Source organism: Caloenas nicobarica, chromosome 4 (assembly GCF_036013445.1).
Source record: "Caloenas nicobarica isolate bCalNic1 chromosome 4, bCalNic1.hap1, whole genome shotgun sequence".
Lineage (NCBI taxonomy): Eukaryota > Metazoa > Chordata > Aves > Columbiformes > Columbidae > Caloenas > Caloenas nicobarica.
Window position 1 is genome coordinate 21502311 of NC_088248.1, and position 280048 is coordinate 21782358.

The window sequence follows — 280048 nt, forward strand, 5'->3', positions numbered from 1 at the left end:
TACAGGTTGTTTATGACAGGTAGTTTTCTGTGTTTGTTTTATCCCTTCACTCTTGACTTAATCATGTGGCTTTTAAAACTTGTTGCCTACATGATATTATTAATACAAGTTATAAAGAAAAAACCCCTTAGGTTAAAGTCTAGAATGTTCATTTTCCTGAATAAGCCGTAACACCAAAAAGTTTTATGTCCCAGCTAAAAATGATAACTGTAGTAGCAACAAGCTCTTTAACAATATTGAGATTTTAATTGATACTGATAGGATTCAAGGCCAGCACACAACACTGACTTTGCAGACTTCTGTAGATGTTTCTGTACATGGATTTTGTACGGGCACAGACAGCTCCTCTTTAACTGCTGATAACAGTTTAGATCAGCCTCCCCGACTGCAGATTCACAAAACATTTCTTGTGGCTGTGCAGCTATCTGGCCGGCAAACTTTCATTTGCTGTCTTTTCTTCCTTATCTTTCTGTGACGCCCTGGAAGCGGTCCAGAGACATCTTGAATTCCTCGAGTTCCTCCGGTTTCGTGGCTCACAGCCTGAAAATTGTTCTAGGCTCTCAGCCTATTCACAGAAGTGATTGAAAAAATTGTGGGAAAGATTAAGTTATCTCCAAACTCCTTACTCTTTCATACTTGCATAGAAACAATCACTTCTGTTTTCAGTATAAAATATTGACGCAAGTTTATAAAAGTTCAGTTAATTTCTTAGCTAGTTAAAACATGAAGAGGAAAATCTATGAACGTTTTCTGGTTTATTTTCTCTTGGTTTTAATCCACGTTTAAAACTAATAGGTAAAAGAAAGGGGTTTATGTTTTTCAATAAACTAAAATAAAATGCTGCTAATATAAATTAAAATGCTTCACACTGCTCTAGCTGCAGACTTGAGCTTTTATGTTGAGACTTGCCAGATTTAAACCATGATCTTCCCACAGATTTTTCAGTGACCCAGACAACAATAAAACTGCATATGGCTCTGAAAATCATGCTCCATACTCGCCCACATAGCACTGATGGCCAGAATATCTCTTCAGGGTAATTGTGTGTATGTGTACTGTCTTCCAAAATAAATCAATGATTTTGTGGAATAAAAATGTCACAGTGGGGAGTCATTCCAGGCTTACACCATCAAAACCATTCCAGAAGAGCTGCACTATTCATTTTTACCATGCAGCCCTGCAGTGGTGCCCATGCTTTGTCCATGTTTTTTGTCTTCTCTGATTAAAAGCTTCTACTTGCTCATGTAAACTAGATTTTAAAAAGAAGAAGGATATTAATGGAAAGTCCCAATTGCATTACTCCGACAAAAAATATCGGCTCAAAAGCTAGGTCATGTAAAACCAGTGACATTCTGAAAAGGTGATTCTCTTTTAATCTCCAACACTAAATACATTTACACTATTTTTTTTTCATAACGTATCAGTTTTGTATCTCAGGTTGCATATTCAGTAAGCAAAAGGTGACCTTGCACAAACCAGACTGACAATGTGTTTTGTGCAAAAGTCTTTGCTTAAATCTAAAAATATTATAAAATTATAAAAATGCTAGGTATTTCCGCAGTGTATAGTTTCAGTATATGAATTACATATTTTGAAGTGTTAACAGCAAAACAGGAGGTTATCCCAATATAGAAGCTGCAGAAAGCAACAGGTATGGCTTATGCTACAAGCTCTGGGCACTGATGCTAAAATGAAAGGCTGATGAAGACCTGGAAAGTAATTTGGAACGCAGTTGGAATACCTGAATATAAGAACTACTGACATGAAGACAGACTAATGCATGTAGCTTCACTTCCAGTTTGGACTAACAGTGGCAAGTCGCAAATGCTTAGGATACAGAATATAAGAATAAGCAAACAGACAGCGAGATCTGCTTCTAATCCTCTGACCTAGTCTGCCATCATGTTCAAAACAAGCTGAAAATTCAGGTGACCCTTACAGGACTGTACTGGCACATTCTAAATAATTCATTAATGTTGCCCCACTTGGATGATGAGTCAGGGTATGATCTGCCAGTACAGAGTCATCACATACTGGATTTGGAAATTAATTCAGAAAACTGGTGTGCCAAGGCCAATGGCAACCCAGTAAGATAAACTTGACTATTCAAGGTCAAAATCTGGGAAAACAGTGACTCTGTTATTCAGGCCAAGTGCTGGAATGAGATGAGCTGGTCTGGGAGTGTATTTAGTCGAGTGCTTGGATTAGTTCTCCTGTCGGTTTGCATCTTGTTGTTTGAGATAGCGTCCAAGAATGAGAAAGATCTGAGGCCGGTTTTTCTCATAGCTGATGCAAAGTCTTAGGACAATATCCTAAAAGGAGGACCCTGTGGATTCCAAAATGTTTAATAATTTTGTGCTTCAGCGTTTCCCTGATACATACCTGATAGGCATACACACAGAGGTATTTTCAAGGACCCTGTCCTTTGTGCATTCCCTTTCTGCATAAAACTTAGTGGGAGTATAATTGCCTTGAGACCTCTCTCCTTTCTCAAATCTAGCTGCAGTTGCCCCATGGATGCGAAAGGTATTCAGGCTGGGAGAAAGATGTGGGCAGAGTCACTGAGATCATAAAGATTTTGTTTCCATTAGGACAAAGAATAAAGAGAAATTTTATTAGAAATTCTTAAGAAGTTCAGGAACTTCTCAGCTTTCTGAAATTCTTAAAGGAAAAATCTCGTATGCAACATGCCTATCCTTTACCTTCTCTGTAACGGGCCTTGCCGCAAAAAAATCACAGCTGACATGAGGACAGTGGTTCAGCCCAAAACCAGAATTCCAGCATTGGGGTAAAAAAAAAGAGAAAGCTCTCATTCTCAGACTGTGCCTTTAGCTTAGTAACCACAAGTAGGAGAGGTAGACATTATTATTATTGAAGTGAGAGGTATCAAAAGTCTACCAAGTAGCTTCTCATCTGGAGCACACTCACCCCATATGCATCAAATTGATTCCCCTGTCGTACTCAAATCATAAGTCACCTAGACAGTGGATCTGCAGTTAACAAAAAGGGTATGTACATGCTATGAGTGGTATATAAGGGTGCTGGTAGTGCCTTTCAAGAAGACAAGATGTTGCCACCAGTGACATATTTATTGTATTTTAGAGAAATGGCTGCTTAGCATGATCTTAAACTCTAATTCGGAAAGAAAAATATAGTCTGGAGCGTGTCTCTAGGAAGTTGTCAGTCTTAGTCTTCTCTTAGCCATATAGGTATATTTTTCATATATTATCGATTAGATGATATTTGTCTGCCATCTGGATGATGTGCTGTGGAAGCTTTTTCAGTCTGACAGCAAAATCATTATAACTATCATCACAGTTATTACCTTCACTAGTAGTCAGAGTAGAAAGATAAAGTATCAGCTGGAAGCAGAGGTTCGCATTTCGTAGCTTCCCAAAGCCTGTGGCTGCCTGTCCTCTCCACCTTGTGAAGCCTGGAAGAATAGAGAGATTTTAGAACGTTGCTAGTTTTTCTCCTTACAAAGAAAGACTTGAAAATATGGCATGATTTAAAAAAAAAAAAGGACAGTGAGGTTGAAGACTGGTCACAAATTTTTCTGAGAGTTAACAGGTTATTTGCAGTTCTCTGTCAGAAACTTAGTTCTGGAAAGAAGAACCCAATTGCATGCCCCAGGACTGCAGGGAAGGCAATCTGTGATGCTACTGACCAGAGCAGGAGGCCACGGCCAGCTCCCCAGTACGGAACACGAAGGAGCATCTCAGGAACGCAAGATGCAGTTTGACCAGGTGGAGTAGCCAGCGCTGATAGTAACTACCTGGCTGACCTAAGTAACATAGGCCAAACATTCAAAGGACCTAAAATTGCATTATGTATGGTATTATGGTGTTACTGGTTACAAGATTTTCTTGTTCCAAACAGCATTACAGCATAGGATTTTCTCCTGCTATGGAAAATAGTTAAGGTTTCAGAAGCTGTTTTATGCATCAGTGTTAGCAAGTTTTTTTAGGCATTATACCTTTGGAAGATTTAGGATGAAAATGAAAAGTGCCTCTTTCTGGTGATAGGGAAAATACTTTGAATGCTGAGCTTTTATTCTGAAACCAGGTATAAACAGATACATGCAGAACAGCTCATAGTTTGTGCTGTGCAGGCTCCTTTTTACAGATAGATATCATTCTTCTGTACTGATACAACTCTAACTGGTAAGCACTCTGTCCAACTCCACATTGGTGGCCATGCCACTACAGGCTGCTCGCAGCTGAAACTCAGCTGTATTTTTTCTTCTGAGCCGGCATATTTGCAGCTGCTAAATGTATATTGGTTGTCCTCTCTGTGGGCCCCTCTTGCCATCAGTCTCTTTGCTGTCACTGTATCTTTGCTCACCTGACTGCTTCTGCAAAAGGTGCTCTTTAATTATGGTGCCAGCTAATCGTTGGGAACTTGACAGCCAAATGCTGAGATGCCAAAACAAAATGGGCATGTTTGAAAATTTAGTCTCTCCATCTTAATGCAGTGACAATATCCTGGCATCAGTGTAATACTGAAAGGTGGCTGGAAGCCCTAGACCTTCTTTACTGGCCATACTTTGTTGCCTCTTGGGTTTCTTTAAAGAGCTGTTCATCGTTTTCTGCCAGTCACTCTTGATGAATTGTTTTTCCCACTAGCAAGGCAGTAATCTGTGTACCCTGCATGTCTTACCGGCCAACATCTACAGCAACATGGAGCTGAAGCTGCTCCACTAGGAGTTGCCTGACATGACTCAGAAGCAACAGCATGAGCTGAGTGATGCTGCCAACGTTAAATCAAAACTACGTGTGGAGGCAGCGCTGAAGGCATTGGGGGCCTGTTTCCAAACAGTTGTGGTGAAATGGCAGAAAAAGGGTATAGCAGCGAAATTAGCTTCTCGCATCTAAAGCTACAGCTGAAGACAGATACCAGCATGTGGAACTGGAAAGTACTGAAGGCAGAGGGATGCATTCATGTCGTGAACCATCTTAGTTGTCTGTAGCGTTTAATAATCTAGAATTCAGCTGAATAAATAGGCAGCTTTCACTGCTATTAGCTCAGGCCCTGGCTTGTTTGGAGAGTTGTCATTTGAAAATATTATGTATGCCAGCAATTATGCCAAACTGTTCTGTCAGTAGAGCAGATCAAGTAGTCAAAATGATGCACCATTTACAAAGTGCTTAGTTTCTCATTTGCTTACTACAGCTTATGAATAAACATCAAGCCATGGTCTACGCTGAAGAAAAACTTTCCCACAAATTCTTAACACTTCTAACCTGTATTTGAGGAAGAGATTTAAAAATCGGCGGTGATGTGTAGTTCCAGCTCTGGGGACACATCGCACTTGCAAATTGTTTATCAGGTTAAGAGACCCTTCTTCACTCTATCTCCGTTTCAGAACACTAATGTCTCTCAGGTGTTGCTAACAAAATGACTTCTTTTTGACAGCGCTGTGGGAAAAAGACAACTGCATTTGAATATTGTCTGACAGCTTCCTCAGGCTCTACAGTTGACAGCTACACTGAGGAAGAGTTACAGGTTTAAAAAAAACTCACAGTGGGCAAGGCCCTACTGGCTTTAATAGAAGTTACTCACATGATGACTACAAAATGAACGGTTGTTTTTCCCATTATAAAGACTTGGTTGAGAAAATAGGTCTTCAGGAAGACTTGTTTAAATACAAAGAAAGTATTAGATTTTTAAAGAAGTTACTCAGTTCACACTAGTGAATCATTCATTCGAGGACTTTTTTTTTTTGTCACTAGAACATTAGGTAGATTAGCAAAACAAAGGCATTCATAGCTCAAGGTCCTTTCTGCCTGTGGTAGCTTTTAAACAAACCCATTTCTGAGTTTTCCCTTTGTGTCTTTTTCCCTAGACTGATTAGCCAATGTTTGTTGTCTGTAGTTTTGTAATTTCCACTTCTTGGAAGATATGTAAATTAATGAAACTTATCTCAGAGCTTTGTATTTCCCTGAAAAAAGCAAAATGTTTACTGTTAAGGTTATGTGTGAAAAGTCACCTTCTCATATGTAAAGAGCTCAGCCTCCTGTCTTTGTTGTGATGTGGATGTGGATTAAGCCTTTAACAAAAAGTGTTGGTAAAGTTCACAATACTTAATACTTTTGTGAAGACTTGCTTAAATAGAAACTTTATAAAACAAAATGTAATTCAAGTCTTCTCAATAAACAAACATATTTTAATTCCTTATATAGTTCATTGATACGCACCTGGGAGCCTTTGCTCGGTTTAAATACTGTCTTCATCAAAAAAGGAGTCCCGTACTTTATCTGAAAGCTTGAGTGTTTTTCCCATCTCTAACAGTTGTTCTAATAAAGGACATCACCTCTTCCCACAAACCTTATTTTATTATATTATAATGTGTATTAGAAATAGAAGAAATTCAAGAGGTTATTACAGAGACATTTCTGAATGACAGACCAAAAAGACTGGCACTGTTTTAGAGAGCAAGCCAAATACCTGACAGAGGTATAACAAATTAAAAAAACAAAGGGGGCAGAAAGAAAATAAATTGAACACACCTGATTACGTCTGGCACTCTCAGAATGTCAGAACAAATGTTTTGCAACTAAACTGAAGACCAAAAATACAAATGCTTGCTTTTCACTGGGGAAAAGAAGATTTCTCCCCCTTTTCTACGTCTTTACTCAAAACGTCCCCTGTCCTTATTGCCTATTAGCTTCTGGTCTCTGTAGCAAGAACAGATGAATTTTCATATTAACCTTTTTGCGAAGAATTTTCAAAGTTCTCCAAAGACATCAGATTTAACTTTATCACTCAATATAGTCTTCCACTTGAGTGCTGATTTTTCTTTCAGCTGCTCCCTAACATTTGCGCAGGGCCTGGGAGAAGGAGCAGCTGACGTTGTTCAACAGTGATCCCTTCAGAAGCTCGTTAAGAAGCAGCAGGGAGAGGTCATCTCCAGCCCCATCTGCTGAGAGGAGGTTTGCAGTGGGATTTAATGTGAATATTTGGTTCTGACAAGCAGCTGCCTCTCTAGGGAATGGTGTATCAGACCTCAGACCGCACATCGCAGTGTGAAAGGGGACAGCATCCAGTGCCCCTCCTTGGTGCTGAAGTCTTACCTGTATTTTCAGATACACACTTCTTGCCTTGTGCTCTGTTATTTTTTTATGTAGTCTATGGGTTTTGTATTAGTCAGTGAGGACCAGATGGAGCAAAGAAGCAATTGGTTTGCCCTTTCAGAAAGCACTGAAGTAGCCAAAAAAATTGCCCTGGAGATACATCTGGCAAGGGCATTGCAAATGCAAGTCTACATAGATCCTTCGAGGTAAACCACTGACTCCTGACAAGTTCTTTGCTCTGACCTCTTTTCATTGCACCAGTTTATAGCCTGGTGACCAGACTGAAGGTATGTGTCCACCGTATTTCTGTTGCATTGGAAATGCTGTTTGTGTTCATTTTATCTTGATACGGTACAGCAGTATATAGCATTTTCTTTGAAATATGAGGGATTAAGAGTTTTACCGGGAAGCTTCTGTGATTTGAACTCTCCCTAGAGAAAGGTTGGCTTCCATTTCTTGTGCAGTCAGATTAAGGTCATTTCCTACATCTGCATGGTTATATCACTCATACACAACGAACAGAGAGAGGTCATCATGATTTATAATTAGGACATGGGTTTGGGACTCAGGGAAGTCTTATTTTCCAACACCGGCTCTGCAACTGTCTTCATGAGTAATTGTGGGCAAATCATTTCGTCTTTCAAATTCAGTTGCTTCATTTATAAACAGGAATAACAGCTCACAAGGTTGTGTGTGAGTCTTGCTTAATTTAGGAAGGCCAGCACAATTCTTCCTACGCTAAAAAATGGTTAAAGTTTGTCTGACAGCTATGGCAGGCAAAATCATCATAGACTATGAATTTTTGGAATATCAATGGGCTTAGACTTGGAAATATCTTCTGAGCTGTAACAGTAAGGGGACTTCTTGAAAATTTTGCCGTGGATTTTTTTGTGTTTAACAGAAGGGAGAGCCAAGCTTGTTTCACTCACACTTTTGATATCAGTGTGACCTATGTCTTGACTGATCAGACCGGTGACTTGCTCAGTAAGAGTAGCAAAGTGTCGCCCTATGAGGATAACTTTCTGCAGGAATATTGTGACTTCTAGCAATGCTAATGGCAGTCATGGGGTAAAAAATATTCTACACAGAGCTGGAAGAACAGGGGCATATACTATTCATTTTGCCTTATAAAGTTTTTTTTTTAAGTTACTAACCATTATTTCTAACACAAATTATATCCATAGTTCTTTGCATTAAAAATAGATTTGTAAGGGAAATAGGAATAGTCTGTTCAGGTTTTTCATGTTCACCAGGCTAAACCTATCTGCCTAATTGCATACCACAGCATCCAAACTGTAGAATTGTTTGAAAAACAAACAAACAAACAACAAACTAGTCATTGCAACTAGCTTATCTTGTGGCATTTAAAATGTATCTTCATAGAGCCTAGTAAAGCAAACACTTCAATCCTTTAGTAATTATCATGCGCAATTAACTGTTAACAGTGTTCTCAGGGAAAGCATGACATTTTGTTAATGTTCTACAGGAACATATAAATATAACCAAGGGAGAAATTTGTTGTGAGCATCACCAAGATAGCTGACACAGAAGAACAAGGGTAGATTGTAATGTGAGAGATAAGGAAGGAAGATTAATTACTAATATATTTCCTGACATTCACCTTTAGTCTCAAATATTTTGGTAGAATCTCCTCTAACCTGTGAAGAAATATAGGGGTCTGACTCCCTTAAATTTAGTGAGTTTGTACCAAAGATGTGTTCAGTGGATGGCATTTTATGTTAAAATGAAGGGGTATTTCGAGTTTTCAGAAGCAATTTCCTTTTCCAGGTGGATGATTTCCAGGTGGATCATTTCCATTTGACTTACCTAGCACAGAATTATTATTCTGCTAGCTTAGTGAAAACTCTGCAGTAACTGAAACTAAGATCCCCATTTCAGTTTTCTGATACCATTGCCGTTTTTAGAGGATATTTCTCTGCCAAGAAGAGGACAGCCAGGCCCCTGTCTTGCTGAGAACAATCCTGCATATTCCAAGTAGGACACTGATCCTATTTGTATTTCAGTCTTGCACTTCTGTTGGGTGAGGGTATCAGCTCCCCAGGGAGGTCAGCCTAATATTTGAAGAAGCTTTAAAGAGGAAGAAAAAATAATGTGCATATCCTGGGATAGGAGAAGAGAGAAGTGAGAAAAGAGAAGAACTGACTGGAGACAGTAGATGGCATAGTAAATTGAAATTGGAGTATAACATGGCTCATGGAAAACGAACAATCAAACAAACAACGACGTGATTTCAAGTGGCTGGAGTCAGAGAAAATGATGACAAACAACAAATATGTTGTTAAAATGGTAAACACAAAGCTCCACTGTTACTCTGCCTGTGATGCCAGCAGGTGCTCATGCTGGGTGAGGTGGGTAGGAGTGGCTCCCCCCACCAGGATGCAGGATGGCCACGAATATTCTCTCCAGCCTCTGTCTTTTCTCTCCTTATTTTCACTCTCTCATTCTCTGACTCGCTTACCACACCCCCCCAAAAAAAAAAGAAAGAAAAAAAAAGAAAAAAAGAAAAAAAGAAAAAAAAGCTGTGCTGCTGCCGCCGTGCTGGAGGCACCGGATTGGGCACAGAAGCAGGGGAACCCAGCTCTGAAGGGCAAGGCTGTAGGGCAAGAAGCAGTTGTCTCAGGAGGTGCCTTTGCAAGCAGAAGATGCAGGTATTAGGGAAATGAGGGGGAGGCCCTGGAGGCAGCACTTTGATGAGGCTCTGAGGAGCGCAGAGAACCAGCTGGAGGTGCAAGGGGCCCCTGCTGGAACGCGGGGAGTAGAGGAGCTTCACCTGGATGGAGCCTGCACATGCTTTGCTATTTACCCGTATGTGGAAAGGCTTGGGGCAGGGAGAACAGCAAGTGTGCACTGTTGCACTGGGAGAACTGGGATACCTGGGTCAGGGCAGGCAAGACAGTGGAGGTACAAATAAACAGGAACAGGAAAAAGAAAGACAACAAAAGTACTGAAAATGTGAGCAATATTTTTAAAGAACAAACAGGAGTTGGAAGACTTCCCAAAGCTGAACTGATTGTTATCTGAAAGTTGTCTCAGCCTCTAACTCCTTTTTTTCTCATGCTTTTAGCAACAGGTGAAGACTAGTTTGGGAAGCAAGGCTGGAGGTAAAGAAATCACTGGCCAGTAGCTGGCTTAACTGAAAAAGTAGAGCAGCTTTCTGGCTAGCTAGGGAGGGAAGGAGCAATTTTCTGTCTTTGTTTCCCTAGAAATTATGTTTAGTCATCTTAAAGTACCTTGACATAAAACTTTTTATGTAAGCCATGCACCACTGTGTTGGGCTGTCCAACGGTAGTGATGACTTTGTCTTGATTGCAAGGTTGTGTCTTTTTGTGATACAAAGTGGTTAGGAAATGCACCCCCATTCTTGCGAAGCAGCACAGTGAACAAATGCAGCTTTCTCAAACACGTTACCAGACCTGCATTTGTGTTATTTAAAATAGATGAAACGTCCCATCTGCCTCAGTAGGCTACTATGGTGTGGGAGCCACGGTCAGTGGCAGGAGTAGAGGGAGACTGTATGCCATCTCCGCGAAATCTACAGAGTTCTGGGAATCTATACGATTTGGGATGCTAAACTTCCCTTCCACAGTGGCTAGATATGAATATTTGCAAATTCCTCAAAATCTTTCCGTCTTACTGGCATCAGTTTCTTTCGAATTTGCAAATTGCTTTTCCCACCATCACGGATCTCTTTAGATGTGCTTGTCTCTCACTCTTTAGATGTGCTTGTCTAAACTTGGATAAAAGATAAATTTTTGAGAACATGTTAGCTAGCTTCAACCTAATTATCTAATCCCATGAACATGCTAATGAACAGTTTGCTTTGTGAGTATCAGAAACTTAGACCATGGTAGAATTCACTCACCAACAAGTAATAAAATAACGACTGTATTATTGTGCAAACAGCAAAACTGGACTAGTTTGGGGCTATATCACTAGTAGGTGATATAAAGGAAAGGGAGGAATCTTGACTTTTAATGGGGTCTGCATAGTAGAGAGATAATTATTAAAAACTAACTCCCCGCTTCCATTTCTCTCACCCATGTATTCTGCCCCGACCTTTTGTATAATTTCTGATATATGTTGTATACTATCAGACTCTTTGTTCGGATCACTTGTCCGGTAAAAAAAATAGACACCTCCTTTTGTTCCTGCATCACTTTTCTCCTAGATTAGTGATTTGAACTGGCTCAGGAAACGGGTCTGACAAGCTCTGAGGACAGCAGCAGGTAAACAGAGTAATCGCACTGCTGGGAGAAGAGCAAGGAGACAAGGTGAGCTGCAGTGGTGAGCTGTAAGCTGCTGGGTCCTCTGACCTCATCTTGTGTAATTTCATTTCTGCAAAGGTATTGAAAATTTTTGGAAGGTTTAACAAAGCAAAGATGTTCTGACAGCAGTGGAGTCTAGAGATATGTTGACCAATCTCTTTTCAGTCCCACTCACGAAACAAGCCATATTCACACGGGTCATGAAAAGGCAGCAGATTTTGTTGCTACTTTGCTTGCCCGGGCATCTCGATTCAGCTTCAATATGTTTTAAGTTCCACTGAACTTCTTTCTTGGGAGGCACAGAAATCGGAGTATGTCCCAAGTATCATTTAACTGTGGCACCAAAATGAGACATTGCTCACAGTTAATTGAGCAGATTTGTGACTTTATCTCCTCCTTACTGCTGCAATAGTTAACGGTGTTGACATGTAAATTATCGTTACTGTTTGTTTAATAAAGAGCAGAAATTTTCTCTCCTGAACTACTGTCCACCCAAGGAAGCATTATACAAACACCCCAGGACTTGCTCCCAGCCACTCGGTTGGTTAATTATATGCCCCACCTCTTCCCTATCAGACCAGGAACCCTATTTCATCACCGGAAAAACTATCACAGACGCAACAAAGCCAGCAGAGTTTATAAGATAACCGCAATCCCTTCACCTGACATGCACTGTCAAAACACTGTTGGCTAACTCATTGTTGGAGTGCACTGAACTCACTGCGGACACATCAGTGCTGCGCAGAATCTGCCACGGGGGTGTCATCTTTGGACACAGCACAACTACCATCTCCACAGCTCACGTACTTTCCAGTCATGCCTGTCAGCCCAGCAAGCCTGGAACTCAAAAATAACAACAGTAATGGGAAAACAAATCTCTGATGCTATTTGCAGTTTCTGTATCCGTCCCAGTCAGATGAAGAACTTACCTGCCTTTGGGCTCCTGTGGGACCGCTGGAGCCAGTTTAACTGGTTCAGATGTGGCACGGTCTGCTCTGCCGAAGCCAATAATGCATGGGGCATCCAGGACAGCCTGTTGTGCCTTTTGGTAGTGCAGAGGGTGCTTTGCTCTTGCTCAGTAGCTTTTCTTTTCCATGCTGGATGATCTTCTTAAGAATGTCACTGCAGATTCAGATGCCCTTGATTGTTTCGTGACTGTTTGGGTGGGTTCTGGGACTGTTTTAAACCTTGGCTTGTTTAAAAATACAAAATGCTTGCATAAATAACAAGGTAGACAGATAATTTCTGTTTCTTAGCACTATCTACTATTATAGATTTTAACAGAGAAATCAAATCACCTGTTTTCTACCAATGTATCGTGAGGAAGAATCTCAAGGATGGCTATATGCCACTGGGGAAGCAAAAGGAACAGTGGGGATTTCTGTAAGCAAAATGCCTACAGATATCTGTACAACCACAGCCTCAGATATATCAGCATATCACACTATTTGTGTACCTTTGCTGTGAACCTGAGAAGGGAATTAAGTGCCTTTAGTTCTTCCTCTTTCCCAGACTACGTCAGAGCTTGATAGGTCCTCTATTCCCATTCCTAGCCCAGCTGTGCACACTGATGCAAGGGAGAGGGTGCTATAAGTGAAATATGGGCAGGTACAAACTGTGTGTCTACAGGGGTGAAATGATGGTGTTTGGTTGTACAGTAAGCCAGTATTCCTGCTGAAACTACAGCCTAAGGCGCTACCTCCCCCCACACCAAAAAAATAAAAGGGGCAGCTGGAATATTCTTGTGCTCTGAGTTTGGTTATCCACTTTGCAGTGTAGTCCCACAAGGTTGCAAAGCTAAAGATGCAGCAGCACGTAGTCAGGACAAACAGAAGGAGGGTGCTGGGAGCTCCTGCAGCCAGCAGCATCAGCACCGGGAACCACAGCCTTGGACATCTGGTGAGCTGGTGAAATAATTCATGTGAAGACTTGGACAGTAACTCAATGCAAATGAAGTTATAGGTGTAATGATGTTTTGAATCAAAACAAACTAGTTCAAAATTTAAATCAATAACAAGTGCTTAAAGTTATTATTCACGAAAGAAGTACTACCGGCATAATGGTACACATTTTTGAAATGCAGATCAGTGAACCTCTCTGAAGGCCATTTGTTGGGCTTCCTGTGAAATTATACATGGCTCCTGAGATAGTGCTTTAATGCAAAATGTGTATCAGCATATTCTTAACTGCAGGTATGTGAATTGCTCATTGAAGTCTTGCTTACCTATGTGGCTGAAATGAGACATCGGAAGTTGTTTCACAACACTTTTAGCTGACATAAGCCAGCACCACTGCCCAAAACAGCGCAAGGGTGAAGTTAGAAGATCCAGCTGAGCCAAACTAACAGGTCATTGCTGCTGAAAGGGTATAGTTCTTCTGTCCTCCCTCCCAGCCTGCCTCCCCGCTGCTGGCTGCGCACTCCTTGTGCTGCCCTTGCCTTGGCTCTGCTGCTCCTCTGATCCTTTGGAGAGCCGATCCAGCTCCCATGCTGTCAAAACACAACAACAGTTGTCTGGTGGTTTAATGAGGTGAGCTGGATTGCTGCAAGGTCACTTGGGCTCCAGAGCTGCGCAAGGCAGAAGGACCTGGCTCTGCAGCTGCAGACAGGTGGAGAGGAGAAGGGAAGGAGGGTGTGGGACTGATGTTTTTGGCAGCAGCCAGCTATTAAATTGGCTCGGCTGCATCTTCTAGCTGCACCCAGAGCAAACCCTGCAGCCGTCCCACTTGGCTCGTGTTTTTTTGCTTCCCCACCACCTCGCTCCTCGTGCCAGCACCAGCATTTGCACAGCCAGCTGATGAACCGCGCCAGACATCAAAGCCAAACCAACAAAACCATGGTTTAGCTTTAACTGAGCTCAGCTTTACAGATGAGCGGCAAGGGGGCAGGAAGGAGTGGGGTACGGGAGCAGAGGGAAGGGCTATGGGGTTTTTTTCAGCAGCAGCGACTGCTTAAGGTGTTAGTGAAAGTACATCCCTGGAGGCCTGGTACTGTGGTGGAGCCCTAGAAAATGAGACATGCTGAGCTTCCAGAGCCCATTTGCATGAAGCTCCAAGGGAAAAGGCAGTGGATTTCTCTGTTTCACATTTTGTTCGCTGACTTCTTCCAAAGGGTAACTTGACCCAGTTATCCATCTCAGGCAATCTCAGATTTCTCCTCCTATTAAAATCACCTTGTGATTTAGAAAGGAGTGTGTAAATGAATCACCTTGTCAAACAAGTGGAAAAAAATACACTGACTTTTGCTTTTTGAAATACATCAGACCTGTTTGGCTGCTAGATATTTGTTTTAAAACATAATAACTGTTATTACTGCTGAGACAAACACAATATGATGCCAAACACTAAACTGGATTCACTGTTGATTTTGCATTTTTAAGTTCCACTTACATAGGCTGTCTGTTTTCAGTTCCAAATCATCACAAAATAACCAGATTTAACTTCTCAAGAAATGCTGGATTTACTTGAAAGAACTTTGTAGATATTAAGAAGTTGTTGGATGTGTTTTAGTGTTGGCTGTAATGGATGAAATTTTTAAAGTCTGAATTTTAGATTACACAAGGCTAATGAGCATAGAGGAAAAAATGGAAAAGCTGGACTGATGATGCGAATGGGGTGCACGCATCAGCTGCAGAGCTGAGCACACAGTCACATTTTTCTTAAAACTAGCCCAAATAAGTTACCCCACAAAGAATTGTCTTGACATGACTGAGGAAGCAGTAGAGCATAGGAACGGGGTGGTGGGGTTGGAAAGGAACGGGAGAACAGCCGAAAGAAATGTCTGTACAGCTGTAACCGGAGGGGAAGCCCCGCTGGGCTGCAGTCAGAGAGAGAATAAACAGCGACGCAGAGGGTGGGAGCAGAGGCAGCGACACACTGAGCCTGCCACCAAACACCATGTTCAGGGAAACCTCACGCCAGCTGTGGCCTTGTTTACAAGTATTTAGGATAACTACTCTTCTATTTATGGTTGGGAAAAACCCTCACTTTGCCACATTACAGCCTTCTTCCTGCAATCCAGTGAAAAGTTCACCATAAAAATGAGACCAACTACGGTAGCATTTTTCTGGCTACGTGGTTTTTTTGTTTCTTTCCTCTGATACCGAATTTTTTTTTACAACATTTTATGCACATTTATAAAGCTCTTTGTTATTTGTTTTATGCTAATGTTTAGTTGACTTTTATTGGCCAGGTATACTATTTTAATGTGCAGGTATTTTCTTCTGTCATACCTGTCCTTGGATGTGAAAATAAATTCAGCTTTTGCTGCTGTTCCTGCAGGACACTGAAATTTGCTATCTGTATACGTGTATACAAGAGCCGTTTCAGTGCTCATGGGAAAAAAAAAGAAGGGTCAATATAAAGGACGAAGAAAATTAATTTTAAAATTTAAGTTCACTTTAGATTTGTAACATTTTTTTCTGCAGTAATCACACTTCCGTGTTCCCTTGCTCTAAGTGATCTGCTACATTAATTGAATTTGTGTGTTTTCAAGTTAACCCTTGGAATCCCAGACTACCTGAGTTCAGGATAATTTACAGATGTATTTTATGAGAGTCAGAGCTATAGATATCACCAAATGATATCCAAGAAATTATTATAAGTCAATCAAAACTTGGGCCAAGTAAGCCCAAGTCCAAATACGCATTCCACATGCAGACCTCATCCTTAACATCAGCTTAAGCCAAGTCGGCCATGTATGCGGATTTTTAGCATGCTATAAAATGCTTTTAGGAACAGACCATTTTTGGGCCAGGTCCACTCTCTTATATGAAACCAGAAGAGATGAACTTTTTCACTAAAGAAAGAAATATTGTGTGGTAGGCTCTATATTTCGTTATAATTCATTATGTTAATCCAGCAGAAAGTAAATTCAATAGAAAACAGTTTTCTGCCACATAAGGAGTATCTCTGTTACCTTTCAAATCTGTCACCACTGCTGCAGTTTAGCTTGTTTATACAATTCCCTTCTCTGTTCTTCCTGTATGAAAACTTCATTTGCTTGCTGTAAGGTTCAGGTTATACTGGTGGATCTCCAGAGGGAATCCCATGGAATTCTTCACCTTGCCTAACGACTATAAATTGAAGCTGATTTGTTTTAGTTTGTTTTGTTTATGTCTATGCATGCATATGTTTGTTTGATTTTGGTTATGGATTTATGGCTTTGTGTCCTTAAATCTCTCAGTACATTAAAATTGCATCAATTCGCACTGCCCATTTGAAACCACCTTTTTTTTTTAACCTAAAACGTAGTTTGATACTGTAAAGAGATAAAAGAATGCAAAATTTTTATAAATTAAAAGTTCAGCTGTTCAAAATGAGGACGAAAGCTATTGCATTTTGATTTGGTTGAGGTTTTTTTCATACAAGCTCAGAACATAATTTAAGAACAACTCACATATTTTGCAAGTAAGAGGCAATAACACACAAATATCCCACTGGCACCTGAAGATTTAGAACCAGATTATTCAAGACTGTTATACTTCAGGGATTTTAGTACTTTGTGTCGTGCGTGCTGCTGAAATGGAGGCATGTTACACCTATGCAATTTCATCACCTTGTCATTTAGACTGGACCATAACATAACCTGAGATGATGCAGGCAGGGGAAATACAACATACCACTCATTACACTAACTCATGCTACAAGCTGAAAAATGTTGTTACTCCTGTTGAATAACCCTGTCATGCCTATTTCTATTAAGGCTGCACAGTTTAGTCTTTGGAAGTCGCTAGTGATGTTGAAAATTATGAAGAATGATGAAAATACTGTATGAGCTAAACTGTGAGAGTCTCTCTGTTGTCTCACAATCTGTTACCGCTGTTGCTTTTGCTCACACATGGTGTTGTAAGGCAATTAATATGAATTGACTTTATTCATTTTGCTCATCCCAGAAGTATGAAGTTTCATGCATGTATGCCAAACTTATTGTCTCATATACTGTAGCTCTGTTTACCCATGTTTGGAAGTTTCAGAGAGCTCATCAGATATAGTTTTTCCATTGCACAATGGAACAGGAACAGTGCTAGACCAATATTGTCACAAAGAGAGTATTATACCTGTGTTCCATTGTAATATCTTTGTTAGTTTAAAGACTCCAAGTCCCTCTGGGAGTGTCACAAATCTATATAATGTCCCTTTGTGCTAGACTTTTGTATCTCTATCTCTGATTTAGTAGACAGATGTGAAAAAGCATATGAAGCCAGATAACTCCCTAGTAACTATGCAGCTGCAGATGTTGAAGAGACCAAGTTATTCTGGCTAAGGACAGTATTAATTTATGCTCAAAATTTTCTTTCCAGACATGACATTTTTGATGGTATAATGTATCTTACTGTTATTTTGGGCTGATCCCTCCTACATTGGTCAAACTGCTTCCCCATCTGTGGCCTCTTCTAGGATAGAGTTGTAAAGCATTCACATCCTAGTATTTGCTTTTCCTGGGCAAGGGGAATAGTCTTAATTCACAGACAAAAGCAACAGTAGGTTAAAAAAGTCTCAAGATAACAGAATTTCAATGCTTTATGACATCTTACATCTACGAGAGTTTGCAAAAACAGTTTCTTCTCTACCTTCATCTTGTTATTTCTGCTCAGAAATGCAACGCAATCTTTGAGTCTTTTCATCAGAAAAAAAAAATCTAGTTTGCTTTTGTCACTGGCCAAATTCTGAATATTCATGTCTTTTTTTCCCCTCCCTTTGATCTCTCAAAGCTCTTACCAAATTTCTCTCTGCTATCACCCTGGGTCTGACAGAACCACAAGTTGAACTCCGTATAATATAAACAGATAGTACAAAATAAAGTGCTGCTTTACAGTCAATTGGCATTAGCTAGTGGTCATTCAGTATAGGGTAACGTGGTTGCCTAATACTTTAAAATCTGAGGTGGGTAGGGTAACCATGCAGTTTTAAAAGCTATTTTTAAACTATAAACTGATCTCCTTTAGTTTGGATAACTGTCTTTCCTGTAAAGGAGAACATTAGTTTTAACTTTTTTTAAAGTATCTTTTAAAGGATTCTAGGTTAGTGAAGGACTTTCAGAAGTCTTAAAGCCTCTTTAGCATCCCTCTGTATTATATAGGAGTCTTTCCAGTTTTTTCAAACATCAATGAATGTTGAAAAAGAATAAGCAGCTGGCCTTCAAGCTGGGAAGGCTTGAAACACAGCATGGTGTGTTGTGGGCGTACGCCTTTTTGCTGTCAACCAGCCAACAAAGTTACAGAGCTGCCCTAAAGTGGCACCAATCCTAAGCCTTTTAGCAGTTCTTACTAGTTTCAGCTCAGCACCATGCTAACGAAGCTGAAAGGTTCAGGTCAGCTTGGAGCATGAGTTGGAGCAAATTGTCATCTGCACAAAAAATGTTTTTTAGATATACCTACAAAAGATTGCTCCACCTACACGTTTGCCAGTGCCAAGTTAATCCATTGCATTAGGACAGTATCGCAGCAAATGATGTTACTGACTGTGGGAGTAGAGCAAGTGGAACTCATGTGGAAAGGAAAGAATTGCAAAGGAGATGTCATAACAGATTGAAACACAGTAAGAATGGTACCAGCACTACAGTTCTCCTGGCATCATTACATAGAAATGAATTATGCTTTAAGAAAATAATTTTTCTTAGATGTTTGTTTAGTCTTTATGTAAGTAAGGAGTGTTTGTTCAGGGCTAAACACCAATTTCTAACTTCTAATATGATACTGCCAGTTTAAAATCACAAAACAAGAGAAATTTAAAATAATTTAGAAGTTCATTCACTTCTGTTATTACCCATGTTTTCCTGTGTTAATATTGTCGTAAGTGCTTAAGCTGCTTCCGCTGTCAAATGAGCTGTGAGGTTAGATGGCCTCCTTTCTCCAATAACCGTTTTGGGCTACCTCTCAATAAGACAGAGGTGACTAAAGCAGGACTTGGGCAGACCCAAATCTAAAAGCACAAACCTGAGAGCACCATACATAATCTGCAACTCGCTTCATCCAAATGAGCGCCCAAAAAACTGTATGACGGAGCTGTGCTCCCTTTGGACTGTGTCAGGCAACTCTTCTACTGAGATTGGGCGGGGGTGAAAGAGAATTTGAAGCTGCATCCTCTGTAAGATCTCTAGCCAGCAGAGATGCTGCAGATCATGAGGAGAGCAGCAACAGTAGCATCTCTTCCTCCACTTCCCATTAAAAAACAGTGATGCCTCCTCAAAGAGGAACTCCAGTTTGCATGAGCTGAGGGTAGGCATCTTACAGCCCTGAGTAAATACTGTTGACAAGGAAAGGGTTTTTAAAGGCACGCCCCAGCCTCAATATTTTCCAGCGGGATATCCTGAGATCATTCCTAGGTAAAAAATCCCATTTTTTTTCTTGTTCCACTCAAAGGCACCCATGAATAAGACACAATATGTGCTTGCTTTTGCTGCACTACAAGGTCAACAGGCATGAGCCAGCTCTGCTTAGATCTTTTTCTAGCAAAAACTAGAAATCTCTGCTGAAATGCATTGGATATCAAGCATATCTTCATACTGAGATGATTTCCATGCCAGAGCTGCCCCATAACCTGCTGGTTTCAGAAGACAGGCTGGTAAAACCTGGAAGTGTTTGCACCTGTCTGTGGAACATATGTCCTAACTCTTCCCTCACATGATGCAGAAATACCAGGTTCCTCACTGAAGAATCTCAGCATTGGCCCATGTCACAACACACATTATTGTGGTGTGCATGCCTGGTTTTGGAAACAGCTTTTTTATTTCTGCCACTTACCAATTTTGCCTGCAAGTTTTTCTCCATACACACAAAGGTTCGGTGTTTGCATATAAGGCAGCACAGGAGGATTTTTTTCCTTGTAACCACTTGCAGTGCAAATTAAAAGAAAAAGTCACAGGAAAAACATATGGTCTCAGAAGAAAAAAAAAAAAGCTTGCTTTTACAAAATTCGGAGTTGGGGGCAAGATACAAGTAGACTGTTATCTTTTATAATTCAGGGGGTTTGGTTATTTTGGTTTGGGTCATTAGTACACAAACCTGAAGTATTTACTTTTTTTGAAATGAAAAATTTCACCCCTGAGAAACCTCTAAGCTATCTTGAAGAAAAGATAGCATAGCTCTAAAATTAAGATATCCCGCAATTCTAAAGGATCTGATCTCTGCAAAGGTCACTGGAACAATTTCCATTGATTCCCCCTGAATTAGAGTCAGGTCTCGAGAAACACCAACTTTAATTAGCTTAACTTTTAAACATTCTCTTGATAGAAAGCTGTCACGTGGAGTTGAGCAAATAGTAAATAAAAGTTGCTGAAGTAAAAATGGCTTGAATGACAATTGTGCCCTTGGTCTCCCGGCCTTCTGGACCAGGGCCCTGGCCAAAGTACGCCAAATCCCTCTCAGCGTCTCTGTTTCTCTCCCTGTAGTGAAATACAAAGTGAGAGCCGGATGGATGTGTACGTCACGCTCAGATATGAGGCTGTAACGTAGATGGGATGCACATCCAGGATTTTGGGAGTATTCTGGGTGCTCAAGTTAAGGTATAGTTACTGTGATCTTTGGATACAATGAATTAGTAAGTTAATGGAGTTGGGTTTAGTATGCTTGTAGCCTGTTGCATTCTTTGGCCTTTGTTGTTTAAATGAATATCTTTGCTATTAGATATGCTTTTAAGACGCTTCCTAGGTCCTCCTCAATTTTATTAGTGTGTCTGTACTGCTTATGCCAGTGGCTGTATTCTATTCTTAGAGGTGTTACTTTGTCAATATACACTGCCCCTTAAAATCACTCTTATTTATTGCTTACAGCACACATGTAATACCTATCTCTAGTAATTTGCAGGTGATCTCTCGGAAACGCTGCCAAAATTCCAGGAGAGCTTCAGGATGGTCCCCCTTACTTTTTGGATATAGTGCTTTATGGCAAACCCATTTCACAAACGCTTGCCATGTTTTTTCAGCCATGCACCTGCTTTGGAAAGAAATCTGAAGTGGAGCCTGGTGTTGCCTTCACAAGACAGAACACGCTAACCCCGGGTGCACTCTCTCATTAGGCAAGCAGGGAGTCAGCAGCAGAAAATCCAGTTACCGTGTTTTGTAGATGCCAGATCTCGAGCTTCAGCTCTCTAGCCCTAAACTGCGACATGCCATGGATCTCGTGCCAGAATTATGGTTGCCTGTTCATAGTATAGGCATGTCTTTCATGTTTGAAGTTATGTCTAAGGAAGAACCGGAGATAAGACAGATTTTGGCAAAGGGAGAGAGGAGAAGGGAATGTCTACACTTATTAGTCATGTTATTGAAGAAAGAGGAAAGATTTTTATCATGTCTGTCTTGCTGAAAGCAAAGCTCTGGGTTCACAAGATCTGCTGGTAACAGTGCATAACTGTGCCTACTTTCATACGTGTTAATGCCAGAGGGCTAACATCACTTTCCTTACTCTAAGGAGGAAGAAAGTTCTGTCATCAAGCTGTTTGCTGCACGTATGCCTCTCTGTGCATGACCAACAGGTGAGAATTAAGCTGTCATTCATTCTAACCTTTAATAAAGTGTGACTGGGGGGAAGACAGTGCTAATCCAAGCGGGGATGGGAGGAAAGCTGTGTGATGCACAGCCTGATGGAAGGGCAGGAGTCCTCCTCACTACCCACTGCTTGCTAAATGTGTACCTGCTGATTAAAGTACACGAATAAAATAAAGACTAATCATGTGAATAGAACTACAGCGTTCCTACTTATGGCAAGCCCTTTAATGGGAAAAAAAAAAAAAAAAGAATGGGTTGTGTTGTTTTACTGGTAAGAGGAGCACGGTCCCTTTAAAAGCCTTGGCCTCCTTTTCTGGGTGTTGTTGCTGAGCTGTGCCGCACCCCTGCATAACCAACACCTGCATACCTGCAGGGTACTTTCTTCTTGATAGCTCCTATACCTTGATAATGTATGTTGGTGGAGTGGTCTAGGTTAGTGGTGTTTAGCCATCCATTTTACTAATGTAAGGACATTGATCTAACACTGGCCAGATCCCCAGTGATGCAATAACTTACAGTGCTTCTAATATCCTTTCTGCGGCATTTGTGTTCTTGGTAGCCACTGGACACATGAGTTTTAAAGGGGAAAAAAAGAACCTCCCCGCTCCGAGAGACACTCGCAAATGGCAAATCTCAGCCTGAAGAATACTAAACGGTTCCTCAGCACTGTGGGAGCTGCATGCAACAGTCTTCTCCGCAAAGCGATAGTGTTTCAGAGCCGTTTCTCAGCGTTGACTGACTGCTTATGACATATGTTAAGCTGAATTGAGGGGTCTGCAATTGCTCTGGATACAGAAATATACAACATGCCCAGGAATCCTCAAAGTACAGATCCGACAGGGTCTGAGGAATCTTGATGGATTTTTAAGGAGGAGTGAGGCGTTTGGGAGGGATACAATATTCAAGGCTTCCAGAAATCTTTCTTCACCAAGCTGTATGTATGTGTATTGCTCTAAGACGAAATAGTTAACTTGCAAGAAAAATAAAAAGCAGAGGATAATGTTCTTTGCCTCTTGACATGCATGCTGTTGGAGTTATACAAGAGACCAGACTGCTGCTCCCGGGAGCAGTGGGTTTACTAACAGGCTTAAGGCTGCTTTCAGCCACTTCTGTGTCTCACCGAGTGTGGAAGGGGTGTGAGCGGAGCATGGCTGCTGCACTCTGATGGGTACCTGTTGCTGGTGAGATCCACCAGAGCAGAGCCAGCATCCTCCAACAGCTAATTTGGGTCCTCTGGCACACTCAACACGCAGGCGGTGATAGATTAAGGTCGCGTTCTCCTTGTTCAGTGGAGGAATGGGGAACCGAAGGCCGTTGCATTTTCGGTTTTTACACATTTAAAATGTAAAGGAGGTAAATGAGATATTCCTTTGAAAAAAAATAACGAGGTCTTCATAATGTGGGAAGGCGGGAGAGAGAGAATGAAATGTTAGGAGTGAGACCAGGGAGGTAAAACACGGAGCAGGAAGATAATCACAGGGCACAGGCACAATGTAGGCTGCAGAAAGAGACGGAGGAGAAACAAATGTGGGGCTTGCAGGGTTAGGACAGCAGAAGGCAGAGAGATGGCTGGCAGAGAAAAAATGAAGGCACGTGCATGCCCACCAGAAAGAGCTGCACAAACATCCGCTGGGTAGGAGCTGCTCTTCCCATGCTTTACCGGACCAAAGAGCAAGTGCAGTTATTGCAGTGTATGTTTGTATAGTGTACAACACAATGCAATTCCCGTCCTGATTGCTATTAAAAGATCGTCACATACAGGCCTCAGTAGGAAAGATGAGACAAGCGCTGAGCAAACCACTGGCTGACCTAGTCACTCCTGAATTTGTTCCTGTTTATTCATCGTAGAGCTAATTAGCGGCATATTGTGGAACTGAGGTCATTAAGACTTAGATCTCTTCGCATCTAATTTTAAAACCAACTAGAGTGTTTTGGCACATTTCCCTTTTGTAGACAATGCCACTGAATTCAACATCCCCTTGCCCTTTATTTTGGTATTTGCACATTGCCACTGCCACGAGTAGGGCTTCCTTTCCACACAGTGCAATGGCTGGAGATTCCCCAGCGAAGATGCGCTGCTGTTCTTATTTTCTGGACTATAGTCCTTGCCTGGAGTAGGTGGGAGCAGCACACAGATTCTGCCCAACGTGCTTCACATGAAAAGGACCTCACTTGTGTGTAGATTGAGAAATGAGCTGTACTGCAGAAAACTTCAAGGATAACAGACAGCTCTGGAAAATCGAATCAGCTTTAAAGAGAAACACACAGCGTTTAGCTGGCTCCGCACTGATAACAAGCATTTACAATCACTAGATCATGAGAACTGCACCATGCAGGGATAATTGTCTGTTATAAATGGCGCTGTAGCAAGGAGGAGACCAGTGATCTGTCTTTAACATGATTATATACCACAAATCAACAATAAGGCAGGCATGGCTTCTCTGATTCACTTTCATCAAAGATGAATGACCATAAGGCAAAGAGAAACAAAAATCAAAACAAAGCAAGCACATAATATGTGGATGCTTTTCAGACTAAAAAAAAATCTAGAAATTAATTCTCTTGTAGACTGATAGACTGATCCATCTGAGCAATACAATCACGGAGAGAATGTGAGGTGTATAAATTCATTTTGGCCTTACTGTTCACCCTACAGCATCCTGCACCACACAGCATGCAGGAGGTGCTACACTGTGAGGGAAATAGGAGAGCAGAGTGCTGTGCACTTGCAATTACCAGAATCCTCACCAGCACTTTCCACTTGAGCCAATGGTGTCATTTCGGTGTCCAGGCTAAATTTCAGTTTGATTAGTTACCTTCTGACTGCTTAATTCCCCCAGACGCATAGTTGTCATTGTCTTCAATTATTTGGAGATAAAACTCACATGATTTTTTGGGAGTATGACAGTTACACATAACATTCTACATGTATACTCTGTTTTACAGGCAAAGAAAAAGATACAGGATTTGAACCAAGGAGCTGAAAATCAACATAAGGCTGAAACCACATCAGAACAGCATCTGGGGAAATGAGCTGAGGTAAAGGTTGGTAAGTGGGAGTGTGAATGGATGGGAAATGTGAATGTAAAGAAATGTTTCTATAAAGTGATAGATTATATAATTTGCTTTATTTTGCATATGTCTTGCTAGAAAGTTCTCGTGATGTTTGCAGTCTTAAAGGAATTTAAATTTCCTGCTTTTGGTGCCCTAGTATTGAAAAGCTTTAAATGAGATTTCACAGAGAGAGGGCTAGCAGGGTGTACCAGGATCATAGAAACCAAACAAGCTCCCTTTCTCCATTTATGTTGCCTCTGAAAATGCTGTGTCCACAAGCAAAGACAAGAATGATTTATTTAATTAATCACGAGGCATGACTGTAATTTTATTTCTTATCTGAAAAATGAGAAATATGGTCCCAGCAGTGCAGTGCCCCTTCTACATGACAGACCAGTGACCTGGTTTGGGTACCTCAGACATCTGGGAATCTAGCCTGAAACTGGGACAGTGCCTTAGCAGTTCTGTCAGCTGAATCCTAAAATTGAATCCTAAACTGTTTCTTACAGAATCTGTGTTTTCCCTAGACTGTATCTCATCTGAACACTGACCAAGCTTGACCTATTTTGTTCAAGATTTGATGAGCTCACCAGTGCAAGCCTGTCTAACTGCAGACCATAAATTGTTGTACTGCTCCATCTGGTCACTCTCTGACAACTATATGTTTTGCTTTACTGGGGTGATATAAGTCCAGGAGTCCCATCTTGGAGGTACTGAAGGCCTTAGGCACACGAGCAGCTCCAAGCTGTGAGTTCAGGTACTGTGCAATTGGACTTTGCAGAAGCTCAACCAGCTGTGCATTGACTGAAAAGCCATTTTCTTTCAATCCCAGGTTTTCAGCTAGAGTAAGGCAGTGTTGCCATCTCTTGTTATTTACGGTTTTCTGGAGGCCTTCTGTGGGGATATCCATGGTGAACATCTGATCTTTGTCTGTAAAGATGATACTTTTAGACGTCCAGATAAGATGCTTTACACTGAAAGCTACTTTATACGTAATTGTCTGAAGAGGCAAATGGGTGCCTCAATTTTGCATTGTTTTTTTCTGATTTGTTTTTGTTTTTTCTCCCCCATTTTAAAGAGCCATTGGCTGTGGTATTTAGAAGACAGTTCTCCTAAGTGTTGGTAAGCCTTGTAATCCTTTCCCTTCTCTCTGACACCTCTGACAACAGCAGAATCTCTGGATATGTATAGCATGCTTCAGTCCTTTAGACTGTATTATTAGTGGGCTGAGATCATCACTTGTAGTTCAGGTTGCCTAGTACTTCCTACATTGAGACTCTATTGATTTTATATGTCTAGAACTTCATCAAAAATTAATTGTCCTTGGTGTGTGCTTCAGGCAGAATATGTGTAGAAAATGACAGCATAATAGTTCAAATATTTCTGAAAACAGGATAAAGAATAATTACTTGCCGGGGCTGAAAATATTAAAATACTTTTTTTTGAGAGAGAGAGACAGAGAGGCTCTAGCGCTCCTGTCCACTCAGGAATAGAGATGAATTCGGCAGGAGAGGGAAAGATGAATTTTGTGTCAAGACATGAGCTGAACTGTAAGCCAGCCTGTAAAATATCAGTTTTGCAACTGAATATTGAAAAAACAGTTTTCATAATGGCTAGATGCAGCATGAACCTGGAAAGAAAACAAAATCGCTGTCCATTATTTGACCACTGTTTGTTCTGTTTGCTGCACAAGACAGGCATCTTTAGGAAACACTGATTTTGATCAGTCGCAACTTTTGAGTGTTTAACTTTAAAAAAAATTTTTACTTATAATGAGGATTTACAGATGTGATTTGTGCAAGTATATGAAGTGTAGAGGGGCTTGCTTTTAAAGCTGCTCAAACTCGTTTGTCAAAAATTTGGCTAATTTTCGTCCAGCAAGAAAACAGAGGCATTTAAAACTGGTCTAAATGCTCTTGTCTTGTGGGCAACCTTTTTCAACACTTCTGGTGGCTGCCAGGATGTTTGAAACCTACAAGGTAATTTCCTCCTGAAACTGCAAACGGAAACTAATGCAATACACATACATTTATTGTCAGGGCTATCTGTTACTGAGAAGTCACTAAGAACCCATTGCCTTCGGATGACTAATTAAATACTGATTTACTTACTCTTTAGAGCTCAGTTTCTTCCACACCTTAAGCAAAGAGTAAAGGAAAACTCCGGAATTGGAGAATACAGGAAAGAACAAACTATGGGAATGCACGTATGCCCGGTGCCTCAGTATCGGCTTCTTTAAGTTAACCAGCACAATTCTGCCTTTTGAAGAGTCAATTATTAATTTTTGGCAGGATCCTTGTGATTCTTTGGCCTCTGTTGGTCCATGAACAGTAGAAAGATAACAGTTTTTTTGCTTTTTATCATATAATGCAGTATCCAACAGCTGCCTTTTCTAAGACACAATGGTCACAGTGAATTCCTCAGTCCTATCACGCCTGCTCCTGGCTGCCTGTTATTCACCAGTGAGCCCAGCTTCTGTGCTTAGTGTAGTTCTTTTAAAACCATGTTTGCAGTTGTGCTTAAAATGCAAGTATTTTTCCTTGGTTAAAAAGAAAAGCTCGCTAAGTCTACCACGGTTCCATAAACATTTTAACCCGGCTGAAGCCAACAACACTGTCAAAAAGATAAATTTCACCCTTTCTCTCACCTCAGTCCTGCCCCTGCACAGGATCAGCACGAGGATTTTGACCAGCCACACAACAAACCAGATCAGGGAACTGATCCAAATTAAAAACAAGCTTGGTCCCTGAAACATTTCTTGTCCCCAGCCAGATCAGTTCTGCAGGCCTGTTCAGTTCCCAGCTGCACCAACAACCGTGGCAGCACAAAGCGGGTGGGTGACATGGGGTTAGGGATGAGGAGGATGGATGGGACTGTTTTACAGCTGGCTTACACAGCCAAGAGTGACACTGAACTTGGGCGATGTGACTTGCACCTGTTTAGAAAAACTGAAAGGAGGTTTCTAAATTACTCAAGATAAGTACCATTATATGGAGAATAAATGTAAGACATGGTGCCTTTTTCTTTTACTTTTTTAATCATTATAGAAAATGGTCTCACTACATCATCACAAAATATCAACAAAATGTGGAAGTAAAAGGATGCATTTAGATGCAGTGCATGTGATTTTGTTGGTCTTTCACTGGTGTAATATAGTTGTATGCTCTTTGGGTATATAGAAGGCGATGGAGCCCCGTGTCCAGACAATTACCATAGTTTGCCCAGCCTGCATCCGTCACCGTGATCCAGTCCTACCCCATGGCCTCTTTAGCCCAGTGCAGCTGCACAAGGACAGGCTGAGAGAGTTGGGGTCGTTCAGCCTGGAGAAGAGGAGGCTCCGGGGAGACCTTATTGCAGCCTTGCAGTGCCTAAAAGGGGCCTGTAGGAAAGATGGGGACAGACATTTTAGCAGGGCCTGTTGCGACAGGACAAGGGGTAATGGCTTTAAACTAAAGGAGGAGAGATTCAGGCTAGACATGAGGAAGAAATTTTTACAAGAGGGTGGTAAAATACTGGCCCAGGTTGCCCAGAGAGGTGGTAGATGCCCCATCCCCAGAAACATTCAAGGCCAGGCTGGATGGGGCTCTGAGCAACTTGATCTGGTGAAGATGTCCCTGCTCACGGCAGGGGGTTGGACTAGATGACCTTTGAAGGTCCCTTCCAACCCAAACTATTCTATGACCATAGCGGTCTCTACAAACGGTGACACACAGCCACTAACACAGCACCAGTCATGAGTGCGCTGGTTGTACAGCCGGTGCAACCAGGTGACCAAGTAGTATGAGCTGAGGATTGCCAAACCACCATTGATTTCTTTTCTCATAGAGTTATTAGCTTTAATTTTCTATCTGCCACCTGTCTGAATAATTTTTAATATATTATTCTCTGGTGGTTTTTGCAACAAGATGTAACTGGGACAAGGACTGCAAGAATTTGAAAACAGTAATTAAAATGGCAGATAAGATTAATCTTAGCGGTATCTTCCAATAAACCAGTAACAGAGGTAGGTTATTCCAGTTATGTAAATCTTTTTAAGCTGAGTGACTGAAGAGAAATTTAATTTTAAAAGAACCAATAACGTTTGGTTACAGGGACTCCATTATTGCTTACTGAGGTGACAGCCAGAAGAAAGTGAACTACCTTCAAAAGCTTCTTCATGAACACAGGCAAGATCCAAAGGAAGACTTTCTTTCTCTAGAAAGTACAATACTGGTGCAGTGCAGTGGGCAGGAACCAGCAATGTAATATTGGTAGAGCAAAGTCCGTACATCAGAGTCTATAAAGAAAACAACCAATAAAGGAGATAAGGGAGTGCCCTGCTTAGTACTTTGTTTCATCCCAAACCTGTTCGATTAATAACTTTTAATAAGGATCTTGGCAGCATTAGCTGGGTGCATTCATCTTAGGAAAGTAATGAATTTTGGTCTGAATCCCACCATCTCAAGAGTGGAAAAGATGAACGACTACTCAATCTGATCAAAGACCTTTCCGGCATCTGCAGATAGATTTAAGGCAGAAGATTTATTCAATGTAACAGAGAGTAATAAACGTAATAATCTTGTAAATTTATCAGTTCCACATTTATTCTGTATAAATCCCACTTAATCCTGGTGGGCCAGTTTAGGAAGAACTTCTAAGAATGAAATGGGTTCTTTGTTCTTTTGCAGATGAGAGTGAGTCAGGAAACTAAGGCAGGTCCCAAGAGGACATTCAGCTCTACAGAGACAAACTCATGAAGGGTTCATTCTAGAAAATGGCTAGGCACAGCAAAGCAGGAGTATAGAGAGCCCTCATGTCACAACTTTTGTCTTCAAGGGCTTTCACAACTTATTTCCTCTTTGTCTATGTGTAACCTACAGATTGCCAGCTCAAAGCTTCTCTTCAGTGAGGGAAAACTGAATCTTGGCACTCAAGTATGAGTATAGATCAAATTTGGCATAAAATAGCTTACTTCGGCTTCCACCAGGGGATGTAAAAATCACTTTCGGGAGGATGGCACCAGAACAGCTCCCCCAAGCGCCGACCTCCTTAAGCAGCTCAGGGTACCACCACCCCAATAATTCTGCATCCCCCTTAACGCACTGGTGATGGGCACCTGTGCTCAGCTCATTCCGCTGTGGGGAGGCTACTGAGGCACCATGCTGCTGCTGCGGCGCAGGACTGAAGTATTCAAACCAGCTCAAACCCAAGTGCCTTTCCCGACAGTGGAAATCTGCGCTACTGTGCTACTGTGGCTAGACAGGTCCTCATATCCAGATGGGTTTGGAAAATGATACGCAGCTCTGCACAGTTATGATGACCTCCTAAAAACACTCCTTACCTTCTCCCACATGCTGTCTTCTGCCCAAGGCATCTTTCCCAAACAGATTCATGTAGTTGCTAAACAGTCTGCACATCCTATTTTAATAATGCTGAGGTGGGAGGCTTGTTTAATACGTCATCTATTCAAAGAAGAAGCAAACAAGCCATGAAGGATATGGGTTGGTAAATTTTACCAGCCAGCCCAGGTAAGAGGGAAATAGTGAAACTGAGTATCCTTAGAAAGCCATTCTTCTTCTTGGCAGAACTGCCTCTTCTTTCTGAAAATACTGTTTGTATTTTCCCACACTAGGGCAACACTGTAAATAGCTAAAAAGAAAATAACTCCAGTGATTTTAATGTAAATAATAAGTTGTGTTTGATACAGTTTAATTATCCATGAAACTCTACTTTCTGGCAGAAACCTGGTGTACATAAAGGTGAAGCAAAGTTACTGAGTTTGGAGTGAAACTGTCTCCAGAAGGAACTCTCTATCCCTGGAACCTCTTGATTAAGCCAGATGAAGCTTGGCTGAGGCTAGCATCAAGTACTAAATCATAATCTGCACATAAACTCTGATTTTAGAGGAAGATCGAAAGCTAATAGTAGTAATAGCAGTACCAGTAGTGGTCTTTCTTAAATATTTCTTACATAATATAATAGTATAAAATATGCAGCATAATTAATCTCTTAGAACTCTACCTTCTGATAAGCTGTTTCAGAGACACAGATTTTAAAGGTGATTAGGCAGATGCTTGGTGAGATGTTAGAAATATCTATGAGATTAAAGTTTCCTTTGAGAATGTTACTAGAAGTTTATCTGCATAAGTGCCCCACCTCCATTACAATTCAGGTTTAGAGGCCCTATGACTGATGGTATCATTGGATCATACACCTAATCTGATGAAAGTCGGGCTGTTTAGAGAAGGGATGGCTCTTCTCTTTCCCCATTGCCCCAGCCTCACTGCCTGTTTTCCGTGTACCAGACTGAAAGATCATGTAGCTGCAGAGTCAAAAGAGAAAAAAAAGTTCTCTGTTGCCTCTTGAGATAGCAGAGTTACTCATCCCAATGCAGAAGAACGCCATTGAAGGAGTAGCATCAAGTTAGACATCCAGGCGTATATGGCCCTCTGCTCTCCTTTTTTTGGTTTCCTCATTATTATTCAGAAGAGCTAAGCAGATGTTAATGGTGTTTAATTAGGGTACATTAAAAGTAGCTGATGGAGTTAGAAGTGGTGAATGTACAAGTAAGATACTGCTGATACTACTCACACACAGAGTAATGGGTTTGGACAGTTAGCTATGAGTTGGGCATCCTAAAGTGAGTGGTAGACTTGAAGTTTTGACTTGGCTGGGTACCAAAACAGCCTGGTCAGGGAAGCCCCGTGGCGGATTGGACCATGGCACGCTGTTTCTGCTTGCCCTCTGGTCTTCTCACACAACTGATCTGTCTGAAGCCAGTTCTAACCAGCTGTCTCCAAAACAACCATTCTGGTTATTAAACATCAGCAAAAGGCCATACTAGGCGGTTTTATAGCCCTTTTTAGGTAAAGGAGCATATTAATGTGATCCTCACCAAGCCTCAGTGTAAGTGGAAAATAATTTAATTCTCTCATGCCAAAGAAAACCAACCAGTCAAGCCTAACAACAACAAAAGCAGTAAAAACATAGTTCTAACAAGACACCTGACAAACTGCAGTGCTTCCCTAACTATCTTCTTGTCATATCTGTTTAGCATGAATCATGCACTGAATAGATATTCGAGGAACAAGAATCCAGTGGATGGAGTTTGCCACCCTCCCCAGTCCTGCCAAGTCAGCCTGCAGAACGGAGCAGAGCGGAGCAGACCCAAGACACATGTAAGGCCTTTTCCATGTATTTCTCCAGCTGAGACTTGATCACCGAGACTACCAAGCTCATGGGGCAGATCCTACTGCTGCATCTACCAGGACATTTGGCCCTGATTTAAGCAGTACCATAGTACAAAAACCAGTAGCAGTCTTATGTTTCTACTGTACCTTGCTTACAAATGTCTTCATTACATTGACAAAATTTAAAGACATTTCAGTTCGCCTTGCGATAAACTTTTACTAGTTATATTTGCAGCCCAGTGCAGCACAGTATCTGTGTGTGGTTGCATGTGAAAGAAGTCTACTTGCTAATTGCAATTGTGCACAGTACAACCATGAAATAGAAGTTAAAGTTGATAATCACTTATCTTGAATCATTTAAGGTACAAAACTTATGTAGCAAAATACTAACTTCATTCCAAGCTTCCCCCATCAATATTAAGACGTCAGTCTGTGTAGGAATTCCTCACTACACCTCTGTTAGAACTAAAACCATTTCAGTTGGAAGAGACCCTCAGGATCATCGAGTCCAACCATAACATAACTCTAGTACTAAACCATGTCCCTAAGAACCTCGTCTGCTGTAGCATGCTACTAAACAACGTACTACAATTTACCTACTTGAAATTACTGTCGTATTTATGTGACATAGGAATAAATTAATTTTACATTATGAAGTCAGACAGAAGTGCTGATAAACTCACAGCCATCAAACTGAGTATTTTTTACCACTGCCATCATGCTCCTCCTGTGACCCTGGGCAAGCCATTCCAGTTTGGTGTCTTCAGACTCATGACACACCCCAGTGGGCAGGTGGGTAAGTCCAGGGCTACTGTTCATCTGGTGAAACTATTCGTGTAATTTGCAGGGCCTTAAGTTCTCTGGGCCTCAGTTTTGCCAGGTTTTTTAAAATGAGGCGAATACCATACTTAGAACTTCACAGGCGTGTGTAAATTTACTGGTGTGAGTATAGTGATGTAATTATGCCAGTATAGGTATATAATGCTTGGCCGCGTAGAAACGTCTTGCACTTGTTACTTCATATCTCCTTCCACGAATCATGACAGGGTAAAAGCCAAAGTATTTGTTAGCAAGAATTGGTTTCAGTTCAATCCTACTTCTGCTATGCTCTTCTGAGTACTGCCCAGGTTCCTGTAGATGTAGTAGGTAGAGGACTTCAAGTGGGGCTGCAAACCTTCAGCTAGATCCACTTCTGAGCAGACACTTGCAGATTCAAATGGAGTTCGAATTCATTTCAAGAGGGCTGCAGGGGTGAGACTTCATTACTAGTACTATTATCTGATTGCATGAGAAACCTCATGCACTTTAATAGGTTTACTTGCATAAATTAGGAGTAACTGCAACAGCACCTATGGCCAGGATGAGGGCCACATGTCCAGTACCTGGGGACAAAGAGTGGTCTGTTATTGGAAAGCATTATAGCAATTACTTCAATATTAAGAATAGACTAAGTCAGGCAGTGAATCACCCATTAGCAAGAGGCAGGATGAAATCCAATTCAATCACAGTGTTACAAGAATTAACTTTAATTGCACGTCTCGCAGTATTTGGAGCTTTCGTGAAAGCCCCGGCTGCCGGAGCATCTCAGCCGTGCTCCAGCGGCTAAATAAGCGCCTTTTAAACGGAGGGCTACCCACCAAACGTGGCCGATGCCGGGCCCTGTGGGGCTAAGACACCGGGACGCGAGAATAAAACCATCCAAGCGCCTGGGGCCGCTCCGCTGCCGGGCGCCCGCTTGCCAGCGCGGCGCTCCTAGCGGGGCCAGGCCGGGAATTTGGAGAGGATCCCTTGCCGGGCCGGTGCGTGTGCGTGTGTGTGTCGGTGCGCAGCGCTGGCAGCGGGGCGAGCGGCGGCGGGGCGGCTCCGACTGCCTGACGCCAGCGAGACCAGATCAATCCCGGCGCGGAGGCAACGCGAGCGCGGAGTCCCCGCCTGGCTCGGCCCCCTGCTCCCCCCACCCCCTTCCCCACCCGCCCTTCACCGCCCGGCAGCCGGTAACAACTTCGCGTCCCTTCGCCTCTCCCCGCTGCCCCAGCCGGGCGGCTGTGCCTGCGCCGCCCCGCTCCTTCCACCCCCCAGCTCCTTCGGGTGGTCCCCGGGCAGGGTGCGGGGGCCCCGCGGCGGGCCGGGGGGAGCGGCTCCTCCGCGCCGCGAAGGGAGCGCGGCTCCGCTCGGCTCCTCTCTTCTCCTTCCCGGCATGATGGCGTCCCTCCGGCAGCTCCGGCGAGACCCGGGGCCGCTTCCCCGCCGGCTGCTCCCGGCTGGAAGTTTGTGGGTAGGTACCGCGTCGGGCCTGGCGGGAGGGAGAGCTGTTCCCGGCCAGGAAGCCGCCCCGCTCCTCGGCCAGCGCCGTGCGGGGGCCGCCGCCCGGCCCGACCCCATTGTGCGCCCCGCCGGGGGACGCGGCGGAGCCCCGGCCAGACGGGGCAAGTGCCCTCCTTTGTTTTTGCGGGGGAAGAGCCTTTCGCCTCCTACCTCAGCCGATCTGTGTCCCTGTCCGTGTGATGTTTCTTTTTCTTTCTTTCTTTCTCCCTTCCGCAGCCCCCCTCCCTCCCCTCTTTTTTTTTTTTTTTTTTAATTAATGACAAATCTCTGCTTAGAGGTCAAGAAAAGTTCACTTTTTTTTTTTCCTCTCCTCCCTATTAGAAGGTTTGGATGCATGAGGTTTTCCCTTCCTCAATGTAGTTTCTTCATATACTTGGGCTCTACAGCCAAATAATCTTATCCTGAATATAGATCTTATTAAAATCTACTCTTTTGGAAATATTCAGTCATGCGTTTGAAATGTTCTGGGCCGAATCCTGGCTTTTTTTTTTTCTTTTTTTTTTAATAAACTGAAGTCAGTGGGAGTTCTGATTGAGGAAGGGTTGCTGTGCTTACTCTTTTGTTAGTAGATCAATCTGAAGAAGATCTGTGGTCCGACCTTATAGTTTGCTGTCATGGTATATAAATAATTAGAGCTTATTCTAAAAATAATCATTATTTTGCTGTATTTTAGGAAAAAATGATGCTCACTTAATGAAAAAAAAAAAAAGTAACAGTCTTACTTGGGGAAGGAGAGGTGTTAGATCGAGGTGGGGAGGAGTAAAAGTGGATGTGTGTTTCAGTTACAAGCAAATGGAAACGATCATTGCATGAAACATGTCAGTGTTTAAAGATACAGCATCTTGAAACTAACATGCTTAGGAGAAAAGCTGTTTTTAAAATACATTGTAGCTGTTAGTTCAAGTCTCTTTTGCACATAGAGAAGTCAAAAAGATAAAACTTTGTTTAATCTTTTTCCCTCAGTAGTTATATGTGTTTTTAAGCAGCACTCAAGAATAACACGAAACACTGAAGCTAGCCCTGCCCACAGGGACCACTTTCCTCTGCAGGCGTGTCTGTAGTTCTGCCAGTCTTCATGTGGCTGACTGTCTGCACCTTGTCCTGTCAAACAATAGGGGCAAATCATGTGAGGGAACCTGAGGTGTTAACGTTGACTTATTTTTTCTTTTACTTCTCAGCAATTACCTTGCTGAATTATGGGAGATGAGTATGTTCGTTGCAACTGATTAATACTCGTTCTATTTTCCCACTGAACTGAAGATCAGTGCTGTGAAGATTTTTAGAGGTTCTCATTAGATTTTAGTGCAAGTTTGAGTGCTGGCTTCTTTACTGTGACTGGAAGAGCATCAGTATGAAAATGAAAGCTATCTAGCCCTTTTTGAAGTTCTTTCTCTGGTCTCGGGGATGAAATCTTTCCATTTACTTCAGATTGTAAGTAGATGCTTGAGAGAAATTTCCCTTGATTTGGGTGATACAGAAGATGTCCACAGTTAACAGAGAGGATCCGTTCAAGGCATGATCAGGTTACCGTAAGAGTAGGGATTTGTCCTTGCTTTGGTTTTGACCCCATCAACCGTTGGGTATGTAATTAAATACATTTTTTCCTACTCTGTCCTGTTCAATTTGCCTTTTTGTGTACCCTTGAAGATGTGATGATCCAATACATTTGAGAGAAGTGGCTGGATGAACACATGGAGATCTTTCTGTTTCTGTATAAATATTAACTATCAAATTGAATGTTTGAAAGCTGATGAGTTTAGTGTTTGCTTTTTGTCTGTAGTCGGAATGCAAGGAGTTGAATGTGGAGGAAAGCAATACAAAGGTTAATCAAAGTACTACTTGTGTTTCTGAATATTGGGAAATTGTTAAGATTAAATTACGTTTTTACGGTTTCTTTGCTTGGTATAAAGATTTAAAAAATGAAGAGGTTATGACTTTTTTTTTTTTTTTTGATTGAAGCATGAATACGCTGCATATTACATATAGCCAGTGTTCTGCTCTGTGAAGCCCAAGTTGTGTGTGTAAAATAAAAGCTCATTTGAGTAGTCTTACAAGCCTAATGGAGGCATCATCTCAGCTTTATAAATAATGTAAGTTGTGTATAATGTGGAGTCCCCAGAGACTGCAGAGAAAGCATCATTACCAGCCTTTTCAACCTGCTGGAGATCTTAAATTGATTTACAGCACTGAACTGGTGCAAAATGATACATCAGGATGACACGGGGTCAACCTGTAAAAGTCTATGATGTGAGCCCGTTAGTTCAGTCATCATAATTAAACCATATTATGAGGGCAGCAAAGCAACCGTCTGTGACTTGTCCCATTGTGCTTCAGATATGGGTGGTTTAAGAATCAAATAAAGAGAGCACTATGTTTATTATGTAAGTTATGCAAAGAGTAGTTGAAATTAAAGCTTGTGTCCCTGTGAAGAACCAGTTTAGGTTGACTCTTCACCTCTTTCTTGCAGTCATTAGCAACTGAAATAGATGAAGGCATGTGCAGCTTGGAGGTGTGTGTGTGGGGAAAGTGATTGTGAGTGAATATCTCTGAATTTTATGTATCCTTTCTCAAGCGTCAAAATCAGCTGGACTTTACCTGCAGACTCTGCTGTCAGAAATCAAAGAGACAAACAAGCTTTCCCCTCCCCCCGCCGCCCCGGTATTTTTATCCAACTAAAGTTTCTAATTGCCTGTTGAAATGTTCCTGCAGATCTGAGTTCTTGTATAAGACAGAGCATCTTAGTCATATCTTGAACTATCTGACCAAACTTATTTTAGAACAGAGACTGTAATTTTGAATATGGGTTGGCATAGGTCACTTTTCTTAGTGAAGGCAGCTGTGGCTTCAGATTCATGTTTCTGCCCTAAATAGCTTAGAAAGTGGCATACCACAGATAGTAAAGCATTTATTATATACTGAACATCTGAAGTCTTGCTGCTTCTACTGATAAAATCACTATGAAATGTTTTGGGAAAATCCTGCTAAAACTCCTTTTTCTCTACTAGTCCGTGTGCTGCTTAGTGATTTGAGGGTTTTGCGTGTGTTAGTGGTTAAATCAACTCTTCATACCCGAATTGCTGTGAACTCTGCACTGCGTCTCCTGAGCTTCTTCCAGCCAAGAGAGAAATGTCTTTTATTTTTAGTCACAAATGTAACTAAAAAAATATTTTTGAGGGATACACGAGAAGCAAGCAGAGAAAATAAACGGTCACTAGTTGTGAGAGACCCACTAGTCTCCAGGTTCAGTTGCATCTCAGCAGGGTATGCTTCAGCTAAGGTGCTTTCTGAGTGGCAGGTAAAATAATTAAAGCTCGCTTTTGGGTGCAGCCTCTTGCAAAATGTGGATATGGAGCTCTCTTCTGCTGTGTTAGTGCAGATGGATAACCGAAACTACCTTATTGAAGGGAGAGCCATAAAATGGGGTTTTACACATCGCTTTATGGTTAATTAAGTGATTCTACTAATTTATAGTTTTTAAATTTCTTGTTTAGATTTTGATAACAAACTTACCCAGTTGCCCCTTCAGAGTGGGGAAAGGCCCATAAAAACATCACTCGTTTCCTTCTAGTACCTGCAGACTAATGCTCTTCCATTGGCCTTTCTTCTGGGTATAGCAGTGCCTCAAAAAATTGAATGCATACAAATCTTAATAAAGATATTATGCAGTTCCTAGAAGTTTACCTTTGAAGTTTATTGAACAGCAAATTTGGGTTGAAAACATAAACACTGAATTGGCAAGTGTGTCTCAAAATACTGGTGACTTAAAGGCTCATCTCTGCAGGCATCTTGCACTTCTCCAGCTATTTTGCTCGAGCTACGATGGTGTAACTTTAGAACAGCATAGTGGATTTTTATGTTAGAACAGTGTTCTTTTTGCTTGGGATGGGAAATAAGTTATTTTAAATTGATACTTTTTGACTGCTAGAATTGTATCCCTGCAGGCTGTTGCGTAACTATTTCCATTAGAATGTCGCTATTCTTCAAGGTTCAGAATAACTAGAAAAAAACGTTAGGTTGGGTCTTTTGTGAAGGGCTTTGCAGAGGGTGGATTCAGGGCTGAGGAGAAGGACACTCTTGGCTGCCACAAAGATCCTTCTCCTCTTCCTCCTTGGACAAATGGCAATTTGCATTACAGAAGCTTTTCAGTTTTGCATGTATTTGAGTGGGGGGCGTCTTTGTTTTTTAACAGGATAGAGAAGCCAAACATTTCATAAAATAAACAGGCTAATTTTGAGGTATGTAAAGCATTTTCCAGAATGACTCTAGATCATTCAGGATCTCTCCCTCCTTCAGTTTCATGCCTGCATTTGTTGGCTTTCAAAGCACTTCATAGTTGAGTAGGAACAAAGATCGAGCACACAACTAATCAGAGTGTGTGAGGTCAAGTATTAAGTGCACATAAGGCTGAACTCTGAGTTGTGTAGATGGGTCCATTTTTATTTTGGGGAAGGAGGGTGGATGTGTCTCGGATACTGTGGCATTGGGATTGCTCTGGTGGAAGTGTTGGGCAGCTGTGTGACCACTGTGCTGCCCGTGACAGTGGCTCTGTGTGTGACACAGCTGCTGGGTTGAGCTGTCATTAAATTACGACGGGTTTTCTGCAAGTACGGATTCCTTTACTTGGTTGCACTCTTCTTCCGAGCGCTGTCTCTTGGGAGGCTGGGCAAAATCTTAGTTTAGACCAAGAGCTGAAGCTCTTTTCTTTCCCCTAGACTTGCCAATGCAGGGAACTTGACCAGTACAGCTATTCTGGACACTTGCACTACTCATTCTAACGTAGCTCTGTAATTGTTCTGGACTGTATGTCACTTTTATTTCAATATCGAGTGTCCACTCGGGAGAGTGATATTAGGATAGATGTCACCAGGCTTTCCCATTTTGTTCTTCCTCTATGCTTTTAGCATGCGCAGGCGAAGTCCGAAGTACAGGGAGGAAAGCAAATTATTTTTAAACGTGTCTTTTATATAAGTCATTGTATTTAGGCACTGTTCAAAGCAATATCATCCAAAGGCAACTATTATGTTGACTTGGCATGTAAGCAAATAATTAATGTGGTTCACCAGTGATTTCTGAAGCATTATTTCATATTTCTGTGCTTATAAAGGGAAGGTTCTTCCCAACATGGCAGCAGATGAGACTAAGTTGGCATAGACAGGCTGAATTATGGCACTTAATGGTATTCAGAAGTATTTAACTTGAAAGTTTTTGTCAAAATCATTAAAATGCCAATCCACATCAAAGTGATCTGTGGACTATCAATCCAGTTTTGAGTAACTTGGAAATAAGATACCCATTAAAACTTTTTTACAATGCTAAAATGGTTATAGACAGAATTGCGAGCATCTTCACTGTCTCCTTGTGTCTGTCCCCAGCATGGGTATAAGAATCACGTCGGCGCTCCAGCTTCAACTGAGGGACCTTCTTGCAGTACTTGGAGCTATCATTAGAGCGGAAGCTGAAAATGTATCCCCTTAATACAGATTTTGTGCTTGAGTAGAAGTTGGATTTCAGGATTTACAGCTCTCCAGTTTCTTTTATAGAGGCTGCAAGTCTGATGTACCTGTTTAAAATGTTGTCTAGGTAGATGAAAACAAAAAAGCATGTGTGCACACAGAGCCAACACTTGACACTTACATAGCAGGTCAAAACGTTTTTCATTAATTCAGAGAGTCCTTTATGTTCAGAATGCCTGGGGCATGCGGTGACCATAGTTGATCATACTTTTGCTTGCTTTTCTTTCTCACTTGGTTCGATATTGGGAATTAGCATCTCATTCTTTTGTTCACATGAAAGACTGATTTACTGAGGATATTTTTCTTACCAATCATTTCAGACTTCTGATTTCAAGCATTTCAAGGCATCAACAATAATAGCAGCATTCTGTCTGGCATAGTGTGTTGAAACCAGGGCATGAGACTCTTGGAGAAACCTTATTCTTATGCTGGTATATATGTAGGATTATTCACACTTAATAGATATACTGTATGTGCATGTGCACATACGGATGCCTCAAATAACATTCACTGCTGTTGAAAGTTAAATTATTTGGATCGTATAAAGGTGGACTAAACCTATATATAGTTGAAAAGAGCCTGTAAATTTATCAAAGCGTGTGTATGTAAAAACTATTTATATGTAAATGCTTAAATGCTGCTTAAAAGCATAAAATCAGTTTGGTTAAAGAAGTAAATAACTGGAGAATCATGTTGCAACAAATTGTAGCGTCCACTTAAATGTGTTTCTGAGGGTGATAGGAGGAGGAAACATCTGCTCTTTGGTCAAATGCTGTTAATGAGTTGCAGATCTGAGTTTATTCTACCGATATATTTTCCCTCTGTATCTGTTAGGTTTCATCTGAATATTGACAGGGGAGGAATTAATGCAATATCCTTGCTGTCTTGCATTTGTCTTGCTAGTAAGGACTTCTATTCAGCTGACATGTTGAGGGACAAAATATGTGGCTTGTAAGTAGCCGTATATCCTGAGGCAGTGGAAAGAGAGCTTTCAAAAATTTTCTTGAAGACAAATTTGAAAGTGCGTGTGTGTGTGTGTGTATGAGAGAGAGAGAGGGTGGAAGGTGTTGTGGAAAAGACTTCTTCTGTTATCATTTGATGTTTTAGTTGCCTGTGGTGTCCCTGTAAATTCTAAAGCTGAAGAATAGCGAAAGTGTAGGGGTTTGTTTGAGGTTTTTTTGTTGGTTGTTGGGTTTTAACTCTTTATCCTTCTTGTTTTCTAGCCCTCCCAAGATGTTGCAAAATAAACTCTGCTGGTGTTCTGTTAGGACAAAAAAAAAAAGTTGGCAGAACATCTTTGCTCACTGTTGGCCAGTTGTCTTTTTTTTTTTTTTTTTTCCCCCAAGGATTTCTGAGCTGTGTTGTATGAAACGAGAAAGTTATTATACTTTCACATTAGGCCACTAGCACTTGCTTATGCATGTAGATTCTGCTCACAGATCCTGAAAAGTTACTAAAGCTGGCTCATCAATAAAACACAGTTCTATTTGATAAGGGTCATTCTCCTGATACCTAAGTGCTCTGAGATTGGAAGGGACCTCTGGAGGTCATATGGTCCAACCTGCTCAAGCAGGGCCACCTGGGTTGCCCAGGACTGTGTACAGATGGTTTCTATTTTTTCCAATTATATGACAACAACATTATTGTTTTGTCACAATAGCGATTAAAGCAGGTTTGAAATTTACCTTGCCCTTCTGATAGACCTGACAACATGTATGTGAGGCCCTCAGGGATTTTAAAATGCATAACGTCATTACCCTGGTTTAATTTCAAATGTATAGTCTTTCAGGAATCTTGAACATGTCTAAGGTGTGTGCTTCCCTGCACAGGGAGGGAAGAGCGAGATGAGGGAGACGGAGATGTAACTCATGTGGCTTTATTGAGATCTCACCATGAATCTCCAATGTTCAGGACCTGAGTTGAGTCTCTCTTCATGCAGTCTCTTGGTCTTCCCTCTCATCATCAGACACTCCTGCCCTTTCATCACTGAGAAGATAGATATACAGATAGATAAGACAGGCATTGGTTGTGTCTTCGTCCCTGTTTTACTAACTACCTGGTAAATGCAATGACGAACCATACTATTTCAAAAAATGCAAATTTTGCCCTTGCCGAATGTCTCGGAAAACCTGCCTTACATGTAGGTTGCCATCTCAGCGATTGCAGTTTCCTGGTTTGCATTTTTGCCCACATGTGGCTTTGCGGTCCAGCATACTCCATCATAGGCCCTTTAATTACCCGTGCTAGCTAGTGTCAGTGTTAAGTGCTTCCACTTGGATGTAGTAGCCAAAGGAAAAGTCTTTGTCTTTGTTAACTGAAAAGCTTAAGATAACATAATTGTAGTTTCTGTAACGTGTGTGTGGTATTAGATTTCATCTGGAAAATATTTTATAAATGCTACGGCTTAAAATTCTGTAGTGTGTGGTATTTTTGGACAGATGGGTATGAAATCACTCTTTTTCTAAAGCTTGCTGTCCAGTTACCCAGAGCAGAAGATGGTGGCAGCAGTGGGGATTTGAAGTGCTTGCTGGAGCCTTTGGTTAAGGCAGAACCAGCTGGGGCAGAGCTCATCACTCTAGGGTTGAGACAAGGTTTTGCGAATTGACTGTACTCATGTCTAAGTATGAGCTAATCTTTCTCCTGGATGTCATTTAAAATTAGAGGGGTGTCAGCTCCCCAAAATGGAGAGAACTCTTAAGAGTTTGGTGGTGTGGTTTTTTTTCCAACCCCAGCCCCATTTCTTTGTGTTACACTGGCTGGGTGACTTGGGTGCTCATCCTGCTCTGAGCTGATGCAGCTGTTCTGCAGGATGTTGTTTTTGTTTTTGCCAGGTTAGGAAGGTGAGTTGGCTGACAGACTGTAAGCAGAGGGGAAATTGTGTTGGAGTGCCAAAGCTGGCACGGGGGGAGTGAAGGGAAAGCTTTTCTCTTTGGGTGAGAGCAAGCTGGTAGAGCTGCTCATCTGCTTGTGGACCTGAGACTGCGCTGGCCCAAAGCAGCTGTTGGAGGTAGCCAGTTACATAAATGAGTACTGTAGTACTCCCAGATGAAGACTTCCTTAATATGCTTGCCAAGGAAAGGTCTAATTTACAGCATTTTTTTCCCAGGTACTTATGTTGGTGATTTGCATGGTGAGGTTAAACTGCCAGCAGTTACGTCAGTGACAAAGCCCCAGTGTAGTTTTATTGGCAGCAAAATGACAATGATTAATGATACAGTGTATTTTATGGGGGGTGAGGGAGGATGGACGGGGAGAACACTTAAACAAGCTTTTCTGGTCAAGTGCTCTTTTGCTAGTACAAGCTGCAAGCTATATTAGAAAAGTTTTTCAAGCTTAATGCAACCATATGAGCCGAGCACATCAAGTGCATGTTCTTTGTGAGACAGGACAAATATTTTTCCTCACGGGGAACTTTAACTTCTTACTACTAGAAACTTTATTTTCCTCTTTAGCTTGAAAAAGCTGGCAGACCAGGTACTGTTAGCAACATTATCAAGAAACTAGAGACAAACTAAATATTAAATCCATTAAAAATCCTTCTGTAAAAGTGAGCTTGTGTTACCAGAAACCACTGCCAGTGCAGACAATTAGAGCACCCGAAGTGGTATGTGCTGTAAGCCAACAGACTGCTTGTAGCTTTCCTGCGTTCTGGAGCACTGCATAAGTCACTTTGAAATTTTTGGCTTTCAATCCACTTTTCTCAAAAGAAATTTAGAAAGCCATTTGCTTTAATGGTATATGGTGTGTTTAAAAAAAAACCCTAACTTTTTCTTGTTACTGATAGCTATTCAACATCCTCAAACATTGTGTCTTTGTACTATATTTCTTAACTTCAAGGCATTAGACTAAATATCTACAATTTCAAAATACAAACTTTAGGTATATTCCCTGGTGGCAGTGCTGGAGTGAGGTTCTTTCTGAATTCGCTTGTTGCCTTCTGCTATGCCAAGGAACTATCCAGACCCTTGGGAATCCAACTGTAACTTTTTTTTTTTTTTTTCCCCTCTAGCTCGGCTACGGGCTTCTTTGAAATTTTGTTCTACACAGAAAGCATCACATAACATAACTGGCGTAAACACTCGAGGGCTATTTCCTACAGTTTACTGGATAACTGTTCCCTTTGCCCTTGTGCCCCACTAGTTATCAGCTGCACCTCTTGCTCAGTCAAACCCGATGCATCTCCTGTGGCTTAAGAACTGGGAGCACTGGGAGCACTGGTAGCATGGGTAGCAGGCTGCTTTGGCTGAAGTATTGTATTTCTGAATACAGGCAGGTTTCCATCACACCTTTGACTAGTTTCTTGCCTCCCCTGACTTGAGACACAAGTGCTCTCAATCTTCCAGGCCAGTCAGCAGTCAGGGTCGTTTGAGCCTACGGGTTTGTTTTCTTGGGAACTGGAAAACACTGATTTCAGCCCCAGAATTAAAGTCATCTAGATTCTCAGCTTAAGGGCAAGGAGTCCGAAATCTTTGTGTGCTCTTTTTGTGCACTGGCTTTCAGCCTAGAAGTAAGTAGTCTTGGAAAACTCTAAGTCCTGGAAGTTAATTCTGGCTGTCCCAATTCACAAGATGTTCAGGGCTTGGAGTCCTTCTGTCATTTGTACTAAGACAGCTATGACTGTTTGTTCAGTAGCAGGCAGCAGTGGAAAATTTGGGAAGGATTGTGGCTGTTTTAGCTCACCTGCTGCTGACCCTGGAGAGTGTGTGGCGTTTGGGAAATATGTGTTTTGGTGTCTTAGCTGTAAGGTTGCAGTACTGCCACTTTGCAATACCAGAATTTTGAAACTTTAAACTGGTCTTGGAAAATGATGGTGAAATGAATAATAAGTTACCTTAACTCTGTATGCAGAATCATACAGATTCTGTTAATGAAAAAAAGAAGCTCACAGATAAGGAGAGAGTACTGAGTAGTTCTTTATGTGGCTTGATTCCTCTTCCAAACTCATAAAACGCTTACAGATAACCAGGGGATCAGATAGATAGATTACAGCCATTTTCTCCTGTTGTAAAACTTCCGTATTCCTGGTAAGCACTGTAGGAGGATATCTCTCACTTCCTTTCAAGCTATGCAGTTGCCAAGTGCTGTATGAACTATCAGTTCCTATCTGTGGGTTGAAGCCTTTGTAAAAAATCCTCCAAACCCTTGATCTCGGGAAGAGGAGAAGACAGTTTGATGTGAGATTCTGCAGATGTTCTGACGCGGTGCTGTACTGGCTGCTTTTGCTTCGTCTCACGGTTTTTTGGATGTCTCTGAATCCTGCCGCAACGAGTAGAGGAGCTGCTGGCCTGTGCCCGGGTCTCAGCACTGGTACCTTTGCCGAAATGGTCATCGATTCGTGCTCAGGACAAGCTGCCTCTGACCTGGTCACTTTGTTCCCCCTTCCTCCATGGCATGGAGGTGTCGCTTGGGGTAATGGCATGTGCGCTCACAGAGCTGCCTTGGTGCCATCCTGCCAGCAAACGTTTTGTGCCAGTGGTCACCTCTCCGGCTTGCTTTGTCTGATACTTGCCTCTTGATCGGTAGCCTTCAAGAGTTTTGTTCTCCACTTCTCTGCAGAGGAAGCTGAGGCTTGACGTGAGGAAGTGGCTTGCCCCAAGGAAATAGGAGCTGTGTGTCTGGAGCAGCAGCCCAGTGCTTTCTGTGGCAGTACTACTGCTGCTGACAAGGTTTTATAGGCTTAGGTATGGCTGGAAAAAAATAAAAATCGCACTTCCAGCAAATTCAGTTGCAGTTGGAAGGCTTCTTTTCAATTAAAATGCTCCCAAGAATGGGGCTTTTAGACTTGATCGGTGAACTGGCTGTCGTCTGGGAGGTTGTTGGCCTCCAACCACGATAACGTGTGATGTCTGTTTTGTTCCAAGAGCAGTTGTCTTGATGAAAACATTGTAAAGGCAAGAGGCTATGTAAATGTCTTTGTAGTTGTACATCAATAGTTTTATTCTTCCACAAGTATAGTTTTTAATGTTGGTAAAGTTGTACCCTGCTCTGGAATTAACATGGGGGTGTAGTTGAAAGCAGTTCAAGTTTTTAGCGTGGGCAAGCTCAGGCTTGTACCCCACATGCCAGTAAAGGCCTCGATCAATCCAGATCTGTGTTTGCTGGTGTATTTTCAAAGTGAACCCAAAGTATCCTGACCTTATCTCAGGGGGATCCCTATAAATTTGACAGTAAATCTTTAAGAGCCTCATTTTCTTCTATGTAAGCTGATAAGACATCTCTAAACGCAGTGATCTTGACTCCTTATATTTGTAAAGGTTTTGATTATGTTCGAGTGGCTCAACAAATAGCAAAATGCTGCCAGGGAGTATCTGTTGCAATGTGGGGGTGCAGCTGCTGCTCCCTGTCCTGGGGGCCAGGGGCAAACTGGGTTTCATGTCATCTGAGGTCCAGTCTTGATTTTCAGAAGGCTGCTAATGGCATACCATAATTAAACAATGTTTCATTGGAAATCTGGCACATCTGGATGTTTGTTTCTGAGTTGTATAAACTTGGCTTGGAAAGCTGTATCATCGTCAAACACTTTCTCCGTCCAGAACGGCAATCGTGAATTGCAGGACACTTCACAAAATTTAACACAGATCTTTCGCTCTGCCTCTTGGCATTTTAAAGACACAGTGAAGATACGGTGTTTTAAGGGCCATCTAAAAGCAAAAAAATACCTCTTTAGATTTTGCAAATTAGGCAAGTAAAAAAAAGAGGAAAGCTAGAGGAGTCCTTTAAAAAAAGTAAAGCATGCATCTCATGAAATGCATTGAAATGCCTTCAGTATTGGCCAACTGAAGAGGCTGTTCTTATTTCAACTGTATAAATGATGAGTGGGGAACTAATCTGTGAAAAGATTTACTTATGTTAATAACACTCATTTTTGGTTTAAATTTCATCAATCTATTCTGCTGTGCTGAGGCTTGACCTAGTAATGCTTTTATTAATGAATAAGTAATTTTTCCGTCTCAGGTTTTGTTGTCTCTTGCTTTGGTGAAACATTCTGCTTTAAAGCTGGGGATTTTGAGCTGTAATTTAATGTCTTTACTTAATGTCTGATAAACGAGGTCTGGGTCACAGTCTTTAGAAGTGGTTTAATGCAGCTGATGTAACTGTATTGGTGCATACTCTTGGTAAAATGAATCATTTGCAGGAGCAGTGCCTTGCCTAAGCTGAGCATAACTGGAGTGCATTTGATGGGGTTTCCCTCCATAAAAATACCCTGTTATAGCACTATTCTAGCAGGGGCTGTCGAACTCCTTTCTAAATCCATGAAGACAAAATGCATCTTGAATTTTAAGAGCTTTACTCAAAAATTTTAATGCCTGAGTGTGATGGGCGTTTTTATTTTCTTTCTTTTAAAGGTTTTCCTTTATGCTGCAAGTGTGTGTTTTAACTATTTTTTTAAAAAATCCCTGAAAGTGACATGTCAGTAAATTTTCCCCATCTCACCTGTGAAGGAAGTTCCTCCCGCCCTGTGCTGATGAATTGGAGGGAAATGCTTTTTTCAGTTGATAAAAAGAAATAAAATTCCATGCCCTTCCCAAAGGAGGAGTTCAACAATTGGGCAAGTGGTGTGGGACCATGTGTTGGTTTGTAAAAGGATATAGTTTGTAAAGATGTTTCCTTTGATGCCTGTGATGAATATGGATGTGTTTCCGTTAGAGAGGATTTTGATTAAATTATGCAATTAGAGCTGACCAGACAGATCTAAATATAGGAAGAGGTTTCAGTTATCCTGCCTTTGTCTGTATTAACACACCCACGCAGATGTGTGTTTGTTATTGTTGTAAACAACACCTGTTTTCTAAAGACAGTTCAAAAAGTCAGGAAAGGGAATGGTCTTTGCGGAAAAAGGGAGTTTTATGATGAAAGGGGAAAAAAAGAAACCTGTTTTCCCCAGGTTTTTTGGCATTTTTGAGAAGGACTTCCAACTTAATAGCTAGTCGAGTCATGGCATCTTTGTAGATATCCCATCTTTACAAAGGCATAGCCAGTGCTCCAAACTGGTCTGTAGGTTGTTCTGTGTTTTTCAGGGCTTGGCCTGTGTCATCTAATGATGTTGATTGAGCTCCTTGCCTGCTCCTGTGCTCCTGAGACCTCCTGGTGCCCAGTGGGACAATGTGTGGAGTTGAAATACCCCACAGCACAAGTGAAGTGGATAAACCTGCCCCAAAGATGCACAACAAAATACCCACTGTGATGGCTGATATTTCCATCTGTCTCTTGACAACTGTTTATTTGGTTAATCTTGTTTTTGAATGTTTTGTCTTCGTTTGAGGATTTCTTTAAGATGCCTTCAGCTTGGAGAGAGCGTGAAAAATGGTGAGTCTTCTCCATCATAGCATTTAGGAAAAAAACCCCAAACCTCCTGGACACTATCCCGGCAAGTTGTGTGGTTCACAGCACTGTATTTGTCTTAGAAGTTATTTTAGTGTTCACAGTTCTGTAATCCCATCTGTGCCGGAGTTTTGACTGAATCATCAAATTACAGTTCCTTCCTGGCTTCAGTTAAAATATTAAGTTGCAGCTGTAGAGATAATCTTTGATAACACATCTGATTTGGTCCAACTGCTTGCAGACACCAGAAGGGATTTGTCCACACCTGGGTGTACGTTTTGATGTGTCCCACTTGTACCAGCCCTGGTGTCCACCAGCCCCATCCAGCTTCCTGGGCAAGTAACCTCGTGAACCTGGCAAGTCAAAAGAACGTGGTGAGGAGACCAGCAGGCATTAATGGAAGAGCTGGCAGTTCGTGACGTCATGGAGTCTCATGTGCATCTGAATGCAGGAATGAGTAAAATTCAGCAATGCAAACTAGAAATTTACCATTGTTTCTCAACTCTGGTTAAAACTGCCTGGTTTGAGGATTTGATGGTCTGTACTTGCTAGTGTTTCTTGTAAACAGGGAGGAACTGTGCTTTAATGAATGTGTAGAAAAGCGTCTTGCAAGATGGGGTGTTCCAATTTGTTTTCAGAAGTACAATTTCTATTATGTCAAAACAGTTGCAAAGGAATTGGGAAGCAGTGTTCTTAACCAGAAAAAGGGCAGACTTAATTGTTGATGCATCTCTTTTAAAATTGGGAAAGCACCTTTCCTGTGTTCTTTAGCATTTCTCACAACTATGCATTTGCTTACTTTTATGCCATTTTAGTTGGACTGTAACACACGATTCAGTTTCTAATGTTTATGGAAACTGGGTATTTTCTCTAGAGAAGCACCAGCAAAGTTACCATAAGTCTTTAAAATCTAGTAACTTTGGTTTGATAAGGCAAGGTACAAATCCAGAAAACCTGTAAGAATTTGCTATTGTTTTACTCTTGTAATTGTGACAGTCGAGGATCAGTGCCTTGCCGGCCAGAAGCTGGTGGGTAGGTGAGCGCAGGGAAAGCTGCGGTTCGATGTAGAAACTGGCCGGACACCATGTACTTGGTTTGAACTGTGGTGAGCATTGGGAAGGAGCTGGCATGTATTGATGGTATAGGGTTATTTCTTCATGCTCTGGAGTAACTGAGCAGTGGGGGTTTGGGTTTTTTTGAGTCACTGTTGCTTTCCCTCTGTTGGCGAAGTGTACATTGGTCCTGCTGTCTCATTCTGAGCAAGTGGTGAATATGCTCTTTGGTGCTCAGGTCATGCTCGGAACTCGTCGACTTGATTTGGTTTATCAAATAAGTTGGAAGCTGTGCAAGTCCTTCTTCTGAAGGCGAATATTGTTGCCCTGTTGAGAACAGCTAGGTATTTCTTCCAAGAATCTGTGTGAGCTGCTGTTGGAGCTAGCTGGGGTGCAGTCAGCAGCTGCTCTTGCTCTCCTACCATCTGCTGAACTAATAGGTGCGTGTTGGTATCTAAAAGGGTTTTCTCCATGGGCTGAACACCGATATATGGGAGGTTTTCTTGGAAGGGCAATTCCTCCGCCAAATAGCATGAGCAATGGTCCTAGAGGAGGTTTCTCAAGCCGGGTGCTTTTGACCTGTCTCTTGGGATCCAAGGCAGAGGCTGCTGCAGAACAGGCTGGACGTGTCCTCCTTGTCCGTGCTGGGGCTAAGTAAGGGAGACTAATGCAGCGCTAGGAAAAGAGCTGGATATTCTTGTTCAGTATGTTGAAGTCTTTTCAGCACCAGTGTGCTCTTTCTTTGAACACTTGCCACATATATATGTATCACATATTGATAACCTATATCAAAATGATATGTAGCAGAAATTAACATGATTGCATTTTAAACTCTTTTTAAAAAATTCTTTCTACCATGCCAAGAAGGCATAGAAAAGAGTTAACTATTTTTTTTTTCTTGGTTCTCCTTTTCCTTTTCGGAAATACAAGGGAAGCCAAGTCAGGTTCTGTATAAACTCTCTAATGAGTTTTACAGCACTTTGAAATGAAACTTGCTTTCTTTTTGCATGTGCATTGTAATGTCACTGAGGCTTCTACTGGCTTTCCATGCATGTTTCCAAGATGAGCAATATCTGATCTTCTACCTTAAAGTGCAAAAAAACCCCCTCTTTGATTAAGACCAGAGTTTTTCAGCATAAGACTCTGGACTTTTTGTTCAAGTCACATTGCTTGAAGAAAGAAGTTGAAACTTTTTTGCTGCTTGCTCTAAGAATAGGGAGCTGGAGGAAGTTACTGCACAATCTGTTGTAACACATTCTAGCGTTACAGCTGCTCAAACTGCATGCTTTTTAGTAATACATGGAAATCATTCTTGCAGGAGTAAAGTGACAGCTCCCTGACTTCTATGCCAAAATCTGATTTTTTTTTTTTTTTTTTTAAGGGTCTAAATATTGTACTGAGTACATGAGTTGCTGAAAAGATGTGTCTTTTGGAGAAGGCAAATTACTAAATATTTTTAAAGAAGCAAATTAAAATCTCTCTGCTTGTTATTTCTTCATATTGTCAATAAGTAATGGGTGCTGCGAGGAGGCACGTTGAATAAAATAAGATTTAATTTTTAAAATGTAGTCAAAGACTAGACAGTCTTCTCCATTAACAATTATGTAGATTCTCCTCACTGTGGTTCCTGCCTCTTTTTATGTCTTAACTGTGCTGAGCATGTATCAAAAACGTGTAACATCCTTTTTGCCTGCATCCCTGAGCCCGTAATACAAATAATGAAATTAGTAGAAGAGTTAGAGCTGCTGCTTGTTTGCCTGAAATTTGGGCTAGGAGTTGTTTCACTTCCCCCCTCCCAGGAGAGGATCATCTAATTGTCCTAACCCTTTTGCCACCCACCAAAAACTGTGATTTATGCAAAGTGGGGACAGTTTCCTATGGGATCTCCTGTGGGAATTTGGAAAGAGTCTCACTGAATATTTTACTGTCTGCTTAGTGTTGCTAACAGAGTAGCTGTTTCTTCTCTGAAAGCTGGAAAAATAGAGCTTCACTCTGAGGCATTTTGCCTAAATACATTTGTTTAAATACAAGTCTGGCTAAACAGCTATATATATAATGCTCACCACTTTTTTTTGTGGGCTTCTCACAAGCTGTGTGCAGGTTTCTGTGTCAGTCCAAAGGTTACACAAAATAGAGCAGCATTGAAGGGAGACAAATAAAGCAGCAGTGAGATTTTAAGGAAGTTTGTTGATTCCAACTCATCCATCAGCAGACAGAAGGCATAATAAAAAGTGCGTGGGCTTTGATGTGTAAAGAGTGGCCGATAAGTGGGTAACAACTCAATTTCCTTTAAACTGATTCCAAGCTGCCTTTCTGAGAGTGCCCTGTTATTTGCCCTGTGAATAAACATACCCTTCAAGGGCTGCTGGTCACTCAGGTGTTGGAAATATGAGCTCCCCCTTTCCCAGAAGGGCACGTGTATTTGGGGAAGAAAGGCACAGACTGTGTCATTTGCTGACTCATGCTTTAATCTTTATTTTTGCACTTCCAGCCGATAAGACCACTTTGCGCAAAAGTAATTCAGGAAGTGATGCACCGCAAAAACCAAGAGTGGCAGAAAGGGAAACAGAATGTACCGGCAAGGGTTCAGCCCACGGACGCACTCTCTGCTTCTTGGAAACGCAGAACTCCACCTACATGGCCTTTTTTTTTTTTTTTTTTTTTTTTTTAGTTTAATACTTGTATTGGAGCTTGGTGTGAGTAGTATACAGCAACTTGTGGGTTTTCTTCCCCTTTGTCTTGTTCAGGGTTTGGAGTGAGCATAGTTTTTATTCGGGCAGGCAGTTTTTCAGGAGGAGTCCCTGGGCTGGAGGCTGGTGTCCGAGCTGTGTGACTTCCAGGGATATCTACAACTACCGTACCTAATGCTGCTCCTCCCGCTCCCAATGTACTTCTTGCCACCATTGCTACAGAGATACCAGCTGTTAAGAGAATACCTTTTATCGTGATGGTGAAATATGTGTTGGAGCGTACAATTGTGGGAGTGGGGTGTGTGTATGTTGCAGGATTTGACCCAAAAACTTTGGAAAATCTGTTCCTGCGATCTGACCGCTTGGGCCTGCCTCTGAATGTCATCTTGGTCTTTGCAGAGCTTCTGTACTAGCTCGTGTTAGGGTTGTATTTTCAGGCACTGGTATAAACATACAGTCTTAATAGATGGGACTTTGTTGTTTTAGCTTTTCACAGCAAGTAGGTTGGCCACTTATTTTCAAAGTAGGTTGGTGAAAAAGGGTCAGGCCAAGGTAGAGCTACATCTGCATCCATTATCAGTGTTGGCAGGAGTTTGGATCAAGGTTTAGACTTTGTACTTTCTTTTTTATTAGAACTTCAACTCAAGTATTTTAAATAATTTTTGTTTAATTCAAATGGGTGTAGAATTGAAAGCTTGGCTTGATGATGTACAACTGGAACTTGTGACTTTTGTGTGTGAACTTGTAACTTCCCTGTGTGGATCTTGTATCTTTTGTTTGAAAGATACAGAAAATATATTTAGAATATTGATTGAGATACAGATTATATATATGAGTTGAGAATAACTTTGTTACAATGAAGCACACATAGGGGAGTTCTTAAATTAGGACAGCGTTTTAATAGAGCACTTTACATGTAAAGATAAAGTATACCTGGGGTAGTACAGTCAGTGATAATAATGGACTTTCAGTTCATGTAACAGTATAGCACATGCCCAGGGAACAAAATAAATTCTTAAATTTGCCCCAGGCTCATACAAATCTTCCATTGCATTGACATTATTATTACAAATACAATTCTTAGCATAAAAGGAATAGAAATTACCAGTACCAAGTGCAGGTCTGTATCTTAGTCCATAATCATTATTCCCATAAATGTAGTTTATGCTTTGGGCCTAATAAAACTGAACCTTTGAAATTAGATGATTGTTTTGGAGACAATTTGAACCAAGTGGATGGTTTTCAGCTTAAAGTACTCCAAGAATAGTGGGATGCTATGGAACCATGCGTAACAGTCAAGAGAGGAAGTGTGGCATAGCATTTACAATGTAAGACCTGCAATCTTTTCTTAGTGTAACTGTGAAATTCTGTTTGATGCGGGTGTGCTGACACCTTCTATTCTGTGTGCTCACGGGTTGTTGGTTGGGAGGTTTTGTGTCTTTCTGATGGCAACAAAAACATTCATATCCTTTTCCCCTTCCTCTTTCCTCTGCAACCTGGTGGTATCTACTCCAGGATACGTTTCCTGTCTGTTCTCATGCTGTCTTTGAAAATCAGTGGTTTAGTGCTCTTTCTCTCATTTTTCCCTCCCTGCCACTGCAGGGTGTCTCCTACTTCCCCAGCAGAGCCTTTTTCCCAGCCCGGGCAAGTATAAAACTTGCTGCTCGCAGCAGGAGCTTCTTCATATGTGGAGTTCCTTCTCCCCTTCACCCATTGCTTCATCCCCGTTCCACGTCTCCCAAGTTGAGGACCACTGTGCCATCTAAAATCCTCTTATCAGGACTTCTTCTTCCCTCTCACTCTTTTGTGTATCCTTGAGTACACCGGGCAGGCATTGCAACGGGAAGGGTCGGATGTAATCAGTGAAGTAAGTTCATGATATTTTTCCCCTCACAATCTCTCTATGAGCTGGAAGGGCTTCTTGGCGGGGTGGGGAGATGGAGTTTTCTTTCTTGTGTGAGATGAGTGAGGGCAAGGATCTTTCTAGTTTCTTTTTCTTTTTTGGTTTGTTCCTCAAAGTAAGTCGGAAGTGAGGCTGAACCATTTTAGTTTCAGATCGTGGTATGCACAAGTCTAGTGCAGTGATTTTTCGAGCTGTATCGCTGGCGATTTGCAGAGGGCTGGGTAGCACAGTGCTGTTGTGGCATGTTGCTTGCAGCTGCTTTAGAAAATAAAAATAAATAAATAAATAAGTGCTACTGATCTTGTATTGGTTCCTTGGGCTGTTTTGCTGGTTAAGGTTGCAATAGCTGATAGGCAGAGGGAAGCGCCCTTCACACTTAAAGGTGAATGATGAAATCTGAGGGGCTGTTTTTCATTAGATTTAATGCGAACTAGATTTCTAATATAGGACCCTTGCCTTTTTTTGGACTGTGTGGGAACACAGCCGTGCCTTTTTGTGTGTTGGCTTTTTCTGTCAAGCTTCTCATGGTACTAACTGAGGCCGTGCTTGGGCACCAAGCGGAAGTATTGTTTGAGGCTGGGAAATGTAGCTGATGTCTGCCTTGCTGTGTGGCTTAAAAATTACTGAGGCCACACAGCAAATTCAAGGAGAGAACTGAACTGATGGGGAACTGTCCTACTACCAACTTTCACCTCCTGCCCCCTCCGCCTGCTAATCCCCCCTCCCCAAACCTCTTTTGGTTTATTCTGTGTCATTATTTTCCAGGGTGATCAGCTCACGTATCCAAGGCTGGTTTTGGGGGAGGGATATACAGGGTTTAGCAGCAGGTCCTGCTGCTTGAAAGTCTTGTTCAGGTGTGCCTTGAGTCCAGTTCTGGAGGCTGTTTTGTTGTGGTTGGTTGGTTTTTGGTCACACCACTCATGGAAGGGACAGGAGATATTTTTAACTGCTGTATGTTAATTTAAAAGGTAAACCACCTTTTTTTAATCTCACTCTAATATTCTCCCACAGGTTCTCAGCCAGAAGGGTTTAGAATAATGCGAAGGTCGTGTCCATCGAAGGGACATGTCAGCGTTGCCTTCCTGGGACTGGAGGACTGAAAAGGAGAAAGGACCAGAATTATTTGAGACAGGCCGCTTTTGATTACTGACACAATCTGCTGTACCTTGGTGGCGGTAGATGCACAGGACAGTCTCTCCTGCTTGATTCTGTGGTATCACCGCAGTGCCAGGGTCACCATGAATGTGACAAGTTTATTCTCCTTCACCAGCCCAGCAGTGAAGAGGCTGTTGGGATGGAAGCAGGGGGACGAAGAAGAGAAATGGGCAGAGAAAGCTGTTGATGCTTTGGTGAAAAAACTAAAGAAGAAAAAAGGTGCTATGGAGGAGCTAGAAAAAGCGTTGAGCTGTCCTGGTCAGCCCAGCAACTGCGTCACAATCCCTCGTTCCTTGGACGGCAGGCTCCAGGTGTCGCACCGGAAAGGGCTACCGCACGTAATTTACTGCAGAGTGTGGCGCTGGCCAGACCTGCAGAGCCATCACGAACTGAAACCGCTGGAATGCTGCGAGTTTCCCTTTGGTTCCAAACAGAAGGAGGTTTGCATCAATCCCTACCACTACAAGCGGGTGGAGAGTCCTGGTAGGTTCTTCCTTGTTTGTACCTTCACACCTTATCTGAACAATGCAGAGTATGGCAATTAATCATATGATTCGTCAGCTTAAATAAGCAAAAGTGGCTGTTTGCACATGTCAGATTCTTCCTCTGCAATTTATCTGGATGTAAGTGTTAATTAGCAGTTCTCCCTTTCACATGACGAATACTTCACTTGTGTAAATGTTTTATCACTGTACAGAGGCATAGTCTCAGTGTGTGCCTCAGGCTGCTGGGCCTGATATCACCTGGTTTTGCTGGTGGCCACTATCCCTCACTTAATTTGATTTTACTCAATTGTGCAGATTGGTGAGTCTGTTTGAAACATTGCAAGCTAATGTAAAATATTACTGTGGTCTGTTCATGAAAACCATTCTAACATACTGTGGTAGTGGTATTGTTATTATTTCAAAATTATTATTTCACTTCTTATCACTTTCGTTTCTTCATCCCCCAGAAGATAATATTGTCTTTAGGATTTCCCTCAGTTTTGGCCTTTTGAAAAGACTGTGTTTGTAGACAGCGGAAGATAATCCCCTCAGTTTAAAGCTTTGATAGCAATGTTTTGTTGTACGTGAAGTTTTACTGTCAGCAGTTCTGTAAGTGCAGTTTGCTTACCTGTTACCCACTTCCCCACTTGTTATTTAGGGTGCAACCCATTCTCTCTGTCTCCTCTTCAAAGGCCACACCTCTTTTTTTATAAATCTCTGCTTTATTTTACTTATGCAGGTTTATTATCAGGGAATGCTTCCAGGCACTAAGACGAAATGTGCTTGAACGTATCTACATTAATCTCCAGTTACTTTTGAGATTTTACAGGGACAACTGCAGAAATGCACTGCAGGCGTGGGCGGACTTCTCTGGTTTAAATTTCAGAAGTCCATCTGTGTTAGGCATTTCATAAACTGTGAAGCTGCCTCTGCAAAGTGGCATGGGCAGCTTAAGAAACTACAGTGGAAATGAGATTGTTGCAAGGTTGTTTTCCTGTGAATGGAAATTGCATTTGTCTTGGGTCTGCAACACATAGTACGTATCTAGATGTTAAATATTTCCCTTTGGTGTGTTAGTATTAACTTGGAAGTCATGCGAATGGCAGACGTAATACCTATAATGTGTATATTTATGCAGCAGGAGCTTCAATAAAGGAATGTTGTGCTGGAAAAACAGTTCTTTAAAAATTTAAATTAAAAAAAAAGTTAAATTTCTTAACAATTCTATGTTAAGCTGAAGTGGGATAGTAAAATAAATAGTCATGTCCTTGTACTGCTAGGTGCCTGCATATGTCTGTGCTAGTTGCTTGCATTCAGTACTCCAAAATACTGAAAATTAAGATTCCTGAAAGGCATCTATTTTCATCAGGTTGAGCAATAGTCGAGCTCTTACTGTTATTGTAATGTCAAATGACATGTTCTAACTTATTTTGCTTTAATCTTGAAAACAATTACTGAGTTTGAAAACATTCTCATTTGGACCATATTAAAAAATACCATATTAAAAAATACGTATTTGTAAATGTCATGTCACTTCAATGAGATATGCATGATAAAAATAGAATAAAATGTTTAAAAGATGTCTAACTAAAATGTACATTTTAGCTGAGTGCTGCTAAGTAATTTAAGTAGTTCAAAAGCTGAGGTTTGGGTGTTAAGTCATCTTGTGAATTTTATATTTGGGAAAGGGAGCAAAAAGTTATTAATGGTAAGCCTTGAATTCTGCATTGCTATTTAATTTTTTTTTTTTTTTAATGAGATAAAAATATCTTCAGAATTTTTGCTGGGAAAAAACCCCAAACAGTTAATTTAATCAAGTTGGAGATGGTAGAAATAAAATGCTACCCTTTCGTCCAGAGGGTACCGTTGTGCTGAGGTGCTCTGTGAAGTCACGGTCGGCAGGTGTGACATTATATACGTGCTGAAGTCACCTCTCTAATTTCCAACAGCTTGCCAAAGCATGACAGCGTAGTTGAAGCCCACTGTGGTTTTACTGAGGTCTCTGGCTGGGTATGTAAAGGAGGGTTTTATATTTAGTCAGCCACAAGCCTGCCGTTGTTTTGAGGGATATTGCGTGGAGATGAGGGGGAAAATGTGGCTTTTGGAAACAGGTGGTAGCTGAACTCCCGTTTGGCTGGGAGAGACGTGCTTCATAACTTGTGACTTCTTTTTCCTGTCCCTTCCTTGTTCTTGCTGTCCTCCAAGCGTCATCTTTATCTCCATTTCCTGACAGTCACTCCCAAATTCTGCTAACTGTTTTTTCCCATTTTTGCCAGGACATTAAACCACCATTATTGCTGCATAAGTGCTTAGGCTTTGAGATTAATAGGTAGTGGGAACTCAAGCATGAGTCACTGTTTCCAACAGTCTACGGATTCGAGCAGATATCAAAATTTGTCTTTCCAAGGCTATCATTGCAGCCAAAAGGGTTACAAATGTACTTTCTCTTGACAAAACAAAATTGGAAACTCTGATTGTGTCCTACGTGTGTTTTATGTGCAAGGTACGTTGTGGAATTCTGGCTCTGCTTGCCAGCATAGTCTGTATTTAACTGCTTTGTGCAGATCCAGTTACTGGAGAGTGAAGCATACGGTATGTGCATGGGATGATATCTATATGTTCACTCTTCTCCTGGTTGTTGTGTGGTTTATTTCAGTGTTGTGTAAGTTTTGAAGAGCGGATTAGTGGTAAATGCTAAATACATGAAATCAGGTAGTGCTCTATGTTGGGAAATCAGTGTTATGGATGCGTCTCAGTTGTCATGGTGCCAGAGGGATGCATGGATTTCCTACTTGGATACCTTGTTCCATCCTTGCCGTTTAGCTTCAGAAGCTTGGAAGACGTTAGAATTGGCACGCAGCGGTGCGTCTGCCAGCTACAAAGCTACACGTGCATCCAAACGAGGTTTTTCTGTTAGTCAGGCTGGATAGGAGCCGGTTGTTAGCGGAGGAGAGGAGGCAGAAAGCCATCAGCAGTCTCAAACAGGACGGCGTGACACTTGATCAGCCTTGTATCCGCTCCCCGGGCCGTGGGACACGATCCGTGGCGAGGCCCCCGGCCAGGTCCTGCTTGCTGTGTTGTTCCAGCGCAGCTGTTTGCGTGGCCTCCTGCTGAACCAGATCACAGTCCCTTTTCCCCTCCCCTGCTGTGTTATCTTCCAGGCTGATCCGAGCGGTGCCGGGGCTCGCCGCGCAGCTGCGGGAACATCTGTGCCAACGCAGCCCCGCAGACGACACGTGGGAAGGAGTGGAGGTGGTGGGAAGCAAGGGAAGAAAGTAGAAGCTGTTCTGTTGCTGAGGATGGGAACATGGCCTTGTACTCAACTGCGAGGAAAAAAATATCTCCTCAAGATGTGTTACAGTAGCTCACTGCTGCTGTTTTATATGTCTGTTGTGTGCAGAATTATTTCTGGCGCAGGGTAGTTAATGGCTGTCAAATTTCTCCCCTGGCAAGGCAAAGCAAAGCTTTTACTTAAGAAGGACAGGATCTGAATTTGATGCCTTTTAAAAACTGGCATGTTCAGCTGAACTAGTGTGCTCGCTTTGCCAAATCTGCTTTTTCTCCTCAGTTTTATTTTTTAGTTTAGAGATACCTGGAAATCAGGCTCACACCTGGTTTGAGACTATCCTTCAGTATGATCAAGACCTGAGAAATAACTAGGTGTATAGCATATGGAGAGGCTGTGAAGAAAAAGCAAACATGATGTTCCTCAGCCCTCTCTGAAAACACTGCAAATGACCTCCTGGGTTTTGCTGGAGAATGTGTGAAATGACATTTGGAAGTCCCTCCTGAGATACTTCCTTCCCTTTTATTCCTTTGGCTTCTGTAGAGATACAGCCTCTGTCCTCAGTTGCGTAAATGGAATCAGGTGCAAGATGTCATCCAGAATTTAGGAAGAAAAATTTTTTTTTTTTTTTTTTTTTAAGCTTTGATCCTGTTTGCTCTTACAGTAAAACAAAAGGAATGGTATAGGGAGCAGGGAGGATGAAGAGGCACTTAAACTGACACTGCTATTAAAAAAATAATATTTAATCACACCTTTTATGTGGCATTAGGGGAGGAGGTTCAGTTCCTTTGCCTTAGCTAAAGAGAGGGAAGGAAGATGGAGAAACTGAGTATTTAATTTTTGTGAAGTACTAGTGAACACTAGCTCTCGGTTCCATCTCATGCAGAATTGTGTTAATTTGCCTCTACTAAACATCCTTGCTGATCAACCTCTAGGTTAAAGAGGATTTGAGTTTATAATATGTTACAAAGGAGGCAAAAAAAAATGAATTAACTTCGCTTTTATGCTTCATGTGTGGAAGTGGTTGAAAGTGTGGAGTGCTTGTGTAAATGGTTACAGACACAGACACCCATGCCCCCACCACAACTGATTGCCGGTCTTCTGAGAGTGTCCAGAATCTGCTGATGCCTCCTCAGGCTTGGGAGAAACCTGCTTTTCATTGAACTGAGTGAGCTTAAACCTGCCTTGGGAAATGCAATTGTTAACTTTTCGATATTCATTTCTGGAGGTGCTTACAGATGCTCCACTGTGCTTGAAGCATGCAGTGCCAGGGGGTGCTAAAACCGGTCGGTCCAGAAGCAGCGGAGCTGTCATCTGAAATATTCTAGTTGCATGGATCAGCCCATCAGCACAGCCACTCAGAGGCAGAGATAATTGCACCGCTTCAGGTTTTTGCAGTTACCAGTAAAGCGTAGATAAAAAGAGCTGGATGATTTTTCCACTGTCAGGCTTCTCTTCTCTGGAGAGCCGGCTGCAGTCTGCTCTGTATCAAGGGGCCTTATGAAGCTGATGGCACCCAGTTGCACCCAAACTGTGGGATGAGCAGCAGCTGCTTTTTCGTGACGGGGACAAATATCCTGTCGACGGTTGAATTCAACCTAAAGATCGTGATGTTCCTTTGCATTATAACCGTGAATGCAAAGTGGATGTCTGCTTCAGCAAGTTTGTCTTTGGCAAGAAGCATTTTGCCTAAGCGTACAGCTGCTTTTTGCCGTAAGAATAGATGGCCCCCAGGCTCTGTGGAGAACGATAGGTGTGTTGTACAGTTTTTGCTCCCAGCACGGACTCCTTGCCTGTGAATTAACCTTATTGTTTTCATATTTGTCTTAGAGCAAATAGCAGAGGAGATCAAAGTGAATCTCTGCAAGGCTGCACACCTACTGCAGACACCAGAGGTACAGAAAGAAACTTGAAATGATGGAAATCCTGGATAAGGCAGGTTTAGACTCATGTGGTCCTGGAAGTAAATGCTCCTTGAATGCTCCGCTGTGCAGTGCTGCAGCTTTGGTCCTCAGTGAAAGGAAAATAAGGCATGTTTGAAGGAGCTTTCTAATGCCATTTGAAATCAAACAGATATTTGGTTATTCGTATTTGTACGGTTGTGCCTGTGGTCACTCGTGCTTGTGCACTCTCTTTCTAGGTACTTTACAGAAAAATGATTTGGTATTTTAGTCTTACTTGTCTCATCCCCCTGTACCCAACCAGCCTAGAGTCACTGGATGTAAGATTAATATTCCTAAACTGTTTCTAGACAGGGTAAATTGAGAAGAGGATCTTTAAAATCCTGTCACGGTGTACCCCCCCCTGCACTTCCAACCGGCTGCAGCCTGTTCTGGCAGCTCATCTGTCAGATCACCAACGCGAGCCCTTGCTCTTTCGGCAAGCCCCACCGGGTTCACACGCACCTCCTGGGACCCTCAAATTGGCAAGTTGTCCACGAGTCTGTCTAGATCAAATTTGGAGCCAGCAGAGCAAAGTTGGGAGCAAGCAGCCAGTCTCTTTGGGACCACGAGCTTGCCTGGCTGGGCTTTTTGGGGTCCTGGGGCTTGCTTGATGTCTCCTGCGCCCCAGCACCTGGGAGAACCGGGGTCGGCACGGGAACCTTGGCCCCAGTTTCTGGCCAGATGGAGAAGCTTTGAAGGCCCAGGCCAAGGGGAGCCCAGGGATGCAGCTGCTGGTGTGACTCCCACGGCGCCAGGTCTGGGGGAAGGAAGGGGAGAAGGGCTGGGGGAGCCAAGGCGAAATGGAAGCTGCTCCGGCAGACATAAGGGAGGGGAAAACTGCTGCGTCCCTTTGGAATTAACATGTAGAACCAGGTTAGAAAAATTCTTGTTGCTGCTTGATTTCCCTAACAGGCTTTCTGCACCTCTGCAGGCGTGGGGTGATGAAGCAGAGTGTCATCACTAAGAAGTTTTGCTGTATTGCTGTGTAACGCTGCTGTGGGGCATGACTTTAAAAATAGTGTGCTGCAACAGGTGGACACAATTATAGGGTGGTTCCCCAAAATAGCCAGCAACTGTCAGTTTGCTTGGCGAGCAGTATAAAACTTTCTTCGTTTCAGTTTTGCGGAATTTGGTTGTAAAATTCCCCACCAGAACTGACTGGGGGGAGAAGAATTGAAACAGGGAGGCAGAATGGAGGGAATGGTCTCTCAGCAGGGTTTTCCTTGTGTAAGCTCACCGCATGTCAGAAAAACAAGCTGCAATAAAGGGATATGAGTTGTCAAGAAGGATGTTTGTTTCGTTTGTTTGTTTTGGTGGTTTGTGTGTGTGTGTTCGTTTGTTTTTCCTTTAAAATTAACTAGATTAGGATGTTTCTTCTGACATAAAATACCAGACTTCCAAGTTTTAACCTACTCGGTAGGATGGTGACTGTGGCTTTCCTACAGGTAATGTGAACTCTCTGGTCTGTGTAGATGTCTGAGCTAATATGCACTATCACAGTACAACTTCATCCTGTGTCAGGACTGCTTCTTCGCCCAAATCTGCATACAAGGACTCCTTCTCTAATGTGCATACAATTAGTACTAAATTCTGAAATTGGCCTTGATGAATGTCAGTTTAATCAAAATTTTAGCTTATCAGAGCATCTGCAAATAAAAATCTAATGTGAGCTGAATCTTTTAATGCAGGAAATGTACTAATATTACTTGCCAAGTGCATTTAGACCAGATGTCTGATGTAAAAGTGAAGTCAGGAAACCAACAACTGTTTTGCCCTCTTTTTTTCCCCCCTCCTCTTTTTTTCCCCCCTCCTCTTTTTTTCCCCCCTCCTCTTTTTTTCCCCCCTCCTCTTTTTTTCCCCCTTTTCTTTTTTTCTAATACAGTCTTCAGTTGTGACTATGTAAAATGGCAAGTCAAGCTGTGGGGTCTACTGAAACTGCAGGATAAAATTGAGAGTTGAGAAAACAAGACAGCTCTCAGCTTTCTCCTGGAATAGAAAGTCTGGCATGTTTGTCTGTCTGTCACCCAAAACAGGCTGCTGAATAGCTGTTACTGAGCCTTTTCACTTGCAATTACAACAAGCAGGTTTTGAGCAAAAGTCTAAAAGGCTGTCATTTCTGCTTTTGAGAAAACAGGCAACTAAAGCCATGCTACCACAGCCTGGAGCGCAGCCTTGCTCAAGCCAGGTGGTATTGGAACAACATAAAGTAGCTACATCCTCAGAGAGTTGCTTTTGCCACAACACTATTAATTTTTTTTTAATCCAAGAGTAAACTCTATCCTAAGTGTAGCCATATAAGCGTCTTTGTATGTGGGAACTTGTCCTCTGGTCAAAGAATATTCAATTTTGCTAGGTCTTGTTTTAGTCAACGTGAGAAAACCTAATGACATTAAACCTTTTCCACTTGGCGTTTTTTATTGTTTACAAGCAAGATCTTGGCAGGCCCTGGCAGTCGGCATGCCTCAGCGACTCTTTAATGCTGCAGACAGCGAGCGAAGCCGAGTACGTTGAGCTCGGCGTGTGCCGGTCCCTGCTCTGCGCCCCGCGTGGGACTGGGCTGCTCCCCAGGATGCCACGGCCCCGGCCTCAGCGCCACGAAATTCAGCCGGGAGCCTTAGGAGGGTTCAAATTTGTTAGTTTAGCACCACCGCTGTGTTTGTTTGGGGTTTTCTGTTGTTGTGTTGTTTTTCTAACTCTTTCTTACAACCTCGTCTTTGCAGGGTTTTCTATCTAGAGCGTGGAGTACAAGCTGCAAGTTCTTCCCTCTGTGCCAGTTTTTCCTACCCGTTTCCAGATAGCACAGACAAATGTGTGAGGATTTCCCTCCTTCACAGCCTACGGTTCTGTTCTTCCAGTAAAACATAAGTGGCTTTGCATAAATTCATACGAAAATACAGCTATATGGTGCTTGGAAATTAAAGTGCTCTGGCTAACTATAGTGCTGCAGGTCTTCATTAGGGCTGAGGGCTCTGTTGTGGTATATGCCTGTACAAACCCTTCTACAAAACATACATCAGCCAGGTCATGATTTTTAAGAGTGGAATGGTTGAATGTGCAGCAGCAGTTGCTTATATTTTTCTTTATTTTATAAAGCTCACAGGAGAAGTAAAATCTACATTGGCAAGGAAAGATAATCGAAGTCTGCTTTTTTATATGTGGCCCTTCGTTGTATTTCATTACTTGGTCTTTCCATTTCCAGACATGGAAAGAGAGATACTTACTGAAATCTGTGTGTAAAATGTGAAGGGGAAAAAAAGGAGCCCTTAAGGGAAACTAGCTGTCATAGGGCTTGTGTAAGATAACTGAAATCCATCTGCATAGAAAATATGCTACTTTGAAAGTACAGCAGGTCTTTTGGCTTGGATTAAGGTAGGGGTTTTTTAATAGAGAAACTTAAAAAAAAAAAAAAGGTCATAATAATAAATTGGAGACTTTCTATGATTGCTAAAATAATTATCTCTAGAACATGAAAACAGATCAAAACAAAAAATCAGTAAAATCTTTACTCTAGGACAGCATACCTGTTAGTTTTCTGAACAGGATGACATGCTGGAGATACGAAGAGTAGAGATCAGTAGCTTTCTTCAAAGGCCACTGTTGCATCTTCATAAAAGCATTTCTTTCTTGGTGTGGTTAGTTAAAACATTTATCTGAACAGCCCAGTTGTCTTTGGTCTGTCCTATATTTTTTTGACATTCTTGGCTCTTAGATGAAATAGCTTTGTGGGTGAAATTGCCCTGTAGATGTAATTTCTTTAATACAGCTCCACTTGTTCAGTGCAGGCATACTATGGGTATTATTTGCATGGTAAAAAGAAGCTACCCAGTTCCCAGGCTGTTTTGACAGAGGATCTTTTCTTAGCTGCAGTTCCCCAAACATACCCAGCCTGGCTTCCAAGTGGTCTGTCTTCCTCTTCAGCCATTACTAGTAGTATTACTGCTACTAGTCATATATTAGCTCTAAATCCCAGGTCCACATTGACACAAAACCTTAGAGCAAAATTTAGCCACGGTTTAGCCCATAAAACCTTTTAATCTGGTCTTTTGGAAAGTACAGAAATCAAGCTGTCAGATGACTTGTGGTTCCATTCCATTAACTGGTTTTAACCATCTAATGAGGTTCAATTCGCCAATCTGTTGCAGTAGCTTTTTTAAGAAGACAACAGTGTGTTTAATAGTACATTTCCTTTGGATATATGCATCCCTACTGAATGGAAACAATTATAACTTTTTTTTTTTTTTTTTTTTTAATGCATTCCCCTCTGCTGAAGAAGGTAAAGAGGAAAGGGGAAATTCTGTCTGCAAACTGTCAGGGCAGCATCCTGCTGAGATCCACCCAGCAAAGATGTGCGTGCCTTGGTTATTTTCTAGCAACAGGTGTGCTGGCTTAGCACAGAATAACTCGTCTCATGCTTTCTCCCCTTCAATTATACCTCTTCCTGGAGCTGGCAGCTGCAACCGAGATCAGCCTCCTCCCCTGCTGTACTGAGCCTCGGTAACTTGTTATTCCATATGGCTGAGGTCTGCAACCGGAGCAGACGCTCAGTGCTGTACGCAGGGGTAAGGGGAGCAGGAGGGGTGTGTGCCCCCCTCACGTTTTGAACGCCTGGCATCCTTCCGTGCTTGACAAGGGTCCGGTTGCTGCTCACATCTTCACTCCTGAGTGAGCAGCCTTCAGATTGACTCCTCCGTGACTCCGGTGGGAGCAGCTAGCCTGCAAAAAAGCCCGTGAACTGCAGAAAGATCAGGTTATGGCAGTGAGAGACTGTCTCGGAGTTGGACTAATTGGAGCTTTGTAGACTCTGTCTCACCTGATGTGGCTCTCGGGGCTTCTCCTCCTCATTGAAGGTTGTCTGTGTGAATTAGGGGCAGTGCTCAAAGTAAGTTCTGCAATGATATTTGTGCTGTATCAATACCAGTCATATTCTTCCTTCCCTTTCCCCCATTGCCATGTGTATTTTGAAGAATCTGGCATTTAATTATTTGAGGTGAAGCAGTAGTTGGACAAAAATGATAGATTTGCCTGAGGAATTGCTGGGAAAAGGATATGTGTTCTTATATTAAGGCCTTCTAAACCACCAGTTCTGCCCAACACGAGCAAACATGCAGATATATATACACACACACATATACACACCTTGGGAAAAATCTGGCACTACCTTATTTTAATTACAGAAAACATACAGAAGACATCCTGTTCTGCTATTTTAAAATGCTATAAATTGTGTGGCTTCCTGTGGTGTCATGTGTGTCATTGTTTAATGTGAGTTAGGGGATGGGAAAGGTGAGTGATGTACTTTCTGCACAAATTAACTTCAGAAAAGTTAATGGTTTGACCTTCGTCCGTAGGAAAGGAAGAGATAGGAAAGCTGTGTTTTTAGTGCTCAGAAAAGTAAGGAAGAGTCATAAAGACAGGAAAAGGAAAATACTTTTTAACACGTTATCTCATTGTTACTTTTTTCACTGGTAATTTATTGTCCCAGCAGATGTTGACTGTGACAATTAGATGTTGCTTGACCTCAAAAGAACTGCAAGGTTTACCAGAGCAAGCTTATTTCTGCAGGATCCTAATATTCAGAGAGATTTGGTTTGATATTTTCTGTGTTGTGAGTGAGGGGATTTGTGATGTCCACCTGAATGTTGAGTAACTTTTAATGGCTTTTTCCAGTGACTTGGGAGAATAGTTTCATTAGAGGCAAGGGACAGTTTGCACAGCTGAGGGAAATGAAGCTTCTCCTGGGCTGTTTTGCAACAGAGAACTTCCACAGAATGGCAGGTGCATGCCTTTTGTTTCAGAAAATGCCTTAACTAGGAGATTTGTATAGTACTTGTAAAGTTGAGTTGGTTAAAATTTTCACATCTAAACAAATCTGCGTAGGGGTGACACCTGTCTCAAATATTTGAGATCTGTCGGAATCACAGTGAGGCTTCTCTAAGAAAGTAAGACATCAGATTAAATCTTTGAAACCTATTTCTTACTAAGGGGCAGCCTTAATTTCAGTATTGAGGGGATTTTTTTGTAGTGTCTGTTCAAAGGAGATTTCTGGATCAAACTTTTCATGCATTCATGTCACTAGCAGCAAAAAATCTGATGGCTTAATTCTCTCTCTTATTCGTATACCAAAAAAGAGACAGGGGAAACCTGCTTCCCCCTCTCCCTCACCCCCACCTCAGTAAATCTGTGGCTTGTTCTAGGGAGTGAGTTTTGTGTGTGACATCCTTTTGTATCCATTTTAAACATGGACATAGACCTCAGGCCTGGTCTATGTATTGAGCGGTGTCCTCGTACTCTCAGGCTCCAGGATGCTCACGTATGTATCTACATGCTTCTGTAGAAGCCAAGTGCTGGGAGAGTGAACGTGCCCCAGTGTCTTGGAAGAACCTGTTTGTCTTGGCAAGAAGATGTGGGGCTTTTAAAATTTGTTTGCAATTAGTTTGTGATTCAGACTTTTGGTGTCCGAAACACCTTTCTTAATCTGAGTGATAGAGTTATGTCTGTATAGCATTGTCATGTGTACACGCTTCTGTTTCTATCCTGTGTGCCCACCAGATTTTGGGGACAGGGCAGGAGTCTTGGGGAAAGGGGATGATAGCCTGGCTTGCTACCGCTGTTCTTCGTGCTTTTTGCACCCTCCCAGGGTTCAGGCTGTCCTCAGGGGGGTTCTTCCAGTCCTGCTTGGCCATGGAGCTGGGAAATAGAGGTGCTGGAGGGGGGCAGATGTGGAGGGGAATAACTTTTTAAATTTCACTTCCACTTCTTTGTGCATGGATCTCTCTCTCCTTGCCCTTGCCTCACCTCTTCACCCCATCACCCAGAAATGTCAATCTATAACATGAGTAGCTTCTAATCCTTTGACTACCTTAAATTTTAGTCAAAGACAGAAACAGAGGCCCTGGAAAAAAAACAGTTAATTCTTTTGTCTTACTATATTTGGGATCACATTCATATCCTCAGTTAAAAAGAGACCCTTTTTTACCCACCCTGGTGGGGCAGCCTTGGGAGTGTAGTGAGACTGGTAGACTCTGATCTGTGTTGCTCTGATCCCATAGTACCATATGGTTGGAGCTCAATTGCTGCTCATTTGGTTTTTTTGAACTACGTAATTTTGTTTAAGTTGCACATTTTGTAAACTGGCTTGAGTTAGTAATGCTTTTAATACTAACTTGTAAGAACACAGTCCAGGATAAAAATAAATTTACAGCTGGTAGGACCAGGCTGAGTTCAAGACCTGTGTAGTATTAGTACTGTCTTCAGGAAAAAAAAAAATCTGTCCTTATTAGCAGGGTTTTGGGTTACTTGTGATTAGCAGGATCATAAGTGTAGCAAAACAAACTGTATGTCAGCATTGTAATGCACCTACTTCCCAGCATTTCTTTGTGCAAATAAAACTAAAATGCAGACTTGCAGTTTGTTCTTGGCTCTTCTTCCCTGCCCCCCCATGAAAACAAGCTTCCATCTGGCAGACCAGATAGCTACCACGATGGCTGTGAATTCAGGCTATGCAGTAACCAGAGACAAGCAAAAGAGTTCTTGCTTAGGCATGCGCTCCGAGATTTGACTGCCTCGTTTGTAAGACAGATGTGAATTTGCCCTGGAGGAGGAAGAATATGTTTTGTTTTGTGTTTTTCCCCTGTGTAGCCTGGTCCTTCAGAGCTGGGTCTCTAACGCTGTGGCTTTTTCTCTCTTTCTCCCTTTCCAGTCCTTCCTCCGGTGCTGGTTCCCAGGCACAGCGAGTACAACCCTCAGCACAGCCTCTTGGCCCAGTTCCGCAACCTGGGGCAGAATGAGCCCCACATGCCGCACAACGCGACTTTCCCGGACTCTTTTCAGCAACCCAATAGTCACCCGTTCCCCCACTCCCCCAACAGCAGCTACCCAAACTCGCCTGGAAGCAGCAGCAGCACCTACCCGCATTCTCCCGCCAGCTCAGACCCGGGAAGTCCTTTCCAGATGCCAGGTAGGCTCAACTTCTGTTCCTGGTATCATGATTTATTTGCTTATCAATATCAACTTATCAGCCAACACGCGTTCAATAGCAAGCTGAGAGACATAAGGTCATAAAGCCTATGTAATTGCTTTGTCTAGTAATAAAATTGAGGGGTTTAATATTTTGCCGCTTTCAAACACAGCTAAAAACATTAGTGTAAAACTCTTCTGGGGTGGAGGGAGGGATTCAAAATGTTTTAGGGACTAGTTCAGCGGTTTAGCCCACAAAGCATAATGTTTAATGCACAAGAAGTGTAATGCTACAGATCATCCTTGCTTAGGAAAGAGATCACAAATTCAACACAAGGCTTTAGTTCTGCAGAAGGATGTTTCTCGAGGGGATCATGCTACTGCTACTTGATAAAATTTCTTCACATAATGATGTAATTTCCAGAAACAAACATACTTCAATAGAAAAATAGTTCCTTAAGGCCCTGTAAAGATATCTTGAGGCCGTTTTGCTTCCTAAAGTCCAAGAAGTAACAGCATTTCTTTGTTGATGGATGTCCGTAGAAAATTCTGTGAAGCTGTCTTTTTTGGGTTTTTCTTTTTGGTCTATACAGACAGGTGGATAAATATACCACAGAAACAGTCTGTGAGAGAGATTTCTTGATCTAAATGCTAGAAGGACTGCATCCAAATGCTCCCTGATGTTCTGTTTGCATGTTTTCTTCAGGGGCTGAGGGGGAGGGTGTGTGTAAACAGTGTAGCAGACTTGTGAGAATGTATTTCCTGTTACGTGGAGTTAACATCCACAGATTGCTGCTGCTGATAGTTGTTTCTCTTGAAAATTTTTCTCTTGCAAGTGAAGACTCCTGAATTTGCAGAGGCAGGAGGGAAGGAAAGAGAGTTTGTATTGGCTTTTCTAAAATATGTGAGAAGTTGCCACAAAACCAGCTGTCTTTCTTCAGTGGTGTGGTGGTGTTTTTTGGTTGTGTTTTTGTTTGGTTTTTGTTCGTTGGTTTGGGGTGGGTTTTTTTTGTTTTTTTCATTTAAATATTATCAGTGTGGTTGGGGCTCTTCCAACAGAGATAAAAGCTTCTCTAACAAGGTCTTCCTTAACACTGCCTTGTGGAAGTTCACTTGATCTTTGAGGGGTCTGTTCTGTCCGCATGCCCGTAAAGACAAGTCAGCAGCTGCAAGTGAAGAAATTGAATTAGTGGAGAGGTCAGGATACTGATATCCTTGATGCTTAGCCCTGGACAGTTGTCTGTCTGTCACTAATGGGGAAGGAGGCTGACTTTTGGAAAATACAAAAAAAAAGGAGCAAGGCAGTTATCTAGAGATCTTGAAAACTTTCTAGATATTGGCAAATTTGTTGCTTGTGGCTTTACAATTTTTTTTGTTATCTGTACATCGCTAACATCATGTTTGCACACAGACTAACATTTAAGGCTTAGTAAAGGATGAGGCTTAGCCTCCCCCGCAGGCTGTTAAGCTTTTAATGCAGTCCTCTTGTCCTCTCTGTCTTTCTCTGCTGCTCTCGCCTCCAACTGAGGGCATCCAAGTACGGGAATTAGCAATGTTCTTTGCAAGGGCAATAATAAAGTCCTGGATATATCTGGGATGTTTGTGTACTTTGCTGATAGAATCATGTTGGAAACAGAAAAGTTTGAACTGAAAGTTTTTGGCTCCAACTCCTGTCCACATTTACCGTGTCCAATATTTACTTCTGGCTTGGTCCCGAGAACTCTTTGTGCCTTTAGTGTCTATATGGCACTTTCAGCCTGCGAAAAACATGGGCCGTAAGCATCACTGAGCTTTTTTTTTGTGGCTTGATGGTGGGGGAAGTGCCTTGGTTTTATTGCAGTTGTGCTTAATATGCACAGCAATTCTTTGCTTCCCTGATTCGAGATCCGTGATTGCTTTCTCAGATTTCTGGTGGGTGGACATTTGTAGGTTAGTCAGGCTGGTAGCATTTCCAGGCTAAAACTGGTTTTGTTGGGTATGTATATGTACTTTGAAGAGAGGTAAGGACTCGTGTATCTCCGCCTTTTCTATATTTAGCTGATACACCCCCTCCTGCGTACCTGCCTCCAGAAGATCCGATGACACACGATACCTCCCAGCCGATGGATACCAACATGATGGCACCTGCCATTCCCCCTGACATACACAGAGGAGGTAAAAACGCTTCCTTCTTCTGCTTCACTTCTTAGGAGTAAAGAACTTTCAGAACTGGCTTTTATTAATGGAGTTTTAATATTGGATGTATGTTGTTTATGGAGATTTTTAGCTGCAGAAAACAACAAAAAAAAGAGCCGTGTAGTTTTTTTCTGTTGTTGTAAAGGATGAAAGAGTAAATCTGGAGATAAAAAAAATATAAATGTAAATATGTATTTAGGACAAGAAGCTATCGCATGACTCTCTTAAAATGTGAAATATATGGGGTTTATTACTTTTTTACTCACAACCAACTCATAACCAAAGTCATTTTATGTTTTGCGTCTGAAACTTCCTCTAATCACTAAACAGAAAGAATTCCTATGAAACTGCACATTGCTGCATGTGATGCTGAAATTACATGTGTGCATGGAGAGGAACTCTTTTCTCATTTATGTTTACATTGATTTATTGGAACTGTGCAGTTAATGTTATATAAAGGCTACTGAATGGTGGATGGCAGTAGTTGTGGTCCAGTATAGCTCTCCAAACAAAGGCTTGGTTGGAGGATGGATGCTAATACTGTCAGTTATGTAAATGTGCAGAGACGTTTTACACGGGCAACTGGAATATCTGTATTTTTTCCTCTGAGATGGTACATCTCATAAAACTATCTCTTGTCATTATGTTTTTTCTCCTGAATCCTAAGGTTCAGCTTTTAGAGAGTACGCTCAGCTTTTAATAGTTTAATCTTCTCCTGGTGATAAGGGCATTTTGGTTTTTTTTCGTATTTTGTGTTGTCCCACCCTCTCTCCCCATGTTTGTTCCATCTTTGAGTCATGCAGCGATAGGATTTGCTTCAGAATTCAGATCTGTCTGCCAGAGGCATGGAATTGCTACAGACTTTAAAAATCTGTATTTAAAAAAAAACCCAACCCATTGCTTTATGTCCTCTGACAGAGACATCTTTTTACACATTGCTTTTGAAAGTCTTTGCAGCCAGCTGTGACTGCCAAGTAAAGGATTTAGTGCATTCATCACGTTGTGAGAAATAGCCCCTTTAGAGAGCACATCAGCTTACACAGTTGTGGCCCTTGCCAAGAAAGGGCAGCAAGCTGGATGCTGTGCCACAGTGATTATCAAGATCACAAGCATATGAACAATTTAACCATTGTTTGGGGTTTGTACTTGTTTTGTTGCTAAGCTTAACGTCTGGTTTCAGAAAGTATATTTGCCCTCTTAGAACAATTTGGATAGCTCGTGTGCTATTTACTATCTACGTGGAATGAGTTTTGCATGTGATAAGCCCCATCTGTGGCATTTCCACTTTTCGCTGATCCAATACACTCGATGTGTGTGTATGGTCCTTACTGGCCCAAAGTACATTTATTAATGTTTATGCCTAACTGCAGATCTTTGCCCGTTTGTCCCTCTCGCAAAATACATGAGTACTGTAGAATTCTTCTGTTACATGAGAGTTGATAAAGAGAAAATGGTTTACATATTTCTTCTTGCTTTTTAACAGTCAATCTTTCCAAAATAAAAATTGTGTCTATTAGTATTTTTCCTTCCTAGTGGTTTAGTACAATGGATTTTCATCTCTGTCCCTTCATTTAAAAAAAAAAACAAACAAGAGATACTTCTGTGTGCCTTCATGTGTTTGTAATTCATATATTTATGCTGTAATTGTACTAAAAAAAATCTGCTGCAGGTTGTAAGATAAGTTTTTACTGTGAACTTACTGCGGCATTTTTGTTGCAGACTTTTTAGGAGCGTGTTCTTCACGGCGATTTGTTAGTCTTAAGAGATTTGGTTTAACAAGCTGCATCCTGTCAATGAAGTTGGGTAATTTCCATTGTTGGCCCATGCTGGGAATAGAGAGACTAAACGCACCTGCTCTGCATGACTTAAAGCAAATGTAAGGAAGTTAGTATGAGATCTGTACGAGAGAGATATGATTCATTCTGTAAGAATGGCCAGCTGGCAAGATTTCTTCCTGACTTTGAGAACTGGGGCAAAGCTGCAGCTTTGATAATTGCTGGCATCTTCATGGGAATTAAAAATGTAGTAAACTCTTAGTAATAATTAATGACTGATTTTTGATTTTTTTTTTTATTTATTTTTATTTTTTTTTTTTTACAGTGACATGAAAGGATAGAACATGCTAGGGTATGAGGAAAGATCAGCTCGTTTTTACTGGTGTTTTAAGCAAGTTATCGGTCAGCAGTAGACATTATATTTGGATGTTTTGCCCAGTGAAAAAGGATATGTTATCCTGCTTTTCATTATTTGCCACCTTTTGTATCTACTATGTGCTGCTGGTTTGCGGGGAACTTTTCGTTTTTCATTTCGCAGGTGTCGGAAAACTCATAGGAGTATGATCTGTGAAAAAAGGTAAATATGAACACTGGTCTTAGTTGGCTGATTTCAGTAAAGAGTTGGGGCTGGGAGAAGGAAACCTCTGGCCAGATACCAGCGTGATTTTCATTGTAGCACTTTGGCTTGTAGTTGGAGCTTAAATCTGCAAAGCCGGTATCTTAGCAGCAGGTCTAACTGTGCTAGGCTTAGCAGTGAAAGTGTCTCCTTCATTTAAAAGAAACCCCATGAAGCAACCACATCCCTTTGCTAGCCTCCTTTTATTTGCAGGCAGTTTAATAATTTGTAGCTGTATTTGGAACTTGAAAGAATACACACGGGGTGGAGACATCTGAAGAAGCCTGTACGGTTGTTGGACACCTACTGGGAAACTCTTTTTGGTGAAGACCTCTGGCGTCATCTGGAGAAATTGTTCCCTGCGTAGAGTCACGAGTGTTACCACAGAACTTCTGTGTGTTTCTAGAGCTTGATGGGTAGAAGTGGTCAACCAGGAATTGCCTGTTGACATTCTGCACAATTCCCAGCTCCAGCCAGGAGCTGCTGCAGAGAAGCTGCTTGTTACCAGGATCTGGAAAACCACGTTCTGAGAAATCCTTGCTGTTATTCAACATGTAATTCTGTCAGTGATGAACAGTTTCAGATTTTGCGTTTGGTAGCACTTGATAAATAAAAGGCTCTCATTTAAATATCTTCCTCCTTATCTCCTCTTCAGTCCAGTGTAATTGTTAGGGTCCTGCATGTCATCCCTTCGTTCAGCCTCCGATCCCGAGCAGTATATTCACACTGAAGATGCGCCTCATGTATGTTCTGCAGACAAGTGTCACCCTCTCTCAGTTTTTGAAGTCCCCTACTCTTCCTCCATGAAGCCCAGGAGAAAGATCAGTGGATGCTGTGAATACTGAAACATTGATGGGTTGACTGTATATTTAAGTTACCTTGCTGTGCTTCTTGGTACCCAAAGTTACAAATGGTCTCTTGTGTGATTGGGTGATGTTGTTTCTCCCTGTCACTACGCAACTTCGCAGTCAGCACAACGGTGACTTGTAGTTTGGTTGCTGGGTAAAGTGAACTGAAGTGGAAGTTCATTGGCTAAATTGGAAGGAAGGCTGAGCTGTATAATTGCAGCATTTCCCTGCTGTCAGGGCCTGCACCATAGTGTGGTGTAGAACACGGGGCAGGAATATTGGGGCGCTGCTTGGTGTGTGCCCGGGGACTTCCGCACTTCTCTGTGGATATCTAGTCCTAACCTTGTATCTCTTGTGAGTCTTGTGCAAGTGAAGTTGAGGTGAAATTGTTCTATCCTATGTCTGTGGCTGTGAAAAGTTCAAAAATAACTGGAGACAGAAGAGCCTGTGTTTAGCTGCAATTGCTTTTCCGGCTCGTCTTCCAGTGATCTTCAGCCAAAATTTGCAGGTTTATGAATCATAGAATCATTTCATTTGGAAGAGACCCTCAGGATCATTGAGTCCAGCCATAACCTAACCTAACTCTAGCACTAAGCCATGTCCCTAAGAACCTCATATAAACGCCTTTTAAACTCCTCCAGGGATGGTGACTCCACCACTTCCCTGGGCAGCCTGTTCCAATGCCTGACAACCCTTTCTGTGAATATTTTTTTCCTAATATCCAATCTAAACCTCCCCTGGCACAACTTGGGGCCATTTCCTCTTGTCCTATCACTTGCTGCTTGGGAGAAGAGCCCAACACCCTCCATGCTACAACCTCCTTTCAGGTAGTTGTAGAAGCGATAAGGTCTCCCCTCAGCCTCCTTTTCTCCAGGCTAAACAGCCCCAGTTCCCTCAGCTGCTCCTCATCAGACTTGTGCTCCAGACCCCTCACCAGCTTCATCGCCCTCCTCTGCACTCTCTCTAGTACCTCAATCTTTACACACCAAGCCTCTATTCCAGTGCCGCTAGATTGTAACGCTGTTGCTTTACAGATGTTCAGGCAGTTGCTTACGAAGAGCCGAAGCACTGGTGCTCCATTGTCTACTACGAGCTGAACAACCGCGTCGGGGAGGCGTTCCACGCTTCTTCCACCAGCATCCTGGTGGATGGCTTCACGGATCCTTCAAACAACAAGAACAGGTTTTGCCTAGGGCTACTCTCGAACGTCAACCGGAACTCCACCATTGAGAACACCAGGCGGCACATTGGCAAAGGTGAGTTCCGGATCTTTGCGTCTGTTTTTTGTGGGGGAGTTTCCTCTAGACGTGACAGCCTGGGCCACTTGCCTCAAGAGCAAACTGGTCTTCCCAAGGACACGGGATAAGTGATTGTATTGGTAAATATATAATTTTCTGGCCAAGTCTTGTAAGCAAAGTATTGTTTTTACCTGGTGTATAATTACAGGAAGCTTTTACCCTTAATCAGTTTTTAATTGCCGAAGGCTATCATAATCTTAATTATAATGAGAGGTTAAGGCAGTTTGTCTAATCAGATGTCTTGATTTATCTTGATTATTGGTGTATGTGGAAATCCAAATCATAGTCTTTGGCACCTAATTTTTAGTTAGCCTTAGTTCCAACATAAATTAGCTATCCTAACATGTATTTAGAGAGATAACATGCTAAAACACTTTTTCAAATGCATTTTTCACAGGCTGGTGATTCTTTCAGTGGGCAATTTGTGCTTCTCTTCTATGGCTGTGACAATGTCCTGCAACAGAGAAAAGCTTCTGGTTTATGTCCGACTTGATACAGTCCTCTTTTTCTGAGAACTTGCCTATAATGCAGATGACAGGAAAAACTGACATTGCTCCCTGCAATGGGACATTCCTGCCAGACACATTTTTTAGGTGTTCACATTATTAGTAAATTCTAAATTTTCTGACGCAGTTGAGGGTTCAGCATGCCCAAGCATGCGGCGTGTATGTTGTAAGTGCCAATTAATGAAGTATCGTCCTCCTCCTTAAAGGAGGAAAGAATTGAAACAGAGGAGAACTGTCAGGCCTTCAAGTTTGAGCCTTCAGTCTGGAGATCTTTCCTCTATGTGCAGCTCTCAGCAGTACACAACATCTGTGCTGTGCCACTCAAGTCCTAATACTTCTTCCTTCTTTTCCTCCCCATCCATCTTACCAACTATCAGGATATTTATTTAACACCTCATTCATTTTCCTGTTAAAAGGAACCCAGCTGTAAGCAGAGTTCTGCTGAAGCACTTAACTGCGTGTGTACCGAAACAAAGTGGGAGAGACAAGGATGGTCTTTAATAACTGTGTACAACTTGTGTTGATGTAGAACTGTTAGCCTTTGAGGAAGGAGGGGTAAACCCCAAAGTTGGAGGTGTAGTCATAAATGGTTTTGCATACCATGTGGGGTATATGTGTGCCCACACAGGTACGTACATAATCAGCACCAAAATCCTACGTGACAGGGCACAGTGAAGGCTTTCTGACTGGACTTCAGTTTAGTTTTTAAATTCTGTGTGTTCACTTCTCTGACTCATGACATTGTGGGGAAGTGTTAGTATTAAACAGAGAAACTAATCAATTTTTAAACACAAACAGCAAATTTTCTTGCTTTCTCAAAGCCTTTGGAATTGAATTCTACTGGCGGAAAATCTCCACAAAGGTTCACTGTATGTTGCTCTTCTGGGGCTTGCTGCCATCAGTGGCAGGTGAGGGAGCAGGCAGTAGAAGGGGAAAGGACTGTAAAATTTGTGTGTATCCTCATTTGACAGATACATCTGAGGAATATAAAGGCCATTTTCTTTTTCCAGCTCTCTGGAATTAAAGCAAACTGAAAAACTCATGCTACCCAGAATAGCATTCAGGACTTTTCCAGAGAATCCGGCTTTGGGCTGCTTTAGTATCTACAACTCATTCAGTAGGTTTCTGCTCTCTACTCTTGTGTTCCCAGTTATCGTTTTACATAAATACAATGAGAAAAAAGTTCAGGTGGTCAAGCTGTCCAATGTACTGCATCTAAATTACTGCAGTGCTAGGTAGTTTATTTTTGTTGAATTTGCGACGTGTTAAAATGCAGGAATTACCAATTTCCCTTCTATATACAAACATACACACCTTCTTTTCAAATCATCTGCTGATGAAACCAAAAAGTAAAAATCAAGTATGAAAATAGACACATGATGGTCTGGTATGCAATTAGTGTTTACCTCTTTAAGCAGAAACATATCTCTGGAGACAGAGCATGAACAACAGATACACAGTGTGAATTCATCTAATGTCTATGTCAACCTTCTCCTTCCAGGTGTTCATCTCTATTATGTTGGTGGGGAAGTGTATGCGGAATGTCTTAGTGACAGCAGTATTTTTGTGCAAAGTCGGAACTGCAACTACCATCATGGGTTCCATCCCACCACAGTCTGCAAAATCCCCAGTGGCTGCAGTTTGAAGATTTTCAATAATCAAGAGTTTGCTCAGCTTTTGGCTCAGTCAGTGAACCACGGATTTGAGACAGTGTATGAGCTTACTAAGATGTGTACTCTCCGGATGAGTTTTGTAAAGGTATGTGAAAATTTGCTTGAGATTATTTTGTAAGCAAAATATATATATTTTTTTAATATGGTGATTTTGAATGGTCCATTGTCTCCCTCTGTTGACCTATAAATAACTGTTGAATTTATGGAATAGTGTTCAGTAAGTGTAAAACAGATCTTAATGAAACAAAGTTGCCTTTGTGGAGAAAAATTCATCTGATGCACATACTTTGAAAACCTGAGGTGACTTGCAGAAGGTGTTTCTTCACATAAGTGAAGTCACTTGTGAAGCATTTCCATCATGTCAACTATTCTAATTTCCTTGAATTGCCTCTTGTAAATTTAGTGTTTCAGTTCAATTCTTGTATTTAATGTGTGTATAGATTGTGTGTTTGTATATATAATCATTTGCATAATTACTTGTATAATTGGCAAGATACAGTACAAGCAAGTTTTGACAAGAATTGAGTCGTGAATTACTTGACCTAAAAGTGGAAAAGCCACCAATTCATTACGTAGCATCAGCTTTTGCCCTTTTTTTTTTTTACCCATTGTTATGGTCCATCCCATCCCCTGCTCTGTGAGAGGCCCAGCTGAACTTCATGTTTCTGTTCCTGGTGGCATTTTTGGAAAGGTGAGCTGGGGCTGCAGTGTAAGTCATTATAGTGGCTGTGAGAGTATAGATAGCATGACCCTCTAAATCTGTCTTGACCAGCAGCTCCCAAATTAGGAACTGCAGTAATCATTTGGAATGATAGACATACCTTTCTATTCTAGGGGTGCATGCAAGGTCAAGATTTGTGACGTGGCTATGTACTGGTGTAAAAGGGCTGGTCACATATATGAAGGCAGTCCAATGAAGATGGTAACATGCTGAAGTGCTCTTCTTGATAGGAGGATAGAAACTTCTAGATGTGTTAGGACAGGGGTTCCTAAAATGGAATAGGTTGTTTATAGCTCTGCATCTTATAGAGTTGCATAGCAGTGTTGCCTGAGGGGTTGCACGGGACCTCTTGCATATTGGATGTTGGACTACGTAGTGTTTGGAGCTGCTGCCACCTGTACTGGGAGCTGGGCAATCCCTTTGTTAGGGGTTAATATAGACCAGAGCAAACTGTACCTGCAGCTGCCTTAGTCTTATCTCCACAACTTGCCCAGAAGTGGTTCATGTACAAAATGATTTTGAATGCCATGTAAATGTCTGCTTATATCTTTGGTAGTTACTGTAACTGAATTGGGTACGAGCTGAAACAAAGGCAATCTTGTCTTAACTTGAGAGGCAGCCTGCTGGGGGATGACCGTGTCCTCTTTCTCCAAAGAGGAATGGTTCTCATTTACTGCTCGGTTTATTGTACCCGTCCTGCAAATGATGCTTTGGTTCTTGTCAGACAGATGCCTCACCCTCGCTTCCATAATGTCAGTCTGTGAGCTCATGTTTTTTTAATTTGCTGATCTGTTTGGCAGCATTTTGCCCAGTTTATTCTATTTTTTGTCTTGGCAGAGAAGACTTTATTATCCCCCCTTTCAGAGGCTTTACTGGGACATCATGCAGCTGGCAGTGAGGTATGGGGAAATTTAGCACTGCCATAAGTTATGTCTTTGAGGATTTAAAGACTTCTGTTCCAGGAGACCTCAAAATGACACTTCCTCCAAATTTTTTTTTTTTTACTTCAGATTTGTTTGTTGAAATGTGCTAATAGTTGGTGTATCAAGGGTGTTACACTACTCTGATAAGCACTGTTGAAAGCTGGATTATTTTGGTAAGATGATTGAAGTATGCTTCTCACTTATTTGATGTTATAAAATAAAGTGATTTTTTTTTTCTTTTTTCTTTTCTTTTTTTCTTTCCCCACTCATGATTCTGTTTCCAGGGATGGGGAGCTGAATATCATCGCCAAGATGTAACAAGCACTCCGTGCTGGATAGAGATACATCTTCATGGTCCCCTTCAGTGGCTGGATAAAGTACTTACTCAGATGGGCTCTCCTCATAATCCTATTTCTTCAGTGTCTTAAAAGGTTCCAAGCTCCTGCATTTTGGAAACAATTGAGCCTTGCATGTACTTGAAGGACGTATGAGTCAGACACACGCTTTCCCCCCCCCCCGCCCCTGAACTGGCAACAGCTGAATAAGAGCCATGAAAATACTTGACTTCTGTGACCAACTGTTGGATTCAGAAAAAAACCAAACCACAAAACCCCTTTGACATACTGTTGGTATCAAGAATTTTAGTTTACATTGTAATGTACTATTGCGAAGTTGATTTGCAGGGCCTGGTGCAACGAGGACAACCGAGCCAAAACCACAACCTGTCAGCCCGACTTCCCGAAGGATCTTCCTGCCGCTGGCAGGAAGCACGTTCAGCACTCTCTGTTTTCCCCCGTGTCCTCTGCGGCTAAGAGCCGATGTTGGTGAAGTCTGCTTTCTTTGCAGGCTCTCTTCAGTACGTTTTAAAACCATTTGAGTTGTGGTTGCTGTTCTCCTCTTTAAAAGAAAAAAAAAAAAAAAGTCATACGGTTTAATCTCAATAACTGTGTAATAATCTTTGAAATTGTGTCCTGACCATACTGCTGTAAGAATGTTAGGTATGTTTTTTGCTAAATGTATGTATGGTGTATTTGAAAGTTTAGAAATTAATTAGATTTAGACCATAAAGGAATTAGGAATATTTGAATGGGGGGAGGTGGGAGTGGGAAGGGAAAATGACAGCTGAAATGTAGAATATATTGTAAACATAGCTTGTTAGTTTAAACTGAGGTCTGAGTTTTGCTGTGCGTTTAATTTTTATAGTGGCTTCATCTTGTTAATTCTGACTAGTTTTGCCTCTTCCTTTTCCTCAAAAGCAATTGCGCAGCTGGTTAATTCTTTTACCTGTGAAGAGGACAAAATGATTAACTGCTGCAGTTTGAAGGCTGCAGCTCTATGTATTTCAAGACAAAATTGTACAGAGTGCTCTTTAATGATTGAACAGTTTTATACAGTTTATGTAACAGAAGTAGGCTTTTAATTTTGTAAGAGAATCTTGTTTTGCCAAACTAGTAACTGTTAATTGTTTTGAGGACTTCAAAATCCCCATGTGGGTCTATTTCAAACTTTTAGAAAATATATATATATATATTTTTTTTTTTTTACTGCTTGGTTTATTTTCCTCTCTTTGATCTTTTATATTCACGTAAGCTGTAGTACTTTAAATACCTTTATTCCAAAACTAGTGGGTCCTCTTTACTGGAAGATTTGAATAAAACATGTTGTTACTGCTTACATTTGATTAAAACTTTGTCTTGTCCACTTCTTAGTAGACTTGTAACAAATCAGATAAAGATACCGTCTTGGAAGAGGAACAACTAGAAATGAAGATACGCTGAGCTTAGACATTTATGATTAGTACAGGTTAGTAACCCTACTAAACTCTGTCTGGGAGATGAGTACTCTAGAGAGAAAGATTTCTTAACCAGGCAAGATTAGAATGGATGCAGTAATGCTGAAGTATCCCAGCCACTTAGTAAAATTTCTGTGAGATTTCAACATCCAATATCTGTAGGAGGAAAGAGCTGCTCTGCTGTTTACTGGAACATCCAGCGGGCTGCAGAGCTGTCTGGAGGTAAATGCCAGGTGAGCGCAATTGCAGGTGGCACTGAGTTCTGGGTGTTCACAGTGCAGGAAGAACTCAAATGCGATCTGGCCTCATCTGCCTGCTGCTTTCTTTCTGTTTGTAAAATAAAGAGGTGAGTCTGGACTCCTTTCATGAAAAGTTTAGACGTCTCGTCTCAAAATAAATACCCCCCTGCCTTGTGGTATTTTTTCTATCAGGAGGCAATTGTTTGAATGCTAGTATTTCATTAGGAGAGTATTTGGCTGCTGATTTTGTGCATCAGCCCCTTGTGTAGTCTCTTGGCCGCTTGGCTTTGGTTGGGTTACCTGCTGGAAAGTGTTCCAGGCATTTTGCTGAGGTTGCACTGTCAGCAGGTTCTCCCTGCTCTGCGCCGTGGTCGTGGTGAAGAGCCGCCCTGCTCCTTTCCCTGCAGCTCTGCCTTTGCTCTGGGGAGAGGTGAGCGAAGGACGCTTCCTTTGCAGCTGCCAAGTGTCTGTCGGGTGCTGGATGGTGGAGTTTGAGAGACTGGGGCTGACTGGAGACCGAGTGCCTGTGCCTGGCTGTGATGGACCATGCAGCACCAAGAGCAGCTAGAGGGAAAGCTGAGCAACAGATGTGTGTTCAGCCAGATGTCTGCATGTGTGTGTCACCACAATAGGTAATAGCCCTTTTTGGAGAATGAGTCAATCCCTTTTTTTTTTTTTTTTAAAATAATAATTCTATTGCTTAGTTCAGTATACGTTTTTAAAACTAACCCTCCTCCCGTGCTAAGGGGAAGAAAAAAATTCCATAATGTTTAAGTCCCATGTTAAGAAGATCTTGGTTAGCAGCTTTTTTTGTATTTGTAAGTTCCAAGAACAGATTTTTTTTTTTTAAATCCAGTTTAACAAATATTTTTCTTAAGGAAGCAGTCATAGCACAAACGTAAGTCTTAAAAATAAGTAAAACTTAAAGATGATCAAAAAGAGAAAGAATGCTGTTTGCTGTTCAGTCACTGTCTCTGTTTTTTCCATCTTCAGCCTCTGCTACATTAACTCCCAGCTGTTCCCAACCAGTTTCCTTCCTTTTGTTGGAATACAGGTAGTAACTTTTTAAATCAGTGCTGTAACCATCAATCACACAAGTCTTAACAGTGCTTCGATTTGGATGTTTTCATACGTGGGTGATCCTGTGCAAGTTTTGGTAAACTTGGAAATAGCTTTGGAGTAAGAAAAGATTTGTTGTGGCTGTTTTTGAATGTTAGTTTCTTGTATGTTTTGGGTTGTAATTCTTCTGTTTTTCCTAAACAGGGATTAAAATCAGAAAATACTATTTCTGCAGTGTCACAGAAACTTTCAGTGGTAATACTTCTGCAGGGTCCCATTTTTTGTAAATTCCTTCTGTTGTGCATTTTTCTATGCTGTTGATACTGTTGAAATGTATTGTACGTAGCATTTTCTTTATCCAGTTTTTTGTTTGTGGTGAGGAGACATTAGGTGTAAGGAAAAGTGTACCTTCATGTGATGGCACTGAGGATCCCAGCTGCACTTAATTAAATAAGCTGAGTGGATTGGAGTAGCACCTGACACTAATAGCCAGAAAAATAGGAGGTAGGACAGAGGTTAGTTGCTTTGGAGGAGGCAACTGCTAGCTTGAGGCTCTTATGTGAAGGTGTTTTTTGGAGAACTTTTCTTAATGATTTGCCCCACTCTGGATAGCTGGAGCCAGAATGCTGGAAACGGTGCAGAACAAGACAGAAGGAAAAGAAGTTCTTGCTGACTTCTCACAAAACAGAGCTAAACTCAGAGCCTACAGTGTCAGCTCTGTAACCAGGTGAGTCCCTGATGGAAAGAAAACCAAACCCTCTCTGGTTTTGTTTCCCCAGAGTTTCCTGGGTCTAATTGTCTGAACAACAGCGTTAACCTTGAAGTTGTGTCTTCTGTGTTTAAAAGCCAAGATGGGCTATGTTAAGAGAAACCAGTAAGGTATGGATAACTGCTTTAGAAAAAGAACTGAGGAAAAGCAGTAAACAGTAGAAAATGTGGAGATAAGTACTTCTGTGGAGCTGAATGTGTTTTGGCTTTTAAGTGTTGGAAAGAAAATAATTATCAGGTGAAGATGACTTTTTAACCACTTTAAAATCTCTGATAAACGATAAACCTTTACAAGACTTGATGAAAGCTAAGAGAGATAGTCATGGCTACTTGTGTGGTTTTACGAAGGAACAGAGAGAAATAATGTTTTAACATATCCTGTATCAGAGGCTCATGGATCTGACAGCTCAGTAAGCTGGTGTTGCTGTCTAGTTTGATAAAGCCATTGCCTTACTAAATCACTTCTCTTGCTACTGTAGCTGTGTTTTCACAACTGCAGTTGTCTTTTCTAGCCTCAAAGAATGCAGTTCTGTGGCTATCATCATTTGAAAACAATAAATCAGTGCGGAGATGTCTGAAATTTATATAGCCCTTCTTTGGTGTGCCTGTCTCCTTGATTTTTTTTTCCTTTGCCTTGCCACACTTTAAGGCTTTGATTGATATCTTGGAAGTTAGCTGTGTTTTGATGGTCTCTTCTATTAATTGCTGCTGGTTTGTTCTGTTCAGCACACTGTAGCCTTTTATTCTGCTCTTGAGATTCATTATTCGTAATCGTGAACTGGCAGTCACCTTTTTCTGGATGCGTGCCTAAATATATACCATAACTCTACCATCACCAGTCATGGTAGAGCGATATATTTTTTTTATGCACATCATCTCACAGTTCATTTTCTTCAAATACATTTGTAATTCTGTGCAGGAGAGAAGTGAAAATGGCTCTTATTTTACTCTATCCCCTTCTGTCCTTGACTTAAACAGTTCAATGAGAGACACCCTTGGGTTATCCTTTTAGGGGGCGCGCTCTCTTCTTTGTTTCCTAAGCCCCCCTCCCTGACTTGTGCATTTTTGATGACTTTCCTTATTTTTTTCAACTCTTTGCAAATAGCTTTTTTTCTGATTTTTTTTTTTTTTTTTTTTTTTTTCCCATACCTGCTGGACAGTGTTTGTTCCAGTCAGACAAAAACCTGCTGCAGTGTGCTTGTCAAAGGCAAGTAAAAAATTACGGGTTGCTTTAGGCGCTGATAGCAACCCATAAAGATATACATGCTTTACAAGTACCACTTTTTCAACCCCTGCAGTCTCAAGTGCTTTTTGGAGGAGGAAAGTGAAGTGAGACAGAATGATGCTATTGGATTTCACTTTCTCTTGGGATTATTGTTTTAAAGTTTTTACAGTTATTAAGATTGCCTTCTCTCTATGGTAGTTTGTCACTTGGCTTGCATCTGACTGAAACAACAGAAATTGTCAGCCAGGGTGCTCAGGCTTTGTATTTAGTGGATGTGTTCCCTGACTGCTGCCTTCAGCTTCACAAACAAGCCTCGTGCTTGTTCCTGCCATCTCTTTCTTTCACAAAAGGCTCCAGAATAAATAACTTGTGTATTTGTAGAGCGAAGCTTCTGTACTCCCTGCTCACCTTGGTGACTTGCTCAGAGGGGAAACCTCCGCGGGACAGACGAAGCTGCTGTGCAGGTGGGACCTGGCTCTCATTCGCAGAGGCCGCTGACGCGTGTGGTCTGGCTGAAGTGGTCCTTGTTCCCAAGGTCTGTCAGCTTTGTGAGGTGCTGTGCCGGTTCCCGTGCCACCTCAGGTCACACGTCTGTGTGGGGCAGCAAAGCGCCACCGGTTTGGCCACGTATGTTCGTGTGCTGTGAACTGCTGAGGCAGAGGGCTCAAATTTCCCACTTTTGTTCAGTTTGGTTGGGGCGGCTGATAAGGTGGCTCCTGTTTCATTCATCCCAGCTGTGGGAGATTGTGATCTCTACAGCTGCAGCATCTGACAGGGTGTATGGTAAATTGGTTTTCAATAAGGAATTGCAATGGAGAGGCGGCCTCCTGATCAAGCCTGTTGCACACGCAAAAGTAACTCCAGCAAGATTATTACATAGGCTTGATGTGAGTACAAAGATGAGCAGGTCTATTGCAGTAAATGAACAAGATGGGTATAGTTTTTACTTGGTATGAGTTGAAAAATCTGTGTCATCTCTTTGTGATCCTGCCAGCTCATCTGAGACTTAAAATCTGTAAAGGTCAGAGGAGGCTGCTGTAGATTAGTTTTGCAGAAGTGGGCACCCTCATGTTGTTCAGATTTTAAACAGGACTTGGGGTCTCTCATAGCAGTGATAAAACCCTGCCACTTACAACTCTGTATTGTAGTAAATGTAAAATGAGCTATAATTGTATTACATTGGGCACTCTGCACATGCCAAACAGGCTTTCCTTGATCAAAGAGTTTGGTTCCTTTAGTTCAGAGTCTAACTTAGTACAACAAGTACTACAAGACCTGATGTGTGTAGTGCTGCAGTTAAGACGTATTAAGTTTTTTCCCAGAGCACTTGGTTCTTGGCAGGAGAGCAGGGTCTGTCTCATCTCTCAGCCCTTCACTTCTGCCTTCCGTTGATAGTTTTGGGACTGGTAATTTTGAGCATTTTCAGATGCATATGTGGAGACTGGAAGGTGGCTGCTGTCCCATCAGATATTTCTTTTAGCCTATGGACCAGGCTCCTGAAGTCAAAATCACCATAGGCCATAGTGCTGGCAACAGCACTGTTTTAAAAACTGGATCCAAGCTTGGCTTCATTTGGAACATGACTCAGCAATGGTTTGACTACAAACAAGCTTTACAAACCTCTCAAACACGGCTTGATCCCTGTGTTGGATTTGGTCCATCCTGTTTTCTGAAGAAACACAGAAAGAAATCTACTGTGTACTCTGAAGACTTATGGTGCCAGGAGTTGGATTTTTATCTTGTGCCAGGAGAGTAGCTTTGTAAATACTCTTTCATGGGGTACCTTTTAATTTGAGTCTGGGGTTTCTTCATGCCTCTAGTGGTAACAATTGATTTGGCACTAATTTAGAATACATTCCAGGCGTTGTAGCCAGTCTGTTTTCTGACACACTGTATTGCTCTTGGTCTTTCAGGAATCATGTCATTGTCCGAAGTGTTCCTGTGATTTCCACAAGTCACAGGAGCAAATTTGAACAAATACAGCAGTAGGGCTTAATTTGAGTATGAAGAGGTCACATTGATACAGAAAGCAGCTGTTTGCATTCTTATAATCAAAATATTAAAACATTAATCTTAAAAACATTCCCTAGAGAAGCACTGGGATGTCTCAATGTTGACGTGGGTACATGTGGTAATTTCAGCAGATACCTTGAGCTAGGAGCCTCGTGTTTGAGGAGCCCAATTCTGCAGGGCGTACCTTCAGTAAAGGGCCACCTGTTCTGGCTCATGGGATCTGTTAGCACCAAATGAGCCACAGATTAGTCCATATTGCGAGTAATCAACAGAAGCAAAGCAAAAAAGGTGTGCATATAGTGGTAAGGGAGGGTTCATTGAACCTGGTGAACTTTTTTTTTTTTAAATTGGTACAGGCTGGGCTGTTGGGGTTAGGGCTACACAATAGCAATTGATTTCCTGATCTTCTTTCTTTCAGAGATAAATTTAGCGTAGTGGCCTGACATTTCCCTCCCAGCATCCCTCCTGCCCCCCTCAATTGGACATGTTGGTCAGACCTGGAACTTCACAGCAGAACATGCATGGAGGCATCATGTTTGACTAGAGTTGGGGGAAAGGATCCCCTGACCGCAGTATGAGTGATCTCATTATGTGTGGTGTTTATTTTCAGTGTTGTTTCAGAGCTGTCTGGGTGCTCTTGTGCTGTTTTTCCTTCAGTAGTAAGGTGGACAAAAGTGTATGCAGAGTAGGTGGCCTTCCCTGTGTTTTTCTCCATACTCTGGTCAGCTCTTGTGTTTCCCTTGCATTGGCCTCACACAGGTGGTGTATACAAGAAGCCCAGTCAAACTTCATTATTTCTACAACTGTGTATGGCGTGCCTGAAAAATGTGGCGTGCCTGTCACGTAAACAGGAAACGGCCCTTGTAGGGGACAGAGTGTAGCTGAAGGCCTAATCCAAATAACTCCGTTAGTCATTCCCATATGGCAACCTTTCAGTGCCCAGCAAGTTTGGAAAACATGATTGTAACTGGCTTCCACATGCTGGATGAATGCGTAGATGCCAGATGTTGCCTTACACATTTAAGTCTTTCTAAAACTGATCTGGGACACAAATACATTACATAGAGCAGTTGTGGGTGGAAGCCTGCAGGCACAAAGGTTTGTATTTACACAGGAACTGGGCTGGGCCTGCAGCACTAGAAGCAGGTTGAGGTTTCTTTGATCATCCAAAATTTCTGATGACAATAAAGTAGTAAAAAACAGCGAGGTGGTGTACTTGGGCTGTATTTGATGGTATGTTGTCATTATTAAAGACGTGGTTGTCAGGGATGGAATACGATATAGTTTTAAGTGCTGGCTAGTACGTCAGTAAAAGCTGGCTTAATTTCCTGAAAAAGAATACCGTGTAATGTAACAATAAACTGGTGATGTCCTCTTTAGACATATATAATAATTAGGCACTCTCAATTTCTGTTTTTTCACATGTATTATATGTGGATTATAATTTGTGTGTGGTTTTGGTTTTTCAAACATGGAACCAGAACGCTCCTTGTGAAGTTCCTACCTCTCATTCCTTACAGCCTGCTCCCTCTTTCCAAAACCTTTCTTCTTCTGAGCTCTTACAGGGTTTTTGAGAACATAGCAGAAGGGCTGGCCAATGAACGAAAGTAAGGTATGAGTTACGTGTGATAGCATAAGAAGGTATTTAATGTATACCTGGAAAAAAACAAACACTTTGAGGTTTGTGGTGGGGGGGGTTTTTCTGTTGTTTGTTTGGGTTTGGCGGTGGGTTTATTTTGTTGTTGGGTGTTTTTTCTTGTTGTTTTTTAGTATTCCATTTATTGTTTGTGGATTTTTGGGGATGTAGCTTGCAGACTGCAAGTCTGACATGGTTAACCTGACGTTGCTGGTTCACTACTAAAGTACGAATTCTGCAATTGGAATTACATTTTAAAATCCCTGCATTTAGAGAAGCCCAATTCTATAAGACCCTGGGTTTTTTTAAGGCACAACTGAGAATAGAAAACAGCAATTTACTTTGCTCAATGTGAGTTTGTCATGTGTGGCAGTTGCACCCATTAGTCGCTTTTCAAAGGAGCATAGGTTTGAGGATAACAGCCAAACAAATAGGTCTGCGATATTTGTAGGAGCCGACTGTGCCTGATGCTGTGTTCTGGCAGCATCTGTTGTGAGCGGCCTATGTTTTTCCTGATTTGTTGTACCTGAAAAATGGAGCTTGGTCCCATTATTATAGTATTAATAGCTAGTAAATTAGCTACTAACTGGCCCAGCAGTTGCACAGAGCCCATATCTTCATGTGCTGGAGTTCTTTTGCTTCATAGGTGCTTATACTCTTTAGATACACCATAGCACCTCTCAAAGTGATAATGGAGTAACTGTTGAGAAACTAAAGTTGAGAGACTGTGGTGTCTGACAAAATTAAACATGCACAGTGTGTAGAATCAAACCCAGGCTAGGTTGGAAGTAATATTCATGTGGCACGACGATTTGGAAATACACAATATTAAGGACAGGACCCAGCTTGGGGTGCATCACTTTATTTTGTCTTATAAAATGTGCTTAAATGATTGTCTCTTGTGGTTTTGTTGTTGTGGTTTTTTGGTGGTGTGTTTTGTGTGGCTTTTTTTGTGTTGTGTTGTAGGTTTGGGTTTGTTTGTTTTTTGTGGTTTTTTCCCCTCTCCTGGAAAACTGGATGAAGAGGTGAGAAATTATAGTCTTGATTTTTGAGGAGGGGGGAAAAATCTGGAGGGACTTGCTCAGTGTGGTTTCCTTCTGGCTAAAGCTGACCCAGCAACAAGGGGAGATCTCACAGCGGAACAGATGCTGTGTTCTTCAGAGGAAATAAGAATTTCTGCCTCTGAAAAGATCAGTGTAAAAGTCTGAGGGCTATGAGGGAAGGAAAAATACTTTAAAAACAAAAAACACCAAAAAAACCTTAAACAAAACAACGCTTTAGGTGCATAAAGATTTGAGAGAAATTATTTTAGGAATGCTGCATCTGAAGTGTATTTGAGCCCCCTACATGTCATGCATGTGCAAAAGTGTAATAAAACCCTGTCAGGTAGCAGGCTGGCTGCATCATGTGTGCTTTCAGGTGGTATGTGGCATGGACAGAAGGATTTTGTGTAGGAATTAGGGAAAATTCAAATAGAGAAGGTATTTCACACTCTTCCTATGTACCCTGTTCCACTTCCTAATCATCTTTGTAGTGAAAAAGTTTCTTCTATGATTTGGTTTAGATTTACCTTTCTACAAATGAAAGTGGTTACTTCTTAGTCTGCGTTCGATGATGATGCAGCAAATCGTTCCCTGGCATCTTCATAACGCCTCATGCCTGTGAAAAAAGGTATGTTCCCACTCCTTCCCCTACTTTCCCAGTTCTCGTCAAAAACCTCGTTTTTAAAATTCTTTACTTTTCTTCACTTTTAAATGTACTTGATGAAGAGTTCCTCTCGGTTTCAGTTTGCTTACGTCTCTTTTAGTCAGGTGCCCGAAACCGAGTGCTGTGGTCTGTCTACTTGGGGCCTCACCAGCACTTAGAAGCTGTTGAGTGGAGAGCTGAGGAAGGTGCAATGATGAATTCATTTTGTTCTTGTAACAGTTCTCTTAATGCAGCACAGAATTGCATTTTGCAACAGCATTTCCAGCCTGTGGTTTCCAAGCCTTTTTAGTAGGGTGAGCGCCTAGCCAGGTTGGTGGTGGGTTTTTTTGGTAGATATGTATGCATTTATTTATTTTATACAAAGTATTGTCTCACACTTGCCTTTAGTGAATGTCACCCTGCTAGAAATACAGCAAAGTTCCATCCTGTTAAACTGGGAATCCTGATGCATTAATCGTCTCATGATGCTTACAGAAGTTCTTGTGAGAAGGAGCAACCAGAGGAGGAAAAAGTTGGCCTAATTCCAGGACCCTTACACTCATAATTGAGCCAAAATATTAAATTTGTATCCCCTGGAAATTGGTCGTGGGGAATATCCAAATTAGTCTTCAGAAAAGATGAATTAAGCTAATCAGTAAAGATTGTTCCCTTGGATGAAACTTATTTGTGCTTGCCTTTTTTGACTCCCTTTCTCTGATACTTTTTTAAACTAAAACTCTTTAAAAAGGGGGGGTGGTTGCAAGTATTTACTGTTGTTTTTTTAAATAAGTGTTGAAATATTTATCCAACAAACACCTGAGAGTCACTTTTTTGTTTGTTTGTTTTTAAAGGGGAGAGGAGCCCTTCAACTGTTGCATTAAAGTGAAGAAGGCAGGCAAAATTTCACTTCCTTCACCCCCCTCTTTTTTTCAACAGAAAAATGCACATGCTGTCACCTTTTCCATACACCACTGGAAACAAAAGTTTTCTTTTACAGGTCAGACTTTGAAATGTGATCTTCACTATTTAGAATGTAGGAATTAAGAAAGAATGGGATTAGATAACTAGCATTAGGTCTGTACTTGTAGTCTTCTTCCAGAAAGGCCAACCATAAGCCTTTCAGTAATAACCTCCACTAAAATACATGCTGCCCTGTTGTCTGGGATTCTGAGATGCTGCAGTCATCATTAAGTCATCCAGGAGTGTTTGTGTGCGTGGTGGGAGAATCAATTGAGGAAAGTGCCTATCAGAGTTCACTATGCTCACTGTGTTACTAAAATTATTTATGAAAAGTTTTGTTTTAAAATATAATGGTAAATAAATATGATTTTAAAATTAACTGAAAAGGTCAGAGGAATGAATTTGTGACATATAGAAGAGGTTTGATGGGTTCTGGTTTTGGTTTTATTTTTTTTCTCCTCCAGATACAGTTCTGCTCTGCTTGCTAAAGAATATCAGGTCAGGGCTGTACTTACTTAGTTGGAAGTCTTTGAAGATTCTGGTCAGTGGCCTCTGTCTCTGCTCTTGACTGAAGAGATTGGGGATTTTGTGTTTTATGGTTAAGGAGCTTTTTCTACCACTTGTCTTGGCATGTAATGCTATGTTAGCAAAACCAAACCACGTTTAACTGTTTAAACGTTCAGTTATCTTTGTGGTCTGCCCTGTTAATTTTACATAGTCTACTGGAATGTCCTTGTCCTGTAGAATAAGAGCTTTTGCTAGTGAACTTTTGCAGGTGTCTCTAATTTCTGTGATCTGAAGATGATAAAATATATGTCACACAGATTTCTTGGAAAAGAATTTGGACAATTTCCGATGTTAAAAGCAAGTAGAAATCTGGGGAGGGGGAGAAGGGAGAATAGTTTGGATTTTTTGGGGCTTGGTTGATTGGTTTGGGGGTTTTTTGGTGTGGGTTTTTTTGTGGGGGGGCGTTATTTTGTTGTTGTTGGGGTTTTTTATTTGTAGCAAAGAAGACCAGAAGAGTGAGAAATAAAGGAGACCAGCTTTCATTCTGTTTGCATTGACTTGGAAAACCCTTGAGGTACTGAGGTGGGTAACAATAGGGACAAATGTGATATCCTATACTGCAACGAGAATAAACAATTGTGTGAATTATAGGGACTAGATGGGAAAAAGCACGCCTAGTGGTTCTAGTTGGCCTATATGTCTTGTACTCACATTTTTGCAACAAACCTGGATCTCTTGAAACATGCATAGAAAGCTACTCGGAGGAGGCAGAGTTCAATCCCTTTTCACTGCTTCATGAGGAACAGGACAAGAAATAGCAGGCTTAAATTGCAGACAATAAAATTTAGTTTAATACTGAAGGTGGAGGGCAGAAGTTCCTGTGAGTAAAGATAGTAAAATACTGTAACAAGTTACCTGAAAAGGTTTTGGAGACTTAGTCATTGGAGATTGTCAATGACAGATTAGAAAAATGCATGTTGGGAATAGCACAGGTGTCCTTGATGCTTTTCTGCTCTGTGCTATGACCGAGTATTTAGGGATTGGTCTAACCATTTCAGAACTGAATTCTGTCAGAGATGCTGATGTTGGGGATTCCTTTGTTACTTGACTATATTTTCATGCCTATCGAGACATACTGATTTAGTATAAACCAGGCAAGAATATCTTTCCCCTCTTCTCCGTGTTCCATATGCCTATGTAGTTAAAGCGAAGTTGAGTTACAGCTAAAAAAAAATAGCAATTTGCACAGGTATCTTAATGACAAACCTCACCTTCTCCTGGAGAGGGTGTTCTGCTAATAGCATTTAAGCTTCATGGAGAATGGCTGGAGTGCAAATGCCTCATGTGAGAACATCTGGAAAAGAGCTTTTTCTGAGGCTTATCAATATTCCGAACAGGAACCTACCTAGAGTGCTCCCTCAGAGCAGCAAGGCTGGAGAAGTGGTGACAGCTATAATGGCAGGGCACTAATGACTTTGGAGAAATGTTACTGTTGTAATCGGAAATGATACAAACGGTGTCATCGAAACAGATCGTTGATGCCATTTTTATTCTTGTCATGGGCTCAGTTATAAGTATGGCTTCGCTCTAAGGAGATGACATCAGAATTCTTGTGCTTTCCACAATTAGATGGACAGATCTTGAGCCTTTAACTCTAATATTAAAGGCTGTTTTTCTAGAATATCACTTAAAATAAATGAGGATTTGAATGACTGCTTGCTTTTCATTCAGTCGAACAGTACCACAGGAAAGCTGAAATGTGATTGATGTGTCATTCTGAAATTTGGCTAAAGAGCTGAGAGCTCTAAGTTGAACTCTGATTTTCTTTCTTCTGTTTCTCCTTTTTTTTTTTTTTTTTTTTGAAGATATTGCAGTTCAACAAAAAGATCTTTATAGCCCACCCAGTGTTTGGTATAAAATGAGAGAAGCTTGTTTAAAGACACAATCAAGATCATTTCCCCTCAAGAAACTTCTCATTCCCCAAGTAACTGTGTTGTTCTAATCCTTTGAGTCGCCACTCATTCCCTCTTCTTTTAGGATAAGTAGGTACAAAAAGTGAACAGCTGAAAGGGGATGATGATGGGGAAGAGACACTTCAACAAAGGAGGCCTTCTTGAATACTTTTAATGCAGCACTATCAATTTTTGCTTATCTCATCATTTTAGGTAATTTTTGAGATCTAATGGGCATGTAAGGCCTTCTGTCAGACCTCCACTATTAGGGACCGACATCCTCACTTGCAGGACTCGGCATCTGCTTATCAGGTTCTCTTATCAGTCTTGTTATGTGAGAAGGAAATAGCACTAGGAATATATTCTCCTGGAACAAGCAGCAAACAAGGACAAAGAATGGTCTGTATGTATGTGTATGTAACACAATCTTTTATTTGAGTGTTCCTCTCTTCATTTTTGCATGTTTCATCCACTGAAGATTTTAATCGCCTGCTTCCACTGAGCAGAGAGTTGAAAACTGGAGCACTCTTAGAACTTGGTATAGCTGCTAGCCTTTCCAAAATGGGCATAAAGGCTGAGTTTAGGCCAGATTAGGGACACGTAAACAGATACAAAACTAGAGAATTTGGTAAGAACTAGCTACAGCTTTTGCCATCTCGGTGTTTGTTTCCACAGGACTCTGAGAAAGGCCATCTAACAGGGCTGATCGATTAGCTTTAATCAGATAAACAGCCAGTTGTTTAATGCTAAGAAGCTGAAATAGATCAGAAAGATCAGTTGATCAGAAAGAAAATCCTTGGTCATTCAGTCTGTCTCCTTCTATACTAAAATTGCAAAACATCAAATTAGCACAGCTGAATCTGGTCTGAAAAAGGATGAAGGGTGCTGATGACCGTGAGTTGTCTGAGGTGAATACTGCAGATCTCTCCTCTTCATTCTCAGCAATAAAATATAAGGCCCTTCAACATTGATTTATGCTACAAGGCAACTCTTCATACCTTTCATATGAAATTTTTGGTTTGTTCCCCACACTGATACTCTGAACAGGTGTCTTAACATGGAAATAGAACTAGTGGTTAAAATGTATGCTTTGTATTTTGTTTCTGGTTTATATGGGAAACATGATGTTCCTGCATAACCCCAATGTTAAACGGAGATCGTTGACTTATTGCAGTGACTGTAGAGAGCGCAACAGCAAAATTCTGCTGGAAAGTCAGAAACTCACTGTAAAAGGACCATAAACTCACTGTAAAGAACTCCTAAATAGGGTTACAGCCACTTGCTGCCACTCTTCTGTAGCTCTCCAAAACAAAACTGAGATGGAATTCATGCTGGCAGAGGTGTGACTTTTTTATTTTACATTCTGAAGCCTATTGAATGGACTTTGAATAAATGTGTTTAAGTTCCTCAGGTCATTAAAAGTCTGGCGTGGATGAACAGGGTAGATTTATGATTGTGATGATGAAGTAATACTGAATTCCTTTGTGTTCACAGTACATCCAAGCTGCATGACAAAAATACACAGTACTAGCTTCCCCTTCTGGCCAAAAGAAGTAAATGATCTTGAAGGTGAGAGTCACACCAATTCTTTCTCAATTTTATTTCTATGTGCTAAACACTAGTTTTTCAGAGAACAAATTAATGCTTAACTGCCACTGAGGGGAAAGGAAGTGCTTCTTGCAACATAATATAATGGTGTATTGAGATGGGGTTACTGTTGGAACATACAAGTATTTTCTAAACATGGACCTAATTTGGAAAGCAATTAGATAAAAATACAAACTTCTGGACAGAAAGATTCCTAATGTCCTTTCTAGAGCCTTATTAGGTAGTGCTAGAAACCAGTATTGTTCCGTTTTTCATATTCTGTATGCCAGTTTTCCCCATGCAGCTGCATCATTTGTGATTGTAACTTTGTTTGGAGTTTAGGGGGGTTTTTTTTGCTTGCCTTTTTGTCTTATTTTAAATATTTTTCTTTAATTTTAATTCTATGGCACAATAGTTTGTAGCATTAGCACAAGCTTTGTAAACGTAGGGTGTACTAGCATAAAGGTGTTTATTTTGTGGTAGAAAGCAACAAAACACAGTGTGATCCAACATGCTTTTTAATAAGTTCTTTCTAACTTAGTTTGCCAGCCTTTTACAACATTGTGTTACTACCCTTCTGGATGAGTTGATCACATAGCATTTGAATCTTAGCAGAATCTTTCCTCTTTGCTGTTTTCACTCCTATCTGCTACAGCTGCTCGGTAAAATGGGACATTTAAATCACTAAACAATTTTGCATTATAAGAAGACCAAAGTCTTGCCTTTGTGGGCGCGTTGGAAACTAAGTATGCGAACACAGCATGCGTGCACATATGTACATACCAGAGAAACGGAAACTTCCTGCATGATAGAATAAATGATAGCCTCATGTTTAAGATGCTTAGGTGAACTCCAGGAAACAGGCTTCCCTGTTCATACCATGGGTTTGGTCTGAATTGGAAACACTTAGATTTTCCTATATCTCAGTCTTAAATCTGATTATCAGATTTATCATGGACTTAGTCTTCCTCTTCATCTTGGCTGCAAGTGTCATCCTGGAACCAAAAATGCGTCTCTTATGTTTTGCTGCAATGTTATGTTCCTATGGACAATTCTACCCACTATCTCACTTCCACCAATTGTGCTTTTCACCTGCTTGTGAAGCATTCAGCACATGGATGTTGAGCCAAAGACCTTGGAGCACCGATGCTGTTGGGGATGCAGGGAAAAACACTTGATTGCATGAAATATTACGTCTTTACCCTTAATGCTCAAGTTATCAACAATGGTAAACTGAGTTATGCATTCATCATTCATCCCTTGCCCCGATATGTGCTTCACCTTGTGAACTAAAGTATTAACTTTTTAGTGTATAAGGTTGTGCTAATTTCATACCAACCTAATAAATTTTTAGCATGCTGGGGTGGGAAGGAAGGAGGATTGTATTTAGTAATTTGGAAGTGTTAGTCCTCTGCTCCTGTATTTGTTGACTCCTACAGGGCTTAGAAAAGGCAAAAAAGCCTTTACTTAAGAAACAAGTAGCTGGGAGTGAGGGTGCCTTCTTGAAGTCAAGTGTCAGGCTGTAGTATACTTCTTATGTTTACTAATATACTTGCTATGGTTTCATTGCTGTACTGGAAATAATCAGGAGGAGGCAATTAATTATTTCCTTTTCAGCTGTGTGTTAATGAACTACAGGAAAAATATTTTGATATCATGAGTCATTGGTGGCCATGGAGAAAAAACATTCTCTTCAAGCCAAGCTTTTACATACTTTTTTAATTGAAAGAACAAAATTAGTATTTTACTGGCAAGTGACTTGCCCTTCCAGGTTTATAATTTTAACAATTAATCAGTCTTGGAGAATATTGTTTAACTTTCTTTTACAACCAGTAGGCTATATGAATAATGTTTGGGGATTTTTGCCTATATAGCAACTTCAGTTTTGTTTTCTAAGAAATGTGAACATTTACAGAAAATCTAATAGCTTATATAAGAAAATATTTTTTTATCTGTCCCCTTTATATGTTATTTTGCATCAGGCAGTTCATCACGGACAATTAAAAACTTGTGCGTAGGCAGTAGAAAACTTTCCTGTGATGGCTGATGTCATTTCTCACTGGTGTGCAATCACAGCTCAGTTCATAACAACAAGAAAATGTTGAAGTCATTGCTATAAAGTTTTGTGAAGAAACTTCAGCTCCCGTATTTATAAAAATGTTACACAAATACAAACAGTAGTTGTTCAAGATTATTTTTTCCTCTTCTTTCTTCAGATACTCTCTTGTACATATCAGCCAAACCTCAGAGAGCAAATTTCTTTTTCAAGGTTCCTCGGGCAGCTCTAACAGCTCTGACAACCTTACGGCTCCTCACCAGCATGAGTAGAGTGAATCTGCTCAGCTATTGGACTTGTCCCCTCTTTGTAGGTTGCTGAACCTGGAAGGCTGTGGTAAGGCTTTTGTCTCCAGACCTAGTCAGGGAACTGATGTGCCGCTCTGTCCTGGCTGTTACCTTGGAATGCCCCTACGCAGCAAACACCTGTTTGTGTAGCTGGCAGGGAGCCTTTGGGGAGATCTGCTGTGTTTGTGCTCTTTCCTTGCCTGAATCATGAATGCAAAACCTGAGGCTCATGATGCATTTAAACAGGCAAACTTTCACCTGTGAATATACTTCCTACTGTTTTTATTTCAGGTGTCCAAGACAAGGCAGAAGGAACATCTTGTCTAAAGTGCTGAGACTCTTATTTTTAAAACGCTAGTGCTCTTCACTGACAATAAGCCTGTAATCAGCAGTTACCTTGCTTAGTGTTATGCTGCAAAGAGGAGATTGGTTCAGTCTTCTCTGCTGGTGTGAGAACTGAAATGAACTGAGGGGGGTCCTCTGAAGTAAAGGACAAGAGGTCACTCAGTCACCACTGTGGTTTCAGTTTGTACTATGGCTGGGGTTGTAGTTATTCTGTAACTTCGCTAAACCTCATGTGCAGGTAGGATTTAACCCTTACCGCAAATGGACATGCTTGTTGCTCTTAAGCAGCTGTTGTAGGTTGCAGCGGAGGAGACCCCTCGTTTTCCTTGTGCATTGGCAGGCAGTTGGTCTGGTTCCACAGCCACAAAAGGGGAAGCACTGCAATGCCAGTTCCTTGGAGCTGGGGAACAGACTGGTGGTGTTTGGAGGACGGACCTTGATGGGGTTTGGATGCTGTCCTGGTTTTGTTAAAAAACAAGTTTCTCTTCTAGTGAATTTCCCTGTCAGCTAAAGTCTTCTTACGAACTGCAGTTTTCCTGAAAGTTAGATACATGTTTTGGTAGACATAGCAATGGAATGCAAGGTCATTGATAATGATGCATCTCGTGAGATGTGCAAGCAGGAGGTGAACTGAAAACTGACCAACTAAAGTATTCCATCCCATTCACATGATACTTCATATAAAAGTGGGGGATCACGAGAATCTCGTCCCTTTTTCTTTATGGCCGACATTGGGAGAGGACCTTGCGAGTTGTCCCTGCGAACTGAGGCCTAGTGACAGACTGAATCCAGCTCCGGTTGGCTGCAGAGTCCAGTCCAGGACTTCGGGTGCCGGCCCCACATCTGCCGGAGCAGCTGCCAGGACTTTCGAGATTGGTTTTGTATATTTTGTATTATTTTCTCTATTTTTATTGGTAGCATTAGTAAAACATTTTTACTTTTTCCAACTCTTTTCTCTCTGTCCTTCTCTCCCTCCCGATCGCCTGTCCTTAGTGGGAAGGGGGGAGAGGGAGAGGGATGATTAGGGGGAAGAGGGGGGAGAGGAGGTTAATAATACATCTGCCACGGTTTTATTGTCACCCTGCAATCAAACCACGACAGATGCTGAAGTTGGATCTTTGTTATGTTAGCCAGTATTCCTAATGTTGTTTAAGGAATATGTTGGGTGTTTGTGTGTGTTTTTTTTTTTTTTTTCTTGGACTGCTTATAATAGCAATAAAATCACTAGTTTAGTTGGAATCATACTAGCCAAAAACACGCATTTGCAAGTGAGCATATTGGAGGGAGCAAGAGAGTGAGGAAGACCAGGTCCTACACTGCAAGTGCAATGTGAGTGGTCAGCATAGGAACTGCTGCTGAGTTTATATTCCTGAATGAGAAGTTCATTTCCCAATAAGGCATAGTGGAGAAAGGGATTTGGGAGCATGGCAGAGTCTTCTTAAACCCTTCACATCTTCACGGGGGAAGAGGGAAGCAGGGGGAGGAAGAGAGTGGCGAAATAAAATCTCATCTCTAAGAAACCATCATTTCTTCTTGTAAGTGATGCAGATTTCATAATTCCATAACCAGTAGTGACTGTAGGCGTGCCAGACCTTTTAACAGGCAGAGGGAGGGACCAACAGAGAGAGTTCCTAGCAGAATATCTTTATATATTCAGGGAAAAGCTGGTGAGTTTCAAGCTGATGCTGTTTAATTTCATCAATTATTTGTCCTGTTGCAATTTCCTTTTAATATTTTTCATTTAGATCATAGAGTTTGTTAGTTTTTTACTTGCCTTTGCAGCACATTGCTTATAGCTACATCTCTGAACTTATTAAATATCATAGTGATAACAACATGCACAAAGATCACTTTGGGACTTCTTAAAGAGGAAGTGAACAGAGCAGAGAAATCAGAGTGCTGCCAGAGAAAGGAAGAACGAATGAATCCAACTAAAACTGCAAGGGGAAGCCAGTTAGACGGAATGTAAATTTGCATGGTGGAACTTGGCAAAGATGCCAACAGTAATAACATTTCTGCTGCGAGAAGTTACAAAAGGCTCTTTTTCTATTATTTTATAAGGACTGGGATTCCGTTGCACATTTTGCGTAAAGATCTGTGCCTCCATGCACCCTTACCCCATGGCACAATACTCTAAGACAGCTTACAGGATGTTTGATTTAGCATTGCCTCAGAAGGAAGACTGCCATTTCATGAGTAACCGTCGGTACCGTTTTGTTTAACATCTGGGGTAGACTTGCAGCAAGAAGTTTAAAACCACTAGAACATCTTGGACAAGTTTGCAGGCTGAGATGGAAAAACTACAGGATACACATTTTTATTTGGACACCCCTGGTGAAAAGAACTGGAGAGGACACAAAAGGTGACCTAATTTTGACATTAAAAAACCAAAAAGGAAAAAAAAAGCCAAACAAAGGAGAGAAAATAAGAGAGAATCAAACAGGAGGCTGATGTGGAAAGTACCTTCCCGAATATAACTCAGCTAGAATGTTAGGTGAATTAATAATGACTAAAGGAACACATAAGCCAAGAGAACTCCTTATGTTGGAGGTCAGAATGCACAAAGAGAGCGAGTCTGACCAAAATTCATAGGGCTGAGTGTAATAAAGACCAAAAAAAATACATGTTTGGTCACATACATTAGAAGACCATAGGGGAAACATGAGAGCACTCTATAATACGACAACCTAGATTAAGGAAACTCTAGCTATGGTCCAGCTTCTAAAGAAATATTTTTGCCTATTTTCCATGGGGTTAGAGTAATATAGAATTGGAGACAGTAGAAGAGTGCATGGTTCTAGGAAACCTGTATAATCGTTATTCCAGAATATTGAAAGAAGGGGTGTATATAACTGACGGTATGAAGGGAAGTCTTCCTGTCGTGTCTGACATCCAGGGACTATAGTCTCTGACTGGAGAAAAGTAAACTTGTTTATGAACAGAGTTGAAGGGGGGGGCGGGGAAAGAGACGTGACAATTTGGATTTCTACACCTCACCAGTGTGCAAGGTCTTGAAATGGTTCTTGTAGGAAGAGTACTGTAAAACACATACACACTTGTTCACAGTCACATCAGATTGGCAGTGCAAGTGATGGACTATATGAAATAACAAAAGTTTTGTTCCTAACTGCTGAATGCACAGTTTAATCTCATTCCTATTATTCTGGTCCACAAGATTATCATAGACAGAATTTGAACAATCCACTCTCCTATTCAGTGCTGGCAAAACTTGTAATTTTGTGTAACCATTCATCTAGTTCTTGCAACAAGTTCAACGACAAAAGCATTAAAGATGAAAGCACACAAAGTGGAATAAAATGCAGGATCAATGATCTGTGATGAAACCATAGCAGAATGGCTTTTTTGTTGTTCCCGCTGTTATTAAAATAATAGCAGGGATGTGCTGCTGAGGTGTTTAAGCACAGCACTTGAAACAGAGAGCCTTAGAAACCTTGTTTAAGGAAGAAATGATGTGGATTCATGAGAACTCTGATGAATAAAGATCTGACTAAAGCGAAAGGCTACATAAGACTATTTTGAAATGGGGATTCTTTTCTCTTTCTGCTGTGGTTTCATCACATGCTGATAGGGTCATAAAGTTGCCTGTTTTCTCATCCTCAAAGAGTGGATTTTTCAGTTCTCTGTGTATGATCATCTTGTGGACTGGAATAATAGGAACTAGATTAAATTGTGCATTCAGCAGTTAAGAACAAAACTTGAGTTATTTTTTATGGTCCATCACTTGCACTGCCAGCCTGATAGGACCATGAACAAGTCTGATGCATTTTAGGAAAGTGCTACTATCATTGTAAGCCATTAGTAACAGCTCAGCTAGCAGGTTGTGTGCGTTTCTGCTTATTGGAAATAATACATGTACTTTAACATGAAGAGGTGCAGAAAAGGGCTGGTGGGATGACTAGAGAAACAATAACAATTAAAAAATGCACACACACAACCACAAAAAAAACAACCAACCAAAAAAACCAACCCAAACACAAAAAACCCAACATTTAATGAGAAGAAAGCCAGCTTTGTTTAACTCAGCAAGATGAAGACTAAAAAGAAATATGATTTAATAAACATGTTTCAGGGGTTAAGCATTTCTTCTCCCTTTCTGGTATCTGCAATGAAATCAGGGAATAGTACATTGTGCACAAATGCTAACTAAGATTTTGTTTAGATTTCAGACCAGGAGAGAACTGATGATATGCAACATCTTTCTTTACAAAGGACAAGGCTGAGAAACTGTTATGTCAACATGGAAGTATATGTACTCATGCAAGGATCTAACGTGAGTCTCCATTGTATCTCTGCTGCTGTTGTGTAGCTATAGCCTATTTCATTAGTCTTTAACATTCCTCCAGAAAAAGTTTATTTTTGCCCAGAGTAGGTCTGAGGTCTTGTCACCAGGATGGATTAGAGTTAAGGTCATGCTTTGAGCCTAGGAAGAGGGTTCCATTGAGTTCGATGCGGAAGGACGCTGGTTGTAGTAGAGTGGTGGGTCTCTCGGAATGCTTGGTGAAGGGCAAGGACTCCGTGGCAGCCACCGCCACCCTCCTAGACCGCGTCCCTGATCCTGCCAACGGCCACGCTTTCCGCTAACGGTTCCAACGGGCCCCCTGGAGCGGCTGGGCCGGGCCTGCCGGCGCATGCGCGGCGCTGCCTCGGCGCAGACCTTCGGTTGGGCGGCGGCGGGGTGGGACTCTTGCCCCACACCGTGTCCGGACGGCTTCCGGCTCAGCGTGAGGGCGTCACTTCCCCGGGGCGGGGGCGAGGAGGCGGGGTGGCCGGTAGGTGCCGGGGCGGCTGGCGGGGAATGGCGGCCCCGGGCGATCCGTGAGAGGCCGGCGCGCGACGGCGGTTACCCCTTCAACGGCCGCGGGCGGCCGTTGGCCCTGTCCTGGCTCCCTGATTGGCTGGGCGGCGCGAGGCCCCTCAGCCGCCCGCCTCGCCGAGCCTGGGTCCGGGCTGAGGAGAACGGTCGGGTGCGGGGCCGGGTCTGTCTGGGGATTTTGGGTGTGCACCCCCCAGATCGGCGGCGGTGAGGGCCGCCCTGGCTCCCCGGAGCGCGTCGGGGGAGCCTGGGTGACCCCTTCCTGGGAGGTTTCGGAAGGCAACCGCAACGGCGGCTTTTGGGAAGGAGCACCATATGGGACCCTCTGGGGACATGGATTTTTAGGGTACTGTGCGTGCTCTTAAAGACTGTCTTATTCTAAAGTGTTTTTTATTTATCTGCTTACTTATAAAAATAATGTCTTCATTGTTTTAAGTATGATAGTAAAGAGATGCTATGCTATTGAAGGTTCTATAGCTTCTTTTTGATTTTTTTTTCAATGGGACTAAAGAACAACCTTTTTTTGTTTAAAACAGTAGGTATGGATAAAATAAAAGCTGATGTTTGCCTGTGTACATATGTTTCATTTGAGCTCTTGTAAGTGCTTTGGAGAAAGTAAAAATGTTTTTCTTTCTCCTTAGGGTGTCTGCAAACAGAAGGCAACTGATGCCTCTGGTACTTCTAATTCCAAACAAGATGAAGATCTCCTTTTTATTGCTGAGGTTCCCTCATTGTTATTTCTCTAGAAGAACTTATTTCGAGAACTGTCACTTCACATCCAGAGGAGATTTCCTGTGTGTCAGATCTCTTACGCCAGTGCACCTCGATCGTACAAAATGGATGTGTTCATCAAATGGTTTGAGGAGAGAGCTGTGTCAACAAGTGGCCTCTGACCAGCAAACAGAGGGACTTTCTGACAGAGAGCAAAGGCTCTTAGACAGACTTTACAACGGACTAATCCAAGGTCACAGAGCCTGTTTAGCAGAAGCCATTACGCTTGTAGAATCAACTCAGAGTAGGAAGAAGAAAATAGCACAGGCGCTTCTTCAGAAGGTATTATCCTACCACAGGGAACAAGAAAAGTTAAATCAAGGAAAGCCACTTGCCTTTAGAGTGGGTTAGTCCTTTTATGTCTGTCCAGTAGTTTCTTTGACAGAATTAGTTGTGACCTTTCATTATCGCTATTGTTCTTTAAGCATCGTGGTCTATAGTCATGGATCATTGGTTTCTTGTGGTTTCTCTTGTCTGGTAGAAGCATGACTTGAGCTGGAAAGTGCTTTTGAAAAAACTCTACAAATAATTGTTGTTTCTGGGGGGGGCAGGCAGTTATTTGAGGTTTGTTTAATAACCATTATAAGCCAAAATGTTAGGTAGTTTGCAGGTTGATACAGCTGTTATATACACTTAGACAGAGAAGGATGTAGTTAAGCAGATCTGTTCTTTTCCCAAAGAAGGTGTTTTGTTGAATACTTCCTGAATCCCTTCATCAATCCACAAAAGGAAGAATATGTACCTTCCTTTTTTATGGCCTTACTTTAAAGCAGCCTGCTTTTCAGCTGAGGAGACTTGAACCTGATTCTCTTGGAAACTGTAAATTATTTTTCCCTTGTGAAGAGATGGACTACTAAAGTACATCATGTCCAACTGTCATCTCTTGTGTGTGTACAAAGGTAGTAAGAACAAGAACTTGGGTGTAGGATTGAGAAATACCTGATGGAGATTAACCAGTTTATCATAGTTTGCGTGCTTTGACGTGTAAGTAAATCACCTGATTTTTTTAAAGTAACAGCTCTTCAAGGTAATGGCTTTTGCTTTTGGGTGTGTCTCTTATAAACAGCTAGTAAATCTGAAAAATACAGATTTAGGATTTTATGCTTTTAAAGTTATGAAGTATAAGTCAGTATAGATAAATTTATCTGACCTTATTCCCTCCACTCTAAATAAACCTAATGTTTTGTTGGTATGGGTAGGATGAGGGGTGCTCAAGTCAGTGGTGCTATGTTGGTGGACCCAGGTAGCGTATTTCAAGTCAATTACAACTGCTTAGTTGGGTCTGTCAGTTGTGGCATAGCCTTTCATTTGCCTTTGTTGTGATACTGTGCTAAAGTACGAGTTGTTATCAACTTAGATGTTGATGGTGTTCATCCGATGTGTTATATTTTTGATTCACAAAATGTTTTTTGTTTCCTAATATGATTATGTAGGGTTGTCTGGTCCTCCTGGTGCTGGGAAATCGACTTTCATAGAATGCTTAGGGAAAATGCTTACAGAAAGAAAACACAAAGTGTCTGTGTTGGCTGTAGACCCTTCCTCTAGTACAAGTGGTGGTAAGTATGAATTAAAGTTTGAGTCAGGTTTCTAATAATTTGTCAACTATAGGAGTATCTCTTTGAGGCAAATGGAGGAAAATTTGGGGACCTGTAAAAGTGAAATATTAAAAATAAATATAGCAAGTTTTCATGTTTTTCCCATGTGATATGAAATTGGAAGATTTATATCAGTGTCCAAATTTTGTGAGGTTTCCTCTTTTCCAATGTACGAACGTTGATTTGCAACTTTTTGGTCTGAAACTTTAGATAGCTGTGGTTTTGTTTATTTTTTTATTTCCCTGTGAATTAAGAAGTAGAAAGACATTCATTTTTGCTTAAATTTCAACAGCGGTAATGCACATGCTAATTTTAAAATATTTAGAGGATGCTACAATCCAAACATGCAGATTGGGTCAGATTTTAGAACACTTATTAGTTCTTCTCAATAGGATTTTTTAATTTCTGTTGACTATATTGGTTTTAAGGTCTGCTGATGCAGTATCATTGATCATTTGTCTGACTTGTAGCATGATTAATTTTTTTCCTAAATTTGAAATTCTTTGAAGTTGGGTGACTGTAATCTGTTACTCTCAAATCAAAACTGAAACTTGTAGGGAAATTGAAGGCTGACCATGCTTGATTAGTGATATCTCTGATGTAATCATAGAACCTTGATTTTGATCTTTTTCTGATGGGCAGCTGCCAGGGAACATCATTCCTTTTCCAGCTTCTCCGCTGTTAGAGAAGGTGGTGCAATGTGTAACTATTTAAAAAGAAAAATACTTCAATATTGCAATGATGTAGAGTTAAGAAAGATGCTGTTCTTGAAATCCATACATTCAAGATGTATCAATAGAATAACAGAACATGATAGCAAGACTGTACCAGTGAAATTATTGACCATCTCTCATCTTTTGGAATGTGTATCACATGTGTAGATCTCCCTGAATCTGATTTGAAGTTTGTATGAATAGGAGGAAGGCAGGGATGCGTGTCAGTTTTCTAAAAAACAAAACAACCAACCATCAACAAATATTGGAATCACAAGGCAGAGGTTTGTCCCTTTGGACAGAAGCAGCAAATATTTAATTGTGTGGCCTGCTGTATAAATGCCTCAAAAAGCCATTCAGGAATTGCAGAATTCATTCTCACCTAGAAAATATTCTTTTTATTTAGTAGCAGTAAGGTGTCAGACTTTTCTGGCTTCTGATAGGCGGAGGAACCAGGTAGTAACTTTCTAGTCCTTAGCAAGGTCTTGACCGACTATTATTGGGATATTCTTATGTGACTGACTTTGTCCAAGAAATCTATCTTATTTCACTCATTTATTGGAGTTGGGGAGGGGAGTTTGGTTGTTTTGTGCTTTTGAAATAATTTAATATTAAATATTTAAGGTTCGCTATTGGGTGATAAAACACGGATGACTGAGTTGTCAAGAGACACGAGCGCATACATCAGACCATCTCCAACCAGAGGGACACTGGGAGGTGTAACAAGGACCACAAATGAAGCCATTCTGCTGTGTGAAGGAGGAGGCTATGACGTTGTTCTTGTGGAAACAGTAGGTATGTGCTTAGGGTTTTTGTGTAATTATCCTCTTGTGATCTCTAAATAAGATATGTTGCTAATAGGTACTTTCTGTTTTCTTTCATCCCTGAACTTCCTCATGCTTTCATACATGGTCATGGAGTGAAAAGAAATGCCCATTCTGTCAATTTTCTAGTCCTGCACATTTTGTAAAAAACACTGTTTTGTAAAACTGCTATGTTTTGTGTTCTCTTTGTTTATTAGTGGGTTTTGTTCATGGTGCAATACTGGGATCTGTCATAATTACTGTCATTAGTGTGACTGAAACTTCGCAATAAATGGTGAACTCTGGATTTAATTTTTTAGGTGTGGGACAGTCAGAATTTGCTGTGGCTGATATGGTTGATATGTTTATATTACTGCTACCACCTGCGAGTGGAGATGAATTACAGGTATTTTTCAGTTTCTTTTATTAAATACTACATAGGACTAGGAAGAGAAACTTAAATCCAAGATGTAGTATCTGACTGTGCAGAAATTACGTATCAAGAGCATCTTGTAAATTAAACTGCTACCACTGAAGTCTTTTCAGTGTCTTACCAATTTGTTGCACATTCAGGATCTGAATTCCCACCTCCCCCTGCACCCCAGTTTTAGAAGTATTAGGATGTAAGATTTTGATACTCTCTGACTTACTCTGACCTGTTTACTAGTTATATGTGATTTTAGGAAGTGGTTTTGTATTATAGGAAAACTGAAATCAATATAATTAAGTTTGCAAACTCGGTCATGTTGTGTTTAAACTTAGGTCTCTATACATGAAATATGTAATCTCGTAAACTGTGATATTCATATTTATTAGTGTCCTCGTGTCAAAGTAGAGTAATAGCTAGTGATGACTGAGGCCATTGGTGCTACTCTTGCGTGACTAACACATACACCCGTATGCATGCACAAAAAAGTCAGCAGGAGTCACCAGAAACTAACAAAACTTTTTGCCCTGCTTTCTGTGATAAAGCAGCCTGTCACAGTCCTGAGTATTCATGATTTCTGTCCATGTTCCATTTAGGGTATTAAACGGGGTATAATTGAGATGGCGGATCTAGTTGCTATAAATAAAGCTGATGGTGATTTAGTTGTGCCTGCACGGAGAATACAAGCTGAATATATTAGTGCTATGAAGCTGCTTCGCAAGCGTTCAAAGGTTTGGAGACCAAAGGTTTGTGTACTTCACTGTGGTTTCTGGGGCTTGTGGGCTGTGGGTTTTCTTTGTTTTGTTTTATTTTGGGGGGTTTTTTGGTTGTTGCTTGGTTGGTTGTTTTTTTGTTGTTGTTGATGTGTTGGGGGATGGGGGCTTGTGTGTTGGGGGATTTTTTTGTTGTTGTTGGTTGATTGGTTGTTTTTCTCCTGCAGAAAAAGCACTGGATGAGTTAGTATTGCTATCGTCTCATCTAGCTATAGCAGCCTTCTGGGATTCTTTTATAAAACTTTCAGTTCTGTTGTTTAGTTTTACACTGTGCTAGAGAGTTGATTGCTGCTGTTTCTAGTTCAACTCTGATCTTGAAGTGTGACACATGAAACACTGCAAAGCCACAGTCCTGCCCCCCCACCATTTCAGTCCTGAGCTACAATCTCAACACCAGCAATCCTATTACTTACATTAGTGGTGGTGCAAAATTGTCTTGCTTTTTGTAAACTATATATACCTTAAATTGTCCCATAAGCTATTTCTCCCCTTTTTATAATTCTGAAGCCTGTGATTATGTTTGTTCTTTTACTGGTTCGTGTGTTTCCTTTATTGCTTTGGTATTTTTTTAACTTCTCATGATAAAAGTTCTTGGGCAAGAACCTGATCTACCTGTGTGTGCAGTGTCTAGATTATTGGAGTTCTTATCCTGTGGGCCTTTAGTATTAATCCAGTATTCCAGCTATTAAAAGGTTATGGTGAATTACTAAGGAAAAGATTCAGTACTAATTTTTAATACATGTATGTAAATTAAGCACACACATGCACAACCTCGCTCTATTTATTTACATACATGTATATGTAAAGGAGGTTTGCTCTACCCTGGTATTAAATTTGACCCATTGCATTAAGTTTCTACCAGTTGGGTTCCCTGAGGCTTAGCCATCATTTCGTAATTTTTGTTTCTAGATCTGATGAGCGGTCACATCTGGTAAATGTGACCCAGAAGAAGGAAAATATTGATGTGTAGGGGCACTGTCCTATCCATTAGATTCGAGAGAGAGACACTTTTTTTTAAAAAAAATTTTTTGAAGTTTCATTTAAAAGATCATGATGGGTGCCTGAAATATTTTTGGCAAAATGAATTCCTTGTCTGGAAAGCAAACACAAAAAATAGCCAACATACTTCCTTTCTGGAATATTCTAAGTGCAAAAGGGTAGCTACAAGTATATCTACCAGAATACGTAATTAACTCTACATTTAAGTAAAACAGCAACACTGTACCTTTTAGCTAAAGAACTCATTTAAAATAATTCTCACTTGTTATACAAGCAGTTGGACAAAGTCTGTTTATCCCAAGTGCTAAGATCTACTTAGAGCTGGTAAAATTCCAATTGTGAGATCTTTAAAAAAAAAATAATAAAAAAAAGCAGCTCAAAAATTGCTTAGAGCTTTGTTAAGTGAGTGTACTGAAGCCAGTTTGCCTTACACAGTTCTTAATTTTCATGTAAGTAATTGAACCCTCAAGCCCAGTAGTTACTCATCTTTAAAAATTCTTCTGAATCCAACAGGTAATGCGCATCTCTGCCAAAACTGGAGAAGGTATCTCAGATATGTGGGATAAAATGACAGAATTTCGTGACCTCATGCTCACAAGTGGTGAGTTGATTGCCAAACGACGGAAGCAGCAGAAAGTGTGGATGTGGAACCTCATCCAAGAAAATATGTTGGAGCATTTCCGGAGTCACTTGGCAGTTAAGGATAAAATTCCACTTCTAGAAGAAAAAGTCCTTCATGGTGTCTTGTCTCCTGGGCTGGCAGCTGACTTGCTACTGAAAGCGTTCAAAAACGGTCTCTAAGCATTATATTCTGCTCTGTTCTTGTTAAGTGCTTTGTGTAAACAGGAACATTAAATATGTTTTTTCTACGTGTGGATTCAAATGTTTTATTACAGTGGACATTCATACCTATCCAGTACTCTGCAAAGAATACTGGGCAAATATATTTGGGCAAAAAAAAAATACTGTAGGATTCTGTATATGTGATGATCATGACAAATCCAAGCACTCACTCCAAGATTACTACAAAACTATATTGTAAAAAAGTGAATTTCCAAGTCTTCTATTTGTATAGGCCGTAGATGTGTTGGTCTAAAATGTATGGCCGTGTCAAAGTGTGACTGGTTTGGGGAGGGTGGGGGAGGAAGGTGGTGTTGCAGAGTTTTATTTATGGAACCACCTTAGAGCAGTTGTCACTGCAGCTTTCCATTCTAATATGGCGTCAGCTGTTGCCAGTATGGGTTGCTTTTTCCTGCCTCACCTTGAACAACAGCAAGAATGTTGGACTCCCTGGCAGCCTTTGACCACAGTCTTAGTTTTAAATAAATTGCGTGCATATAAATAGAATATAGTGGTGTTTGGTCCCTGTTTAGAGGCTATAGTTATTTATTATACACTAGGAGAGGGGAATTTTAACCATCCCTCTTTGTAAATAGATGTTTTAACACAAAAGTGAAATTTAGTTAGACTTTAAAATGCAGATGTCAAATGGAAAAAATGTCACCCATAATGTTTTAATAGAAAATGTCTTTATACTGGAATTGTTCTCTAGTAATAATGGTTTGAGGTTTTCTGATCTCACTAAACCAAGTTCTTCATGTTCAAACAAAATGCCCAGTCGTGTTTGGGTTTTTTGTTGCTGGGTGGTTTTTGTTTTGTTGTATTGGCTGGTGTTGGTTGGTTATTTTTTTTTTTTTTAGTTTCCCTCGAGAACTAAGCTGCAGGAAGCTTTTTCTAAGTCATAATCTAGAAAGCAGAGCTCATCTGGTAGCTACTAAATTTGAAGAGTAATGTGGAAAAATGAAGATTTTTTAGGAACCTGGCAGAAAAGCAGCAAAATAGGAGATTTGTGTCTAGTCTTGCTTACATGAATTCACCTTTTTGGAAAAAAAAAAAAATGGAAGCGATGATTTTTATAGTCTTGATTTTCTGGACACATACTAAATGGGACGGTTGTTTCATTTTTACTTTAGCTTGGTTTTACCTGTTTGGCTTCCTGAAATATATGTTTTTGAGAGAGCATTTGAGTTCTGGTAACCTGAGTCTGGATTTTTGAGACAAGTACCAGTAAATTGGTTTATTTAGATGCCTATTTTTTTTCTTCTGAGTAATATTTTATTTTCATTTCCCCATCCCTATTGTTATATTGTGTTCCCAGCTAGTTTACTCCTTCTTGCTAGACCTCTCCGCTTCAGAATTTTGATTCCAACCTAGATATAATTTAGCAATTTAAGTGTTGAAAGTGCTGAGGATTTTGTATGCTCTGGTTTGTGAAAGTGATGAATATTAAACAATGCAGAAGAAACCTCCATCGTCAGTGCTAGCATTTCAGTTATTCTGTTGTATGATGGTTTCTCTTTTATTGTCCATATATCTTTACACCAGAAGTGTGACCAGAAAGTAAAAAGCAAACTGCAACATAAAGTAAAAAACAACTTGTAATTAAAAGCAAGGATCCCCATGTATATTTGGAGTGAAATTCTAACAAAGAGCATCGTGGTGTTTGTGGGACAGGGAGCTAGGGCATTTCTTTGTTAAGAAATTTTGCACCACTGTAGCTGGTATTACTGGTTTCCACCACTTACATTGTCAGAACTTCAGTGCTGTGACCCCCTTATTCCTATTTCTTAAACTGCGAATCCCAATTGAGTAATTCAGGATTGCTGCCATCAGTTACGTAGAACTAATGGAAGGAATGTAGGGGTGGAAGAAGCACAGGAACTTCATTACATGCTGAATTGTTGTGAAAAAAAAAGTAGCACTTAGAGGCTTTTTTCATTTAAAACCAGTTTAGGTCTCTATTGAATATAGCAGAAAGTGCCCCAAACCAAAACCAATGTCTGCTTCCTTTCAGCTTTAAAAATTCACTGTATTTTGATGGTATCTAGTAGAAGAAATGACAGCCTGGTGGAAAATGAATTAATGAGAGCAGCAGCATCCCAACTGGTGAGTTCTCAAATTTTTGATAGTCCATTTGTTTCAGGTGACAGTTTTTAAGGTGTCCTTATTTGTCCTTATCTGTTAGATCAAACCCTTATTATTTTCATTACTTTTTCTATGAAAGACTGCTGTTTTCCATGTCTGTTGCACGTGAGCTAGAACCTGTGGCTTTGTTAAATGACAGCTGCTCAAGCAGAATACGTTTTACCACTTCTTCAGGATGTGTTTTTGGGACACAGATCTGTCAATCCGCTCAAGCCATGGGCTTTTCTCGTTTTGTTGCTTCTTTTGAAGTATCTTTCATTTACTAATGAACTCTTAGGAGAAGACAGTGCAATGGCTTAAGCAAGTTCTACTTTTTATTCAACTGCATTTTCCTCTTAAAGTAGAGTGTCAAATGAAAATTAGATTTGCCTTCGTTATATGTTCATTTGTGCCTCTTGTTTCAGGAGACAGAGAAACAGCTTTATACTGAAAAGGGGCTTCGGAAATGGTGCAATACATAAGGGTCCCTGCTTTGTTTTTCAGTGATTCCCCTAGCAAATTGAAAAGCCATACTGAGCAAACTATGAACTGAGCCTCACATCTGAGAATCATATTGTTCGTTTTATAGCTTGCAAAATTTTGCTGTGACATGTTTTGGAGTCAACTGTTGTTCAGTTAATTATGCAGTTTTCTTTACGTCCTCACAGGCTGGAGAAATGTATTGTCTTCAGAAGTACTGCATAGCTTTGGCTGGTAGGCTGCAATTTAGTAAACAATTCAGTATTTCCCAAGAAGGGGAAGAGCATTTCCAGCTCATAATTTCTAGTTCTGTGGGACTGAATGGGGTAAAATGCATTAAAATGTTGTCATTCAAGTAAGCAGGCTTCTGAAAAACATAGTAAACAAATCTGTTGAGTGGGATGTTGACATATTCTTAGTTGCTGGAGTTGTTAAGTTGCTCTCATGGTAACATTTAAAACCACAGCTGCTGCAGAACAGTGTGAGAAAATACTATAGCTTTATGAGAAAATACTAGCAAGCTTAAGTTTGTAGCTAGAGATATGACAAATTATTAGGCAAATTGATATGGGAGGTAAGGAACAAACTTTTCAGATAGAGAAACTTTTGTGTCCTACAAAGCCTTGCAGTTGCATGTAAGTGTGAAACTTTTCCCTAGGTCCCTGTGTAATAGATGTTTATATTGGTATTTCACAGCTGGAAAATCAAGTGTTGTGAGATCAAGTGATTTACCCAGGACTCGAACAGGTCAGTAGAGTGTAAGGGTTACAGTTCAGTAGTCTTTACTCCGAGCCCTATGTATATTTACGGGGATGTTACTTAAGGTTGAAAAAATGCTCTTAGCAAGTTCATGCTCCCAGTGTGACTTATTCCTTTCATATCTAATCTCTCTGTTTTTGGTGACAGGACCCTGTGACCCCTTCTTGACTACTGTTCTGTTGTAATGTCCTGCTCTAAGTAGTAGAAAACTTTTCCTTGATATCTAATCTGCCCTTGCCTTTTGTAAATGCATTACTTCCTGTTAGCATGCTTGTTCAGTCTTTATGTTCTCCTCACATATTGTTGTTTCTTTATGTGTGAAATCTGCAGTGTGTTGGCTGTCTTTTTGTGAGTTTTGAGATTTTTGGAGGTGGGGATTGAGCAAAGCTAAAGAATACAAATACAAATTTTTAAAATCTCATGCAGTTCCATTCCTAAAATTTTCTTTCTTAAAATAATGTGGCAAGACTCAGTTATTGACTTCCTCTGTGCTGGTGTAAACACACTTCTTTCCTCTTTACTTTTCCTTGCTCAGAGTGCTCTATTGCTCCCACCTTGGATACACAGTTGAGAAGTAATGTTATCTGTGACTTAATATGAGAAACGTTTTTAGAGAGCTTAGTGCTTCAGTAACTATTCCTGCTGGACTATTCTAAAACACATAGTATTTGGAAAATTATTGAACAGCAGTAGATAAAACATGTATTTAAAGAGAAATCAGTGTGTTTTCCTGGAAGTTATGGTTTGGACAAACTACAGTGCAGCGGTTAGCTAACAACAGGGTTCCTCTTCCAAAAAAAATACTATCTCACATACTCCATGGTCACATTCCTTACAGTTTATTTAAAAATAGTCCACGCAAACCATATTAGAACATTAACAAAAATTGTGGGTTGAGAATAAAAATTTCAAAAGGAAAAACTCATAAGCAATTCTGTTCACTGCTGCCATACCAGGGTATGGTTCAGCTGGTGAACAAACAAGGAAAAGAGGAGTTGACATTCATGGTAGTCTATGGAGAAGATATGGCAGCAAGAAGAGTATGTACTGTATTTTTCTCTTTTTTTCTCTCATGGGAGCCTAAGAATGATCTTAGACAATTCACTGGCAAGCCTATCAAGCTGATGTGATCCAGTGTTTGCTGTGTGAGATTTACAATAATGATAAACTCAATACCTTTTTTTTTTTGTCTTTTGGATTTGTATATTGAGGGGGACCAGTCTAATGCAGACACTTGTCCTTTGGAACTAGGTGATTTTGTTTGTAATCACGCTCTAAGTGGGGAAAAGCTAGAAGTCCTTGTAGTTTGAGTAAATGATTGTTCACTTCTAACAATCAGAATGCGTGACGAGATTCCTGTATTTTTCCTTAAAATACTATGGCAAAGTGACTTCCTGCTGTATATTAGTTACTTTCTATGTCTTCATTTTCTCTCATGTTTAGATCTTTTTCAGTGTTAGTATAAAAAGGCTTTAGTTCAGTTATGTACCTTTGTAAATTACTCAAATATTCATAAAGTTAATCAGGGATTAACATTATTTTTGCTTTGTTTCTTCAACTGAAAGTGACTATTATAACCTAAAGATTATAACCTATTATAATCTCAGATGACTGAGCTGACCTGCACTGTGGCAGACCGCTATGGCTGAGGATGCATAATGTACATACAATCATAGAATCGTTTTGGTTGGAAAAGACCTTTAAGATCATTGAGTCCAACTGTTAACCTAGTACTGTCAAGTATACCACTAAACCATGCCCCTAAGAACCTCATCTATGTGTCTTTTAAATATGTCCAGGGATGGTGACTCAGCCACTTCCCTGGGCAGCCTGTTCCTCTCATTGAGTTGTGACTTGCAGCATTACCAAGTTGCACTCCTAAAGGTTTCTCTCAGCCCTGAATCTATGACACAAAGATCCTGTTTGTAGTTTTCTAATTGCAACCAGCGGAAGACAAGAGTAATGTTAGTTTTTATGACATGTTGCTTAGCAGCACTGATCAACAAATGTACAACCTTTTCTTTTCCTGTAACCTTGGTGAACCCAGGCTTGGACAGAGCTCACCAGCAGAAGGCAAGGATTTCTGAAGTCGTGCAAAACTGTTGTTCGGTGTCTGTTAGCAGCACCTGTGGCAAACAGGCTCTTCTTGACCCCTTCGTTACCTTTGCCCTTAAGTCTTCTTTCTCTCTCTCCTCAAGTCTGTGAAGAAAAAGGAAGGTGTGGAGGATGGGAAGTTTAGAGACACACCAATTGTGCTAAGCTGCCGTTTATGTGGAAAAGGAGTTGAGCTGGTTCCCAGGCTGTGATGTCAGGCCCTCTCTCATGGTAGGAGAAACAGACTTCAGCCATCACAGTAAAGATTATTCTTACGCAGAGAAGCTTTCCCAGTATTTTGGAGTAGGCAAAATAATCCGCAGAGGAAAGGGAAATTAGGGTGGTAAGAATTTCCTGATTTACATATTTTAGGAGAGATTTCACAAACTGAACTATAAGGGATATTGAGTGTGTTTGAAAATGATTAGGGATCTGCACTGAATGTAGATATAAAGGCAGTTGTGTTGTGTTTGGGTTTGTTTGTTTAAATTTGATCAAATCTGGCAAAGCCTGTAGGGTAAGAGCAAAGAGTAAGTTGCTTGTTTCACCTTACTTCTAAACTGTAAATTGTTAGTTTAACTGGACAAAGGATCTTTAGTGACATCACAAACTGCAACAATTTATGTGCCTTATGATGTCAGAAGCTTAGACTAGGAGCTTTTGCTATTACCCAGATGTTTGTCCTTAACTTCTAGATACAAGTAAGAAACAGTTAAGTATTCATATACTTTCTCTGCCAAAAATGCTGTGATCCTGAGACATTTAAGCTTTGTGGACATTATGTGGAAAATAATGCCTTTTCAGTCTGCTCATTTCCTCTCCATCACTTCTCCCCTCTACCCACACTTCAGGATTTGTTGACAGCTGTTAACAGCAGTACAGGTCAACATATTAAAAGGTCAGCATGTGTTTCACAAGTCTGTTATGCTCCAGTGTCGCTTCTCTTCTGAAGTTCAAAGAGAAACTCTGCTGTTCCAGTCTCATGAAATAAATGAAGAGTACTAATATTGCTCTAATCGTGCGATTGAGATCAGGTATTCCAGAAAAGGCAGCTACAGAAGAAAGCGTTTTCTGTCCTATGTGTTGTGTCAAAAGCATGGCAAGTGTATGGTATCTTATAGAGCTCAATCAAATAAAATAAACAGCAAACCGGAATGTGAATTATGTTGCAAATATTGCCCCCCCCCCCTTTTTTTTTAATTGCACAAATTTCAACAAGGTGGTCTGCCTGGAAATCCTGGCTGCTGAGACTAAGATAAATGGCTTTCCATGCCCTTGCTTGCTGAACAGAGCAAAATTTGTTCACCAAAACAGGATTTCTTTTTTTTGAGCTGTGAATATGACCTGTCTGTCTGCAGTGAACAACAACTGCCAATATTTGATATCTGCAGGGTTCAAAACAAGTAGGTGAAGTCACATTGGTAACTTCTGATTTACAGGAGGAGGGAACTTAGGTCAAAATAAATAATCTTTTAAAAACCATTTCAGTAAAAGCAAAATCTTCTTTGTTGTTTATAAGTGATGTGATGACTGGTTCTTTCTGTGTGCAGTGGCAATAGAACCTGAATAGATTTGAAAGTTAATGTTTCCAACTTTATATAATTAAAATATTGTTATCCTTCAGCTTTCCTTTTACCTATCTATTAGAATGTGGCATTTTCTTATAAGTGAAAAAGTGTCTTTACTGTGAGACTCTAGTGCTATCTTTCCCACATCTGCAACAACCAGGCAGACCATGCCCACTGTACAGCACTAGTACAACTAAAAACCACTTCTATTTCTGTATCAAGATTAATCAGTTTTTCTCAATTATGACATGTTGAACAGGGAAGTCCCAGGTTAATGTCTTGCAGGATGCACGTGGCTTTCAGTTTAGCTTCAAACACTGCTCCACACACTTGTTCCCACCCCACACAATTCCTTGCTGTGCATTTGCTCATTTTGGAGATGCTACTGTTCCTCCATACCCTGACATCAGGAAAGGACGTCATTTGAGCACATGCCTCAGTGTGATTGAATTGGGGCCCCAAAATAAAGGCTGCCTGAGTTTTGTCCCAGTAGATGAGTCAGTTTTCCGTTTTGGGGAAGTAAATTTCACATTCAGTGAGACAGGAGATTTCAGAGGGAAAACTGGAATAATTAAAGTACTCTTGTTCGGTCCACTGCCAACTCTTTCATCTTAGAAAACCTTGCTCTGCAGACATGCACAGATCCTACAAGTGAATCTAGTCTGATAGCTGTCATCTAACATTTTGAACATGTATCACTTAGCGAGCATCTAAAGTGCAGGGTGGTTTCTGTGGGACAGTTTTGATGGGGTTTGATTTCGTAATTTTTTTTCTTTATTGGCTGCTGCTTGAGATTAGGACTAAGTGGATCCTCAGGTTAGTGTGGCATCCCCTCACGTAGATTGCATCATAAAATCATCCTGGAAAAAGTATTTTAAAAAACAAGACATATAACTTACAAAGAAAAATAATTTTGCATTGAATATATTAAATACAGATTTAAATATTGCACAAGCTGGACAGAATTAAGGCTACTCTTATTTTTCAGTTTCTAAATCTAAAAGCATAACGTTTTCTCTCCTGTGTTTATCTAGAGTGCTTGTATTATAGGAAACCACCTTGTCTGCATACCAAGAAATTGTAATGGAGAGAAACAAATTGCTACAAATGACAAAGGTTTATCTTTTTACTCTGAAAATTACTCCTCAGCCAACTTCTTAGCAACTTCATTTTCTAGATGATTCTTGATGAGACTCTGCCAGCGAAAATGAAATTGCTTAGAAAGTGTTTTTAGGACCAAGCTGCTGAACGGGCACTGACTGCGAGCGGGAGCAGCAGCGGTCCGTCCCTCTGGGTTGCAGTAGGGATAGAGAGCCCGTAGATGGGGCTGTACAGCAGCGCTCGGCCCCGCCGCGCTCTCTGCAGCGTCCCAGCTGGTAGGCAGGGAGCTCCTCCGCGGGGTCAAACCGCAGCACGGATGCGTTTGCCCCAGATGAGGGTGCGCTGGTAAAAGGCTTCCTTAGCAACTGCCTGGTTTCTTGACCCCTTCATCTCGGGCTACTGATTAAATTGGATTTTTTTCATGAAGTTGTCAGGTAAAAGAAAATTAATTCCAAAATGCCGCGTGAACAGGTTGTAGAAGCAAAAGTGACCATCAGGGCCTATGTGTTCGCATCAAGGTGTTCCCCAGAAATCAAAGCTTTCTGCCCAAGAGAATAAATGCCTCTCTTTCTTTCCTAGGTGTTAGATCCAGCCACTTGTTACGTAATACATATTCCTGTCCTTTTTTTTCTGTATATATCCATGGATCCATAGCCCAGGTCTACAATTTTGCCTTAGTTCAATCTGAAGAACATCGATAAGCTATTTCTGGGCACTGTTAATTAAAATCAGTAAATGCAATCTGTCAGTAGAGACATATTAAGTATTAAATTCAAACATGGATTTCAATAACTGCTATAATTTAATTCTTACAAAACTTGAATCCTGTCATGCTTAAACATCCGTGTCAAATATATTGTGGTCTATCTGTCTGATAAATAATAGCTAAGGAGTTTTTGAGGGCATTTGAGGATCATCATGATGGAAAAACAGTGTTCACCTGGGGAACTTCCTCACATATATGTGGGTGTGGTGGTGTGGCTTTTGGGTTAATTCTTCCACGCTGTGGAAGTCACTTTATTTCTGAAGAACTGGGGATGCAGATTTGGTAATCCGAGTTGTGCTGTCCATTACAAAGGATTTGAAATGGAATTTCCTCCAGCGGGATGGGTCTTAAGCCATGAGGTAAGTTTTATTTGGAAGCTGTTGGTGAAATTGTGAAAGGGGGTTATTATACAGCTTTCAAATATTGTATCAGTTTATAGCCTTTTGTAGTGAGGCAGAAGAGAAGTGAGATGTTGAAAATAACTTGATCTCTGCCTCTCAGAAAAGAGTTAAGTGATTGCTTTTTTCTAAGTTGGGAGTATAACCTTCCTGTAGTTTTATTGTGTGCTTATGCACATTCCTGTAATTTGGAAATGGATCAGACTGTTTCCCGCCTTTTACCGCAACTTGAGGGGGTTAAGCCTGGGAATATTCTGCCCAAGCAAATTAAATAATTCATGTTTTCAGAATGACTTCATTTAGTCATGACTTTTATTTATTTAGAGGGAGTGAGAGAGAAAGAGCTGGTGTTGTTACAGTGTCTGCTCTATTTTTTTAATCTCTGTAACTTCCTATAACCCAACTATTCTTTTTGACCTTTGAAATGTACCAGACTGCATAAACTGAGTATCTACTGTGTGTTCTGCTCGTCCCAGTAATTTTCATCCTATGGTCTCTGCATGCTGTTATTTTAGGTGCATCCTTTGCTATTATGTGAGTTGTTAACATCGCGCCGAATTCTGCTGGCATGTAGGTGGGAACAAGTACTGAGCTTTTCTTTCTTGTGTGCTGAGAAACCCTTTGTCTAAAATCACTGACAAGTTAAATGTCACTAGGTGGTGACGTGTAGCCTAAAGCTAGTGACTGTAAGTTCTCACCTGAGAAACGGGAATCTTGTAGCTCTGCTCAATATGTTCTTCCGGCTGCAGCTGAATTTCTGCTGTGTTAAAATCCTTACACAGCTGCAGCAATGTGTCACACTGATCTGGCATTTTTGCAGCCACAAAGCTCTGCTCAAATACTTGAACTCGGTAAAGCACTACGCGGAGCTGAGAGGTAGGCAAGTGTCACTACAACTTCACAGAAAAAGAAACAGCCCCCAAGAGGTTAAAGTGACTTTCACTCCTCATGCAGCAAGTCAACAGTGGAGCTGGAATTACAGCTCCGGAGGCTCCTGGCTCAAGATACACTACAATGCTGTGGAGAAAGGTCATTGCCCAAAATAGTACAGAAGGTTCCCATTTGTTATTGATAATAGGGCAACAAAGGGCCCTAGATGTATTAATAGGTCACTGTATAATGTCCTTAATAATAGGTAATTAGCAACCTGGCAAAAATGGATACATGGCATTTTTCTGGGGCAGTATCACTTCTACAGTTAGTTTTGTCTACTATACTCTCGATAGGTATTTTTGTTTTTGTTCTTCTGACATCACTTTAACTAAAGTAAATAGGGACATTTACAAAGTAGACACAAATAGCCTCCCCATTAACAGTCACGTTACAGTGCACATTCCACTCACCTTTCAGATAGTACAGCTCCTCTGCTGCAATCACTGCATGTTGCTGGGCCCACAGACAGCAGTCGGGGCATTCTCCTCTGCCACTTTGAAGCTGTCGAGCAGAACTCTGTCTGCTTGGGGAGAATATCGAGGTAAGAGAGGATTTTGATGGCGCTGTTTTCCCTGTGTTGTGTGAGAGGGAGCCAGCACTAGCACACCTGGGCAGCGCAGGAGCTGAGGTACAAGTGTGGAGTGCACCGACGTGCCGGATTTGGTGATGGTCTTTAGGCCTTCCAGGGAGGAAGGCAAACCCTATGCGCCCCCAGCAGGACAGGGTAGAGGATGCTGAATACTTGCAAAGGGGTTTTCATGGAGATTTGGTCCCAGCCATTCCTCAGATGTCACTGGGGCTAGGATATCTGGTAGATTTGCTGGATCTTACAGGCTTTTTTTTTTTAATCTGACTTTTATAAAATGCTGTTAATCCCCTTTGAACTTATTTGCTTCAGCAGTGTACTTACTGAAGGTTTCTCTTTCTTCTTTTTCCTCTAAATGAATTATTCAAACTGCTAGGTTAATTAGCAAAATCAAAATAGTCACAATAGTAAGTATGAAGCTTGCATTTTTTTTTTTTTTTTACTGAGCACCTAAATCTATGCATCTGCAATTGAAAGAAGAACAAAATAATCTTTTCTCTTAGCCATGTCTGAAAAAAAAAGGAAAAACAGACATAGAAGATTAGGAAAACAAAATGTGTAAGGAAAGTTAAGAAACCAGAGCATGTATAACATACAGACATGGTAAGGGTGCTGTTCTCTCATCTTTATATCTGCAGGTAGATGTATTTGAATTAACAAAGCAATAGGAGCTTTATGTGCTGCATTTTCCTTTTAATGCTTGTTGGCTGAAGTAATTGGATCTATTGTTGTGGGCACTGGGAATGCCAGCTTGGCTCTTATGGTCACTGACTTGTGAACATGACCTGCTGGAGGTCAAAACACTGGAAAGCTTGCTCTGTTTAACTCTCAGAGCTGCCAGTCATAACAGTTATTGCTTTGCAAAGACAATATAGATGTTCCCTGCCTCTATCTAGTTGACTGTTCATGGTGTGGTTTTTTGATGATTTTGTTTGTTTGTTTGTTTGGTTGGTTGATTTTCTTTTTTTTTTTTCTTTTTTTTTTTTTTTTACTAATTCATCTCTTTAACTGTTTTCAAGTGGATTCAGATCTTTTTGAGTGTGTGTGTTTGTTTTGGTTTTGGTTTTTTTAACTACAGTTAAGTTTTCACAACTGAAGTTGGTTAAATAACTGATCACAGATTGAACTGTAAATGTTAGTCAGTCTTTTTGAGTGATGCATCCTACTTTCATTCTTCTTGGTAATAAGTCACCAGACATAGTCGAACAGTCCCACATAGGAAAGACAGTGTACATTCAGCAAGAGAGAAAAAAAATAAATCTCTTGTGATTGATGCCAAATGATTAATGGTAAATGCTGAGGGCTACATAATTTCGGTGTTGAGTACATCTGCCTTCCCTACTAGGGAACTCCAGAGAGACCTCAGTAAAAATATCCTACAAAAAAAGAGACAAATCATCTCTTCAGAGAGTCTCTCGGTTCATGCTTTTGGTCTCACCATTTGGGCAGGGCAAAGCTTGAGTCCCTGTGGCGGAAAGGGAGATTTCAGGGTTTGTATTGTTCATATTTTTCTGGCATCAGGTGGCTTAGTGGTTCCTCTTGGTATGAATCCTTTCCAAGAGCTAAGGGAGTTGCTGTCAGTCCTCAACTTTCCTCCTGCAAACCTGTGAAAACATGTAGTATTTTAACACCAAGCACGACATGAAACAACTTATAGGCTTTGTGATCCATCACCAGATGTGCTGGAGTTACAGCGAAGCAGTCGTGGCATTGGTGACTAGATCACCTCCTGTAAGGTTTACATTCCTGTATGGTTCAGATGGAGAGAGTTGTACTTCCTCAGGACTTCTTTATCTCTCCCTAAAAAACTTCTGTCATGCACTAATCCACCAAGATATAGCTACCATGTTGCCCCTATCAAAGATTCGGTTTGAGCTTATTTTAATGCTTCCATTTATTTTTTTTAATGCTGGTGAATAGCCATCTTGCACCACACTGCTCCTTAAAAATGCTCACATTACCAGCTGAAATCTGCATCCGCTATAGGGCTGTTTGGGATCTGTGGGCAGGCTTACTCTGTCTGGGTAGTAGCGATGTTTTTCTGGAATTAGGAGAGATTAGACCTCCTTAAAACTGGACTGGTATTTACAACAGATCTGCATATTTTTACATCTTACTAGAGAGCCTTATTTTCTCTGCTGCTCTGTGCTGAGGGCAAGCAGCATGCTGCATATCTGCCTGCACTTGTGTAGAATTGATGCGGTGCACTGTGTGTTGTACTGGGATTTACAGCCAATGTAAAGGAACAACCACTTGTTACCATCTTTTTCCCCCCTTCCTCAGTATGTCCAACTGTTCACTGTTCCTTCAGAAGTAAGTGAATTGGGCTACTCAGAACCAGGGAAAATGTGCTAAAGAAAATGGTGAGCAGAGGGCTAAATCAATTGCTTCAGGTCTCATTTTCTTCTGGGTTCTGCACTTCTGTCTTGTTCTTGACCAGGGCTTTTTCATATATAAAAGATTTTGCAGCTGGAGGAGAGAACATGCACAGCTGGCAAGATCAAGACTCCCAGCTGTTGTGTAAATAACCTTAAGGGCATAACTTTTTTCAAGGAGCCTCTTTGTGGTTAAGTTGTTCAAGGCATTGCTAGTAGTCAGGAAACCCGGGCTCTGTCACCTCAACAAATTCAAATCCATTTGGATCCTTTTTGCCCCCTACGCCTTTATTTATCCTTGATATCTTTTGTTTACGTGGTTTGGCCTTACATGGTTTTCCTTCTGCTCATATTTTAAGATTCTCATGAAAGGTGTATTTCTGCAATCTTTCTGGCACTATTCATTATTTCCCTTTGCTTCTGTCTGTAGATGGAAAGCTGCTGGAGCCAGCGTGAAATTCATGCTACTTTTAATTATCAAGAGCAAAATCTCACTTTTGCAAAGCTTCTCTCTTTCCTTCCACATCGTATCTTTGCATCACTGTCTTCCAACTCATTTGGCAAAAGCTGACAGGCCTTTCTCTAGCCTGAGATGGCCAGAGGCAGTTTGAGGCACCTGGCAGATGCAGCCCTCTTCACCAGTGCTAGAGGTGATAAGGGAAAGCGCATTTTTCAGTTGGTGTTAGAAAAGGACCCTCACTAGTCCTTCGCCCAAAATCCTGACGCTGAACTTCTATCATGCACCTGAGCAGCTGGTGTCACGGTATGAAGTCTTTATTTATAGATGTATGTAAATAAAAATCAATCTTCCTCTACAAATTGTCAAATTGTATTTCCCAACAGCTGAAGAATCTGGAGTTAATGAGTGAGTCTCAGTCTCTAGAAAAACAAGTCTTTCTGATCAAAATGTGCTCCATTTTAATTTGTGTGCTGACTTAGGTTGTCTGAAATTTCTTCCTTACAAAAAAAAGAGGGGGAGAGAAGAAAATACTGTGGTTCAAGTGTTTGGTTTTTTGTTTTGGGTTTTTTTTGGTTTGTTTTTGGTTTTTGTTTGTTTGGGGTTTTTTTTGTTTTATTTTTGTTTTGTTTTTTCTTTTTTTAAAGGTATGGCACTGTGATATTTAGTGTGTTTGCATTATTTCGTATTTTTAGTAAAAGAAATCCTGTATAGTTGAGGGGATGTAGGATACAGTGGTAACACAGAGAAAATAAGGTGTGCAGTCAAGGGATGAGGATGGATAATTACATAAATAAGGTGTTCATCTTATGACATTATTTGTGCAAGGAAGAGGGTAGATGATTACAAGCTGGTGCCCTGAGCAGCTGGTGTGGCTGTTTGCTGTTCGCCTTTCCAGGACGTGGGTTTGAATTACGATATACTGTTCGATCATAAACAGGTGAACTGGAAGTACCCCGAGGTTAACTTCCATGCCTTATAAATTAAGCCAGTCGTTTTCCTTCAGGGCCAGCCTGTGAACCGTGGTGGATGCATTCCCCATTTCCTAGTTAGGCTGCATTAATCTGTTTTCTGACACCTCTCATGTCCAAAATAACCCGCAGGCCCTGTCAGGGCACAGCCATACTGAGCTTGCTGGTGAGAAAGTCTTGGTTTCAAGTCCTTGTGTACAGCTCTTTGATTAGAGCCTCAAACTCCTGCCTCTCCATTCCTGGAGAGTTTCATTGCCGATCTCAGGTGTTACCACCTGAGTCTCAGGTCCTCCCTTTAATGACCTGAAGACTGGATGGGGTCTGGCACATGCTCGATTGTCCATTAGTAAGAGAAACTGTCTTTATTATCCAGAGCACCATGAGATATCGGTATGGGCAAACGGCTGGTGTGCAGGCAGGCTGCGGTCCTCTCGTGAGCTGTCTCTACCCAGTGTCCCAGTTTGCCTGCTGGAGTGGAAAAGGGTGAGACATTTTCTTCCTGCAGTTTCAGAGCACTTGGCAGCTGTCTCTGGCCTGTGCCTGCCGCTGGGAGGTCTCTCTCTGTTCTCCCACCTTCCCAGGAGGTCTTTCGAAGACCTTTGAACAGGTGGGTGGGAATCTTTCCTTGAAGGTAGCTTTCATCATCGGCTGTGCTATTTATTGCCTGGGAGGAAAGCAGAAAAAAGGCTGCCATCAGAATGCAAGTTGAATATTTCCTTAGGATGGTTTAAGATTTCAGATTTCACTTAACTGACAATATGAATTGCATTATTGGGTGTTGCAGGTATTTTTTTCATTTTATTTTAACAGAAGTCTTCAGAAAGTCCACTTGCATTGCTGGGCCTGTGATGAGAAGATTTGAGGGATGTAGCAGTTTTACTGTAGAAGCAGGATAATTGATTCGAGCTCGTTGTGACACTGCAACTTGTTACAACAAGTGGGCCACCCTCTGCAAGAACAGAGCAAGAGGAGGCAAGGTATGTGTGCTTTTGTGAGCACCGCTGGGACGGAAGTTCTCTGGCTTTTGGTGTTTGCACAGTAAATTCAATGTCAACATACGTACAGACAGCAGAGCTCAGAGGAGTTAGAGGTAAATAGCCTTTCTTTTTGAGCTTTCTAGAATGAGCTGCAGAGCTAAGGGATTTCTTTGAGTTTTTTGCCTGTCATGAATTGGCAGATAACTCGGGAGGAGCTTTGAACCATGCAAGCTTTTGGCAGCTAGGGAACATTCACACTAGAGGCTTAAGCATCCTGGCCACTCTTTGGCTGCTAGTGAAAGTTTTTGGTGATCTACTTTATTTTTATTTGGTCATTAAAAGTAAAAGGTGTCTCTGTTCCACTCTTAGTCTAGGCCAGGAAGCTTAAAAAGTCCCATGGGAAAGAAATTTTCTGAACTATATAAAAAAAAAATACCCCACCCGTTTTGTTTTGGCTCCCTAAAAATGGAGGGTTCTTGCAAGTCTCTACCACCAAATAAGAGCCTGGATCTTGACAAGCTGTTGATTAGGTGACAAAAACTAATGACAAGACTTGCATGACTTGTGCTGCCAACAGCAAATATAAAAGTTGAGGAACTGGCTATACCAGTGAAAGCGTCAAAAATCCTGATGGAAAAGGTCCAGTTTCTAATGAATGCTCAAGAAAACCTCTCTGTGTAAAGGATTTTGGAAACCAGATCCAAAGGCAGTCTGTCAGAACATGGCCAGTAGCGCTCAGTGTCAGGAGCCACAAATTCTGCTCTACAGGAAATTCCTGTGTCTTTTAAAACGTGTCCGACAGCAAAACATTCCAGTGGAAGAAACCTCTGAGCAATCCCAACTTCTGGATTTAAAAAAAAAAATCTTCTTTCTTTTGAAGTGTTAGTCAGTAGCATTTACCATGAGAGTGGGATACTGGCTGGAACTGAGGAATGACTGGGCTGATCTAGCAGGGTGAACCACTTTGCCTCATGTGAGAGCGAACTGTGAGCAGCACGAGGTTTTTGTGTAAGTGCAGAGGTCCAGAGGAGGAGAACAGCCATGGTCACAAGGATGAAGTGGTCTCTGCTTTGTGGTGAGACCAAACACAGTGGGACTGTCCAGCCTGAGGGCCTAGAGCCGGCAGCTATAAAGTGACTTGGGGAAGGCCAGTCAGGAACTATTTCTGCAGAACAATTTATTAGGTTGGTGCAAAAGGAACTGCAGTTTTTGCATTGTTGAAATTTGCTGTTTGATATTGGATACATTCTTAAATAAATGCGGTTATGTTATACATAATTTTAATGCACTTTTATCGCTTTATTTTTTTTTGGTGCTGACTTATTACTTGCTTTTTATTTTATATTTATTTTAAACTACGGAAATGATGTTAGACAAAACCAAATTTGAGTGATTTTCTTATTCAAGTTCAAAATGGGTTGTAAATCAGCAGAGACAACTCACAACATCAACAATGTATTTGGCCCAGGAACTGCTAATGAACGTACAGTGCAGCAGTGGTTCAAGAAGTTTCGCAAAGGAGATGAAAGCCTTGAAGATGAGGAATGTAGTGGCAGCCATCGCAAGTTGACAATGACCAACTGAGAGCAATTATCGAAGCTCATCCTCTTGCAACCCCAGGAGAAGTTGCCGAAGAACTCAACATTGACCATTCTATGGTCATTCAGCGTTTGAAGCAAATTGGAAAGGTGAAAAAGCTCAGTAAGTGGGTGCCTCATGAGCCAACCAAAAATAAAAAAGTCATCTTGAAGTGTCATCTTATTCCATGCAACAACAACAAACCATTTCTCAATTGGACTGTGACATGTGATGAAAAGTGGATTTTATACAAAAACTGGTGACAACCAGCTCAGCGGTTGGACCAAGAAGAACCTCAAACACACTTCCCAAAGCCAAACTTGCACCAAAAAAATGTCACAGTCACTGAAAATGGCAACGCCTGCAGCCAGTACTGGTCAACAGAAAGGGCCAAATTCTTCGCCATGACAACGCCCAACCCCACGTTGAACAACCAATGCTTCAAACGTTGAACGAATTGGGCTACAAAGTTTTGCCTCATCCACCACATTCACCTGACCTCTCGCCACCTGACTACCACTTAAGTGTCTTGACAACTTTCTGCAGGGAAAACGCTTCCACAACCAGCAGGATGCAGAAAATTCTTTCCAAGAGTTTGCTGAATCCCAAAGCATGGATTTTTACGCTACAAGAATGAACAAACTTATTTCTCATTGGCAAAAGTGTCGATTGTAATGGTTCCTATTTTAATAAAGATGTGTTTGAGCCTAGTTATAATGATTTAAAATTCACAGTCCAAAACTGCAATTACTTTTGCACCAACCTATAACTGCAGCAAACAGAGTACTTCTTTACATAGTGGTTTTACTTGTAAATTGTGGAACGCAGTGCCAAAGATATGAGTAGGTTTAAATAAACAACTGGATTTGGTGACAACAGGTCAATTCTGCCACTGTATCGTAAGTACTTATGTCTTGGGCAGTCACGTTAGGAAGATGTCAGATGTGATTTACTATGGCAACACCAATGGAACCTGGGTTACCTAAATAGAACTTAGAAGAAAATATGAAAGGATTCATTCTTTCCTGTTAAATTCCTTGTTACAGGAGTTGACCTAGACCAGAATATTGGGAATGCCTTGGAAGGAGATCTTTCCAGGTACACATGCTATGGGGAGCAGCCAGAGCTCAGCACCAAGCGAGTGTTGGGACTTAAGCTGACGTGTGGGACATCGCATGTGCAGAGACTTTCCATCCAGAGCCAAATGCTGCCAGATGCGTGCACGTTGGTGTCATAAAGCAGAGCTGCTGCAACCGAGTGAAAGAGGGTACTTGCGAGAGCTGTAGATGGTAGGTGCACACATATAGATGTGTATAATAAACTTTTACAGTGTATCTGGCGGTGTTTTCCTGTTAAAATTGGATGTGAATTAAATTTTATTATGCAAGTATTAGCTTTAATAGACTAGTCACAGGAAAGTAAGTGTGTTTATTGCAAAATGCATTTATCCATAAAATGTGATATCCCAATGTGTCTGAATTTTGGGAAGTGATTAAGTGCACCCTTAATTATATTTTCCCAGTTCAAGTGGCTGGAGGACTGTTCTTCCTGGCTCTATCTTATAAAAATCTGTCACTTTGAATAAGAATGAAACTTGACTGGTAAAAATGCAATCTTATCACAGTATCACCATATAACTGGATCTTATTTATTTTTAATTGAAATGTCAACTTAAAAGATTCAGTGCAAATTTTAGATTACATTAACTTTATATTTAGAACTTTTCGTTAAGCTCTAGGTATGCAGTCCTGTTAAAAATGGGTAGCTAAGTATAAAAGCATGAATCTGAATGCTTGCTTACTAAATATTCAGAGTGCAAATGGGTGGTGCTCTGATAACACCTGCAAATAGAACTATTCTGGTTCATTTTTAAAGTGTCACTGGCATGAGTGACAGCCACTAATGTATGCATATTATTTCAGAATCACACTGAGGGAGGAAGCACTCCTGCAATTATTTATCTTTACTTATATTCGCATGCCATTTACGTTTTTTTCCTCAGTTTTGGGAAAAAAGAAACTATGATTTTATTTCTAAAACAACTGCTTCTAACTGTGTTGGAATGCAATTGTATGCTGGAAACTCTAGATATCAGGAAAGCATTAATCCCTGCAATACAAGAAATACAAGATATGTATTGTTCTTCATAATTTATTTTGCTTGTTACAGCAAGAAATTCTACATTAATCTACCCATGGTTTTGGAGGAGTTATTCCTGCAAGGAAGCCAAATGACTTTTTTCTTTCTCCTCAAGCAGCAGTTGCTCTCAGTACCCAGACACACTCTGTGCATGTGATGCTACACAGCATGTGACGTGTGACTGTGGGGGTGCCCGAGGCTGGAGGGGCAGGGCTCTGCTCCAGCCCTTAGGTCTGTTGTTCAGTGCAGGACATCGTGCTTGTGGTGCTCCTGTTGTGGGTGTTCAGGCAGAGGAGGAGCAGCAAGAATTTTCTGAGCAGGGGCTAGACCAGGCTTTTGCAGTTACTTGCGACAAAACGGTTAAGGAGGCAGCGAGAGCGTGCTGGGGGAAACATGCTTATATTCATTCCTGCAATTATGCATAAATGGGTTCTAAAGTCTTACTCAACTATGCGTGAGCACCTTAGTTACAGCTTTGACCCTCCCAACTGTCTTGCTGTTAAATCTGTTAAAAAGCAAATTCTTCAGTCTAGTGTGTGAATGAACATTCCAGTCTTAAATAACAGGGAGAGAATCGTGACAGTATTTGATGGTTTTTTTGACCAGCCAGAGAGTGAAGCCTACATTCACAGAATCACAGAATGTCAGGGATTGGAAGGGACCTCGAAAGATCATCTAGTCCAATCCCCCGGCCGGAGCAGGAACACCCAGATGAGGTTACACAGGAGGCATCCAGGTGGGTTTTGAATGTCTGCAGAGAAGGAGACTCCACAGCCTCCCTGGGCAGCCTGTCCCAGTGTCCGTCACCCTCACTGAGAAGAAGTTTCTTCTCATATTTAAGTGGAACCTCCTGTGTTCCAGTTTGTACCCATTGCCCCTTGTCCTATCATTGGTTGTCACTGAGAAGAGCCTGGCTCCATCCTCGTGACACTCACCCTTTACATATTTATAAACATTAATGAGGTCACCCCTCAGTCTCCTCTTCTCCAAGCAAAAGAGACCCAGCTCCCTCAGCCTTTCCTCATAAGGGAGATGCTCCACTCCATCATCTTTGTGGCTCTGCGCTGGACTCTCTCCAGCAGTTCCCTGTCCTTCTTGAACTGAGGGGCCCAGAACTGGACACAATATTCCAGATGAGGTCTCACCAGGGCAGAGTAGAGGGGAAGGAGAACCTCTCTCGACCTACTAACCACCCCCCTTCTAATACACCTCAGGATGCCATTGGCCTTCCTGGCCACAAGGGCACAGTGCTGGCTCATGGTCATCCTGCTGTCCACCAGGACCCCCAGGTCCCTCTCCCCTACACTGCTCTCTAATAGGTCATTCCCCAACCTATACTGGAGCCTGGGGTTGTTCCTGCCCAGATGCAAGACTCTGCACTTGCCGTTGTTATATTTCATTAAATTTTTCCCCACCCAACTCTCCAGCCTGTCCAGGTCTCTGGATGGCAGCACAGCCTTCTGGCGTGTCAGCCACTCCTCCCAGCTTGGTGTCATCAGCAAACTTGCCGACAGTGCACTCTAGTCCCTCATCCAAGTCATTGATGAATACATTGAATAGTACCGGTCCCAGTGCTGACCCTTGAGGGACTCCACTAGATACAGGTCTCCAACCAGACTCTGCCCCATTGACCACGACTCTCTGGCTTCTTTCCTTCAGCCAGTTCACAGTCCACCTCAATACCCAATTGCCCAGACCGCACTTCCTCAGTTTAGCCATGAGGATGCTGTGGGAGACGGTGTCAAATGCTTTACTGAAATCAAGATAGATCACATCCACTGCTCTACCATCATCTAGCCACCTGGTTATGTCCTCATAAAAGGCTATGAGGCTGGTCAAGCACAACTTCCCCTTGGTGAAGCCATGTCGGCTGCCCCTAATGACCCTCTTATCCTTAATATGCCTTGAGATGGCACTAAGGATAAGGTGTTCCATCACTTTCCCAGGGATGGAGGTGAGGCTGACCGGTCTATGGTTACCCGGGTCTTCCTTCTTGCCCTGTTTGAAGACTGGAGTGACATTTGCTTTCCTCCAGTCCTCAGGCACCTCTCCCATTTCCCAAGACTTGGCAAAGATGATGGAGAGCGGTCCAGCAATGACTTCAGCCAGCTCCCTCAGCACCCGCGGGTGCATCCCATCTGGACCCATGGATTTATGGATGTCCAGATTGCTTAACTGGTCCCTAACCCAGTCCTCATCAACTGAGGCAAACTCCTCCATTGTCCTGCCTTCCTCTGGGGCCTCAGGGGTACGGGGCTCCTCAGGACAGCCTTCGGCAGAGTAGACAGAGACAAAGAAGGCATTCAGTAATTCTGCCTTCTCTGTATCTTCTGTCACCAGTGCACTCACCCCATTCTTCAGTGGGCCTGCATTGCCTCCTGGAGTTAGTTTTATCTGCCATGTATTTGAAGAAGCTTTTTCTGTTGTCCTTGACCCCTCTCACCAGGTTTAACTCTAAGGAGGCCTTAGCTTTCCTAGTTGCCTCCCTACATCCTCTGACAACAGCCTTATATTCTTCCCAAGTGGCCAGCCTCTCCTTCCATGATCTGTAAACTCTCCTCTTCCACTTGAGCTTGCCCAGCAGTTCCCTGTTTAACCACGCAGGTCTCCTGGCTCCCTTCCTTGACTTCCTACATGTCAGGATGCTCTGATCTTGAGCTTGGTAGAAGCAGTACCTGAATGCTAACCAACTATCTTGGGCCCCTTTACCTTCAAGTACCCTTGCCCATGGGATTTCCTCCAGCGATTGCTGGAAAAGGCCAAAGTTGGCCCTGCTGAAGTCCAGGATTGTGATTCTGCTTGGTATTCTGTTCCTGCCACGTGAGATCCTGAACTCCACCATCTCATGGTCGCTGCAACCAAGGTTTGGTTTTGGTCACATTAGGCTCAGTGATAGAGAGCATTTTTCTGTTCTTTATTTAAACAGGCACTGGAGTAACAATCCACAGTTTGCAGTTTGAGGGAAATGCTATCTAAGAAGTGCTGGAAAAAGAAGATATGTGATAGAAACTAGAAATTGGAAAAGTAAAGTAGAGCAGATATACATACAGACAACTGAGGATACTACAGGAACTCAACATCTTTTTTCATTAACTATAGCCTAAATTGGAAAAAAATGTTGTTTTGAGGTGGTTGTGGGTTTTTTTTGTTTGCTTGTGGGTTTGTTCTTGTTTTCGTGGGTGTTGTTTTTGTTTTCCCCAGAGTTATGTCACATATTGCATTTTAATTATGGTTGAGGGGGAGGGAAATGGAACAATTAAAAAAAACCCCACCCAACAACACAAAACCCCAAAACCAACCAAAAAAACCCCCAAACAAACAAAAAAATCCCCAACAAAACAAAAACAAACAAACACCCCACCTTGTAGCATAGAATGTCCCTGCTTACTATCTTAAAGTCAGGAAAGAGACTATAGAGGCTTCACAAGGCTGTGAAGAAGCGCCAGAGTATCACTTTGTACTCTTCCACTCTATAGCTGTTGAGGAATATTTTTTTTTGGTTTTTAAGTTAATGAACCCTTTCCAGTTGGGGTCTGTGTGTCTCCATTGCTACTGCTCAGCTCCAGCTCTAAATTATCTTTATTACTATTTTTTTTTTTTTAAGAAGTGATGCATACTTAGAAGAGTCATGCATGACCACTGCTGGCTTGGTCTAAGACAGCTGTTGTGCACATGTGGAAGCACAACAGCTGCATTTCTGGTGTATTGCCTGGTATCAAGCAACTGGATGCCTTCCTAGATGTAGCATTGTGTTCGCAAGAACTACACAACAAGCCAAGTAAAATTCTGGTCTATGTTTCAGAGGTAACCTGTTAACTCAGTCTAGATTTGCCAAAACACGTGTGACGTCTGACCCATCCTGACTGGCTCGATGCTGGCCTTGCCACGCTCCAGCCGATGCACACTCCTGGATAACGGGTGGCAGGCTGCTCCCTCCAACCTCCCACCAGGACCTTGAGGCCACAGTTCTTAAAAGCAGGTAGTTGATTTGTTTGCTCAAGACAAGTCACCTTGAAACTGCACTTTTTTTTTTTTTAGGAGGCACTGAACTCAGGGCACTAAACCCACTCCCATCCCTTTTCCAGGGCTCCTGGCTGGGCACTTGGGCCTCAGCTCCTCCACGTCCAAGATTAGCTGTCACTCCTGGCATTTTTAGATGCTTCTCTGGTAGTTTCTAAAACTTTGACGCAAAAGATGGTGCCTCTTCCCTTGCAGAGTACTTGGGTGACATACGTAACACTTTCTGCAGCTCCACAGACACCGTAGTGGTTGGCAGCCCCCGCCCCGGTTAGGAGTGACTGTGCTGGTGTTTTATTAGCTCTCAGAAAATATACAGCAGGGAAGAGGCTGTGCAGGCTCCTGCACGGGCTGCCTGAGCTCTGACCCCTCGGGCAAGAGGCTGGATTGCTTTTACAGCCAGTACTTAACCTTGCTGCTGAGACTTGTCAACACGGAGGCCAATTAGCGGCAGATATGATGGTGGATGATATCATGCAGATGTCTGTTTGGTTGGAGCACAACTGATGCATTTTTAACACAACACGTATTTTAAAACATGGCTCTGCATAAATGATGCTATCCTCGAAAAGAAAAAAAAAAAAAAAAAATCCTTCTATAGTCGTGTTACAGAAAATTTTAGAAGTTTTTTTTTATTTTCCAAAGTCTCTCTTAAGCCTTGTTCTGCTGGGCTCATGACGACTATGGCAGGTGTAGGATTATAAGAAATAACTCTGCTTGAAAAAAATGACAACTTTAAGTAAATTATTACTTCTATTAACATCTATTGCATATTAAAAATATATGTAGATTCAGACTGAAAACAGGGCAGTTCTTGATGTCCTGAGAGGGTCAATACACGAACTATTTTCTATCACCACACATGTATATTGGTGTTGGTATCAGAAAAGGCAGCTAAGGACAGCTGAATTGAGTAAAACTGTGCAGGTCTGCAAGCATGCTGTAGCCACCTGTGGCAAAGGATGGTGGCTCTTCGTTGCATATCAATGTGTGACACTAATACTCCTATTTGAGTTCTTCTGTCAGATGTATGTTTTTTGGCGATGCTAGAGAAGCTGATTACATGAGGATGTTTTTGTGCCTATGGCTGAGATTTGGCCCGATCTTTTAAACAAAAGTTTAGAGTAAGACCCAAGGGCTGGAGCTGCTACCAGACTTGCATGTAGCTGCCGGCTGGTGGCTTAGGCAGGAGAATTCAGTCCTCTGCTCAGCCCCCTCCAAGACAAACAGAGACCCTGTCAAATAGCGCAGGGTATTCTGCTTCCCCTCTCTGGCAGCCAAGGTGCTCAGTGACTCACTCCCTACACCTTCTCTGCTTGTTTTAACTGAACATTTGAATCTACGTCTTAAACCATTTTCTCAATTAAATGAACTTTTATAATAATTTACAACAGAACTGTATAAATTTACACAAGATATAATCAGGACCTGGTAGATCGACCTCTGAAATACCTTTCAAAACCATACCAGAGAATTTGCATGATCATCTTTTAATTATTAGGATAAATATTCCTGTCTAGCGCCAAAAACCCCCCAGAGTATCACTTTGTATTTTCTATTACAGATGTAGTGCGAAAGACCAGCTCTTCTTGAACGTGACTTACCAGCCTCTTTTCAAAGCCAGAACTGCCTGCCCTTCACCTAACGAGTCACCAGCAGAAGGAGGAGCAGTGGATTCAACAACACACAAGCTGTTAACAGCACCACGTACTCCACAAGGTACTGACAGAAAGCCTGAAAATTAGTGTCCACACCTCAGTAAAAATAAACATAAGGATTTTTCAGTTGATTAGACCTTAGCGCTAGCCTGAGGGCAAGGGCAATCCAGATGTATTTAATGTTAACATTAATTTATCCGAGGATTTTTTTTTTAATCTAATGAATACCCAGATTTTTTTTCCTTGGTTAGTGTTTAAATACTTTGACTTCCTCAGCATATTTTCTTTTTCAGTGGAGCCAATAGTATCTTTGCGTCTTGGAAATTTGTCTGCTCTTAGGGTTTCTTTCCTTAGCTTCCTGTGTGCATTTTACTTATTTCATTTATCTTTGGTGGAAAAAAAAAAAAACAAACAACTTTTTCTATGATGTTGACAAAATGAATACATGATATTTTTACAATAGAAAAACTAGATTTCCACTACAGTCTTTTAATGCACAACGTTCCTGAAGTCACTACACAGCTCCTCTTTATGAAAGGAGTTCTGATTTCACTGGGGCTACTCCCAAACAATGTCAGGCTCACCAAACTTCTGCTTAATGATCTGACCCACAGAGAGAGGTTCCTATTGCCATCCTGGGAATATCAGCTTTATTTCTTCATCAGCAGTAATAACCAAAGCTTTTCTTTTCAATTTAAACCATTGATAACATCTTACCCTTTCTCTGCCTATCTTCTGGTCTTGTAGGAGAATCCTTTCCCCCTTCCCCCAAATCAAGCCTAGAACTATTTTAGGTGAAACAAGAGAGGATAGAAACCCAAAAAGAAACAAGAATATAGTCAACCTTTTTAATTAGAGTATATTGTACTTCCAAACTGGATACACTAGAAATTGGCAATGCAACATAAGATGCAAAGGAATATACCAGTTACTGTCAAAATGACCCTGTACAGCCTTATAATGCAAAAAGCTTTATACAATACAAATTTTTATTAATGTACACAAACCTTGACAGAATGATATTTGAACATAATACAACAAGTAAAAAAAAAAAAAAAAGACAGAAGAAAGAAAAAAGTGCTGAGAACTTCAACTGAATTACCAAATGGAGAAACACACTAGCTTTCATTAAAGAATGCATAGTGAAAACCAGTATGAAATTACGTTTATGGTGGGGGGAATTTATCAGAACTGTTGGTCGTTAGTCAGTAGGGGGTACCTCTAGACAACATTCCTTTCTTTAGCCTCGAACTTCAAACCAATTATTTTAATATGCATGAGCTCTGATAAATACCGTATTTTTTTTTCTTAAAAAAATAAAAACCTCCTAACACACTTTTCCTTACAGAGAAAATTTCTATAACTTGCCAGAAAGAATTAATTTATCCTTTCCAAAGTGCTAAGCAAATTTGCCAGGTACATTAAACATTACTATGTCAGATACCGGTACAGTTGCCGAACACGTGGCATTCACATGCCGACAGCTCGTTCTTGGAAGTTCCAGCCCTATTCAAACTGCAGTTTGGTTTACATAAAGTATCCTACTAATATTCCTACTTCTTCCTCCTAGACAGCTGTACTTTACCTGTCGGTTTGAAAAACAAGCTGATTGGAAGTCTTTGCTCTTCTATGGTGGGGTCTGAGATACAAACATTGAGTGTATTTTAAAGAACTGGTAGAGTTTCTGGATGCAAATTGCATAATTCATGCTGTCAAGAGACTCAGTGTTTTATGCTTTGAGTATTTACTGATACAGCATTTTGTCTTTTGTCTGTGCTCTGGTGGGGGGGATGGAGAGTAACCAGGAGTTGTAACGGAGTAAAGCATGGCAAACAGGGCCCTGAGTTAGGTAGGTGTTTACAAAGGTTTACAGGTACTTTGGAACAGATGGCTTTTCTTCGCTGCTTAGACAGACAGAACTGTCACATGCTCATTAGAACCAAAACTGTCTGCTGGAATGTAAACAAAATGGTGGGACTTCTCTGTCCTTTAATTAATAATTCCAAATGACAACCTGCTACTATTTTGGATGTTTTCCCCTTGTAAGTAGCTTCCAGACATTAACAGGAGTGCACAGATTAGGGTGTCTTCCCTGAACAGGAAGAGTTTGGTCATGACAGTGGAGAATGTTTGGCCGTCTCAGTGCAAAACAAATGTAGGAATCTTGCAAATAGGTTAAGTGATGCAAGTTTTGCAGCAAAAAAGTATTTCTACACAAGCTTCATTTAAGAACTAATGAAGACTGAGATTATGTTTCTAGTTGTGCATATGGCTAAGAGCCTCTGTGGACCAGAAATACCTTCCTGAACCGGGGTGTTGCTCTAGCGCTGTCACAAACAAGGGGCTGGCTCCAAGTGGCCTGTCAGATCCCCCCCAGCCCACAAGCACCTGCAGAACAAGTTCTTCTGGGACAGCGTGACCGTGGGTGTGTAGCACGTTAGATGTGACTCAGGGCACCTCCTACAGTGGCTTGGCCACGGGACAGAGAGGGGACTCTGACAAAAGCTAGGTCAGACTTCTCTAGCACCTGGTGAAAGACAACGAGATCCGAATCCAAGAGACACCATGGAACACGAGAATCCAGTAAGAACACATTCCTGTAAATCACATGATAATTTTCAAATGTTTCTTATTTTATATACTTCCAATTTTAATGCAGAGTAATTTTAATCCTGGATATTAAGTTGTCTAACAAACACAAATCAATTAACAGTCAGTTAGCTTCTCTTCTTTATGATCACTCTTGGCATTTTGAGATTAACAAAGGTTATACAACCAACCCACATTTGCTTCTTCCTGCAATAAAGTGCTACATATAACATGTCATTTTAATGACCACAAGTAGGAACGTTAAACAAGTATAAAGTCAGCTTCCTAGCAGCGTACACTCTATCTGCCATTAACAAAAAGGAATAAAGTATTACTAATAACATGGAGGGTATCAATAGGACTGTAGAATTTGCAAGTACAATTGAAATATTGAGGGTATAAAAGAGAGCTGTATGGTTCAAACAGCATATTTTTATAGCTTCATATTTCAAAGAAGATACTGGTACCTTTTTCAAATATACAGTTGTCTTACTTTCAGCCCATAGAACTTTTTTTTTTGCAAGTGAGAAACAAACTAGTGCAAGACTAAAGCACTGTGCAAAACTGCCTTTTTTTTTAGTCTGAGTATTTATACCCAGAATTTATCCATACCCTTTTCTAAATCCCCTCGTTGGATTTTTTCCACCATAGAATTTTAGTTATACAAGTTGTTCCTGCAAACTAAAAGGTAACCACTGCATAATACAGTATATATATATATAATATTTATATGCCCTTTTAAAACAAAAGATGTATGCTATGGCCCAGGCACAGGTGTTTGTTACACCTGTGTAACAGTTAAGAATTGGGCCTGCCATGTGGCTGTGTAGACTGCACACACTGCACGTGCGTGTGTGTGTGTGTACATACACACGCTTGTCATTGTCACACTCTCATCCTGCAGTGCTGAAAGCAACTTTTTCCTCATCAGTTCTACCCCAAATCCTCAAACCTTGACAACTGAGTTCAAGGCCTCAAACAACTAAAGGAAGCTGCAAACAGCACTGAAATAATACACTGAGCCACCCTGAACTAAGTGTTGCACAACTCTACAGTTCAGGGGGAGATGGAGGGGAGGGAGCAAGTGTGTAAAAAAGGGGAAAAGAATAATAATCATTAAATAAGCCACTACAAGAGATGTGCAAAAGCAACGTCCTGGCACGCTACAGGCAGACTCTCTTTCACGCGCTCGCACGCACACAAAGACCAAAAATAAAATGCATCAATATGTAATCTTACAAGTGCTGATTGCCATTAAGGACACTCCTTTTCAGCTTAACAAGACAAAATAGTTTCTTAGATAAGAGTACTGGGAACATGCCTCTGAAGGTAGAAGTATGCAGTAGGTCACCTCTTAAAGATTTAATAAAGCAGCTTTCATGTCAATGCAATAAGTATACACACAGAGCCATTTTCTAAACCTTACTAATGATATAGCACAAGTGTTCATCACCTCTTCGGTCTACATTTTGCGGCAATGTGTACCTGCTGGGTTTGTTGGGGTATTTTTGGTACAGAAAGTAACTGCCCTCAGACAGTTTCTGCCCTTTCTGTTAGTCCAAGGTAGGCAAGGAAGGAGTGTTTCGGTGAAGAGGCACCTCCTGGTGCAGTCTGAGGTCTGGGTGGATGGAATGTGAGCTCGTAGTGGTTTTTGGGGAAAAACATTGTTAAAGGAATAAGGTGGGCAAACTCTGAGTTCCAGTATTTATCAAAGCACAGGGAAGTGCCATTGATGGCCAAGGCTTTCACTGCCAGGTTTGGCTCTGCCCCGCTGCCGTGTGCAGCTGACAAAGCCACTGTTTGCAAAGCCTGGGAGGCAGACATAACGGAGAGGGGTGACAGGAGGTTTCTGGAGCTGTTCACTGACAGGAGTGGACTGGCTTCCTTGAAGGTTGAATACTGGCCCTTCTTCTCCTCTTCGGAGCAGTCCCCACTCTGGTGCTTCTTCACGTGGCGGCTGAAGACAAAAGGGTGGGTAGTCTTGAACAGGCACTCGTCGCAGCTGAAAGTCTGGCGTGGAGCATGCTTCAGTTTCTTGTGCAAGTTGAGATTGTCTTTGCGTTTGCAGCTGTAGCTGCACTGGTCACAGTGAAAAGGGCGCTCGCCGGTGTGGACACGCACGTGTTCAATCAGCTTGTTGGCGGTCTTGGACAGGTAGCCACACTGGTCACACTTGTAATGGTTGCCAAGGCGGTGTTCTCGGATGTGCATCTCCAGCTCCAGCTGATTTGCTTTCACTGTCTGGCAGATCCGACACTTGTACTCCATCTTGTAGTGAGTCTTCAAGTGGCATTCCATCGCTGCGGGGCGGTTAGTGGAGTAGATGCAGAACGGGCACCTGGCAACACAGCAGGGAAGGGTGGGGACAGAGAAACGAGAAGTCACTCAGCTTGAAGACCCACGTTCCTGGTTTAACCCTGTCATTCAGCCCCTCTCTGACCTACTAAAGAAGAGAAAAAGGCCCTTAGTTCTCCCTGTAAAGCTTCTTTAGAGCACCTGGTTCACCTCAACATAAGTCTTTACTCAGAGGAGGTATTTTCCCCATTCAATGGCAGTAGAGCTCACGCATTCCTAGGAAAGCACTGATTCACTCTGAAGGAGCACCCCTTTAATCTTCTGGCTTACCTTGATGGGGAAGATTCTGCAAAGCAGGCCGGGTAGTGCAGAGGTGGTGACTGATGCACCGGTACTTTGTGTAACGACATTCCTAGTGTTTGCACGAAGTCACTTTTGCCATTTTTTCCATTAAGAAGTGGTTTATAGTGAGTGTTTACAGATGAGTATGAAAGCAGCTGTTTAAGTAAAGATGGAATAAACTTGTAATACCACACGTACAGCAAAAGCTTAGGAAATTCCTTTTATGTGACCTTGAACAATAAGCTTGCTGGGTATCCTGCTAGGAACAGCTGAAAGCCGGTCGCTTAGGATGACTTGTAGGGATTCCCGTTTCTGGGAGACGAGCTAGCCCTGCTCAAAGGGGGCGTGTGCTTGGCAGCGTTTGCCTACAGCCGCCTCTGCCACGGCAGGAATTGTTCCTGTGTGGGAACAGGATGTGGGCTCTGCTTACTCACAGCAGCAGCGTCCGGACCGGGGTGGACGTGGCAAAGGGCCTCACCCTTGGTTCCTGGACCAGGAAGGGCCGAGAAGGCTGCAGGAGGGAATCTTGAAAGCTTGGAAGGAAGCCTGAGCCAAACGAGGCTGGACACCAACAAACCCAAAGCACACCTGCTATTGCTTTATGCAATTGAGAGGAAGTTGGTGAGGACAGCTGCCTGCCAGGGCTCTCTGCTGTATTAAATGAAGCGTGCTCCTTTCCAGATCTAGGTGGTGAACTAAAAGAGCAGGTCTAGATAAAAAAGATACAACTAAGACACCTGGCTGCTGTCTTACAGATGTCTCCACCTCCCGCTGCGCTCACCGTTTAGCAGGTCTGCCAGTTGTGCTCTATCATTTCAGATAATTTCTAAGCAGAGATCCTTTCCTTCCGCGTGTTTCCCTTGCTACAACTGGTTGCACACACAGGTTTAATATTAATCTACCTACTAGTTGAGAGACTTGAGCACAGTGAGTAATACAGGAGGACAAATGGATACTAAAACATCTGCAAACTTTTCCCGATGCACATCAAGTACTCTGATCCAGAGAGGGAGCCTGGCATTGAGGCTGCAAACGTGATTAGCTCTATTGCAACAGAGGATTCAGCTGTCTGTGCACACATACCTCTCCTGGGCTGGGTGCTCTCTGGATCAGAATCTCAGATTTTGACCTGGAGCTGGAGGAATCATGTTTTTTTCTCTTCCCTCACAGCAAACAGGAGACAGAAAAATACAATTTACTTAGATCTCTTCAGGCTCTTCTGGATGCCTTAAAAAAAAAAAAAAAAGCAGAGCTTTTTCTTAGGTGCAGCTTTCAAGGTACCTCATTATTACTTGAGTTGGGCAGGAATAACTTATGCAGACTGAGAAGCCCATTCTGTCAGGAAGGTCTGAGTCATAGGTCATGGATTTCCTTGGTAAATAGACCAGAGTCTGTGCAGCTTAAACCCAAAGTGCATTAGACAACTGGTCTGTACGTCCAAGGCAGACATCCCGTCGTTCTGGCACACTACTTGTTGCTCAATCTGGTCTTCGTCCCAGATTCAGTCATCACATCTCAAGTGACCACAGTTCATGGAACTACTGAGCTGGAGACCAGACGCTGCCTGGCAAACAGAACCAGTTTTCAGAAACTGCAGTGCAAACTGATGGAGCTACTCGTGGTAACATGAAATGCTGTGTGCTCGTCACGTGAGAGGTACAGCGCACTGAAAACAATAGTTTGCTTAGCAAGAGCAGCTGAAGCAGGGAGGCCTGTGCTGAACCCTAGCTGGGCTCAAAGTGGCTTCAGCCTCTTTTCCTGCAGCAGCTGGAGCAAACGGAGACCAGGGACATGCATCTTGCATAACGTCACATTGCCCACATGCAGAGAGCGAGCATATGGCCCCAGCAGTCGCTCCTGCCCTCAGGGGTCCAAATTTGACATAAGGGCGCACTCATTCTCTAGAAACACTACTCTGCGCCAACAGACCTTAAAGGACACCACCTTAAGCCAAAGGCAAAGGGCTTTTTAGTTAAAAGACTGTGTTACTCGTTACATGTTAATTTATACAATAGTGATTGTTCTGGGGCATGCAAACCAAAGCAGAAAGCATAAAACTTATTAGTTATTGGAGGGGACTAACTTTGCATTAGAGTCTACAAAGGTTATAACCTTTAAGGTTACAACTTCAAACCCACTTGCACGGACTGTACAGGGTTCAGTTTCTCTGAACCAGGTGCAGAATAGAGCGTGTGGTGTGTGCTCTCTTTTGCTGTGATGCCTTAAAAATCCCGCTCTTAGTCTGCCAACACTTCTGTGTAGTGCTGCCTCATTCCCTGTGGGACCCATCACGTACTGTCTCCTACTGACTCGCAAAGGGAAGGACCATACTTTGCTACGGCTCTGAGACAGTGGATACTACATCAGCTGCTCCGTTAACGATCTGCTCTAACGATGCAAGCATATGCTAAGGCAAGTGTAAAGGACTGGGCTTGGGTTACGTAAATAAAAGGAAGCCCCAAATCTGGATTATCAGACATTTGCCTTGTTTTTGCCCTATCCCCACAGTATTAGAAGCGCTTAACACAGTAAAAGTTTGTGTACTTGCTTTCCTTACTTGAGCCCACCGGTGGGGACAGTGTGGCATTTCTTGTGCTCCAGTAATTGCTCAGGTGTCTTCATGAACTTGTGGCACACATCACACTCAAACATCCGTGTGATCAGGTGGATTTGCAGATGGCGCTCAAACATATTTTTTGTTTTGCAGACGAAGTTACAGAAAACACACTCAAAGCCTGAAAAATAATTTTAAAAAATCACCACCACAGGAAAATATATTCCTTACATTGTGGTCAGATCCACTGCATAGAAGGTGACAGTTTGTATTTGTTTAGCAGTGGTTTACCTTTCTCTGATTTCTCTTCAGTGTTCACTGAGGTCTGGCTACCAGGCACTACAGAAATGACTAGCAGGTTGTTTGACGCCTTGTTTTTTGGGGTTACATCTGCATCTTCTTTGCTGTTGGCAGAGTCACTCAGTGCTGACAGTGAAGATGACGACGGACTGTTAGATTCACTGGGCGTCTTCCTGTCTTCAGCTGAAAAACAGGAATAAAGAGCAATAACTAGTACAGCAGATTAGATGGAATCTCAATACTGTTCTACGCTTCAGGAAAACGATTTAAATATATATATCTAAATATATGTGTTATTTAAATATATATACTATAAAAGTATTTATATTCAAACATGCTTATAAACAAGTCTGAAATTAACCGATCTGTTAAGAAACTGTAGTTGCAGCTCTTTCTTTTTTAGTAGTGTTTACAACAGCACATCTCTCAGTCTATCCTAGAATATAGTCTGTCTGTGATGGTAGTATGAAGGAGGCATACAACTCTACCTCATTACCAGGCTGAAAATATCCCAAGAAAACACTTTCATTATCTCAGAGTTCAAAAACAATGAAGAACTTGTCACTTAGAAAGGAAACAGAGCTGTGGTAACTTCGGGGTGCGGAAGCCAAAAGTGCTGTTGATGACCTACAAGTCCAAGCTAAAATTCTCCCACTTTTCCATTTCTGTGGGTCTGATGGGTACATTTGGGAGGAAGGGCAAAGGAGAATAATCTCATGCAGCGTACTGAGAAGCAGCCTTAGTAATGACTGTAAGAGGTAACAACATGGTCTCAAGATGTATCTGTTGTTATTAAGACCTCTTATTGAACATAATTAATTAAAAACTCCATTACTTTGCAGGATCTAAAGCTGAAGCCCCTCAGAGTTTCCTTATGTGTGCAATAAATGCACAAAGTTCAAACCCCAAACCCTATCACACACTGGCAATGAACAAGAGTGAGAGTTCTCTTACAAACCTGCCATGAACCAACAAGGCAAGGATGGGCAAATTATTACCTCCCACCTCTGTCTTGGTTTAATCAGAGCTGTGTTAAAAAGAGACTTAACTAAAACTTCATATTATCTATGTCATAAAGTCCCCCCTGACCAAGGCTTCTGCGAACACCAGTAACTATGTGCCTAGCTTTAAACTGATGAGCGGCACCTTTAAGTCTAAGATAAAAATGTAGGAATGCACTAATGAAATCTGATGACCCAAGCTGTCAATAGGGAGGATGACTGGGATATCATATAGAAAGATTCACTGACCTTGGGGGCCAGAGTAATAGAAACAGAATGAAATGTAATAGTACAGAGCACAAGGTTATGACCTGAAGGGCCAGTAACAAGAATTTTTGCTACAAATGAGAAGTTCTTAAGTTGGAAACAGTCAAGGAAAACAAAAGAAGAATTTGAGCAGGACATGGGATGAATATGAGCAATCAGCACGGGGGAGCCTTCAAGGAAGGTAAATACGATCACAGAATGTTATTGTGTGAGCTATTGCCGGTAGCTGCTGCTGTTTTACAGTGCCACCGCTGCTTATTGCATGTCACCTCATACACCTTGTACAGCTGTGATTGCATATGTCGACAGCAGAGGTTCTAACAAGAACATATGCAGCGAGGGATTGGTACAGTAAGGAAATTGTGTTTCATATGAGAAAAAGCTCGAAGTACGTTGAGAGGGGAAAGGGTTGTTCTTCATAAATATACTAAGGGAATAAATACTGTGGAAGGAGGGAAGAAAGGTGGAGGGAACGAGAGGTAGACTGCTGTTTCAGATCAAGGACAGTTCTGGCACAAGAACAAAGTATGTGTATCCTGATTATTAGTAAGACACTTCCTGCCAATTTTTAAAAAGTCCCTAATCTTTAATGCAGGAAAATCTGCAGCTGCCTGTCTGTAGAAATATTTGGTTTAAAACAATTACACTTGTTTGAAGACACATGCTAACATCCTTCCAAACAGGCCTTTTATGACTTGGTAACCTCACAGGACAAGGGACTGGGGTCAAGTGACCCAGAAAATCTGTTCTATTTTTTACTCTCTGTATTTGCCACATGTGTAAGCATTTGGCTGAATTGCCAGTTTGACAGGGTGAAGGAATAACAAGGGAGTTTTTTGTCTGTCTTTAAAAGACAAGCAGCAGCTCCAGTCTTTTAGCCATGACAGGAACATACAGTAGAGTACAGCTCAGTTTTAAACTCTGATGCAACCTTTTCACATGGCTATGGATGGCATTTCTCATTTGCCTCGACTCCATAGAATCATGGTTTATGTGAAGCGGAGTTAGAAGCAAACACCTCAGATAGCAGGGAGTAGTGCCGAGAGCTACGCTGCCATAAAATCCCTTGAGGGTTTTCCAGTAGTTTGTATTTCTGTAGTTACATTTAACTTATGCATCTGTGAGCACAACCAACTGCATTCTTCTCACCCTTCTCCACCCCTCCCCTGTTTTCCCAATTTTATAGCTGGAAGGACAGGAAAAGCAATTTAGCAATAGAAAATATGTGCATTTCAGGTTTAGTATTGTCAACACAACTTTTAGTAGTTTGTGACAGCAAAATGCTTCTGCCTAGTATTATAACAGAAATTCATTAAAAGGATTCTAATTTTCTTCTCCTTAAATTATACCAGATTTCATTACTTGGACTAAGCATATGGAGCTTGTTTGAAAACCACTATTGCACTTATCTTTGGCTATTAAGCAAAGAGGACCAGGGAGAGAACACGACTTCTTATTTAATATAAAGTTACCCTTCTGGTATTGCTGAATTACAGCGTCAACTAAACATCAGTGTGAAATTCCAAACTGATAGACTGTGAGGCAAACACACTGAAGAGCGAAGCTCAACATCCTGTGTATTTCAAACTTACAGCCAGGTATGCACAATTAGCACTCAAAGTCACCTTATCATCACTGAAGTCGAACCAGGATTTAGATGAAATAGTAAACCAGTCAGAAAAACAAACGAACTATGCTGGCTTCAACAGGGGAGGGGACCTGGGGGATAAGGGGAATAGGAAGAAGGAGGGCTAAGTAGCCCTTCATTTATTTTGCTAAGCTTGAAAATTGATCTGCGCTACCAGATTATTTGCCTGGCTGGAGTCCAATTCACTTCAGCATTGAGAGATCAGGCCTTAATTAGCAAGTGCTTCAGTGAAAGTGAAGAGACCGCTAATGGGAAGTGTGAAGGTTGCAGCTAAAAAGCAAGGAAGAGATGACTGCAGCTGGGAGAGGGAGATCATCACCTGTGTGCTTGCTGTTGACATGAGCCTTCATATCTGCCTCTTCCATGGTGACAAAATCACATGCTGTGCAGCAAATCGAGAACATCCACTGCTCTTTATCCACATGGAGGGACATATGACTGACAAACTGGACATTCATCTCCGTCTCAAACCCACACACATGACAGCTGTAGGCAGAAGGGAATTCAAGAGTAAGGAACTTTAAAAACCAAACCACAAACAGAAGCGTGTTGCCTTTCCCTGAATTTGCAAGAAAAATCTCACTGCACAGGTTTCTTCTCTTCTTCACAGTTCAATGTTCACTGGAAAATTCTTTTGTCTGCTGAACTGCCTTTGAACTGATGGCCATGCCGACACAATTAAGGGCAGGCACAATGCAACAATCCTGTACACGCCATAATGGCGCTAAATAATCGTAAAGTTAATTAAAAACTACAGATTCCAGATGCTGCGCATCACCTAGCTGATTCCTTTGGGCAATAAGAGGCACTGCAGTTTTGCCAAGATGTTTAGTATGGCTGATACACTGACAAACGGAGAGCTTGCTGCACACTCCAGGAGTTATTTTCAAGCCCTGGAACGGTTCCCATGCCAAACTGGGATCTTGTGCAAAACTGCCTGGCAGTTTCAGTGTAAGCAAGTAAAAATGGGTTCAAACATTTCTTATGCTTGACTGGAAAACAGCAGTCATCAGCTCTGCAAATAATTAGCAGGGATACAGATTTCACAGTCAGTGCATAAACAGTGATATTGAGAGGCAATGGGAAGGACCCTTTAACTTTTTTTTTGCCAAGTCTTTCCCTTGCTTTGATTTAGGCTGTTAACATTTAAAACAAGCCAAAAACATTTTAAAAGGCATATACTCCAGGGCACTCTTTTGCTTTCCCAGGGGGATGGACTAGATAATCTAACCCAGCAGGTCTGATTTATTTCTTACTTCTATGATTTTGTAATTAAATCTGCTCTTGGTACCTTGACTAAAAGTAACAGTGATCTGGTAATCATGCTTGGCCACCAGTTGCAGGGCACACAACAGTGCATACAATGAGGAGAATGCCCAAATATCCATTTTATCTGGGCTACTCCTTTTAATTTTTCAGGCTAATTCTCCTAAAGGTTTTCCTTCTTTCATCATGTTGGTCACTGAATGTATATACCTCCAGCAAATGGAGGAAATGTGTATATGGATATAATAATTTTTATTATGCTTTACTGTCCCATTTCATAGATTTGGCTGAAAACAATGGAGCTGTCAGAAGTAACTGGAAGCACAATGCTTGAGACTTGCCATGAATCTGTGCACATGATGGGATGTTTCCAAACACAAAACTTAAACGAGCCCATCTGCCTCACAAGGCCATTTAAAAAAATCCAACTCCACACCTCCCAAAACCCAGAGTATTCCCAATGGCTAGCCAAGCCAAACAGCAGTTGGGTTTTGCTGCTCAGCCTAACTCAGAGATGGGCAAGACAAACACTTCCATGGCAGCTCCACCCTGTAACACCTTAGCAGGCAGGTAAGACATTGAGTTTCCAGCGTCTGGTGCACAGCCCTTGCCTGGGTCCTCACCTGTAGTAATAAGGGTGCTTCTTTCCATCGCTGCCTTCAGCAGTGACAGCGCTGACAATGTCCTCAGTGTCTGTACTCACCAGCTTCACAGAATGGACGGTCAGGTGCTGGTTCAGATTAGCACGGCACTTAGCAGCATAGGGGCACAAGTGGCATTTGTATTTTCTCTCTTCTGAAAAAGAAATAGAAAAACTTCAATGTATACTTCCTTTTGAAGCAAGCTATTCGTAAAGCTGCCAACAACCAAGTACGCATCCCTTTGGGCTTCTCCGAGCAGCTTTCAGAATGAGGTACTTTGGAAGCTCAACATTTTGGAAAGTTACACAAGTTCACGGCATTTACTCAGAAAAAAACTCATTTGGAGGTAGTTTAGGGCTAGTTTTTTTTAATTTGGGCTACCATTTGCAGTCAGACAATATAAAACTTTGTAAACAGGAAAACTGGGGCAACGGCAGCTCTGAGAGCGGCAGCAGAGCTTGTACAGAAATATGTCAATAATCTACAACTAGTTCCTTTACCTAGCATCTTTTATTTGATTTTGGGGTCCAGTTATTCTTGAGGTTGCCCATGCGATCACTTGCAGAGAGTTGATGGTTGATGATTTTGTATTAAAATCTGAGGGTGGGGAGGAAAGGGAATGCTGTAGCATTAGGCCAGTTCTGAAGACAAACTAACAAAAAAACCCCCACCCACCCACTCAAAGAACAACTAAAGAACTTAAACAAATTCATCATGAGTTTCTGATGCTTCACAACTTTTAAAATAAAAAATGATTTTATTGTACATTAAACATTTCTAAGTCCTGGCAGCATTTTTTTTGTATGAGCCAGGCTTTATTTTGCAAAGAGCTGATTAAAAAACCCAAACATTACATCAGCTTTTACAAGCTTTCCCTTTGAGGAGCTGCTGCTCTAAATTTGAAATATAATGCTACAAGCATTAGGGGAAAGGAATTCAACAGGGCAGCTTAGGACTGAGAAAACCTCACAAAGCCACAGAACAGAGCATTTGAACCTTTTCAGCATAGCTCTGCTAGATGGTACAACGTACGCTGGCATTATACCAGCAATATTTTCCAGCACTGTATCAGAAATTCTTGCTTCCAAGTCTTGTTTTGCGCAGTGCACCTCAGCAGGCTGACAAGACGCATCTTCCATATAAAAACTCTGTTAGTCTCAGTTGATTTGAAGTTGATTCACTTTAAGAAAGTTGGTATGGGGTAGGGCAGCCCCTGTTCCTCTCAGAAAAACTAGGTGATGAAAGCAACGGTGAATGATGGATATTAAATCCTTGCTGTTTTACCAGATCTGAAATACCAAGGCTGAACCTTTTGTTGTTCAGTAACATTTAAAAAGCTCATCAGGTGAATGTAAGAAAGTCCAAGGGCTGAGCCTTCTCTCCAGAACTCCATTAACAGGCTCGGTTAACCACCTGGTATCTACAGGCTGGTCTATTAGAACCTGGACAAACTTGAACTTACACATTTTGTAAAGACAAATTACAAGTAGGCTGTAAAGAAATCAAACATTAGTTAACTCTCTGAACACCCCTCCAAAGTTCTGGCCTGTTTCTGCGCCTGGCTCTGCTCTAAGTGCAAGGAGCTGAGGACGGCTCACACGCTCTCCTGCTTACCATCTTCCGTCTCCACTTAAGCCATGACTAACACAGAGATCTCCTCAGTGCTGCAACAACCAGCCCCTAAGCATCGGCTTACCTGTGTGCAGCAAGAGATGGCGGGACAGAGTCTGCTGTCGACCAAACACTTTTCCACACACGTCACAGGGAAAGAGCTGGTCATTAAATTTCCAAGGTAGCAATCCATTTCCCACCTCCAGCTTTTCTGGTTCTATGCCAAAATCGACATAAACAGAAAGTCATATTTTAAGAACTCTGAAGACTTTCAGACTTTATTCAAGTAGAGTTCTGTAGGTGCCATATAAAATGCAACACCTCAGCTGGCTGCTGTGTGATCTGGCACACGAGTTCATGTAAAAAGGAAACTCCCAGTGATGGAAAGGAAATTAATCTTTTGTACAGCATCTTTCATACGTACTCTAATGCAAAACACTTAATCAAAGTGTTTCAGACATAGTCGAAGAGTTAAACCAGATTACATAAAGAGAGGAAAGTCAAGAGTGAGCAGGGCAAAGCATTAACTTTTAATTCTGTTTTTGTGGAGAGACCATTCCTTTGGCTTTTTCAATCACCCACTTTCACCTGGTGCATGAAGAAGGCCTGGTCTGCGATGGTGGTTTATTTTACACTGGATTATTTTTCATGGCTGATATTTTCTTTTCCACTGGCACAAGAACTTTTACTACATGAGCAGTCTTACATTGAAGGAGAACAGAAGATTGCTCCAGCAATAGTTAAACCAAGAGGACACAGCATCCCTATGAGTGGGTGGCATCCAGGGTAAGGTCTACCCAGCATCTACTATCCCCAGGCATCAAAATCCCCAGCAACTTAGAAGGCTATTCATTGAAAAACTGAGACCCAGAGTGAGACATTATCTTTAAAGAAGTGTTTTTATTTGCTTCAAAAACAGAGAGAGTCTGCCGTACAAAAAAATAAACTCCACACAGCATAAAACACTGACATGAAGGCACTCTGTAAGGAAGTAGAGAGAAAAGGACTGGGAATGAGGAAGAGAAAAAAAGGCACAGAGTGCTTCAAGAAGTTAAAAGCATGGCCATTTTGGATCTGGACAGAAGGGAGCACAGAGCCCATGGAGACTGGGGACAGCAGTGGTACTACTTAGCTCAACATGAGAAATGGTACCAGCAAGCCTTGTGTAAAGAAATGTTCTCTGCAAGGGTCCTGAGGAGAAGGGCCGGCTGAAGCAAGAGGTGCACAAAACTGCAAAGGCATGTAGCAGCTTTTAAAATGTAACAGCCAGTGGGGGTGGGGGTGGTTTAAGACTTACTTCTGCTGAAAGACCTTCTCTTTCCATTGGAATGGAAGGTGTGACATGCAGAGCACCTTTCTCTAACCTGACACTGGCTGTGGGTTTGCTGCCCAAACCAGCTCCACCAGCGCATGTGTGCATGCCGTGACGGAGGAGAACCATTTGGCTGGGATTGTCAGGAGGGGAACTGAGGAGTATGAAAACATCATACTAAGTGTAAGTCACTATCGTTGAACTTGGCACAAAACAAAAAAAAAAATATTAATCCAACAAAGTACTTGAATAATGAACACCCTTTTTGTACAGGCAAAACACCACCAACAGTCACCTACCACTGCAAATTTGCCTGCCATGGCTGAAAGAGTGTCTCCCTGACAGCTCCACCGTGGTTTAGGCAAATACTTGTCTAATACTGTGGCTAATTTAAGCAATGATAAAAACAATGCTTCATTTGGGACAGAGATTCCACATAGCAATCTCAGCGAGTTTAGGGAGGGTTATACTTGCCGGCCCCTTTTCAGCTGCTGTTACTTTCTCCCGTGACTCTGTATATGTACAATATTCAGCACGCCACAGGAATTATGAGGCACCTCTAAGTGCTGCCACACAACACCACATTTTTCTCAACAAATTTCTAGTTAGAGAACAAGTTCTGCCTATTCAAAGTAGTCATTTTGTGAACTTAAAAACAAGACACCCCATCCCTCATGCCCTAAGGGCTCTAAGTGACCCATAACCTCCAAGAACTTCAATAAAGAATAATGCTTTTCATTACCATCCTTGAGTTCAAAACAATGGAAAAATCTAGCTCTGTACTAATGCTACAGATATTTAGCAGAGGTTTTTGAGTACATAATCAAAACAGCGCTTCAAAAGAGGGAATATGGAAATAATTATAAGAGAAGGTCACAAGGGTGTAGGCTGCTTCAATATGGTCACAACAAAAATGAATGAATTGGGACACACACCAAACAAGCAGGCTCAATTAAGTCAATAAGTCTCTTTAACAATTCACTTCAGCATTAGTCATCATCCCTCCTTTATCTTTTAAGAGTATAATATCCTCTTCCCTATGGTGGATTTTTAGCTGTCAGTTCTGGGAAGCTCATGGGAAGTCGGAAAAATATCAGCTTTCTGATAAACCTGAGCTGGTGAAAGCTGGTCCCTTGCCAAGCAGCTGCATCTTTTTCATTGATGCAAAAGAGGATCCTGTAGGTGTTTTGAAGGTACACCTTTGAAAGGTTTATTCCTGGAGTCCTAACTACAGTGCTGCTTTCTTCTCTTTCTGCTGAATCTTCTCTCTGTAGCAGAGTGCTTTTTCTATTCGGCAAGCTGCTTAGTTTGTTCGTGACAAACCAGAGTTGGTCTCTGGTGCAACAGCAGCCTCAGCACATTGTGGAAGATTTCTCAGCTCCAAGGGAAACCACCTACTTCCACCCACCTTATCCTCTGGGCAGCTCTGTCTGCAGCCTGGAAACCGGAGCTGTGTGTCCCTACAGCGGTCCAGAAATCTTCCCAGAATGTACCCAGCAACTGACCTCACCAGTGACCTGAAGAATCAGGTGAGTCAACATCCACCTTCAGTCCCTGGGTTCTGCCTCTAATTAATGCCGGGGAATGGTGTTTTCTGTGAAGTGAGGACAAGTCCAGTGACCCTGGGACCATAATACTGGTTTGTGCACAGCGTCCTCTGTGTATCCTGAAGCAAGACAGTCAGCATCCTTATCCTTTAAGAGTACCTTACACAGAGGGTCACTCTGTGGCCAGAAAGAAGACAGACTGAGACCAACGAATGTTAAATAATAAATCACTGTTGTGAGAGACAGCCCACAGAAATTAGTCTGTCACCATGACATCCCTATACTAAAATGAAGGGAAAAAAAAAAAAGTACTCCACAGCAAATTCCAAAACTTTTATGTTAGAAAAGCATACATGACAAAGTAATATTGAAATTATTAAGTAATAGACTGCATTTCTGTATGGGGTTTGGAGTTTAAAACAAAATATGATTAGTAAAATGGAAGGCCTTCAAGTTCTCCAGTACATCATTAAAAAGTAATAGAAAGATTAAGACTCAGTGTATTACAGGCTAATAATAAAATATTTTTGAAATTGTTTTGCAGAGAAGTCTCAAGAGTTAAACATTTTATGTAAAGCTAAAACTTAATTCTCAATGAAATTTAGTTAAATGCATCTTTATCAATGCCTTTTCTGCCCTTCTGCATCACCTGGTATCATTTTCCCAGTAACCTCAAGTCAACTTCATAACAAGTAGCTGTGTAAAGCTGATCAATCAACAGGGGGTTTGAAACTGCTGGGACTGCCACCATCTGAATTTTCCCTGAGGTGAGGATAAGGTGGACATCGACTGCAGAAATATTGTTCTGTCCCTCCTCTTGCCCCTTCAAATACATTAATTTCTGGTAAACAAAGCCCAGCACTTGAGAGAGTTGCTATTACATTATTGCAGAATGAAGCCCCAATAATCCAAGGGGAAATGGTTAGTGACCTGCTACACCACTTGGACACCCACAAGTCTATGGGGCCAGATGGGATACACCCAAGGGTGCTGAGGGAGCTGGCGGAGGTGATCGCTAAGCCACTTTCATTTTCTATCAGCAATCTTGGCTAACTGGGGAGGTCCCAGTTGACTGGAAGGACCGGAAGGATGATCCGGGGAACTACAGGCCTGTCGGTCTAACCTCGGTGCCGGGGAAGGTCATGGAGCAAATGATCTTGAGTAACATCACATGGCACATACAAGAGAACCATATGATGAGGCTCCATCAACATGGGTTTATGAAAGGCAGGTCCCGTTTGACCAACCTGATCTCCTTCTATGACAAGGTGACCCACCCAGTAGATGAGGGAAAGGCTGTGGATGTTGTGTACTTAGACTTCAGTAAGGCTTTTGACACCGTATCCCACAGCATTCTCCTGGAGAAGCCGGCAGCCCATGGCCTGGATGGGTGTACTCTGTGATGGATAAAGAACCGACGAGAGGGCCGGGCCCAAAGAGTTGTGGTGAACGGTGCCAAATCCAGTTGGTGACCGGTCACGAGTGGTGTTCCCCAGGGCTCAGTATTGGGGCCAGTTCTGTTTAATCTCTTTATCAATGATCTGGAAGAGGGGATTGAGTGCACCCTTAGTGAGTTTGCAGATGACACCAAATTGAGTGGGAGTGTTGATCTGCTGGAGGGTAGGATGGCCTTACAGAGAGATCTGGACAAGCTGGATTGTTGGGCTGAGGCCAACTGTATGAGGTTTAACAAGGCCAAGTGCCGGGTCCTGCACTTGGGTCATAACAACCCCGGTCAGTGCTACAGGCTCTGGGAAGAGTGGCTGGAAAGCTGCCTGGCAGAGAGGGACCTGGGGGTGTTGATTGACAGCCGGCTGAACATGAGCCAGCAGTGTGCCCAGGTGGCCAAAAAGGCCAACAGCACCCTGGCTTGTATCAGGAATAGTGTGGCCAGCAGGACTAGAGAAGTGATCATGGCACTGCACTCGGCACTGGTGAGGCCGCACCTTGAATCCTGTGTTCACTTTTGGGCCCCTCATCATAAGAAGGACATTGAGGTACTAGAGAGAGTGCAGAGGAGGGCGATGAAGCTGGTGAGGGGCCTGGAGCACAAGTCTGATGAGGAGCAGTTGAAGGAGCTGGTGCTGTTTAGCCTGGAGAAAAGGAGGCTGAGGGGAGACCTGATCGCTGTCTACAACTACCTGAAAGGAGGTTGTAGCATAGAGGGTGTTGGTCTCTTCTCCCAAGTAGCAAGTGGTAGGACAAGAGGAAATGGCGCCAAGTTGTGCCAGGGGAGGTTTAGATTAGGAAAAAAATTCTTCACAGAAAGGGTCGTCAGGCATTGGAACAGGCTGCCCAGGGAAGTGGTGGAGTCACCACCCCTGGAGGGGTTTAAAAGGCATTTAGACGAGGTTCTTAGGGACATGGTTTAGTGCTAGAGTTAGGTTAGGTTATAGTTGGACTTTATGATCCTGAGGGTCTTTTCCAACTGAAATGATTCTATGATTCTACCCCTTTCCTAAGCTGTTAGGCATAATTCTGAACATGTATATATTTTCAGTTTTCACATTTAGCGATTCATTTCTTTTTTTCTTATCCTCGAACTGGTAATATCAATATGAAGAGTGCATTAACCACCCCTTCTGAAAAGCCTTTAGCCTGACTTTTGTCAAGAAATGCTGAGAGAAGAGACTGTAGCTGGTTGAAGCTGTAACTGAAGAAGAGAATAAAATGTGACCTGAATACATAAATAACTGTCTGGAGTCACTGAATCAGCCTTGTTACTGCTAGCAGCTGTCAAACACAAAAAGTTCCCCAGGGACTGGCTTTGGACTCTGATATGTGGTACTTGGATTATTATTTTCTTTAACTTAGCTTAAATATTTTTCATTTACTGCTTCACAGCCTTTTATACTATATTATAATCTGTTGTTCAATGCCATGCCTAGCATTTATACTAGTAACTGAAAGAATGAATCTAATATATAAACCAAAAAAGATAAAGCTAAGAAAACCAACAAAAAGTATCATGAAGTGTCATTCAAAGAAGATAAATTCATATTTATACCCTTTGATGATTTACTGTCTGCTCTCACATTCGGTAATTCACTTAAAAGAGCTGCTTCTCTGTTTCGTCTTCACACCTCCATAGACCTCAGAAGCAACAAAATCCACAAGGGCAGATCCTTATGGTCACATGGAAGCATACAGGTAAAAATTAGATTGTCCTTTGCAATAAGTATTCCTTAAAGATGTGGAAGTGAGAGGTGTTAATGAGTCTTAACAAAGAAGGTCAACATTTATTCTCTCTCCATTCTTCTGAAAGAGTAGATCATATTTATACTTTGGGTTATTCAGTTTGACACCACACAGATGGTCAAAAAGAAATCAGGTAAGTAAGTTTGAAAATGAAGTGAACAGAAGGGAGAAAACAGAGAGTGGTGGTTGGACTATTTTCAATCAATCCTGCTTGCAACCCAAATGTGATGAAGAAAACAGATCAGATGTCTAGAGGGTCTGGTGACAGAATAACCACCCGGGGTGAGGCTGAGGGCTAAGAGGGAGAGACGGCCAAACTCAAAACAGGCGGTGAACTGGGAAAAGGTAGATGAAAACTGATCCAGAACAAGAGGAAAGGAAGTGTGTAACACATCCCTCCTTGTAATCCAGGGGATAAAGCTTGATATGACAAGTATGAGATGCAGAAGGAAGCTCCCATGGGAGAAAGCATCTAAAAAACTCCACCAAACCAGAAAATGAACAAACTGACTGAGAAACAGTGCTGGACAAGGTAATGAGTCAGTTAAAATAAACAGTGGAATCCTTCCAGGTACTGCAGTTCCTCAGTAAGATATGTCCTGCAACTTCTTGAAGGTACCTGTGATCCTGAGCGGTGCTGCAGTCTTCACTTGTCACCACCAGCACCACAGCAACCTGTCTGGTATTATTTTAGGATGTACCTCTTACTGTGAGCAGACTCATCCACTATTAGCCTGAGATAAGCAACTTCTTTTTCCACATAAAAATTTTGTATATTCCCCACAAAAATAAAAAGAATTTTTTTTTTTTTTTTTCCTAACTCAAGCCTCAGCTGAAATTCCAAGCTGGTTTGCCTGACCCCTTTGCAGTGTTTTGTTGGGGTTTTTTTTGTTGTTGGTTTGTTTGTTTGGTTTTGTTTGGTTGGTTTGGGTTTTTGTGGGTTTTTTGTTTGTTTTTGTTTTCATTTTTTTTAAATGCCTTTTTGCAGCTGTTGAAAGCAGTCAGTGCCGTCCCCCGCAACACCAAGCCAGGGGCAGCTGTTCAGACAAACCCACGTCCCCCAGTGTGTGGCCAGGGCTGAGCTCGCACCAGCCTGGGAGCCTTTTAGCACTGGCAGCAGAGCATGAACAAAGGAAGGGTCTATGTAGCCGTGCTGTCAGTCACAATATGTGTCACATATCGTAAGTTATTTAGAGGGATTTAATAATACTCTAAAAATAAAAATTAACACAAAATATTTCTCAAATAAAAGAACCCTAGTTCCGCTTGTGAGGAGGACATGGACTTTTTGTTTCCTAAGTCCTGAAAAACACATCATCAGACAATCTGAATGACAGAACAACTGCACAGAGGAAGCAGAGAAAGTCTCCTTGCTAAATAAAAAAAACTTTACCAGCTAAGTTACATGCTCTCATTTTTCTCTCAAATGCTTTTGTAAATGTCTAACATTACTATGGTATGCGGTAAAATGCGGTAGTTATGATACTTTAAAATCCCTGATATGGAAGAAAATAGAACCCAAGTGATTTTATGTATCAGTAACATGGTGCTTAAGTTGCTCTTTTTAAAAACATCAACTATGAAAGCTGGAAATCTTTCAATAAGGAGCTTGTATGACCCACAAAAAGAAACATTAATATCGTGCACAGAAGTATTCCAAATGTGCAACAATAGGCAATAAGGTTGCCTTGCAAGGCTCACTGAGAAGTGATAAAGATGTCGAGGTTTGTGAAAAGGATAAAAACAAACAAAAGATGAACTTTAAATATGCCTCCACGGAGGAACACGGTAAAACAGTGAAGCCCACTTCACTGCTAAAACTGAGCCTGTTGCTCAAAAGCGGACAGTCAGCAGCAGGGTGAGAGAAACACAACCTGAGTCAGGGCAAAGACCAGGTAGGGACGCGCTGCCTTCCAAACACGAGGCCACTCCCCACCTTCTAACTCTGCTTCAAAGCTAACACCTATTTAAACTTCACTTACACAACAGAAGACTTCTGAATAAACAGTGAGGCTTATGATAACTTTATCTGCATTATAAAGCTTTGAGATTTGCTTTTGTTGTCTGTCTTAAGCTCGACGTGTAAGAAACAACGAAGAAGAGAGAAATTCCCTAGTTCAAAACTTACATCAGTCTGTGTTTGTAAATTCTGTGCCAGGTAGCTGGAGTTGCAGATTTTAATGAACCCTGAAGCTGCAATAACTTTGCAGTCATTTCTTGAAAATTATTTTCACAACACGTACACCAAGACATCAAGTTGAGGATAACAGTGAACAACACCTCTATTCTCCCCAGCTCGTATTATCCACTGTACTGCTTTAGCATAAACAGCATCATCTTTGTGGTAACTTCATTCCTTACACAATAAGAATAGAACCATGTGAAATTCCAGGCATATGCAAAGTAAGGGCCTGAGCTGTGAATTTACTTGCCGAAGAGAAGTAATCATGGAAGAGTCCCTCTAGCTCACTGCACAGGCTCCGGGAGTTCCTCAGTCAGAGTTAACACAGGGAAGGTCACCTACAGTCATGAAACCAAACTGAAGTAATGCAAGATGGTCCAGATGGAAACTGGTTTATTTCTTTTCACTGAGGGAGTTGAAACGTTGCAATAAAGGGATAGAAAGCACCAAAAATCCATCCCCAAAATGTGTTTTTAAGAGCTTATCTAGTCATTGTTGGCCAAGAAGACAATCACTCCTTTCAGTAGCAAAGGGCCCCATCATCATAACTTTACTTTTTTTGCTTGTCTAGAAATAAGAGCTATTGTAAATAAAAACTAAATTCTGCATCTATTGTCATTTAAAAACTTGATGATGTGCTCTCTGTTGCCTTTGCACAATATATTTTATTTCAATACAATGGTAGAATATCCCTCTGAAAACTTCCTGATAACTCTAAGATGTGCTCTAATGAATTTACATAAGCTCTCCAAGTCACTCCCAAGCAGGTGTCCCTCACATTTAGCTCATCCATTTACACTCCTTGCAACATTTATTTTGGGGTGCTACAACATCCAGTCCATATGAACTTATGAAAAGTACAATTTGCTCTTATTGTTAATTTTAAACCACAATTAATTAATTTCCATAATGCAAATAGGTTTCTACCCTTTTAATTTCTTTCCTACAATTCTGCCTAAGAGACACATCCTAAGAAACCCTTTCTAAAATCACTCACAGACATTTATGCACCTTTAGGACCATTGTGGTGTATGTACAAATTTTCCTTTTTTTCTTTTTTTTCTGTCACTGTGCCAATTTCCACTTGCAAGCCCACCCAAAGTGGGGGATTTTCTTTCCTAGAGAGAAGGTAATAACACATCAAGGTCACTTTCCAGAGGCTAACACTAGTACTCCCCATCCAGAATTCAGACACAAATAAAGACAAATTGGCCTTTAGACTACATTTTTCTTTTCAGCCTTCTGCATCCTTTCTAGTGGCACAAAAGCTGCCACACTAGAGAAACTGCAAGCTGGTGACCAGAAACCTCAGTGGGGGAATGCAAAATAAAGCCCCAAATGCAGACTGAGTCCCTCTTCCTGCGCTGACTGAATTAACAAAAAAGATTCAAAGCAAGATGAAAGTAACTGCAAACATACAGCCAGATCCACCTTTCCATGTTCTACCAAGCTGCCAGGGAGAGGTACCGCCCTTCACAGTATGATGTTGCTGCTGTAAAAGAAAACATTCCTAGTGCTTTTATTGCAGATTCCCTGAGTGATAAACAGTGATTCTGCCGTTTCCCTGAAGCCCTTAACTCACTCTTTCTAAGGGCTTCACCTCTCTCCTTGCTCTCTTACCACAAGCACATGCGTCTACCTGCAAACCAGCCTCTGTCCTTCTGCACTGCTGTCCCATCTGCCTTCTGCTCAGGCTGCATCTGCAGGGCACTAATCAGAACCACGACTGCCCCAAACTCAGCTAAAACACCCAGGAACCAGCAGGGCAAATTTGCACCCTGACTGAAACCGTGCTGTAGAAGAAAAAAAAATTATCCTCAGCATGGCTTAGATTATTTTTAAACAATGGGGTTTTTTATTTATATATAGCTGTCCAAATAACCTGATGAATTTTGCATTTAATTTACTCTTAGACAAATATTATAGAAGACAATCTTGTATAAGACAGATAGGTGAGGACTGGGGAGTCCCAAGGTAACTCTAAAAAGAAATGTTAGGAATGATGTGTTCCAATTCCTTTGCAGAGTGAAAAAAAGTAATTTTAAGTCCTGTCTTTCTATTTCATGTTGAGCTTGTATTTGGAAAAGTTCCATATTCAGGAAACAGTCTGACTCAATGCTGATGTTCACTTTTACAAAATACTCTGATATTAAGAAAGACAAAACAGGATATGAGCCTACAGATGGGTTTGAATATGATGCAGAGTCTAAAACACAGTATGCTGAGTATTTATAAACCAAAAGCCTCATCCATCAAGTCTCTTTCAAGAGGTTATTTAATGGCCATTACAGCTTTGCTATTGAATTTATGTCACAGAATTGAGAGCTGGAAGGGACCTCAAGAGGCCATCTTGTCTGTCCCTCACCTGGAGGCACACTGGCCACACACCAAATGTACCCGTCAGTCCCGGCAGCTGCTTGTCTAACTTATTTTTTTAAAAAATCTCTCCTGACAGATTCCACAGCCTCCTGTGACAGCTGTTCCAGTGCGCAACTACCCCACTGCTAGAAAGGTTTACTTGGTTTTTAAGTTAAATTTCCACTGCTGTCATTTAAGCCTGTTATTCCTTATTCACACAGGCAAGGTTTATTCTTTTTCTCTCAAAGCTGTTATTTTACATATTTGAATACCGTTATCATCTCTCCTCCAGACTAAATAAACACAAATCCCGCAACCCTGATGCACAGCTCATGTTTTCTAAACCTCTGACCGCTGCTGTCCCCCACATTGTTCTTGCATTACAGAGTCCAAAATTGGATTCAGAGCTCCAGCTGCAGAGCCCAACCATCAAATGCGCCTTACAGACATTCCCGACCTCTCATCCGGACGTTTGTCCTTTCTACAACATGTACAATGTCAGCTCTACATAGAGTGTCTGACCAAGACTAATCCAGATCCTGCCCTTGCATCGCACTGCCTGGACATTCGTCCCTCCCCTTCCTTCGTGGCACTCATCGTTGCCCCAGGCACAGAATTTTGCCCTCACTGAATTGGCTGCTATTTTTCAGACTGTTTTTTCAATTCCTCAAGATAAGAATGAACTCTAATTCTGTCCTCTGAAGTGCAACCCTACGCGTGATATCACCAGGACATTTAATAAACACGCTTTCTCTTCCATCATGCACGACATTAGTGAAAGGACTGAATAACACCAGAGCAAGCACAGACACTTGCAGAACCGCACTTGGTCCCCGCAGTTTGACAGATACACTCAACCCTGTAATTAAAGTTTCACCTACCCTAGGTTTCCCTGCTTACTACGAACATGTTGTGGAAAGCAGCACCAAAAGCCTCGCTCAACTCAAGTGGTCAAGTTTGTTTAAGGACTGGGCAACAACTGTTATTAAGCTTCTTTCCATACAAATCTCCAAGTTTGTTAAAGTTGTCCTTCCTGAAGCCAACTGTTGCTATTTTGCTCTCTTCCCTTCTTCCTTTCCCAAAAAACCCCCACATTTTATCACTTCACGGTCATTCTTCACCAAGTTGCCTTCTGTCACCCGCATCAAAACACAGGTCCCAAGAACCTGCTGGACAGCCTAGTGTTGTCCTGAATTCACTTGCCAGCAGAAGACAAGGTAAGCAAAAGCCCACATGTCTGATTCTGTACTTTGGATGAGTGTAGCTGCTCAGGAAGCCCTTCTCAAATTTGACCTCCAGTTGTGTTATAGATTTATTTTAAAATATTTATAGCAATGATTAACATAATTTTTAAAAAATCACTTGATGTTGAATAACTGTTAAGAGACTCAGAAAACATGTCAAAAAAACGATAAGAGATACCGTAACCGGCCCTGTTTGAAAGGGTAGAAACCCCAGTTGCTAAGTTTTATTTTTCCACGTGGGATGAAACTGTTACCTTTGGCCATTTTGCTTTGGATTTGATGCCGGTGATATTTCTTAACAGCTTCTGGCTTGCTGGGTTTAATGAATGGGGTCTAGCTCAGGTTTATTCTGAATTAAACCAGAAGGTATTTGTTCTGAGTGAAATGACTTCGCTCCTCTGTCCTTTACCATGAGGTTGATCCTGCTTTAGGAGGAACAAACAGAAAAGGGAAATGAAATATAAATAAATTTTTTTGCCTGTATGAGAAGACTGCACAGTACTAGAGGGAAAAAAAGTTACACTGTATAAAGGCAGCCTGTAATGGAACAAGGATCACACATTTTCAGATAGATGTCAAGTGCCTTTTAAGGCAGCCATCAGACATGAACCTGAATGTGTATCTTTCTGTTTGTCCATTTTGATTAACACCTTTCATCTTAAAGGTGCTGTAAATAATTGGCAAAATAATTAGTGCAGTGACTTCACAAGGAAAAGACGTGAACTCTGTACACCCACAACAATTCATGCGTCCTGCTATTTAGCATGTGTTGTATTGAGGAAGGGAGTGGCCCATTCTCTAGGACTTTCTTGTGTTCCTCAGAAGGATCCGATCACATTCCCCTTAGTAGCTGTGTGAATGGCCAGTGAATACTGATTGCTAAGAAAAACTTTAAAATGTACACACATGCAGATGTTACACACTTCGCTTGTCCTATTTTAGCCAGAGAACACACCATGCATGTTTGAGCAAGAAATGGTCTGTTCTGCATAATAGTATTTTCAGTTCTGAAAAGAAGCTTGTTATGAAGACTGTGATGGCTGCTCAGGACAGAGTCGCTATTACTGTATCACAGATCTGCAAGACACATGCACTAGATGCAAACCTGTTTGGCACCAGGCCCAGGAAAAGCTGCAAGGGAAATGTAATGCTGTAATCGGTTGCAGCCGGGTTGGTTAAGATCCCATGAAATGAACCAGAACTTTGGAACCCTCTGCTTGATGACTGTAATGCAAAGCAGTTGTCAAGGCAGCTGAGCGCATAGCAAGAGAAGGCTGCACCCAGGCAGATCATCTTGGGAATCTGACGACAGGATGCGACAGATAAAAAACCATGCTGGAGCCAGAACCACTGTCACACAGTTTAGCGCTGAATTATGTTGAACGAATTCTGCAAAATCTGTCTTCCTTTGGAGAACTCAGCCAAGCACGGCCCACTTCTATAGCAGTCCAACTATCTCACTTTCCTAGAATCACTTTCCACAACCTGCCAGTTATCTGTCTCTTGCTATCAGACTTGAGAGAGCAACCACGACGGCTGACAGTCCCTAGCCTTCTCCAGAGTGCAAAGGCAGAGACTGTACACCACTCACTGTGTACCCAAACTACATTCTTTTTGTGTGAAGATTATAGTAAAATACATGGTAGAAATAAGGAACTACAATCAGTTACTCAGATCAATCTGCCACTCTGTCACAAATATTCTCCTACCATCTATGAAGCTGTCATACAGGTTGGATTTGTCAGAGGGATGTCTCCAGTATTCTTTTTTTATGCATCTGCACGGATTTTTACACAAACGCACACATGCACATGCATACACAAAAAGGACGGTAGCTGGTTGAGTCTCACCTCAGACAGGTGCCGGAAGAGGAATAAAATTAAATGGGTGCTGTTGAGGGCCAAGAGAACCAGACTTTGCAAGGCTTGGTGAGTACCTGCTACGGTGCTCTGCAGGCAGCGATGACAGCAGCGTGGCATCCACCTACAGCATTGCTTTCAGCAAGCACATTTCACAAAAATACTGAGATCGAAATGAGCAACGGGACCAAGCGCCTGCTGGAGCATGCCTTGTGCTGTGAACCAAGTGCCACTCTACACTTCACCCTGCCAGGAAACCAACAGGGGTCAGGCACTCTCATCATCGAGAAACTGAAGGGGATATCTAATGCCCTGTGTGGGCAGAGCTCATAGCTCAGGCCAAAACTGAAAGCAAAAGAAACGACCATAAGCACTAATAACGGGATAAAGCAGGGGAAAAAATGCACTATATAGGTCAATTCGTGTGTACACGCCCTCCCTCTGCAAGTACATTGCCAACAAAAACTGCTGTTCCATCTCACAGGGACAGAAACCGCTGCCAGGATCTTGAAATATTCTTTTAGATTTTCAAAGAAGTCTGAAGGCCAGCAAATATGATTAAGGGATTGGAGCATCTGTCATACAAGGAGAGCCTGAGAGAGCTGGGACTGTTCAGCCTGGAGAAGGCTTGGTAGGATCTTTCCAATCTAGATAAATACCCAATGCGGGGAATAAGAAGATGAAGACAGGCTCTTCTCAGTGATGCCCAGTGGAGAGGAGGCAAGGGCACAAACTACAACACAGGAAATTCCACTTAAACATAAGAAAACACTTTTTCACTGTGAGCAGGGTCAAACGCTGGCATGGGTTGCCCAGAGAGTTTCCATCCCTGGAGATATCCAAAACCTGACTGGACACAGCCTTGAGCAACAAGCTGACTGCTCTGAGCAAGGGGGTGGTACTGGGCTTGCTACCTCAACCATTCTGTGATTCTCTCAAAAATAAGAATCCACAGGTTCTGCTGCTGTGAACGAATTAGAAATCAATTGCTTGTAATTGTGCTCCTAAACCCTGGCTTTCCTTTACAAATTCTAATATTTAGGACTGTGAAGAAAGCCTTCCTAAAGTAAACAGGATTACCCACAATGTGAAGTTAGAGACTTTTTGGCAGATCTAAGCAAACAACAACCACCACCATAAGAAGGCGTGAATTGTTCTAATTAACTCCAGGGTTCCATAGCTGGGAAGCTATACAAGGGCAATTTAAATGCCAACAATTCATTGCTGATGACTTAGCAGAAATTTTCAGAGCTTGTCCATTCCACCATCCCCTAAGGACATTTTCCAGGGTGACAGAAGTGCCAACAGCAGAGAATTCGAACTCTTAGGGTGTCCCTTCATTTCTGCAGTGCAGTTACAGTGGTCTTGGGAACAGCGTAAGGTTAGTTAAAAATAGAAGTCTGGCAGTAGGCTAAAAGAGACAAAAGAGGAAAACTCCCACTGGCAACTTGTGAAGGAATGGAAACTATAGTCAGATCTACTCTAACCTCATATTCAAATTATTGAAGTCCTGACTTTCTTAACTAACATACTGATGACCCAAAATTCAGAGCTGGTTGCTGCAGATGGTTGCAGAAGTTCAGTTCACTGCAGAGAACAGGAGACCAGAATCACAGCACCAATACTGCCAGAGAATACTATATATGAACGAATGAATACATCTGCAGGTTGGACCAAAAGAGCCCTTACTATCTACTTTCTAGATGCTTTAAGTCACATATGAAAAAATTACAACATTGAGATGTGTATTAACCTTAAAGTGTCTTTAAAAATGGATTGGGAAGGAAAACACATGCAAAGTACTACTTCATACTAAAGAATGTGGTATCTGTGCAACATGAACAGCTTGATTATTTATCATGTTCAAGCTAAAACTCTAAACCCTCAGGAGATATTTTTCAACTACAGTGACAGAAGAAAGTAAACAAGATAAGTGTGGCCACAGCCACGTCAATCTCACACAAATGCTGAATTTTCACACAGCTGAAAGATATGGCCTTGCCTTCACCCTGCTCACATCCCAGCACTCCCACTAACTATTAGGAAAAAAGGAAAAAAAAAAAAAAAAGAGAGGAAAAAAAAAAGAGAGCTTGGTTCACTATTTCCCCTGCTCTGGTTTGCCATGTGGGCACACAAATGTTAGTATCGCTGTGTTGGAGAACCTGCAAAGATGTGGCCCAGGGAGCAGCCAGAGTTTCCCCTTTAAGTGTATTGAAGTTACAGTGGAATTACTGCTTTAGTGAAAAGAAGCAGAAGGAGGGTATGAGTATGAACAGTAACAGGAGAAACGTGTACATCTACTGAATAGTCCTGTAGTTCCAAACATATGGGAGACTTTATTATGCCTGTTTACCTTAGTTCAATAAACATAAATATGGGATAATGCCACTAATTACATCATCAATAAAAATACAACTGACAGAACCTGAATCTAAAATTATTGCACAATGTTGCAAATTTTCTGCTGAACTAAGTATCATACTACTGATTCAATACTGACTTCTGGACATTTCTGAAGAGGAAGCGTGGCCCATAGGTCATCTTACAGGTCAGTAAAGAGTGTGGAGACACAGTGACAGAAAAGGCTCGGATGCATTTGCAAAAAGATACTTGAGGACAGAAGCTTTCTTGGCTTTATTTCATTGAAACAAATAACAGCAGTAAATTTAGCACTGGCACGAACAGACAAAATTAAAAAAAGCCAGGGCTACAACTTCCCAAAACCTACATCCTCCCGTTCCAACAGTCTATTTTAGCCACGTGAAATTCACTTACCACAATCAAAATCACAGTTTTACAAAAAATACTAAATTTTCATTAAAAGATGGATTTTTAAAAATTAATTTAATCAGCAACAGATGAGACTGTTTCAGTATTTGGTACTGTCAATGTAAATGAAGGAGAATACCAGGTCCCTGGTGAATAGAAGAGAAGATAATCAAATATTATTATACTGCACACAGATATACATGAAGAAAAAATACTCCCAAAAACCCACAGCTGGAGTCTTTGTCAATAGTAATGAACTGACCAGAAAAGGAATAGTGAATATTGCTCATCTGGATTTCATGAAGGCAGGTTTGATTTACAGAATGAGTCAGTGAGGTAGTGGAGAACTATTAAAACACATTAAAGATTGGCTAAGGGTCAGGAACACCAGTTTTTAATTCATCTAGAGATCTGGACTGAACTAAATATTCTGACATACAACTAAACTCTATTCTGTCAAAAGAAGAGTCTTATGAACAGGAGATATAAATGGCCTTTTAAAGTAACTGAAATAGAAATTTTCATTTCTTCTCCCTACCTTTTGCTAGGCCAAAAAAGGTCATTTTGTTATTCTTATAGGGGAAAGCTGAAATTATTTAATTTTTTTGGATATTACTTTGTATTAAACATTACTTTGATACTACGGTAATTTTTGAGTGAAGTGTGTTCGATTGATGTGGACATCAACACTTATTTCCATTTTTGAGCAAAAAATGAGCTTATTTGGACAGTGATAGTAATACAGAAAAGTCTAATGTAATGACAATTAACTTTGTATAGTTATTAACGTACAAAATACCTTAAAAGGGAAGGGAAGTAGTTCCCCAAATCTATCCAATACTTGGATATGCTATAGGATGTACTATAGTATAGGAAACAACTTCCTGCCGTCCTCAGAATATCAAGAATTCACCACAGATTACCATGGAGTTACCACGACTTCTGTGGTGCTGTTGAACCCCCTTTCTGACAGTTCTTGGAGATTTTATTGCTGTTTCCTTGAAAAGACTTAAAAGCTGCTGCATGAGAAGCACTTCTCCTGTGATCCTGCTGCTGATCAGGATTACTTCACCTTTCTTTCAGGCCAAATCCATCACTATGTTGCTGTATTTTTTTTCTCCAGTAAATGCCCTGATCAGCCCATTGCTCTCACACATCTTTTAATAGGTCTTTCCTAATTATTTTGTACTCCTTGGGGATCTTATATACCGAATGCCCTATAAAAAGTGCTCTTCATCTTAAATACCTGATCTTGCAATTTTCATATAAACTGGCTATGAAGAGAACTGAAGTGGTTTGTGCTGAGGAGGCCACTATGCTGAAGTCTCAAGGCCTGAACTTTGGACCAACTGTACTTCAAAATCCTCTTTACTAGCTTCAACAGAAAAAAAAATACCTCCTCAACACTGCATTAATGAAAGCAATATCATCAATATGCAGAAATTTCAGAGTATTAAAGAAATAATCTTGAGAGCTAGAGTAAAAACCGAAACCATTCAAATGTCAAGGTAACATGCTTAGAAAGTGGGAACAAGAATTTCTGTTGCATGCTGAAATGATCAGCTGAAATTGTAAATGGAAAGAAAAAAATGCCACTATTAGATTAGCAAACGAAGAGAGAGTCATCAGCATGTTGTAGTTACAAAGACTGGGATTAATCAGGAGAGGCATTTCCAACATCCATACAGAAGACAGCATGCCACTGAGAAAGTCATTGGTAAGACTTCCTGTAAAATAGCATATACAGTTCTGACAGATGGTGAACATCACAAGGGAGATGAATTATCAAAGTTGAAGAACAGCATCGGTGAAACAACAAAAGTAGAACTTGCTGTGAATAAATTCAGGCTGAAAAGAGAGTAGTCCCAACCCTTCCAAGAGGTGAGCTTCTGAAACAGTGTCTTTGTACAAATAATGAGCACAACAGATTTAAGCTGGATCTTGATAAATTAATGAATGATATTACATAATATTGTTACTTGTTATAGAAAAGAATCAAACTTGACACGAGATATATTACTGTCCTGTGTTCCTGTCACTTTTCCCAATTCCTCTGCAGCTAGGGTGCCAAAAAGTCTGCAGCCAGAAATTTGGCAGGAGTCTGCGGATACAACCACCCACATTGGTGCTCTCCTGGAAAGAAGCACTATGTACGTGGGGTTCCACCACGGCCACCCAGACCAACTGGCAGCAAAGGCTTCCTTGGGCCACCCTGCCTGCCGGAGCCAAGCCTGGTCGCACAGAGCCAGCGCAGAGCAGCAGCTCAGACTCCATGCGTGTCCATCAGCCTCTGCTAGCCGTGGTGACAGTGGCACGGAGTCACATTTTCAGATAGGGGTACTGCTTAATGAACGCTCTTGGCCATTAGTAGTTAATCCGCTTGGATTTTAGTTGATGACTTGAAGATTAAACACCAGACTGGGAATTTCCTGTCATTTTCTTATGCTGTTCTTTTCTAATTCTTACTATCCTGTTTCAGGGATGAAGTAATCCACAACCAATCTCAAGTGAAGGCACACATACCATTTATCCATGGGACACCACATACACATTTCCACAGCATTTTCTGTTACATCCTGTTGGCCTTTACAATGGTTTGTTATTGTTCCTTTATGCTACTCCCTACAGGGATAAAGTTTCTTCTGAACTATCCATAGCACTACATAGACTATTTCTTCTTGCAAGGCCAAAACTAGCAGGAAATCTACCTGTGGGTATTCTGCTGTTCTTTTACATGAATATCACATTTGTAACTGATTAAAAATTTAAATCACATTCCTAGTGCTACTGTGAAGTTGCACTTCAAGTCCAAGAATTTATTGTGAAGCTGAGAAAAATCAACATATTTGGAAGATAGGGTTGTTCCAAAAATAAAAATGAAGCAGAAACTGGCATTTTTGATTTTCAGTATACATGCTGCTATTACACATCAGTCTTATAATCACAGAGCAATATGTATTATACTACACAGATCTATCAAGGTAATGCTTATATTCCATAGGGTGGAATATGGAGCAGCATAAACGTACAAAATTCCATTCCTCAGAAGACATTCTAACACTCTGGGATGTTCTCGCCAACTAGATTCCTTACACCTTTTAAGCAGAAGATTAACCGTGTCACCAAAACCCATGTGTAGTTTTAGTGGCCTCACTTAAAATGAAGTCTTACAGAGAATTAAGATTCTTATGCATTCAACTCAGTGTGATGTAAGAGTATTGCTGCTAGAGGCCGTGTCCTCTGAGGTATCGAGCACTGCCTGAGGAGTCCAAGAGTTCTCGTCTTTCATCTGAGCACATGAATATTCCATGTTATGCCAAGGTCAAAAAGCCAGGACTGAAGTGCTAACCTGGTTTACGTTTTAATACTTAAAAGCATCACATCTGATCTGGTTCTCCTCACCCCGAGTTACAAAATCCACTACCTCCTGGCAAAAGTGTGGCTGAGGGTAGCCTGAAGACCCTTGTCCTTATGCTGCAAACGCTCTTCTTCCTACCATGCATATTTACCCCTAGACAACATCTAGCTCAACCTCCTCTGCCACTTCACAAGTTGTGAAGTGACTATTCAAGCATTTAAAAAAATGAAGGGTCTGTTAAGTTGTAAATTAAATGACAGTCTATAGCTGAAAATTAGCAGTAACGTGCCTAAAACTTTATTGATTGCTAAGAAAAGGTGAATAACCCCCACTACGGATGGCTGTGTAATTACTGATCTTTAGAACCCAAGAGCTATTAATTTAAGACCAGATAGCAATGAACTAGCAAATGAGTTATTTTGTAACAGGACAGTAAAGGCATGTCTCAAGTTTTTTCATGTGTTCAGTGCCACCTTGAATAGTATTGTTACGTGCCTATATTTTCCAGTTTAATACAGAATATAACCCAAACTACATCTGGACATAAAAATGCCTGTCAACTAGCTCAGAAGATCTCTGGGAATGTACCCACAGATATTGAGGCCTTTTAATATGTTTCTAAGAACTCCACATCTTTCCAAAAAGGTTTCTAAATTACTGTTAAAGGCAGGGAAATTGTATTGCCAAGCTCAGCCATTCCGACAAATGTACTGCAGATATTTTGTCTGTTCTCAGAGAGATGGAGATGGCCAGTAACAGGAGAATTGCAGACAGTAATCAAACGTCAGTAAAACTCCTTTACATATGTGGGACACACACAAACCCCCCTCACCTCTGTTAATACCGCTAAGTTTAATCTCTTATAGACTCTTGTACAATTCAAGGAAATACTAGTTTAAAGACTATTAATACAAATGCTTCTGCAATATTTAACTTTTTTCTTTTTCTGCTTAATAATAAGCACTTATGGTGATGGAGAGTTGCCTTTTGACAAAGCAAACTACATTTTAAGAGCATTGGTCAGGTGGTAGAGTTGACAGTAAGAAAATTTTAAAAATATATATTAACTGGCAGTAATGAAAGAAAAAGGTATCTGACCTGGTGCAAGTGTTCTTCCATGAAGAGTAGTTTCATTAGGCAGGAGATCTTTTGAGTTGGAAGTGAATGGTGATTGTCTAAACGTGTCTTCAGAAAAGAAGGGGCTATAGGAAAAATAAGACATCTTTTTGTAAACAAAACAGCACTTAATGGAAGAAGTAAATATGATTTTTGACCCTAACATCTTAATACTATAACAAATACCATCTCATTAAAAGCTCCATTTCATTTACAGAATTCATGCTGAAAGATATGCAGATTGTGAGGCAAGGTGTGGAGTAGAGGCAGGCTTTGGTAAAATTGCAAATCAGAGTGAAATCTGAAGTCCTCTCAAAAGGCTTTTAAACTACATTTCTACATCTGAGATTTTCTATAGCACAATACAATCATATATCATTCTTATCATTATAAAATCAATGTTTCAAAAATTTGTATTCTACTGTTGTATCTGGAGAGGGCAATCAGGAAATGTGGTGAATAGTATTATTTAATAATCTGAGGTATATAGTAATTATTTTTAAAGTTTTGAAATTTTAGGTTAAGATGCTGAATAGTTCTTTTTTGACATGGCATTCCATGAATGAAGATAACTCCATGAGTTTGATTTTTAAAGCAAAAAACAATTAATATAAGCTAGCTGAACAGTTACTTCCCAAAGAGTATTAAGGACAAAAATTATCAGGTACTTGAATCCAAAAATCATAGCATGCTTTCGTTTTAATTAACAGACAGTAAATAGTCCATTTCAATGGTGAATTGACATTTCTGTCAAAGTAGTTTGTTTTCTGCTCAGTTAAAGATCATAACAGAAACAAGAATTCATTGTCTACAGTACAGACAGACATCAGTTAAGAGGTAAATCAGGAAATTCAAAATGGAAAAGGATGGTCTTTCTTCAAAAACTGTTTTCTAAGGTAGTGTATTCCATCTGCAGGCAAACTTTCAATTTCTTCTAGGCAAAATAAGAATTACATGAAGTTTTATCTCTCTCATACTGGGAATCAACAGGCTGATTTACACTAGTTGTTTTCAAGGTGCAGGACAGGAGGCTAGCTTGTTTCTGCAGCCTGTTCTTATTCAGTAATAAAATCCAAGAATCCTTTCAGGGTAAGGAATGTAGTATAAGGTCTTACAAAGCATTGCACAGTGGGTAGTTCAGACCCAGAAAGCATGTGCCAGCAGCGCCAGCCAAGTTGACCCTACCAGTCCAGATACACAAGGTGTCAATCTAAACAGCAGCATTTGTGTATTTTTTCCCTCATGCACTCTTTCTGTAGAGAGTGAACAAGGTGTTCTCCACTGAGTCACTTCTATTCTTAGTCAGGTCTCTTCTGCCTTTGGGAAACTTGTTGATAATTAGTTAACTTGATCATGTAACACGTTTGGAAATCACATTATTAACTTTCTCATTAAGGTTTTTGGCCATTATTGATTTTGTGCTGTACCATGTGTGACAGTTAATGGGATATTGTCATGATTCTACACAAGTTTGAACATAAACACAGTCAACATTAGGTTGTGCTGGAGGGTAAGGCATGAAGACGCTTCAAACCTGAACAGTTCAGTGTATGCAGATAGCTGAGCAATGCATAATAATCAAGAAAACAAATGGTCAGGATAAAGCAAACCAGCTCCAGCCCACATGTGTAAAACTTAACTTTTTCCAAGACTCACACTCGCACTCAGGAGTGACATAATATAAAACAGACTGACGCTGTATAAAAATATGGCATCATTTATTGCAACATTCCTCTTACTGAAAGAAAAACACCAAAAAAAGAGTTTTATTACTGTTGTAAGTCTTCAAAATCTTGTAATCCAGTCTGGTTTCCACATTGGCCTGCCTGCTTGTGCTTTAGATTCAGTCACTGAGACACTGCTCACTGCTGGTTCTAAGCAAAAGGGATGATGCAGAGCTCATCTATTTCAGGCTAGGCCATATGTCATGAGCAGGTGGTTGCTGAAGATTGCATTGTGTTATGTCCCAAGGATTTCCCTCTCCATCATTGGCCTCCAGTGAATTACAGGACCTTCCTTAGACACTTCTTTTCTGCCTTCCTCTAGAATGGCAGCTGAGTCTCTTCAGTGTTGGCCCTATTGATAGTTTTATTTCAGCTGATATGTCCTCCAATTCCCAGTGCAACGTACGGAGGGAAGAGCTCCTGCTTCATAGTAAGAAACCATAAAAACTGTTCTTGATCACTGCACAAAGTCCCTTCCGATGAAGAATAAGCTTTAGTTTGTTGGGGGGGTTTGTTTGGGTTTTTTTGGTGTGCGTGTGTGTGTGTGTGGTTTTGTTTGTTTGTTTGGTTGGTTGGTTTTTTGTTTCTGGGTTTTTGGTTTTTTGTGTGTGTGGTTTGGTTTTTTTTGTTTTGTTTTGTTCTGGTTTTTTGTTTGTTTGGTTGGTGGGTTTTTTTGTTTTGTTTTTGGTGGGTTTTTTTGCTGCACTTTTCCAGTTTTATGGCTACACAGTTCTCTAGATGAAAGAAACTTATCTTGGCATCTTATGCTCGCGTACTCACTTCCAGATCATTTGCTTCTCCACTTGCTGTCTTCACATCACAGATGGCAGGCTCTACCGTCTCACTCAGCCATTGAACTGTGAGGAATCCTTGCCAGTTTTGGCTGCTTAAGCAAAGTCAGATGGAAGTATATGCTCACAAAGTCCAGGAATACTCACAGGAGGAATAGCAACAGAGAGGCAACAGTTGGAAATGTTAATATGGAATCAGGCAGCAAAAAGTGCTTGTGTACCCTACCTTGCAGGGGCTTTGCTGATTTAAGACTCTCACCAATGACACAACTTAGTCTCTGTGTTCCCCAGCCATTCACAGGTGGACAACACTGACCTCACCTTGGCACTCTGCAGCTGTCAGCAAACTTCACATAACAATTATGATTCAAATTCCTTCCTGTCATTAATCCAGATGAAGACTAGTGAGCCAAACTGCAGCACTGCATGTTTTCTTAATGCAGCCTGAGCGCCTCTATCTTCCACTGGCTGCTCCATCACATTCTATTTTTGAGAAGGTGTCATACCCTTACCAGTGAAGACTTCCAGCTGTTTGTTTGGTTTTGGGTGCGGGTTTTTTGGCAAGGTCTTTCAAGTCAATCTGTTTGAACTCGTAGGATTTAGCAGACTGACTCACTTGCCCTTAAGAAGCTCTTCTCATTCATGTCTTCTTCTGTTGATAGATAAGACAAGAAAAGCACCTGGAGGAATTGAACCGGGCATGCAGCATTTCATGCCCTGATGGGTAGCAGCCATTATCGGGATTTTCCAGTAAAACTCAGTGCAAGTTGGACAACAGCGAACTGTGCTGCCCTCTTACAAGCTGGCAGTCAGAAGAAGGGCAAGTTATCTTTGAACTGTCCTCAACCTTTCTACTTTGAATTATCTTTGATAGATCCAAAAGTAGCTCTGGATTCTCACACCAGTCCTGCCAGTAACCTCATGAGACACTCAAATCTATTTTCAACTGACTATTTGTCACCTCCTCCCTGCAAAGCACTCTGGATAGTTAATGTGTAGTTGGACAATATGTGCATTTATGTCTATATGTATCTCTCAGGCTTATACTTTTTTAGGAGTCACAGGAAAGTTATGCAGGCTGCATATCCCACAAATTCTCAAACTAGCAAATATAGAAAGCATTCACAGCAGCCAGAAGTTAAATGCTCAATTTAATTATTTTTCAGCCTGTAACATCAGAAAGTCCCTAATGTACATTTACTGAGCTGGTCAGTTTATTAAATTATTCATTTATTACAGTTCCCATGAATGAATGGGATAGATCTAGGAATTTAAGAACAGTTTATTTTAGAGATCTTTTCTTTTGCAACTGAAATGCTTTTCAGTTTCAATCCGGACAAAGTTGTCTTAGTTAACAAGCACTGAACATTCTGGGAACCTCTGTAAAAGGGGCTGCAGGGGCACAGAAAGTCTTACTCTACCTTTAAAGGAACTCTTTGCTACTTCAGCATGCCCAGTCTTCAACCCATCCACACTGATTAGGGAACTTTCAGGTAGGAAATAAATGTACCCTTGCCCCCAAGGCTAGGTGAGAGCTGAAGCAGGTATCAAAGATTTAAGTTTTGGACTTGGCAGCCAATTCCTGCCTACTTCTCACCATGAGCTCCTAAGTTTTTACCAGTTCTAGCTACCACTTATTACCCAAGAGCTTTGAATTTCCCATAGGGACACCTCTCTTCGTTGCTCATGTGTATTTAAACAATTCATGGGCTTGTTAGCAGCCAAAATACTGTGAAGTGCATATTTCTTTAACAGCACATGCTACAATTGATTCATGTTTTTAATTCCTGTATAATTTAATTGGTTGTATTAATGGGACTGTAATATTTAACAAATGTTTCATTAGCATTGTTTTACAGTCTCTGACTTTTAAAGATTCATCTGTAGAAGACACTGAGATGATAAAATACTCAACTGAAATTTATTCAAGAAATCCAAGTTTGACAGAAGACTGAATCAAAATCACCTCTTCTTACATTGACCTATGTCTTAAAATCCAGTTGTCAGCCTGTTCTTCCCTCAAGCACCTCATGTACTATGCAGTTTCTTTTAAGTTTCAGTTTTACAGAGAAAGAATAGAAAAATATTTCTTAAAATGATGTGTGAATACTTGATCAGAGGAGAACAGTCATTTTGGCCCATTTTGACACAGACACATCCAAGTTCACAAGGCAAAATGAAGCAATGCCATTTACACTACAACTTTGCAGATAACAACGGACTGCGCTTACCTGGCTGTAGTTCTGATGGTGTTATCTTTATTGTGGTTGTGCTCTTTGCTCACCTTTTCTGCAGAGGAACATACATGATTTTTGTGGTTAGCATATATCATATTTTCCCTATCAGCTTTTATTCAGTAGAACTATTTTAACGCTTTCTGATAACAGCATAATCCAGAATAATTTAGGGTAAATTGTTATAGCATGATTAGAAAACGGGGGCACGATCTTACTTAAACTAACTCCCAACAAATTTTTTCAGCTTCATATTTCAGTGTCAGTGCTCCATACAGAGTGTGCAGTACAAGCATTCATTAAACACAGTGCTGAAATCATTGCCTTTACGGAATAGCTGAGATTTACCTTCTTTGTCAAGAGCACTGGACAGTAGAGCCCCAGGAGCACTGCATGCTGCAGCCACCGGCCACTTGTGCCAGTAACTGCCATCTATAGGTTCCCTGTACTCCAAGGCCTGGATCAACCAGCTGTCACAAATTATTTAATTAGCTTTCCAAAATACAGGAGTTGAACTCTGGCTTTTCCAATTCAGTTCAAATATTGTGAACCTGACCTGACTGTCACGGTGCTCTAAAGCATATGCTAACTATGGGGGACATTTGGCAAGGCTTTTACATTTCAAATGTGAGGGTAGAAGGGCACTAACTCTTATTATTTTTCAGCCTTAGCAATCTCACACTTTCATAGAACCTCAGTGGTTATACACAATCTCTTTTTGTTCTTTCAATTCTACTATTGACTATTTCCACTGCTTTTACCTGATAACTGGAAGAGCAGCTCGGATGCCATCTTCACTGATATATCTTGGCTGAAGAGATTTCTGTCTGGGATCACACGACCTTCTGGTGCCTTCTGTATGTGTTCACTAATGTCTCGCCCTAGTAAAGTGCTGTAGCCAACATTTTGGCTGGGTTGGCTGGGTAACACGGAAGCCTGCGAATCATGAATGTCAACTTCCATCGGTTCTTCTTTTATCTTCACCATCTGGGTTTCCTTGTAACTCTCAGCTGCAAATATGTATTTAAAAAAAATAAACAACTGCCACAATTATTTAATTAGGTAACAATTTTTCAGAGTACTCAAAGTGGGATTCACAGTTCTGAAGTTATAATTTGTATACTGAATCACTGCAAGTGGTAAGGGAAGCAAACAGCTGACTGCTACAGTATTCTTCTGGGGAATACAAATAGAAGCAATCTCTTGAAAATAATTTTTCAAACTAGAGAGCAGAAAACAGTTGCATACTTGTAAATAAGAGAGTTATAACACTTTCTATGAACACTGCGTGATCACACTCCAGTTAGTGAAGCTTTGCTTTTATTTATTAAATGAAGTTACAACTACACAGCAGCTCTCCAAAGGTGGGCACTGAAGACCTCTTACAAACTCTAAATTACTCTTTATCAGCAGAAGCACAGACAGTCAGAAGTATTGGCATGGGGAGGAAGAGGAAACCTGATCTGCTCCTCTTCTGCTCTCTTTCTCTTTTATGGAGAACTCCAGACAACTATGTGAAGAACCAGTTTGTTAAACTTGCCCACGCTTTCAAGATGAGAGGAGTATTCTGGGGCCCATGCTTTTCTAAAGCTTGATTTTGTGACAAGCATAGATATTCCCCCATACATTACAAGATCCAATAACCTTAATGACCAGTTTCCATAAGCCCATACCCTTCCCTCCTTGCCCTCCTCTGTGGTGTCTGAGGTCTAAGCAAACAAAACCATAGTCTAGAAGCCAGTTTGTAGTTCACTTTCTACTCTTGAGATTCCTCAGGTGCTGCTGAAAGCTCTAGTTTGGCTGCAAGGTAAGTGATCATTTTTTCTTCAGAATAAAAGTTTTGAAATCTCAAAATCAAGGCTCTAAGTTAATTTGCCTACCCCACACCAAATACCTATACAGCCCTTTTGATTCAGACTTTCTGCTGTAAAAAGAGAAGTTGAAAACCTGTAGAATTTATTCTCAATTTAGTTTCAGAGACAGATGATGAGGTTTTTAAATGATCTTCATTCAGATTTCTCCTGAAAGGACACTGGCATCATGGCTGAACTGCCCAACCAGGTGTTGGCTCTGCTGGCTGAACACTGACCAGACACGCAGGAAACAGGCAGCCCAAGGCAGACAATACGCCTGGGAGAATCAAGCAAATAAATAAATGCATAAACATAGTTAAACACCAGAAGGGCCACTCAGGTAAGGAATCATGCCAACAAAAAAATGTACATGGGGTTTATTATTTTTGCCTAAACCTGTACACGTACTTCTGCTACTAGCCAAGATACTGAAAACCTGAAGGAAAATCTGCTTCTGTTTACTCGTGATTAACACATGCCCTAAATTGTTGCTCATGGAGCCTCCACAGCTGGAGTCAAGGTAAAGCGAGTTTGAATTGCTCAGACTTCATGGGCCAAGGGAGGAAAAAGCAACCCTGGCACCCAGGGAAAGAGGTTGTGGTAGAGGGTAGGGACGGGCACATTGCAGCATGCTGAGAGCTTAAATACTGAGTGGATTAGGACCTGAGAGATCAGCCTGGCCCTTGTCCAGGCTGGGGGAGCATGACCAGTTCTGTGACTGTGGACCAGCATATTAACTGGTGCAGACAGGGGCTGGCCATCCTGATAACATCAGGTCACTGATGGAGAGACCCTGCACAGTAAGTTTCTTCACATGGAAGTTCTTTGTCATCTGTCAAATTTTACTACTTAGAAGACTCTGGTATTAAAAATAAATAAATGAATACCAGTTCATAAGAAAAAGCCCAAACACAAACAGTATTTTCTATTAACTTTAGGTCAGAGGGAAGAAAGGGCAGGGGGAATCCACTAACTTCACTTGATAAATGAATCTCTTGCTGCTCTCTGTTCTTCCTCTCCTCTCTAACTCACACATGAATGTGTCAGCCTCATAGATTTTATTCCAAGTATGAATGTTTCGAACACCACCAGGCCAATTTTCACCACGAGTTTTCAGTTGTCCAAACAATGAATCTCAGAAGCACCGAAACATGGTTTGGTCATCCCTGACAACATCCTCAAGCCAGTCAACTGATTGGTGTCATCTCGTAGTCTCTAGCCAAAGATGAACAGAATCCTTTTAGCATGAAGACATTCTCATTCTACGTAAAATAAACTGATGTGTTTCACCAAGTCCCTTTTCATTCCCCTTGTTTCTTCCTCTCCCCACATTTCTGTTGTTCTTAAGTGGAGAAAAAGTGTCTCTGCTGCTTACAGGACTTGGGGAAAAAAAAAAATAAGAAAAAATGAAAAAAAAAAAATCAAAGCCAAGAGATAAAAGCCATCTGGATATGTTCCAGGAACGATTTACATGAGTGCTTTCAGTCTTTTCTTATGACATTTCTTGACCTTTAAAAGAAACACATAAACATTGATAAAAATCTTTACCATCTATGATCCACCAGATACATTTCAGACTTTGGAAATTTTTGTAGTGAATTCTCAACTGAAGACAAGTTAGAAATATCATATATAATGCCTTTTTTGTCCTGTTAAGGAGATTTTTCTTCCCCCCTTTTTTTTTTCTTCAATTTAAAGCTTCCGTTAGCCTATCATAAAGCCACAGAACATTGCATCTGTGTTGAAAAGTGCAAAAATAGCATGCTGTGCATTAAAAGTGAACACAGAACAGCAAATTAATGCATCGAGTAAGCCTGTCAATCAAAAGCTCAGGTAACTCCGCAAACAAATGAGATCTTCAGACATCTGACAGACTGAGCTCTGCACCCAGCTGCCAAATTTAGGTGCAGAGTCAAGCTGACCTTTGCTGCTCTCTCTGCCTTTAAAATATTCTTTCTATTTCTGTTCCTGCTCCACACAGTTTAATTCCCTGTCCTGAAAATGCTTTTGAATCAAACTGATAGAACTCCAACTAAGGCAAGAGTCAAGCAATACCAGTGATCTCTCCCTCATAATCAGCAGGCACTCAAATTGCCCTAACTAAATTTACATATTTGATAATTTCCTTTGACCTTTATCTTCCCAGTTGCATCCTTTTGATCTGACAGAATGTCCCTGCCGCATGTGAATCCTGTCATACTCTTGATTCCCAAAAGCAAACACACAGAAGACCGAAGGAGGGTCTCTATGACAATTTTACAAGAACTAACAAAAAGGAAACACAGTCAGTCTGTTCCATGAGCAACAATCACAGGCATACAACCCAGCTGTGCTACATCTTGTGCTGCCGAAAGACTGTAACTAAGGTTATGCCCATACCCATCTCACCGTACAGGCAGTCAAACTGTAACTTCTTGAAGATTATTTTCCCTTCTATGCTACAGATAGTTCATTTGTGGAGTAAGGAGGTACCCCTTACTTCCATCCACAGGTATCACATGTGGTCACAGCGCAGCTGAAGTCTTCCAGCTACACTGGTACACAAGTAGACTGGGACACCAAAAGGTCTCTGGGTTCAAATAATGAAAATGATGATAGCTTTAGCTTTTTTCCACTTTTGCATTTCTCCTTGAGTGGATGGGCTACGCTAAATAAACTGCAGTGTATCAGAATACAAAGTTAGTATATGAGAGTCATTTTCTTCATGCCAGATTTCTATAGAAGTACAGGCACTGAATTCCTGGAAAAAAAAAAAATCATCAGGAAATAAAGACTCAAGTACCTTTAAAACATCCAGACCATGATATCCTAAACCATGATATTCAAAACTAACCTGGATAAAGCTCAGAACAGCAGCACAGCAGTGAACATTGCTCTGGCAGAAGATGAACCAAATCACCTAATACAGCTTTTTGTGCTGTTAACTTTGTGATACAGAAACAGCTTAACAAAATATGAGAAAATAATTGCATGGATCTACTATCACCAAGCCACAGAGATGCTGTTTCTTCACAGAGTCATGTAACTTTTAATCAGCTGATCTATAAAATCCTCAATGAACTTCATCCTATTCACATTGAGTGAGGCAGTTTTCCACATCAGATATGAAAAATGCAGTATTGGACAGGCTTGTTCCAGGAGGAGGTAACTTCTTCCATAGCTTTCAGGTTCTCCAGCATTCACAAGTGCAGGCCATTGCAAAATACTGGCACTTTAAAAAAAAAAAAAACAAAACCACAAAACAAACAACACAAAAAAACTCCAACCAACCAAAACACACATGGAACAATAGTAGTGCTATCTAAAAGCTCAGGGTACAGCATGCACCCCTGAAAGCCTGACAGTGTCACCTCAAGAAGGTGTAGCAGTAGGACTGCCTCTGAAATTAACTCCTAGACAATGCCTCTCCACAACCTAGACAGAGACTGCCAAGTTTTAGAAAGAACTTATACAAGCTACTTCTCTCACAAAGTTAGGACTACCACAATCCAGCATAATTTGTGCACAGTCAGCAACGTGCCCTCATGGGAACCAAGGTCAACCATATTCTGGGCTGTATTAGTAAACCTGTAGCCATTAGGTAGAGGGAGAAGATTCTTTTTACGCTGCGCTTATGAGATTGCATTTAGAGTCCTGTGCCCTGTTTGGGGCTCCCCAATACAAGGCGGACACTGACATCGCGGAGCATGTTCAGCGGAAGGCTCCCGAGGCTGTTAGGGGGCTGCTGCAAGACATAAGAGAAGAACGGCCAAGAGGACTGCGTTTGTTCAGCCTTAAGAAAAGAACACTAAGGGGACATTTTATTGCTGTTGACAACTCTCTAAGGTATAAAGGGAAGGCATAGAGAAGCTGAAGTCAGACTTCCCTCAGAAATGCACAGTGATAGTATTGAGAGTCAACGGACAACTTGGAACGTGGGAAATTTTGTTTATATATACAGAAAAAAATTTCACTGTCAGAGTGGCAAAATACTGGCACACACTGCTGAGAGAGACTGAGCTCTCCATCCTTGGACACATTCAAAACTTAACAAGATCCTCAGCAGCCTGGTCTTCTTGGATCTGCTTTGAGCAAGAGTTTGGATTGGATGAACCCTGGAGGTCCCCTCCAAACTAAATTATTCCATGAATCATCAGCACTAGAACACATCAGCTGCAGGTTTATCTAGCAGAATTTTCAAAACCTCCATGCAAGGGAACGCTACAGCATCCTTGGCTAACACTTGTCCTACTGCTGCACTAGAAATTTTTCTTAATGTCCACTCTGAACCTTCCAAGCTGTAGCTGGTAGCTGTTGCCCTTTGTTTTGCCATCTGCCACTACAGAGAAGAGTTTGACTCCACTGCTTTTCTAAGTCTCCTTCAAGTAGTTGCAGGCTGCGATTACATCTGGCTTTAGTCTCCCATTTGCCGGACTGAACAGGCCCAGTTCTCTCAATACCTCCCTGCAGGTCATGAGCCTTAGATCCTTAATCAGGTCTCCTGCATCCTCTAGACCCTCTACTAATTCTCAACAGCCCTTTTGAACCAGGGAGCCCCAAACTGGTACAGTATTCTACATGCAGCACTCACCTGCTCTAGAGGGCCACACTGAGCATGCTCTTCTAATGCAGCGCAGTCTGCTTTTCACTTTATTTGAAAGTCAATGTCAAGTGCACAGATTTAATAAAAAACACAAGTCATATAGTAAATATTGCTTTTACTGATAGAATAGCTGTCCAATGACTTTTCATTGCTGAAATCAAATGAATCATTGTTAAATTATTCATGTGTCTTCCCACCATTTTAAACTTCATCTTGCAACTAAAATTCTAAGTTGCTTGTATTTGCTGAAATGCCCATCAGCTTTACAAATCAACTTTATGAATCAACTTAGAAAAGAAAGCCTTTTCCGTATGTCTCATAAATTGGACCCATGTACCAGTTTTCACAATCAAGCGGACAGGGGTAACTAGTGGGTCAACTTGTACCAACTTCAGAAGCTTTCAGTATGGAGAATCAGGCGTTTTGTTATGCTAATTGTTCTGATTTGCTAGAAGTAAACATGCCCTAAAACAGCTTTAAATAAAACCTCAGAGGTAGGGAACAGTTGGCAAGCACTGAAGGTTCTGCTACAGAGATACAAGTAACATCTGACGTTCCCTGGGGCACTGTGCTCGATGCTTTATTTTGCTAGCATTTTTTCCAAACTGCTGTTTTAGATAAGACAATGTCAATGGGCCTTGAACCAATGTAACAGGATCCCACATTAAAACAACAACAGCAATAAAAGATAAAATGGCTCTTATTTGTTAAAGTGGAAACTGAACTCCCATGTTATAGAGTTTTGCAACGACAGGCTTAGTTTCACAAAAATGCATGCTAACCAAAAAAAAGGAGCAAATTAAAGCAACAGACTAATTGGAGCAGTGATACACATCTGCTTTTCCTTCCATTTAAATGGTAGGCTTACTGTGAGCACCTGAAAGACCCTACTTGCAGAACACAGCCAACCCCTCAAAACAGAAATCAAAAAGAATTTGATAAAAAGTCTACATGTCAGGAAATTGTTATTTTATAACATATTCCAACCTAAGCAAGTCTCCTAATTCAAGAAAATTCTAGTCTAGCATTTCTGCAGCAAGCTGTACCTTTGCATAAAGTCTGGCTCCAGTTCTCCTGCCTTAACAAGTTGACTCTTCAAAGGCAAGGGCGACTGCAAGAGGCTCTTCTGCAAATACGGTGCACCCACAATCCCCTGACACTTTGAAAAAAATCAACATACCCACGTTCCATAACTTTGTGGCCGCTCCCACCTGGCTGAATATCATCAAGGAATGGCAGTAAACTGAAGGATCGAGAGGTTTGTTTAAACTCTTCAGTAACAAATCCAAAATACAATAAAATAATCCAGAACACCAAAAGAAGCGCATTTGAACTACAGACATTATGATTTATTATTCCAAATTATGTAAGCTTTTAAATTAACATAGTTTTCATTAAATATCAAATGTACTCTGTCATGGAAAAAAGGAAGAAGATTAATTGCAATAACTTAAAGGTATAAGATAGCATCTACTGAACTAAAAGCTAGATTCTGTTATAAGGTACTTGTTTTTCTGTGATTTTTTTTTTTTTTAGATTTATAGGGAAAAAAAACTTAAGACTTTTCAGACTTCCATACTTCCCACTCTGTACTTCTGTGAATTTGTGTATTTTTTTCATGTTTTTCCTGCTTTTGGGTTTAGACATTAATGTTGTCATGAAAGATGGCAAACCCCACCAATAGGTAAGAATCCATCCCTAGCTGAGTTCTTTTGGGATTATGTTATTCTGCAGATGTCATGGAAAAGCTTATTGAACTGAATGCATGTTCCATGGCCTCATACGAACTTCATGTAGTACAGCATTGGCAGGAGTGTCTAAAAATCTTGAAAAAAATCTGGAGCCTCACATGTTGCGATAATAAATCTAGCTATCTATAAAGCTTCTACCTTTTTCTACATGGTTTCCGAAAGACAGACCCAATTGCTGTGGAACTGCAATTACAGTTTGGGTCCATCCTTTTGAAACACTCTGTATGTTGTAGTTAATATACAGCTGCACTCTAACCATTCACAATCATTTTCACATTTCTGTTGGTTAAAAACAAACAAACAAAAAACCCCAAACCACAACACTACCAAACCAAAACAATAACAACAGAAACACAAACAAACAAAATCACTTGGCTAGTAGTAGACTTTAATCTGGTGATGCAACTTGCCATCTCTCTAGCTCCCATCAAAACAAAGTCTTGGTTTTGGGTCAGGTACTTCCCCGCTAACTTTTCTGGGCTTTTACGGAAGCACCTGCTGCTGCCCAGAGCTTTCTAATGAGCTGTTTAGAGACCAAGGAACAAAAGACTTGCCAGTGTTTTCACTCCTCTGCCCATTACCAAGGCTGTCTGCGCAGAGATGAAAGCACTCGACAGCTCCCCTGCAATCTGAGTGCAAAGACTCTTCCCAGGGCCTGACGGAGCAGAGACAGCAGCCTAGCTCCATTCCTGCGCTTCCCAGAACACGCCGCAAAGTTATGAAAATTAAATATACGGAAAGGCTAGTTTCTCTGTCCCCCACCTCACCCAAAGATGTACTAATGAACTTTTTCTTCACCATAGTAACTATAAACCAAAAGACTGCCAGCGTAACCCACTAAACCTGGAAAGACTTTGTCACTGCTAAACAGAATAGCTTATCAGCCATGCACTTGTTTTTGTTGTCCAGTCGCACTGCTGATGACAGCCAAGCATAAAGTCACCCCAGCCTTAAAATGAGGTAACTGACACCAACTGTCCGGCCACACACACATAGATAGCACTCTCAGTCAGCAAACTTCAATATTATTAGTTAGTTCCTCTCAAAGTCTATACTCTTGTGACTGGACTGGTTTTGGTATGAGCTAATTTAAAGCCTTCTCAGATGGTCCTTCACCTCACTGTGCCCTAATGCACAATGTGCCATTTCTGGAATGGGAGTAGCATCAAGGCGCTCTGGACTTCATCTTATGTTATAATTGTACTATCATTCTTTTTTCTTTCTCTTTCTCTTTTTAAATAGAAGTTCTAATGCATGTCGTTTCAGTTAAATGTTAAGATATAGCATAAAAAAAAATTACCCACAAGGCACAAAATAGGAAATTAGCATGAATGTTTTCAAGTGGATAAAGACTTAAACAAAAACGAAAAAACCAACCAAACAACCCCAAACCTCCACAATAATCAGTTGTGCTGGAAGAGGAATTGTCATATAATTAGGCAATAATAAACAGAATTGATTAAGAATGCTTTTGGAATCAATCGTGTGGAACATTTTACCTCACAACCTTGGCATAAAAAGTAAGTACGCACTAATTGCATCTGCTGATAACCCTAAATTGTGACACATCGTTGGTATTGGGGAATTGGTGTATTACAAGAAGCACTGTGTGACCCAAGGACTAAAGTACAAGAAATCCAAAAGGAACTGAGTAGTACAAAGGTCATGGATTTGCTAGTGGTAACAAGGATATCTGCAATACATGGGGAATTGATCCACTGAAAAAAAACAAAGAGGAGGAAAACGACCTCAGTTACTACTGAAATGCAAAATGACTACGTTTCACAAATATAGCTGTAATAAAGACAAATGTGATTCAGACAAGATTTCTAGGAAAGATGGGGACATACTAATGTCATCGTTCATGGCATAAGGGTAAAATATTACTTATAAAATGCTAGTACCTGGAATAGATTTTGTACACCTCCAGCTATGCATTCATTTTTGGACAAGAAGGCAAAACACTATGTGCTTCTGAAAGACAATACCTGCCCAAAACATATTAGCAGCGTGACTATTTCAACAGAAAATGGATTTCTAGACTCAAACATTAGCATGTAAGTGCAAACATTATTTTAAATTTCAGTCTTCTCTGAAACCCACCTTAGAATTTACAAGACTGAGTATATGGAACTGACCAGGGATCACTGGGTACACCTCTTAGATAAACATTCTGAGAATTAAATTAGCTTTTCCATGAAGGAGAATTGGTAATAATGTAGAACACTTATTCAGGTGCATTTGAAATACATTGCTACCATTTTTTATAAGTGATTTTGTGCAACGTTTCATAGGAATTTAAAATTTTGCAGGAATGGCACTCTTCCAAACAGGGATGAGAGTGATTTGCCACTCCACTATCTCCTCAAATCAGTTTGCTTACCCTTGGATCGAGACTCAGTCAAGACTTAGTAATGGACAGAATCCACAGCTCACCCTTTTGAACATCTGTATAAATCACGGTAATCATTTTATGTTTTTCTGTAAAATGTAGATTGAAGGTCTACACTGAGTCTCAAACTTCGCTTGTTAACCCCCAAAGACCATTTCTTCCAAATGGGTGTTTCATTTCTTTTTAACAGCAGAGCAGTTGTTAGGAACTTTTGCTTTGACTATCTGGATAGACATGAGTTCTGCCCAGACATGCCCAAGAGACTTTAGCCTTCTTAGCTTGAATAATCTTTCGGAAGAAGTACGACTAAGTATCAAGTGACTAGGTATCAAGTTCGTGAACTGTGAGGTAGAAGATTTGAATCCAAGTGGAACACAGTGGAGAAAAAAAATGGTATAAAATGGCACATCATATCCAGATAAGGTCCAACTCCACCAAAGTATTATAATATGCAGGGTAAGAGCCTGACCTCAAACACAGGTTGTGTGCTGCTAGAAGCAGGCAAGTGTCCCAACAGCTTTTTAGCTTCATGAGAAAAGAGAGAACCTTGTCTAGCAGAATTAAAATAGAGAGCTGCATGTGCGATATTCTCTTGTTTCTTTACCTCTACAATGACAACTACTAAATGTTCTGTTAATGTACTACTACAGTAAGATATGTTTATTCTTCTAACTCCTCCTAGCTTTAGAGTAGTTCCTGAGTGGCTGACAAGTCCCTCCATTATAGGGGCTGGTGATTTGCAGTAGGTCTGTCTTACAGTCTGAGCCAGCCCAAACTAGGCTCCCGAGCTGGAAAGGTCTCCCACTGCACTGCACAAGCTCAGCTGAGACCTAGCAACACAGCATCTCTGGTTGGGAAAAGAGATTTCCCACTGAAAAATATAAACCAGCATATCCTTCACATGAAAGGTACACAGCAAGGTATGTGCCTAAATCCCAAGAGGCTCCCACGACGCTGCAACAATCAGCAATATTATTGCTCAGGGGATAACAGAAGCATATATGCCAGGAATGCAGAAAGCAAAGTACTATTATGTTGGAAATCCCTTGCTGAATGTGTATGTAGCGCAGGTTTTGGTAATCAGTAGTACACAAAAGAAAGTGAAAATAACAAGGCAAGGATGTAACCCATTCAGACTTTACCAAGAATATACAGAATCCAGAAGGACCTGACTTAAACTCAATTATATAAAACGTAATAAGGGCACTTGACTGAAGATTCCTCACAGACAGCAGAACATCCAGACATACTCATTCCTTTTTTTTTTTTTTTCTTTTTTCTCCCTCTCCTTCCAGTATCAAGAAGTGGCTTAATTGTTTAAGTTCTAAATAATGGCAAAACCAAAACAAAACAAAAAAGTGCAGAATTGCTTAAAATAAGCTGGGAAGTCAATATTGATCTCAAGAGTATTCTACCAGATAAAGTAAACATTAAAAACCAACCAACCAAACAAAAAACCCCAACAACAAAAAACCAACAACAACCGAAAAACCCACCAAAAAACTAAAGAGGCTGTTGATCTTAGATATTCCTCTTCTATTTGTACTACATTAAACTGTATCTTAGTGTTTTCCTCCTTTATAGTTTCTGCCTTAGACGGCAATTCAAAAAAGCACGAGTTGAAAACAGAGTATGTGATAGACTCGATATCACCCCACCCACTGGCTGATTCAGGAATATCAACTGCAGCAATCCTGACTGAGTAAATCCCAGAGGAATTCTTTACCTTCCAATCTATGGATTAACCAAAAAGACTCCTATCAACGCAAACTGCTCAGTCCCGAAAAGATGATAGGAAAAATGTTGAACTAGCGTATTTCTTACTACAACCTTTAAAGACAGGGAGTTCCCGGCAGAAGTGACTGAAGACTTGACCAAGATCTTGTACGTGGCACATTTCACCTATATAAACAGGCATTGAAGGCACAAATATAATAGTCTGTAATAAAACTACTTAAACACAGCCTGCTACTGCTGAATTCAAGACTCACAATCAAGAACCCCAGTGTCTCTGAAATACTTGAGAAATCATTAAGTTACAGAGCTCCTCCTTTATGAAAATAGTTATATAAGTTTATATGGACCAAGAAAAAGTCACAGGTTAACCTTCATTAGGCTGTAAAGTTCTTTTACTAGAACACCATACTCCAATAACCAAATGTTTGGTATTTGGGAGTCTGTGAAAAACTGGGAACTTCTGCTCTGATCAACTTTTGCACCTGGGAAGTACTTCTTGCACTATCAACACAGAGGCTTGCAAATCAATTGCTCAAATTCTTCTGCAAATTAAAGCATGCACGTATGAACAGGAGTGAATTAATTACATGTTAGAATTTATGGGAGAGATCCTAGTGAGTTAAAGTTTTTCAGGTATAAATTTGAGCTCAAATTCAATGTTGACAGTATCAAATCAAGCCAAATAATTTCAGATAGGTTTGGCAGGGATCTCAGAAGTTACTAAGCTCGTAAGCATTTCCACTGGCACCTCTTGTGTGACTTTGGCATCCTTAAAATGTAAGTCTTGTCCAGTTTTGGAGAAGACTTAAAAGCTAACTGATCCAGTTTATGTGTGGAAGTATGAGACCTAGCCTCCTGGACTGACTTTCATGCCTCAGTTCTAAAAACTGAAGTCTACTAGACGTTCAAGGCCTTTTCATCATTCACTTAAAAACCAGTTCCCAGCAGGGAGAATTCAACCCTTTTCCCCAAAGTTAAATCTTGATTCTGACAGTCTGAGAAACCATAATTAGCAGAACATACATTTTTATTTTACTCCCTCCAGCTGTAACAGTACGTATGTGTATATGCATGCATACTGTCCAATTGTCCGGCAGAAGGATGTATCACTAAGGCAATGTAGGCAAGTTCAAGTGGTCTTCCTAACAGCAGAAAGCTGGCTCAGTTTACATCATCTTTTTAACAGCGTACCTTATGATTTTGAGTACAATATATTGTCAGGAAAAATATAAGGCTTTAAAAGTCATTATTTATAAAGCTATATCAGGTATAGTTCAGTGCAAACACACAGTCTTGTGATGTTAATGAAATGACACATGGAAATAAATTGTTATTAACATGTTTTGGTACATTTTGAAAATGCCACCACCTAAAAGCTTTAAGGCATCATGTCTTTTCATTTATCCCATAGTCATTAATTTGAAGACCAGAGCACAGATAATTAAATACTATGGCGACAGACCAAACTTAGAGGTCTTACATATACGAACCTGTGCGGATAGACATTTTCAATTGTTTCTTCTCTTGCTACTAAAGCTAAACATTCCTTCTGCAAGGTAATCCTGCTAGCTACATGAAAAAAAAAAAGTTGAATATTATTAAATTAAATATCTACCTGAGAGTTTCATGAGGAGTTCAGATGCTGCCTTGACTGACATGTCCTGCCTCATCACATTTGCCTGTGCTTCCTGTGGCTTGAGTTTCTCCTCAGGGACGTTTGGAGCTGAGGCTTCGGATTCCTGGCTGAACACGTAGCTGGACTGAGACAAGGCTGAACCTGCAGCTTCCTCATCCTTCGGCTCGTCTTTCACTTTAAATTTAGGAGTCAAAGGCTCTTTTTGATTTGCAGCTGTCAGGAGAAGGAAAGAACCAAGACTTAATGACGTACGTAATATATGATCATAGAGCAGGTAGTAACAGGAAGAAGCCATAACCTAAGAAATGCTAGAGCAGGTACTGGAAGCAAGCAAGTCAAACAGTATTCAAAGACGCTTCAGGAGATAAACATCTGCATCTTTTATACAAAGAGACAGTTTTGAAACACAAAACCTGCATGTACCAGAGCTCTAGAAAACATCCTTCTCCTCTTTTTTGACCCTACTCCTCCTACAAGCTCACAGGTACTACATATTGAGTTCTTAGAGCATGGAAAAGAGGCAAGAGATGAAGAGTAGAAAGATAGGAAACCTAAGAGGGGCATAAAAGCGAAAAGAACCACAAATTCTTCGGTCCTAGAAGTTGGTATTGGTTAAGGAGGAGAACAGAGGGATTTTCAAGACAGCTCTGCACTGGGTGATGCTATTACAGTACTGTTCCAGGTTCTAAGTCAATAAAAAAAGAGAGCATGTTTAAAATAATCTTTTCAAATACTCCATATGTAAGCAGCTGCACAGCCTCAGAGAAGAGTGCAGAGACCTTGGGGCTGCTTATAATCTACACACTGAACAATGTTGTTCTTGAACAGTCTTTCCAATAGCACTGGACAGTGATAGATTCTTTGCACTGCATTTGGTTGAAGGGATGAAACCAAGAACTCCCCTTAAGCAACACCAGTAAACTCGAGCAATATAAATTCACTGGCAAGCTGCACAACAAATAGGACGCTAAAGATTTTGCACTGTTTGTCAACAGTTTTTCTTATAATTCTTTATTTTTGACCATTAAGAGATGCTTCCTTTCCTGTCTCTGTTAGTGGCTTTTTCTTGTTCAAATTTTCACTTTAAATTCCCAGTAACACAGAGCAGATGACTTGTTCAGTGCCCCAAACTTCGATGAGTTTACATCTTTCTCACCTCTCTAAACCTCTGTCTCTGCAAATATTGAAGATACTGCATCATTCCCATTTCGTTATCTTTCTAAGCTTTCTCACCATTTACCTCACTACCTTTCTTCCTCTGCCACTTATTTTCCTCCTTCCACATGACAATCCCGTGCCAACCCTCAGGACTCTTGCAGATGAGCTCTGTCAAATCCCACTGGGACCACATAAGAAAGATGAACCCCACCATCCCTTTCACAAGCTGCAGCAGGGCATTAGAAGCCAATGTGCATTGCCTGCTGCAGAGAGCTGTTTGTTTTACAAACCCATTACCTAAGCAGGAAAAGCTGTGGAACTGGCATATCACAGGGATGGTGACATCCAGCTGAAGGGGCAGGGTACTAACAGGTCAAATCAACCCAACAAACTCTGGCAATATTCACCTGCTGAAGCCCTTCATCTACTTTTTTCCTACACTTCAATGTTTCTTACTTACTCTCCAGCTCCTCATTTCTTATTTCCTCAGATACTCTCCTTCTCAGCAGTTCCCCCAAAATCTGATGCCTAGAGCATCTGAATCCCTGCATCCCACTGCGAAGTGCTCACCACCTCACAGAGACCTCAACCCTAAAAATATGGGGTACAATTGCCCCCTATATCTCAAACAGATATTTCCATTTGCTACTCTGAGCTTCATTCATTTTCACACAGTCCATTGTTTTGCAGTTTTCTTTGTGTTTGTCTGTTTGTTTTTTAAAGCTATTATACTACATTACCCTGTAATACAACACATATATTTTCAGTTTATATTCCAGGGTTGTCTGATTCAGCTTTGGATGATCTGTATTCTTCTCCTTTCTTATTGGTGGGCAAGCCATTACCAAAGAACAAGATTAAAGGAACTGGTATAAACTGCATACACAGAAGGAGCTACACACACACTGGTGCTATTCACTACTTCAGAAATTAAATTAGCTTATATGTGTAGTTTTTAATATGATCTATAAGCACTTCTACTAGTATTAGAAATTGCTTTTTCCTTTTTAAAAAAGAGCAAAAGAAGAAATATGAACCAATAAAGTATGCTTTAACTCATCAAAATACAGGTTAAGGCTCTCATACCAATCTTAACTTTACCAAGGTACTTACCAAAAAAAAAAAAAAAAAAAAAATCCATCTATCTACTTTATCCAGGCCTACATCTTTCTAGCTCAGTCTATTCACCCAAACAAAAAAAGACCCAAGCCTACTATGCCACACTATGTTCTGCATTCCTCCTCTTTTAAAACATGCCGCTCTAGCTGCTACTGATACGTAAAATACCTCCAGGTGCTGAGTGCAACTGATAGGGAGAGAATCTGAACAAAATCGTTTTAATTTTTTCATTTCAATAAGGTATTAATTCAAATTTTCCCAGAATCTAAAGGAAACTTGAGTCTGAGAGACGACCCACTAAGAAAAATCATTAACCTGTGAAGCCAGTTATGTTTGTACCCATGAACCAGGGCAGAAAATGAACAGGTAGGGGAAGCACTACAGACCAGGTCAGCTTACACTTTTACCAACTTTTTTAGCAACTATGATGCATTCACTACTCATATTAGGGAGAACAATAAACAGATGTAAGAAAAATAATTGCAAGTAAGCGAAATAAAAGTTGACTGAGACCAGTCTCTAAAAAACCTTCTGATTGAGAAATATTTTAAAACTCAGAACTAGACAAGGATTATTAAAGTATGTTTGAACTACAAAGTTATTACTCCCCAGAAGGAATAATATCTTCTATCTACACACAAAAATAGATACACGTACATATACTTAATTTGTATTTAACTTACATTCATCCTGCACTGCAGTGAGAACAGACTGAAGGATGTGTTGTCTGCAGACTAAATGCAAAAACCCCAGCAATTTAATTTTGAAGTACATAGCGAGGAGAGGAAAAAGAAAAGAAAATAAAAACCAAACAAACCAAACCAATCAACCCAAAACCAAACCACACCAAACAGACCCACAAAACCCCCCAAAAAACAACAACAAAAAAAACCCCAAACCAAACCACACCCAGCAAATGCAACCAACTGGCAGTAGACTCTCAAGCAGGGTTGATAATTCTCAATTCATTCCACATCCAGAAAAAAACAGATCACAGAAGATTCCAAAGTACTGATTTTTATCTTCCTGGAAAATGGGATCATTTGATCCATTTGGCAAAAGTAGATGATAAAAGTTATAATGCTTTCCTCAAACTGCCAAATGCCACAAGAAAAGCTTTGGGCACCTGTCTCTAATCTGAAACACTCTGATAGAAGCTGCTTACTGCATCAGTCCACTTTGGAGGACTTCTAAGTGCTTAGAATATTTATAATTGAAAGAGGTAAAATGAGTTGATTACTTCAAGCCAAGTTCAATGCTATAAGTCACAATCAGCAAGGAGTTGGTCATCGTTCCATGTGTCTGAGCAAAGAACATGAGAAAGAAAAAAGAATCCACAACAAAAAAACATTGCCACAAAAGAGGAGGCCACGAGAAAAAGCATCTACAGAGTCTGGGTCAAAAGAAGTTGTAATGAAAATCTCTTCACACCACAGGACCCTGCTGCACCATCATATTATTACATTTTACAAGTGATGCCTGACTAGAGGTACAAAGAGGAGAAAGAGTAGGCTGGTCATGGATGAAGGAGAAAGGGAAAGTGAGGACACATTGCAAATTGAACTGGTATCCTCGATATTTTGCTGGAAAACCTTTATTTGTGATTCTCCTCAGAACAACCACAGCAAGAGAACCATGGCATGACTTCTACCTGAGGAAGAAAGGACAGTGTTTTATCCAGGCCCTGTTGGAGCTAGAGCATCTGAATGACATGGGGAGCCTTCCCTTCCAGGTGGTAAGTTGTGAGCTCTGGCAGTTAAAAGAAACCAAGGACCTTTGTCAGATCAGTTCTGCAGTATTTGGAAGACGCATTTCCCCGACACTGGGCACCATCGTCCTGAAGGCAGCTGTGGCCAATAAAGGGCATGACTTGAGTCTTCTGCTATTTTTGCTCTAGTAATTGAAATGTGCAGGTAGGTGTTGGCATTCTGCATGGAGACTACGGCTTATATTTGATGACATTCAAGAACTGAGTAAGGGGTACAAACACTGCAGAAGAAGCCACCAGTGAGCTAACTGCTTTGCAAGAAAAATCTGTGCATTTGGAACCTGTTGGAGAGTCTCCAGACTAAAATCCAATTGGGCTGACAAATTATAATATGCCCAATTTATTAAACACAGAGGCTGTCCACATAGTAAGTGGCCCAAAAGGAAAATACTGTTCTTCTGGCAGGACAGCTTAGCTGGTCTCTCATTTCTTTTTAGTGCCTTCTGCCCTGGAGTACTAATCTGACCCAGGGCACCTCATGTCACCTAACCCTCCTGGGAGTGCTAACTCAATGACATCTCGCTTTCCAAGCCTTCTACTCTGTTCTCGGCCAAATAAATTAACCTACAGGGCTCCAAGGAAGAGGATGGGAACTATCAATGAAAAAACTACTTATGACTCAAAGGTGCTCTGCATCAAAACATGTTTTCATTTTTTTTAATCAAAGCAGTGGAAGGGTAGAACAGACAATCATGAGAAGTATGATGATGCCAAGACCTTCCATCTCTTGGCTTTCAGAGACCACTTAAAATAGGAGGTCTTCCAAACCATCTTGCTTAAGTATGTTAAAAACGTGTAAGCAGAGGTTAAGAAAAGGCCAGCTAATTAACCTGATTTTCTCTACATCTGCTTTGCATTTAAGGAGCTATAGTTAAGCAAAAGGAGACAGCACTGGAGAATGACCAGTCCTGTCATGGTCCTCTCAAAATTTTACAGTGTTCTAGGTCCAAGTGGAATGGAAGAGTTAGCCAAATTGCTAAGGCACCTGGAGGACAACACATCCCCCCACGCTCCAAGATCTGTGTTATACAGCCAAAGTCCCACCTGCTAAACAAGCCTGTAATATCTGCCAAGACCATCTTCTCCTTTCTGGGTAAAAATCAAAGTAATAGCAGAACAGGTAAACTTCTGGGGAAGCTGGAGAAAAGAGGGGGAAGAGAGTGAAAGGAGCAAAGGGAAACCTGTTGCTGATAGGAAAGTATTGTTTGCAGTATGGAAATTGATTCTCTCTACAAAGGAACAGAAAAAGAGAAGGAGAGAAACACCTCCAGGCTGACCTTTATATTTGTTTAAGAAAACAAAAACCAAAACAAACACTCAGAGATGATTGAACTAACAATGCCTTCAATTCCCATTTTGGATAAAAGTGACAGAAGGCTCAGGACCTAGGACTTCTGCCCAGAGTAGTGCTGTAATCAGGGAAGCAAAAGAGCCATCAGGCTAGGCTAGTCTTACACTCCAAGTATTACAGTGTAGATATTAAAACTAAATTGTAAGCACAGAGCTGGTCCAGAATCATATTCATGTCTTCTTTTAAGCTGTATTGGGCTGAGTACACAAAAAAACCAGTTTGTTATCCTGCATGTTAAATGACTGGATTAGAACAGAGTCTACATTGCTTTATCTTGCTAAATTCTGCGTATTCTTTCAAGGTATGAAATGTGATGGGTATGATTTTAAGAATGGTGAGAAATTCTTGCATGTAATACTAGCAATTGCTGGAAAGAGATCATAAGGGTGGGTGATGTATCAGTGGCAAAGATTAGTATAAGCTTTTTATTTGCCCAAGTTTTAATTAGCCGTGCTTTTGCCATTTTCCAGTTATATTTGAAATTAGAGGTCTATATGGAAATTATGAAAATGTGACTTTGGAGAGACACTTCAAAGAGAGAACTTGATGACATCAGGGGTATTTACACTGACAGCAGCATTATGGAATTCACAGTCTTTTTAAATTAAGGGTATGGATCAATAATGGCCAGTCCTGTGCACTTACATATTCTAATGGAAATTTTACATTTTGGCATAACCTATGAATCCTAAATATAGGCAGCATGGTCTTTGCTTTGGAACTTGGTACACGAATACATCAATTATGACAATTTAATTGGACATGCTTTTATTATATTAAAAATAGCTGTCTGAACAGTTCAAGCTAGCCACTTCGGTACTGTCAATGGCAAATGCTGCAACATTTCAAATTACTTGTGTTGCCTTTAAGGACTGCAGTAATTTTCAAGAGCCAAACAGAACAAATAATCTAAGTGACTACTTAGCTTATACACTAATATTTGTATGTAGCTGTCTGATGATAGACTGTTTCATTATTCCATTAATGGAACCAGCTAAGAAAACATGACTGCAAAGTCCAAGTACTTTGGACAGTCAAAATTCCACGGTGGCATTATTTTCCAAAATAAAGATTTGACTCTTCACATGGTACTGACATCAGATATGACTTAAACTGTGAGAAACCATCGTTTCTCATTCGTTTAACATGGCCAGCCCCAAACCCTCCACATCTTATCGCTCCTTCCCCCTTTCTATATTAAAGATTTGCCACGTGAGTAACTTGGGGAACATAAAAGAACTGCAGAAGCTGGACATACTTGATAATATATATACACCGTCACAAGATTGAAGGGACGAGCTTTCTAGAGTAATGCACTTGGTGAACGCAGGGAGGTGAGGGAGCGAAGGCAGGAATGAAGTATGCTTTACAATTACTGTTTCCACACAGAATTCCTTTGAGATCAATAGCGCAAGAATCCCATTCATTTTGATGGGATTCATTTATTTTCGAATGTTATGAAAAGTAACATCAGCACATAACATAGGCAACAGTAATAACTTCACTAGAGTATACTGGCCATTGTAATTTGGAGCAGTGTGAAAGCCGGTTTTTATTACAGAAGAAAACAAGCCTAGGAAGTGGGTGGAAGGACATCAGTATTCAATGAGATGTGTTATATAATGTCCACCACTGAAACTTTTGAAATAGGAAAAGCAAATACTCTGTAGATAAAGATATCAATGCAGTTATAAAGTTTCAATGTGGAATTAATGGACTCGGGGAAAGAAAACCTTCTGGCCAAGCACTCACTGACCTGGCAAAGTGCTCAGGCAACTCTAAGCGTACAAGCAGTCCCACCGAAATAAGAGTGGGAAGGTTTGAAGGTAAAAAGAGGCCCATGCTTAAGTATTTTTCAAGTTTATATGTTAAGAGTCATCTGCTAATTGTCTTTACAAACAATAAGCCTTTCTGAATTTAAATAAAATTTCAGATAATTCTTTTAAATTTCTTGTGAATTTAAAAGCATCTCCTACCTTAAGCTAGGACCTAAAGAGTAGAATCTGGAAAAAAATTTCAGGGTTTATTTTTAGATTTACATTTGCTGGTTCGTGCTGTGCCTTATTTCAGAAAACATGTAACTAAAAATCTTTCTGGCAAGAAATGAGCAGTGCCATCACAATTCATTTCTGGCCCACTCAAAATCAGGTCTAACTTTTAACATCTGTACATATTTTTCCCACTTTGTTTCCCTACAGCTTGCAGCTTTATGCTGTTCAGCTTAAATTTCTTGCAACTGCTTCTGATGTCCTATGGTTCCCTGACTGAGATAGACAAATCTAGTCCACCCTACTGCCTAATACGTGATCAACAATATCTGGCAGGTAGTTCTCTAACCTGTTTTTAAAATTCTCCAGTGGCAGAGATGCCACAATCTCTCCAGCCAAACTATCTCAGTGGTTTAACTACCTCAGCTTTTGGAAAGATTTTCCTAATGCCAGCTTAAACCCTACAGCAATATAAACCTGTTATTTTTTGTCCTAATTATGATGAATCACCAAGAGATTATTTCCTCCTCCCAAAGCAAACTTATTAATGCATTAAAGGCTTATTAATGACTTTCCTTAGTCTTCTCTATAGGCTTCACAACCTCAGTCCCTTTCATCCATCCTCACTGGACATGTTTTCTAAACCTCCAGTCATTTCTGCTGCTCTCCTTTCAAGTCTTTCCAACTGTCCACGCTCTTCATAAATTGTAGTGCCAAAACCTTGGACTTCAGCAAAACTGAGAAGAGCAGGACTGTTTCCTCCTCCTTTGGACCTGTTTCTCTGTATACATCTCAGTACAATAATTGTCTTTTAAGCACCAGTATGAGGTTGTTCCGTTCCCACAGAACTGTTACCTAGCTAGTTGTTCCCTAGTTTTGTATTTGTGCAATGGTTTGTTGAATATTGCACATTTTTACGCATCTTGTTTGACTGTGAACTGCTTTCAATGTACTGTTTTCCAACAATCTGATATCCACTTCATCTAGGCTAGAAAGGTACTGCATTGCACGATCAGAAATAATACTGAGAGTCAAGACTATATATGTGCTTATTAAGATTCAATTCGAAAATTCATAATAGTTGATAAACACCAATTTTGTACCGTCTTCCACCCTAGATGCACCAGTTGAACTTCTGCTCTGAGGTGGTACTGGAAACTATAACTCTTAGGTCTTAAGGGAGAGAAGAACTCCTCCGAGTCAGATGCTTGGCAAAAGAAGAAGCCAAAACTGCCCAGAAATGAAAACCAACAGGCCCCAAAGTCTCCCCTGAAACTGGAGGCATACAAATGGACACCAACCGAGAAGAGGAGGGGCAGTAAACATTAGCAAGCAAAAATAAACATTCATTTAAACCATCAATATGCAATAAGAATAAATGCCAAATTCTAAAAGTCTAGATATCTATCTGCTGCTTCTTTCTTAGCCACAAGGCCTGTCAGAGGAGAAAATTAGATTGTTTTGACATAATTTGGTCTCGACAAATCTGTGTTGGCTGTTACAATTGGCATATACAATTTGAGATGTCAAAAGATTTACATCATTGAAAAGGTAAGGCCAATAATTGAAGTTCTGATGGGCCAAACAAGAGACTGTCCTAATATATCACTCAAAGGAACTTGGTTCAGCACAGTAAGCAGTCAAAAAATGCGGCTATTACTTAGTCAACTTGGTAGAGGAGAACTACTTCTACTCTAAATTTATGCACACTGTATGGAGGAAAGCATGAACTAAATGTATACAGCACAATATAAATCCCAGGAGAAAAGAAATTTCTTTCCTTTTAACATTGCTCTCCTTGTGTAGTAAACTTGGTGACTGGCAGTACATTTTCATCCCAATATGCACACATACAAAATTACAGATACATCTCACTCCCCCAGTGACTTTATAACATGTTGCTAGGTAACGGTGCATACAAGTCAGGTTTCAAGACCTTTAGTAAGTCACCATAAAATAACTGCATAGACCTTTTGCATGAATAACGTACATTTGTATCCTTTTTCTGATGCCAATAGATCAGACAACGAAAACACAACCGTCTGCCAAACTGTAAACAGCTCCCTATCAACTGCTACATGAAAAACAATGCATGTACATGTTGTATGTTTTTAAAACTTTCAGGCTTTTCCCCCATCTCCTGCTTTCTGCTCCCATTCTTGCTACATGCAGCTATCACGAGCACTACCATCTACAGGCCAGGGCAGCTGGTGTGTGGAGCCTCTTAGCACACAGCAATCCAAATTTAAGATAGACATCAGAACAACAACACATACAGGACAGCTGTCAGACAACACAGAAAATAGATTTAATATAGAGTCCAAATTCGAAACTCAATTAAAAAGATGTATAAGCAAAACAGACTCATCCTCACCCATTTTCTGTTGGTCTTAATAATAAAATATATCACCAGTTTGCTTATGGTTTGTTTTGGTTTTGGTTTTTTTGGGTTTGTTTTGGTTTTTTTTAAGGGAAGGTTTCTGTGGTTTCTTCCGACGCACAAAACAAACTATTTGTGCTAGCCCATTTCACCTCCTGCTTGTCCTCAGCTCTATTCCTTTTTCCTGGTTGGCTCCATGAAGCCTCAGGCTTGATTTCTTGCATTTACCCAGCCTCCTCAATTGCCCACAGAACTGCAACCCCTGCGGTATAAAGGTCTGAGCAGATGGAGGCATCAAGCATTTCCAAAAAAATGCCTGTAGTTTCACCAAGGCAATGGCACTAGGACAGAGCTAATTTCCTAGTTCAGCTGACAATAACATTTACGAAAATGCAACTTATATTCCATTTAAAGGAAAAAGGCGATCAGTTGTTCTCTATTGAAAAGGTTATCTTCTATCTCCAAAGTCTAAAACTTGCCACAGAGACCGCCATCTCCTTGTGAAACAGAAGTTTCTTCAGTGACATTTTTCCCAATTTCTTTAAGAATTAAAGGTGAGTTTTGAAAACATTTAGTATACAGCATCCCCCAAGCATGTCCACAATTCTGAACTGTTCAGTCAAATCAGTAAGAGCGCACATAGAATAGATTCACTCCAAATACATCCTCTATTTCAGTCTCACATATGCATATCATTCTTATAGCAATAATCTGCCAGTGAAAGAAAACACAATGAACACATGCTTTGCATTAGATACCAATTTAAATTAAAATAGGAAAATAAAAATTACGAGCTGTTCATGAATCTCTAGGACTACCTTTTTTAAGTGTTAATAATCCAGAAATACAGTAACATTCATACTTCACACATATTGACTGGTTAGACTTCATATGCTACTCTAAAAGGAAGGTGACCAATACTTTATTGGTCCTATTTAACAGAGGGGCAAAGGCAGAGAATTTAAGAGCTGAATTTTCTAACATGTTGGGCACTTGTGACCCTCAGTGAGAACTACAGGTATTCAGCATGCCTGAAAACCACACCACATGAGATTTGGCAAGGTAATGAAAGCCTGGATAAAAAGTTCTCACTCCCAACCCCAGCAATTAAACAGCAAAATCCCTCTCTTCTCTCCGCATTTCCCCTCTTCCCTCCATCATGCACCTCTCCTTATCAAAAGAAACACGAAATTAGAAGTTAAGAAGCTGCAATGTTTTTCTCCCTGCAATTCCATGACTTAGCAAACCCGAGGCAAACTGTTTCTTAGCCCATAAAGGAGCAGCTGAAGCTGCTGCTTGCTGCTCAATTACCTGACAGCTTCATAAGAAAATCTGATGCCATCTTGACAGAGATGTCCTGGCTGAATAGTGCTGATGCTGTATTCACCACAAACTCAGAAGAGTCTTTCAGCTTTGTGTTGTTGGGGACTCTGTCAACAGTGTTAAGAGCAAAAGGTGCAGCTGAGATGCCATTGTCATCTTTGGGCTCTTCTTTCACCAGTAACGGTGGAATACCTCCACTAGGCTGCCCAGCCACATCGGGTGTTTTAGATACAGATGCTGATCCCGTAAGGTCAAGTCCACCTCCTTCCCTTTGTGGTCCTGGGCAGGAGTCACTATTTAACTGTGGTGACCCCTTCACCTCAGTTTCTGGTATTTCCTCCTTCACTTTGGATTCTGTCCTGAGGAAATGTTGGTGACAACGCATATGCAGTTTCAGGCTGAAGTGGCGGGAGGAGGTAAAAGGGCATAGCTGGCATTGAAAGGTCTCGCCCCTGTCTTGGTGCTGATGAACCTGGTTCAAGAGGTGAAAGATAAAAGCATGTATTAAGCAAACCAGTTTACTAGCATTATAGAAATCGCAACTCTACACTTCTAATACCATTTTAAAAAAAGGAAAATTTAACTAATGAGTGAACTCTTCACTCTGAGCACTTGAAAGAGGTTAGGCACTAAGAACAGTAGGATTCATTCACACATAAGTCAAAGACCATAAATACCAGACTCCACTGGAAAAAAAATCATTTCCATGCTGCAGAAACAGATGTTCCTGAAGTCTGCTTTGGATCAAACAGTCCTTGCAACCAGAAAGATTTCTGATGACCTGTCAGTGAATAAAAAGACTTCCAAGCTACAACTAGTAGCTTTCTTGATTAAAACCCAACCAAACAAAGCCCTATCTATTACATGACCTGCTAAGCATAATCATTCTGTGCAAACTCATAAATAACAATTGCTCAGAGCAACCCAGCAAAACACCAACCTGCATAGCAACGTCCATCCGCAATTCATGTATCATTAGAGTGAAAAAACGGCACCTGGCAATACCAAGGTGCTATTGAAACAGTTGTTTGCAAATTAGTTCTACTACAAAATAAACAGCTCTGTTATGAGAAAATACAAAAATGAGAGACGGTGTTTGCCATTTATTCTATTTTATTGGTCATTAATGATCACAGTTCGTCTTACTGTCTTCACATTTTTACTGCAGGCTTTTTCTCATAGAGACTGCATGCTCCAGTATCACTACAATGCCTAGTATCCTCAGGCCCAATCCTGATTACCTTTTAAAGAGAACTCCATCCATCCATATGTAATGGTTTACATATTGTTCGAACAGACAGACTCATTAATATAAACTACATCCATACAATTATACAATTTACTGTTTAGCACAGTACTCATGAAAGGGAAAGAATAATTGAGTCCAGCATAATAGTGGCAGGTATACTGAAAAGGTTTTTCCCTGTAGATTCACAAATGAATTTTAAATCCTGACAACAGCACTCTAGACTAGTCCCTGCAGAAAGACTGGCAAACACATACATTTGTTCCTTACTAACTGATGAACACGGGATTCAGACAAACTGGCACCAAACTGAGCTCCACGCATTCGTTTTCACCTATGACTTGAGCTGGTTGGAAACATTTTAGTGAGACAGATTACTTGTGGAAAATGGCAATTTGTTGAATGCAAAATATTTCACCTGAAACACGGGGAGGTTTGATGAACACCTGGCAAACGAGGAGCAATTCCCCTACCTTACTGAGTGGCACACTTACCTCCTGCTCCCTGGGCTTGGCTCAGGAGCAGCCAGCTGTGCCAGGGATCCAAGGCTCACTGCTATAGCCTGGGAGTCCAAAAGCCCCGAGAGCTCCGGCTCTAATCAAAGCTCAGCTCTACGCCAGGGAGCCTGAAAGACCCAGCTCTAGCTAAGCCTTTCAGCACTTTACCAGTTTCCTGCAGAGCTAGTTCTAGATCCTGAGAGTCCTAGTACAGATACTGCAGAGCTCTGGGGTAACACAGCTCTGGTGCAAACACAGCTCTGTCAAAACTCAGGTTGGTGTTTCTCATGGTTGTAGATTGGGCCTGATTAATTTTCTATATAGCAAGAGGAATTCAGTCATATCCAGCATTCCTAGTTCTACATACACAGGACTCGAATTCTGGTCTGCATAAATGTGAAGCTGGGAGATGTCCCTCTTTTAGTCCTGTTGCATTTGGTGAAGACACTTTTCATTAGGGCTGTATAACTTTTCCTTCAGTAATTCTTCGAGGGCTCTGGAGATTAGGTACTAAACATATAGCAAGAGAGAATTTCTCTTGACCAGCCACTTTACAGAATGACCTTCTCAGTATTGTATAAACATAACATTTACAGACAAAGTAATTCTGGAATCTTAAAATTGCACCTGATAACAACAACTACAAAAAAATTAGAAACTTATGCTAACCTAAGACAGTTTTAAAGCAACAAACTTGCAGAAGAATAGCAGCACAATAGATTCTAAATATTAACAGGTTACAACAGAAACGCCAACCAGATTGCCTGTCTACGCTACTGGAAACAGGATGGCCTGTGAGCACACCAGTGTGTGAGCTCTTCATGAGGAGCACTGGGATGTACCAACAGCAGCAAGAACTCTCACCATGGCAACTTTATCTCTTACACCCACTGAGATTCTGTGCACTGGGGTTTCTTTCCAGGATCCCCTTCAATCAACATTTCCCTGCCTACATATTTAACCACTTCTTCTAGAGGTCCCTTATCACAGCCATCAATACGATGTCTTAGAAAGGCTGTCACCGCAACAGTCAGGTGGTGCAGTCTGTGTGGGAGCCCACCTTCTCCTCCCAGGAGGATGGCATGCCACCCCTGCAATATCTTGTGAGAATGGATGAGAATAGGGAGGACTGATTAATCCAATTTGGATTTTTCTCCTGCCCAAAGACAATAGAGCATCTCCAACAGACTTCTCATAAAATAAAGTATGTTTCTATCTGGCAGCTAAAGAATGACAGAATTCAAACCCAAATATTTAGAGTTTTGAAAGGAAGAATTTTAGATCTACAAAAAACCCCATATGAAACCACATCAAGCCCAATATTTAGCCCCCAATGTCTTGGGTCCAGTCCAAACATAAGATTTAAATTCTGTTTAATTCTCAAAACCAAATAACAATATTTATTTAAAAATTTGAACACTGTTAGAAACAGAAGCTGAGCATTAAAGTCCCTTTAAAGGGAAAAATATCCCTTATTTTCTCATTTGACAGCAGCTAAAAGAGCCAAGAATTGCCATTCCGTGTTATTCAGAGGGAAAAGTCAAGGAAGCAACTACTTGCTGCAGAATAAGAAACAAGAAACCCTGTAGAGCTACACAGAGAGCCACAGGGGAGATCCAGGTCACACAGCGTTACAGTCCAAAAAGCTGCCTGCTCCCTCTTGGAAACAGGGAACGGCTCTTACTCTGTGCTAACGCTCCCCAAACCATCAGATGTCCTCTTCAGACCCAACTGGGCTGTTGCTGCACGAACCACAGGCAGGAGGAGACAAGAGGGCAGCTGACAGGTTTGCTCCAAAGTCCCTGAGCTCGGCTGCTGCCAGATTTGGATCTGTCTGAATTACGCTGCAACCACAGTACACAACCTGCTCACAGAATGCCATAGAACTACTGCTTGACTTACGTCAGAAATATTTAAGGACTTCTACCTTCCGAGTTTATTTCATTTAACTGTGGATATTCTCCCTGACTGTGCAAAGTACTTGTATAATCTTTGTTTTAACCCGCCAGTCTTCCCAGTTGCAGATGACATTTTGTGGTTCTACGTTTTTTTTCAGTGTGTGCTTGATATCATGTATGCAATAATTTTCAACAGGAGTATAAACTCCTTACAAACTTTAGGCCTAGTTTGAGGACTTGGGTACAAATTACCTTTTTTTTTTTTTTTCATTTATTTCTTTTAGTTTCTCTTGCTGCCGTCTCATTCTCACATTACAAGAAAGAAAAAAAGAGGCCACTCAATTTATCTTCACTATCACATGGATTATTTTGATTACACCTCTTTTATACCTGGCAGTCTCATTCTTTTCAGCTTCTTACTTCAAAGGGAGTTCTTGCCGTCCCACTAATCACTTTCATTGCCAGCTTTTAAAATCCCTCCTATTTCTGATACATCTTTTTGATGCACAGTGACCAGAAGTGAATATTGTAAGTGGCAGCATGCCATACGTTAACAACAGCATTGTAATATTTTTAGTGTTATTTCCATTTTATTCTACAGACATTCAAATAGCTAATGTACTTTTTAACCACTGCTGCACATGCCAAGAAAAGGTTTTCACTGAACCATCTACAACGACACTCAGATATTTTCCCTCAGTACTTACAGTTCATTATATCAGACGGCCAGGTGCACGATTAGACTCGTTTCCAAGGTGCAGTACCTTGTATTTGTCAACAATAACTTCATTTACCCTCTTGTTTATCTCTCAGCCAGCCTCTTTTTATTCCCTTTCAAGCTTTGCCTTTTCTAATTTTGATTCACCCATAGAAGAGGTTGTATCGCCTACAATTCTCTTACCCACGCTCATCATTTTGTGCAGATCACAATTGCTAAAATACGCACAACTGCACTCTTCGTAACGGAACACCCCTCTGTTATAGCCTTTTGTCATGCTTAAAATTGTTAATTCCTTCCTACCCTTTGTTTTACTGTCTCTTGGTGAATTTCTAATTTGCCATAGTACATCACGTTGCTTAATTTATTTGGCAGCTTCTCAGTGAGAAGCTTTGCCAAAGGCTTTTTTAAAGACCAAATAAATTTCAACTGATTCTGAAGTCCATGATTTTCCTGACATGCTCAAAACATCTTAGTAGAAGAACACACGATTTTCTTTTACAGAAACCACGTGTCCCTGTCATATCACATCATTCATAGAATCGTATTTTTTTCTGTTACATTTTTTGTTGACATACTAACATTTCTTCTATCATAAGCAGTTTCTTTAATAATCTTTTAATACTTCAAAGCAACATCCCTGTTGATTTACCAGCCAGTTGGGAAGTACAATTGGTCCGTATAGATGTATCAGTTAGAAATACACATGATCCCACCTAAGAGGGTACAACGGGGAGTAGGGGCGAGGGAAACTGACACAGGCACATCCTGCAATTTTGTAGTACTGGTGAGGTAGACCTTTTCTTTTCCCCTTTCTATAAGTTGGAGTAATGCTTCACACAGACTCTCCTCTTCTAGTTATGAGGCACAGGATGAGAAGGACTGGTATTCAGCTTTCTTTCGAGGGACTCAGGATATTTTTGGTTATTATTTTGTAAACACGCAGAGTAAAAGGAAATGTTTGTTTAGGGATGGAGGTTCTCAAAAGAAACTCAGAACATAAGGGGGTTGGGGTGCTGAGTCCATTCATTGTTCTATTTGCTTCTGCCTACTCAGTCTTTACTTACTTTCTGTGACCTGATTATCACTTTTGCTTTGCCTACTATAAGTTTTATTTTTCTCACCAACTTTCAAGTGGATTAACATTTTCATGAGGGGCATATGTTTAAGCAACTACTACAACCAACAACAACGACAACCCATCCATTTAGCCATACCTGCTTAATCACTCATTTTTTCCGGGTTTTTTTGGTTGGTTGGTTGCGGAGTTTTGTGTGTGTGTGTTTAGTTTTTTTAGTTGTTTGATGTTTTTTTTAAAAAAAACCTCCTTTAGTAAAATGCCTTTTTCTGTGACTGCATTTGAGTACAATTGAGAGGTCTCCATTTTGCATCTATCATGTGCCCTCTGCCTTTTCATTTCATGCTCTTTTCTGACAAGTTCCCTCATTTTTTAAAATATTGCACTTGCAAAATTTTAGTGCTATGGCACTGGTTTTGATATGATGCTTCCTCTCAGGACACATACATTATTTATATAGTATTTTCTTTTTGAAACTATTTCCTTGCTTTGCTTGAAAGTAAACAAAAAAAAAGCTTCTCTGCAGGGCTGGACTGGACTAGGTGTTCCAAGAAAAATTTTTTTCTTCGTTTTATTTTTTCTTCTCTTTTTTTTTTTTCTTTTTTTTTTTTAAGATTTAAGATTTCAATGTATTTCCTGTCTCATACATGAAAAGTGACAAGATTAAAAGACAGATATTTGAAGTCACTTGTGGTATGTATCTGAGACTCGGGGCACAGATTTCACTTGTTGAAAAGCTGTGCAAGTTTGCATTCCCTCCCCTCAGCTGAGGTGAGGTAATGGTACCATATGTGCCTCCCAGGGCTCTTTAAGGTTAGCTTAAACCAAACTAAACAAAAAACTCTCCCATAAAACACAGCCAGTGTCCTTCTCCCAATAAGCTGAAGATGGTTTAAAATAACCTGTCCTGTACTTCAACAAAATCTACTAGGAACGCTTATTCAGTTTTCTGACCTTCGCAGAGGAACAAAGAGGGAAAAGCAAACCACTGAGGGGCAGTGAGCACCTGGCTACATTCTTCAGGGCCCTTCCTTATTCCTGCTATCGTGTAATGAATGGCCTCTCCCTAATCAGAAGGCTGATTATAACTCTTTTCATATTACACAGGAATATTAATCTGAGCTCTCACTACATGGCCCCTCTGCACAAGGAACAGAAGCATTAAGATCCCATGGTTGAGCATCACGAGACTTGCCTGCCACTGCATCTCTTTTCTGTTAAGCTTAATCTTCCCTCATTTTCTGCCATCCATCACGCTTCAGCACGTGTTCACAATGCCAAACTTCTTTTCCACTGCTAGAAGACCTGGCTTGCTCATTTCTGCCTTATGTCTATATAGCAGCACAAGGAACATTTATAGATATTATTTTTGGCCATATGCTCCTCTTCCTCATTCCCCCTTCCCAGCGCTCAGGCTAATATCCTGTTGCTTTCTTGGAACGTATTTGTATGATCTCACAGCCTATCCATCCACCAATTGCTTAGGAAGATATGTGCACGATCCAAAGATCATTGGCCAAAATCTGACTGATGCTTGTGGCATTGCTCTGAGGTAAATTTAATCTCTACTTCCCTACCAGGAAAAACAGAAAAGCCTGAAAACATCTTGTTGAATTACACCACCCCTTTCTGTTGCTTTCTGCAAGATACTCTTTCTCTCAAGAAGAAAACAACATATTCCAACTGAATATATGTTCAGATAAGCAGAGAAAAGGACTCAAGCACAACCCCTTCTGCCTGCTTGGACAAGACACCTCTCTCAGTTACCCATTAATTTAGTCCAGTTTCATTTTCAGTGTTCTCAGCACCCCTGGAAACCACACCATGATACCAGAGTCAAGTCCTGAGATGCTACCTCTGGAGTCCTGGGAATAAGGGCCAAAACTTGTGGTTATGCATGTACTACAATTTGTCTCCAAAACAGACTAATAAAATTCTGTACTGTGTCTCTTTTAGGATTGCCTGTTACTAAGGTGCCTATTACCGTGGAATCTAAATACCATATAACAATTACAGATAACGCTGTGTGCCTTAAAAGGCAGTCTCTTCAGCCTCTCTTGTTCATTGTGTGCCTGCGTGGAAACTTTCCTTCTGCTTCCCTTCTTGCTTTTCACTTCCTTGCCTCCAGTTGGGCGTTGGTCCTGGCAAAGTGCCCTTACTGGAGGAATGCTTCATCAACACGGTGGGTAGCACACGTAGATCTGAATATGGTCAGGGCTGGAATCAATCCAGCTCTCTATTAGGACATTCTCTAGCAGGGGACAAGACACCAAAAATGTTGGCAATGTTGTATTCTGGGCTAATCAGTTTGACATGTTATAATTACCATAAAATTACACAGTATTTATATTATATAGTTATTATTTGTTAACCTAAAGGTACACATAATAAGGAAGGCCTGTATGGACACACACACAAACCACTCATGGAAATTAAACCTCTAAATGACCAGTTTCAATGGAAAATGCCTACAATAACCTAGAAAAAAAGAGAGAATGTGCTTCAGCTCATGGTTATGCTGCCTAGGGGGAAAAAAAGACAACACTATTAGATTTTGAGGACTGCAGCTGGAGAAAACACCTCAACAGATTTTGCCTGTCATCCTAATCAATAGAACATAAAACCTGAAAACCAAAAAGCAGCATAAAGGAAAAAAGCTTGGCTTGTGATAGCATCCTAGAATAAAAATTTGCGTATGATGAATGACAAACACGAGCTTAATATCTTAATTTTGAGTAGACTTTTTGATTTTAAAAAATGTATCTTCACCTACAGCCGCAATTGACTCATGGGGAGAGAGATTCGGGTGGAGAGCTCGAGGCAGCTTTACCTTGGTGGTTGCCTGCCAGGAAGGAGATAAGGCCAGGTACCTCCCAAAGGATCCTAGGACAATGAAGAGAACTGAAACATCCATCCAGAATAAACAGAACGCTGCATCCTAAGTAGCTGCCAGCTGTGCTGTACCATTTCTGATGCATATTCATTCAATTTTAAAATCTGTTGGCTTATATATGTGTCAGTTACTATAAACTCATACTTATTAATGTACACATTTAAAAGCAGCATTTTTATAATGAGAAAAGAAGTCTGATATTTTTTATTTTTAATCTTGTGATCAATCTATATTTTCACCAAAGGGAACTCAAATTATGTCTGACACTGTTGCACATGACTAACATGCCCCTACCTTATTCACCTGCCTCAGTTTTCATGTGATAGAAACTATTTTTACAAATGGCCTACTCAGTTGAGAAAAGTGCATGAAACCCACTGAAATTAAGCTAAAATATTATCTTTCAGATTCTTGTACTCGTGATTCTTTACATCTATCCATAAGACTACAACAAGGACAGAAGACCAAATCCAGGCCATCTAGTTTTATAGGACAATTGCCTTCATCTTAAACAGGGAGCAGTTTTACCAGCAAAGACTGTTGAGTCCATCATGACTTGCACAACTGGCCTGCGTTGACTGAGGAGACTTCAGATCTTATCTCCATAGTACGGCTAAAAGAGGCTGTAATCTCCTACATTGTGTCAAGCAGCTCTGGGCCTGACTATGACCTCAATGATGTCTAACCGAGCATTACTTAGTAACAATTACTATATTACCAAATAATTAATGGTATATATTACGTGGCTGTACAAGGGGTCTGTTTTAAGATGACATGGGCTCAGTTAAAAAAGGGGTTTATGTTAGGTGGGGAGCAGAAAAGAGCACGAGGGCGTCAGATTGCCATCAATTTGATAGCACACAGAAATGGTGAAAGAGTCCCTAATTTTCTCTAACATCTACCTGTGACCACTTATGGAAATCACCATGCCAAAAAGGAAGGGATAGGACCTCAACCTGCAAAAAAAGCAGAGAACAAGAATTTCTGCAGGGAATAATAGGAATGCCCTTTACAAAGCAGGGGATGACAACAGGCCCCGCTCCGGGAATAGCAAGCTTTTAGGTGATGTATGTTCTGTGCAGGCTGTCAACAACTGAAAACAAAACCCCTTTCTTATCATACTGTGTTCCCATTTTTAGTACCCGTCTTCTACTCGGGAGGGCCACCCAAGCCATCTAGTCAACATGGAACACGAAGTCCTAAACCAAAGAGCCACAAACATCAAACCTACTTGTAACTGATAAGGATTAGCATGATATACCAAGGACACCTGGGAACGGTGCATTGATCCACAGCAGGAGAGTTAAGGGATGAGCCTTCAGACTTTAGGGGAATGATTTCAGACCTGGCAAGGACCTGAAACACAGCAAGATCTGCTGTTTCAATCATTGGCATCATCTGAATCATTTACACTGAAGTGAGTAGTTACTCAGGTATAAGCGAGGTTAGACTCCTGTCTAGTGATCCCAGGTTTTGCAGTACCATATAAAAAGCTGAATAGGCATTTCTGTCCCCCTCCACACCAGTCTAGTACTCCTTTACACACACGTTTGTCCAAAATAGACAAAACGCTAACAATAATAAAACATTTCACTGTTATTATAATAACTCAACTGCATTAACAAAGAAAACCTTTAGCACTTTAGCTTCTTCATCCATGGGCTAACAGGACAGGTACCATTTTTACTTCACCAAGCATGTTCTACAGCTTGTACAACCAGGCACCGTGTATGTTGCAACCATGTAGTACTTCAGCTAAATGGACAGAGAGCTTCTTTACATGTTTATATTTTTTCCATATCACCACAGATGTTGTTTCCTTCAACAGCTCATCTCCAGTTTGAGCCTAAAATGTAGGCCGAGTTAAAGCACAGTTGAAACTTAATGAAAACATTTGAAAACAAAATATTACAGTATCATCTGTCATTCATTTTGTTTTGGATGCTTCACTCCTGAAGTGCCTGCAGTTAAATATTACAGCAAAAAAAGAATGTAAAACTGCAGGCCTCTCAATATAAAAGTAACGGGCAGATCCCCTGCTAGTGCTGGCCAAGTTGGTATGCCCGCTTCGTATGATGCAATGGCACACAGAGAAACTGCCTGGCACCCAGAAAAGTAGCACTGCTGTGTTTGCATGGTGTCACATCTCAGCTAACATCCCTGCATCTGGTGGTTCCAGGTCCAGAACTAAATCCATCACAGACAGCTTGTGCTGCACCCGGTTGACATAACCCAAGGCAGTTTCCACATTCCATAAAATGGAAAGGCAATCAAATGAAAAAAGTTGCTCCTTTCTCTTTTTACAGTGTCTTTATTTAAATAAAGGCATCATTAGTAGTACAACTAGGGAAATTTTGTTCTTGCAAATGCAAATGAAATACATTTGTTATACTATAATTTTTCAATTGACGATTCAAGTGTTTTGATTGTCAGTAAACGTTCACCTTACCTTCATGTGTGATTTGAGATTGTCCTTGCGTGCACAGCGAAATGGACAGAGAGGACACTGATGACTTTTCAAACCTGTATGAATCACCATGTGCCGTTTCCAGTAACTCTTCCTCTTGATAACCAAGCCACAGATGGGACACTGGAAAGGCTTTCCTCCTTCTTCTTCTGAGGCTTAGCAGAAGGGGGAAGAAAAAGAGGGGATCCTTTACAGCTACTTGTCGAATACTTTCCCCTGTAAACATACTCAAGATACCATTTTTCAATGCTAGAATTTCATCTGCAAAGAGACACATCAGTTAAACAACAGCATGTACCAGAAATTTCAGCTCCTCCCCTGCAATCCCATTTCCCCTTAATCTAGTTATTCTCCCTCTAAGAAAGGTCATAATTTATAAAGGTTAATGTCCCAAACATCCTTTGGCTAAGCAGTAGAGGATGCTACTCTATCTCACCTAGTCCTAATGTTCCTTATAATTTAACTCAACTGAGATGGATGTCTCTCATAATCATCACTCTGCAGTTTCATTTCCTATCAAGGGCTGGTTGTAGTAGGGTACGGAAAATATGCTTAACTTAAAAACTGATCCATTCCTGTATCTGATGGTTAGCCAGCAGGGGAGCAGGATATAAAACAGAGAACAATCCACAACTTAACTGAAAAGCATGTTGGTATTGCATATCAGATATACATATTTAACTCCAGAAGCGAATGACTTCAGAATCCCTGCTGTTGAAATTGTTTAGTTACGGCTCGAGCAGAAGCTGCCACAACTTCAGCCATCAGCCTCTTCAGGTTGTGGGTTTCCTTCTGCTTCTCTAGTTGCCAGTGCTTTAAATCTGCTCCCTTCCTAAATGTTTGCACTGTGTTTTACTGGCCAATTCACCTAAGATAAGAAAAGTCTTTGGTGGCATTTATCAAGCAAATATGGCTAGTCCATCAGGTGTGGAACCATCTCAAGGTTGAAGGAAAGAGAAATTCCTTGCTGCTGACTTTACATGACTAATCACAAATTCATCCTCTCACCATGATTTCCTCTGCTCAGTATAAAGAAAGGCCTAGTACTACCATGGAATTGGAAGGTTTTTGCCTCACTGTAAAAGACAGACTGTTTTCAAATATCCAGAGCTCAGCAATGTGCATCCTGCTATTCGGAATTTCTCTCAGAATATTTAATCTCATTATTATCAGTTATTTCCTTCCGATAAGGATATAGTAAACATCAGAACTAGATGATAAAAACCTCCAGAAAGATTTGTTATGTCCTAAAATATAATTCCTGCTATTAGGTATGAAACAAAACCACTGTAATTCAACTGATTAGACAGTCATTATGTAAGTACAAAAAAGGACACATTATCAAAGCATGAACTTCTGCAAGTTCAGAAATTCTCCTTGTGAAATATTCTGTCATGCCCAACATACTATCAAATTGTTGCCTGCTCTGCATCTCTAAAGAGTAAGCCAAAACCAATCCTACAATTGCATATGTTTCAGTTTTTAAATACCTTTACTTACTTCTTCACAAAAGGCAGAAGAAAGACAAACCACAATAAAAATATGTTGGCAGCATTTTTACCTATCACTTCTTTTCCTTCAGTCATATCTTTTCTCCTGTGTCTGGTTATCATCAAAAAGGATCCAGAAAATAAATGTGTTAAGCTATTACCAGTTTTCCACCCAATTAAAAATAAATCTGCAAACAAGATGGATCAATAGTAATTTAGCACGTTACAAAATACGCAAAGAACTGGGCTGAATGCATGTGACTTCACCAATAACAATGGCAATTAATGGTACACAGGAATTACATCAATGCTCTCCAAAGCTGAAACGTTAGCTCTTTACTACATAAACCCCAGCATTAAAAAAAAAAAGTGGGCTTCAGCTTTCTTTCACTTATATTGATGTTTATTTTATGTCACACAGTGTCAATTAATTGGAAAGAGTGACTCCAGTATGGAGAGAATCAGTCAGTGCTTCCCAAAAAAACTTCAGGAACAAAACTGCAAGCATTGCAGGCAAAAAGTGACACCAAACATGCATTTAGTTGGTAAAGGAAGGGTGTGCCACCCACACTCTTTCAATATCATGAGAACTTTAACAGAGATTCCAGGCTTCCTTTTTAATTTCATCCCAAACACAAGACCATTTTATAAAATGGGCAATATTAACAAATTGATAAAAAAGTTAGTCCTCTCTGTACCACTTTACGATAACCTATGCAAGTAATGAAAACCTGGCAAGCCATTTCAGAGATGACCATGCTCTGATAAGCTATGGCTCCAGCTTCTTGCCTGAGATAATTCTGAGCAAATGGCTCAACATGGTGGACAAAAGAGCAGCTGGCATACTCCTGTTATTAACATATTTCTCTTTAAAGAGCCTCCATCTTTACTGTTCCTTACTTGTAGACACCTAATTAATTTCACTGAGTATTGATCTCATAACCAAAGCTAGATGTTGCTAGTGGGTAAGTGAATCAGATTCGTAACAACAAAGCAAACTCACCAGTGACTTAAATGTTCAAGTATGAGAGGGGAAAAAACCACCTCTCAAGCTATGCCTACTGGGAAAAGAGGTCTCTCTCTGGGAACAAGACAAAAACCCCCTGGCTCAAGGAGCGACCAGCCACACACAAAAAGATAAAACACTATAAAATGAAACACTATTTTCTGCTTTTAGTGCCATAAGATTGTAGGTGCAAAAGGAATCAGGAATGTGTGATATTTATTATCATGGCAAAAACACACGCTCAGCTGCCCTACTCAACTTTTACAGAAGTGAAGTCTTCAATCAAAAGTCACTGAACAGTGACCTCTTTTTGCAATCTGCATTTCTCCATGGCTGAAGGAATCCAAGAGTCTAGCTTTCCATAATCAACATCCAGATATGCTAACCAACAGCTTGCTTTTTATTTTCAGTCAGTTAATTATTTAGAAAAGAAAACCTTAATAGCATATCAGAAAGTGGACTTACAGAACTTTTGTAATGAACATTACACTATAAAGTTTGCTTGGATGCCAACTGGCATTGGCCCAGTGCATATGAACTGAAAGAAACGCCCTTCCTCTTGGGATACTAGTCCCATATATTATAAAAAGTGAATAGTTATTCCTTGGTTACCAAGGACCTGAGGCAGTCGGCCCCCATCTGTCATCTTTTAGCAGCAGTATGCTTTGGCCTTCCACAAAGAGAATAGTTACTAGGAATTTGCTGCATCCCAGCTAGTTTATAAAGTGCTGGTCCTACCAGCACACTTGCACGCTTACACAGAGCACTCCCCTAGTATAAGCTGCACAGACAAATCCCGTAGTTTGTTGGTCAAACACAGAATCTGGATTCTACTACAACCATTTACTTTTCCCCAGTAGAAACTTACGATGTGAACAGCTTTTTCTTCAGCGGGGAATAAAATAATAACTTCAAATACATTTTAACCTTCCTCCTTTTCTATGCATAGCTGCCTGCCTTTTATGAAGGCCAGTCTTCATGGGGAAAGTCACATTAAATTCACACCCGCAGTCACACTGGTGTAGCCAGCGTGGGTATTCCTTTTACCAAACGAAGGACCTTTTTTTGGTTTAGCTTATGTTACTCCACAAAGAACTTAATCTAAGCTAATGAAAACCTTAGGCCAGACCCATGCCAAAAATAGTTTGCCACTTTAATCGCCTTGGCAAAACACATCAGCAAAGCATTTGTAGAACACATGTTAACTCAGAGGAAAAAACTGGTACTGGCTGCACCTCATTGCATCCCTCCCCCTCCTTCTCCAAGGGAGGAATGAGCACCGCCATCCATCCAACAGCTTCTACGCTGTGAGTTTTTATGACGAGTCACGCTGGGACAGATCAGACCTCATAATATCCCTAAACAAAAAGGCTAGGTTGGAAAGATGGCAGTGCAATTATACAGTGTCCATGTCAGGCTTCATGTCTGTCCACTGGCTTGCTTCACCTGTACAGTCAAGCTCGTAAACGTGATAAAACTCAGCCTGATAAACCTCTAATATTCTGAACCACTTGAGCAATTGTACATCTCGTGAAGATACCTGACATGCTTCCTTCCCTTCTGCAGCAGAGCACCACTGCAGGGACAACACCAATGACACCTGAAGCCTGTATGTTCTGCCAGAAATATGAACCCATGATGTGAACTTCTCATAGAAAGAGATGAAAAAAAAAATCTTATTTTTCCTTATTTTGAAGATGGATCATTTAAATTTCCCTGCATGGCTTACCAGTTCTTGAAAGCTTTCGTTACCAAGACTGTTTCTTCTCATTCCCTATAAGCCTGATTCCCTGACCGCTGACCGCTAGAACTAGTGGAGGGAAGTCAGAAGTGTAAAATGGTTCTTGTTGAGCAAATTAGAGAAATGCAGTTTGCTTTTTTTTAAAATGACAAAGGATTGTAAAAGACCAAACATGAAATTTGTTCATGCTGCTGCAAAAAATTTTAATGAAAAGTGGCAACATAATAATATACTCTGGTAAATTAGGACACGGTAGTAAGGATTATACAAAAGTCCATTTGTGACAGAGACAGCAGGAGGGAGAATTCTCCCTTGTCCAATATTTCAAAAGCACTAGTTTTGTACATGCTCACTGATACCGTGAGCTCCCTAACAGAGATTATTTGATCTTCTCCATTAAATATTTTTTGTGGACTTATTCTGAACTTGTTGAGAGGGGGAAATACCATTGTAAGGAATTAAAAAAAAAAGTACTGAACTGTACGCTCCTATCTTTCAAATATGGAAACCTTTGTGACAGTTTGGTCTTCAAGCGGCATTTTAAAAAGCTCTTCTGTCGTTTACCTAAAGTACCTATTGCTTATTCTCATAATACGGGGAACCAAAGCAAGTCCAGAGGTGTTATATAAGCCTATAGCAAAACAAATACATTCTCCTTAGTGGCTCGAACTGTATCCATACCTGTATTAGTGGGTTTGGATGCTCTTCCCTTAGGGACTGGCAGTAACAATAATTCCAAAGACTGTGGTGGCGTTGCTTTCTCTTGCTTCATCTCTGAAAGCTGCAGGGGATCCTCAGCAACCAGTGATTTCTTCTTCTCAGCCAACAAGGTGCCTGCAGCCCTTGCAGCAACCTCCTTGAGAAGGGCAGCTGAAGAGGTCATAGAAGCCAGAGAAAGGAAAGAACTAGCCGGAGGCAGGTGCTCCTGCCCAGGAGTCATGCTTCTTTCACTCACTTTCTTAGATAAAGCTGCTAACGTGGAGCTGGCTGACTGAGAAGTAAATGGTGAGGAGAAGGATTCAAATCTTACGGTGTCTTCAGTCCTTGAAAGTGATTTGTCCTGCAGAACAGCATTGGCTGCAGCTTTCAGTTTCAGGATAGCTGAATCAGGGGACAAACCACAGGTGCTGGTTGAGTTTGGCAACCACTTACCTTGATTCCAAATAAAGTGACTACTTGCATTGTATTGGTCACTTTGTTCCTGTTTCTCAGCAAGCTTTCTGGCAAGAACACTTAGCTGCTGGGCATGATGAGCAGGTGGAGAGAAGGAGAGATTTGAGCCAAGATTTACAGGGGACTCAACTCTGCCATTGACTGTAACAGCAGCATCCAGCTTGAGGGAGCCAGCCTCCAGCAGCCGCCTCAAATTACTACTCAGTGACTTATTTGGTCCAGGAGGTTCTTCTTCACACAGAGATGACACATCAGGAGAAAGGTGCTCTTTGCTCTGTAATGTGTCTCTTAGTGCCTCATTTTCAATGGTTCCCAGCTCTGCTGTGTTGCTGCTAGGAGTTGCACTTCCCAAAGAAGTATCTGGGGAAGTGGACTGTTCTTGGATTCTGTCCTCAAGAGACAACTTAAAGTTCTCCTGGACTTCTCCATATGATGCTTCTGAAGGAGTTTCTGAAGAATTTCCAAACCAGCGTTCTTCTTCACTGAGTTCACCTTCCACTTCTTCCTGTCTGGTACCATCTGTGTGGAACCAAGAACAACAGTATTATTCCCAAATCTCCATAAAATAACTTCTTAGCATGAAGTATGCCTGGCCTCTGCATGACCCTCCTGAATAGTCCCCTAACATCCCCCTAAAGTGCATGGACTTGGCAGCAGCTTGGATTGACTGACCAGGAAAAAGTTTTTTGAAAATAAGTGTTTCTTTGAAGACAAAATCATGATAAGCCTGTCATCTTTCAGTCAGCATTAACTAGAACAGCTAAATCTGCAACAATACAAATATACATAATATATTCATGTCTTGCAAATACTTCATTATCAGTATAGTCTGTACATCCTGCAAAATATTATGAACTCTGTGGTATAAAGCAGGGATTTAATAGGCCTAGAAATTACTGGATACTTGTGTCTTTGTACAGCTGGCATAGGCAAGCCTTCAAAAGCAGATCAGGTGTGTAGCTACTCAAAGTAGTTTCTTCCAGTGACTTTAAATCTCAGCCCAATCCTGCAGTGACCCCTATCTAAAATAAATTTGTGCTGATAATACACAATTCATTCCTGAATAGCTGAAATGACTAACACATGAAGGCAGGCTACAGCTCTCATCTCTTCCAACTATTTGGGAAAAGAATATCACACACACAAAACTAAACTTTGGGTTTTTTTCTTCTTATATAGACACTACCCGCTTGTCACTCTTCATTCACGTAAAAGTTGTACAGATTATCCTAAACCCAGGGGGAAAAAAAAAAAAAAAGCAGCAGCAGCAGCAGAAGAAAAAACCCTGTTAGTCTCAGTGCAGTTAGTTACATTTTCTCCTCTCTGTTAACTGCAACACATCTAGTCCCGCCCGAGACCTAACTGGCAGCATTTAAAGCACTGTGACCCTGGATTGCTCTTCTTCCTGATAGGTATTCAAAGTCATACAGACATGACTAAGACTTATTTTGCAGATCTCGCTGGCCAATCAGAACACAGTCAAGAACAACAGCACTGCTAGAATTAAATTCATGTTATCTTCTCTTGCCAGATACCTCTCACATTTCTTGCTTTTAGACTCAATGTACCAAGCTAAAAAAGAATCTTTGTAATCATACTATAGCAAAACAAAGGGATTTAATATAACCCTCCACTGACATGCGGGAAATAACGCTGCATGATATGTACTGTATCTATGATCATGTATTATTCCCAGATTCCCTATTTAATTCTGGCAAACTACAAAACTTGGAGAGAAGCTGATGAAAAAACACTTAGATTTATATTATTGCTTTGATCCAATTAATTTAAGGGGGAAAAATCCAGGCAATTGTATCAGGAGTGTAGAGATACCAACATATACTCTGAAAGCAAAGGAGTTTTTTAATGTCATACAGAATATGAGGAATAGTCTCACAATAAGTTCCTTTTTCTCAAAACTCTTTGTAAAAAAATGCACCAGTTTTAAGAGCTCACAATAAAAGCACTCAGTTACCTTTGATTAGTCATTTAAGCAGAGGAGGGCTACCATCTTTCCTATTGAAAACAAACAAAAGCCAAGCAAAACCCAATGCACTTACTTAAAATTATGTTTACATTATCCAACTTAACATCACAGGCATGGCAAGGTTAACAATAACATGCACATAAAGGCCAATACCATGTACATTCAAATAAAGATAGATCATAATCAGTTGAGCCAGCACTTATGCTGGTTAGAGGAGAACTGAATGTATTCCCTTTCCACCCCACCAACATCAAAAAGTAACTTGAGGCATGTCTGTATAGTTAGGTGTAGTCAGATGAGATATCCATCCACTCATCCCAGATGCAAATAAGTTCTAGATCCCAAAATTACAGTTTGAGAGATATTTAAGCATAAACAGTTATAAGAGGAAGTGGGTTTCTGGTTTACAGAAATCTCCAGTTTACTAAACCCCTGAACTTCTCTGTTCCTTGCCAAGTACATCAATTTCTTAATGTTGATATGTTTCCTAGTTGCAACCAGCCTTTAAAATACCAGTTAAACAGCACTGTTTTACAAAACTCTCAATATTGTTCATCCTGCTTCCACCAAAAATGAATTATTCCTTCTCTCCTGCACCTATTTTTGCTCTAACCATAAAAGTAATGTCCCGCATATATTTTCATTGCCGATCCCTCTTCTCTAAAGCTGACATCTCAGGGAACACTCACAGTATCTCAGGAACAGGACACTGGTAGTTGAAGTTGATGGTAAGGAGCAGGGGGAAAGGAAATATATCTGCTATAGCAGGGATGCAACACAGCTTTCCTTGACAATAACACAACTACACTATGCCTAGAACAAAAACAAAACAACAAAAAGTAGCGATAGCAGAAGAGGCAGGAACAGGACATGGATTGCCTTTCCCTCTGCAGACACACATGTTCTCCGTTGGTCTCGCCTATATGAAAGGCAGCCACCAACATTTTATTGACAGTGAGCAGCAGGAGTGCAGTACTCTTCATTTAAAGGTTTGCTACCAAGTCCAGAATTTCCCTCCTCTTTGGGTAATGCAGTGAGAGCTCCCCCTCCTGTTGCTAATCTACCTGTAACCACTCAAGCACTTCCAAATCTTCAAGCAGTCTCCATAACAAAGAGCAAATTTCCTCTGCAGCATCTCTATCCCAAAAGCCAGCTGGATTTTTTTTTTCCCACCAGTGCAGTTTCTTCTGTACCCAGAAACCAGACCTCTAACTGCTGACACAGTTCTGATTTTCCTCTTCTCAGTAATTCCTTCAGTTGCTGCAGTATCAAGTCCATTGTACTTTAAGGCTGTAAGGTTAATGCTGAAAAAGCCAGCGTCAGTGTCTCATCATCAGCTCAGTCAAGTCCCCTTTTAAACACTGGTGAATAGATTTAGAAGAGTGGCAATTTAATTTCTAAGCAAAGTTGCCATTCATGGCCTTCAGGGAAGGTTTTCAATTCACATTGACTTGTCAGTCTGTGAGTTTGAACAAGCTTGTGAACTCCAGGAGAAATCAGCTCAATCCACCAACTTCCCTACAATTTCAATTTAAAGAAAACCCAGAGGCTTCATGGGATACCCAGACCAGGTTTGCCTAAAACAGGAGCCAACTTCTATGTGTCTGTCAAGAAACTTCAGCTGTTTTTCAGGTCTGTGGCAGAAGATCTGCGTGAGACATTTTTCCCTTCTCTTGTAACACAGTTAAGGAGCTCCAGTGAAAAGTCCTTGAAAGCCAGGAATAGAAATGCAATACCACATTTAAATTTCTTCTCTCCACCATAAATATACTGTAGTTTTCATTACAGAATTACTTATGGACATTAAGCTACTGGCATTTCATTTCTATTGCAGCCTGAAATGCTAAGCGTGGGTAAGAAACCACACAGAAGTTGCAAAGCAGGAAAAGGTAACTTCGGAGTTAGGGGCAAATCTGCACCAACTTCATTTGGAACAAGACCTGGCTGGCAATCTCATCAACTTTTACCAAGTAACCGCTCATCATTTGCCTCTTCTCAACATGATTCAAGAGTCAAGACCTGTCAACACTTCTCTTTCCTGGTTTCCACGGCAGTTCTAGAGGGAGAACTGCTTCCCAAACCATTTATCACTGGCAGAGGCTAGTGGAAGTTACAGGTGTCCTGCACGCTTCGGGACGAGCCCATCACACAGCACCTCAGAGCCTCACACAAGTACTTCTCACTCCTGTCAGAGATAGCAAAAGGCACCAAAATACTGTTGGGCAACTGCTGCCAGTGATGTAGCCCAATATCAAACAATCTCTGGCAAAGCCACACGTGTGCTGAAGCACTGTTTGAAGAAGCGCCAGTTTCCCTCACTCACCCACTCATCTGCTTGTTTTCAAACACAGAGAAGTTCTGTTTCCTCTTCAAGAAATCAGTTTAAGAGACAAATCTTGTCGATCCCAAAGTATGTTATTTCACTTTGTGAGCATCTGCTCTTTTACTTACAGTAGCGATTAGAATTTGACCCCGGTATGACTTAAAATGTAAATATTAACTTGCCCAAACTACTTCTATCTGAAAACTGAAAAAGACAAACATGTTTGTTGATTTATATCTGAGTCACCCAATTCAAATGCGGGAAACTTTAACTGTACCAAACATAATATACACACGCCATTCACAAAACTGGCAAGTCTGAGATGATCCACAGTTCTACTTTGTAGGACTTGGAGTGGAGAAATACGAACGTAGCAGGCCAGATCTAGAAACAGCCTGTGTAGCAAAAGGAAACGGGAACAGTCTCCAGGTTATGGCACTGAGCGACAGACATGGGCTGTGAAAGCATAACTGAAAGAACACCATTTGGATCACCAGAGATTATCTGATAAGAGGCTACCGTTAAAGAACCCACTCCAAAGAGACTGAATTTTCACAGTAATAGAGACAAAGTTTCACTTTAATCATTCAGTGCAATGAGTAAATTAAAGAAGTTCAACACAGAATTAACATTGCAAATCCATATGCTACCACAATATGAAACATATGGAAATTGTAATTATGGGATTACAGAATGAAAATTAAATATAGAAGCAGGTAGAAGTCAAATCATTTTTTAAAAAATGTGCACAGGAAAATCGTTGATGAGATAAATTAGGTAAGATTGCCCTAACTTCAGCAGTTACATTTCAAGAAAAATCTGGGAATCTACAGGACCAGTATTTAAAGGGACAGGAAAGCCAAACCTTATCTTTATTGATATCAAATATCTTAATCTATACACGGATTTCAGATACGATCATTCAAGTTTGTGTCAATCTAAATAAAGTTACAATTGCATTTGTTGGCTCTTTGGCACCCAGATCATCTTCCTAATTTGTTGCCCCAATAGCTTATCTTATTCGATCTCTAACGTCTACCATAAACCATTCTCTGTATTTTCTACACTAAACACTACTGAAAGAGCTAGGATTAAGTGATAGGTTTACCCTGGGGAACTGAGGAGCTCTGCAAAGATACCTAAAGAATTTAAAAGAACACACTGAACTTAAATGAAGGAGTTCTGAGGAAACACAAACGAATTCAGATGAGCGATCAGTTTAAGGGCAAGAAAATAGGCAGATGCATCAAAAATAAGGCAGAGACAACAATTGAGCAACCTAGAACTTAGCCTCATATGACTTTTATCAAGAATAGCAAGAAAATGGGAACGAATGAGAAGCAGCAGCTGACAACCAAGAAGGCATGGACATCTATAAAGGCATTTAACTAGTCATGGACGAGGAAGAAGTGAGACAAATAGTAAATTAGTATGCTCATATTTGGCCTCCTGATGGCTTCCCATGTCCTACTCCCTCCTGTCTGCTGTCTTAGATCCCTAAAATAAGGATTAGGGATCAGACCAAAGTTCACTCTTCTGACAGCCGATCTCAGAACACCTCTCTTTAGAGGTTCCATTGTAACTGTTATCATCAGCATAATATCCAAATAAGAGGAGTTTCCCGTCACATGATGGCTGCACATTCCAGAAGAGAACACAAGGCCAATGATGTCTCCATCTTAGTTCTGTGACAGCCAATTTACGCCCTTTAGAACTGGAATACAGAAGGATGCTCACTTCCTTCAGCCAAACACAGTAAGTACCACTAGCACAGAAGCCTTGAAATTTGCCAGCAACTGGTTGCTAGCCATCCTGGGTAGAACACATTTAGTGGAACATGGAAAAAAGAAGCCATACTGGAGAAGCTCCAGGATGAAATTAGAGGAGATGAACTTGAAGTCCTAACTGCAAACAGCACATTCAGAGAGAATCACCATCCACAAAAGTGTCACATCAGAATTTAGTGCAGACCAGACAAAAGAGAAAAGAACAAAGGAACTAAGGACTGAATACAGTAGATACATTTAGGTAAACTGTGTACACTGTGTAAGTGCATCATTTCAGCAACGAGAAGAAATAGTTACAATACATCACTTGCTAACATCACATCACTTTCTAATTCACATCACCTCTGAATGTCAGCTTCACATAAACACTTGCTGGCTTCACAATCGGGTCCTACAGAAAGTGGCACATATAGGCCTAAAAATGGCAGTCATATATGGGAAGTCTCTTCTGTGGTATCCTATATACATTGCTCAGCCTAGCTGCCTACGAACTACGCTTTTCATAGTCAGGCTGTTTTTTAAGCATTTCCAACAAAAAGATGTGAATGTCATTTCTTTGGTCTGTACAACCTTTGTGGGTTCCCACCCCCACCAGACCATGTGGATGTGAGCGCTGTAGGACTGCTCCGGAGAAACTGGGCAGAGTGTGCACCAGCATCCCACAGGCTCCACCTCTAAAAAGCACTTACAGCCCCATCTGATTGGACTATACATCCAGAGCAGCAGCTATGTTGATTGTCCCAGAGGGATGCTTGCAAGAAAATCATGATTTTAATAAAGACACAAAGGCCTGCCTTAACTCCTTTTATTATATCAACAGCAACAAATAAAACCTAAAAGTCACAGTTACATAAACAGTCATGTGCTAGAGTGCCCTCAGTCCCCCATATTCCCTTCATGAGTTCTGTGACCTGTAATAGGTAAGCAGCACAGAAAGTCACTGTCCTCTTTCAGTGGAATTTCTGGCTCACTCACTTATCAACGGGATGATTATTCAACTCTTGACCTCATCACAAAATGGTTTTAGCAGTGTTGCTGGTGCTTGAACCAAATTTCTCTACTGCAGGATGACCTAAAGAGAGCAGCACAGCTGCAAGAAGGCACTGCCAAAAAGCCATAGCTCTTCTGTTCTGTACTTCTCCCCTGTGTTTAAGATGTGTGAAAATACTCACACAATTAGACAGGAAAAGAAGCCCTAGGTAGGACTCTGTATTTCATCTCCACATCTTCTAAAATAATGATTTTCCTAACTGGAGGGAAGGAAGAGAGGGGAAAAGAAAGGTACAGCTTTTAAATACAAGGCATAGATCCTCTACTTTTATCCCTAACTTAAAGTGACTTTGAAAAAATCCACTTACAAGAAAACCCCAGAATATTCACCTACCAATTTCTCTAGTAGTGCTTTTTTTAAAAAGGGCTTCAAGACTAAAAAGATTAGAGAAAAACGAGTTAATCACTTTGCAGTAACTGGAAGTCTCGAAGATGCTTTGCCCATATGCACAAAGAACTATGAATGTGCAGAAATACCATGCTTCAGGTTTGCCAACTGCTATCCAACCATAGAAGGTCAAACTACAGGTACAGCACTTCAGTTTCCTCCTAAAGACAGAATCCAGGTGTGATGGACTCTTCCAATGAAGAAGGGGAGTAGGGTGGATTACTGAAAAAGCTTGTCATAGACAACATAAAACCATCTTTATTTCCTTTCCCTCAAAGGAGAAGAATTCTGTGGTAGATGGGAAACAGAGACAGTGACCTTTTATTTTCAGCCACAAGCCCCAGAATAAATGTGTCAAATGGATATCATTACCTGCCAAAAAGATCCGTCTTTTACTAGCCAAGTATTCATGGAAGAGGACAGAAACACATGGTTTCTCCTAAGGTGGGCCATCACTACTTGATGAAGGTTCTCAAGGCTGCTGACGGATGACAAGATGGGACCTGATAGCGACAACAAGTCTGATCTCCCCTAAAACAAGTTCTTCAAAAGATAACTCCTCGATGGATGTTTGACACCTTGCCTCCAAGAAAGATTAACGATGTTTCTGTTCTAGGCAAGAGGTTACAGTTAGTAGCTGTGGATCAGTGTTTGAGGAGTGTTGCTTTCACTAAGATTCAGAGATTTAAGCACCAAATGAAGAGGCACTGCCTTAGAGTGCAGTTAGAAGAACACTGTTAAGTTGACAAAAGCTCATGACCAACAGAAGTGCTGGTCTTGTGCCCTCCCTTACATTTGCTCTGCTGTTTGCTTGACTGCTTGGGGAGCCAATGTCAACTCGCTAATCTGGCAGAAAACAATCTGCCAAGAAACCAGAACAAAACTCATGTGAAAGAGGAAGCAGGAGGAGTCAACGATTTGAGCCACCTATCCCCTGAGGTCTTTTGGAGTGCAAAGCATATCACATCTTAATGAAAAACACCAGAGGATTCTCCCTGCTCCCCCAAACCTCAACAACATACTACACCTCCTGGGGAAGAGCTGGCTCTTGCAGTCAGGATGGCCACAGCCTCCAGTATCATGCAGGTTGCTTGAGAACCATTATCTGGGACATCTGTAGCTGGATTGGCCAGCATAGGCTTTTTTGACACTAATAAAAAAATTCTTCTCTAGAATTGGTTGCCACCATTTTCCTGAGGAAAGTCCTAAAGATCAAGAAATAATATCTTAAGAGTGAAGCCTAGTAATCAGCAACTCTGAAAAGTAGGTGGGCAGAGCAGCATACCTTTTAGTGTAAGGCAAATGTATAACAATGTTACATATATATAATAGTATATGTGTATAATTATATATGTATAATGTTTGTCTCACTACAATTTAGAGTTACTTTGTTCTAGCTGGATTTTGCCACTATTTGAGCCCCAGTGAGCTGAAGTACTTAAGGTGCGTGGACAAAACAGAACAGAACAGACATGGCCTTAGAGGAGGAGAATATTTTTGAAGACCATTTCTTAAGCGGTGCCCCACAAAAAAACATCCCACACAAAAAGTTTTCATCAGCTGACTTGACCGATACCTAGAACTCCTGGAGAGAAGGCAGACAAAGATAGTGGGGTTTTATGATTAAGGTTTTCAGATGAAACAAATATTTCTGAGTACTGCTTATGCTGCAAAGGCTGGCTAGTAGCCCAAAGACAAATTAATAAAGCACATAAAGTGTCAGTATAACAACAGAAAATCATGCTTCTTACAGAACATATTTTATGGTACTGATGTTCTTCTTGTAACACTTTTATGGGGACTGAACAAAATACCACAGCCAGCCTTATTGAAAGTTTTTTCCACAGGCCCTCGTGAACATTCTACAACAAACTACAGTTGAGTTTGGGCACACCTTTCATAAAGCACAAGATAGTGACCACACTGATTTTTACACTAAAGGAATATGGCCAACTGAAAACCCGAAGTCTGTATATTAACATGTCAAAGGAACATATCTTTTGCCTGATGAAAGCAAGGAATATGATAAACCATATGATAAAATCAAACACTTTTTTAGGCAGTAACTTCTGAGCCAGATTCAAGACCCTTATCAAGAATTTCAGGCTTCCCCGGGTCTATCTAAAACCAGCTGTGAGATCAGATTAAGACTCTGATAGAGTATTATAAATTTGAGGACAAACTAAATATGCAGGAGATAAACTGTTATTCCCATAGCTCTATTTGAACTGAGAATCAGCTTTAACAATCTCTGACGGTTGAAGTGGTCCATGCGCAAGCCTACCCAGAGAGATTCCCTGCACTTGGAGCAGCAGTGTATAATTTACATCAGCGCACATTTACAGTTGTGGACTCACATGCCAAATTCACTACAGTGATTAGAAATTCTGCCTTCTCGTAGTTATAAGGAAATTTAAAATCTCCTTTAAATTATCTCCAGTTACCCAAAATTCACTTTGCTTCTTCATCTGTTTTACTCTAGATCAGGAGTGTCAAACTCATTTTCACTGGGGGCCACATCAGCCTCGTGGTTGCCTTGAAAGGGCCAAATGTAATTTTAGGACTGTGTAAATGTAACTACTCCTACATTCATACAGTCCTAAAGTTACATTCGGCCCTTTGAAGGCAACCACGAGGCTGATGTGGCCTCCAGTGAAAATGAGGTTGACAGCCCTGCTATAGATAGATGTGTATGGCGATGGGCTGTTGCAGTGAGAAAATATCAAATACCAAAAGGTAATAGGGATGTTGGCACCCCCAAAATAAGGAGAGTTAAAGATTATTCTCAAGACTTCTATCATCTTCACCATATAGAGTCAAGACCTATCATCTCAGCCTACTTCATAAAGGAGGGGAAATATTTTATGATTTCCCACTATGGGCCTTCATTAGCAATGAAACCCCAAACAACTCTAGCAAACAAAATCCAGCAAAAAAGGCTGGCTACAGCAAGAAGATCTCTAAGTGAGGGAACTTACTTTCCACTCTAGATCTAATTGTTGCAGGAGGTAATCGCATGAATGCCAAATGGTCAATATAGAAATCTGTAATATTTTAAAGCCATCCTTGAATCACAATTAACTCCATGAATGAGAAGGTATTTTTATTCCTTTGGCAGGTCATTAATGAAACCTTCTTTGCAAAGTTGCTCATGGAACACAGAACTAGTGTCTTGATTAGGAAATTCTAAGCAGAAACACAAAACTACCTTATCTTAAACACGGTCTACCTGCAAACCAGGGGCTCAGTTACTCATTTTCAAATGGTTACTTGCTTTGTAGTAGTTCAGTTCTAGGTCATAGTCTTCTGTTGTATTTTTGACGTAGAAAATACCAAAATACAGATTTTTAAAAAATTATTATTTTTTTCCCCTGACAAAAATCCCAGGCTAAACTTATTCCTGAATTACAAAAAGAAAAGGGAAAAAAAAAGAAAGAGAGCTGGAAGGAAGGAAAAGTGTGGTCAGACTAGGCAATCACCATGAGCTCAAGCAGTGAAATAACTCAGCACTCTCAATCTATCATCACACAGTCCTGTTTCTATGTTATGGCAGACAAGATCCATTCACTTGGACAATTCAGCCTGAGAAAATTGAAAGATCACACTATGTTACTAAGATATCTGGAAGAAAAAAAGCAGAATAACAACCTCAGTTCTTCATACATTTCATCCCTTAAAAGAAAACAGATTTCAAGAAAGGGGGTGGGCACATATGAATGATCATGGAACTAGACAAAAACTTGACCTATGACCTGGAATAAAAGGCTCAGAAATAAAGGAAATTCATCCATTTTCTGAGAGGTAAGCCTCTGCCTTTAACAGATCAAGTAAGACGAGCAGAATTTCTTTCTGCATGTTCCACAATGTTTTTTGGCGCTGCAGTGATCAGTCTCCAAGACAAAGATTAAGCATAAAACATGGTTTAGAGGATCTATCTGCTGACTGGATGGTTCAAGGCATCTTGAAGTGACTATATTCTTTTTGGCTGTCAGTGGTATCCACAAGGCTCTGGCAAACACCAGAAGAAAACTGGGAGAAGCACCCTCACCATTGTCACTTTCACGTAGTAAACACTCCACAACAAAAGAAGCCTCCATAGCAAAACTGAAGTAGGGCATTAAGTATGAATAGCAAAGTTTCTTATATTGCATTTTGTATGATCTAGGTGCCAAAAAGGACAGGAAAGCTTTGATTTCTAATCTTCATTTAACTTGGTAACAAATAAAATTGGTGGTCCACTCTATTTTGCATGCCTATGTTCTCTGGTACCTTTTGAGGTACATCTGTAAACTGCCTGCTCTTAATTCAGTGCCTTCACCAGCTAACAATTCATCTTCATTAAGGCCCGCACCTGACCTGCCACCTCCCTAGAACTGGCTGCAGTGACAGCTGTCTCAGCTCTTTACTGCAACAAAATACATCTTCACTGCCTGAAATGCACTGCAAGCTGCCGCGTGGTCACAACCCCAACAGTAAAACCCAGTTACAAGAATCCTCACGTGTCCCTCACAGTTTATAGCAGCCAAGAATAAGGTGATCGTTTATGCTATAGAATATTACAACACTGGCTTACCCTCAATCCATGTAACCCATTTTAGTGTGGCTAGTCATTTAAAACTGACAGGGTCACAACAGCAACATGATTTTAGTCCCTCTTACAGTTGGAAAGGAAGCGGATGAAAAGTTGCAAGTGTCATTTCAGCTGGCAAAAGGGGCTGACTAAAGTGAGAAAAGTGTCCAAACATCTTACTTTGTTGCATACAAACAATTTGCAATGAAAATAAATAACTCCCTGATCACAACTGCAATTTAGTGTTATGGCCTGGGAATAGTTATAAGTTTACAAAAAGTTCTCACATTACTCAAAACGCTAAAATTGATCTAAAACCTCCAGGAAAAAGCCATCATTCACCCACATTCTGAACTGTGCTGTGCAGGGCAATTCCAAATTTTCCTAGGGGACAAACCATTGACCAAAAGGCTAATTGAGGCACCAAAACCACACCGGCTGATTACCTGCTCCTTCACCCATATGTTTCAAGGCGTTGCCCTCATGTCTTGTACGCACCATATAGGATTGTGCCTTAAGCAATCCAGAGTAAATCTACCATGGCTACCACAATGTATAAGAAAAAATTGTCTGCTAAGGTTGATAAATCAGTCAATTACCTGTTTCCTTGACTTTTATTCTTGTGTAAATGTTTTAATCCTTACACTACCAGTACCTACGCGAAGATGATCTGTACACTGCTAAAACAAACTAAATTACTAGGAAATCCTTAATTACTGTAAACATGATTACAACAGGTTTATTTTAAAAAGATTTCTAAACACCAAAGCAATAGCTCCAGAAAACAAAGCTCCCTTGCTGTCATTATTTGAGGCTGCCGTCTCCATGTTTACTCCTGCTCTGTGCATGACTTTCAGTGCTCTCGCGGCCAGCCTGAACAGCGCAGCAAGAGCACATGCTGTCTCTCCATCGATACCCCCTGCACGGCTGAGCATATAAACAGACCATGAAGTTCCAAATCTCCCCCCAGCTCCTCCTATTAAGTCCAAATCACCTTCATCCCCAGGCCACACATGCCCCTCTATAAAACAGGCACAAATCATTAATGTACAGAGGAAGGGAAAGACAGGCAAAATTCTACTGAAGCGCTGACTTCATCTTCAAGATAAAGATGCTTCAGTGCTCCTGGTAGGAATTCAAAGAACAGTCCAATCCTCACAGGTGCAAGGAGAGTATGGGAAAACCATAGAAGGCCATTGTCCTTGCCAGTGAGCTGGTTTAAGCTCAACATGGAATATCAAATCCACGGCAAGGCAGACGCACATGCTCTCAGGTAAACTTTCTCTTTCCATACTTCCTCTCACTGGCAACAGCAAGAGATTTCCAGAAAAGGAGAGCAGAAGCAGAAACCAAAATGATAATGATATACCATCCTTCTTCCTCTATACACAGAAGTTATTAAAAACAAAGGACTGTGCAGTAGACCTGGTTTCCTGTATCTCTTCGAAGGCACAGTCAAATTTCAGAATTGAGAAGGGGTGAATTCCCAGCAGGGTTTGTGCAGGGACAGACTAATGTAAGCCCAGCATAGCTTCAATACTTGAGGAACGCTCTTTAGGAGGTTTCAGCAGCACTGTAAAAACATACAGCAACATCCAGAAGATATCCAGTCATTTCAAGGAGCATGTTTCCCATCTTTTTCCTGCTTACCTCCCTTCCTCCAATGGACAAGTGCTATACAGATACACAACCTCAACCGTTATTACCTTGGTTTCCCTGAGAAACTGCCAAATGCATCTTTGCTAGAGGACATCTAATAAGAACACAGGCTCTCTTTGAGGCTGAAACTATCTTTTTGTTGAGTTACATGTGCCTAGGACAGCAGGCTGATTCCCTGGCTTGTACTCCTATGCACTATACAAATACAACAAAGGAGAAGGAAACAATGTTTCCTTGTCATTCTCATGCACAGGGTAATCCATGAGAGCACTTTCTGATGTTTAATCACTACTGTAGAAAACCAAAGTTGATGGGACACTTACTAGTTTCCTGCATTTCCTGATCAATCTTCTGGAGCTGGTCTAGAAAATTTGTTATAAATACTGACTGGCGGAAAGTGAAAAAAATAGAAGAATTATCAAGTGATAAAAGCAGTGATTATATCAGAAGTGGTTTTGGAGAAAGAAAAAGGAAGAAAACTAGTCCTTAACAGTGTAGTAGTGGTACATAAGGATTAAAGCAGGAGAAAAAAAAAAAAAGCTCTCTGTGAAACTCTCCCAATAGGTGTGAAGAATCTTTGAAGAGAACTTCCTGTTGAGCCACAGGAAAGAAGGAGAAGCAAGAGCTCAAAAAAGCTGGAGATTTCATGTCTGTGAACTGTCCTGCTGACATCCCCACAATCATCATACAACCCCAACAGCTCTGTCACCGCAGTCTAAAACTCTTGGATGCAAAACCATAGTTATAACTTATAGCACCAGGAAAATAGCAAGAGAAAAAAAATTTTGCTTGCTAAAGGGAGGTTTTCATCTCCTGAGCACAAAGATAACCCAGCTAGCTTCTAAGGAAGGAAGAAGAACACAGCCTCTATCTCTTGGTCTCTTTATTGCTGCAGGAGGCTGGCTTCCCTTCATATAAAGGACGCGTTGGAGTTTGAAAAACTGTCAAAGTAGTGGTTGCATTTGCCTGCCTTGATGATATCATGTACTGTTGTACATTCTGACCTATGCCTACTTTGACTCTTTTGGTCAGCTTGTTATTTCCTTCTCTGAGCATGAATAAGACATCTTAACTTTACAACAGCCCCAGTGGCATTCTGGCAAAAGTAATTCATTCCACTCACTTTGAAAGAATCGCTACCACTACATATTCAATAATCCAGACACTTCTGTTCAGTTTACCCATAGGGCCAGTTTCGCTCCTGCGTGACAGGTGAGTATTTGGCAAAGGAGGAACACAGCATAAACCTTTACAGCTGATTCTCCCTTGTGTTTTCTAATCTAGGCTCAGCCTAGAGACTGGCTCATCAATAGCAGCTGGAAATGGCCGTTAACTAGCAGTACATAGATCTGAGTGCATTCCAGCTGTGGCTCCATCTCTGACCCTTTCCATCTCTGATTCACAGTCTATTCTAGGTTGCAGTGACAGGAAGATGTACAGGAACAGCAGCATTACTTCCCCCTTAGAAACACCCCCATGCAATGAGAACCCCTGTCTGGAAAGGCCAAGGCACCTTCCATACCATTTGCATCACCCCAGCAGCACAAGGGAGATCAGAGGAAGGCTGCGAAGTTGGCCCATTGCTGATAATAAACAGTAAGTCCTAGATTAAAAATAATGTTAAGTGGAACTCAGTGAAGTAATCTCAAATTATTCTAAATATTGAAGTGGAAAGGTAATGACAGCAAATACTGCGAACTTTCTCTTTTACTAAAATACAGAAAGAGAAAACTCCACGCTAGCCACTCGCAACATTGACTCTTAAAAATAACTTTTAAATGGAATATGGAATTGTTTCTTTAGAACACATCTATGAAGGTTGTTCCATGATCGACAATGTAAAAGAAACAACAAAATCAAATAGAAATCCCTGTGTCACCTTAATACGTAGGCTGCGATAAACAAAACACGGGAAACCTCAGATCAAGCTGCTACAGTGCCTTTAATTATCCCTGTTGTGTTTACAACCTCTCTTAAGGGGTCACGAAGTGAAGGGAAGAGCTCACAAACTGTATGTATGACAATATTCAAGCAGAGCAGGTGACATCAGGCCAGAATACCTGCTCTAACAAAGGTCTCCTTTGTTTTGACTAGTCTCTGTTTATTGTTGCTATATGCAGTTTCTCCTGCTCTATTTTTGGTAAATAATGTGCTCCTGATTTACCATTTTATTCTGCCCCATTACTCACCTGAGGTGCTTTATGCACATTAGCTTTTTGACTAGTTCAGAAACAAAAGGTTTAGGTTTCAGATACTGAAATTATTCCTCGCTATAAATGTCACAGGAATCTAGTTCCCTATAATTTAATTTTTCCTCTCTCCCAAAGTCAGATTAAAACACGGCAAATTATATTCTCAGTGTTTCTAATTCCTCCCACAAGGATGATATTATGGTAACGTATCTAAAGGAAGCTTCAAGAAGTTTTTGTTTTGTCGAGCTGTGCTGGCTCCCAAAGACAGCTGCTTTCTCTGTCCCTGAGAGGATTGCTTGGAGTTAACAAGCAAAGCCAAACAAGAGAGGATTAGGAAGCTACTCATAGTGGTAGGCTAACACGGAGAAGCAGACCTTTCCATGTGGAATAGGCACTCCTGACTCCTAGACACATTGTTAAAGCCACTGCCTCAGCTTTCAACCTTAAGAAAAGTCAGAGGTCACGTAATTAATGTACAAGCACTGAACAGAAAGTGGACATTCCCCAAACCTTATTTTAAAGAGATTTGGGCTTTTGTGCCAAGCTCCTGGTACAAGAAACTAATGCTATGGCTATTTAGGGCACAGATACAGTGTAAATGGCAGAAACCCATTTCTACATTTTGCCTAAAAATCCATCTAAAATTCAGACGCAGAGGAACAGCTAGAAGCAAAGGGGAAGTTTCATGTTCATGTCCACTCCATTGCTGGCTTTCCTGCTGAATAAACAAACAAGTGTGCCAATGGCAGTGGGATTCTATTTTGTTTTTTCAAAGTGCATTTCTTGGCTGAAAACTCTGTGGGCCTTACCAATACTTTTAATGCAGGCCAGTAAATGCCTTCAAAGACAACAACTTCAATTCTCATGAGAGTATGTCTATACTAAATAACGCAGTGCTATGTAGTGATATCTGAGCCAGCTTGAGTATATCCACAAGTATTATAGCTGAATTAACCTGGGTAGACTGCTGTGATAACTGCCTCCCGTACACAAGGTGGCTTATTTAGAGCTTGCTTTGTTACCTCAATGTGGCATAGCACTGTGCAGGAAGACAATATAAACAATTACGGTGAAGTCTATTTAGACCTTACGGGCAATGTAAAAGTACCGCAAGGTGGGCAGAAGAGCCCCCTTCAGAGTTATCTGCTGTGCAAAGAACTCCCTTTGGCAATGCAGAATTGACAAAAGGATTGTGTCAGCCCTTCCTTTCCAGAGCACGGAGCAGGGTGAGAGCCTGTGGGCAGCAGAAATTAGAGCAGCTCTAGGCTGTTACGCTTACACTGGTGCCTGAGAAGGGCTCTTCATGGCCTCAAAGTGCTAGAAATACAGAGGTAGATACAGGGAAGTTCTGCTCCACACATAGATAAACAAATGGCTCCTCCATCACTAGTTGCCAGGTCTAGGGCACAGTGTTCTGTAAGGGGAGAGACTCTCCCTGTGCCTGACTCTCCCTGTCCCTGTTTGCTTGAAAGCGAGCAAACACAAACAGCTACATCACCAGCTGCCACCAAAGCCACTTGCCTGCCACCCTCTCTGCTCCTTACCTACTTTGCACTGCATCACTACCTAGCTGTGGCATATCTGGTTTTATTTTATTTTTTGAGAAAATAACTTTTTTGAGATAAATAACTATTTGCACTGCTACACAAGTCAAAATGAAGTGTAGAAGTGACTTGCAAAGAATTCCTGTTCGTTAATAAAGTCACACCTGGGGACAACTCATAAGGCTAAATACACACTTGTTAGAGCCATCAATTCTTTTAATGCATTTTTCTAAAAGCTACTTACTATTTATTTTTAAGAATTCACTGGAACTCTCACTTTTGCCCTGATACAGCATCTTACAAACTCTAACAGGCACCAAGACCCAGGGCATGTCCAAAAGATCCACTTAAAATAGGAAGCTGTAATTTTAAAGTGAGCTTGTGCCAAATTTTCTCCCTTACAGAAACCTTCAGATAAAACTTCCATCCTCCTAATTTAAGACCATGTAGGGAAGAATTCTTTGTGTCTATACAGAAAGCCCTGCAAAAGACAAAAAACACATCCAAGCAGCAAACCCCAGATGAGAGCCAGCAGAGATATAAAACCTTCTTGAGGAAGGAAATCCCTAGAGGTAGCACTACACAGAATTCAAAGGGATGACGACAGTAGCTTGCTTTGAGTTACTCCAAAAATTTTATTTCTACTCTAGTGAGAGACCATCCCAAATAAATGTAACAGTGCAGATGTTTGGAACCTAATTTTGCTTTCTGAAACTGCTGACTAAATCATTCATTACAAGACCTCTACCACTCGGTAACCCTTTCACTTTTAAAACAATTTATTCTAAACAGTAGCTAAATCATCAGGTTTGCATTAAAACTTCTCTCTCTTGGTCTACTGTATTACCAGCACCAGTTATTCTTTCCCCACAGCTTCCACCTCTACTGCCAAAGTACTGAAAAGAATGAGGGAAAGGACTATTTATGCAGCACAGTTTTTCTCTCCTTACTGCATGCTTCTCAAAAAACAAACAAACAAACAACACACCAAAAAAGCCAACCAAACAAAAAAACCCACCCACACACCAACACCAAACCATGACACTTCTGCAATTTCAAATTAATCAAACTTGGACTCTGTGTGAATTCTTAAAATTTCACTTAACCTGCAAATTGGAACAAGCTTGTCTTAGTGTTAGGCTTAACTTGGGATTCTACTACTCAGTGTAATTATACCACAAGCAGGAAATCCCTTGAAAGGCAGAAGAAACTTTAAGGAACAGAGCTAACTACTAAACCCACAGGTTCAGACAGGTTTGGAGTCTAGACCAAGTAGGATACCAGCCTGTAAATGCTACTGAAGGTAAATGAGGAAAAGATAAATTGTCTTTGGGAGAATAACACTTCTCTAATTGTGACCCTGAGTCAGTCTATAAAAAAGAAAAAACAAAAGACAAGCTCTTATATGAGCTTACATATACATATTGCTGAATCCTTCAGTAAAACAGCCACAAAGCAGCGTATGTGTGCAGAATTAATGGGGGCTGTACCCTGCAGTATGTGTCCTTTCAATGGAACTATGAGTCAAGTCTGATTTTTGTTATTTAACTATGTTTTTTTAAAAAAAATCTTCCACAGTAGCAGAAGCACCCTCAAAAAAACCCCCCAAACAAACTCCACCTTTGGAGAAAGGGATATTATCCACCTTTTTGAGTGGTTGTTGGTGTTTGTTTTGGTTTGGTTGTTTACTTGGTGGTTTTTTTTTTTTTTCTTTAGCCCAACATAGTTTATGCCCATATCAGTTATTATTCTTTGTTAAAAACCCAATTTTTCAAAGTGGAATAAAAATTAAAAGTTTTACTTGGGGGGGCAGAGAGAAGGAGAAAGAATTGCCTCACTCCCTTGAAAACTGGGCTCTATTACATATTGCTAGCTACCTTGTAGTCCAGATTCTTTGCATGTTATTGTTTCTGTAAAACACATGATACTTTAGCCTCCATGCATCCTGAAGAGTTTTGTATATGTAAACCTAAATGACATGAATAATGTACCATAATGGCAAACTAGGCAACAAAAAAATGGCATACCAGAAACCAGGAGAAAACATTATTTAGAAGATACGCTCTTCAAGCATGACTCTGGAGTAGGTTAACAGCTGTAACAGTAAAAGGATTCCAGACATAAGTCATCTGAGCTCTCCCTCACCATCTGAACTAATGTCTATATTATGGTTTCTTTGCAATGGGAAAGAAAAAAAGTCCTCTATACAGTTCTTCAAGACAAATCACATGCCTTGTGAAGCTTCATGTTTGAAACCCTTTTAACTTCCAAAAAGTCCTCTTTTGTAGGTCACGCTCTCATTATCTTGCTCTGGGATCTGGTCTGATTAAATTATAGGAAATTACTAATACTTCACTTTGAACAGCCAGCTCCTCCTGGCTCTTCTTTATTTATTTATTTTTAACTCTCAGTTCTTCCTATTCCTGCCTTCTTACATATGAAAAAGACAACAATCACTCTGTTACAAAGACGGTCATAGTCTTTCTTCATCTGTTTTAAAATTGAAAAATAAAAATGCGTTCTCGCCGCATGTTCTTATATTTCCCATTCCACTGCTCTACCTGCAGGTTTTCCTGTTTGGCCAACTAAAAAGTTAGTGGTTTTGTTTTATAACCTTTTGCACCCCTTCCCCCTGTAAAATCTAATTCATAAGATCCTAAAGACTTAAATAGGTTAATGAGCACAACACTGACTCTTCGGTAGTCCAATTTATACCCCAGTGTAATTTATTCCTATTTTGGACTATCAGACAACACTAAAACATAGTCTACCGTTGAATGGCTTTAGAAATTGATCTTTGAATCATAGAAGAGTTTGTGTTGGAAGGGACCTTCAAAGGTGATCTAGTCCAATCCCCCTGCCAGGTTGCTCACAGCCCCATCCAGGTGACTTAGTTTGTCTAACTAAAAAACCAAACAAACACACACCAAAAAACCCAAACAATAAATCCCACAAATTTTAAGAGACAAAGACTTCACATGTCCGAAAGAATCCCCATAAAGGAAGCAGGTATTTCTGAAAAGTCTATGACAATTTCACTATCATGAGAAGGGCAAAAAAAGTGTTTTCAGATGGAGTAATGTGGATGCTTATCCATCCACCAAAAGGCTGCTGTTCATTTGAGAGCTGTATTATAGTTCCACCAGGCCAACCATGATGATAGCAATGAAATTATTAACCTAATCATCCTAAAAATAAGAATTTTCCCTACCTGGATCCTCTTGTTGACAATGAACTATATCATGATCCCTGCAGCGGCAAGAGGTTAAAAATAGTAAATAGAAAATATGTTAAAAGCTTCCCCTTACACATGCAATGTCTGCTAGTAAGGTAATAAAATCTATTAAAAGAGAAAGATTTCTGTCCTGGTAAAAGCCTTTTGTCTTAGAGGCAACTCTTAAATGCCAAATGATGGTAAAGGCTTTTCTGACATTGGGAAGTCTTTTGAGAAACCCATTCAACACATTTTCTCCTGCTATCAGAAAGTATCAAATGAAGCAGGCTACAGAAATAAAAAAGAAGGAAGCTCTAAATCACTGATAATTTACTTGTTTGACAGTATTTTCTTTACACTCTCATGATATAACCAGCAATAAAAAACAATATAATAAAAAGCTTCACAGAGTGCAAGGGGATTTTTACTCTACAGAAACAGCTGAACACTTCACCACAGTATCTGGAATATCTAACACCACACTTGACCATGAAAGCCAGAAGAGTTATTCCCCATCATTATCACATATCTAGCTTTTGATATTTAAACCAATATTATATCAATTCTGCATCTCCTCCTTTAACAAAATAAATTCAACACAAGATGCCACTGCGGTTTGTCCTACATTAAACACACTCTTCAGAAAGCAGCAGTAGTTTGAACTTCTAAACATAGCATCTAATTCTACCTGATACTGTACAACAAATGCAAACTTTGTATAAATGGTGTTGTAGCATTCATTCATAAACTGCATTGCTTACAAGCTTTTGAGACAGAATCAAACCCCAAGGAGTATTGATTGCTACACTTAAGGCAATGTAGTGGTATAGATCCTAAACACCTACTTGGGTGCCTCGAAACTTCCCAAAACTTTTACTTTTTAGGCTGAACTCTTCCAAGTCACATTTGTGCGGTTCGGAGGACACAGACTTTCCGGAATTCTCAGAAAAGGAAATAATGGTGTGAGGTAGAATGGAAAGGCAACAAGGAGAAGCAAAACAGCAAAACTGTATTTATAACTACATTTTTAAAGATTCTGATGGTAACTGAATAGATGAGAAAAAAAAAATCTAAGTACTGAAGTGGAAATAAAAAAGCAATACACATACACACACCCTAAGGAATGAGCAGAATTCCTTTAAACATCCCAGTGAAAATGAATTGACTTGTCCAAGTTAGTTGCATCCAAAAGTAATCACAAGGCACACATGCACCAGGCAAATTTTTAACTTACGGACCTAACTCTGTCATTGTGAACTGAGTCCACACTGCTGTAGTATTTCATTTGGGTATGAATGAGCCATTGTCGATCCAGGAATTCCTAAAGTCCTTTCCTCATTCACTTATGTCTTAAATGAAAAAGGATGCACTTTCTCCTGTATTTCACAGAAAGTCAGTGAAAACATTCTACCGGCATCCACAACTAAATAGTGTCCAAAAATGGACTCCTTTACGCATGGAAATTCCACTTACAATACATGCTAATATCAGAGTGTCAGAGGCCCATCCACCTGACTGAACCCTGAGGTTTGTCCTGCTTTGAACAGGGGACTAGGCCAGAAAACCTCCAAAGGAGCCTTCCAAGCTAAATTATGTTGTGAACACCACCAGTGACTGGAAGCTCAACCTTAACTCTGCCCTTTTAAACAGGTGCCACCAAAACAAAGCATTACTGCATCCAGTAACATTAATTCTTCTTTTCCCTTCAACCACTGAAGTGTCAGTGGCTAGCAACTTCCTTGACTCTAAATTAAATTGTTGCAACAGCCTGATACATCTCTAGCAAAGTCTTTTACAGATAACTTCTGCAGCATAGCACAGTGTTTTGCCTGTGCAGTCTTCCCTTGTCAAACTACCTCTAAATTTATATGAGGGCCATCCAACGCAGTCAGTGGACAGAACTATAAAAATCAAGGTCCCAGTCAGCAGCTGTACACTGTCACTTCAAGCAGAGTGACAGCATTCTTCAGCTGCATTTTGGGGTACATAACAATTTATAATAAATTAATTATGGCCCCAAGATCCTGAGAGAACATGTTCCTACCTAAGCTATACTAGACTGCACAAGACTTGCCAGACTGAGTTACATTTGCTCAGTTACATTGTAACATTAGTAAATTATCCTGTATACCAACATCTTACTATTTCTTTCCCAAACAATTGCAACAGAATCCAAATCATCACAGAGAGGTTCAGTAAAACGGTAGATCATTTAATTGCACTGGAGAGCATTCACGCACCAGCAGGGACCTGTAACAAAACTTCGGAGTGAATCACAGCGTAATACCCACAATGGGGCAGAGTTAAGGTTGAATACAGTATTAGCCATCTTCTTTCCAGATGCCCACAGTGCACTTTACATTCTTCTGCTATCATTAATACTTTAAAGTGAAATACACACAGTGTTCCTCTATGAAATGTATTGCTGAAACCAGTAGGAATTCTAGAATAAAGCTGTATTTTACACTGAGTACCCACTGAAGCAATGTGTTGCCAAAAAAAACCCAAACAAACAGTATTTATAGCATTTGCACACTGAACGCAATGGATTCCAAGGTATTTTCTGAATTTGAAGAACTGCAAACTACAACAGTATTCCTACAATTCTTTCTGAATTATCCAATATATTATTATTATCAAACAATAGCTTTTAATCTAATGTAATCTAGTTGTAAAAGAAAATAAATAAGCCCTATTAAAAAAAAAAAGTAGCATTCGCGTGTGACATATAGCATGTGCGTGTCACACGAGGAAAAAAACTCCCGTGAATTAAACTAGAAAATTAACCCGAAAGAACTGCAAATTAGGCCGTGCATTTAAGGAAAAATAAACACCACACGCACAACTCGATTTGTACAATGAAGGCAATTGTTCCTTGGCCCAGAAAAAGCCGTGACTTCCCCCGGCGCGGGCGGTCAGGAGGTCGGGCCCGGGGGGAGGCTCCGCCGCAACCCGGAGGCAGGGGCAGGCAAGAGCCCGGCGCCGGAGCCGAGCCCCCGCGCCGCTCACGGGAGCGGCACGCCCGAGCGAGCTAAAATGGAGCCCAGGTTTGATGTCAGCCCGAGCGGCAGGCGGAGGGCAGCCGCACCGAGGCGGGGGCGAGGGCAAGGTCAGCCGCCGCGCCGGCCGCAGCGCCCGCCCTGCCGCCGCCGCCGCCGCCTCCGGCCCCAAGAGCCCCTTTTCGCTTCCCCGCGCACGCAGGGCTTCTGCCAAAACGGGGCGGCGGCGCTCGCCGCCCCCCTCCCCCGAAACGCCCCTCCACGGCCACGCAAGGCCCTGCGCGCCCGGGCTTGGCCCCTGCCCCCGCCCGCCGCGCCGGGGCCGGGGCGCTGCAGAGGCGGGCGCCGCGCTCCCGCCGCCTCCGCCGTGCCCGCCACCCCGGCCGGCGCTCTGCACCGAGGATGAGCGCCGGGGCTTGTCGGCTCGGTTCCTCTAGCGGGCGGACCGCGAAAGGGCTACGCGGGGGCAAACGGCGGGAGGAGGGGAAGGAGAAAAGGAGGAGGAAAAAAAGAAAAAAAATCCCCCGAAAAAAACCCCCACCACTAGTCAAGCCCTTGACTCCGGCAGAAAGGAAAAGGACAGAGAAACATTTGCGGGGCTGCAAGTTCCGCCTCCCCTGCCCCCATCCCGCCCCCCCCCCCCCCGCACCGACACTCGCTGCCTCGGCCCGTGTGCCAGTACGGGAAGGGTGCGGGAGAAGCGCTGCCCCGGCCCCTTCGCCCGTACAGCAGAGGGGGACGGGCCGCGCTCCGCCTGCAGTGGCGCCCCCCGGGCAGGGGCCGGGGTCGCCCCGGTGAACTCCCGGTGACCGAGCCCGGCTACGGCACCGGCGGTTCAGCTCTCGCCCTGTGCGGAAGGGCTGCAGGCACGCTCCGAGCAGATGTGCCGGAGACAGACAAATGACCCCTCCATCCACCCCCCTCCCTCTCCTTAAACCAACCCTGGGGCCAAGTAGGGGCAGGGTATTTTTAGGTCCCTTCCCCTCCGTCTCTCTCTCAATAGCTGTCGAGCGCTTAAATACAAGGGAAGGGGGGCGAGAGAGCGGGAGAAAAGTTAACTATTTTGCAAAGAGGGGAAAAAATAGGCAGGAGGGGGGAGGGAGAAGGAGCAGAGCAGGGTGAGCTGTGTCAGGGGATGTGTGTGTGTGTGTGTGCGCACGAGGTGCCCGCAGGCGGGAGGATCGGGATGCACTTTAGCCCTGTGCTCTGCTGCTCTCGTCTGGGGCAGCGCCGCCGAAGCCCGAGTCTCGCCTGGCTTCGCCTGACCCTTCATTTCACTGCGGCCAGGAGGAGCCCCGAGCTTGCCGCCGCCGCCTCTCCCTGCTCTGCAGGGACCTCGCCTGCCACGGTCTGCCTCCCCGCCGCCCCCGCCGGCAGCGGCCCCGGCCCCCTACAGGGTGGCCGTGGGGTCGGTGCGGGGTGCCCTCGCCGCCGCCAGCCCCCTCCGCTGCCCGCCTCCCCCCGCTCCCGGGCCGCCCAGCCCCGCCGCAACCTTTAGCCGGGGACGGACCTCTCGGCTGGTTCCGCACAAGACGCCAGCAGCCGCTTCCCCTCTCGCCGCCCTCCCCTCCGGTGCTAGCCCCCCTCCCCACCCCAATAAAGCAGACCCCCCCCTCCCTCCGGCCCCAAAGAGAAGCCCACACCGCCCCCCCCCCCCCCCCCCAGCACAAATGCACAATCACGGGCGAGGGGAGGGAGAGGGAGGAAAGGGCGAGAGACACGAAGAAAGAAGGGGGGAAAGGAGAGAGAGAGGAAAAATTAAAAGGGCACAAGGCTGTTCATCACCAACATGGCTGCCTTAGCTCAGACCTAAAAGAGGAATAACCCAGGCTGTGTCTTTGTCAGTTTCACCTCTGTAACCCTAAACTAATGCACGAAACGACGGAGGCGGCTGCAGAGGGGAAGGAGACGGGGAGAGGAGGAAGGAAAAAATGGCAAAAAGAGGGGGCACTTACGTGAAGAGAGGCGCTTGGGCTGCTCCTGCTTCCTCCTGGGCATTTTCCCCCTTTTTTCACATTCTCCTCCTTGGTTTAACGGGAGATCAAATAAGACCGGGAGGAGGGGGCACAGACAGGCACAAAGCCGGGCCCCCCGGGGGAGCCGCTAACCGGGGCGGGTTTTCCCTCTTCGCCGCGGGAAAGGGGGCTGAAGCCGGTTTTCCCGGAGCCACCGCGAAGGGCTCCCTCTCCCCCTCTTTCTTTTTCCTCTCCCCCCCCTCCAACCCGGTCGTGCACCTGGCTTGTCCCCGGTCGCAGTATCCCTCAGCGGCCGGGGATGTGCTCCCGGCGGGCAAGCGGGCGCCGGGTGCCGTGGCGGGGCGAGGGCTGGCGCGGCGGTGCCGAGGGCTGCGCCTTGCGCGTCTCCCGGCCCCTAACTAACACTAACGCCGGGATCAAAGGGCAGCGGCGGCGGCGGCGCTCACGGCTCGCCCGCGGGCGGGCAGGCAGTGAGAGGCAGGCAGGGACACACACACACACACCCCGGCGGGCGGGCACACGCACACACACACATAGACACACACGCCCGGGCAGAGCAGAGGGGAAGGTGCCCCCGCTGCGCTCCGGGCGCGGCGCGGCGCTGCGCGCCGGCGGGGCTCAGGCAGAGGATGCGCTGCCCCAGACCCGTATCCGCTCCCAATTCGCTCTTAAAAAAAAATGAAAAAAAAAAAAAAAAAAAAGCGGCGCGGGGGGGAGGGTGGAAATTTGTGGGTCTCGACCGTTCGTACTGTAATTCCCTCATTTCTGGGGGGAAAGAAAATAACGGCCTTTAAAAAAAAAATTAAGACGTTTTGTCTTCCTGGTTTAGTAAAGAAAAAGCATATGAGCGCGAAGCTAACCTCATAGGTGTGTTCAGCTATTGCTGCACAGGGGCCAGAGGGGCTTGTTTGAACTCAACTTCAGTATGGGGGGAGAGGGTGACTAGATACAACTCCCTTCACGCCCAGTCAAAGGTACAAAATAAACACAAAAGGGAGGTGGGCAAGTTAGCATGTGGCTATGCTGTTCTGGTACCAGGTTCTGACAATCTCTAGTGCAGGTTTCAAAAAGTGGGAAGAGTGCAAGCAGCATGAAAATCACAACTCCTTGGGAAGTCTGTGTACGTGGGGAGGGGGGAGGAAATCAAGATTAGGTCACCCCTAATGGTTCATTGAACTGTTACATGATACTCTTACAGTGCACACAGCAATCTAGGCTTCCGAAATTTAGTCTTTTTCCTACTGTAATGCAGGTATATGAAGCTTTATCCTGAAGCAATTCCAGCACGCGTTATGAAGTCAGGATAGCAGTTTTCATTAACTGATACATACATTCATTACTTCGCAAATCACACATATCTCTTCAAAGAGAGACATGAAGGTGGGGGAAAAAAATAGAAAAGGGATTGGGTCTCACTAAAGCACAAAAGGTACTTCGTGAAAGAGAAGTGCTTTCTTTGTGACTTGCAGTCATTTGGATAAAAGTTCATACAGAGGTTGTTAATGATTTAAACTCTAAAACCTGTTACTGCAATTGAAGTGAAATGGTTTGAAGCATGGTTGTTTCATATAGCTCTCAGTGTAAGGAAACTTTGAACTTATCAGAATACATAATCAAAACCATGAGTCAGATGTTGCAAAAATTTTTTTTTAAAATGTATTCTAGCATGTGTACCTGTTGGAATTTTTTTTTTTTGCTTTTGACAACCTGACTCATCATTTTATCACATCATTTTTTAATCCTAATTTCAAAATACTTTATTAGAAAAAACTGTCTAGGAAAAAAACCCCCACAAAACAGCAGATTTGCAAACTAAATCTTTAAACAGCCAACTTTTAATGACCTCATGTTACAATGGTTTCAAATAATATTACACCCATTTTGCAGTCACAATTACCTTTTCTACAGGAAAAAAAAAACTTAACCAAAATTTAAAAGATTATGAGATTCTCATGATCACTAGTGCATGCGTGTGCAACTCTGAGGTTTAAACACACATGTACAGAGTACACTTCTACTGAGACAAAACAGACCCCTTCTGACTTCAGCTGGTTTATCATCTCACAATACAGCTAAAATTATTTATTTTCATAGAGAGATTTACATATTTTTAATCCAAAAGTAAACAAAGCGTATAACTGACAGAGAAAGGGCTGGAGATGAATCCAAACCTTACACTTACTCATGATCAAAAGTATCAGAGTCAGAATTCCCTCAGAATATTTAGGTCTCGTCTTTGCTCTCAGGTCTCCAGATTATCCTGGCTTTGGAAATCTGTATACCATTAGTAATGATGACCAAAGATAGAGGCATTCCTTGCTATTGCTCACAAACCTCAATTTTGACACGCACTCTTCTTAATTACTTTTAAAAATACACTCTAATGGCAATTATATTGAACTCAGCCAGCTTTGCGAGCAGCAGCTTTCCACCTGTCCAAATGCTCCATCTGTGTAGGAGGCCACAAAGTAGACATTTCAGAAAGGGCAAGTGTAGTGGCTCTGTGCTCTGATCCACCGCTGCTGTGGCAGCCCTTCTTCAGGTGCTCTAGGAGAATGGGATATAGGAAATACCACATTCCACATCATCACTCTTTCCACCCTCTATTCCTCATGCATTTCTGGCATTAATTAATGTTGACATTGTCAGCATTAATTTGCAATATGCTGTTGTGTTGGTGAGTTTTTTGTGTTTGTTCTTGTTTTTTCCCCTCCATCATTTGAAACCCCCTTTAGGGGAGCTGAGGTGGCTGCAGCAGACATATCACAGGAACACAACTCTCTGAAAGGGCCATGGGGACTGGCAAGCAATGGAGCAGCACCAAATCTCTCTGAGGGTGACCTTGGCTTCGACAAACATCCCAACAGTTTGCCTAAGAGTTTAGTGGGCCAAGCCTTAAATCTGTTCTGCAGTGAAAGAAATCCCAATGGTTGAATAAATTATCAGTGAGAAACTTTATATACTCCAGCTTTAAAGAGTTTCTAATTCCATGCCTGGGAATACTCTATATGGGAACAACTTGGTTTTTCATATCTATCCCGGCTAATTGCATTACTTCACATGTTGCCCTGGTCAAGACATAGTATCCAGCCATCATACTGAAATCAAAGACACATCAGTCCTAACTTTACATTCCTTTATACATTGGTTTAAGGAAGGTTACTAAGGGCATAATACCATTTAAAAAATAATCTTCCATTATATATTTGGTGGTATAGTAGGAAAAAGAGTGAAGTAAGCTGACCATACTTTTGAACATTTCTAGTCCAAACACAAGAAAATAGTTGCAAGTCCTCCACAGATAATATAAATAATGCATTGCTTCTGCAGGTCCTGCTATTAATAAGTAATGATTGTATGGCACCTTCCAAACACCAAACCTAGTTACACATATGAATTAAGTTCAGCCTCAGAAACCACTTTTGAACAAAGTAAATATTTTCTTCACTTACACACAAGAAAAATGAAACAAATAGAGCAAATAAGATTTTACACAGTAATAAATGATGTAACATTCTTAAAACCTTTGCAGATGTCTAGCATCCAAACTATCTTTATGTAATGTAACAAATACTCAAAAATGTTGCTAAATAGAAACCTAAAAATTAGCCTACATCCTTGCTTTATTCTTCGAAACTTTTAAGAGTTCTGTTCCCAGGCTCAGATTTCTTAAAGTGTGCTGAGTGGAAAAATCAAACCATTTTAACCAGTTCTTGGACCTCAAACCAAGCTATGGTATTAGGCCACCTCTGCTTAAAGTACAGCCTAATAATATGACAGCCAAGTCAGCTGTGTGTCCCTGAGCAGTCAGAGGAGAGCTATTCAGGCTCCATGAGCTCTTTAATGGTACTCCTATCTTTAGATTAATTTTGCATTGAACACAGAAGATATTTGTCTATAGTCTCTCTATCTTCAATGTCTAATATGAGGCACACTGGTTTTCACTGAAATTACACTCTCTCCCACACCTCTTTGAGGGATACCCTCAATGGCCTAAACTCTCCCTCTTTTCTATTTTAATTGCTGACAATGTTTCTACACTCAGCAATAATCATGAATCAATCCTGCAAACAAGATTTGATTACAAACTTCTCTTTGGTCTAAAGCACTTAAAAGGCAAACACAGGGGATGAATAAATCCACAGGATAACCACCATCCATGTTTGCAAGTTCTCTGTAAACAATTAACATTAAGTAACACATTTGTAATAATAATAATAATGACAAATTAACAAATGGCAAGGCCACCAACCAGTTTCACAAAGGTCAGTAAACAAAGATCACAAGTCATTACTATCTGATGATTATTACCTTGGGACAGATAACAAAGCGGGAGGTGGAGCTGCATAACCAGTGGATCCTAAACAACAGTCAGTCTTTAGCTTTTGTAAAAGGCAACCAAGTTCTCCTTCCCCAAAGTTTTTAACCTCTTCTTAAAATGAAAGGAAAAGGAAAGTGGCACAGTCAGTGAACTATCACAGCAATCTAGACAAAAATTCTTTTTGCAACTCTAAATCACCGGCAGTGCTCTTCCAGCTCTTCAGCTGCCCATGCCATGCTTGTGAACAGCAAGTAGACTGAATCAGGAACATTCTTCAAGACCAAGATTCTCATTAATTCCACTACAATCTTGCAGCCTCAGAGCAGAGAGGCATCAAGAAAAAGGAGTGCAATATATCCTGCATCTCTCAGCTAAAGCACAGCTGGTTTCCTCAGAGTATTGTCAAACACAAGATGCTTCTAGTTGCAATACAAATTCAACATGTTAATACTTCTTCAGAACCATAGTGTTTATATTTTTCAGCTATTAGTATAGTACACTACCTAGGAAAGGTGATGTAGCTCCTAATTTAAAAAAACCCCACAAAACAAAACCAAAACAAAACCCCCCACACACAAAAACACCCACCAAACCAAAAACCACACAAACACACCACACACACAAACACCCCCCCCAACAAACAAAAAAACCCCACAACACCAACAATACTTTAAGCTGCTAGCCTTAAACCCATGCTGATATATAAACCTACATTTTGGAGGCCAGAAATGCTTTGTCTATAGGCCTGGAGTGTGATTACGTTACTGTCCACATCTTTCTGTTGCTACTCAAACACTATGCAATGTTTCTTCAGATTTACCAAGGAGGTCTCATGATTCTTATTTTACCATAAGTGCAGTTGGATTTTCATTTCCATAATTCGCTAGTAACACCTCTTCACACCCCTTTTCTGTAAAGATATTTTGCAAAATTCACTTGAGTCTATGACAATTAGGCTTAAGACTACAGATACTTGAAATGCAGAATTTCTCCCCAAAATCTGAACCAGCAACATCTTACCCAGTACAGATTAAATATAGAAAAAACAAATTAATATTTTACAACATAAAATACTAAGCAACTTCTGAACTGTTGAAAAGAATTGGTTTAGTCAACTGGAGACTGGAACACTTAGCTCAGGGCTATTAGGGTTACAAACGTGGAAACAAAAAAGGATAAATATCAGCTCTAACCACGATCTTTTTGCATAGCTTTCCATTCTCCATTACATGCATTCAAACCAATAGCTTTACCCCATCCTAAGATCAGTTTAAGTTAAATCAGAGCGAGACCCAGAGTAGTCCCTCTGTCATTTTGCTTCCACGCAGTATTTTGTTAGCCACTGGTTAATTGAAGGTTTAGGCACACGCTCATTAGCAAACACCTGCCACAGTTTAAGACATTGCTACCCTCCTGGAGAAGCTTGACTGATTCCACCCCCAAACTGGCAAAACAGAATGTATTTGGCATCCTCATCTGCTTCAGTGTGAAGCCTTGCAGCTTAGTTATGTAGCAAGGCAATAGCGTTTTAAGCCACAGCTGTTTGCTAAATGAAAGTGTGTCTAAGTTCCTAAACACCTTGTTACATATATGTTGAAAGGCAGAGTCTGTGGTGCGCCAGCAAGGTGGCAATTTCCTCAGGGAAATCAGTTCTGGTTTCTCAACTCACTTGCTAGTTTTCTGTTAAAACACTAGAGTAATACTGAGACTGCTCTGGACTCCAAGAACTGGCAAGATCCCAAGGAGCTCATCTACCATCTAGAACTGTACATTTACGCACAGCACCTTACTAGAAATACAGCAGGAGGAAGGCAGGCACAGAAGTGGACTGTGGCGGTACTGGTGCCAACTATGCCTTCTTTGCAATACCTTAATAGCTTAGAGAAGGGCAAGATCGAATAGAAGGGCAATTGGGAGACAAGAAAACATGGTGGTGCTAATGTTATGCGCACATTGAAGAAAGGGAGAGGAGGAGCATGTGGAGATCAAGCTTCTAGCAGACTTCATTTAGCTGGTGTGATGAATTTCACATGGCATTCAGCTATGCTTCATCGTGCTGCATGTCCCCAGTAATCAGCCCTCACCTACAGGCAGGCAGAAGGGTTTGGGCTGTCACTGCTGCCTGCTGAGCACAAAGTCATGTGGCCAGACCCTCCTGTAGGGAATATATTCTTGCATTGGCACTTCCCCATTGTACCAAATAGCACAGAGGAGAAGGTTGTCTTTTGAGACACTAGGAATAAAGTATAATCTTCTCAAACCCTGCTGACCCAGTTTGATGGAAATACTGTTTCTAGTCCCTACTTTTCAGCAACGCTAAGGACACTCAGTGTTTTCAAGTCTGTAGTTTACAGTAAGATGCAAATTATTTGTCCATAAGAAGTGGACTAAGAATAGTGGAAAAAAACCACACATAGAGTAGCACATGACTTCATGAGCAGGAAGAAGGAAGAGGTAATGCCTGAAGGGAAGCAGCTTACATTTCCATCCAAAAGAGCTGAGGGAGGCACCCCCAACAAGAAAGCTGAGTGAATCCTCAACAAGTTTGCAGATGATGTAAAACTGGAAGGAGTGGCTGATACACCAAATAGTTGTGCCACCTTTCAGAAGTACTACTTTGACAGACTGGAGAAGTGGGCAGAGAGGAATCTCATGAAGTTCAAAAGGGGAAATGCAAAGTCCTGCATCTAGGGCGCAATAACCACAAACACCAGCACATCCTAGGGGCCTACCAGCTGGAAAGTAGCTTTGCCAAGAAGTACTTTGGGATCCCAGTAGACAACAAGCTGACTACAAGCCAGCAATGCACCCTCACAGCCAAGAAGGCCAACAGTAGGAAGATTGTTGCCAGCAGGCCTAGGAAGGTGATCCTTGATCCCGCACCTCTACTCAGTGCCGGCGAGGCTGCATCTGGAGTGCTGTTTCTCATTCAGGACTCCCTGATACAAGAAAGGTGTAGGCTTACTGGAGTGAGTCCAGTACAGGGCCACAAAGATGATTAAGGGACTGGAGCATCTGTCACATGAGAGGCTGCTGAGACTGTCTAGCCTGGAGAAGAGAAGGCTCAGGGGGATCTTACCTGTGTGTACAAATATCTGATGGGCACGAATGAAGTTGAAGGAGCCAGACTCTTCTCAGCAGTGCCCATAGACAGGATACAAAGCAATGGGCACAAATTAAGAAAAACCCAGAAAACTCAATCTGAACATAAGAAAACTTTTTTTTTTTTATTGTGAGGATGGTCAAATGTTGGCACAGGTTGCCCAGAGAGGTTGCCTGCACAATTCACTCTAGCTGACTCTGAGCAATGAGGTTGGACTAGATGATCCTCCCAACTTACATGGTCCTGTGAAAACACTGTATCATGAGCATTTGCCATTTCCTAACCATGGTCTCCATGTCTGGTCTTATAGGAGTAGTTTGCAGAATACAAAAATTCCACTCTGCTTTTTTAGCTACTAGGACTTTTCACTGAAAACATCCTTATGATACCCAGAATTCTTTTCTTCAATATCCAAATACTTATTTTTAAAATTCTTACTGGCTTATGAGCTACTTGCGAGCAGAAAACATTCACTAATCATTCCAAAATCATGGTTGGTGTTTTACCCCCTCACCCTTCTTCCATCAATATGGTTCCTACCCTGAAGATTTTACAAATTAAATGAAGCTATAAGATAACTGTGGAGCAGGTAGACAAGTGACTGTATTTTTAACCCCTATAAAATTAACGCACTGGAAGTTTGTTGTCTTTTTTCTTAGACTTTTCTTCGACATTTGCAAAGCACCACTACCTCCATCTTTCGGTTGGAGACACAGACTCTGCCTCCAACAGCAGCACACAGTAATTCAATAACAAAGCTAGATGTAGAATTTTAAGGCTGCTACTCCCAGCATCCATTATCATCAACACATACCTGATGTGCAGGTGATGCGGCCGCAGGATTTAATTGCTTTTCTTGCTAACCTGCACCCATTCTTCCTTTGTGCAATTCTTGTCTTTTACCAATAAGCAGACGATCTACTCATATATTCCCTCATATGTGTGGACAGCTTGCCCTAAAGGCTCCTATTTAATGGAAGTAAAATTAATGAGGTACCTATGTAATGACTTCTTGTTACTCGCATTCTCATTTAGGCTTTGGGACAGATACAGATACTGCTGTACAGCGAAAAACACCCATTGATTCCAGCAGCATTATCCAAGACCTAAGGTGTTCACACAGAGGTCCTGGTGGCTCTTGGTAGAGCAGCATGCTCTTGCCTGCTGAGGGAGTGACGGTTCCATGCAACATACTCTCCCACATCTTTCTCCCTACCTGGAGCAACGAACAAAATGAAGGAGAGGCAGGGCAGGAGTGTTGCCCCTCTGTCTGCTTCCCCCCTCAAAAAGCAACTGTATGAGTGAAGACTTGAGGGTCTGAAAATGGAAGAATACACTAGAAAGCATTTGAATGAATCTGTTTATCCATTTGTACATGCGTCACAAAACCCCCTACATTTTTGTATTAAAGAAGAAAGTGAGGAAGAGAGAAGCAGAAGTGTTCTTAAGGTAAATGAAAAAGTAATTTTTTCTGTATTTCCTACACAGGGAGGATTTTGCATGAGTCAAATCAATGGAAGCTGGCAGGAGTCTGAACAGGAAGTATTCCCTGCCTGGTCAGAAAAGGCACAGATCTCCCACTTAGTCTGTGAAGGTCATCAAGCAAAGGATAAAAGGAGAGGGAGCGGGGAAATCAGAAGTACATTACTATTAGAGAAGAGGTCCAGCAAGGCAGTTGACTTGTGCAAGGCCTATGAGATGTAAGGTGTTTTTGTTGGGTTTTCTTGGAAATCTTTGGGAGGTTTTATTCATTCCAATGTATTGAATGGTAACTAATGAGAAAATAAGTAAGCCTTCTTGGTCTCAATAACCATTACCTTAGGTGGCCTCTACCCCAAAGTGCCAAGAACAGTGGTCATCAGGAAACGAAACACTTCGGATGCCTCATGAACCTTACAAGAGCTGTATCAAGTCAACTCAGGAGGAAGGTACTGGAATACTTTCATTTAAATGGAGGAAAAAAAAAAAAAGGCAAAATCAGTGGCTTTTAAATCATCAGCTGAGTAGCAAAACAATTGGGAAAAGGGCCGAGAAAGTACTCAAGTGCAGCTTTCCAAGAGAAAACAGCATTGGAGAAGGTACCGCATCAAAGCTGAGATTAGGAAGAAGCTGTGTGGAACATCTTTCTGATCTTCTAATGTAAAAAAAAAAAAAAAAAAAAAAAGCAAGTCCACTCAGTGGAGAAGAGTTCAGGGCTTATCAGCTTATATGATTCATACAACCCTCCAGTTCCCACAGCTGTGATACCACATCAGACATAATTACTTCTGCTGCCCAACTGGGTATGCTAATCAAGGAAGCTGGGTCAAGTTTGACCTCCACCTACTTCCCTCCCTTCCATAGCTTTTAATCAACTTATTAAAAATGTTAAGAGCTCATCACACTCTTCAGTGGAGAATATAAAAATATTAAGACAGTCATCCTCCATTGCTGACAACATTGGAGATCTTCACAAAACATGCTCTTTTACCAAAGGTCCTGCTTTATGCTCTCAGTGCCTATATATTATTAAAAAATAACAAAGTCCAACAATTTACCTGGAGCTACACACTCCAGGTTCCAAAACACACAAAACCACCCAAATTAAAACATCAGCCACAAACCACCCAAAATAAACCCCTGAAGATGCTGAAAAGATGAAGACATTTTAGGTTGCAAGGAAAGTCTTAACAGTTGACAGCTCAAACACTTCAGCTGACTGCAATTGTCACCCCATCATGTAACAGAGAGAATATGTAACTCATAAACCTTTTACACTTAGGGGCACTCTATCTTCCCCAGGTTACCTCTGAACCATTGCCTCATTCAGTTCTTTACTCCTCCTTATTTCTCCCATTCTATCTTTATGACTGAAACACAACGCTCCCCTTCATCCTGCCCCAGAACATTCTTCTAACTTACATTAACATGTAAACTTTACATTCTTCCTCTGATCAACCAGCCTGTCTAATCCAAAGCTTCTAGCTTAATTGTTGCTAAAAATCAACTGCCCTTACCAAACTCCTTCCCATCTCCAAACTGCTGTGCCTTAAACAACTTCCTGTAGTATCAAGACTTCCCTGTCCAGTGTCTTTCAAAATAGGCTCCCTATACTCTTCAAACTGAGCTTCTCTGACAAATTGCTCAACTCCAGGTCCCATTAACAACTCCCATTATCTCAGTAGTAGGGAAGCTTCACTGGAGACAGCGTCACCAAGTATCTTATTCTTTTTAGCTGCTACTTGTACAACTGAGCCTTGGGTTTTTACAGGCATACTAATGTCATCTTACGCAAAAGGTGGTAAAGTGATTTTGCCATCCGGTGGGGAGTGTCTGTGTGTAAGAAACCTTAAGGGCATTAATCTTCAGAGCTCTGTTCTACGGGACTGTACCTCCTCAGACCCCAGAGTGGGGCAGCTATGCTAGCAGATACCTAGAGTGAAGGTGATTCATTCTTGGACCACATCCAAAACTCAGGCAACTCTTCAGACCTTGTGCACCTGTCCTTCAAGACAGGCAACATCCTAACTCCTGTATTCAAAATCCTTCTTGCAAAAGGGAGGAAGTCTGCTGAGGGGAAAGGCTGTGTCAATATATAGAGGACGACAAAGTCAGAAATGCAGAAAGATCAGGTTACAGGCCAGTACTTACTTCCTAATGATAAGGTTAAGAATACTGAAGATAAGCTGGTGACTTATTTATGGGTGCAGGAATAAAAACCCTGTACGAATTCAAGTGATTTTTACATCTTACTAAGCAAGGACAAACTCATCATTCCATCAACCCAAGACACGGCTGCCTTTTCAAACCCACCGCACCTTTTCTATGCGTTTGAACCGAAGGAAACCGGCATTAGGTGAGGAGAGGCAGCGCACCGATAGCAGCACGGACTCTTTCAAAGCGCGCGTTTGGCTCTTGGGATCTCTTTCCCGAGGTTTCAGGGGAGCCCTTCTGGCAGGGCACCCCTGGCAGCGGCCCGGCCCAGGGAGCGGCTCCTGCCTTTGCCTTTAAGAGCGGGGCGGCGGCAGACGCCCCTCTCCGCTCCGCTGCCCTGCCGGGGCGGGGGGCCGGCGGGCCGCGCTCTGGGCATGCTCGGCGGGGCCGGGCCGGCCGCCGGGCCGCGGCGGGGCGCTGGTGGCCTCCGCTCCCCTGCCCTCGCCCCGGGGCCCCGCGGAGGGAGAGTGGCCGGTCCCGCCGGGACCTGCGGGCCGCCCGCGGGCATCACTGCGGGCGCTGCCCGGCCGCAGGGGTACGAGCTGCCGTGAAGCGGGCGCCCTGCGTACCCTGCCGGCGGGGCAGAGCTGCACCAGAGCCGCGTGTGAACGGGGGCGTCTAACGGGGCGGTAAAGCATCTCCTGAGCACGCACAATAGGCAGCATTTATAGAAGTGAGTTAAGGATATGCCCCATTATATTGCGATATTAGAGGCTATTGGGACCATTCCCGGCCCTAACTTTAGCTTTCCTTGCTTCTGTTTTTATCTCTGATTCTTACAGAGAGATTCTTAACGTGGTTTTGGTAGAACCACACTCCACTCAAAGGAAAGAGACATCTAATTTCCTTTTTTTGAAAAACGAACACCCCCCCAACACAAGCAAACCAACCAACCCAACACAAGCAAACAAACCCCCCCTACACACACCAAAAAGACCACCAAACAAAAAACCCCACAAAAACCAAACCACAGCCAAACCCAAGTCCCCTGGAAAGGCACACAATCATCATATTACTATATCTGCTCCCTAAATATGCTGAATCACTACAAATTAGATGTTTACAACAACATTACAGGCAGGCCTTTAGCTACTGTCTTGTGGAAACTGTAGTTATGTCAGCTTTTGAGTAAATTAACACAAGAATTAAGGGGGGGGAAAAAAAAAATCAGCTCAGAAGAATTCATCAATGCCATCTTAAAAATAACCCAAGCCAGTTGGTAGTTTATTTGTGTGGCTCAGTTTGTGCCTCACCATGTATTCAAAGATGCTCTGTTTAGCAGCCAACTTTTTCCTTTTGCTTAATTAAGACAACATGAGTAGCAATGTTTTAAAGAAAACACCACAGTAGCACAGCATGTTCACGTGCACTTTTGAAGTCTCCCCACACAGTCTACCGGGTTCTCTGTGAACCAAAGGTGCTGTCTGTCCCTTAACACCTTCCCACTTCCCAAGCTTCCCCAATCCAATACCATCTAAGATCTGCCACTGGGCTTGAGCAGTTACTTTCACTTAGGCCATTTTCACCCAGGTTCAGCTGTGGAACTGCTCATTATTAGCACAGAATATGTGAATTAACACAGAAGATGCAAATGAGACTCCAGAGGGGGTATGAATCTCACCCATTAATCTCAAACCAGTCAAATGTGTAAATGCTAATGCTGTTAACCATTCAACTGCCAAAATTTTTTTCTGGTACCGCAATTCCTATTATCCCAGAGCTTTCTTCACAAGGTGTTTATGAATATTACTGCCCACCAGGAAAGCACAGAGAGCAATTGCTGCTAAAATGCACACACTCCATAGCAGCATCAGAGAAAGAATTAGACATAAAAACTGGGCTGTGGATAATCCTGCTGTGGTTTAATAAATTGCTGCTCATCAGCTGAGCTTCCCTAACTGCTCTTGCACAACCTCTCAGACTGTTATAACGGCAAATACAATGTGTTAGGCTAAAATACCTTTGTTTTACTTCAAATGTGCCAGAGATGAGAGGAGCACACAGTCAGCTACCTCATTATGCCATTGTAACCTGATGGCCTGCCATAGTCAGTACAATCCTAAAGCAGGGAGCTTTTAAAGTTCTGAATGGGAGGACACATACCGGAAATAAAGGAGTCAGTCTGAATGTGACAACTCATCCGAGATTCAAGAGCCAAATTATCAGTTGCCACTACTAACCTTTCTTTGTTCTACCATTTTTATTATCTTTCTGATGATCATTTACTGAGCATCTAGAAAATCGGTACTTTTACCACTGAAAACAGGGAGTGATTTCCTCAGGTCTGCACCTTCTTCTTTCTCATTTGATTTTATTAAGCTGGTTATAGCAATAGCATTGCTGATGCAGTCATGTTTGAATGTGAGAAAAATCATCACACAATGCACAAATACAGAAAAAAATGCTTTAAAAAATGGGTCTTTTTGTAGCCTCACCTCTGGGACAGAATCCAGAATTGTGTTATGCTACTGAGGTCCCTAGATAGCTCATAACTGTAGGTGCCTCAGAACTGGATCTGTGACCAACCCTCACACTGAGAAGCTGCCTAGAGCTAGTAGAAAATAGATTTTGCTCTTACTAGTTGTTTATGCATTTTCCTCAACAAGTTTCCCCATTCTACATAGTCAAATATAAGTTAATTTAGGCATATGTTATAAAGTAAGTTTAAGTTATGGGTTGGAACCAGTTCCTAAAAGAAATAAACTGAATTTAGCTCACCTTTATCCTGGAGTTCACTAGTCAGTGGTCTGCACTATGAAAGACTGCATGTCATCAACTCATCTTTTAGCTTCTTCCTTTCTCCTGTGACTCCTTTTATCTGGAAGAAAACAGTAGCCAATGTATTTTCTGAGCAGTCCAATCACTTACCACTGCCTCCATCCATGGAGGATGGTGGACCTGTTCTTGATTTAGATTGAGTAAACTACAATCACTAGTCAAACTGTGTACTACAGTTTGGTCTCAGTTTGATCTGGAAAAGTTAACAGTGAAAGCTAAGCTTAGGTGCTTCCAGACTGAGGTTTTTTTTCCCCAATTGCAGTTTTAGATATAGGTAAGGGGGAGGAGGGCTGGGGAGCTTCAGGTTTTTTGAAACAACGATTGAGCACTAGCCCCTGAGCATGGTCTGGGCAGACAGAAGGGTGGGGCAATTAATTGTATCTTTCCCACCACCATTTTCAATAGTTCAGTTTGTTTCTGTAGAAGAGAAACTGTAATAACCTTTCCTGGATGTTTGATGGAAACATCCTGTAAAGATTTAGGACAAATGCTGAGGAGCTAAAATAACAGAATTGTGGTGTTAATCTCCAGCTACCTTCCTGTCAGTCTGTCCCAGACTGCATCTTCACTCCACAGAAGTTCTGGTCACCAGTCTCTCTGGCTCTCCATGCATCAGAGTTCCCTTCATAAGGAAACCAGTCAGACCAGAAGACAGTGCATGCCAGCTGTCATTCCAACACTCACTCAGGTGGCAATCAGACTGCTTATCCACTGACCAACACTTACAGGTGCAGCTGATCAAAGTATTATTTTTCCTCTCCTTTTGTGGAATACCTCAGCATTTTTTTTCTTTCAGGAGCAGAAGTTATGGAAAAAAAGTGAATCAAATCCTGATGTTTAAGTCCTACCAAGGATGTTCCTGTTCTGCTTTAGAGGATGAGGCTTCTAGTCAGTAAGTATATAACTTGGTTTGGGGTATTCAGCTGGTCAGCTAAGTCAACACTGCTAGAGAAAACAGACTTCTGATAATATCAACACTCCTCTGCAAACTTTCCTCAGCGTTTATTTCAAATGAGAACCAGCTTTTCCTCAGATTTAATAGGCATGACCCCATATTTTATCAGTTTCTTTTCAACGATCCTGGTGAAGCCACCAGTTCTGTGAACTTGTTTTCTAGGCTTATGTATCTTTCACTGACTATCACAGCTCTCTGGAGACTGGCTAGACTGGAAACAGAAGAGAGCTATTCTGCAAAAAAAAAATCTCCACAAGATCTATAAACAGAAATGGCTCACATGTCAACATGAGATGAGAAAGCCTGTATTAGTACCAGCATAGTACCAGCATTTTACAGAAACACTCCTTTTCTGCCACAAGTCCCTGTTTATTTATTTATTTTAAATCAGGTTTTTCTACTGTACCTGAGAGGTAATCCACAAATATTTTATGAAGCTATTTAATGCACTTATGTCAGCAAGCAGTGCCTGAGGTGCTGAAGAAGAAAGTAATGCAGAACTCACCAATCATTTGCTTAAATGTTTCTTCCATGCATCCATCCTCATCAGCCAAATCCTACTTTTTAAGTCACACATTTTAAAAGCAAGGAGCACAGGGATTTATGAGCCACACTTTCCATGCCTGAAAAGCTGGAAGAGTGAAAGAACCAGCTTTTATCAATGGCAAAAAAACCTCCCGGAAGCAAACAGTTCAGCTCTAAGTAGCAGCACAACTGTTGCACATTTGCCATAATTAGTAATTATAGTGAAATCACCACTTCAATCAATGACAAAATCCTCACTCATCTGCTCCTAGCCAGAGTTTTGCTTGTAGAGGCTAATAATTCTAGCTCTCGTTCACCAGAGCAAGTTGTTTCAAGGCCTGAGCCACTTTACTGCCCCAAATGCTCTTTCCATCCTTTTGCCAGAAGTCAATTTTCCCATAACAGAGTCAATGGAATTAATCATATACCTTCACCCTAGCCACTGCATTTTGCAGTCCAGGTGTTAAGACACAGGCAACCTCAGCTAGCTGCTCGTGATCCAGATTAAGTGGTTGCTGACCCATTTCTGATGCCCTGGCATCCCTTCCTCTGACTCCTGTTGATTTCACTTTCTGCCTTACTATTTCCCGGTTCAGATTTGTAATCTTATTGGTTTAGGAGCTTTGGTTTTTTGGTTTTTTGGGTTTTTTTTTCCCCTGCTTTAAGAAACACAAAACATAGGGTGATATACTAAGCTTTTGGTGGTGCCTATGCTGTGCAGATAGCAGCCTGTACCAGAGGAACATGGGTAACCTATCAGAAGCTGCGTGTCACCTCACAGTTCTCCTCTCTCAGACCAATTCTGGCTAATCTAGCCACTTTGTTGTTAACAGAGTTTCAGTCATACAGTAATGTCAGGTTTTGTTTCTGAAATTAATGGAAGATACCAGTCTTGGCAAGTTTTAGACAGTAAATGCAAATTCAGCTAGTCTTCACTACTATAGAGAGATGTAGTCATTTAACGTAACCTAGATTTCTATGCTACCTGTTGTCAAAAGAGAGAGATAACACTACTGGTTGGCCATTGTTCCCCATCCTGTGGAAGGCAGGATGAATTTCCCTGAAGAAGCCTTGCTCTCTCCATGGACTGCAGAGGGAACTGAAAGACCAGTTCAGCCCAAAACATCAAATTTGTAGGTAGCTAAACCTAGCTTAAAGGCAAACTCAAATTCTTAAAAATCAGTATCATTCATTTAACTAAAAGGAATGCTATTTAACTAAAAGGAGTGCTGTGTCCTAAGCCATCACATATAATGTCACACAGCCTAGGGACATGGCATTGTTTTACATTCAGTGGCAGTACAGTTTGAGCAAATGTAAGCAATTGCCACCCACCTTGTCTATCATTCTTCCATTTCCGCACTACACTAGCAAAAGCATTTGTGTGGCACACAGTGAACAAGGTTGGACAACAGATGTTGCTAAAATTAACTCAGAAAAACAAAAAAACCAAAGTCACTCATCATTCATATGGGTTCCCAGAGAGCCCACAAACTGCACCTCCACAGCAGAAAACAAGGGCTGCCTGCGACTGAATTACAGCCATGCTGGGCAAGACCACTCACTTTGCTTGTGGTCTCCTAGGCTGTTGTAGACTATTAAGTATTTCATTCTATTCACTTTCTCCATGCAGATCTCTATTTCTTAAGCAAAGACTAACACACTCCCTATGTTGCTAGACTGTTGTGACTCTAATTACATATATTACATATCATAAGTAAGGACATACACATGAAGAGGAACAGTATCAGAAGCCCACCTACTAGTCTCTCTTCCCATACTAAATCTGTCCTTTCCAATTGCTTAGCACACCAGGCAAGTTACACAAAGGTCTATTTGCTCACTTGCATTTTACCAGAATTAAGTTACTGTGTTTGCTAATAATGATTTGGAAGGCTTCTGTCATAGATCAGACTTCTACGAGGAACATATTAGACCCACCACAAACCAGGAGACCAACACTACAGAAACGTCAGCTGCCAGATCCAGTAGATTTTCAGGAGTGATGAATCCTAGTAAATACTCTGTGAAATAACCAGTTTCCTCAGATAAGAAGAGCAGGAAAGGTTGCAAATATCCTAGTACTGTGACTTGAGCAATTGTATTTCCAGGTAAAATATTGATTTCTAGCCTGGCCCTGGAGGTCAGTCCCACTAAGGTTTAGGGTTTCTCAGGCCAGATAAAGAAGATGCCTTTCCTCTCACCCTACCCTCGTCAAAGATGCAATTAGGTAACTTGTGGATTTCTTGATCGGAATAAATCCATCACTGTTTCTTGCTGAAGGACCTTCTCCTCACTGCAGCTGTATTTCCTGCATTGCTGTACTTGCATGCTCCTTCGACCTCGGACAGAGATCAGTAGTACAGCCCCATCCATGAATTCCCTGATTATAAGTGAGATTGTAGCATAAAAAGAAAAACCAAAATAAACAAAAAACCACAACCAAAACGAACAAACAAACAAACCCACAAAACAAAACAACAAGCAAAATGTTTCACAGGCTGATGACTGGGACACTAGCTATAGCGACCTCCTCCCAGACCCTGACGCTTCACAAGCCAAGCCCTAGTTTGGCTGTGATGAGCCTTCTGACTGGAAGGCCCCCGCCAGCGCCACTGCCACTTGCCACCCCAGAAGAAGTTCTGTACTGGTCTGTGTCTTACTGCCTCATTTGCACATCCACAGACCTCACTCTCTGCTGCAACCTGTTACGCCACCTTCTGCTTTAGCAGTTCCATAACACGCAAGCTATTCTACTCAGTCTTGCTGTACTGATGAGAGTGGTTTACTTCTTGCATCAGACTCTTACAAACACAGCTTCTGCTCCTTCATCCCCCTGTGGGGCAGGAGAAAAATCTGGCTCAGCAGTTTCCAAACTGGAAGGTCACAGGTCAGCTGAGTGACCTTGGAGGACTAGGAATGTAAAGAATAGGATGGTCTGCATTCATCGTACTGTATCCCCATTTACAGCTTCTGTGAACTGAGTTTGCCACCTGATTAAATACATTCCTGAAAGTTGCATTTGCAACCCTCTCTGCAAATTGAAATTACACCTGTCACTAGCAATGAAACTGAAGATAACAGAAGAGAAAGTAGAGAAGAAAAAAACCCCACAGTATTTCCATACTATAAATACTTTGCCTGTCTGTTTCTCCCTCATTTGTGTCAGTATGTAAGCTAATAATTGTTTTGTGCTGGATTATTTAGCAAAACTTCTAGAGGTACCTATACAACTTCCCTGCTTTGATGAACTGAAACAAGTTGGAGGCCTTAGTGTTCTACTAAGTAACACTCTTCGCACTTTGGTGTAAAGCATATTAGAGGAAATGTAAATAAGCTAATTAATACTTTATACCTCAGCTAAATTACCACAAGCCAAAATGTGGTCCTCATTCTCTTTCTCTTTAGTTGCACCCAATTGGTGAGGAAGGTAAGGCAGAGGGGAAAACCTTTGAGATTTTTATGTCACTGGTTTACATTTTTTAGTCTTCTTTACAGTGAAAGTTTAAAAAATAGAAAGTAGATCTTGGGTTTTGCCACAATCTCTGGATGTTTTTTTGGAATGTTTAATTACCATACTACACAAAACAATGTAAATCAGACTGACTTTATTTGTTTTTCACTGGCTAATGTAATGAAAAAGAAATGTAATGGTAAAGAAAATGAAGGTTGAGATTAAAGAGGCCTACAGTTAATGACAGGCTGAAGTTCAACTGTCATGTAATCGAAAATGTTTGAGAATGGACAATAATTAAAGTCAAGCAAAGGATGAAGCCCAGATTATTATAATGAGATATGATATGTTCTTCAGACTATCTGGAGGTTAATGTTACTTGGTTTCATACGGTTACGGGTAAGTAAGTACTGTACTACTATATAGTAAAAATAATGTAACTGGATATAGTCTGCTTCACAGTGACCCAAGGTTAATGGTAGTTGCTCTTAGTATATTTAAAAGGTTTAAAAGAGATATAACAACCTCAGCATTACAAATCTAGAGCAATGGCACTAGAAAACGGCACTGAACAGGCTAGCGTAATACTGGTGCTCTTGGTTCCATGAAAGCAGCTTTCAGTGTAATGTATGTTAGCTTTTATCTGTGTAATTATACTGAATATGTCCATGAATTCTTTCATTCCTGAATGGCACCACCTTTAGAGTAATAGATCATTGGTATGCATCACTCTGATAAGGTATTACACTAATATATCATTAAAGCAACAGATGTATTAGTGTAATATATCACTGGGACAAAGCACTCTGATGATGATGTATTCCTGAAAAGACGGCACCATACAGAGAAGATGAGGCCCAGGAGAAGACTTTTTCTCAGTTTAATAGAATAAAAGGTATGCCTTCCTGGCACAAAAATGTGATGCTCCCTATAAAGATATGGCACCACGATTAATTGTATTCCCATTTGTATTCATAATATGAGGATCATATAGCTTGGAAAAAAAATTACTGTGGTTGAGGAAAAGATATAATTTAAAACCACAACCTATCAGACTGTTTCATGGTCTTTTCTCAGAATGTCTGATCTCCTCAGCCCTCCAAATGCCACATCAAAAACCTCACTGTGCTGAAAGCCTCAAGATGCCTATCCTGTTCTGGAGCAATGAGGCTATGCGAACAGTTCATGGAGGCTGTTGATGACATGGCCTTGCAGAGTTTGCCCAAGGAATGGCGCTCAGCTAGACAAACAGGCCAAGGCCAGGGAAATCCACTAATATTGGCCTTTGCTATTTTTTGGCCTTTGAGGCTGTTGCTGACTCACTGCTTCTGAGCGCAGGAATTGTGCCAGCAAGCACTGGGGCTCTACTTAAAATGCTAGAGAGCCACATTCTAACCTCTGTGTATGAGCCTGCTTCAAGGTTTCCCATGGCCAATGAAATGTATTCAAGCTTGTGTAAAACCAAGGTGCTTTCTGAGGTGAGTCCAATAAAAGAATACGTACTCTGAAAAATGGTTCAGGAAGCTATATAATAGCAGTCCAATCAGCAGCATGTCCAAAAAAACTGTCTGGATTCCAGAACTCCCAGGTTATCTCACATATAAGGATGTGTATCTGGGCAGGCAGTTCAGGGATATACTCCCTGGCCCATGTTATTTCAAAGGAATTTCACATACCTAATTACAAAATATGTGTGCTGATGTATAAAACAAAGGTGAGGGCTGTGAACAATTAGTCCTCTGAAGCAATCATCCTTTGTGTTTCACCCATTTTCAGTCCATAAAACTTCTCATACAAATTACAATTCAAATGATAAATGAATTAATCTGAAAAAAATCTTTAACAGGATTGTCTAAACACACAAGTCCGGATTACAATACCTTTAGTCATGCAGAGTTGTGCTGTCTTCCTTAGCCCTCGTAACACAAGGGAGTGTTCAGATTCAGTGGTGATCATAGTCGGATCCTAAATGAAATTGATTTGAGACGTAATTGTGAGTATGTTGGCCATTTTCAAAATTACTCTGAACAACTGGAACATTAAGGGGTAAGAACAGGATAGCTATGGAGTAAGAAAAAGGAAGAGAAAAACAAGCACAGAGAATGAAAATAAAAGCAGTGGGAAGAAAGGAAACGAAAGAGATAAGAGTTGGAGTGGCAAGGATAGAAGGAAAAAGCAGAACTTCCCCCTCAATTTACAATGTTGACTTCAGTATTCAAAAGTTTTACTGTATCAGTTATAGGCATGCACATGCACGCACACATACTTTCCAATGAATAACAGAAGCAACTGTGCCCACTGGACCTGATTTTACAATCACTAACACTTAAACAAATAAGGTATGTTTTACCAGATTAACATCATAAAATTTTGCAAGGTCAGAAATGACTACAGAAGGGCTGGAGCAGATGAGAATCAGGATCACGAAGTTTTGGAAAGCTTTATTCTAACCATGTGGTACTGTTTCTCTTAAAAAGTTTTAATTACAAAATTATAAAGTGATAAGGCAGTGGTATTAAGATGAAAAAAGAGCCTAACTCTTTCTTTCTCTCTGAATAGGACTGATACGTGATGGGACTATATGTTAGTACTGTCACAATTAGGCCTACACGCTCTAGTCAGGGGAAAATGGGTGATACAAAATAATGTGTGGCATATCTTCATATAATTCAGCTTTAAAGTCAAATTATTATCTAATTCTTCTCTTCATTAAATGCTCTCCAGCAATCTTTTATTATTTTATCAGAAATACTTGCATAACTATTAGATAGCAAAAGATACGGTTATTTCTTTCTTCTTTTTTTTTTTTTAATAAATCAAGTTCATTTATATCTCATGTACAAAATACAGCATGAAATTCTCACTCCCTGTAAATTAAATTGTCTTTAATAGGCCTCTGTTGATTTATTGTAGCTGAAGATCTGTTTCACAATGTGGCATTTGATTGTTATCAGAGAAAGGAAACAGATGAATTCAGTATTTCAGTGCAGTAGCACCTAGGAATCAAAAGGACGATAAGCACAGTTATCCTTATTAGGCTCTGGAGAAACAGAAAGTACAAAACTACTTCCCAATATGTAAGCCTTACTGTCTAGGATTTTGTTTTAGTTTGTGACTCAGTTTCACAAATGATGACAACCCAGTGCCTTGCAAGTCTGAGCTGAACAGCTGTGCCATGTGGGGAGATCATATGTAACGTCTGGAGCCTTCCCTCTGCTTTTCTAAACAGATGAGCATCTGCCTTAAAACTTAAGCCCCAAAGTCAGCTGTGCACTGTACAGTTGCTCAGCTCTACAAAAGAAATGTTGCTACAGCATGATCATTGCTATTATAACCTGGTCAGTCTCCATGCAGATTTGCTCTTACTTTGCAGAAAGAATCTAAAAATACAGGCTCACTGGTCAGTCATTCTCAAGATCCCATTTAGAGCCCTTTTGGTAGATGGAAGTTGGCAATCTTGTAGATGGCTATCCACCCAACTTCCAGCACAGTGGCTCCTTGTTATTATATTACACATCATGGCCAGCAGTTTTGCAATTCCACATTTCAGTTCCTTCAGAGATCTTAAGTGGATGTTATCCAGTCCTGGTGACTTACAGACATCTGACTTAATCTGTGTGGACCAATACATATTTACTTCAATTTGATCTATTTTTTCTGACTTAATTTGCTACAAAGAATGCATCAGAGTTGGGAATCATCTTCTACCATAAAAAATAAATGCAAGAGTTCATCGAGCTTCCTTCATCTGCTGCAGCCCCTTCTACACCTTGGCCATTGTGTGGTGCCACTAATCCTCAGCTGGCTTCCTGGTTTATTATATTTACAGAATTCTCTACTATCAGCTTCAACATTCTTTGCGAGGCTCTCTTCAAGTTCTTTTTAGCTTTCTTAATCTCTTGTTTGAAATTGCAATTTTTATGGGCTTTCCTGTTCTCATTTGACCAAGATTTCTATTTCTTAAAAGCCTTCCTTTTTCTTTTGCTGGACTACATAATTTTCACACTAAGCCATGCAGGGGATTTTTGGACTGCTTTGTTTGCTTTTGAATTATGACACAATTTTTACCTAGGCTTCTGACATGGTAACTTTTAACAGCCTTTAGGGTCCCCTGCTTTTCAGACTGCTTCTTATAAGGTGGTGGTGGGGTTTTTTGGTGTGTGGGGGGTGGTGTTTTCTTGTTTGTTTGTTTGTTTTGAGAATGCACCTCGTTTTTATGTAGTTCTCTGTCCTTAAACCGAAAGTCTATGTACTGAACTTATTTAGCTTGCTCTCTCTCACCATTATATTGCGGCTGCTACTATGGAGCAGCTGTCCCACTATTATTTCTTGAATGAAGTGGTGTGTTTTCAAGACCAAATCCAGAATGGCATCTTTTCATTGCTTTCTGTTCTATTATTTTATATTCAGCTTCTTATAACTTGACCAAATGATAAGTGACTGAGCTGAAATTTTCCTTGTCAGATGACTGCCTTGTTCGGCTCTTTCTGAGAGTAAGACTTGCAAAACATATATTATAGTGTATGTTTCAGAATTTTGTTTGGAAATGTTCTGTATACCCAGGCTCTGGAACAGAAAATCATTATTTGCAGAAGAGAATTGTTAGAACTTAAACACCTAAAACCTCAGAAAATTCCAACCTCATTGCATGCTTGAACTTAGAGGACTGACCAGATGACTCACTATGGAGCACATGATCACAGTGCAGCCCCAACACCTATGGCAGCTCAAAAGGACATTCTTTATAATGGCCATTCTCGACACCTGGAGTGGAAAGAGAGTCCTGGTCACATTGGTGACTTGTAGGAATCCATGCAGTAAAGGAGAGAAATGTGTCTAATTAAAACACAGAACAAAAGGCCATGAATGGAAAAGTGACAAGATTGAGTGACAGCTCACAGAGGGTGAAACAAACAGGGGCTGAAGTTTGTTAAAGGTAGGCAAGAGTACCTGTGTGCACTTTGGTGTGCTGCTGACCACCACCAAAGCTTACACCAGTTTCCACATAAATATCGATGTTCCTTTGTTGCATCCCACTGCAAAAAATAACAATCATAGAATTGAAGATTATCATAAGGCTGAAGGGACTGAGATAAGGTTGTATTTCAGTGCTGGTACTGGCACTTTCTAAATCCTGAAGTCTTAATTCCAGAATCTAATTGAACATGCTTTTAACACAGCTTTCTTCACGTTACAGAAGTGGAGGCTGAAGAAGGGTGAGGTTGTACTGCTCCACATACTGAAAAAAGCCAGGCCACGCTGGTGATAAAGGACCAGCTCTGCTATGGTTGCTGTTGAGCACTCTGCCTTCTGAAGAACTGGGCTGCATCTGCCCTGAAAGGGTCACTCCCATTTTGGAAGGGAAGCTAAAATGTTAAGGAACAATTAGGCTTTTTGCCAAAGTTGCAGCATAGCTAGTGGACTTCAAGAAGGAGAGAGGAAAATCATGTAATTATACCATCTTCTTTGTTTGGGTTGTTTTTATCTGTTTTGAGCCAATTGTTTTCTGCATACTCACTTTCATTTACTTATCTTTAATTATTAACTTAATTTAACTTAAAACTAAAACTACATTATAAATATGAATTGCCACTTTTTTTTCCTTCTACTTTTTTTCCCCCCCCTTCTTTGACATGACAAGTGAGCATCTGTGTGGATATGACACCTTTACAGAGATCTTCAGTAATATGTTGGAAGGTTTTCTTTTCTCTTTTTTATTTTTGCATCAGAAATGAAGTGAATTGAAGTGAGAAACCTCCAGAGATTAGTTACATAATTTGGAGGATTCATATACATGCACATACTACGACACTTCATGAGTTCTGCTATAAATACAGTGCACAGTTCATTCTAAAGTATGTAATGTTTCAGTGATTTCTATTTTACTAACATGTATACATTTAAGGAAATGCACATTAAAATAACATGCCACCTTGGTGAAGACTTGAGAGAAATAAAATAGCAGCAATGGTTCCTTGACGTTTTTTCTTATTTAAAGATTAAATAGGAACTATATTGCTCTTTTGGAAGCCTCTCTACATCTTTCCCAGTGGCACAAGAGGTCAGTACAGCCACCAAGACCCTGACATCCTTTCCTCTATAATGAAAAATCCTTAATAATATGTATAGTTAATAAAATCTAATTGCATAATTCTGTTGTAATTTCAGTCATGGCACTTGTCAATGTGTCAAACACATCTTTCATAAAATGTGCTTCTATGACACAAGCCCCCCCAACTCTATTCAGCTTCCTCATGAATAAGAGTATACACTTTTAAATATTCAGTAATTGTAGGTTCTTGTCTAAATCCAGCCAAATTTGGCACACTGTAACAAAGTGAAAGGTCATTTCTGAGTTGCTGCTTCTCTGAAGGTGACATTTCTTTGGTCGAGCTTCCTGACACTGTGCTATTCCTTCTTCTGTTTATTTTACCACTCTGGTACCTCATTAGCCACTGCAGAAATGGGATTTCTTTGATTGTGGTTTGCACAGAGGACAGAACATATCGATATGCACTTAAAGAGTGTTAAAATGCAGACTATGTAAAAGCCACTGTTTAGGGACAATCTGTAAATGTAACTTAATGAAGCAACAGACCATAGCAACTTCAAAGCACTGAAAATATAAGAACAGAATCAATAATGTGACACAGGATTGTTAGCAGGTTACTTTCATTCTTCTGCAAGGAGCACAGTTGCTTTCATTACTTCTAAACTCTTCCTACTAGAGAGAAGCCATACTTAAGACAGCCATTTCTACACTCCCTTGACAACCTCTTCTAGTTCTACACAAATGAAGTGGAACCAGAGTCAAACTGTACCTGCTAGCTCTGGTGAAAACTGCCTCCATCTCCTGTGAGTTCAAAAGAAGGAAAACTAGGTAATTAGATATTGCTGGCTAGGGACAACTTCAGGGTACCAGCCCAAAAACTGCATGGCATGAGTATTCCTTTTCTCCTACCCTCCTAAGGTAAACTCCTGGTGCCCTCCTTCACCAGCTTGGTTTGAAAGACAGAAGGTGACTGTCAGCCACCACAAAGTCCTCACCCCAACATCCAGCTTTCTACCTGGTTTTCTCTGGCACAACCCTCAGACAGAGCTAGTCTTAAAACATCAGCTACATTTCACCTAAATCCACAGTTTAGACTGGACCTGTATTGTTCTTCTTCACTGGTGAGACTGAGCCCTCGTTTCCTTATAACATTCATTTTAGTTATTTTTAAAATCATTATGTCTTCCTTCAGCTTTGTTTTTCCTAGCCAGACCATGCAAAAATTTCTTAGCCTTTCTTCACAGGCTTCATTTTTCAACTTTCTGGTATTTTTGTTGCTGTCAACTGAACTCTTTCCAACATACTGAGGTAATTTTCAAACCTGGTGCCCACAAGTGAACTAAACCTTGCAAACGAAGCTTGCACAGGACTCTGTCAGATAGAATAATTACTTTGCTTGTCTCTGTATATAATTCATTATCAAAACTTGTACAATACCAGGCTTTTAATGACAATACCTTGTTTTTAATTCATAGACTGTGGCATGTGTGCAGCATACAAGACGGTTTAAGTAAAACTTTAAAAGCCGAGGAGGTAGAAGTAATAACTGCCTTTGAAAATAAGTGAATCTCAAGGTGTTGGAAATTGTGGGCCAGGATTAGATGTCGCCATCTGCTTGGGCAATGTCAAGAAAGGAAGCTGGTCAAGGAATACGCAAGTTAAGGCAGTAAGCTATAGCCAGGCCAAAGCTGTGAAGCTGGAGGTGCCTAAATCCTGGGGAGGAGAGAGGAGCAAGCAGACCTGCAGTGAGACCTGGCAGGACCAGAACCACCGCTGCAGTGGGAGACAGCAAGAGCTGCAGCCAAGAGCTTGGCACTCAGAAGTGGTCTGAAAGGCCCCAAGCCTGCAGGGGGTAGTTGACAGGATCCCTGTATAAGCAGCCAGTGAGTTAATTCAAAAGTTGGGCTCCCCAGTTCCAACCCAGTCTAATATTTGACTTGCATTAGATGCTCAAGGAACTGGGTACAGCCGGCATGGGGCTGGCCAGTGCCCGATGGCTAGCTCATAGCCTCCTGCAGGAAAATGCATAGTTTTTACACTACTGGGTGTCTATTTATCAAAAATACTTTTTTTGATTTAGCATAAATTTTTATTTAAGTTTGTCCTATATTTTTTGTCTCAACTTCTTTCCAAGACATGTCAAACAGTAAAAAACCAATTATATCTTTAGCTCTTCTCTCTAAATGATATTTTTTTTCTTTTTTCTGCTCTCATCTGTTGCCCTCTGTTAAGCCTCCCACATGTCTAACACTTCATCTCTACATTAATTTTACCTCCTAACAATGTGCAATGTCACATGGAGTCCTTAGTGAAAAACAGTGAAAAGGGAAGGAAAGCACAGTGGATAGAGTGGAAGAAAAATCACTATAGTTTCCTGTAAAATTTCTGTAAAATGAAAACTTTCTTTTACATTTCAAAACAGGGCAGGAGGGATAACTGAAGAAAAAAGTGATACTTTCTTCTACGTATGCTTGTTTTTATTCAGAGAAGCAGCCTTGTCATACTTCTCCAGTGGGGGAAAAAGCTAAAATAAAACAAAAACCCAAACAAACACTCCCCCCAAAACCACAAACAAACAAAAAAACCCCCAAACAAACAAAACCCCACCACACCACAGAACAATGATGTTTAAAAACAAAACAAAACAAAAAACTCATGCTTTCATTAGAGGGAAACTTAAAACAAGAAACTAACAACCTGTTATTTTTTTCAACTTTCAAGTTGTACTAAAAAGAAAAAAAAAAATCCCTCATGCACCCCTTTTCCTTTCTAAAAAGGGCAAGGCAAAAAAACCCCAAATAAACAGAAAACAGACAGGTCTGTTTAATTTGCAGCTGGCCATTTAAGAAAAAAAAAAGTTACAAAATTTTAGTATTTCTTAAAAGAGATTCATTCAGCCTTTCTGGAAGGGCTGGAAATAGAAAATTGTAAAACCAAACAAGCAACATTTTGGTGGTAAAAGAGAACAACCACCTGCAGTCTTTTGTTATTTCATAGAAGAGCTTCCAGTGAAATGGAACTGCTGACGAACGGCTGGAGTTTTATCTTGTGCTGGTCTGATTCCTACATTGCAGGTCAAAGCTAAGGACTACTGTGTATCATTGCCTTTAAAAGCAAAATGCAGCCTATAAAAATACATCGTAATTAGCAGGCTCAGTTCTACCTATCTTGAATTCCAGGACACATCTATCTTTGCAGACATCAGTGGAAATCTCAAATGAGGCATGCCACCTTGGAGACTTTCCTATTGTTTTTTGTGGTTTGTCATAAGTAAAGGTTAATTGTTATCCTTTGTACTTCCCAAGAGAGACCAACGAAACATAGAGTTCAGGTGTCTGTAAACACAGAAGTGTTTGGAAACCTGTGGCAAAGGTGGTTATTTTGCTAGCCTTACCCTTTGTGTCCTGTAGTTCTTAGCACTGTCCTCCTGACAACATCCCCTGAAGTATTCATAAAATTATTTCACAGGACGACAGAGTGTCACAAAGGCTAATTGACTTGTGCTGCTGCAATGATCCATGGCTGTATACATAGAGACAGCATTGTTTTCAGCCAAATGTATACAGGCAAGTGGAAACTGGGATTTGAATTCACAACCTTTAGCTGCCAAAATTCAGGCTTCATCCAGAGAGCTGAAAGTGCAGGTGTAGTCGCATAAAAATACTGCTATTCATGAGCCTGTTTACCCTGTTGAGGTAAAGAGTAGCGGTGCATTTTCACTTTGGCCAAAGTGATATATTTCCTAGGGAAATCCACTTCTGGGGAAATGCCACAGTTCCTTTAAGGTTTTTTGGGTATCTGTGCCTGGCTACTACTGAACAGCAGATACTGGAGTCAAACTGAACTGCCTCAGTATTTTTGTCGCCATGTCTCAGTTCCTGTTTTTCTCCTGTACATCCTACTCTTTTTTTCCCCCTCCCCGTGTTTTGTCTGGCTTGTCTACTAGCCAGAAATACAGTTTATGAGTATATTAAAACTGTTTAAATTTAAGTACGAGGTGCAGTACTCCCAGTACCATTACTGACATTTAGTCAATAAAGAGAACATGTTCATAATTGTTGTAATGTATCAGGCCTTAATAACGATTCATTTCTAAGCTTTCTACCTAGTCTAATACTCCAGTCTAAGGAGATCCTTTAGGATGTAAATATGTATTTAGAAGGATTTTCAATACTTATCCTTTTTAATTATATAATTAGGGATGTGGAAGATGTGTTTGCAAAAACTTTCTGAAGGATTGTATTAACCATACTCCCTGTTAAGGCAATACAGCCTCATCTGCCATTTCATCTGAATAAGAAAACCCCTGTGGATACCAGTAGCAACGCTTGTAACTTTTTCAGAAACCAGGAGAGCTATTTCTACAGGGCAAAAAAATATGTAAGAAGTGTTTCACGTGTCCTTTAAAGAACTATTCAAAGCATTTTCTCTGGTTTTAGCAGACCTATTTTATGGTTTTGAGGAAAACAAGATTACCATAGAAACACTTTACAGGACTAAATGGCTGTTGTCCAAGGATCGAGATCTCCAGACCAGGAGCAAACAAGAGGCATCCTGCTTACACATTCTCTCATTTCAACTCATTTGCACCTCTGTGCACATCCCAAGACCCACACTTGACAACAAGATGTCTCCATTTGCTCACGGGGAGGCACAGAGACACCTGCTTTTAGTGACCTGAATGACATCTGTTGCAGTGACATGACACGAAGTAAAGCAAAACCCTTCAGCCAGTGCAAGACAGGTGGTGCCATTTCCCTCATGCTTTCCACAACATGGTATTTAGGGACTTAGTGGGAAAGAAAATGATTTAATATATCTCTCTGATGTGGAATACTACATAGACAAACAAGAACACCCATTATGACACTATAACATGACACAGAGATGTCAGAAATGACACGTGAATCCACAGCTTCCTAACACCGCTGGTTTAGCTATAATTGTACAAGACTAGTGATGAACAAAAGACAGATAGCAGAAAATGAGAAAGGCAAAATCAGCATAAACACAGATCTATCCCAAATAATCAAATCCTTTCAATACAAAAAATGGATTGTATACTGATTTTTATATTTTGCAAACACAGAACTATAGTTATTTTAAAAGCACTCAAGGAAATGAGTCAGATTTCTTCAGTGTTGTTATTCCTGTTTTTAATAAAAATGCCACAGTGTGAAGTGCACATATCTTAGTTTTGCTTTCTGGTAGTATAAGTGCAGAATAACAATCATGAAATTAAATTGCGCTTACTAGCTTTTATTGCCTTTCATTTCTAAATAACCCAAAGCATTTTATACATCAGAAGAGTCAGTAAGACCAGGAACTCAGCAACTGTCAGTGTGAAGCTGCATGTAGTGACACTAAGCTGCTCAGGACAGGAAGCACAAATGGCATAGTGAACTGATATTGAAATTTATAAAGACAGAATTTAATGACCTGAAAAGGCTTGAGAAGGGGTAGGATTGCTAGTCTTACAAAGAACTTTATCTGCCCAAAATGACACCTCTAACAGCACAACCCACTTGACAGCTAAGGCTGCCAGATATTGGTTAACTCCTGTATATGTTGTGATGATTCACCATTCAAACAAAACTCTTTTGTAGTTTAATGAAAACCAGATTGACCACAGCACCAAGATGATACCACCTTATAAGATATAACCTTGGTTCCTTTTTTTTTTTTTTTTTTCCTAAATAAAGGGTAAAAGGCTCTACTTGTATGTAACACCAATAACTGTATTCAGTACTGGATCAATTATTTTACTGAGGTATTTTCTGAATGCAATACCTATCCCCATTGTGTGGTGGTTTTGGTTCTTGACTGTCTGTCCACAAGGATCATCTGGTCCACCCTTTCTTGGCAAAAGCACAGTAAAGGAGGTGACAAACAAAGTTAGAAATGGGGAGGAGGAGTGAGGGGGATGAAACAGCAAAAAGAAAAAAAAAATCAGTTTTAATAATAGCTTGGCAATTACAATTAAATAATCCAAAGCTCAAACTGAGAATTTTTGTTACACACTGCATGAATGATGTTTGTACTTTGGAACCTTTAAAATATTTAAGCAGAGAAGAAATGAAATGAACTGCAACCGGTTAAGGTCATCCATTTAGGACAAAATTGATAAAATATTAAAATGAACGAAATAAATTTTCAAACAGAGATACTAAGCCTTCATATAGATGTATTATTCAAAGCGAAGGAACATGTGTGACCTCTAGGCTATTACATAATGGAGAAAGGACATGACAGTTCAAATGAGCAGGAACTACAGGCAGCAGAGACAGAGAGGGAAGATGGATTAACCATTCGGTAAGCCAGCACTTTGCTCCCAGCATTCAGAGACTGGACCCCTGTAATGAAGCATCACATTCTCAGAGCCAGCTATTGGACCCCACTATTATATTGGGCTTAAAATATTTCTGTAAGATCATGGATTTTAACTACAGTTTGATTTTGTGTCCAGCTGAGTTTGTTCCTCCTCAGAGGCTGGCATTTAAAGCAAGTGTGGTCCCAGGCTGCTGAGTGCCAGTCCCTTGGCTTCTTCTGAATCCTGACTTTCTCCCTACACCTCTTTTGTAGAACGGCCTGGAGGCAGGACAGCACAGGCTGCCCAAGGTATAGTGCACCATATAATACTTCTCTCTTCCTGTGGTCATTTTGCTGGCTGAGAACCATCCTTCTCATTCATCTCTGCCCTATCGGGGCTTGAAGATGCCCAGTTTATGCTTTGCACATTTTCAAGGAAAGTAAAGGAAAATAGTCTTAAACTCAGGTAATAAACAGTATCTATTATACAGGGTTTATTATAAAATTGGGTTTTGCAAGGATCTCAGTTCTTTTGTATCTGAAGCATTTGGGATAAATCTCCCCTAAGTGAAGAAGTAGCTGTCTGAAACGAGAAGCATCTTTAAATCCCATTGAAATCTGTGTAAGAGTAGAGACTTTGCTCCTTTGAAAAAATCGTTTCCGTCTAGCAGAGGGCCTTTGCCTCCCAGCTCAGTGTTCTGATGCAGCTTCATTGCTCTCTCATTGGCAGAAGGTACCCAGTATTCACACAGCCAGAAATGCTTTGCCTAACTTAAGGTTTTGAACTACACATCAGAGGCCAGGCATCAAAAAGTTAGGTAACATAACGCCAAAGCTTTTTCTTGCATGTAGATTAGCCTCCCTAGAGGATATACAAAAGTATCTAAAATATTAGGAAAACCAGTGTCACTGACAGTCATTCGTGATCTTAAGTGCTCTAAATGTTTTTGATTGTCTTCCCATTTTTACTCAGCTGCAATTACTCCATGTGAAAAATAAATCTTCACATTTGCAGAGCAAGCATTTATTTCTAACTCTCAAAGCTGCTTCCAAAACTAAGTATAAACATTATTAGCTTGACTTTATAGCTGTCCTAAGTGGAGAGATAGGGACTGTTTACAAATGAGGTACTATAGAGGATGTAGGCATAATCTACGATACTAGTTTTCTGTTCCTGGCACTGCAGCAGGCTTCTCCAGCAACCTTTGGCAAGATGTTCAGTTACCTCACTGGAAAATGGGGATAATGGAATGGGTCTGACCTCTCGGAAATCATATGAACACAGTTGTCATAGGGTCTACGGAGGACAGAGAATTTTAGCGGAAGAGCTGAGACATGAGTCCTGGGCCTGGCCCCGTAACTCTGGGACATTTTGGAAGAGAATGGCCATTGATCATATCCTAGAGGTCTCCTTCAGTTTTTGAAGTTGTGGGTGGTTTTGTGTGTGGGGGTGGGTGTTTTTGTTTTAAAGGATCAATGGAACTCAAACCCTCAATAATAAAACCTACCTTTTTTCACTGGTTTCACATAAATGAAGAAACACCTACTTGAGAAAATAAATATCTTAAAAAAAAATCACTACCCTTGTCCTTATGGATGTCTTACATTTCAATTTGTAGTAGTATAACTTTGAGGAATACAAAGAAATAGGAAGTGCTTAGGGAAAAGAGTAAACCAGCAATCTTAATCTGACAAAGTATTCCCTCAAATAATGCAAAAGTTCCAGATCAAATTTTTGTTGATATGTGTCCTGGTTTTGTTAAAAACAACACCAGTTTCTCTTTTAGTGAATTTTTCCTTTCAGCTAAGTTCTTCTTAGTAACTGCACTTTTCTGAAGTTGGATATGTGTTTTGGTAGACATAGCAATGGAATGCAAGGTCGCTGATAAGAATGCACGTCGCGTATTTGCAAGGAGGAGCGAACTGAACAGGTGACTAAAACCGACCAACTAAGTATTTCATCCCATCCATGTCACACATCATATAAAGGTGGTAGATCACGAGGGTCTCGCTCTCTTTGACTATGGCCGGCATCTGGGAGGACCTTGCCTGCCGTCCCTGTGATCTGAGGCCTAGTGACAGACTGAATCCAGTTCCGGTTTGCTGCGGAGTCCAACCCAGGACTTCCAGGTGCCTGCTCTGCTGCTGCCGGAGCAGCCGGTGCTGATCTGCCAGGAATTTCAAGATTGGTTTTGTATATTTTGTATTATTTTCTCTATTTTATTAGTAGCATTAGTAAAATATTTTAAACTTTTTCCAACTCGCAAGTCCTCTCTCTCTTTGCCTCTCTTTGCCCTCCTATTGCCTTTCCTTAGTGGGGAGGGGGGGCTGGGAGGGGGTAAAGGGGAGGGGGTTAACAAAGCATCTGCCACGGTTTATTGTTGCCCTGCAATTAAACGGTGACAATATATTTTACCTCAGAAGCTGAAAATACGACCTTATTCCTTTTCCTTATAATTATCAAAGGGGAGCACAGAATTTGAAGAACATAAAATAACTGCTTTGTGTAACAAACTAAAAAGAAAGACTGAATTTCTAGTGTGATTGATTAAAAAGCTGTTGCTATAGTTCTTAGAAGAATGCTTTTTCCTTTGAGTCAAATGGAGTTTTTTGTTAACATAACTAGGACTGGCCATATTGAACAAATCAAAGGTCCATGCCACGAAGTACCTTTCCTCTAGCAGAAGCCAATAACAAATGCTTAAGGATGTAAACAAGAAGGTGCAAACATACAGTGACACATCTTCAGTGTAGTCCTATAATTTCTAGTGATCTATGATTCAGGGATTTTATTTTTTTTTTAAGTAGAGTTACTATCTGCATACTGGAAAATCCCTGGTAGGATTTCCTCTCATTAAGCTGTTTGATTACATTTTCAACATATAATATATTAAAAAAGTGAGATTCACAAAATCCCGTAGCAATGAGTAGCACAGTTTAATTACAGATCATGTGACAAAAACTTCTCATGATCTTTCTAGATTTCAGCTAAACAACATGTGCTGGTATTCTTCCTGATATATCCAGCAGAAAAAACCTCGTTGTTATTGGTGTGTGGGAGACGGCTCTCGGAATTACCTAGAATAAACCAGGTAAATATGCTTTAACTGAAGCCAGTCTATCTTCCTCAAAAATCTCATAGAAGATAAGCACCCATGGGTGCTGAGGGAGCTGGCTGAAGTCATTGCTAGGCCACTCTCCATCATCTTTACTAAGTCATGGGAAATGGGAGAGGTGCCTGAGGACTGGAAGAAGGCAAATGTCACTCGTCTTCAAAAAGGGCAAGAAGGCAAGAAGGAGGACCTGGGTAACTATAGTCCGGTCAGCCTGACATCTATCCCTGGAAAGGTGATGGAACAACCTATCCTTGGTGCCATCTCAAGGCATATTAAGGATAAGAGGGTCATTAGGGGCAGTCAACATGGCTTCACCAAGGGGAAGTCGTGCTTGACCAACCTCATAGCCTTTTATGAGGACATAACCAGGTGGATAGATGATGGCAGAGCGGCGGATGTGGTCTATCTTGATTTCAGTAAAGCATTTGACACAGTCTCCCACAGCATCCTCATGGCTAAACTGAGGAAGTGCGGTCTGGGCGATTGGGTATTGAGGTGGACTGTGAACTGGCTGAAGGAAAGAAGCCAGAGAGTCGTGGTCAATGGGGCGGAGTCTAGTTGGAGACCTGTATCTAGTGGAGTCCCTCAAGGGTCAGCACTGGGACCAGTACTATTCAATATATTCATCAATGACTTGGATGAGGGACTAGAGTGCACTGTCAGCAAGTTTGCTGATGACACCAAGCTGGGAGGAGTGGCTGACACGCCAGAAGGCTGTGCTGCCATCCAGAGACCTGGACAGACTGGAGAGTTGAGCGGGGAAAAATTTAATGAAATATAACAAGGGCAAGTGTAGAGTCTTGCATCTGGGCAGGAACAACCCCAGGCTCCAGTATAAGTTGGGGGATGACCTGTTAGAGAGCAGTGTAGGGGAAAGGGACCTGGGGGTCCTGGTGGACAGCAGGATGACCATGAGCCAGCACTGTGCCCTTGTGGCCAAGAAGGCCAATGGCATCCTGGGGTGTAGTAGAAGGGGGGTGGTTAGTAGGTCGAGAGAGGTTCTCCTTCCTCTCTACTCTGCCCTGATGAGACCACATCTGGAATATTGTGTCCAGTTCTGGGCCCCTCAGTTCAAGAAGGACAGGGAACTGCTGGAGAGAGTCCAGCACAGAGCCACAAAGATGATTAAGGGAGTGGAGCATCTCCCTTATGAGGAAAGGCTGAGGGAGCTGGGTCTCTTGAGCCTGGAGAAGAGGAGACTGAGGGGTGACCTCATTAATGTTTATAAGCATGTAAAGGGTGAGTGTCACGAGGATGGAGCCAGGCTCTTCTCGGTGACAACCAAGGATAGGACAAGAGGCAATGGATACAAACTGGAACACAGGAGGTTCCACTTAAATATGAGAAGAAACTTCTCAGTGAGGGTGACAGAGCACTGGAACAGGCTGCCCAGGGAGGCTGTGGATTCTCCTTCTCTGGAGACATTCAAAACCCACCTGGATGCCTTCCTGTGTAACCTCATCTAGGTGTTCCTGCTCCGGCAGGGGGATTGGACTAGATGATCTTTCGAGGTCCCTTCCAATCCCTAACATCCTGTGATTCTGTGAAGAGATTTATATGGCAAGACTGAAGAAGTGAACTACTCTTTTCATATAACAGAGAAAAAAACATAGAATCAGATAACTTGAAAAACACTAACTTTACTAAATTTTGCAGAAACAATCTGCTATGCCTTCAGTGCAGACAAGAGAAATTTTGTAGCCAACATAATTTTTAAAACTGAGATAAGTATGTGTGTTGGAGGAGGAGATAATAGAGCTTTCTATTAACGGAAAGCAGTTGGGCTGCAGTCTGAACTGTGGTGTCTTCCCTCCCCATAATCATGGCATTAATTACTTCATAGGTCAAATTATGTTTCTATTTGAAAGAGTTTGGCCATCTATGTGAATCAGAGCATGCATATTTAGATCTACTGTAGCCTGTAGCACAGGCTTTTATTCATGTTTGATGCATGCAGGCTACTAATTTAGTTTTTCATTGAAGACTGCTCTCTTTTTTTTCTTTCTCCTGCGCAATGGCAGTCTGGTTCCAAAATATATAGAACAAGCACGCATTAATTGAATCTGAGGGCAAGTATACTTCCTCCTTCAACCATACAGACAGGATTTTTCTTTAAAATAAAAAGGCCAAGAAGTGACTGGAACAATGCCCAAAGGGGAGAATAAAGACAGACATTTAAAGGTGAGCTCACTAGATTTATAATAGCAGGGGACACTATCATCCTTTCCAGCCAGCTACCCAGTTAGAAGTAATGCTTATATCACAAGAAAGGCCCAGGAGATTTTTCTTTAGAAAATAATGGATCCCGCTATTAATATACTGGGGAAGCTGCAGCAATCTACTTCAGATATTGATAATAAATTACATTTTTCAGATATGAGATTACATAATCCAAGCAGGCAATCAGAAAAGCATTTTGTGTGTATCAGTGTTATTTAGAAGAGCTGCTCAGAAAGAGTTTTAAGGAATTGGAGTGCTTCTGTCCAAAAATAATAGCCAAGAGCTTTGAACAAAAATAGTGCTAATCATTTAAGCATATGAAGAGCCTGGAGGAGATAGTAGCTCAGGGCTCGCAGGGAAGGTGCTGCTTCTTGTATTAACGTGATTCCATCGTTTGCAGGAACAGCTTGTGAAATGATTTTGAACACATTAGAAGAGGCAGAGAACACACCAGCATATTGTAACACATAGCAGGGCTTGTTCAATCGACAAAAGCCCTCTCACAGTGGGCATTAGTATCACCTCTAAGAGGGTCAGTAGTGACCCAGCAGCCTACCCAGTAGAAGCAAATTGCATCAAGACAAGCACTCTCAGTCTCAGAACTTCTTAGAGGTTTATCTTACTCCTACCTGCACATAGACGTAGGAATTTTGTTGTCCCAAACTTACAATAAGAAGCACAATGGGGGAACAGGAAATAGGCGTGAAAATCCCAGGATTGCCAGCTCTAAACACATTAAAAATACCATGAGCTTGTTTTAAGAATTGCAGTACTTCAGATCCCTGTCATATTTCAGTCGCCTGGCACATCTGCTGGTGTTGAGATAAATGCATTCAATACTTTTACATTTTTCTCAGTCACAAAGGTTAGACAATTTTGTTTGTATAATGATAGCAAATATCCTCATATTACCACAGCTATGGGTGCTGAGAGTTCTGGAAGCCCTTAAAAATAATGACCTTATGATAAGGTTGTGAGTGTTGCCATGAGTGAGCCACAAAGACAATTCTGAACCCTGTACAAACTTCCTCTCTTCTGATTTCCAACCGAGCATATAGTACAAGAACCGCCACTGAAGCCAACAGAAGTTAAAATCCCTTTTACTTGAGGTACTTGGTGATTTGTAGGATCAGAGCAGAAGCAGGGCTTACAAATTAGTACAATCAGAGTAATATATTTTAAACTGTATCTTTTTAACTGTATAGGAATCTTTAACACCACCTTAAAAACCAAAAAACCCAAACAACAGCACCCCCAAAAAACTAAAAAAAACCCCCAACACTCTGACTCTAAGAAGACAAGCATAATCCAGCAAGTTTGAAAAATTCCCTGACTCCCTGGCATCACAGATTCAAGTCTCAGGGTCACTGAACTCTTCACCTTTCTCAGATAGATAAGATGACTGCTGCAATATTTAATACAAGATAAGCCACACAAGTATTTGACTGGATTTGACCTCTCAAACAGCTTACAAACCCAAGAGTTCGTGTAACCTAAACCTCTGCAAGGAAATAGATATTTCTGCATTCTATCGTAAGTCCAAGAACTGCAGACTTTGGAAACATCAAATATCACAGAAAGCGCTAAAGCTGATAGCCAACAATACTACTGAAGACATTTCTTGAGCTGTATCCTCTGTTATCAATGGCCAATGCTTCTGTTCACCCAGGTACGGACACCAGGCTGAGCTCTAGGTGTCCATACATCTGCAAAGCTCCCGTCCAGAGCAGCTATGTATGAGGTAAATGGTAGCTATGTAAGAACACCAGACAGTTCTACTACGTCAGACCAAGGGCCACCTCACCCACTTTCCTGTCCCTGACACTGACCAAATGCAGATGCCCAGAAAGCAGAGTAATAACAGAGCTACCTGGTCCTTGTTATGGTGCATGTCCACAGACTGCTCTGGCTTCTGACGCTGTATGGTTCAGTCTCCCTGTGAGCCAAGGATGGCTTCTGCTTGGTTAACAACCACGTGCTCTCCCCTCCGAGCTTCCACCACCCACCTCAGCCGTGCCAAGCAGTGCCGCACAGTGCGCCCAGGTGTGCCATGAAGAATGGGCACTACTGCTGCGTTTGGAACCGCCACGCGTTGTCCTCTTTGGATACCAGCTCATGCGCTGAAACAACCAACAACCAACCCCTATTCACTCTCCTCATGCCAGTCACGATTTTATAGACCACCCATATACCCCCTCTCTGCCAGCGCTTTTCCAGACCAAACCGTCGCAACAACGGGTGTTTATACCCTTGACTGTCGCCGCTGGCTCTGGGCCGCCTCCTCTGGCAGGAGGCGCCACCTGA

At 41.2% G+C, this 280048-nt stretch overlaps 3 protein-coding genes and 1 long non-coding RNA gene across 11 annotated transcripts; 3 read left to right on the plus strand and 1 right to left on the minus strand.

The window, feature by feature from the left end:
• The first annotated feature begins 25976 nt into the window (after nt 1–25976).
• On the plus strand, nt 25977–80882 carry SMAD1 (SMAD family member 1). Of its 2 annotated transcripts, XM_065633399.1 has the most exons (8): nt 25977–26018; nt 31930–32053; nt 54882–55508; nt 68439–68696; nt 70733–70849; nt 75144–75365; nt 77415–77671; nt 79515–80882. In XM_065633399.1, exons 3-8 carry the CDS (start codon nt 55109–55111, stop codon nt 79656–79658), a joined length of 1398 nt encoding a protein of 465 aa, XP_065489471.1. In that variant the 5' UTR covers nt 25977–26018; nt 31930–32053; nt 54882–55108; the 3' UTR covers nt 79659–80882. The 2 variants fall into 2 exon arrangements, with proteins under 2 accessions (XP_065489471.1, XP_065489470.1); XM_065633398.1 differs by lacking the exons at nt 25977–26018; nt 31930–32053 and adding an exon at nt 33908–34340.
• A 21231-nt stretch (nt 80883–102113) lies between these two features.
• MMAA (metabolism of cobalamin associated A) lies at nt 102114–110486 on the plus strand. 2 transcript variants are annotated; one of them, XM_065634235.1, is made up of 7 exons: nt 102114–102132; nt 102818–103293; nt 104381–104503; nt 105880–106050; nt 106379–106464; nt 107082–107231; nt 108771–110486. In XM_065634235.1, the coding sequence occupies exons 2-7, from the start codon at nt 102843–102845 to the stop codon at nt 109056–109058; spliced, it is 1269 nt and encodes a 422-aa protein (XP_065490307.1). In that variant the 5' UTR covers nt 102114–102132; nt 102818–102842; the 3' UTR covers nt 109059–110486. The 2 variants fall into 2 exon arrangements, with proteins under 2 accessions (XP_065490307.1, XP_065490306.1); XM_065634234.1 differs by lacking the exon at nt 102114–102132 and adding an exon at nt 102138–102522.
• Nucleotides 110487–119740: 9254 nt separating this feature from the next.
• Nucleotides 119741–160527, plus strand: LOC135988397 (uncharacterized). Of its 4 annotated transcripts, none has more exons than XR_010606142.1 (6): nt 119741–119861; nt 124520–124686; nt 127311–127553; nt 132206–132382; nt 133985–134139; nt 159576–160527. It is a non-coding gene; the product is annotated as an uncharacterized LOC135988397 (long non-coding RNA). The 4 variants fall into 4 exon arrangements; XR_010606141.1 differs by lacking the exon at nt 159576–160527 and adding an exon at nt 151179–151998; XR_010606144.1 differs by lacking the exon at nt 159576–160527 and adding an exon at nt 151179–151998 and having other exon boundaries at nt 127311–127362.
• Nucleotides 134919–241467, minus strand: ZNF827 (zinc finger protein 827). 3 transcript variants are annotated; one of them, XR_010606140.1, is made up of 15 exons: nt 241198–241467; nt 215038–216048; nt 210102–210274; nt 199311–199794; nt 188215–188448; nt 175046–175294; nt 174282–174339; nt 169518–169621; nt 148678–148809; nt 146964–147135; nt 145394–145560; nt 142150–142341; nt 141862–142039; nt 139293–139459; nt 138930–139005 (listed from the first exon to the last, which is right to left on the minus strand). XR_010606140.1 is itself a non-coding variant. In XM_065634332.1 (14 exons), the coding sequence occupies exons 1-14, from the start codon at nt 241238–241240 to the stop codon at nt 138198–138200; spliced, it is 4005 nt and encodes a 1334-aa protein (XP_065490404.1). In that variant the 5' UTR covers nt 241241–241467; the 3' UTR covers nt 134919–138197. The 3 variants fall into 3 exon arrangements, 2 of the variants coding, with proteins under 2 accessions (XP_065490404.1, XP_065490405.1); XM_065634332.1 differs by lacking the exon at nt 139293–139459 and having other exon boundaries at nt 134919–139005; XM_065634333.1 differs by having other exon boundaries at nt 138955–139459.
• Nucleotides 241468–280048: the final 38581 nt, after the last annotated feature.

Bases quoted from the DNA above. Each gene is read 5' to 3' on its own strand.
- ZNF827 (XM_065634332.1), bottom strand. From the start codon at position 241,240: ATGCCCAGGAGGAAGCAGGAGCAGCCCAAGCGCCTCTCTTCAC. The intron at 147,136-148,677 runs GTAAGCCGATGC...TTTCTTTTTCAG, and splicing joins CCATCTCTTGCTGCACACAG to AAGAGAGAAAATACAAATGC. The intron at 142,040-142,149 runs GTAAACCACTGC...ATTATTTTTCAG, and splicing joins TGAAGAGAAATCAGAGAAAG to GCTTTGAGTGTGTTTTCTGT.
- SMAD1 (XM_065633399.1), top strand. From the start codon at position 55,109: ATGAATGTGACAAGTTTATTCTCCTTCACCAGCCCAGCAGTGAAGAGG. The intron at 75,366-77,414 runs GTGAGTTCCGGA...TTCTCCTTCCAG, and splicing joins CAGGCGGCACATTGGCAAAG to GTGTTCATCTCTATTATGTT. The intron at 77,672-79,514 runs GTATGTGAAAAT...TTCTGTTTCCAG, and splicing joins TCCGGATGAGTTTTGTAAAG to GGATGGGGAGCTGAATATCA.
- MMAA (XM_065634235.1), top strand. From the start codon at position 102,843: ATGCCTCTGGTACTTCTAATTCCAAACAAGATGAAGATCTCCTTTTTA. The intron at 103,294-104,380 runs GTTAGTCCTTTT...ATGATTATGTAG, and splicing joins GCCACTTGCCTTTAGAGTGG to GGTTGTCTGGTCCTCCTGGT. The intron at 104,504-105,879 runs GTAAGTATGAAT...TAAATATTTAAG, and splicing joins TTCCTCTAGTACAAGTGGTG to GTTCGCTATTGGGTGATAAA.